This window comes from Candoia aspera, chromosome 2 (genome assembly GCF_035149785.1).
Source record: "Candoia aspera isolate rCanAsp1 chromosome 2, rCanAsp1.hap2, whole genome shotgun sequence".
NCBI classification, from domain to species: domain Eukaryota; kingdom Metazoa; phylum Chordata; class Lepidosauria; order Squamata; family Boidae; genus Candoia; species Candoia aspera.
Genome location: NC_086154.1, coordinates 112,725,770 through 113,014,127, shown reverse-complemented (window position 1 = coordinate 113,014,127; position 288,358 = coordinate 112,725,770). Strand labels below are relative to the sequence as shown.

At 41.1% G+C, this 288,358-nt stretch overlaps 6 protein-coding genes across 10 annotated transcripts in view; 2 read left to right on the top strand and 4 right to left on the bottom strand.

Annotated features, from left to right (window-relative positions):
* The window catches only part of CCDC57 (coiled-coil domain containing 57), a 93,308-nt gene extending 17,321 nt beyond the window's left edge, over positions 1 to 75,987 (bottom strand). The window contains exons 1-10 of the mRNA XM_063293262.1: positions 75,857 to 75,987; positions 47,921 to 48,329; positions 41,453 to 41,561; positions 40,240 to 40,341; positions 37,652 to 37,809; positions 36,207 to 36,281; positions 33,324 to 33,524; positions 15,354 to 15,512; positions 11,216 to 11,378; positions 8,078 to 8,197 (exon numbers count right to left, since the gene is read on the bottom strand). Coding sequence (XP_063149332.1) covers positions 8,078 to 8,197; positions 11,216 to 11,378; positions 15,354 to 15,512; positions 33,324 to 33,524; positions 36,207 to 36,281; positions 37,652 to 37,809; positions 40,240 to 40,341; positions 41,453 to 41,561; positions 47,921 to 48,329; positions 75,857 to 75,971 — 1,611 coding nt within the window. The 5' untranslated portion in view covers positions 75,972 to 75,987. The remainder of the gene's footprint in view (positions 1 to 8,077; positions 8,198 to 11,215; positions 11,379 to 15,353; positions 15,513 to 33,323; positions 33,525 to 36,206; positions 36,282 to 37,651; positions 37,810 to 40,239; positions 40,342 to 41,452; positions 41,562 to 47,920; positions 48,330 to 75,856) is intronic.
* A 55,312-nt stretch (positions 75,988 to 131,299) lies between these two features.
* On the top strand, positions 131,300 to 137,009 carry SLC16A3 (solute carrier family 16 member 3). Its single transcript, XM_063293261.1, has 4 exons — positions 131,300 to 131,913; positions 132,985 to 133,128; positions 134,098 to 134,862; positions 136,182 to 137,009. Exons 1-4 carry the CDS (start codon positions 131,691 to 131,693, stop codon positions 136,442 to 136,444), a joined length of 1,395 nt encoding a protein of 464 aa, XP_063149331.1. The 5' UTR covers positions 131,300 to 131,690; the 3' UTR covers positions 136,445 to 137,009.
* Positions 137,010 to 148,268: 11,259 nt separating this feature from the next.
* CSNK1D (casein kinase 1 delta) lies at positions 148,269 to 183,222 on the bottom strand. Of its 4 annotated transcripts, none has more exons than XR_010067201.1 (10): positions 182,938 to 183,222; positions 174,211 to 174,321; positions 173,194 to 173,342; positions 172,499 to 172,727; positions 171,479 to 171,649; positions 170,288 to 170,436; positions 167,051 to 167,222; positions 161,083 to 161,222; positions 153,233 to 155,674; positions 148,269 to 150,391 (listed from the first exon to the last, which is right to left on the bottom strand). XR_010067201.1 is itself a non-coding variant. In XM_063293260.1 (10 exons), the coding sequence occupies exons 1-9, from the start codon at positions 183,011 to 183,013 to the stop codon at positions 153,265 to 153,267; spliced, it is 1,230 nt and encodes a 409-aa protein (XP_063149330.1). In that variant the 5' UTR covers positions 183,014 to 183,140; the 3' UTR covers positions 148,269 to 150,391; positions 153,233 to 153,264. The 4 variants fall into 4 exon arrangements, 3 of the variants coding, with proteins under 3 accessions (XP_063149330.1, XP_063149329.1, XP_063149327.1); XM_063293260.1 differs by having other exon boundaries at positions 153,233 to 153,297; positions 182,938 to 183,140; XM_063293259.1 differs by lacking the exon at positions 153,233 to 155,674 and having other exon boundaries at positions 182,938 to 183,140.
* Positions 183,223 to 187,723: 4,501 nt separating this feature from the next.
* UTP18 (UTP18 small subunit processome component) lies at positions 187,724 to 200,045 on the bottom strand. The gene is made up of 13 exons (XM_063293256.1): positions 199,708 to 200,045; positions 197,042 to 197,175; positions 195,976 to 196,071; positions 195,231 to 195,310; positions 195,032 to 195,123; positions 194,342 to 194,467; positions 193,752 to 193,926; positions 193,345 to 193,445; positions 192,935 to 193,025; positions 192,415 to 192,538; positions 190,901 to 191,075; positions 190,001 to 190,143; positions 187,724 to 189,584 (listed from the first exon to the last, which is right to left on the bottom strand). The coding sequence occupies exons 1-13, from the start codon at positions 199,903 to 199,905 to the stop codon at positions 189,560 to 189,562; spliced, it is 1,560 nt and encodes a 519-aa protein (XP_063149326.1). The 5' UTR covers positions 199,906 to 200,045; the 3' UTR covers positions 187,724 to 189,559.
* A 637-nt stretch (positions 200,046 to 200,682) lies between these two features.
* MBTD1 (mbt domain containing 1) lies at positions 200,683 to 260,541 on the top strand. Of its 2 annotated transcripts, none has more exons than XM_063293255.1 (16): positions 200,683 to 200,872; positions 207,108 to 207,309; positions 208,626 to 208,759; positions 212,325 to 212,439; positions 213,101 to 213,186; positions 219,951 to 220,068; positions 222,611 to 222,745; positions 223,038 to 223,126; positions 226,245 to 226,479; positions 226,621 to 226,676; positions 227,961 to 228,065; positions 228,923 to 229,070; positions 230,692 to 230,774; positions 235,309 to 235,543; positions 239,046 to 239,123; positions 256,404 to 260,541. In XM_063293255.1, the coding sequence occupies exons 1-16, from the start codon at positions 200,852 to 200,854 to the stop codon at positions 256,520 to 256,522; spliced, it is 1,959 nt and encodes a 652-aa protein (XP_063149325.1). In that variant the 5' UTR covers positions 200,683 to 200,851; the 3' UTR covers positions 256,523 to 260,541. The 2 variants fall into 2 exon arrangements, with proteins under 2 accessions (XP_063149325.1, XP_063149324.1); XM_063293254.1 differs by having other exon boundaries at positions 208,626 to 208,765.
* Positions 260,542 to 269,072: 8,531 nt separating this feature from the next.
* On the bottom strand, positions 269,073 to 276,928 carry NME1 (NME/NM23 nucleoside diphosphate kinase 1). The gene is made up of 5 exons (XM_063293253.1): positions 276,831 to 276,928; positions 274,589 to 274,721; positions 272,748 to 272,849; positions 271,025 to 271,137; positions 269,073 to 269,368 (listed from the first exon to the last, which is right to left on the bottom strand). The coding sequence occupies exons 2-5, from the start codon at positions 274,715 to 274,717 to the stop codon at positions 269,251 to 269,253; spliced, it is 462 nt and encodes a 153-aa protein (XP_063149323.1). The 5' UTR covers positions 274,718 to 274,721; positions 276,831 to 276,928; the 3' UTR covers positions 269,073 to 269,250.
* Between the last annotated feature and the right edge of the window lie 11,430 nt (positions 276,929 to 288,358).

Sequence of the window (288,358 nt, the reverse complement as noted above, 5' to 3'; positions counted from 1 at the left end):
TTATGCAAGATATACAGGACATTGTGGAAAATATGAGATCTAAAATGTGCCATCAGGTTGGAGATGTGGTGGATGAAATTGAGGAATTTAAGAGTGATAGAAAAGTCTTTTTTAAGAGTGATTTTTATTGAGATGCTGGATGAAGATTGGATAGTGTAGAAATCTAAGGGAAAGAGTGATCTGCAAGCCATAAGTAAAATTGATTTTCTGGTGGAATACCACGAAAAGAACCTGGAATCTTTGAGGGGGGCAGTTGGGCTGTTTGATTCTTTCAAGAGGAAAGCTCTGTACACATTGTGGGGATATGTAACTGCTCTGGTTTATTCTGAAGTGGGATAAGGGTTGAAGAATGTTTATCTGGTTTGCTTTAAGGATTTGATTGATGCTATTTGGTTTTAAAGATTTAGATTTACTGTTTTGAACTGTCTTTTGCGGGGCGGTTATTAAGATTAAAATTATTAAAACTTGTATTAAGGTTGAAGAATGTTTATCTGGTTTGCTTTAAGGATTTGATTGATGTTATTTGCTTTTATAGATATGGAATTACTGTTTTGAATTGTCTTTGTTTTTTGAGTTTATTAAGATTGGGATTCTTCAGCGAAGGATCGTTACCTTGTCGTGGTGCTGGAGCTTGAGCACCTCAATGATGCCATGAGCTAAACCCTGAAGGGCCACCCAAGACGGGAAGGTCATGACAGAGAGGTCAGGCTAAATGCGATCCCTGGGGAAGGTAATGGCAACCCACCCCAGTATTCTTGCCGTGAAAACTAAATGGATCAGTACAACCAGAGATATGTTGGTATACCATCAGAAGATGAGACCACCAGGTCGGAAGATGGTCAAAATGCTACTGGGGAGGAACAGAGGATGAGTTCAACTAGCCCCGGACGTGATGACGCAGCTAGCTCAAAGCCGAAAGGACGGCTAGCGGCCGACGGTGCTGGAGGTGAACAGCGAATCCGATGTTCTAAGGATGAACATGCCATTGGAACCTGGAATGTAAGATCTATGAGCCAGGGCAAATTGGATGTGGTTATTGGTGAGATGTCAAGATTAAAGATAGACATTTTGGGCGTCAGTGAACTGAAATGGACTGGAATGGGCCACTTCACATCAAATGACCACCAGATCTACTACTGTGGACAAGAGGACCACAGAAGAAATGGAGTAGCCTCCATAACTAATAGTAAAGTGGCTAAAGCAGTGCTTGGATACAATCCAAAAAATGATAGAACGATCTCAATTCGAATTCAGGGCAAGCCATCTAACATCACAGTGATCCAAATATACGCCCCAACCACAGATGCTGAAGAAGCTGAAGTAGAGCAGTTCTATGAGGATCTGCAGCACCTACTGGACAACACGCCTAAAAGAGATGTTATTTTCATCACAGGAGACTGGAATGCTAGATTTAAGGGACTGGACTTAGTAGATAGGGTCCCGGAAGAACTATGGACAAAAGTTCGCAACATTGTTCAGGAGGCGGCAACAAAATACATCCCAAAGAAAGAGAAAACCAAGAAGGCAAAATGGCTGTCTGCTGAGACACTAGAAGTAGCCCAAGAAAAGAAGGAAAGCAAAAGGCAACAGTGATAGGGGGAGATATGCCCAATTAAATGCAAAATTCCAGAGGTTAGCCAGAAGAGATAAGGAATTATTTTTAAACAAGCAATGCGTGGAAGTGGAAGAAGACAATAGAATAGGAAGGACAAGAGACCTCTTCCAGAAAATTAGAAACATCGGAGGTAAATTCCAGGCCAAAATGGGTATGATCAAAAACAAAGATAGCAAGGACCTAACAGAAGAAGAGATCAAGAAAAGGTGGCAAGAATATACAGAAGACCTGTATAGGAAGGATAACAATATCGGGGATAGCTTTGACGGTGTGGTCAGTGAGCTAGAGCCAGACATCCTGAAGAGTGAGGCTGAATGGGCCTTAAGAAGCATTGCTAATAACAAGGCAGCAGGAGACAACGGCATCCCAGCTGAACTGTTCAAAATCTTGTAAAACTGAAATACTTTGGCCACAAAATGAGAAGACAGGACACCCTGGAGAAGATGCTGATGCTAGGGAGAGTGGAGGGCAAAAGGAAGAGGGGCCGACCAAGGGCAAGGTGGATGGATGATATTCTAGAGGTGACGGACTCATCCCTGGGGGAGCTGGGGGTGTTGACGACCGACAGGAAGCTCTGGCGTGGGCTGGTCCATGAAGTCACAAAGAGTCGGAAGCGACTAAACAACAAGATTGGGATTATTAAAATTGTTGTACTATTAAGTATAATAGCAAACAATTTATGTGCTTTTTAATTTGATTCTTATTAGACAGAAATGCATAGAATAGTGGTAGGAAGGGAATAATTAAATAGGTGTTATCTTTTGGAGGGGAGAAAGAGGTTTAGGTTTATATGAACTTTTTTTTCTTTATTTTAATATAAGGGGGAGGAGTAACTGTACTTAGTGATTTTTATTATGTGTTCAAGTGGAATGACTCATAGAAATAATGTGAAGTTTTGGTTTTATATAGAGTAAGAGATTGATTATGGAAATGTTTGTATATCCTTGCTGTTAAAAGTCGGAAGCAACATCTTTTTGTAAATTTGGAAAAATTTTCTCTTGTGTTTCTGCACCTTTTTTAGTTTTTTTTCTTTCTTTGTAGTTTTTTGTTTTTCTGTAGTTTTTATTCTTCTCTTGAAACTTACTAAAATTTACTATAAAAAAATAGTACATGAAATGATATTTGGGATTTGAAACTGCTACCTACTCTCTTCCTCTAAAAAGTAGGGACCACTGATTTTAGTTCTCTCTATTAACAGGAAGAGCCCTTCTGTTTGCAGAGTTGACTTCAGATCCAGTTCTACATTTTGCTAGTTTTGACTTGCCATTCAAAAAACCTAATAAATATCAAATGGAAACAGTAAAAACAAGGAACAGCTAAAGAAATACTAAAACTTTCTTTGCTTGGCAGTAATAATTCCCAGTTTCATATAAAAGGTTTCTTGCTGCCTCCAAACATTACAAAAATGGGTTTTGCCTAACTGCAGAAATCTCAAAAAGAGGCATAGATCAACTACATATTTTTTTTTCCTGGTATATAAACAAAGTTCTACACATAAAATAGACATAAAAACACAATACAAAAACATATACAAAAACATAAACCTGCAATACAAAACTAAACATCTACCTTATACACACACACACACAGGAGAGAGAGAGAATCAGTCCACTTCTATCCTTCATTTTCATCACGGATCCATTAATCATTCCTTATTCTATTATACTTTTGTAATCGCTATTTAGATTTTCCATTATTTCTCCTTGTTTAATCTATACAACCCTTTATCATCAAGCTGTTTTTCTCTATTTTTGTAATATAATCCACAAACAGAATCCAATCTTTAATAAAAGCCTCTGTAGATTTCTCTCTCATTAGATGTCGGTTTTGCCATCTCCAACTACATATATTTCTTAAACTCTGTAGGAATAGCTCACCTTTAAAAAGTTACATGCTGTAAATATTCTTATTTCTTCACCCTTTCTTTATGAGAGAATAAAGGGTGTCTACCTGTGATACTCAGAGTTTTCAAATGCTTGAAAATGTCAGATAGCACTTTGACATGCGGGAAATAACGAATACAGAGGCAAAAATACACAAGAAGGAAATGAAGTTTAAGTTGGTCTGAAATCTAAACAAAGGTCCATATGCTTAAAGCTTAGCCTATCTTTCCAAATGTAAGTCAGCAGAATATTTTCAATCCTGATATATCATATATCATTTTCTTAGCTGATATTTTCTGTTTAAAAATTCTGTAACTAAACATTTTTTAGTCTCCATTTCTGAACTCTTTTCAGAGAGGGTATACTTTTTAGAACAATGAATAGTGGGCAACCACTAGAGTGCAGCATAAGTTTTTTCTAAGGTTCAAAATAGTCTCACTCCACATTTTTGACAGTATATATGAAATGGCTGTTACCAGTCAAAAAATTAGACTGTCTAAAAGACAAAAGCAAGTATCAGAAATGTTGTCAAGGCTCAGAAACAGAGTGATATTTTTCAATGATTCATGTACTGTGAAGGGCTTAAATATGATTTAAAGGCTGGAATTGCAGATGTGATGGTAATAGTATTTTGACCACACAGAGCAGTGTTGAATATTTACATAACACTTGAGTTACTCTTTCCTGCTCAAGAATTGGGAAATTTACAAACCTTCAAGATTTACATCAAAACTTAATGCATCTTGGAGCCAAATGGTATCTGAAATAAATAAGTTCTTGCTGCCTACTGGAAGACAAGTATATAAGAACCAAGCAGGGCTTCTTAGAAAGGAGTGTCATAGTTTCAATGCCATCTGAAAAGGCCCTGCTTAATACTGGGTCCAAAAGCATTTTCCTAGCCATGAACCTGATTTTTCATAAGCCTATTTCTGAAATAGACTGTATATTGGAACAAGAAAACCTCCAATCCATAGCACCACCATTTTTTTCTGGACTAAGCTTCAGTTGCTTCATCCATACCCACAATCCATCATTATTTCAGACATTTATCCAGAACTTCCACACTCATCTCCTTTGGGACCATTTTGGTAATTAAAAAGACACGTCTTATCCAACATGGTAAAAGACAGTGAATCATGTCTGTAATCATGTCTGTGTGTTAGATTAGATGTTTTATCTTACATGTGAAACCTTTCACACACTTGTATTACATTGGATGGTTCTGAAGGATTCACCCAAATTCAGATTTTGGATTTTCCCCCCATGACAATCATAGTATGATGGTTTTGAAAGATGATTAAAGAAATTTGATATTTAATCTTAAAAAGCTTGAGGGAGTATATCACAGCATTCCTCAAGCATTGAAGAGCTGATACAAAGAATACCACAGTCTATTCTTTAGATCTTAGAACGCAGGGTACAAAATAATAAGCTTCAGTCACATTTCAGTTGAACATTAGAAAAAAAAATCCTAACTGTAACCATGCTTCAATAGTAGAATTAATTGCATAGAGAGATTGAGTTCTTCATTACTAGATTACAGTACATTTGATCTTAACCAAAAAGGCCGAGAAGCAATTTATTATGTTCAAGCAAAAGCAAATGTTACAGATGCTTTAAACTGGATTCCTGCATTGAGAAGGGGTTTAAACGTGATGCCCTAAATAGCCCCTTTCAACTTTATAATTCTGCCTTTTAAATTCTAATAAAAAAATTCTTCACTGTATAATATTTACTGGCCTTTTTTGTATCTGATTTTTATAGCATATTACAGTCATCCTACCTACACTATAAAACAATTCAGTTACTCTTTGCACTGATCTTCCTTTTGATGCATTGTCAGACATATCCACAGAACAATCTCCCTGAAAAGAAAGGTTGCCAACATCACTTAAAAATAGTGTTTTTATTCAGAAGAAATGACTCAGCAATTCCTCAAAAAGTAGCTTATAAATATTCTTGTGCAGTAAAATGTTTTCTTTATACCATTCTTAGGAGAAAAGTGTCACCTCATAACTAACTAGCTTTATCCTTTAAATGATTTAAAAGGAAAACTTTGCAAAGAATTCTTGGGCTACTTTCTATTTCTGGTTCTAAACTATGTTAAGAGCCAGTTACTCATGCACTATAATCTTCAAGGGCAGAGAGCAGTGAAAATGACTCTGCAAATAATAAAAAGCTATTTTCCTCCAGCCTTTGTCAGGAAATATAAAACCTTTCAAAGTTAACCATAATGCCATATTGATGTAAGCCTAAAAATAGCTGAGGCTAGCAATCATTCAGCCTAGGGATGGGCAACCCACAGTCATCAATCAAACCCCAATGTTATTGTGCCTTCCCCAGAGCTCCCTCCTCGGTTGCTATCAAAATTCAGCAGCACAATTTGCCACTCCCCTTTGCCAGCACTATTTGCTATTAAAATTAGACACTAAAGAATCTTTAAAACGTTTTTGGAAAACATTGGAAAAGTTTTATTTCAGTTATGGGCTCCTTTCACCTTGTGTTACCTATCATCCAGGGCCCGGCTAGGAATAGTGGTCACACACCTGATATGGTATTCTTGTTGGAGCGGTGCCTTTGTGATCTGGAATTGGTGGACCTATCTTTGGTCCCCTTGTCACGGTCAGATCACAACCTGGTGCCTGTGAGCTTCTCTAGGGTCACCCCTTCGTAGGGAGGCAGGACCTATTAGATTGGTCCACCCTTGGTGACTGAGGGACCCTGATGGGTTTCATACGGAGCTGGGGGTTATAACTGAGGGTCAGCTGTGTGTCCTGCTGAGACCCTTGTCGCCACCTGGAATAGGAGGGCAACTGAGGCTTTAGATAGGATTGTACCCAAGCAATCTCTCCCAACCCATGGACCTCATCATGCTCCATGGTATATGGAAGAACTGAGAGGGATGAATCTGATCAAGAGACATCTAGAGCATCACTGGCAGAAAACAAAAAATGAACCCGGCCGAACACAGGTAAGAGCTGCTATTAAAGCCTATCTCCTGGCGATTTGTGTGGCGAAGCAGAAATACTTCTCTGCACAAAGTGCATCTGCAGAAAATCACCTGGTGGCCCTCTTTAAGGTGGCCTGATTCTTTCTGGGCAAGGAGGACTTGGAGGTCTACCTGCAGGGGCGCGCTGAGGAATTTGCTGATTTTCTGGCAGATAAAGTCAGTCGGATTCATTCCCAGTTGCATGTTGGTGTGGATATTGGTCCAGTGGAGATTCCTGGGGTAGGTTCTTGCCCAGTTATCTGGGAATGGTTTGACTCTGTTGCTTCTGAGGAAGTAGGACCCTAGGGAATGTGAGCTCGGCCACCTGTGTTTTAGATCCGTGTCCCTCCTGGCTAGTAAAAGCTTCCTGGGAGGTGACGTGCGGGTGGGTACTAGTGGTGGTTAATGCATCTCTGGATGAGGGGGTGGTACCCCAGCTCTTTAAGGAGGTTGTGGTTCAACCCCTCTTAAGAAGCTATCACTAGATCCCACCCTGATGGACAATTTTCATCCTCTCTCCAACTCTTCCCTTTTTGGGGAAGGTTGATGAGAAGGTAGTCACACTGCAGCTCCAGGGGGTCCTGGATGAAACAGATTAGCTGGACCCCTTTCAGTTGGGATTCAGGCCTGGATATGGGATGGAAACAGCATCGGTCATGCTTTTTGATGAACTTTGGCAGGAGTGGGATGGGGAGAGTGCGACCATCCTTGCTCTGCTTGACCTCTCGGTGGCTTTCAATATCATCAACCATGGTATCCTTCTGGAATAGCTCTGGGGGTTTGGAGTGGGGGCACTGAGTTGTCCTGGTTCACTTCCTTTCTCCGAGGCCATTTTCAATTGGTGTGGATTGGGAGTGAGAGGTCCAACCTGTGGACCCTGCTTTGCAGGGTTCCACAGGGGTGGGTACTTTCTCCGCTCTTATTTAACATCTACATGAAGACACTGGGTGAGATCATCTGTCACCATGGGGTGAGATATCATCAGTATGCTGATGATACTCAGTTGTACATCTCTGCCATCTCTGCAGAAGCATAAGGTCCTCACCTAACAACAACACAGTCCTTGCCTAATGATCACATCCGGAACTACCGGAACTGTTGTCGCTAAGTGGTGAAGTCACGTGTTTTGCCTAATGACCACTTTGCTTAGTGATGGAAATTCCAGTTCAGATTAGGATCGTTAAGTGAGGATTATCTGTAGATTTGAATTTTCCTAACCAGATGCATATCTTTATTCTTATCACAATTGAATATTCTGTTGGATTTAGTCCAGTTCATTTTGAATTTTGATTTTCTCTTCTAAACAATAGTATTAGCCAATCTAACTTGGCATCATCTGTATGTCTGAATATTCAGCAAAACCCTTGTATGTGCATATATAAAAGTAAAAGATAACCTCTTTTATGTAGAAATTATTTCATGCAAGCATTTCATCACATTTAGTGAAATTTTAATGCAAAAATATCCAATGAATTTGTGCATTATCCAAATATTTTGATTAAATATTTCTGTTCTTCTCTCACAGAAAAGCACTGACTATAACTTTCTAAGATTACCTCAATTCAATAAATAGCATTAAGTAATTCCAACCTGTTTCTCTTTTAGCAAGTGAAGTTGCTGAACAGCTTGGTCTCTCTCAAGGGTTACACCAGACAAAAGTACCTCTAATCCATGTAATTTCTCTTCCTTTTCTTTTAGTGCAGCAGTAGCCTATAAAACCATTAAAGGAACTTGAGAAGAGTTTCAGAAAAAAAAATCACTCTTGTCCTCTTGTACATTTAATATCCCATTACATACACAATATTTAATGTTTGGAATACAATTAAATTCAGTGCAGAATATTACGGAAAGGCATATACAGGGAAAAAAAAGAACACATAAATGAATCCGAAGGAGTCTTTTAAAAGGCATAAAACTTTCGTGAGCTGCAGCTCATTCCATCAGATGCATAGAGTGGCTAGACTCCTGATTTTTTGCCACCACAGACTAACAAGGCTGTCCTGTTATAATATTAATGAATACAGCAGTGTACTGCTTTGGATTTGATTTTGAAAAGCTGCTTCAGAGCATGTGGGAGCAAAATCATAGCACCTTTCTGCTACTTTAATCAGTTGCTGTTCTCCTTCAGCAGCAAGTCAAGGTACAGTATTTGTCTCACACTGCGAAGTCCATAGCACCTGGGAAAGAGTCTTAACTCGGACTAGAAGGCCAATTCTGTACAACACTTTAGGAAGTGTGTGTATGACAGGTTCGATCCAGGAGGCAGTTAGCTTCTCTTTACAACAGGGGGTTATACCCTCCACTTTGAATACCCCCTCCTGAAGAGTCTCTCTCATTCCCTGGCCAATTTCTATAGATATTGCCCAGTATCCAACATTTCCTTTTTAAGAAAAGTTGTGGAGAGAATAATGGAACTTCAGCTCTAAACCATCTGAGAGAAAGTAAATTATATGGATCCTTTTCAGTCAGGATTCAGGCCTCAACATGGGACAGAACCGCACTGATTGGCCTAGATAACCTTTGTCAAGACTTGGATAGGGGAGCATACTCCTCTTGCTCTTTCACAACGCTTGATGGCGTTCGCTATCACTGACCACGGTGTCCCCCTGGACAGCCTGTGGAAGCTGGGAGTCAGGAGCACTGTTTTTGCAGCAGTCCCATTCCTTTCTAAGTGGGTGGTCCCAATCTGTGGTGTTGTGGGAATAAAAGATGTCTACTGTACATACTTGCTCCCTTGTGGAGTGTTGCAAGGTTCATAACTTTCTCCCCTGCTATATAGCATCTACATAAAGCCACTGGGTCATCCACGGGGTGCAGTAAAATCCATATTGGTGATATGGCAATTACACATCTCCAGCCTGAGCTGAGCTAGAGATATAGCAGAAGTCTTGACCTGGCATCTGAATGCTGTCAGGTTCTGGATAGGATAGGAAAAAATAAGCTGAAAATGGAATCCCTGAAAGACAGAAGTGCTGTTTGTCCAGAAAGCATCTGATACTTTGCTTGCTCCAGTGAAAATTTTGGATAGAGACGCAAACATTCTTTCTCCTACACTCACCTGACCTTCTAGATTCACAGTTACTTCTAAGTAGGAAGGTAGAGATACCTGTACTGCAAGACCACCACTTCAGCTCTTGCAATGTTATCTGGGTTTCATTTAGGCTTGTTAATGCTGAGGGAATGGATAAAGTGATCTAGATCTAGGGGGCTTTGCCCAGCTTAGGCTAGTAGACCAATTCCAGCCCTTTCTAGAGCATGATACCCTGGTAACAGTTACCCATGGCCTTATCATCCTTCAGTTTGACTACTGCAATGAATTCTATATGGGCTGCCTTGGCAGACTACATGGAAGCTGCAGTTGGTGCAGAATATAGTGGCCAACTACTGTAAATGAGAGCTGCCCATGCCATATAACATCAGTTTTGCAGGTGCTACATTGCCTCACAGTAGGCTTCTAAGTACTTTTTGAAAAAAATTATTTTATTTAGACACCACCCGACTACAAACTGATTCTGGGTAGCTCACAATATAATAGAAACTGTTAAGAACACATTAAAAATAGGTAAGATGGGATCTGGCCATGTAACATTAAAAACATACACAAAACACATCCAGCTACTATTCGAGCTACTATTTTTAACTTATAAAATCTTTATGGCTTGGGGCCTATGTACTGCAAGACCACCACTTCAGCTCTTGCAATGTTATCTGGGTTTCATTTAGGCTTGTTAATGCTGAGGGAATGGATAAAGTGATCTAGATCCATACCCTACCTGGCTCCCTTGGGAAATGTATAAATAAAAGGTTGGATCCAGGGGGTAGTCAACCAAATGGGCATGCTGAGAATGCCCCCCAAGTGAGATCAGTGGAGGGAAAGCTAGGGCATGATGTCTTCGTGTATGCCTCATTAATACGGAAATGTTAACCTTTGGAGGACCAGATAGTGCCCCCACTAACAGTATTCCAGAGCAAAGTCAAAACAGCTTCTCCACAGTTTAATTTATGATGAATAATGGGGGTGCTGCTTATTCTGATGCTGGATTATGTGGTCAGTTTTTATGGATTTTATGTTTCATTCTTTTATAAACTACTGGGAGTTTTAAAAAGTTAATAATTTTTCTTAATTAAAATAAATTTATTCAGTTTAGACACCACCTGGCTACAGACGACATTGGGCAGCTCACAATGTAAAAATAAACTAATAAAAAATAAACCCAGAATCTGACATCAGCACTACACTTTCAGATGCTCAGCATCCAACCATGGAAATGGCTCACTGTTAGCAGCTATTGCTTTTCAAGTTCCAACATCTATCTGAGTTTGGACCCTATTTTTGACAGAATGTAGGTGGAGAGAAAAAGAATTGATCCTGGCATGCCCCATCTTGCTACTCAAAACTGTAACCAACTAAGCTGCGATTTTCTCTAACTGGTATCTTAATGATGCTCTACTCTCATCTGTAGACAATCTTCCTAGGAAGAGCTTTAATCTTAAACTGAAATCTATCTGTGCTGCTTATATAACTGTACAGAAATTATTAAAAATAAATCACCGGCTATGGATCAGGGAAGACTGAACAAATTACAGGAAGAGAGCACTGATCCTGTCAATAAGATGGAACATCTTGTGTATTTGTTAGAAGCATAGAAGCATTAAACCAAAAGTATCAAATACTCCATCATAAAAGTCTCTGCTAACACCATCTGCTGAACTGCTAGAAATGCTGACCTGGTCCCTGGCTGTTGACAGGCTCTGTATCAGAGCCTCTGATTTGTGATATTGATTCCTTTCAGCATTCTCGCAACGCCGCTGCCATTCCAGCTCTCCTTGCACTTTAGCTCTTTCCAAACTCTCTTCTTTCTCTACTGCTAGTGAAAGCTGTTGCTTATATCTGATACAGGGGAAAGAAAGGAAATTACTTAAATGTTAATTTAGGAGAGAAGAGAGTCAATGTTTACAATGCTATAAAAATGATGTATTTTTTTAACCCTTTACCACCGAGGTGCACTAACACGTATTATTCCAGCCTAGTAGCAACTGGAGTTGCAAAGTGAAAGATAATGACTTAAAAATCTTTTTGCAAACTGACAAAAATTCTTGCATCACTCTTTAAGTTTATTTTGAAAAAGAACATTCTGTTATTAATAGTGAGAAACCATGTAGTATACCAAATAAGCTAAACTTTCAAAACAGAAATGAAATGACAAGACATAATATAAAACTTTCACACAGAGAGAATATGGAAGACCATGAAAAGCTTTCTTCAGCAAAGATACAGTACTGCAGTGAAACAAAAGAAAAAAAATCTAATCTGAGAAAAGAAGCATTCATGCAGAGTTAAAAGACAGTATATAAAAATGTGGAAGTTCAATAAGAGGCTTAAAGTTTGTCTTCTGCCTGAGCAAAATAGCAATTTATTTGCATGTTTCACTCTCTCTCCTCCATGCAGACTCAAGGTGGTTTACATGGTTTCTTCCACCCATCCATCATTATATCATCACAGCAGTTCTGTGATACCAGTTAGGCTGAAGCGCAGGGAGTCACCCAGTTATCCTGCATACTTCATGGCTCAGTATTATTAAGAACCTGGATTCACTCAGACTGATTCCCTATACCATATGCCACAGCTACTCACATTGGTCTTCTGGATGCATTATCATCCAAGTGATTCCCCATTTTAATATCACAGCACTTAGCTAGCCAACTTTTGATTAATTGTGTTCATGGCATATCTGAAGTTTTCTAAGGCTTATTAGGATATGGCAACCAGCATGCTCAGAATAATTTTCTTTGACCTTAAAACTTTCTGTTCTTTTAAGAGAGAAAAATATCAGAATGCTGAAGCAGAGCATGACATAAAGGAAGCAATCAATCCTAGCATTCTCACTGTATCTCTTGAGTTCTCTGGCTGTAGAGCATAAATTGCCAAAGTGGTCAGATTGTGTGTCTGGCTCTCTTCCTTCCTTCTACTTTAACAGATCAGTAGCCTTTTAGATGGAAGATCAGAACCACCCGTATAGCCTGACATGAGTATAACTGGGTGAAAATTGTTGGTATTTGTTTCTGCTTGGATTAAGCTGCAGAGAAGGTATCCATGATAACAAATTGTTTTCTTAAGTGTTTGGCAGAGTCAAAAGGTCAGGCCTCATTTGGTTAACAAGGTTTAAGTGTTCAATGACCTTATATGGGAAACTGAAACCATCCTCCACTTCCTTGCCTGATTTGCATTTAAATAATCCAGCTCTGCCAGTTACCTGCTCCTTTGCTTGCTTCTCCTGTTTTTGCAGCCTCTTTTTCTGCTCAGCACACTTGTGTGTGTCTGTACTTGTATATGTTTTTTTGTATTTAAGGATTTTGCCCATCCAGGGCTCTGGATAAGGAAACTTTATATTCTATGTTTTTCTTTCAATACAATTATTTTTGTTGAAATGCCTGATGTCTTCTTTCTGATCTCTCAGGCCAAACACTTTCCAGCACTCTGCACAAACTCCAACAGGTTATGGGTGCAGGCAACCCAGAGAGAGCAGAGAGATCAGCTAGGCACCTCATTTGCATTTTAAAGGCAAGCCACAAGGACTGGTGAAGATTTTTCCTTGGAGCCACCCGGAGGCTTTCCAGTTGCTGCTGGTCTTCAGGACAAAGAAGCTGAGCTGAGGTGACTTGCAAAAGAAGAAAGAAGCCATGGCTGCCTCCCAGCGCTCAGCAATGCCACTCAAGCATCTATAAGAGACCAACTACTTAAACTGGAGCCTCAAAATGGAAATGTTCCTGAGCACCCAAAATCTTTGGAACCCAATCGGTGAGCAAATCCCCTAAAATCCCAGTGCTGAATGGCTTAGATAGGATGAGTGGGCCAGAGTCACCATTATTTTGGGAGTTGAGGACAATCAGCCAGTGAATGTGTGTGGCATGCAGTCTGCAAAGCAACTTTGGGATGCTTTGAGAGACTTGTATGTAAAGGCAACAGCAGGGAGTAAAGTTACCCTGACAAAAACGCTGTACAAAGCCTACCTTGCAGAAGGAGATAGCCTTCCTGAGCACCTGCATTATATTCAGCAGCTGTTTGTTGAGTTGCAGGAGAGAGGAATGGAATTTACACCTCTCACAAAATCCTATAACTTCCTGTCCTCACTGAATGAAATGTGGGACACGCTGATTTGTACCCTGGAGGCTATGCCTGAAGCAGACCTCACCCCATCGTATGTTACACAGCGCTTACTCGCTGAATGGGAGAAGAGAGAGGAAAGATACCCCCCCATCTCTTCTGGAAAGCTGCAGTACCAGAAAACAAGGGAAAAGAAGGGAAAGGAAGCTGAGGCCACAGCGCTAGCCAGCCAGCGATGCTTCACTTGTGGTTCAGCTGGACATTTGCAGAAAGACTGTGCCTTGAGACCCAAGAGTAGAAAGACAGAGAAGAAGAACACAAGGGCAACACAGAAGAAGGCTCTTCAGACAAGCCAAATTGCACAGGTTGCTAAGAAGGGTGATCTGATGTATGGGTGTTAAATTCTGGGGCCAATTGTCATTTATGTAATTGTAAAAGCTCTTTTGTGTCACTGTCTAAAACTGAAAGACAAAGTGTATCTTTGGCTGATGGGTCTGTGACTAAAATTATGGGTAAAGGTGATACGTATTTATCCTGCCTGGGAGAAACTGTGAAAGGTGTGCTTTAGGTGCCAAATTTACAGTCAAACCTTTTATCTGTAGCACAATTAGTAGCATCTGGATATGTCATAATATTTAAGAAAAATGGTTGTGAGATACGTAAAAATGGTAAATTGCGTGCTACTTGTATTTTAAAAGACTTCTTCTACATTGTGCAAAATGCAAGGAAGCCAAGCTGCAAAACTGCAGTTGACAACATTCCAAGTCATGACCAGTGTGTACATTTGATGCACAGGAGATTTGGTCATGCTAATTTCAGGTATATAGTACAAATGCCACAGCTGTGTGCTGACCTGAAGCTGAAACCCTGTGACAAATACTTAGACTGTGGGGTTTGCAAAGAGTGCAAAACACAAAAAGCTCCTGTGAGTAAGCACAGTGATAAGAGTCACAACTAGACCTCTAGAAATTGTACACTCTGACATTATTGGTCCTTTTGCTCCAAGTTTTGGACAAGCAAGGTTTGCAATGACCATAATTGATGACTTTTCCAAATATACATTTATCTATCTGCTAAAGCATAAAGATGAGGCATTTGAGAAGTTTAAATTTCCAAAGCCTGTATCCGCACTGCAATGTGACAGAGGAGGAGAGTTCCTTTCTAACAAATTTAAAAGGTTCCTGGCAGAAAAGGGGATAGAACAAATTTACAAGAGACAATGATGTGCTTGCTTAAAGATTCAAAATTATCTTTTAAATTTTGGGCTGAGGCAATGTCCACTGCCTGTCATGTTCAAAACAGACTATATAACTGTGATTCAGGACACTCCATTCCACTTGTTTTATGGTGTGAAACCAAAGTTAAACCATCTCAGGGTATTTGGTAGTACTGCATGGGTTCATATTCCAAAACAGCAGAGAAGGAAAGAAAGCCATCTTTGTTGGATACGAACAAAGCCAAAGAAGCTACAGGTTCATAATAGGTGATAAATTAATAATTAGCAAAAGCTTTTGCAGAACAAAACTGGGGGAGATTAAATTCTAACTCTCCAGTTGATTTAACAACAAGAGAACGGCAAGGCTTTGCTGATAGTGAGCCACAAGAAGATTTTTTGCCTAGTGAGGACATTAAACCAGAAAACTAATAAGCCCGCACCCCTCCTGGGAGCACATGCAGGTCAAAGGCTGCCCACTAGTGGTGTAATCAAAGATTAATTATGAATAAAAACTGAAAAATTAAGGGTTTAATAAAATAATTCACCTTTCAATATCTTGATTTAAGGCAACCACTTCTGCTCTCAGCTTTACTACTACTTCTTGCTGTGCTTGAATCTGCAGATTCTTTGAAACTGTCTCCTTGGATATCTGGGCTACTTGAGAATCCCAGTTTGTTTTCAGTTCTTCTAGTTCATGTTCAAGTCTTCAAAAATAAACAGCTCAAATTTAATGTCTTTGTTTTATTTTAAAGAAAACAAGCAATTGTCTCATTTATCTAAGTGATCTGAAGGTCAGTCAAAGCATCATGAAAATTGGCAATCTTAAAGTGAAATATTTATATAACATTAAAATTATATGATGCAACATTAAAATTATAAGATGCAATATCATGCATATACAATAGATTTGAATTCACTTAAATTTCAGATATATGTAATAAACCCTTAAGGTAAAGGTAAAGGTTTCCCTTGACATTAAGTCCAGTCGTGTCCGACTCTAGGGGGCAGTGCTCATCTCCGTTTCAAAGCCGAAGAGCCGGCGTTTGTCCGTAGACACTTCCGTGGTCACGTGGCCGGCATGACTAAATGGAACGCTGTTACCTGCCTGCCGAAGCGGTACCTATTAATCTACTCACATTGGCATGTTTTCAAACTGCTAGGTTGGTAGGAGCTGGGACTAGCAACGGGAGCTCACCCCGTCACGCAGATTCAAACCGCCGACCTTCCGATCGGCAAGCTCAGCAGCTCAGCGGTTTAACCCGCAGCACCACCGCATACAATACAAATAGGAGGAAACAGTTACCATTTAGGTATGTTCTCTATACAAAGATTGTAATATCTTCTGTTACTGACATAAATTGGTTCCTAAATCCAAAATACATTCTATGAAGAGATGATTCTGATTTCATCTAAGTGAATCTACAGTTTTAGATAACTTTCATTAAGTTAGTTGTCTTTTACCAAGACTCACAGTAAGTTAAACAGAGAATAATAAAAGATCAAATATCTTGTACAAACCCAGTCAATACCCAATTTAGATTCCAAATAAAGAATCTATGAACCACAGAAGGATTAATTAGGTCAAAATATTTTAAAATGGGGATGCATTCAAGAAATCTCCTGGCCTACAATGCCTTCTCATATTCCTGAACTGAGTTTTCTCCACTGTTAATTGGGCTATGGGAACATAATTATTATTCAACCTTGTCTTTATCAGGTAGTTTTCTGGTTTGCTCCTTTGGAGGAGATAATTCTTGGTCCACCATGATGCTATCTACCTCTGTTGTGGCTTGGGATACAATTTGTTCTCTATCTCCCTGGCATGGGAAAGGAGGGAATAAACCTGAAGCATGGCCTTTCATTCTATTCCTAGACTGAAGGAGGCTTTCCACAAAGCACCAAGTGCTCAGCAAATATATATCAACATTACAAAGCATTCCAGGTGGTATTAGGGCCACTAACCAACTGTATCATGCCACAGAGCAAGGCAGGAAAGCTGAGCAAAATTTGTTTTAGTCTGTGGCTTGGGTTGATGCATCACTCAAGCAGTGTGGGAATCCCAGGCTGGGGGCGGAACTCTGTACATGCTCATCCTATGCAGCGGAGGATTAAGAGGGGGCAAGAAAGAAAAGAGATTTTTTCCCCCAGTCTAAATTATGGCCAGGCTCAAGAACTCCTGCCTGTCCCAAATATTCTTCTCACTAAGTTGGGCTGATATGGGAAGCAGGATGGCTCTATCCCTGGAAAGGACATTAAAGATGAACCCTGTCTATTCAGTTAAAAGAGGATGTACCATCCTGAAGTGGAGGGTACCCTCTGGAGCCTTCATGTCATGACCTCGTTGCAAGGCACAAAGAGCCTCACAACGTGGATCATGATCATTAAGGAAAAGGGGAAGAAGATAATCAAACCAGGGATTAACACAAGCACCCAAAGACACCCACACCCATGAACCCATAAACAACTGAAAGGAGAGACGTCAGAGGAGTGAAGATAAGGAGCACATGGTGCCCCGGAGGACACAACCGTTGCAGGGAGACAAAGAGGACACCGGGGAAAACGCCCAAGCAGCCATCAAGGGTCCCATCAAGAGGGATCGGGGCATTGAGGGGTGGGGAAGCCCGGGGCAATACAGGAGGGTATAAAAGGGGCACCCCCACACTACCTACCCCGTTCCCGTTTTTCGTTCTGTCAGCTATCATTCCAATAAACCAGAAATCCTTAATACCCATTAAGTGAGTCTGTGCTTATTGCGAAGCGAGGCTGGCCCTGACATAAAAACGGGAACCCCCCAAATTTTTTTTTCCACCTGGTACCTATCCAACAAGTTTGTGAGGGACCCAGCCAGGCATGGAGAACCAGGAACCGAGGAGGCGCAACCCTTCGGTGCCCGGCGACGAAGCCCCACTCTCGCAGGGCGGGATGCAGCTGAGGTCCGGGCGATGCAACGCCCCGGTAAGTATGGGACCCAGCTGGGGGGAAGCAGCTGGGGAGGGACCCACCCCGGCGCCCCGGAGCCCGCGAGGCACCGGGGGCGAGACGAGGGGACCCTCTCCAAGCCCGCAGGCAACCCCGGAGGAAGCGCGAGACGAACCGCCACCTTGGGCGCTCGAAGGCGAGGGTGCGCCTGGCACCGCGGCAGGAACGAGGGACGATCCGTCCTCTACCACGGCCAACGGCGAGGGCGAGCGGAGCGGTGAACACCTCGGCGGGAAGCCGGGGACGGCGGAGAGGCTCGACGCGTTGGAGGAAGGGATGCAGGCGGTGCGGCAGATGCTCCAACAGCTGACGGCGGCGCAGGGACCCTGCGACGGAGGCGGCGCAGAGGCACCCCCGGACGAAAGGCGGCAGGGCGAGCGGGGCGGCGGTGACGGCGGAACCCGACCCAAGGAGCCCAACCGACGACCGGAGGCGCACCGGGAGGCGAGACGGGGTGGAGACCCAGCGGACGGCGGCGACCACGGCGGGACCCGACCCCAGGAGGCCACCCAACGAGCGGAGGCGCACCTGGACGTGAGACGGCGGGACAACCTCGGCGGCGGCGGCGTCCGGCCCCAGGAGCCCACCCCACAACGGGAGATGCGCCAGGCTGAGAGGCGGAGGGACGACCCGGCGGGCGGCGACGGCGACGGCGGAGCCTGGATCCAGGAGCCCGACCGAGGGAGAACACCCCGCCCTCCCCCCCGAGCGACGGGACGACGACCTTGCGAGGAGACCCAGAGAGAGGCACCAATGCCGCAAGAGAACCGGAGACACCCCGACCCGCAGCAGCTCCCGCAGAGCCCGAGGCACGACGCAGAGGGGGCCAGGAGCCTGACCAGGACACCCGCCAAAGACTTTGGCATAAAGTTCGATGGGGACCCCTCGAAACTCTCCTTTTTTTTGACTAACGCGAGGTACTACCTCGAAGAATGGGGTCCCTGCTTCAGAACTGAGCGGGGCAAAATCAATGCCCTGGCCATAAAATTAAAAGGGCGGGCCGCCGATTGGTACGTCCAATTGTGCCAATCAGGCGCCCGGGCGCTGCAGGACAGCACTGAATTCCTGCAGGCACTAGAAAGGCACTTCAGGGACCCCCTGGAGCAAGAAAAGGCAAAAAGGGCGCTAGAGACACTCAGACAAAGCCCGCGCTCCGTGGCAGAGTATGCCATGGAGTTCCAAGCCCTAGCCGGAAAAGTGGACACTTGGTCTCAATCGACACTGATTGAGAAGTTCAAACACGGACTCAACTTAAACGTCCTCCGGTGGGCACTCGGCCGCGACAACCCCAGCTCCCTCACGGGTTGGATCCAGCTGGCAGCGGAAGCGGAGAACGCTCACGACACATTCCTCCACGCAAGGAGGGAAACGCAACAGATGGAGACAGCGAGACCCCCACGCACCAGCGCAAGGCAGGTGAGGGCGAGACCCCAACCCTGGAAGGAGGAACGGGACAGACGCTTCGCTAAAGGGCAATGTTTCACGTGCGGCAGGGAAGATCACAAAGCAGCCGCATGCCCCAAAACGACGCCCAGAGAGAGCCCAAGGAGGGCACAAACAGCACCAACCCCAGCGCCAAGAAAGCGACCAGCAGCAAAGGGGGAGTACCGACGCAGACACGCCCCCTACAGTTCAGAGGAGGAGGAAAGCAACACCGATGAGGCGGCGGGAAACGACAACCACCTGGCCTAAGGGGCGCCGAAGGACAGGTGGAGGACACTGACAGGCGCTTCGACAAAGGGGTGAGTGAGGAATGCCCCACCCTCTACGTCCGTGTCACCCTCACCCATCGAAATAAAACCGAAAAGGTCTGGGCACTCATTGATTCGGGTTGCTCCAAAAGCCTCATGCACCCTGACCTGGCAGCCGCACTCGACCTCCGCTGCTATCCACTTCAGCACCACCTGGTGTTCTCGCAGCTCGATGGATCTGCAGCGGGAGGGGGCCCGGTCACCCAATACACCGGAGAAACCGCGCTACGGCTCGGCAGCCACGAGGAAAAATTGGCTTTCATCGTGGCACCGGTGGGGCAACCCCGACTCATACTGGGGATCCCATGGCTCGTGCAGCAAAACCCAGTCATCAACTGGAGAACCAGAGAGATTAAGTTTGCTGACAGGCGTTACCAAGCACCTTCAGGGAACAGGGTTCCCCGAGCAGCCATGGGGGGGGGCGACGACGACTGCGGAACACAGAGAGACAGCACTGCCAGAGGGACTGCCAACCGAATACGGGGATTTCGCCGACGTTTTCGGTGAGAAAGAGGCGGACAAACTCCCCCCCCACAGAAAGACGGACTGCACCATTGAACTGGTCCCGGGGGTACCCCTACCCAAACCAAAAATATATGCTATGACCCAGCGAGAGCTAGCTGCATTAAGGGACTTCATAGACAAAAATCTGGCGAGAGGTTTTATCGAGCCAGCAAACTCTCCAGTGGGAGCGCCAGTCCTCTTTCGCGAGAAAAAGGACGGGTCATTGCGGCTCTGTACAGACTACCGCAGATTAAACGCAGCAAGCATTTCAAATAAATACTCCTTACCCTTAATAAAGGACATTTTGTCCCACCTGGTAAAGGGTAAGGTATTCTCCAAACTGGACATAAGGGAAGCCTACTACCGCATACGGATACGGGAGGGGGATGAGTGGAAGACTGCTTTCAATTGCCCATTGGGGGCGTTTCAATATAAAGTACTCCCATTCGGATTGGCAGGAGCACCGGGGGTATTCATGCAGTTAATTAATGAGGTCCTGCGTGACCACCTTTTTAAGGGGGTTTTGGTTTACCTGGATGATGTATTGATCTACACAGAAACAACGTGAGCACGAACGCTTGGTAAAGGACGTGCTCAAGAAACTTCGCAAGGCAGAGCTGTTTGTTAAGCTCTCCAAGTGCGAGTTTCACAAAAAACAAATTGACTACCTAGGGTATAGGATTTCTGCTAAAGGGATAGAAATGGACCCCAGCAAGGTCCAAGCCATCCTGGCGTGGGAACGCCCACGCACGAGGAGACAGCTGCAAAGCCTCCTGGGATTCACTAATTTCTACAGGGGGTTCACGCCCAGGCTGGCAGAGACTATTTTGCCCCTAACTAACCTGCTAAAGACTAAGGGCTTGGGGGACACGCGCAAATCGAGGAACCCGGGGGGGCTACTGAATTGGACAGCTGACTGTCAAACGGCTTTCGAGAGACTGAAAACCCTCTTCACAGCTGAGCCAGTGTTACAACACCCCGACCCCACCAAGCCTTTTGTGGTGCAGGCAGATGCCTCCGACTTTTCCATCGGAGCCATCCTGCTCCAAAAGGACTCCGACAACCACCTAAAGCCCTGCGCCTACCTTTCCCGCAAATTCTCCGAAACGGAGCGGAGATGGCACGTATGGGAAAAGGAGGCGTTTGCAGTGAAGACAGCCTTGGAAACGTGGCGACACCTGCTGGAGGGGGCCTCCTGCCCCTTCGAGGTCTGGACGGACCACAAGAACCTGGAGGCACTCAGCACACCAAAACGGCTCAGCCCGAAGCAGGTGCGATGGGCTCAGTTTTTCAGCCGGTTCAATTTCACGCTGAAATTCATACCGGGCAAGAAAAACTTCTTGGCAGACGCCCTTTCCCGACGGCCACAGGACGACACGCAAGCCTCCGACATCATAGGAACAGTATGGACCGAGAAACAGCTCGGCTGCCCAGCTGTCACGCGGAGCCAGACAAGGAATCAGCGCACACCAGCACGAACGGCGGGGAGCGATCGGAGCCGACGCTCAATTTCACCGAACTGGCAACAAAGACTCACACAAGCACTACAGCAAGATACATGGTTGCAGAATAACCAACAACATGTATCTTTCAAAGACAACATCGCCTGGAAAGAGAAAGCCTTGTACGTGCCCGAATCACTGCGGGGGGAAATCTTACACAGAGCGCACGATGACAAATCTGCAGGGCATTTTGGGTTTGTAAAAACCCTCCACCTAACGAGGAGGCAATTTTGGTGGCCAAACCTCAGAAAGGACGTAAAAGACTACGTAGCCAACTGCCCCATATGTGCCACCACCAAACGGAAAGGAGGGAAACCCCACGGGCTGCTACAGGCGGTAGCCAGCCCCTCCCAGCCATGGGAAGAAATTTCCATGGATTTCATTGTGGACCTCCCACCCAGCCAAAGAAAAACTGTGATATGGGTGGTAAAAGACTATTTCTCGAAACAAGCACACTTCATCCCGTGCGCGACTATCCCCTCCGCACAACAGCTGGCACGTTTATTCCTAACACACATATACAGGATCCACGGCGCCCCCTACAGGTTGGTGACCGACAGAGGCACACAATTCACGTCAAAGTTTTGGCGGGAATTTTTAAAACTAATCGGAACCAAGCAAGCACTGTCCACTGCGTGGCATCCACACACGGACGGATCCACAGAGATCCTAAACTCAACACTTGAACAGTTCCTGAGGGCATTCATAAATTATCAACAGGACAACTGGGTAGACCTACTACCTTTTGCAGAGGTGGCCTATAATAACGCGGTACACCAGAGTACTGGCCACACCCCTTTTAAGGTGGTCTACGGAAGGGACTTTGTACCGATACCAGAATTGCCGCAACCTGAAACCCTGCCCTGCTCACCAGACGATTGGGCGGCACAGCTGGCAACAACCTGGCCAATCATCCAAATGGCCCTAGCAGACGCACAAACAACGTACAAAAAATATGCGGACAACCACAGGGCGGAGGCACCGAACTACAAAGTGGGAGATAGGGTCTACCTCTCCACTAAGTTCATAAAGACCTCGCAACCCTCGAAGAAATTGGCACCGAAATTCATTGGACCTTTTAAAATCATACAGGTAATCAACCCAGTTACTTTCAAACTGGAACTGCCTTACAATTTGAGACGGGTCCACCCAGTGTTTCATTGTGCACTACTGAAGCCAACGAGCACATCCAAATGGCATACAGAAGAACCTCCACCCCCACCCATAATGATAGACAACCAACAACATTTTGAAGTAAAAGAAATACTGGACTCAAGAAAGCAAAGAGGAACACTACAATACCTCGTGAGATGGAAACATTTCTCACACCCAGAGTGGGTCCAGGCACGACACGTCATGGCTAGACAACTAACAAGACAGTTCCATGAGGCATACCCGGAGAAACCAGCACCATAGAACATCTTTGGGGGGGCAGCATGTCATGACCTCGTTGCAAGGCACAAAGAGCCTCACAACGTGGATCATGATCATTAAGGAAAAGGGGAAGAAGATAATCAAACCAGGGATTAACACAAGCACCCAAAGACACCCACACCCATGAACCCATAAACAACTGAAAGGAGAGACGTCAGAGGAGTGAAGATAAGGAGCACATGGTGCCCCGGAGGACACAACCGTTGCAGGGAGACAAAGAGGACACCGGGGAAAACGCCCAAGCAGCCATCAAGGGTCCCATCAAGAGGGATCGGGGCATTGAGGGGTGGGGAAGCCCGGGGCAATACAGGAGGGTATAAAAGGGGCACCCCCACACTACCTACCCCGTTCCCATTTTTCGTTCTGTCAGCTATCATTCCAATAAACCAGAAATCCTTAATACCCATTAAGTGAGTCTGTGCTTATTGCGAAGCGAGGCTGGCCCTGACACTTCAGGAGAACTGATAATATTACTGTTGAATACAAAATGTAAAAAAATAACCTGATGGTAAGATGGCATCAAAATATTGATTCTCCAGTGCTTGTTACAATGGATTCTAATAATCAAAACAATAGATCACATATATTCCATACTAACATTTTAAAGAGTTCAGTATTTTAAATGAGATCTTTTTAGCAATGATTTCAACTAAATACTTGACACATTATTAAGAGAAGAAAGTAAACAGTTTCATGGATATTCCCAATTCACTCCAGAAGGGGAGAAAAATGTTGTAATAGCTTGGTAATAGAAGAAATGGTAATAGGTGAAATTCAGTAATTAAAAAGTGCCAACTAATGCATATTGGGGCAAAACATTTAAAGGGTTTTGAATTCATGAATTAATAAATAAACAAATACATCATGTATTCTGAATTAGGTGTAGTTATTTGAAAAAATGTTGGAAAGATTTAAAAATATTCATTATGTCAGGGAAATTAAAATGAAATTACAAGTGGTAGAAGGATTTCTCAAGAAAGGGAAAGAAATGAAAACAGCAAGAAATAATTATATACAATTACATCCAGATACTTGCATGAGCATCCTCTTTGTCCACTCCAACACAGATATATAATATCTGGAGAAGATATATGAACAGCCAATTAAATCATTTGGAATAGGAGTGGCACATAAGGCTCTGCAGTGCTTTGGATTTGACACCAAAAAGATGCACTGGAGTGCATAAGAGCATGAATGCAACCCCTTATAGTCACTCATTAAAGCAGCTGCATCTGTTTCCAGGGTTGTATGGCTGCTGTGGAAGCAGATCCTGAAAAAAGACTTGCTTTAATGAGTCACCAATGAGTGCTGCTCCCAAGTCTCATTTCAGAATAAAATCCAAAGCGCTGCAGACCCGTAGTAGCTCATAATCTTGAAAAGGTAAACCTTTAGAATCTTAAAGCTAAATATTATAGCCACTTCAAAAAAAGGTTAGATAAACTTATGTAGTACTAGACAACCCATGACCCGTTGGGTCAATGTTTCAGTTGGGTCATTGTCTCAGAGATATTTACTTACCTAAACAGATCAACAGAATGACCACAGGAGGGCAAAAAATCAGTGGGAGCGGGAGCGATTTCTGACTTTTTGCTGGCTTCCCAACTGACTTCGCTTGTGAGAAGCTTGCAGGGAGAAAGTCAGTGGGGAAGCTGGCAGGGAAAGTTGCAGGTTTTCCTGGGTAAATCTCTCCCACCCACACACCCTCCCCCAGTCCCTCTGCGCTCACGCCGGTCACTCACACTTCCCCACATACCATCCCTGGCCCACGCCACACCCTTACACACCCTCCCCAACCCATGCCACATCCCCGCGCTCCCTCCTGGACCTGCACTGCACCCTTGCACATCCCTGTGCACTCTCCCTGAGCCTTGCCGCACTTCTCGCACAACCCTTCGCTCCTTCCCCCACTTGGAAGCAGCCACTTACCTGCCTGCTGGCCTTGGACTTGCAACTTCCTGTCAGCTTCCCCACTGACTTTGCTTGTGGGAAGCTGGCAGGGAGTGTCAACAATCATGATTGAGTTTAGACTTCCTGCCGGCTTCCCTATTGACTTGTGGGAAGCTGGCAGGGAGCTTTGGAAATGACAGTCACATGACTGCAGCTGACCATGGCAGCACTGAAGTGGCCACAACTTTGCCAAATTTCAATCCCATGGAGTAATTGGATTTTGGACGCATTCTGTAAGTCAGCCCATTTGAGGTACCTTGGTTCAAAAATGTTGCCCTGTGATGCACCGTTTCACCCAATTGAAGGTTACAGACAGACAAATATACATGAGAGTTTTAGTAGTATATAGATATAGGTTAAGGTTATCAATGGCTATATACTACATGCATCTGATTACCAGTTCCTAGGGAAGGAAAAACAGGAGAGGGCTATTACTCTCATGTTCTGCTTGTGGGCTTTCCAATAGATATCCTCTAATGGCCACCGTGAGAGAAACAACAACAAGAATAGGGCCGCAGCCAGGACCTTGGACAGGATCGCGCCTGTGCATCCTCTCTTGCCTCGCTCGACCCGTCACTCCCCGTGGTTTACGGAGGAGTTGAGGGTTTTGAAGAGGGTTAAGAGACATCTGGAGCATCGCTGGAGGAAGACGAAGACTGAATCTGACCGAACGCAAGCTAGAGCCACTATTAAGGCCTACCTTGTGGCGGTAAGAGCGGTGAAACATGAATATTTCTCCGCTCTTATTGCATCCGCAGAATGCCATCCGATGGCCTTGTTTAAGATCACTCAATCTCTTCTGGGTCAGGTAGATCCACCTACAAGGCCATTCGGAAGAGTTTTCACAGCATCTGCAGGATAAAATCACTCAGATTCATTCTAAGTTGCACTCTAAGTGTGAAGCGGAGTCTGGGGAGATGCCAGGGGAATGTACTTACCCTGTCATCTGGGAACGGTTTGATCCTGTTGGGCCTGAGGAAGTGGACAGGATTCTCCGGACTGTGAATGCAACCACGTCAGCTTGACCCATGCCCTTCCTGGCTGATAAAATCAGCCTGGGAAGTGACTTGTGGTTGGGTCCAGGTGATGGTTAATGCATCCTTGAGGGAGGGGGTGTTTCCGGCTGCCTTTAAGGAGGCACTGATATACCCCCTCCTCAAGAAGCCATCCTTGGACCCTACTATACCAGGCAATTTTCACCCTGTCTCCCACCTCCCTTTTTGGGAAAGGTGGTTGAGAAAGTGGTTGTGTTGCAGCTCCAGAGAATTTTGGAGGAAACGGATTATCTGGACCCCTTTCAGTCAGGTTTCAGGCCAGGATATGGGATGGAGACTGCATTGGTCGCACTTATGGATGATCTCTGGAGGGAGCAGGATGGAGGGAGTGCATCCATCCTGGCTCTCTTGGACCTCTCAGGGGCTTTTGATACCGTCGGCCATGGTATCCTTCTGGGGTGGCTCAGGGGGTTGGGGGTGGGTGGGGTAGTTTTGAACTGGTTCACCTCCTTCCTCCAGGGCCATTCCCAATCAGTGGTGATAGGAGAGGAGAGATCCGGCCCTCGACCCCTCCTTTGTGGGGTGCCAGAGTTTGGTACTCTCTCCTCTCCTATTTAACATCTACATGAAACCGCTGGGTGAGATCATCCATCACCATGGGATGAGGTATCATCAATATGCTGATGATACCAGTTATATATCTCCATCCTGGGTGAAGTAAGTGATGCGGTCTCCACCCTTTCCAGGTGCCTGGGGGCTGTGGGGGCCTGGATGGGGAACAACAGGCTTCAACTGAACCCTGGTAAGACAGAGTGGCTGTGTATTGATGGCTCCTCGGGTTCCAGGAAGTTGTCATCGTTGGTTCTGGATGGGGTGGCACTGCCCCATTCGGAACCAGTGTGGAACCTGGGGGTCCTCCTGGACTCGCAACTCCTGCTCAAAGAGCAGGTGGCAGTCATGGCCAGGAGGGCCTTTGCACATCTTTGGGTGGTGCGCCAGCTACGCCCATTCCTGGACCGAGATGCCCTCTGAACAGTCACTCATGCCCTTGTCATCTCCCATATAGACTACTGCAATGCACTCTACATGGGGCTACCCTTGAAAACTATTCGGAAGCTTCAGCTGGTCCAGAACGCGGCTGCGCGGACAGTTATTGGGGCTGTAAAATCAGCCCATGTGACACCACTGTTACGCGAGCTGCATTGGGTACCAGTTTGCTTCTGGGCCCAACTCAAGGTGTTGGTTATCACCTTTAAAGCCCTACATGGCATGGGACCAGGGTACCTGAGAGACCATCTTGTCCCCATAACATCAACCTGTCCCACCCGGTCAGGCAGGGAGGGCATGCTACGGACCCCATCAGCAAAGGAATTTCATCTAGCGGGGTCCAGGAGGCGAGCCTTCTCTGCAGTGGCGCCCGCCCTTTGGAACATCTTGCCCCCGGAGTTGAGACAGATTTCCTCACTCTTGGACTTCTGGAAGAAACTTAAGACCTGGTTCTGCCGCCTTGCTTGGGAGGGGGAGAGTGATAGCTCCACCTGGGGATGGCTGGCGCCATAGCACCCCTTAGTGATCCATCTCCACTTGGATTTCATGTTTGCTTTTATGTATAGTTTAATGTAATTTTTATCTGGCTATGTTTTAATGCTATTTATTGTAAACCGCCCAGAGTCCCCCATTGGGGGAGATGGGCGGTGATATAAATTTAATAAATTTAATAAATAAATAAATAAAGAAGACACTAAATAAACATTAGTATGATCCAGATTCTTATGTTGTTTTTGTATTACGTTATATAACAGGATCATAAGAGGCTTTAAAATTGCCAGTAGTGGCGAGACAGTGAATATAAATCAATTATTCCAGTTCACATGAGGTGAACCTCTTGATTTTATTGCCACAAAAATCTGCTACATCAGGATGAAAGCATATTTTAGATGAATAAATGTGTTGATCAGACTACAACTATTTTTGGGTTGAGTTCTGGGCACTACATTTTAGGCAGGACACTGACAAACTGCACCATGTCCACAGGAGAGCAATCAGAATTACAAGGGGCTTGGATGGAAAAGCATATGAGTAATTATTGGAGGTGCTTGGTATGTTTCAGTTAGAGAAGAGAAGGCTGCAGGGACAGACAATAGCTGTCTTCAAGTACCTGAAGGAGTATCATACAGAAGATAATTGCAGAATTGTTCAGAGTAGTTCTAGAAGACAGGACAAGAAACAATGGCTTCATATTACAAGGAAACAGATTAATGTATGACATCAGGAAACATATCCAAATGGTAGGAGATGTTCAACCAAGTGGTGGATGCTCCTTCATTGGAGGCATTTGTTTAGGCTGAATGGCCACCTATCAGGGATGTTATAATAGTGAATTCCTGCACAGGGCAGGGGATTGGGCAAGATGATGTCCAAGGTCCCTTCCAACTTTTATGTCAATTATTGTGTACTAAATTATCAGTGTACCTATCAAAAGCTAGTGGTTGAATGAAAAACTACTGGATGTCTTGACATCAAGATTTAACAATCACCTTTGTACCAGAATGCTTTTGTGTTCCAGGATATGCTTTCTTCACATAGAAAGCTGAATCTAAAACTTTAGGATGTCTTATTAGTTAATAGTTTTAGAGTAACCATTATGCAAAACATTTTTCTTACAGACAGCTGATGCTTTCTATCTGACCAGTGAACTAATGCTGTCTCTCCAGGACATTCAGCATGTCCTGTTTTAGGAAACAGGATTTGGTTTCCCTCTGAACTATAATTAGTAAAACTATACAGACACTGGGCTTTCAAAACAGTACAGCCTACAGCAGACCTACATTCTACTGCCCTTCTTGTATCTTATTTAATGGATGATCTCGGAGAAATCCCTTCACTTCTGGTATTTTTAAAAAAATACTAATAAAAAAGGAAATAACAATATACTTCAAATTTGTAAGAACGTTTGATTTGGCAGACTTGATCTTCTAGAACACAGTTTTGCCTTGGACAGTGATCAGGAAAAACAGCTCCTGATGGAGTATACAATTAAAAAATGGTCAGCAATTTATTTTATTTAGAACTTATTGAAACACTTGTAATTTGCTAAGCAATTTGCATTCTTATGTTTATACTGTGATATTATAACCAAGAAACTCTAGTGAAATAGGGTGTACCTAAATCTAAATGAAACAAGACAACTCCATCTTACTTATATTAGCACTGACAGAAGCATCTTCTACTGATGGGGTTGCCAAAGCAGGGTCTGCAGACATCACTGTGCCTGGGCCCCTGAGCCACCTGTAAAGTTATATCCCCCAATACAATTGAGCAAAGCAGGATCTTTATTGACTTGATTTGGGATAAAACCTTTCTCCTGCCAAAAATCAGTTGCAGGATATGAAAGTCCATGCCTTACCAGAGTCTCTGTTACTGAGGGATCCTTACAGAGGGAAATAAATAGCAGGCAAGGATTTTTCTTCAATGGAAGTCAGTCTCTCTCTTCCTCCCTCCCTCCCTCCCTCCTTAGTAGATAGGCAGTTTCCTACACTCTCCAGCTGGTTTTTGGTAAATGATTTTTCCTCTTTGATATAAATCTATGGAGTAAATCACTCTACATTGTATGGGGGTGGGGGGTGGGGTGGGGAGAAACGCTTCAGTGATAAAGCTTAGGAAGGAAGTACTTGCCCACTCCCCACTGGGAACCTCTACAATAACAGAGTCTTTGGTGGGCATGATCTTCCATTTCCCAGTTTTTATCAGAAAAGAATTTGCTTAAAATTAGCTAAGCTATTTTTGAATCAATTAAGCAGGAGATGTGAAGCCTGTCTTCTTCCTCACTTCTATATGCTTATCTGTGGCTACTTCCCTTTCTACTTTCTGCAACTTCCCCCACTTTTGTCCATTCTGCTCTGTGGTGTTTCTATCATCTCTTTCAGGATATCTGTCCCACCAATGCTTATATCTTCAACTACAGTCTGTCCTCTGTATGTGGCCCTACTATTTGTTTCTCATGGAGTTGATGTCTCTGTCCCTCTCTTACATGTTTGAGAAAGAAAAACATACAGAGTAAGAAAATACCCAATTAAATGAGGTACTCCTCATTTAACAACAGTAATTGGGCCCAGAATTTCCATTGCTAAGCAATGAAGTTGTAAAGCGAGATGGCATTGCTTAGCGATGGCAATCCTGGCAATTCCCCTTGCCGTCGTTAAGTGAATTTTACTGGTAGTTGGCCAGAGCACCCACCCCAACCCAAGCCATTCTGGGCTTGGTCCCTCCCAGCCCCGAACACTGCCTTCAACTCCCCCCACCTATCTCCCTATCTCTGCCCTTTTGGCCCCCTGCACTCCATGGCCCCTACTGCCCTAGGTGACCTTTGCTGTCTTCTTGCTCCTGATGCTGACCAAGCATGCCCAGCCTGGCCCTTTGCGAGGCAGCTGCTGGCTGCACAAGTCTTTCTTCCCAAGGTTGCTCACGGCAGTTTCCTTGCAAGATCTGGGGAAGATGGCCTCATGTGGCCAGCAGCTGCCTTGCGAAGGGCCAGAGTGGGCACTCCTCATCAGCAGTGGAGGCAAGAAGACGGTGAAGGTCAGCTGGGGTGGCAGAGCGCAGGGAGGCAGGGGCCTTGGAGTGCAGGGTGGCAAAGGCGACTGTGGCTGGGACCGGGCTGGGGTGGCTGCAGCTTCCCAGGATGGTTGCAGCTTTGCACCACGCTGTTGGGTGGCAGGGTGCAGGGCAGGCAAAGGGCAGAGATGTGGGGAGATAGGCAGGTGGGGAAGGTGAAGAAGAAGCCGTCCCTTACCTTACCAAGGCTTGGGGCTGGGAGGGACCAAACCTGGAATGGCTTGGATTGGGCGGGTCCTTGGCTAATGGCCGGTGGAATTTGGTTAATGACAGCAATGGGGAATGCTGGGATTGCCATTGCTAAGTGATGCGGTCACGTGACGTCACACTTTACGACCATATCACTTAGCAATGGAAATTCTGGTCCCAGTTACCAGCGTAACTTGAGGACTATCCGTAAATTCAGGCTTGGCAAAAAATAAATGTATGTATACTTTCCCCACATTTTCTTTTTTTCTTGAAAATATCCCCCATGGCTTAACCATTCTGAATGTTTTCCATTCAGGAAAGCTCAGACAAAATTTCTGTTCATATAGAGTTGCAATAATATCAGTCTCTGTATAAATATTGCAGCATATCAGAAATACACACAAATAGAGTCCTGGAGGGTCAAACTGGGCATGACAGATTAGACTAGTTTTGTAGTTTCTCTCTAAATCACACTGAAAATGTAATGAAATGTTATTGATAGTAAACTACTCCGAATCTATATGTATAATCCTATATATCATGCAAAAATGTATTCCTAATTCAACATAATACCCATGCAGGCCATATTGGGGCACCAGCCAATTTAATTTTTCTCTACATAACTGAATCAAACATAATCTCCATTTAGTTGTATTGGAAAGGAAAAAATCCCTTCCTTGCAAAAAAAAAAAAAAGTAGTTGAAGGAAGTTGGAATTCCATCACAGCAAAAATCAGTGGGGCAAATTTTTATGAAGGTGGTATCATACCTGATACAATAACTGTACAATTCCAATCCATTAATGAGATCTGAAAACTACCAAATTTTCTCTTATAACACAGTATCAAAATATATTCCCAGTAAATGGCAAAAATGTACTTACATAATACATCTAAATTTACATTTGACCTTGGTTTAAACTGCGTATTAGAGAGATACTTCCCTGAAGAGAAAATATTACCAAGATTTGAGTTATAGTTCTGACTGGAAAACTATGGTGCACAGCCAAGAAGAAATATATAGCACGTTGTTTTCATAAATGGTATTCTTAATCAAGAAATCTGCATCCTGACACAACTTGACCTGCCACTGAGTATGTGAATTATGAGCAAGTACTTTCAGTTGATCTCTCTTCATTAAAGGCCACATTCTCAGGCTATTCTAAGGACTTTTAAAAGAGCTGCTGAGTGCCTTTAAGTTGAAACTCAAAGACATATCAAAGACACTTGTACCCTGCATATATTATGCTCCATTACTGGTGTGTGAAACTTCGGCATGGTCCTTAATGAAGTCTGTATTTCTATTATAACATATTTAGTATTAATATGAAAATATAATATGAAAATATTTAGTATTAATACTATACAGAAAAGTCCCAAGAATCCTTTCTTGATATTTTTGTCTTTTGTATATATTCTTTAAAACTGTATATATACAAATTTACACATTAGAAATCAGCGAACAACAACAAACCAAAGCCCTCCAGAGCACTTTTGTTACATATTATGGTTACATGTTATTAAGACATAATTCCTTGGCCCCTGAGAACCTAGAGCAGAACTATAGGATTGATCCTATTTATCCCACTGAGTATGGAGACAGAAACTATATCCTGTTTCCCTCTCTGCTTTTTTATTAGCTTTTTTCTAAGGACCCCAAGAAGGTATACTATGGTTGGGTAGGAAGTAGCTTCAAAGGAATTTAGGATCCAAGGAATTCAAATCCTTCCACCCCTCCCAAAGGAGAGTCTCTCAATCTGTTTCAGAGTGCCAGGCAGAGTGTTCTGAGCTACAGAATATCGATTTTGACCCAGGTTTTTAGGTAAATCACATTAATAATCTCATGCACTGAACCACCTCTGAGGAGTCTTCACAGCTGAGACCATGAAGATAATCTAATAAAGGATGGAGAAATACAGTAACTTTCCACCTTAATTTTCACCCTGCTCGTTTGGAAATGTTGGAGCATCACTCGGACTGGATTTGTTCATTGATTTGTTTAGGAAAAACATATTTATCCCATTGTTCACACAGAAATGCTCTCACAATGATTTATTCATCAATAAATAGACTTTGCCCTCAAACTCCAATCTAAAAAGACATAACACAAAAGGAAAAAATATATACATACTGAAAAAGAAAAGATTGCTGTTATTAAAAATAAAAGCTTAGGTATCAGCTCTTAATGTGACACAAAACTTGTAATAATCAGCTCTAATGCAGGTATAATGCTGTAAAGGCCCTTAGGAAGTTAGTCTTATCATGATAGACTGAATGGAAATAGTACAAATAGAGGAAAGGTTCAAAACTGCTGTTCTCAGCTGAATTGTGGAATGGTCTGATGAAAGTAATTTCTCAACAAAGCAGGTTCTCAAACTGATCTTTCTCTCAGGCAAATTTTATTTTTATATGTATTTACTTAACAAAGTAAAATGCTATTCCTATACATAGCCCACATTAACTGTTGGTAATGTAGTAGAAGAATTGAAAACAAATATGGCACAAGAGCCTAATATTTCAACATATAAAATGGATTATATCATCAGATAATAGTAAACCACATTAGATTGAATCAGACCAAGACAAATCAAGCCACACTTACTTTTCAGTGATAGTCTCTTTCTCTCTCAAGTGGTCTATAAATCTACATTCAGCCTGATATAGTTTCATTTCCAAAGTTTCCTTATTTGTCTGAAGTTTTTGGATTTGATTTTTCCATTTGTGGGTTTGTTCAACATGGGTTTGTTTCATTGAAATAATCACTGCATCTTTTTCTCTGGCAAAGTGATCTATTGCAGCATGCCTTTAAAGGAAGACAAAAAGACCGTTTCTACTCTGGGTGCTACAATCCTTCTTACAAGGATAAAAAACATAAAACAAAAACATACTTAAATGTACATACAGCAAAACCTTTCAAGTTTGCAAGTGGGAGCCAGTTTTGATCACCTTGCCTTCCAAAGAGCTCTGAGAGAGTCACACTTGGGCACTGGGGCTTTATTACGAAGATGATTAATTAACCACATAAAAACATAATAATCAGGGATACATTTTTTGATGGCATGTTTTAGTCACAGCAACACTGAACTTAGCCACAGTATGGTAATGCTAGCATTGGGATTGGAAACTGGAGCTTAATGTAATAGTGATCTGTTTATCCTGGATCCTGTCACAGAAAAGGCAAAGTTCCATATGTCCCTCTAGAAATTGCAATACAGTAGTACATGAACAATTGTTTCAACCTCTTCTGAACCACAAGGGCAAACTTCATCAGATAAGGAGGCTTTAGAATATCTGCCCATTAACAGCACTGATGGTAACACAAAACGTTTTGCCCCAAAGAAGTCTTTCTTCAGTCTGGGGAAGGTTAGAGATGCTAAATATTTGGCTGGCACCCAAAACCCTCCTAAAATTCAGGTTCTGCTTTCTGGGGCACCCTACTGATCTCCAGATGGTACTCCATGTCATCTGTCCTTAGAGAGAGTACAAGTCTGGTCTTTTCATAACCCGGTGTAAGAAAGAACCCAGCTGAAAGTCTGTAAGTCTATAGCATTCTTTCAGATTGGAGAACAGTTCTCTCCCAATATAAGGATTAATTGGCCAGTGGGAAAAACTGAATCTTTAGCCAATGATTAATTGGCCAAATGCAAGAGGCCTTTATCTGTATTCTGGGCTTTCCTACTTCATGGCTAACAGTAGATTGGCTACACATCTTAGGCTGCAAGAATGGGTCTCAGAAATTTAGTTTTACCACCTCTGTGATATCCTTTGTAGCATAGACTCTTACCAGTGCTCTGAATAAAATCTGAGCTTGGATTTTGACTTTAAGATATGTAAGGGTAGCAGGAACTAACTCTCCACCCTTACATAAAAAGAAACAAGAATAATTGTGGCAGAATACAGTAATGCCACCTGAGATACATAATCAAAATGTGCTTTCCATGATCCATTAGCCCCCAAAACCACACCAAGATACATCCAAGAGATGCATTCCACTCTATAATCCAATTTTTTTGTTTGGCTCTTTCCTCAAAGGCCATGAGTTTATATTTTTAATAATTGATTGATAGCCTATTTGGTCACTATAAAGGATGACAGATTTCACTGTTCTTCTTCTGAGCCCAATGGAGTTTGGGATATAATGACAGCATCATCTGTATAGCTGCCAATTTGGGAGCATGGAAATTAGGGTTGCTGAGAGTTGATGTAATTGAATTAACATGTAAGTTCTACTTTCTATTTTATTTTTCTATTTCCTTTTCTGTAGCTGCCCCTATCTTGTGGAACATCCTCCCATGTTCCACAAGGCAGGCCCCCACCCTTTTAGCCTTCTGGAAGGCCATCAAGATATGGCTCTTCACCCAGGCACCCAGAGTTGTATGTATGTATGTATGTATGTATGTATGTAAATAAATAAATAAATAAATAAATGTAAGTTGAACACAGAGGCCTGAATTTGTGATTAGGATGGCCAAATGCAAGAGGCCAATGCTCCTGCACTTTGATTAGTTGCGTAGAAGAGGGAGATTGAACAGGTGTAGATTGAACAGGTGTCATCCCTTTTACATAAGCTTATCCAATATACAACCCTATGAATGAAAGCCAAGATATTGTCTTTTCTTTGGGTTTTTAATGCTTAATTGGATCCCCAATTAAGTCTTTTTAAATTAGCTAAATAGGATTGCAAAAACTGTGCTATGCACACTCTCCAGAATAGGTTATTTGATACTGTAAAGCTACCAGAGTTAATGCTTGAGAAACTAAATGTTGTATAAGCCAAGCTTACATAAACTAAATGTTTTTAAAATGTGCATTTCTGGAAGCTTTTCATGCAATCTGATTTACTTAGTAAAGTCTATTTTGTTTAGTTACTTTTTTTCTTTTGTGTGCTTATTTTGATTTTCAGAAAATAGAACTTTAAATAGAGCTGATGCTAGGGAGTGATAACCTAATCCAGAAAAGTTTACTAAGCAGGTAAACTTTCCCAACTGTAAGGCAGATACCCTCTCAATCTCCCCACAAACATTTCAACTCTTTCCTGGCTGGAAGATTAGAGGATGAAGATTTTCCTTGCCTAAACAATGTTTTGACACCCTAAAACATTTATAGTCTTTAAGATCCTAGTGGATTCATTATTATTTTTACTGCAAAGGCCTAATAAAGCTTACTACTGTTTGTCCAGCAATGAGTAGATAAAGGGGCCTGGCTAGTACAGGAATCCAGAGATATCAAACACTCAATCCATAGTAAACTTAAGGGCCAATTTGTCCTTTTTTTTTTTTTTGCTGATGTGGAAAAAATCACTCTGATGCAAATTTGTTTTCCAAATACTAAGGTGAAATAGTGAGCCCAGCAAGAAAAGCCTGAAGACAAACCAATATACTAATAGTTTGTTTTTAAAAAAGGAATCCTCTACTTTTAATGAAATTAATGCACTCAATGGACATAGTGTATTTATAAAGCAAGGGCATCTGTTGGAAAAACTTACTTTCTCTCAAATGTTTCTTTTTCTTTTTCCCAGCCGAGCTGCACTGAAGCAAATTTATTTTCTAAATCCTCTATCCTATATTGTCAAACATTGGAGAAAAGTAAAATGATATTCCTTATACAAAGAGGCAATGCGTAAAATAATCAAACCCATTCATATTTATGAAAAAGTCTAAAGATAAATAATTGCCAAAGAACATTTTAAGAAAATTGGGATGAAATCAGCACTTCTGATGGAGAATAAATCACCTTCAAGGAGATTAAAAGGTGAACTTGCAGAATTCAAATATACAGTATATTATAACACTGGGCTAGACCTATCTAAAGTTTTCAGAAGTAAAGACATCAATTTAAAAACAAAGGTGCATCTGACTCACGCCATGGTCTTCTCAATTGCCACATATGCCTGTGAAAGTTGGACATTAAAAAAGGAAGATAGAAGAAGAATTGATGCATCCAAATTGTGTTGGCAAAGATTACTGATAATACCATGGACTGCCAGAAGAACAAACCAATCAGTTTTAGAAGAAATACAACCAGAATGTTCCCTAGAGGCGAAGATAACTAGGCTTAGACTCTCATACTTTGGGCACATCGTCAGGAAAGACCAATCGCTTGAAAAGGACATCATGTTTGGTAAAGTCGAGGGCCAGTGGAAAAGAGGAAGACCTTCCCTGCGATGGATCGATACAGTTACAGCAACGATGGATGCAAACATTGGAACAGTCAGGCATGTGGCGCAAGACCGAACAGCATTTCATTCTCTTATACGTAGGGTCGCCATGAGCCGTAAATGACTCGATGGCAACTAACAACAACAAACCCTTTTTAGCCATATGGTTCCCCTATGAAGATGAAATCATTCTTGTGTCTTTGTATCTTACTTTCTCATCTTATCCCACTTAATCAAAAACAAAAAGTGACTGTGTCATACATGCAGGTGAGAATATATTCTGCCTAGTCTAGAAATAATGTTTTCAATTTTATATGGGGACAATTATTTCATACACAACTCTGTAAATAGGAAAACATGTGTGACTGTTCTTTGCTGTAGTGGAAACGTCCCATATAACCCTAATGAAAAAAACTGCAATTCTATACATACCTACTTGAATTAAGTACTATACAACTCAGTCTGAAATTGTCTGAGTTTATAAGCATAGAATCTACAATGTAGGGGCAATGTGTTGACGTGGGATTAAGGTGAACCTTGCTTAGCTAACTGGAAGAATTTAAAGAAACAGACATGTATGGATTCTGGAAACAGGCACTACCTCTGAGACACCTTTAAGTAACTGGCATGCAATATATTTAAAAAGACCATATTTTCTTCTTCCAGGTATAGGAAAAGGAGGAGGAGGAGGAGAAAACAACTGAAACTGGAAGAAAAGAGGGAAAGTTAATGGAAATATTTTTTCCTTATTTATGAGTAGAATGATACAGTACTGAGTATCTTTTACAGCTATAAGATCTTTTATTTCCCAATCTTTGCATCTGACTTGTTTTTCAAGCTCCAAATTAGCTGCTTCTGCCACTTTCAATGAGTCTGCTGCTTTCATTCCAGCTTCTTTCAAAGCCTCCAATTCTTTAGTCAACAACTTCACCTTTCAAAATGAAAGAACAAAACATACTATTAATTATTTTCCCCATAACATCTGAAATTATAGAAAGTACCATCTCTGTTACATAACACATTTATGAACACAAACACACTTCTATTTGAAAGGGATTTGAAAGACAGCTATTTTCAATTTAAGAATGTAAAAAAATTGAATATTAACATTATTGAGCACTGAATTCAATTGAAAAAAATGTAAGTAATTTTAAATAAACATTTGATTTTTCTGTAAAATGTAGACAAAATTTGGTAAGATTACTTCTTACAAAGGCTTGAATACAAAGGCAGGAAATGTTACTAGTTTTTAAAACAAATTTAAACACTTTGTTGCATAGATAGATAGATAATCAGTAGTGATACAATAAAGTAGAATTTACCTGGCAAATGCATGTATGTATGTTATTTAACTGAACTGTTTTATTTTTCCAATTACTATTTACCCATATTTATGCTAGATTAATGTCCAAATGTAAAGAGGAACAGAAAAAGTGCAAAAAACATCCACTGATGTTTAAAACAAACTTCTGAAAAATTTAGACCTGGTGCTATGAAAAAGTCCAGCATAATAATAATTGGGCTGAAGTATATCTGTGTTCAACAAACTCTACAGTATTCAAATAAAAGACCAGTTCTATAGTTTATAATATCTTAATTGATTAAGTTGGTATGCCATAATCAACAGTTAAGATCTGAAGTGAGGTTACAAATTACAGTTTCCGCTATTTCTTGGTATAGTGCCTGAACTATTTTGTCTCTGGAGGCCAGTACACCCAGAGAACCAGGACACTCATGGAAACTTAAAAGCAAATAAATGGCTCTGAATGAGGATTTTTATTTTATATGCAAATAACATGAGCATGGTATCTGACCTGATCACCCTTTTCTAAATAGTAAGAGCTCTTTGACTGGGGATACAATTATCCAAATAAGTAGCTGGTTTTTCTTTATTGGATGTATTTAAGCAGAAGCTAAACATTCATTTGTCAGAGATGCTTTAATATGGATTCTGTCATGAGTAAGGATGGCGAGCAGGGGGCTCCCATCCAGACTGTCAAGCGCATGCGTAGCACTGAGGAATTGGTCAGCCATTCAAAGAGACACAGATCGGGACCGCCTTAACCTTTGGGGTTTCTATGTCTGGGTTTTCCCACGCTTCTTCAGTTTGTTAGGATTCCTGTTATGTACTAGCAATAAACATTAGAGACCAGTTCCTTGTCTCAGCGTGTTTCCTGGCTGTTAGGGCAGATTCCTATAATAGCAGTAGGTTAGACTAGATGGCTAAAGTTACCTATATACTACACTAAATACTATACTAATTCTGTGATACTTTCTAGCTGCCCTAAAGGCGAACCGCTAACAAAATATATGTCCATGTTTTCACTTCTTCCCTCCAAATAATTTATTTGGAGATCTATGAAGATATTGCTCAAGTTAAGTCATTTTAAATGTCTAAAACTTGCCTTTCAACATCTCCTTAGTACTCATTAGCCACCTCATCTGATTTTGAAAAAGATTCTTTGATTTTAAAATATTATACAGGAACCTGGCACGTTTGATTAAAAAGCATCAGCTCTCAGCATCATCTTTATTTACAGGAAAGCCTTTCATCTTCACAAGATCCTCCTTGAGAAGCTAATTCATCTTCTGGTAAATGGATGTTATGTGATTGGGCATGCCGAACATGGTAGCCATTTTGTGAATAGGCAAACCTTCTGTAGCAGGCATTTTGTGAGATGCCCATCATATACTTTTAAAACTCTGTATTTTGTGCCTCCAGCCCAAAAATGTTGCTCCCCACCCCCCAGCATAGCACAGTTCCCTTATATTTCTCTACAGCACATCTTTATGAACTTCCTTTCCCCACCAGTTTCTATTTCTCAACAGTTTTCCTCTGCTTTATTGAGTTAGGCTACAATCCAAAACCTAATTCAAGACCAATTAAAGTTATGGGACTTACTTTTGAATAAACACCTTAAATTTGCACTGTTAGTTACTGTTGCCATTAGAGAATAATGTCTGAGTTGTAATCTGCCTGCATATAAAAGAGGGTGGACAAACTGGGTGTTCTGTATGTTTTCAATAACTGTTCATTAACACATCTTCCTTAATTCAGAAACAACATTAATTCCAACTGAGCCAATGTTAGACATAGTTACATCAGAATTAAGGAATAAAAATAATTACTCCTCTCCTCTGTCACCCATCTGAAATGGTGGGCCAATAGATAAAACCAGTATCATTTCAGGGAACTGCTCCCTAAAATAGTTCTCCTTGTATTACTCCTTATAATAGCTGGAACAAGTTTGCCTGGTCATGAAAACAGGGCATGATCTCAGGGTATCAGAATAAAAAAGTGAGAGTAATACCACAGCATATCTGCTATGCAGGTATAGTTTACCCTTGAGGGCACAGGTACCTTAATCTCATGAGATAGAACTAAATTGCTCATTTCATCTGCTTTCTGTCGAAACTCATGCTCTCTTTTTTTAATTTCTGTATCGATTTCTACAAGAAGTTCCTGAAATGAAGCACATGTAATTATAACAATATTGTAATCTCATAAAATACTATAGCATAAATAAACCTTCAAGGGCTCACAAATCCATTTAAAAAATAGTGCTACAATGTACAATATATTAGATACATGGGAGAGAAGAGATTTTTGTAAATTAAGACTACGGGTGACCACTAAGTCTTCTCAGTTTCAGTAGGTTTCTTTGGGGGGGGTGCTATTTTGATTCCAGAGTACTGTAGTAGAACATGAACAAAAAACCCCTGAAGGCCATGTTTGTTAAACAACATAGGGTTTTTACAGGTATTTTATTCATGCCCCAATCCTAACAATTATTTCTATATTTCAGAAACATCACTATTTCTATTAATGTGGCTATGCCCCTGTTCTTTTGGATATATTATTCATCCATATGTTTGCCAGGTTTTTAATTTTTTATGTTTTTCTTCTTGTTATTATTTGGAAAACCTATAAAAAATCCTTTGAGATGTATTTTTTTTCTTTTCAAAGTATTTATACATCTTTACATATTGTAACGAGGTTCCTACCCTCAAATCAACTGACAGAAAGTACTATACAGTAAAGAAACATATCAATAAATCCTTAAAATGTCTTAAGTTACCCAACAGGTCTTTTTAATGTTACAAAGCTGAAATCCTGAAATCGGAGAAGCACTGAGTGCTGGCACAGGCCAGAGTGTTTATTTAGCCATTGCAAATGCCTAAAGCTGCTTCTGATTTATAGTAATGACCTTCCTGAAATTCAAGGTTGGCAAATTTAGCACAGCATTTTGGCTGTACCCTTGTGTAAACTCTTTTACACCATCTCATTTTACTAGAAACAATCCTACCAATTTTTCTCAAGAGGAAGATGCCATGTTGGGAAGTAAAGCACGTATTACCTAATACGTAGAATGATCAAGTAACTTCAGTTCTTCCCACAGCTATGCATATCTTTATTTAATGTCAGATGTTTAATAAAATCACCTTACGTTGAACTGGATAGGGGTGAGGGCAGGGAAATACTTCAGAACATTGAATACAATGCACTCTTTTTATTTACTGAAAGGAAAGTACAAATGTTTCCCTATTCAAATAGTTTGTTATGCCTTCTGTACCTGTCTTTGCAAAGCAAGTTCACCTCCAACTTCCTGGAGCTTTCTCTCCAATTGTTGTCTCATATTTTCATATTCTTCACGATAATGGCTGATATCGGCATCTTTAGAACTATGAAATGATGGAATCAGTAATAAAAAGAACAATACTGATCTGACAAAAATGCATTTCTCTCTCCATTCCAATTTAATGCCAACATGAAGCGACTGGTTGAGGCCATCTGTCGGCACAGTGTTAAGCATCATCAGTATCCTGATGATACTCAATTATATATTTGTGCCCTAGGCCACCCAGTTGGTGCTGTCAAGGTTTTTCCCAACGCCTGAAGGCTGTGAGGGTCTCAATGGGGAGGAACAGGCTTTGGCTCATCCCTAACAAGACCAAGTGGCTGTGACTCTTAGGAGCCCTGGTACTGGAGAACTTCTATCCTTGGATGGAATACTACTTCCTAAAAACAAGTGGGTGTGCAATCTGTGAGTCCTCCTGGTCTCACAGCACCTATTTGCAGCTGGCAGCTGTGGCCAAGAGGTCCTTTGCAAATGCATCTTGTATGCCAGTTTGTCTGTTTCTGGATCAGGAGGTATGTTCATAGTCACTTATCCTTCACTCCCTTCCCAGTTGGACTACAGCAGTGTTTTATATAGGGCTCCCCTTGAAGAGCATTTGGAAGCTGAAGCTGGTCCAGAATGCAGTGTTGTGGGCAGTTTTGGGTGCACCACAACACATCCATGTAACACCACTGCTACATGACTGCACTGGTTTCCAGTAGTTTTCCAGATACAATTCATGGTGCTGGTTATCACCTATATACAGTAGCTCTATATAGCATGGGTTGGGATTCTTGAGCAACCACCTGTCTCTAGTGGTTTCTGCCTATCCCACCAAATCTCGCGGGGTGAACATTCTCCAGATCCCTTTTGTGAAACAATGTCATCTTATAACACATAGGAAGCATGCCTTTTCTGTCATGGCACCTGCTCTATGGAACAGCCTCACCCTTGAGTTTAGATGGCCCTGACCTTGTTGTTCTGTCAAAAGGCCTTAAAAAACTGTATTTTCCTTCAAGTTTTACAACAAGAATGTTAGTAGAGCCTGGTTTGTATTTTTGCCCTGTGCTCTTTGATAAGTTGATTATTTATTTAATTTATTTTCTATCCCGCCTTTATTATTTTTACAAATAACTCAAGACAGCGAACACACCTAATACTCCTCCCTCCTTCTATTTTACCCACAACAACAACAACAACCCTGTGAGGTGAGCTGGGCTGAGAGAGAGTGACCGGCCCAAGGTCACACAGCCAATTTTCATGCCTAAGGTGGGACTAGAACTCACAGTCTCCTGGTTTCTAGCCCATTGCCTTAACCACTAGACCAAACTGGCTCACCTGGATTATTTTACTGTGTTTTCCTGTGTGTGTGTTTGCTTGCTTGCTTGCTTGCTTCTGTTGTATTAGGCACACAGAGTTATTTGATTAAGATAGGTAGCCTGGCCATATAAATTCACATGATAGAATCACAGTGGCCGACAGGTACAGTAAGCACACCCACACTGGATTCGAAGTACTTTTTTACACTTTGGCTCTGAATACTGCCTACCTCTAATGGTCTCTTAATTCTGAGCAATAAATATACTTATCAAACCTTGTGTCTGCTTGGGAATGAGGAGCTGAGCTGCCATACCTGGTATGAAGCTTTGACAATATATGTGGTAGGAAAAATCCATTCATTTCATCTACCAAAGGACCATAAATTATGGTTGTTTTCACGTAAGTTTAACTGAATTATGACAGGGGTATGTCATGTGATCTTCTAAAGCCAGTCAGCTGTGAGGTTAAGTAAGAGCAGCTTTAATCCCAACTGCCATGTTTTGCTCTGAGTTAAGGTGCTCTCCAGTGTCAGCCACATTACACATGCATGGCAGTTGCCTTGCCCTCCCTATTCAGTTCTCCAAGAAAAAGAATTGGGGCTACAGATTGGCTGGGAAAAGCAGGTCCTCTGTTATAGAACTCACTGCTAGATTCCTAAGAGCAAATGACCATGCTGGCTTTTCAGTGCTCCATCTGGCATCTTATCTTCTGTATTACGCTGCCAGGTTACAGGAAGATATGAAATGGTGGAAACTGCTAGAAAACAGAGCAACAGGCAGCCAGCAAGAATGTGATGTTTAAGTTCTTATGTGAATTAAAGCATGGAGGAAAGTCAGTTTTGTTACCTTTTTTGTCACTGCTCTGGGTGGTGGTGGCTAAAGTTATGAAACCTCCCTAGTATTTCTATGGTGGCACTTCCTGTACAAAGTGGGTGTGTACTTTAGAGCCAGTTTGGTCTAGTGGTTAAGGCAACGCGCTAGAAACCAGGAGCCTGAGAGAGCTAGTCCCGCCTTAGGCAGGGAAGCCAGCTGGGTGACCTTGGGCCAGTCACACTCTCTCAGCCGCACTCACCTCACAGGGTTACTGTTGTGGGGAAAATAGGAGGAAGAAGGAGTATTAGGGATGTTCGCTGCCTTGAGTGATTTATGAAAATAATGAAGGCGGGGCAAAAATCAATTAATTAATTAAATAAATATTCCTAAAGTGGTTGGACAAGCTATAATGGCTTGGTTTGCTAATTTTATTTTATTTATACTTTGTGTTTCTGCCCAGAGGGCAGAAATGTAGCTAACAATAAAACTAATCTCAATATTAGTGTGGGGGAGATGGGCAGTGATAAAGTTTGATAAAATAAATCAAATAAAATTAATTAATTCAAACTGGCTAAAAAGAAAGGTTTTGACTCCTTTTGTAAGTATAGAGAAAGGGGAGGCTGAAGGAAGGCATTTCATAGCTTATGAGCCACACAGACATATGCTACGTTGTTTATTCGTTTAGTCGCTTCTGACTCTTCGTGACTTCATGGACCAGCCCATGCCAGAGCTTCCTGTCGGTCGTCAACACCCCCAGCTCCCCCAGGGACGAGTCCGTCACCTCTAGAATATCATCCATCCACCTTGCCCTTGGTCGGCCCCTCTTCCTTTTGCCCTCCACTCTCCCTAGCATCAGCATCTTCTCCAGGGTGTCCTGTCTTCTCATTATGTGGCCAAAGTATTTCAGTTTTGCCTTTAATATCATTCCCTCAAGTGAGCAGTCTGGCTTTATTTCCTGGAGGATGGACTGGTTTGATCTTCATGCAGTCCAAGGCACTCTCAGAATTTTCCTCCAACAATATGCTAAGTATAATACATGAATTATATGCTAAGTATCTTCAGCAAAGGATCATTACCTTGTCATGGTGCTGGAGCTTGAGCACCTCAATGATGCCATGAGCTAAACCATGAAGGGCCACCCAAGACAGGAAGGTCATGACAGAGAGGTCAGACTAAATGCGATCCCTGGGGAAGGTAACGGCAACCCACCCCAGTATTCTTGCCATGAAAACTGAATGGATCAGTACAACCAGAGATATGTCGGTATACCATCAGAAGATGAGACCCCCAGGTTGGAAGATGGTCAAAATGCTACTGGGGAGGAACAGAGGATGAGTTCAACTAGCCCCAGATGTGATGACGCAGCTAGCTCAAAGCCAAAAGGACGGCTAGCGGCCGACGGTGCTGGCGGTGAAAGGCGAATCCGATGTTCTAAGGATCAACACGCCATTGGAACCTGGAATGTAAGATCTATGAGCCAGGGCAAATTGGATGTGGTTATTGGTGAGATGTCAAGATTAAAGATAGACATTTTGGGTGTCAGTGAATTCAAATGGACTGGAATGGGCCACTTCACATCAAATGACCACCAGATCTACTACTGTGGACAAGAGGACCACAGAAGAAATGGAGTAGCCTCCATAACTAATAGTAAAGGGGCTAAAGCAGTGCTTGGATGCAATCCAAAAAACAATAGAATGATCTCAATTCGAATTCAGGGCGAGCCATCTAACATCACAGTGATCCAAATATACGCCCCAACCACAGATGCTGAAGAAGCTGAAGTAGAGCAGTTCTATGAGGATCTGCAGCACCTACTGGACAACACGCCTAAAAGAGATGTTATTTTCATCACGGGAGACTGGAATGCTAAGGTGGGCAGTCAAATGACTCCTGGAATTACAGGTAAGCATGGCCTGGGAGAACAAAACGAAGCAGGACATAGGCTGATAGAATTTTGCCAAGACAACTCACTCTGCATAACAAACACTCTCTTCCAACAGCCTAAGAGACGGCTTTATACATGGACTTCACCAGATGGACAACACCGAAATCAGATTGACTACATCCTTTGCAGCCAAAGGTGGCGGACATCTATACAGTCGGTAAAAACAAGACCCGGAGCTGACTGTAGTTCAGATCACGGACTTCTTATTGCACAATTTAGGATCAGACTAAAGAGATTAGGGAAGACCCACAGATCAGCTAGATATGAGCTCACTAATATTCCTAAGGAATATGCAGTGGAGGTGAAGAATCGATTTAAGGGACTGGACTTAGTAGATAAGGTACCGGAAGAACTATGGACAGAAGTTCGCAACATTGTTCAGGAGGCGGCAACAAAATACATCCCAAAGAAAGAGAAAACCAAGAAGGCAAAATGGCTGTCTGCTGAGACACTAGATGTAGCCCAAGAAAGAAGGAAAGCAAAAGGCAACAGTGATAGGGGGAGATATGCCCAATTAAATGCAAAATTCCAGATAACTGGTAAATAGAGGGAGGAAACATATAGGCAGTGAAAGACTTTGTATTTCTCGGTGCGAAGATTACTGCAGATGCTGACTGCAGTCAGGAAATCAGAAGACGCTTAATCCTTGGGAGAAGAGCAATGACAAATCTCGATAAAATAGTTAAGAGCAGAGACATCACACTGACAACAAAAGTCCGCATAGTTAAAGCAATGGTGTTCCCCGTAGTAACATATGGCTGCGAGAGCTGGACCATGAGGAAGGCTGAGAGAAGGAAGATAAATGCTTTTGAACTGTGGTGTTGGAGGAAAATTCTGAGAGTGCCTTGGACTGCAAGAAGATCAAACCAGTCCATCCTCCAGGAAATAAAGCCAGACTGCTCACTTGAGGGAATGATATTAAAGGCAAAACTGAAATACTTTGGCCACCTAATGAGAAGACAGGACACCCTGGAGAAGATGCTGATGCTAGGGAGAGTGGAGGGCAAAAGGAAGAGGGGCCGACCAAGGGCAAGGTGGATGGATGATATTCTAGAGGTGACGGACTCATCCCTGGGGGAGCTGGGGGTGTTGACGACCGACAGGAAGCTCTGGCGTGGGCTGGTCCATGAAGTCACGAAGAGTCAGAAGCGACTAAACGAATAAACAACAACTTGCTAAGTATAATACATGAATTCACAGTCCATACTAAATCAAACACAAACAACCCGTACTATGACTTAATTTAAGATTTAAATCCAGCCAATGTTGTATATTTGCAATCAGATATAAGTGGTGTTTGGGGACCAGCACAATTGCGTGCTACTTCCTTACTCTGCCGATAACCATTTCACTGGAAAATAAGGGATTACCCTTGAAGTCTCTTAAACATACTGAGATTTCTGGGGCAACAATTTTTAAAATAAAAAGGATATTACCACGTACAACTCCTTTAAATACTATTTTCAGTCAAATTCCAACCAGTCTATTTGGAGAAAGGCTTTCAGTGGTTAACTATGATTGTTTCTTTCTATCTCTGTTGCTGCATTGTGGCATTAATTAATTAAATGTGTATTCTATTTTATCATGGACATTTTACTTGATGTATTCAGTAATTGTTATAAACCACTGGGAGTTGCTGAGATGCAGTGGCTTTTACATTTAATGAATAAATAAATCCATTCTTACTTAGAAACTATTAAATGTGGTAGGGAAGGATTCAGAGCAAAGCTTTTGGAATTCTTTCCAATCCTTCTACCAACACTGACCATACTTTTGAGTATATGTGTGCACTGGAAGCCCAGGCAGACTGCATTTGCTCCAGTCTGAGCCATGTGACCTGGAAGAAGAGGGGAGGATGGCTTAGAATGAAAAAGCCAGCAACATTCCAAACCACTACCCAATTTTCTCTTCCACAGGGATGCAGTGGGGGAATTTTTCAGGAATTCTCCACAGCTCTACACATAATCCAACCCATGTCAGAGTTGGATATTTCTTTTGCTGGCTCATCTCTGTGTGCCAAATTTCATCCCATTCTATTCAGTTTTCCAAGAGCGATCATGAGACCCAACTCTGTTTACATAATTTCTTTCCAAGATTCCACTGGGTTGGAAAGAACATAAAAGGTCTGCATTTAAATAATACTTTTTAAAAATGTCATAAGAATAGCAATTTTAGCAACATTCTTTTTTTCCCAGGAGTAAGTATCTTTGTACCTTTGGCATCTAGTACCTATAATTTCTCTATCATACAATAATTACCATTGAGCAGGTCAAAAGGAAGAAGGCTACAGACATTGCTAGACCCTAAAGCCCATACTTGGCAGGCAGAATTGAACTGTCTTACCTATGAAGCTGTTCCAATGCCAACTGGTGTTCTCTCAGTTTCTGCTGATATTGACCTTTGAGTGCCTCTTGGTTTTTTGTTTCCCGAGCAAGTGCCTGCTGCAGCTTATCCACCTGTATTCTAAGGTCACTAACCTCTGCCTGGTTAGCATTTTCTACCATTTTCAACTGGATGAACAAGGTATCATAGTGTTCCAACTCTCTATCTCTCTCCTCTAGGACTTTAAGGTTATAAGTGAAATCTTCCTTTAAACTGTTAAATTTCCTGTGCATTTCTTGAAGTTGCTTTCGGGTTTCTTGCAGTGTAGTTTCCTGAAAATGGATCTGCCGAGCTTGTAGTTCTTTCAGTTCTTGTTCTTTACAGATAAGAAGTTCATTTAAATCTTTCTCTGCATATAACATTGTTGCTCCTGAGAAAGATGATACATTAATTAAAGCAGAAAAAGGCACTTTATCTTCAATCATAACTCCACCCATCCTTTTAGGCTGTACATGATGTCTGGCATACGGTAATCATATTTAGCTTATACAGATATGGGCCAAAGAAAAAGGATAATGGGTAGTAAAACTGATAACTAACATCAGAGTTTACAAAGAGGTTGATTCCAGCATGGCCAATAATAATGTCTAGGTCTAATTACTGCAATGTGCAGTAAGGCAACTTTGGATTTTTGGTAATTTCAGTTGGTCAGAAGATCTGCTGCTGTTATTGATTAGGATCAGCCATGTTTTTAAATAGCTTCACTAGCTTCTGTCTTGTTCCTTAGTGCAATTTAAAGCAATCCTGAAGTCATATATAGTTTGGAATCTGATTTCCTGAGTAACATCCACTCCCTTATATGAAGCTGTTTGCACACATGGGTCTTTACTCATCTTCAGAGGTTAGACATCTGAGGGGGGGGTGAAGAGCATCCCCTGAAGGTGCCTCAAACTCATGAGAGAAGAAAAAGGGAGTTAGCTACAGGTGGGTGACCGGACCCTGAACCCGTGGGGCTGAGGATATGCGTGTTAGATAGAGCCGTTTAGGTTAGGAATTTATAGCTGATTGTGTAGAGTAGCTGGCGTCTACAAAGAGGTGTTTGAGTGGGATTAGCCTTTGAAAGGAGAAAGAGATAAGGATGGCAGAATCATCCCGGACACATAAACACATAAACCTAGTAACTAACTCAAGAATGCTTGGGAAACAGGAAGATTGTGAGCTGAGCCCTCGAAGGAGGGGGAGGATAGTTAGGGTATAAAGGTTTTGAGCTAGCTTTGTTCTTGGTTCTTTCCTGCACCTGCATGGAGGGAACCCGCCTTTGCAAACGCATAAATAAAGCCTTTTCTCTGAATCATCGAACCTTGTGGATTGGAATTCTTTTGGGAGGTTTTCCCGCTGACAATTTGGCGAGCCAGCCAGGAGCCTGAGGTTCAGGACCGATCCAGAGGGGTTGCTATGAGAGGGTAAGTGGCCACCGCTTCCTGTTGTTGAAGTGTCCCTGTTCGAGACCCCTCGGGACCGCCTGCCCAGGTTCCTATACAGAGCGACGATCCAGAGAAAAGAAGTGAAGCCCGACTGTTGGAGCAGCGGGTGGAGAAGGCCAACTGGTTGGTGGGTGAAGTCCAGCTGATTTGGAGATCGGTTGGTGGGACCAGTCGTGGACCCTGACGAGGGTCGGAATAGGTGAGTTGTAAGGCTCGGGGAGTCGTGACTGACTGTGGGGCCCATGTGTGGGTGGTTAAACAGTCGCAGTTCCTGCAGGTAGCCGTGAGAGTCCGGTGCCTCAGGTCGGCTGTAGTGTTCCCTTGGGGACGGGTTTAGAAGAAGTCAGACTTTAAAAATAGCCAGCGTCTGCTGGGAGTCTGATAGGATCTCGCTGCGAAAGAGAGGGCTTAAAATTCGTATCCAGCGTGGGCTGGAGTCCTCCTATTTGGGGCGAGATCAGGAAGAGACCGGTCAGTCATGGGGAAGGAACAGAGCAAACCACCTAGGAGACTGGAGGCCGGGGTTGGAGCCCCGAGCAGAGGGCCAGATCCGGATGTGCCCTTAGGACAGGTTATAAACCAGTGGAGCATGCCATGGCTAAAGAGGTATACAAAAGCCTTAGAGAAGGTGAGGATGATTAGGTTGTGCACAAAACAGTGGCCAAAATACCCCTTGGTCGATCCTGAACGTCCCTACTTTTGGGATCCGAATGGGATGTCCGATGGGTATTGGATCACTCAGTTAAAGAATTATGTGGAAGGAAATGGTCTCACGGACCAGGTCCCTTATGTAGAAGTCTGGTAACATGTGTCTTGGGAAGGGCCAGACCCGCCCACAGGCATTTTTGTAAGTAAAGAGGACAGCAGCGATGAGGAATGCCTTTTTAAACTCGTCTCGATGCCATAGGTTGAGGTCGGCCTTTAAAACTAGCCAGCGTTTGCTGGGAGGTCGGCCCGGTTTTGCCCCCAACAGTCAGAGGCTTAAAATTGCTGGAAAGCAAATCCAGCGTGGGCTGGAGTACTCTACCTTGGGTGTAAAACAATCAGAAGGTCGAGAGGGGGCTAGTGCTGATCAAGGATCAGGGTGAGAGAAGGCAGTAACCAAGATGGACTGAGGAGAGTATAGAGGATTTCTTAAAGGAAACGCAGAAAATCTATGTACAAAAAGAAACAGAGAAAAACGTAAGCAGAAGGGCAGGATCAGGGTAGCAACAGTAAGGGGGGTTATGGAACAAAGGGAACACAGCAGGACGCCGCCACTCAGAGATGAGGAAAGTATAGGTGTGGAAATGGCGGGGAAGAAGAGAACTGGTAGAAATCAATCCTGGGAGTCCTTCAGGACTGTCAGAATTTGTATGAGTATGTGAAAATGTTTTCCGTTTGTAGGTAGTTGCCTGTGTATTGGTATGTATATTTGTTGAGGGAAATGGTGCAGAGTGTGTGTGTGCTCATGTGTGTGTGGCATGGGCATCTGTCCTGAGCTGAGGAGAGAAAGAGGGAAGGAAGGGAGAGAAAAGCTATGTGAGCTTGTCCCTTAAGGAGTTAAACGTGAGTCTGTCCCTTTAGGGGAACTGAACTCCTCCACAGTAAAAGGGGGAATGCTTCAGGTTTTTGGAAATCCATAGCCCTGGCCAGGCTGCGGGTCTTCCAAATTTTTGGCTTTGCTGTGAATGGAGGGACATGGGATTTGATTGTGCCATGTGTTCAGTGCTGTGCGTAGGTGACCAATTTAATTTGTGTGGAAGAGAATTGGGTAAAAGTGAATTAAATAAAGTGAAGGAGAAATAAGAATGAACTTGTGATGTTGAGATGACTTGAGAGAAAGAATGCCTATGGGGTGGCACACAATTTTGGAAAAATATGGTTAGAGAGGGGACTAAAGGGAAAGAAGTTTTTCCCTGTAATAAGACCACAATTAAGCACCGGAGAAAGATGGTTTGTGGATGGGTCAAGCAAAGTAGAAGAGGGAAAGAGGAAGTTGGGTTTTGCAAATGGAAGAAGGGCATTGGGGAACCGATGCTTTGGTAGATGCAGTGAAAGGAAAGTTTTGGTGCTTAACTATATGGACCATAGCCCATAGTGTGTGTTGGAAATGCTTAATTTGCTTAAAAGTCAACAAAAAGGCAGCTAGAAAGAAAGAGGCGGGGGGGACGATGGTTAGCCTCCTGGCCGTTTCAAAGGGCACAGGTAGACTATACTGAGCTGCCAGAAAAAGGGGGGTGCTGGTGGAGCCCATAAATGAACAGGGTGTTTACAGGGCAACCCCAGGAAGAAAGGAAAAAAGAAAGAAAGAAAGAAAAAGAAAGATGACATGCCTTGTTTTTAGCTCAAGGTTTGCGGCCCCAAAGAGGGGGAGGCAGGGGGAGTTCTCGGAAGATTGGGTCGAGGAGGTATTCCATAGAATAGAGGGCTCGGGAAACAGACAGGCGTGAAAAGGACCTGGAGAGACGCAGGCTCTCTGGGAAGGGGAGTTAAATCACAATAGGGCAGTTGAGTGTGGATTGTCTCCAATAGGCCTGGGAACGGCTAGATTCATCTTGATGGGAGCTATCGCCCTTTTAATAAAGCATTCCTTTCTCCTGGCTGAGAGGCAGGGAGGAAGAGCTTCTGCGTTCCTGCAGGGCTGTGATGGATTGCATGTGGCAACAGCCTGTTGAGGCATTGGTGTGCGGTTTTCTTTTAGAGAGCATTTGTTTGTCTGAATGTGTGCGTATATGTAAGGTTGAGAAACTGTTTTGAGTTGTGAAAAGAGAGTTGAGAGATTGTGTGAGTCTATTCCTTAGGGTTTGTGTGTGTGTGTGTTGTGATTTATGTAATTTGAATGCATATGATGGGAAAGTTGAAAGGTTTTTGTCAATCCTTTCCCATTTGTTTTGTTTGTTCTTTAATTGTTTGAGGGGTATGTGTGTTTCATTATTTGCCCAGTCTCACCCAAACTCCCCCCTTCAGTCTGCCTCTTGCCTGCTTGTTACAGGCTTGAGGATCCAGATGAGGAGACAGAAGGGTGACAGAGGGGAGGGGCAATGCTTTTACAGAAGATCCTTTACTCCCCCATCTTTTTAGGATTCTTCCTTTTATAATACCTTTACACACATCAGGGGAAAGCTTTTAAGTTTCTCTTTCTGCAGCTGCTGCTGTAGGGGGGGGATGTGGGCAGGTTCAGAGAAGCAATGACTCAGAGGGGGGGGGCACCCCTTTGCTCTCACAGTTCCACTCTGCTCTGCCCCTGGCATTCCAGTTTTAGAAAAGTGTGTGTGTTTTTATAAATTTTATATGGATTAAATTGTAATCCCTCCTCAACATAGCACATGATGATAAAAACAGGTGTGTGTGAGAGATGTGTGGTATGCCAAAAGGACAACCCAAAGACCAACCAAGTTCAACTCCAGGGGAACCTCCAAAAGGGGGGTTTGGGGTGAACTGTTTCTTAAAATGGGTGAAAGGCTTTCTTTATAGGCTGAAAAGACACTTGGAGAGACTAGGACCAAAGGCAGGATTAACATGGACACAAGCCTTTTTAGTAACAATACTAAGTCTCTGGATTGCTCCTAAGAAAAGACTAGGAGTCAGTCCATTTGAGATGGGTGACTCTATCTTGGAATTCTTAGTGGAGAAGTAGGAGACATGCATGCCATGGGGAGGAAATTTGTCTGCAAGTATTTGAAACAGTTATCTGCGCAAGTCTTGTCCTTGTCTCCCTATCTACAGGAACACAGAGCCCTCCTGTTGGAATAGCAGACGCATCCTTTTAAGTCTGGAAATCGAGTTAAACCAGACGGAGGGGAGTCGGCAACTGAGTTGGGAAAAACCCTAAAGAAGACACTGGTGTTGCCAAATACTGCTGGACACTGGACTGTGCAGAAAAAGAAAAATGCGCCTGAACTTTTGTCTAATACCTTGTAGTTTTGATGACCATACGAGTCCGTGAACCTGGAAAAGAGAGTCACAGGGTTCAAGGGAAGCTTTGAAAACTCAATTTAGCACAATAGGGAATTTCTATTTCCATATGAAAAGGGATTAGGATACAGTTCTGAAATCCAGCCTACCTGTAGTATGGAACTGCGGTTAACCCACTGGTATGGATTTGTTAGCCTTATGGGCTGGTGCCTATAACTCACACCATCCAAGAGATGGAAGCTTCAGTTAAACGGCATTATCAACAATGGGGAAATGAGAACCTGGGAGAAGATGATGATTGGAGCTGGCTATGGGACTGGTTACCAGGGTTTGGGTGGATAAAACAGCTTTGCTTTGTGATTATAGCTGTAGTTTGTTTATGCAGATTAATATGCTGTTGTATTCAATGTGCCCCTGCATGTATACAGATGGGGAAAGGATTGTGTGACAGCTTGAAGTGGAGGACGGAGCGTCAGATGTTGCTTGAGTTTGAGGCAGTAAGGAAGTAAGAGAAAAAGGGGGGAGTTGTGAGGGGGGGTGAAGAGCATCCCCTGAAGGTGCCTCAAACTCATGAGAGAAGAAAAAGGGAGTTAGCTACAGGTGGGTGACCGGACCCTGAACCCGTGGGGCTGAGGATATGCGTGTTAGATAGAGCCGTTTAGGTTAGGAATTTATAGCTGATTGTGTAGAGTAGCTGGCGTCTACAAAGAGGTGTTTGAGTGGGATTAGCCTTTGAAAGGAGGAAGAGATAAGGATGGCAGAATCATCCCGGACACATAAACACATAAACCTAGTAACTAACTCAAGAATGCTTGGGAAACAGGAAGATTGTGAGCTGAGCCCTCGAAGGAGGGGGAGGATAGTTAGGGTATAAAGGTTTTGAGCTAGCTTTGTTCTTGGTTCTTTCCTGCACCTGCATGGAGGGAACCCGCCTTTGCAAACGCATAAATAAAGCCTTTTCTCTGAATCATTGAACCTTGTGGATTGGAATTCTTTTGGGAGGTTTTCCCGCTGACAGACAGATGTTTACTGCTATATTGTTTTTATTCATTTACACTTTAAATATTTTAAAGCACTTTATAATCTACACAGATTATTGCGCAGATTAAAGCACAGCAACAGAACAAAAACAGCAGGCAAGTGGTAACTTTTGACTTTGACACCAAACTTAAGAAACACTTTTTAGGCATTTTGTCAATGTTTTTCTGACATCTGAATATCTTCCCAATAAGTGATTCTTCTTCTGTAGAATACATCAAGAAGGGAATTTGTTTGTTTGTCTGTCTGAAGCAAGCAGAAGTTCTACTAATAAGTTAATCTTCTGGGACATATCTACAGCATTTATTAATGTTGTGCTTCAGCAAAAAAGAGATTTAGCCATTTCAATCTTGTACAACTGGAAAGAAAGTTAAAAACTCACTTGCCCTAGAAACCCCACAGATGAATTGTACAAAGTATTTTTAGCAGCTAAAGTTAAATTAAGGCAAAACAACATTCAGAACAATCTCATTATTTGAAATGTATTAATTAGAATTATTTGGAATCATAAAGCCAACAAATTATTGGCTCACTGGCTGAAACAACAAAAACAATGGAAGTTTGTATCAGCAATTCAGGCTAACTGGCCCATATTACTCTATTAATTAGAAGTTTTTTAATTTTCATATTCATCTATTTAAACTGGAATCATCTATACCTGCATAGCAAATTATTAATTTTGGACAAAATACTGAAATGGAAGAGATCTCCTAAGAATATAAAAAGAAATTGGCACAGCCACTGTAATTAACAAGAAATTATAAACAGAATCCAATCTATGAAGTTGGGAAAGGCCTCCTTCATTTTATGAGGCCTATATCATAGTAATATTAAAGTTTTGAGAAAGACCCTATGTCATGAGTGCCGTTGAGCTAAAGTCATCAGCGCAATGGCACTCATGACAATGACAAGGAAATAAGTGAAGGGGCACAAGTTAAGTAGCCATCAACCCACAACGACTAACGGCTAACAAACAATAGCTAAACGAATCACGGAGCCACCCAAGCCATCAGCGACAATACAACGGGGATCGCCCAGCTGAAAGCAATCAGCAGAAGAATGGAAACCTGAGGATGGGCGATCCTGGAAACCCTCAACCAATGGCAGGGCAACGCATGGGACAAAGGGGGGTGACGTGACCGTGAGCGAGGGGGCGCTGACCGGCGCGGGGTATTTAAACCCCGCACCGGCGCGCTCCTGTCACTCTCAGCTTTTTTCTACCAACGTTGTACCTAACCTGAAATAAACCAGAACCTGCTTTGCAAACCAGCGTCTGAATGTTATTCAGAGGTAGGCAGCGCATGACATAAAGCTGAGAGTCATAAACTCAGCCTCGCCGAGCCCCACCGGACGACAACGAGCCGAGGGAGGAGTAGACGGCGAGAAGACCAGCAAGATGAGGCCGGAACGGCGCGGGCAAGGAGGGCGAGCCGCGCGGCAAGAGACAGAGGAGGACCGACCGAGGCCAGAGGCACCGCGGACTCCCGGAGCCATGGACGCCCACCCCACCCGACCCGAGCCTCAGCTCCAACCCCAAGGGGAGATGGCGACGGAGGCAACCCGACCGCGGGAGGGAGCAGCACGACTTCCGAAACCAGCGGAGGACCCCGCGCCCCACATCGCACCCCAGCAACGGGCGTGGAGCGACAGCCCCACGGTGCTCAACACGGAGGAGGACGACGGAGACACCCATCAGACGGAGGAGGAAGCGGACCCGCGGCGGAGGGACGATGAACCCCACCGGCAACCCACCCCCGAGGACGCGCCAACGGAACCGGCCCCAGCGGCGGCGCGGGCTGTGGACGAGGAGGCACGAGCTGAACTCGCGGCCATGCGGGCTCAGCTGACGGAACTCCGGACCATGCTCCAGGCGCTTATGCCCCCCACGCCACCCAACGACGTCCCCGCACAAGCCCACACCCCGAGCGAAGCACCGAACCCACACGGGCCAGCGGAGAGCCAGCAGACGGCACAGGCGGCCGACACCACACCCCAGGAAGCGAGAGGCGGGGCCGCACAAAACGCCCGGGCCCCAAAGGACTTCCCCATCTTCTTCGATGGGACCCCCTCAAAACTCTCGTTTTTCATCACCAACGCTAGGGAGTTCATGGGGAGGCACGGACACTCCTATGACTCCGAGGCCGACAAGATCGCCGCCGTGGCGATCAAACTCCAAGACAGGGCGGCGGACTGGTACGTCCAACTGTACGAGTCCAGCTCCCCCGCCCTCGCCACCTTCCCTGCTTTCATCAAAGAGATGAAAAACTACTTCGAAGACCCCCTAGCTAAAGTACGGGCGAAAAGCGCACTCCAGAGACTTAAACAGGGCACACGCACGGTCCCTGACTACGCCCTGGAGTTCAAAGCCCTCGCGGGAAAGGTCTGCGACTGGTCTGAGACCACCCTGCTGGAAATCTTCAAAAGGGGGCTCAACCGCGACGTTCTCCAATGGGCCCTCTACCGCGACGACCCAGAAACGTTACACGGGTGGATCCACCTCGCGGGGAGAGCCGAACACGCGCACCGCACCTTCCTTATGACAACCACGGAAGACACAAACTATGTCGGGAAAAAGGTACCCGCACCACACGGGGGGATGGCCGGCCCCATATACCCAAAAAAGAGGTTCAACCGGGAGCCCTGCGGGAGGTGTGGCAAATTAGGGCACAAGACGGCGGATTGCTTCGCCAACCGACCGCCGACCAGCGCGCCCAAGCCCGCCCCGAAAATTAGCCCCAAACCACCCAACCCGGGGCCGCCCCCTCACCGCCGAATGACCGTGGCCACAGCGACACCGGAAGAGGGCTGGGACGCGTACTGGGGGGAAGAGGACAATACCGACCCCGACCAGCCGGCGGGAAATGCTCCCCGCCTGCTCTGAGACGCGTGGCAAGGCAGGCGGTGGGACAGCAACGCGGACCACCTCAACGAAACGACGAAAGCTCCGTAATATTGGCAGCAATCCAACTCTCTGCCGGCAACGGAGCCACCACGGCCGCGGCACTAGTGGACTCGGGGTGCTCAAAAAACCTCATCCACCCCGACCTAGTTGCCAAACTCGACCTCCGCTGCTTCCCCCTCCCCACGCCGCTGGCATTCCACCAGCTGGACGGCTCTACAGCGGGAGGGAAACCAGCCACGCTACAAACCGAGCCGGTCACCCTGCAAATGGGCACTCACACCGAGCGCACATCGTTCGTAGTCACGCCCATCGGACGGCCCATTGCAGTCCTGGGGATGCCATGGCTCGCGAAAAACAACCCGCGGATCAACTGGGCGACCCGCACCTTCACATTCGGCGACGGCGAGTATCGAGCACCAGCACCAGCTGGCAAAAGCAACCCCACGGTAGGACGAGCGGAGGCGACCACACAAGACAACGCCGCTACCACAGCAGACCTACCAGAACAATACGCCGACTTCTCCGAGGTCTTCGGAGAGGCAGAGGCAGACCAACTACCCCCCCACCGCAAGACGGATTGCCGGATCGACCTACTGCCCGACGTCCCCCTACCTAGACCAAAGATCTATTCGATGACCCCGAAGGAGATGGCAACCCTCCGGGAGTTCATCGATAAAAACCTAGACAGGGGATTCATAGAGCCAGCATGCTCACCGGTCGGAGCCCCCGTCTTATTCCGGGAGAAGAAAGACGGGACCCTACGGCTCTGCACCGACTACCGGGGCCTAAACGCGGCTTCCCTGTCCAACAAATACCCCTTACCCCTGGTAAAGGACATGCTCGCCCACCTCTCCACGGGCAAAGTCTTTTCCAAATTGGACCTTCGCGAAGCGTACTATCGCATCCGAATCAGGGAGGGGGACGAATGGAAGACGGCGTTTAACTGCCCCCTAGGCGCCTTCCAGTACAAGGTACTGCCCTTCGGACTCGCGGGGGCCCCTGGGGTGTTCATGCAGCTCATCAATGAGGTACTGCATGAACATCTGTTTAAAGGGGTCCTGGTCTACATCGACGACGTCCTCATTTACACAAAAACACACGAGGAACACGTAACCTTAGTCAGGCAAGTCCTCGACAAGCTCAGAAGGGCGCAGCTCTACGCAAAGCCTACAAAGTGCGAGTTTCACAAAGAGCGCCTAGACTATTTGGGGTATCGAATCTCCGGGGACGGCATCGAAATGGACCCCGCAAAAGTCGAAGCGGTGCTAAACTGGGAGCGGCCCCGCAACAGACGGCAACTACAGAGCTTCCTGGGATTCGCGAATTTCTACAGGTCCTTCGCCCGGGGGTTCGCTGAGATAGCCCTCCCCTTAACGGACCTCCTCAAAACCAAAGGGGTGGGGGACACCCGACGCGCCAAGAACCCAGGCACAGTGCTGAATTGGACTCCCGCGTGCCAGACCGCATTCGACAAGCTGAAAGCGCTGTTCACGACGGAGCCAATCCTCGCACACCCGGACCCAGAATGGCCGTTCGTGGTCCAAGCCGACGCCTCAGACTTCTCCCTGGGAGCCATCCTGCTACAAAAAGACTCCACGGGGCTCCTGAAACCATGCGCCTACCTGTCAAGGAAGTTCTCCGAGACAGAGAGGCGATGGCACGTCTGGGAGAAAGAAGCCTTCGCGGTGAAATCGGCACTAGAGACATGGCGTCACCTACTCGAGGGAGCCACCCAACCATTCGAGGTCTGGACGGACCACCGGAACCTCGAGGCCCTACGAACGCCTAGACGCCTTAGCCCAAAACAGGTCCGATGGGCCCAATTCTTCAGCCGCTTTGATTTCCAGCTGAAGTTCATGCCGGGCAAGAAGAACTTCCTGGCCGACGCCCTCTCCCGGCTGCCCCAAGACGAAGAGCCCGCCCCAGACACCATTGGGACGGTCCTATCCGCCTCGCAACTGGGAATGGCCGTGACCACCCGAAGCGGCGCACGGAGGCAGCTCGACGCTACGGCGCAGCCGACGGCGGGACAACCGGCGACGGAAAGAAGCCAACCGCAACTACCAGGGGGAATGCGCACGGACCTCGCCGCCGCCCTCAAAACCGACCCCTGGTTCCTGGCAAACCCCGACAAGGTAACGATGGCGCAAGACCTGGCATGGGGGGAAGGCAGAATCTACGTCCCGGACTCGCAACGCCAGGCGATCTTGCATAGGTCACACGACGCCAAGCAAGCGGGACACTTTGGGTTCCTCAAGACCCTACACCTAACACGGCGCCAATTCTGGTGGCCCGCGCTTAGGCGAGACGTAAAAACCTACGTGGCGTCCTGCCCAACGTGCGCTAGGGCCAAACGGGCACCAGGCAAACCCGCGGGGCTATTGCAACGAGTGGCAGAACCCTCCCGCCCATGGGAGGAAATCTCTATGGATTTTATAGTGGACCTCCCACCCAGCCAGAAGAAAACGGCCATTTGGGTGGTGAAGGACTACTTCTCAAAGCAGGCCCACTTCATCCCCTGCACGTCGGTCCCATCCTCACAACAACTAGCCAAACTCTTCCTCATCCACGTGTACAGGCTACACGGATGTCCCGCACGTGTGGTGACCGACAGGGGCACACAGTTCACCTCCAAATTCTGGCGGGCCTTCCTGAAGCTGACGGGGACCCAACAGGCCCTATCTACGGCTTGGCATCCGCAGACGGACGGAGCCACTGAGGTTCTTAATGCCACCTTAGAGCAATTTATACGATCATATACGAACTACCACCAAGACGACTGGGCTGAACTGCTCCCGTTCGCCGAAGTCGCATACAACAACGCCGTCCACACGAGCACGGGGAAAACCCCGTTCGAAGTAGTCTCGGGGCGCGACTTCGTCCCCATACCGGAGCTACCTCAACCCCCGGAACCCCAGGTGGACGCCAGCGACTGGGGACGGAAGATCGCGGAAGCATGGCCAGTAATCACGGCGGCGCTAAAGGAGGCACAGGCTGCTTACAAAGAGCAGGCCGACAAGCACCGGCGCCAACAACCGCCGTTCCAGGCGGGAGATATGGCCTATCTCTCCACCAAGTTCCTAAAGTCAACCCAACCCTCGAAAAAACTGGGGCCTAAGTACATCGGGCCGTTCCGAGTCACGCAAATAGTGAACCCGGTAGCAATACGCCTGGACCTGCCACACAACCTCCGGAGACTCCACCCGGTGTTCCATACCAGCCTCCTAAAACCGGCAACCACCTCCCGATGGCACCCAAGCACGCCACAGCCCGCACCGCTAATGATCGACGGGCAACACCACTTCGAGATCAGGGACATCCTCGACTCCCGCAAGCAACGAGGAACTCTACACTATCTGGTCAGGTGGAAACACTTCCCCCACCCGGAATGGGTGGCGGCGCACAACGTTAACGCGCCTGACCTGACCAGAGCATTTCACCGGGCATACCCCGACAAACCGCAACCAAGGTCAGCAAATCCAACCCCCCCCCGCAGGCCCCCCCCCCCGCCTCCCGTGCCCCAAGGGAAAGGGCCCCCCCCAAGCCCGCGACTTGGGTGGACCTTCCCCCCCCCCGGGACTCACTCCCCCCGCCCCGGGCCCACGGGGTGGTGACAAACGATCGCCAGCACCCTCCCCCCGCCCCCCGGCCGCGGGGGAGTGGCAAGCAAGTCAACAGGGCAACCTGGGGGCAACGCCCAGGAGACACAACAAAGGCGACGCACTCTAAATAAGAAAAGAAGGGCCCTACCTGGAGCTGAGCAGCACCCGACCAGCCACGCCTCTCGCCTCGCCGAACTGAGCCAAACAAACAGGGTGTGGTTGGAGCATGCGCACGCCAGGTCAGAACCCGAGCATGCGCACCATGGACACACCCTGGGAAGGCACGTGGTAGAGGGAGGAGCAAAGGGAGGGGCGACAACTACTCCGGCGGGAACTTTGAAAAAAAAAAAAAAAAAAAAAATGTGGCGTTTTGACAGCTCCACGGGGAAAACCAAGAAAACCGGGGGAGAACACTATTCGAAAAGGGGGCAGTATGTCATGAGTGCCGTTGAGCTAAAGTCATCAGCGCAATGGCACTCATGACAATGACAAGGAAATAAGTGAAGGGGCACAAGTTAAGTAGCCATCAACCCACAACGACTAACGGCTAACAAACAATAGCTAAACGAATCACGGAGCCACCCAAGCCATCAGCGACAATACAACGGGGATCGCCCAGCTGAAAGCAATCAGCAGAAGAATGGAAACCTGAGGATGGGCGATCCTGGAAACCCTCAACCAATGGCAGGGCAACGCATGGGACAAAGGGGGGTGACGTGACCGTGAGCGAGGGGGCGCTGACCGGCGCGGGGTATTTAAACCCCGCACCGGCGCGCTCCTGTCACTCTCAGCTTTTTTCTACCAACGTTGTACCTAACCTGAAATAAACCAGAACCTGCTTTGCAAACCAGCGTCTGAATGTTATTCAGAGGTAGGCAGCGCATGACACCCTAGCAGATGTACCAGATATAGACCAATATCATCACTTAATGTAGACCCCAAAATACTAACATTAGCCAGGAGATTACATTCATCTCAGTCAGATTTATAAACAACAGATAAATATCTGATAATATTCAGTTGGGGATCAACATCTTGGACACATAAGTTAGAATTAGGTGTACTAATTTTGTTAGATGATGGAAAGGCCTTTGATGTGGTCCATGTAGAATTTATGAAGTGTTTTCTAAAAAGATACTGGTCTCCATCATCTTTTGTCCATTGGATTACAATTTCACTTTTTTATCCTATGGCCAGGATCCACAAAAAATGGATTTGTTCCTCAACCTATTAAGCTATGTTGAGGTACCCATCAAGGATGCCCCCAATCTCCTCTAATCTAGTTCTTGAACCTTTAGTTTCTTTCATTAGACAATCTCAATATATTAAGGATATGATGGCACTTGATACTGAATACAAACTTTTCTTATGCGCTGATATCATTCTTATTTTGGATAATTATTCAAGGTCACTATCACAATTTATTGAAGCTGTATAGCAAAATGATTTATATTCTGGTTATAACTTTAACTGGAAAAAAATCAAGCTGCTTCCTTTAGAAATTAAAATATCTATAGACTATTGTAAGAAATTGGGCTTTACTGTTTGTACAGACACTATAAACTATTTCAAATCTTTATTATGGTCATAGACCAGCATAAGGAGGGTGAGGTACAGTCAATTTAAAAGCATAGAAGATACATTAGATCATATCCCATACTGAGTAGAAGACCTGGAGAGAAGCCCAAAGATGAGATTTTTGTTGCGACTGCCTGTTTCCATGTGGATTGAAAATCATCACTCATAGTTAATGGGAGAAGGCCAAGGGGAAAAAAGAATAGTCTGAGACAATAGTTGAGTATAGTCATCCACACTCTAGCCTCCAGCTTCATGAGGGCTGTCTCTAGTCACAGCGTGGCATTACAGGTAGTCCTCACTTGACAACTGGTCACTTAATGACTGTTCAAAGTTACAACAGCCTTGGAAAGGGTGCTTTATGGGCCCATACTATGAAAGCTCTTTCAGCATTCATGAAATGTTGCACCACCCCGCTGCGGTCACGTGACTACATTTTGGGTGCTTGGCAACTGGCTCGCATTTATGACCGGTTGCTAAGTGCCCCGCAATCATGTGATCACCATTTGCAATCTTCTCTGCTGGCTTCCCCAGAAAGTCAGTGGGGAAGCCAGCAGGGAAGGCTGCAAGTGGAGGGGACGGAACTCTCTGGAGTTCCTAGGAGGGGACGGGGCTGGCTTCATGCTGCAAAGAAGGGGAAAAAGGGCTTTCATAGTATGTTGAACTACGTATGTTCAGATATATAGATAAAATAAACAGATAGTTAAGTCTGTGGATAAGATCTATGTAAACAAAATGATTATTACACTGAGACTAATATATATTTTAAGAAGGATTCCAATGTTAATTCCTAATAGATATTTTATATAGATAAATTGAGAAAGTTTTTATGGCTGGCCAAAATTCTTCAAGTATCTTTGGCCAAACTGAGGATGCCTTATGATGATAGAGGTTTGAATTAATCTGATATTGATACCAAATTCTTACTAGATGGTTCTCTCTTTTTCTATATTAGTTTTTTATGTTTAGTTTATTTTAGTCATTATAGTCTATGTAGGGTTTTTATACTGTATAATCACTAGTATTTTTTGCTATTCTTGTATTGTTTATTATATTATAAAAATAATTTCAAATACTTTTAAATTAAAATGTCTGACACCCCATGGTATTAATTTCAGGACTGTTTCTCAATCTGTCCAGCTACCATTTTGACCTGTAAAACAAAATTGCACTGCAAGACAGAAACACAAAAACAGCCAATGGAATGAATTACAAATTTTTCCAAACCACATATGAACCACATAACAACATGTTAAACTATTGTGGCTCATGTCCATGGTGAATTGAAACAACATCTTGCCTATAAAAGTCTCACAAGAAGCCAGGAAACTTTTCCACGACTGTGTGTCATGCTTCCAGATAAAGGTTCCTAGTGCTATCAATCAATATATTGTACAACTATTCCATTTTTAACTCCTTAATTGATTATTTTGTGGGAATACAAAATGAGTGCTTTTAGATGACCCCTTTATTTTGCAATCACGTTGCTTCATTCCACTGGTATCCACAAATTACATCATAATCACACCAAACGCTATGGCTTACAAAGTTGTGTCAGATGTCCTGATGTAATATGTAATAGAATTTGTGTGATTATGTTACTGTGCATCTTGTTATTTTCTCAAGAAGAAGACGAAAGTATACTTTCCCACCACTTCATCATTTTTATTTTAAAAAAATCTGTTCAGTGGGAAAGGATCAACAACTACACACATATTTTTCTAGGTGGCACTAGGATACATGTATCAGGAAGTATCTTTGATAGGAAAATATAGGAGGGTTACACCTGGGCAGCATCTGATTAGAAGCTGGAAGCTCAGAGAGACTGCTCTGGCCTTCAGTCACCACAGGGAAAGCATACTGAGCAGAAAGGAGATGAACTAGATACTTGTTAGGCCTTGCACTCTATTTTGGGGGCCAAGCTTGAGCACCTCAATGATGCCATGAGCTAAACCGTGAAGGGCCACCCAAGACGGGAAGGTCATAACAGAGAGGTCAGACTAAATGCGATCCCTGGGGAAGGTAATGGCAACCCACCCCAGTATTCTTGCCGTGAAAACTAAATGGATCAGTACAACCAGAGATATGTCGGTATACCATCGGAAGATGAGACTCCCAGGTCGGAAGATGGTCAAAATGCTACTGGGGAGGAACAGAGGATGAGTTCAACTAGCCCCAGACGTGATGACGCAGCTAGCTCAAAGCCGAAAGAACGGCTAGCGGCCGACAGTGCTGGTGGTGAACGGCAAATCCGATGTTCTAAGGATCAACACGCCATTGGAACCTGGAATGTAAGATCTATGAGCCAGGGCAAATTGGATGTGGTTATTGGTGAGATGTCAAGATTAAAGCTAGACATTTTGGGCGTCAGTGAACTGAAATGGACTGGAATGGGCCGCTTCACATCAAATGACCACCAGATCTACTACTGTCATGAGTAAGGATGGCAAGCAGGGAACTCCCATCCAGACTGTTAAGCGCATGCGTAGCACTGAGGAATTAGGTAGCCATTCAAAGAGATACAGATCGGGACCGCCTTAACCTTTGGGGTTTATATGGCTGGGTTTTTCCCATGCTTCTTCAGTTTGTTAGGATTCCTGTTATGTACAAGCAATAAAACATTAGAGACCAGTTTCTTGTCTCAGCGTGTTTCCTGGCAGTTAGGACAACTACTGTGGACAAGAGGACCACAGAAGAAATGGAGTAGCCTTCATAATTAATAGTACAGGGGCTAAAGCAGTGCTTGGATACAATCCAAAAAATGATAGAACAATCTCAATTCAAATTCAGGGCAAGCCATCTAACATCACAATGATCCAAATATACGCCCCAACCACAGATGCTGAAGAAGCTGAAGTAGAGCAGTTCTATGAGGATCTGCAGCACCTACTGGACAACATGCCTAAAAGAGACGTTATTTTCATCACAGGAGACTGGAATGCTAAGGTGGGCAGTCAAATGACACCTGGAATTACAGGTAAGCATGGCCTGGGAGAACAAAATGAAGCAGGACATAGGCTGATAGAATTTTGCCAAGACAACTCACTCTGCATAACAAACACTCTCTTCCAACAACCTAAGAGATGGCTTTATACATGGACTTCACCAGATGGACAACACCGAAATCAGATTGACTACATCCTTTGCAGCCAAAGGTGGCGGACATCTGTACAGTCAGTAAAAACAAGACCTGGAGCTGACTGTAGTTCAGATCATGAACTTCTTCTTGCACAATTTAGGATCAGACTAAAGAGATTAGGGAAGACCCACAGATCAGCTAGATATGAGCTCACCAATATTTGTAAGGAATATGCAGTGGAGGTGAAGAATAGATTTAAGGGACTGGACTTAGTAGATAAGGTACTGGAAGAACTATGGACAGAAGTTTGCAACATTGTTCAGGAGGCGGCAACAAAATACATCCCAAAGAAAGAGAAAACCAAGAAGGCAAAATGGCTGTCTGCTGAGACACTAGAAGTAGCCCAAGAAAGAAGGAAAGCAAAAGGCAACAGTGATAGGGGGAGATATGCCCAATTAAATGCAAAATTCCAGAGGTTAGCCAGAAAAGATAAGGAATTATTTTTAAACAAGCAATGCGCGGAAGTGGAAGAAGACAATAGAATAGGAAGGACAAGAGACCTCTTCCAGAAAATTAGAAACATTGGAGGTAAATTCCAGGCAAAAATGGGTATGATCAAAAACAAAGATGGCAAGGACCTAACAGAAGAAGAAGAGATCAAGAAAAGGTGGCAAGAATATACAGAAGACCTGTATAGGAAGGATAACAATATCGGGGATAGCTTTGACGGTGTGGTCAGTGAGCTAGAGCCAGACATCCTGAAGAGTGAGGTTGAACGGGCCTTAAGAAGCATTGCTAATAACAAGGCAGCAGGAGACGACGGCATCCCAGCTGAACTGTTCAAAATCTTGCAAGATGATGCTGTCAAGATAATGCATGCTATATGCCAGCAAACTTGGAAAACACAAGAATGGCCATCAGACTGGAAAAAATCAACTTATATCCCCATACCAAAAAAGGGAAACACTAAAGAATGTTCAAACTATCGAACAGTGGCACTCATTTCACATGCCAGTAAGGTAATGCTCAAGATCCTGCAAGGTAGACTTCAGCAATTCATGGAGCGAGAATTGCCAGATGTACAAGCTGGGTTTAGAAAAGGCAGAGGAACTAGGGACCAAATTGCCAATATCCGCTGGATAATGGAAAAAGCCAGGGAGTTTCAGAAAAACATCCATTTCTGTTTTATTGACTATTCTAAAGCCTTTGACTGTGTGGACCATAACAAATTGTGGCAAGTTCTTAGCGGTATGGGGATACCAAGTCATCTTGTATGCCTCCTGAAGAATCTGTATAACGACCAAGTAGCAACAGTAAGAACAGACCACGGAACAACGGACTGGTTTAAGATTGGGAAAGGAGTACGGCAGGGCTGTATACTCTCACCCTACCTATTCAACTTGTACGCAGAACACATCATGTGACATGCTGGGCTTGAGGAATCCAAGGCTGGAGTTAAAATCGCTGGAAGAAACATTAACAATCTCAGATATGCAGATGATACCACTTTGATGGCTGAAAGTGAAGAGGAACTGAGAAGCCTCATGATGAAGGTGAAAGAAGAAAGTGCAAAAGCCGGCTTGCAGCTAAACCTCAGAAAAAACCAAGATTATGGCAACCAGCTTGATTGATAACTGGCAAATAGAGGGAGAAAATGTAGAAGCAGTGAAAGACTTTGTATTTCTAGGTGCAAAGATTACTGCAGATGCTGACTGCAGTCAGGAAATCAGAAGATGCTTAATCCTTGGGAGAAGAGCAATGACAAATCTCGATAAAATAGTTAAGAGCAGAGACATCACACTGACAACAAAGGCCCGCATAGTTAAAGCAATGGTGTTCCCTGTAGTAACATATGGCTATGAGAGCTGGACCATAAGGAAGGCTGAGAGAAGGAAGATCGATGCTTTTGAACTGTGGTGTTGGAGGAAAATTCTGAGAGTGCCTTGGACTGCAAGAAGATCAAACCGGTCCATCCTCCAGGAAATAAAGCCAGACTGTTCACTTTAGGGAATGATATTAAAGGCAAAACTGAAATACTTTGGCCACATAATGAGAAGACAGGACACCCTGGAGAAGATGATGATGCTAGGGAGAGTGGAAGGCAAAAGGAAGAGGGGCCAACCAAGCGCAAGATGGATAGATGATATTCTTGAGGTGATGGATTCGTCCCTGGGGGAGCTGGGGTGGTTGACGACGTGGGCTGGTCCATGAAGTCATGAAGAGTCGGAAGCGACTAAACAAATAAACAACAACATAGCCAGGACAAAATTCTTAGTTAAAGCTTTCCACCAGGCTGGAAAAATTTTAGAGCACTATAATGTTATTATATTATTACTGTTTTTAAGGTTATTATGTTGTTGTTTATTCGTTTAGTCGCTTCCGACTCTTCGTGACTTCATGGACCAGCCCACGCCAGAGCTTCCTGTCGGTCGTCAACACCCCCAGCTCCCCCAGGGACGGGTCCGTCACCTCTAGAATATCATCCATCCATCTTGCCCTTGGTCGGCCCCTCTTCCTTTTGCCTTCCACTCTCCCTAGCATCAGCATCTTCTCCAGGCTGTCCTGTCTTCTCATTATGTGGCCAAAGTATTTCAGTTTTGCCTTTAATATCATTCCCTCAAGTGAGCAGTCTGGCTTTATTTCCTGGAGGATGGACTGGTTGGATCTTCTTGCAGTCCAAGGCACTCTCAGAATTTTCCTCCAACACCACAGTTCAAAAGCATCTATCTTCCTTCTCTCAGCCTTCCTTATGGTCCAGCTCTCGCAGCCATATGTTACTACAGGGAACACCATTGCTTTAACTATGCGGGCCTTTGTTGTCAGTGTGATGTCTCTGCTCTTAACTATTTTATCGAGATTTGTCATTGCTCTTCTCCCAAGGATTAAGCGTCTTCTGATTCCTGACTGCAGTCAGCATCTGCAATAATCTTTGCACCTAGGAATACAAAGTCTTTCACTGCTTCTACATTTTCTCCCTCTATTTGCCAGTTATCAATCAAGCTGGTTGCCATAATCTTGGTTTTTTTGAGGTTTAGCTGCAAACCAGCTTTTGCACTTTCTTCTTTCACCTTCATCATAAGGCTCCTCAGTTCCTCTTCACTTTCAGCCATCAAAGTGGTATCATCTGCATATCTGAGATTGTTAATGTTTCTTCCAGAGATTTTAACTCCAGCCTTGGATTCCTCAAGCCCAGCTTGTCGCATGATGTGTTCTGCATACAAGTTGAATAGGTAGGGTGAGAGTATACAGCCCTGCCGTACTCCTTTCCCAATCTTAAACCAGTCCGTTGTTCCGTGGTCTGTTCTTACTGTTGCTACTTGGTCGTTATACAGATTCTTCAGGAGGCATACAAGATGACTTGGTATCCCCATACCACTAAGAACTTGCCACAATTTGTTATGGTCCACACAGTCAAAGGCTTTAGAATAGTCAATAAAACAGAAATAGATGTTTTTCTGAAACTCCCTGGCTTTTTCCATTATCCAGCGGATATTGGCAATTTGGTCTCTAGTTCCTCTGCCTTTCCTAAACCCAGCTTGTACGTCTGGCAATTCTCGCTCCATGAACTGCTGAAGTCTACCTTGCAGGATCTTGAGCATTACCTTACTGGCATGTGAAATGAGTGCCACTGTTCGATAGTTTGAACATTCTTTAGTGTTCCCCTTTTTTGGTATGGGGATATAAGTTGATTTTTTCCAATCTGATGGCCATTCTTGTGTTTTCCAAATTTGCTGGCATATAGCATGCATTACCTTGACAGCATCGTCTTGCAAGATTTTGAACAGTTCAGCTGGGATGCCGTCATCTCCTGCTGCCTTGTTATTAGCAATGCTTCTTAAGGCCCACTCAACCTCACTCTTCAGGATGTCTGGCTCTAGCTCACTGACCACACCGTCAAAGCTATCCCCGATATTGTTATCCTTCCTATACAGGTCTTCTGTATATTCTTGCCACCTTTTCTTGATCTCTTCTGCTTCTGTTAGGTCCTTGCCATCTTTGTTTTTGATCATACCCATTTTGGCCTGGAATTTACCTCCGATGTTCCTAATTTTCTGGAAGAGGTCTCTTGTCCTTCCTATTCTATTGTCTTCTTCCACTTCCGCGCATTGCTTGTTTAAAAATAATTCCTTATCTCTTCTGGCTAACCTCTGGAATTTTGCATTTAATTGGGCATATCTCCCCCTATCACTGTTGCCTTTTGCTTTCCTTCTTTCTTGGGCTACTTCTAGTGTCTCAGCAGACAGCCATTTTGCCTTCTTGGTTTTCTCTTTCTTTGGGATGTATTTTGTTGCCGCCTCCTGAACAATGCTGCCAACTTCTGTCCAGAGTTCTTCCGGGACCCTATCTACTAAGTCCAGTCCCTTAAATCGATTCTTCACCTCCACTGCATATTCCTTAGGAATATTAGTGAGCTCATATCTAGCTGATCTGTGGGTCTTCCCTAATCTCTTTAGTCTGATCCTAAATTGTGCAAGAAGAAGTTCGTGATCGGAACTACAGTCAGCTCCAGGCCTTGTTTTTACCAACTGTACAGATGTCCGCCACCTTTGGCTGCAAAGGATGTAATCAATCTGATTTCGGTGTTGTCCATCTGGTGAAGTCCATGTATAAAGCCGTCTCTTAGGTTGTTGGAAGAGAGTGTTTGTTATGCAGAGTGAATTGTCTTGGCAAAATTCTATCAGCCTATGTCCTGCTTCATTTTGTTCTCCCAGGCCATACTTACCTGTAATTCCAGGTGTCATTTGACTGCCCACCTTAGCATTCCAGTCTCCTGTGATGAAAATAACATCTCTTTTAGGCGTGTTGTCCAGTAGGTGCTGCAGATCCTCATAGAACTGCTCTACTTCAGCTTCTTCAGCATCTGTGGTTGGGGCGTATATTTGGATCACTGTGATGTTAGATGGCTTGCCCTGAATTCGAATTGAGATCATTCTGTCGTTTTTTGGGTTGTATCCAAGCACTGCTTTAGCCACTTTACTATTAATTATGAAGGCTACTCCATTTCTTCTGTGGTCCTCTTGTCCACAGTAGTAGATCTGGTGGTCATTTGATGTGAAGTGGCCCATTCCAGTCCATTTCAGTTCACTGACGCCCAGAATGTCTATCTTTAATCTTGACATCTCACCAATAACCACATCCAATTTGCCCTGGCTCATAGATCTTACATTCCAGGTTCCAATGGTGTGTTGATCCTTAGAACATCGGATTCGCCGTTCACCACCAGCACCGTCGGCCGCTAGCCGTCCTTTCGGCTTTGAGCTAGCTGCGTCATCACGTCTGGGGCTAGTTGAGCTCATCCTCTGTTCCTCCCCAGTAGCATTTTGACCATCTTCCGACCTGGGGGTCTCATCTTCCGATGGTATACCGACATATCTCTGGTTGTACTGATCCATTTAGTTTTCACGGCAAGAATACTGGGGTGGGTTGCCATTACCTTCCCCAGGGATCGCATTTAGTCTGACCTCTCTGTCATGACCTTCCCGTCTTGGGTGGCCCTTCACGGTTTAGCTCATGGCATCATTGAGGTGCTCAAGCTCCAGCACCACGACAAGGTAACGATCCTTTGCTGAAGTAAGGTTATTATAGCTAGGCTTTATTATAATTAAGTTATATTATAGCTGGGCTTGGAAAGACATACATGAAAGGTTAAGATATCTGGTTTTTTTTCAATGATAAATACTTTTTGCTGCTCTACTGAACAAACAGAACACAGGATCAGGTCTTCCAACACCTCTGTTATAATATAGTAGGCAGATCTGTGCCAGAACTACTGTCACTTCAGTAACATGGAGGAAGGGATTAAATAGAGAAGAGATAATGCTCATAGAAGCAGTAGAAGAACAAGGAGGTTTTTCCAGTTTTAACACTGGCACAATCTTGTACAGGTAGTCCTTGCTTAAGGATCATTCATTCAGCGACCATTTGAAGTTATGGCAGCACTGAACAAAAGGATATACAACTGGTCCCTGAAGTTACAGCCATTGCAGTACCCCCCCAGTCACATGATCAAATTTTGGGTGCTTGGCAGCCTGCCTGCACTTACAACTGCAGGGGCACTTCAACTCCCCCTGCCTCCCTCCCCCCCCCATCTATTCCCTTTTGGCCTCCTGCACTCTGCGGCCCCTGCTCCTACTGCTGACCAAGCATGCCTGGCCTGACCCTTCATGAGGCAGCTGCCAGCTGCACAAGGCTTTCTTCCCAAGGTCATGCATGGTGGCTTCCTTGTGAGATCTGGGGAAGATGGCCTCACATGGCTAGCAGCTGCCTCACAAATGGCCAGGGCGGACACACTCATCAGTAGCAACAGCAAGAAGACAGTGAAGGTCAGCTGGGGAGGTGGAGTGCAGGGAGGCAGGGACCTCAAAGTGCAAGGTAGTGAGGGTGACTGCGACTGGGCCTGGGCTGGGGTGGCTGCGGCTTCGTGCCGCACTGCTGGAGCAGCTGGGGCTTCCTGGGCACTGTGCCTTCGTGCTGTGGCTCAGGGGCTTCTTGCAGCCCCTGAGTCATGGTGCATCAAGAAGCCCCTGAATCGCAGCATGGCAAGCAACCCCAGAGCTGCGCAGTTCTGGGGCTGCTTGCCATCCTGCAAGGAAGGGTGCAGGGCGGCCAAAAGGGCAGAGATGGTGGGGAGATAGGCAGGTAGGGGAAGGTGAAAAGGAGGCAGTCCCTTACCTTACCGAGGCTCGGTGCTGGGAGGGACCAAGCCTGGAGTGGCTTGGATTGGAGTGGGTCCTTGGCTAATGAACGGTGGAATTTGGTTAACAACACAATGGGGAGTGCCAGGATTGCCACTGCTAAGTGATGCGGGCATGTGACATTGCATTTTATGACCGCATTGCTTAGCGATGGAAATTCTGGTCCATCATAACTTGAGGACTACTTATACAGCTTTGCCCAGTATTTCATATTATTTCTTATTTATCATTTGTACGGCCACCCATCTTGCAAATGCAACTCTGGGTGGCTAACAAAATTTAAAAATCATACCATAAGTAAATAAGAAAAAGAAATCCTAAAAACAAGGGCAATAACATACTATGGTAACCGAGAAAAACAGCAACAACACACTGGACTCAACTAACTTCCTTGCCCCCGTGCCTGGGAATGGAATGGAATGGAATGGAATGGGATGGGATGGGATGCAATGCAATGCGATGCAATGCAATGCGATGCGATGCGATGCGATGCGATGCGATGCGATGCAATGCAATGCAATGCAATGCAATGCGATGCAATGTCTTATCTGAGATACTACTTTTGTCATCTCAAAAACACTAAGCTTGCAGACATCAGTGATGATGTTACCTAGCTGGGTAATGAAACATCTGCAAGCAAACAACCAAGCTCAGACAGCGCCATGGACTCCACAACTAAGGAAGTCTGAGCAATTGAAATGACACAAGGAAACGAGACAATGAACACAATTAACAGTGTATCAACTTTTTGCAAGGGTGAAATCCCTAAAGGGCAACTTCATTCTTAGTAAAATACTTCAGAATGTGATACCGTTTTCAGGAAATCTAATAACACTGAATAAGATCTCACATTTGCATTGCATGTCCTAATCATACCTATTAGGGAAGGATTCATCAATGGCAATGGAACTTGTTTTTGAAAAAAAATTGCAGCTGTAGAAACTCTTGTAACTAGCTTTTTAAATGGGTGTTATGCTGTGTTCTCCATTCAGGATATTATAACAGTTCTGCTGTGCTGTTTTAAGAGAATGGAGAACAATCTGACCTGTGGCTCAGATGTACCCCCCTCAGCCATTTTTTTTACAAGCACTCCACAGAACTTCAACACTATAAATCGTTAATGACTGGTACTAATTTCCATTAGGAGAAAAACAGGCAAATGTTTTCAGACTAAAAAATATAGTTGGAGGAAAAGATTCAGCTCCCCTTTCTTATTTCTCCATATTGTAGTACTGTATCCATATTTCAACCATTCCACTCACTTTTCCAGTTTTATGTAGACTGCTGCCATTGTAGCTCGTATGTTTATAATTCTTTAAAATCAGCAGAACTTCCCTTAGAGTGTGGCATTTTTCTGAGTCACTTATTATGGACACATAAAGCCAGGGGGAGCAGCAATAAATGCATCTGACCAGTGCCTCTTTCCAGTCCAATAATAGCTTTTTAATCTTTGCAAATGCAAGAAAGGGTTTTCAGATAGAACAACATGATGAAATATGATACAGCACTTTAATGCTTTCTTTTAATACAGATCTAACTATTCCCAACTCATTAATAGAAACTAAAAGCAAATACTTTCTTTACCACTTAATTCTATGATTTCAGCAATATGGGCCTTAGTTCTCCACTAGTGGAAAATAGAATAAACTTTTTGCAAAGAAAAATGTCATTTTTAATCATTTATGATGGGTTGAACATCATGAATATGTTAGGCAAGAGAAATATGCTTCTATGTGCTTGAGAGAATCAGTAAGCTTCAAAGAATAAACGAACAACAATCAACCCAAGCAAAAGGTTTAAAAAGACCAGGGCATAACTATGAATGGAAAAATAATCCTGTATGTTTCTCACATTTTTTTTAAAAGTATACCTATTGTAGCTTTTAAATGTAATGTTTTTCAGTTATATGAAGAGCTCCAGATATTCCTAAAATCAAACAGCTTAAAAAGGGCAGAACCTCTATGTCTTTCTACATTTTGTATATCCCATAAGTCTACAATAAATGTTAGCAACTTTTTCTTGTTGAGAGATGGACAACAGGTAAAAATGTAGTTCTGACTACCATGTAAAGAGGTGAGGAAAAAAACCCACCTTCTACATGTCTTATTCCAACTAGATTAGTCTCGATCCAACACTCATGTGGAGTTTATTCTTAAAATTTGTTTTTTAAAATGCAAAAGTAGGATATTATACACACATGCACACACATATACATACACACTGTGTGTGTGTATGTATGCACTGTATGTGTGTGTGTGTGTGTGTGTATAAAAGTTCTTAATTTTCTCTGCTAAATAGTACAAAATTTGATGCTAGCCACTTGCAAAGTGATATCAAGGCTTTTAAAAGCCCCTGACATATGCCTAACCGCTAGTTAAATTTAGTGATTCAATCTTTAGACAAGACCTTTCTAACAGTCTCAAGAGACGATACTAAAGCAACATTATCACCACCTTTTGCCTCCCTTTTTGAAATAGGAATGGTATATGTTCATTAGGGACATGCTTTTCTTTTCTTTCAAAGCTTTTGGACCAGAGTAAATCTACTCTTGTAGCTTTAATATCCTAATGATTCACATGTTAATATATTTTTAAAAAGCAGAGCTAATAATAAGAATTTAAGAAATCAGAAATGGGATCCTGCTGTAGTAAGAACTTATTAAACTTATAACAGTTATATCAGTGATCTACTTAGCACTGCTAAGTGAGTGAGATGGGCAGTGACTAAATTTGAAATATATATATAAAATTTGTTAAGATTATCATATTCCAAACATCACAATAGGCACAATCATCCAACATTGTGTATGTTTTTGCCAGAAGGTCACTGTCACATCTGATGTTTTAGAAACGTATTTTTTGTTGTAGTAGTATCTCTACATTTATTACCAAGATGACAGATATTCTGCAACTTCAGAAGATTATTGCTTAAATTCCAAAACTCAATTGTACATTGGTGGCCAATTTAACTGAATTGTTATGTCTGGTTTTTTTCTTGATTTCTTGGTTGGATCACAATGGACAGGATCTAAATATTTAATTGTAAGGCAAGGTGGGCAGCCATTTCATAGCTGATGGACACAGTTCATATTTTGTGGGGAAGTGAGGGCTAAAGGAGATGGGATAATAACGCAAAGTGAAAGGGACATGCTATGTAAGTGAAATGGGCTGATATTTTTTCCCCTGATTTGTGGGTTGAGTTTGGGAAATATTCTTTGTAAAATTACCTAAAGTCTATTTTAGGTTTATACTACAATAGATCCTGGGCCTTTCCTCCCTCAAAACGTTGAAACAATGGGCTACCAGTTGTCAGAAATTGTGGTCAAAGTGACTCTGTGCATACATAAAAGAGGGGTGGGGAACAATATATGAAACAATAAGGGAAAATATACTACATACTTATGTATACAGTTGCAGTAAAACTTTCCCCTAACTATTAATAACAAAAACCAGACACTATTAAGCAGCAATGCTGAAAGTGGCTCCACATATATAAATAACAAATGAGGAATTACACATTTATCACAGGGTATGGGGCAGTCTGATATGACATACAAGTTCCTAGGATCCAGAGAGTTTTCTCCATCCACGAGGCTGTGGTTTTATTATACAGTTGACATTAATGCCAGACGCAACTATAAAAGAACACAGTGAAAGATACTGCAAATTAAACGCAAAACACCAACCTTTGCTTAAAGGGAGGCCAGTGAGTGGAGCAAATGCCTCCAGCTGAAGAGTTATCAGATCTGAGTGGGGACGGACCCCATTAAACACCTCTTTCCGTATCACTGCCCTTCCCATTCAACCAACCCGACAGATTATTTAAAGTGCAACAGGCTATCGCGAAGGCTGTGGCCTCGTTTCCATGGAAACCGTAGCGGTTGGTGCGTCCCGAAAGTCCTTCCGGCAGAGAACAGGTGCTACTGACTCTTGTGACCGCTAGTAGCTGCTCCCCAGCGACGAAGTGCCGTCTTTTCGCGAGCTGCCGCTGCATTTCATCTATCTCAGATATATCACAGACTCCCACGGAGATAATTGTTACATCCACCGAGCGAAGACTATATTTTCGCAATTAGCCGGACAGTACAGGAACTACTGTATATTTATCCTCCTTTTTGCATTGGAAGAAAAGTGCAAGTCGCCGACTCCCTTGTTTCTTCGCTAGGTCTGTTCCAGAGTAGATATCTTTCCCCTCTGACTTCCAAGGTCTTCTTTGTCATCTCTTGGTATCCTCCACTAACTCCCAGTACAAAATTTGGAGGAGGGCAGCTCAGGGCCTTTCCCCAATTAGTCAATTAGTGTTATCCACCCATCCTAGAGTTAGACCAAAATAATGCAGACCTAAAATTTGTGCCCCCATTGCCAATCCGCAAATAAAAAAGAAAATAAAATCCCTATTGCTAATCCATATCCCTCAAATAAAAACGAAAAATAGGCGGGGCGGGGGGTTTAATAGATTCCAAGTGTCATTGAGAACAACGATTAAATCCACAAGCGCGCTGTGAAAAGTAGAGAGACATAAAAACATACCCTGAACATTTACTAATAGATCAAAATGCACTTGCTTTTTAATTACAGTAACTTTAAAACACTCCCTTATTGTATAACAATTAGGAAATGCATTATAAAAGTATTAACATGCATTATTTGTTTGATCTCCGTAACTAAAAATGATTTCTTAAAAAACGTTCTAATGTATATTCATACTGTCAATAATGAAACAAAACCACTCACATATTGATCAAATGACTCTCACTCACTTTTTAATCAAGTTTTTAATCAAGTATCAACAATTAAAAACAGGATTTTGTATTGTTTGTTATACAGTGGATAGCTAAAGCAGTACAGCAGAGGCAAAATAGAAATCAGCAATGGGGAACAGTGGATGTGAAAGCAGTATAACTTTCAGTGAAGGATCGGTGGATAGCACTTTGATTCAGTTGGGAAACAGCAATATTTTGCACTCAGATTTGAAGTACTTGGATTTTTTAAAAAATCACTATCCCGATTTTCTTCATAAAGAAAGACAGGAGATAAATCTTAAAATAAATAAAACACATTGTTAAAATGTCCTAATTTTTAAGATAGTGTCAAACATTTTTACTAGAAATTTGTTGTTATACTCCATGATATATCTATATGAGGCTTGATGCAAGACATACTTAATTGTTTCTATACAGCACTGGCCTCGCTAGTGGCTTTCTTCCCAGGAAGAATGCCGCAACAATGGGATGTTCTTTGTTTACTGCCCAGATAGATCTCTGAAACTCTTCTATCGAGCAATGCCCAAGAGATTCCCAGTGCTATCCAAGGAAGAGTAACAGCTCTGCCTGAACTGAACTGGATATTTATGTACATAAATAAATAATAAAAATAATAGGGTACGGACAGTAAATATGAACATCCTTCAGTGCAGGGGTCTATGACCAGATAATGTTCAGATTCATCTAAATGCCAGTACATCAGTGATGCTCTATATTTGACAATTCACATTTTAAATCTTCCGAATAATGATTAAATAATATTAGATAGGAATATTATTCATTTCTGATTATCTGATTATCTCCTAAGGTTCTCAATTTTCCTCTTTCTTTCCCTGCACCAATAATAGTGGTCTTCCCACTGACTGGATGTGACGTATCTGACTCCATTACTGCACAGCTAGATTGCATGTCTCTCACGTAGCCTCAGGGCATGACTTGTATTTCCCTATTCTCTTTGTACTCACTCCCCCGCCCTGATAGAACTGCTGAATAAAAGGAGGTGGGGGCGTGGCCCAGGAGGCAGTACCAGCAACCTCCTGAGATGTAGCGTCAACCACCACAAAAGAATCCTGTGCCTACCGTTGTTTTTTCGACCTCACCCTTGCGAGGGAATCGTTGGCTCATTCCCCCCCAGGGAATCCCATAGACCGAAGGGCGAAGGACTGGTCGCGTGACGCGACAACTGGGGGCTCGTCCGGGATCCCTTCGGTCTCACGGTGTGATCTCTGTCTAGAGGTGCACTGCCTTCACTCTCGTTACTACGCACCTGGAAAAGGCTCTGCAATCGTAAGTAATGGGCTCCCCACTCTCCAAAGTTTCGTCAGTTCATAGGGACGAACTTTATGATTTAGTGAAGAAGGCTAACTCTTGTCAAAAGGCTAACGGTACGACCATCTTTCCCATTTCAAAAAAATCGGTGACTCAACTCCTACTGTACATGGACAGACACTGCCCTGTCTATCCTTCAGAGGGGTCGCTCAAAGCATCCACTTGGGAAAGGATAGGAAAATATTTTCATGATACCCCACGAGCACCCGTGCCTATTCTGACTGCCTGGAAGGCTGTTATGGCGGCCATCAACACTCTTTACCCTCCCCCGTCTTCCCCGGAAACTTGCCCTTCTCCTCCCGGCCCAAAAACCCCACCCCCTCTTGCCGCCCATCTCGATGCTGCCTCACCACCACCCCCTCCATACCCAGCCGTTCCTCCTCCCCCTTCAGCTCCAACCCCCGGATCCCCTCAACACCACCCCCTAGGAGGCGCCATCACTGAACTCCTCTCCTCCCCCCTCTCATTGGAAATGGAGAGTCCCTCTGCCTTTCCCATGACCATCGGCCTAGGGGCGGCGGGAGGAAATTTGTATAACAATATTGAACTTAAGGTTTTGAAACAAATCAAAGATGCTGTAACCACCTACGGCTTGCACTCTCCTTTTACTAGGGGAGTTTTAGACTCTTTAGTTACTGCTAACACTGTTATGTTATTGTATGATTGGAAAATGCTTTTTTCTATGCTTATGACCCCGGCGCAATACGTTGTGTGGCAATCTGAATACGACAAAGGGGTGGAAGTAGAAATTAGAAGAGGTCTTCCCGCAGGGGTGACCGCAAATCAATTATTAGGAAAGGGACAATTCGCAACCTTAGTCCAGCAACAGAACTCCCCCCGTCGTTGTTTTGCTATTATTCACATGTGCGCCATGAATGCTCTCAAAAGAGTGGATGATTCCGACTCTCAATCCACCCAAACGTTTTTGAAAATAATGCAAGAACCAAATGAACCATATGCTTCCTTCATAAGTCGCCTTCAGATTGCTTTAGACCGACAAATTGATAATGCCACGGCTAAACATGAGCTGCTAATGAAACTTGCTTTCTCTAACGCTAATCATGACTGCCAGACCATTCTGCAACCCGCAGTCAATCAACCGGGTGTAAAGCTTGCAGACTTCCTGCAACTCTGCAGAATCGTTGGTACCACCTCTCACAAAGTGAGCGCTCTCGCTGCCGCCATTACCACCTCGCTGCCTTCTACTAACCCCTCCCCTCAGCTCCATTCCCCGGAAGCCCTCGCAATCACTCGTCATGGAAATTGCTTCAATTGTGGGAAGCCGGGCCACTTTAAGAATCAATGCCGTGCACCCGGGGGAGGTGGGGCGCCCCCTTCCACTCAAAGGGGGCCGCCCCCCCCCTCCAAACCTAAAACTCCTTGTCCCAAGTGCCGCAAAGGCTATCATTGGGCCTCGCAATGTCGCAATAACTCCTCCCCTCACCAGCCTTCGGAAAACTAGATCGGGGGTTGTCAGCTAACCCCGCCCCAAAGGCTGAATTACCCATCACCAGCTTCCCTGTGGAGTTGGCAGAGGATCTTTTGTATGACGATCCGGGGGCTGTCCTTTCCCTTCCTCTTGTTGTCACGCTGCATAAACCCCTCCCTCCTCTTACCCCTGCTTTGCTTATTCCCAACTCCTCGCTTACGCTTGAGGGAATGGTTGCTGCTCCCTATTTGTATGATTCATCAGATTTGACACAAATTGCTCTGGCAGGAGTGGGAGATAGGTGCTTTTCCTTAAATAAAGGAACAATTGTCGCCACGCTCATACTTCTCCCTTCTCCTGATATGCCATCATTGTTTGCCTTGCAGCAACCAGTCCAAACCTCTAAACCCACCCTCCTTGTCACACTAAATGGTCGCTCTTTCGAAGGCTTGATTGACACCGGCGCCGACGTCTCTGTCATTCGTTCCGCTGAATGGCCCTCCTCCTGGCCTATCGCTGAAGCCTCCTCGGTGCAAGGAGTAGGCGGAGCACAGGCCGCTAAGGTCAGCTCTCATTGGCTTTCTGCTGTGACTGCTCATTCTCATATTACAGCTTATCTAAAGCCTTATATCTTGCCTTTGCACTGTAACCTATGGGGCCGTGACTTGCTTTCACAGTTCCACGCTTTTATTCAACTTCCCTAATGGCTTTACAGGACCCTTCAGGGTCTCTCTCTCTCTCTCTCAAAACCTCTGTGCCGGTATGGGTTGATCAATGGCCACTCACCAAAGAGAAACTGGACGCCTTACATATCTTGGTCCAACAGCAGTTAATTGAAGGCCATATCGAAACCTCCACCAGCCCATACAATACTCCGGTATTTGTCATCAAAAAGAAGTCTGGCAAATGGCGCCTCCTACAGGATCTTAGGGCTATCAACACCATCCTTCAGCCCATGGGACCTTTGCAGTGTGGACTTCCCAACCCCAACTTGATTCCGGAAGGACACGACCTTATTGTAATAGACCTCAAGGATTGTTTTTTTTCCATACCTTTGGCACAAAAGGACAGAATTATTTTCGCATTTACGGTACCGGAACTTAACAATTCAAAGCCTACTGCTCGGTACCAGTGGAAGGTCCTCCCACAAGGCATGTTGAACTCACCCACAATGTGCCAATTTTTTGTCGATAAAGCATTGCAACCCTATAGATCCCAATTTCCGCATTTTCTTGTGTATCATTATATGGATGACATTTTAGTCGCTGCTGAGGGCCCGAAAGGGACAGTTCAAAAAACTTTTCCTATTCTTTTAGCCACCCTAGCAACGGCAGGGTTGCACGTTGCACCAGAAAAGGTCCAGTCTCGTTATCCAATGCAATATCTAGGCCACAAAGTTTTAGCCTCCACAGCTGCCCCACTTCTACCTATGCTCACGCTTCCCCAGCCGACCACCTTGGTCCAATTACAACAATGTCTGGGGGTCATTAACTGGGCCCGCGCATACCTTGCTTTAACTACACCCATGTTATCACCTTTATTCCAAGCGCTAGTGGGTTTGACAAACCCAGCTGACAAGGTATACCTTACAGAACAACAATTGCACGCCCTACAACAGGTCAATGCCGTCCTTACGACCCAATGGGTGGACCGTGCGCTCACTGACAAACCACCCTCTCTTGCCATTCTTTCAACACATCAATTATTAACTGCCATCATTGTCCAAACGTCTGATAACAAACATCTACATATTTTAGAATGGCTACACTTGCCGCACACACCTAAGACATCCATCATCACCAGAGCAGCACAAATGGCCTCTCTTGTTGAGAAAGGCCGGAAGAGGATTAGAGCCCTAATGGGACTGGATGTTTCCACCCTGTACATTCCCCTTAAGGTTACTCAATGGGAACCCCTCCTACAAAACTCCACTGCACTGCAGGATGCCTTGGAGGACTGGTGTGGCCAGGTGTCATGCCATCTTCCCCCTGATCCTCGATTGCAACTGTTGCGAACAGTACCCTTCACACTAACCTCGCCGTTCGTTCAGCAGCCACTCAAGGAAGCCCTCACTGTTTTTACAGACGGCTCCAAAACCATAGGGGCTTGTACATGGCAAAATAATTGCAAATGGCATAAACGCCTAACAGGCCCACAAGCATCTGCCCAACAGGCTGAGTTAGCCGCCTTTTTGCTAGCCTTGTCTCTTTTCCCTGAACAGCCTTTGAATGTTATATTAGATAGTATGTATGTCACTCAAATGGCTGTGGCCATGTTTGATGCATATATTTCCCCTGTTACCCCCCCCTCTCTCATGACGCTTTTTTTGCAGCTTCAAACTCTCCTGAAGGACAGAACATCCCCTTTGTTTGTAGCGCATATTAGAAGCCACCAACAGCTACCCGGTTTCCTGTCCGAAGGCAACCACATGGCAGATGAGGCTTGCAAAATTATGGCCTCTTCCCCTCTTCCTCCGCCGCTTTCAGCAGGGGACAGCCATGCTTATTTCCATCAAAATAAAAAAGCCTTGGTGCGCCAATTTGGCATTACATATCAAGAAGCTACCGCCATTCTTCAACAATGTCCAACCTGCAGTTTGCAGGCAAAGTGCATCCCTGAGGGAGTTAATCCCAGGGGTGTCCATGCTTGTGACACATGGCAGATGGATGTCACTCATTATCCCTCTTTTGCACCTTGGAAGTATATCCATGTATCTGTGGATACTTATTCGGGATTCATCCTGGCAACTTTGCAAAGAGGAGAAGCCACGAAAAACGTAATCAATCATTGTATTCGCACTTTCGTCACATCGGGATGTCCCAAAACTTTGAAAACTGACAATGGCCCCGCTTACGTCAGCACTCCCTTTGCTGAGTTTTGCCGTAAGTGGTCCATTACTCACAGATTCGGTATACCATTCAACAGCCAAGGTCAGGCTATTGTGGAAAGGGCTAACCAGACCCTAAAGAATGCCCTTGATCGGCAAACGGGGAAAAAGGCCTTAGGCCCCCCAAGCCTCCCGATGTTACAAAATATCCTTAATCTCACCTTGTTTACCTTGAATTTCCTTAATCTTACCGGTACCCCCCCTGCTACGGCTGCATCTCGACACTTTTCCAAGCCAGTAGTTCCCTCTTCCCGTCCCCTTGTTTATTTTAGGCAACTGCCCAGCCCTGAGTGGAAAGGCCCTGCGCAACTCGTCACCTGGGGAAAAGGCTACGCTGCTGTGCAACTTCCTGATCGAGTGCTCTGGGTTCCTGCTCGCTGCATCCGGCCATATCATGGGCAGCCTCCTGACAAGCACCTTCTTGACCCTCCTTCTCTGTCATCTCTCTTCCATCTCTGCTCCCCTCACAACGAACCCTAAAACAACCTCTCTCATTCGAACCCATCGTTTACGCTACCCTGCCACCATTGGCCGCAGCTCAGCATCCAACGCCATGGAATGTCTTCAACGCTCTCCCATCAAAAGAAAAGGCACCTTCTGGCGCTGGTTTCGCAACAACACCCTTCTCCAAGATGGCGATTCCTACTCCATCACTTATCACTTTCGCCAAACTACCCTTGCTATCACCAACGTACAGTTGACCGATCTAGGACAATATCACTGTGAAATAACAAAATTAATTAAGGGGTTCGCCACCTCATCTCGCCTTACGCTCACCTTATTTTTACTCTCCCTTCCTGAGCCCGCCCGTTGGCAGGGACGACGCCTACTGGCATTTGACGCCCAGGGATCGCATCGCCCTTACAATATCACCTGGACAATCCGCGATGCCTTGGGACAGATCCTGAATACCTCCTTTTGTTATAGCCCAATTATATCTTGTTTCCCTAACCTGTATTTTGACTTTTCAGAAATGCTTTTAGGAGTGACAGCCTACAGGAGGCTGGACGGCTTCCCAGAGCCCAGCCACTCCACCGTTAAAAGGTATCCCCTGTATGTGTGCCCAGGACATGACACCAGCCCTGATCACGTGCACGACTGCGGAGGCATAGCAGATTACTTTTGCAAATCTTGGTCCTGCGTTTCCACTGGCTACATCTACTGGACCCCTCCATATAAGACTGATTACATCACCCTCACTCGGTTGAGAAAGGACATTAGATGCACCGCAACCAAAAAGAATGCGGCAGGACAGGGGGGTTGGAATAGATGTAATCCGGTTATTGTACAATTCACTGCTGCAGGAAAAGCTCAGGGGAATGCCTGGGACTCAGGTGTAAAATGGGGAGGTCGTATATATGCCGGATGGCCCGGGTATCATTACGGCAACATATTCTACATTCAACGACAGGTCACTCTCCCTCAGTCCCCACCTGTTGGGCCCAATGCCGACGACATTCACTCCACCTTTCTTAAACCCCTCACCAAACAAAAAAACCCCCTTGTCTCTCTTCTTAACTCCTCCTTTTCCCTTGTTCACACCGCTTCTAACACATCTCGATGTTGGCTTTGCTTGTCTTCCTCCCCACCATTCTATGAAGCAGTCGGTTCTCCTGACCCTATCCGAAACTCTACCTCAGCCGCCTCCTGCCGCTGGCAAAACACCACGTTGACTATCACCTCTATAATAGGGCAGGGCTGCTGCCTTGGCCGTGTTCCTGCTAACTATATTCAATATTGCCTTAATTCTTCTCATGATCACTGTGCCCTCTATCTTCCAAAAAATCGCTTGAACATCAACGGTCACACCGGCCATGGTGGCTACGGTGTACTCTACACTACCTCTGGTAATATCTCTGCCCGCTTGACAGGGCAATACTTTATCCCTGGGAACAACTCTGTTTGGGCATGTTCTTCTGGCCTCACCGCATGTGTATATGGTGATACCTTGTTACAAACTAACGCCTTTTGTATTCAGGTGCTCCTACTCCCCAAGATTTCTATCTATTCCCCTGACGAACTTCTCTCCATTTTAGAGCCCCCTCATTATCCCCTCAAGGCTAAGCGCGAAGTAGTGACTGCTGTAACTTTATCAGTCCTACTGGGCTTAGGTGCGGCTGGAGCCGCCACTGGTGTGTCAGCCCTTGTTGTCAATGATCAGAACCTGCGTCACCTTAGCGTTATCATTGACACTGACCTTCGCGCCATCGAACAATCTATTGTGGCGCTACAAGATTCCCTTACCTCTCTATCCGAAGTGGTTTTGCAAAATCGTAGGGGTCTCGACCTTCTGTTCCTCAAACAAGGGGGTCTGTGTGTTGCTCTAAAGGAAGACTGCTGTTTTTATGCCGACAACTCAGGAGTAGTATTGGACTCTATGAAAGAGCTCAATTCCCGTTTAAAAACAAGGGAATTGGAGCGCCAACAATCCATGTCATGGTATCAAAATATGTTTAGCATTTCTCCATGGCTAACCACACTGTTGTCCGCTCTGTTGGGGCCCCTCCTGTTATTGATTCTCGTATGCACCATAGGCCCCTGTGTGCTGGGTCGCGTTCTCCGCTTCTTAAAGCAGAGACTTCATACATTGGACTCAGAGGTATCCGAGACAAAGCTTGCTGTTCAACACCTGGTCACTGCTGTAGGTATGGAGAAAACACCACTCTTGGAATGGTCCTCCGATAGTGAATCGGAAGTGGAAAAGGACCCCCGGTCACACTACCCCCCGAGAGAGGACGCTGGGATGGGTCTCCTTGGACTGAAGAGTCCCTGGCTCCCCGACTCAGACCCTCTGGGGGAGGAACAAAATTAAATAAAAAAGGTGGAATTGTGACGTATCTGACTCCATTACTGCACAGCTAGATTGCATGTCTCTCACGTAGCCTCAGGGCATGACTTGTATTTCCCTATTCTCTTTGTACTCACTCCCCCGCCCTGATAGAACTGCTGAATAAAAGGAGGTGGGGGCGTGGCCCAGGAGGCAGTACCAGCAACCTCCTGAGATGTAGCGTCAACCACCACAAAAGAATCCTGTGCCTACCGTTGTTTTTTCGACCTCACCCTTGCGAGGGAATCGTTGGCTCATTCCCCCCCAGGGAATCCCATAGACCGAAGGGCGAAGGACTGGTCGCGTGACGCGACAACTGGATTCACACATGATGCTGTTAAGTCATAATACAGTTATCTGTGTGAACCCAGACAATGTAGTTTGTAAAATAGTTTGTGGTTTTCTATGATGGACAAACCCAATCAACTAGGCTTTTATTTCCATAAACCATTGTTCAAGAAACAGCTTAGCACAATGTTGAACCAGTTGTGTTCTATGGGGCTTACTCATAAGTACATGTGCATAAAATTGTGGTATTAATGAGTAGTTAAGTACCACTGAGTTGGATTCAGCTCCTGGTGACTGTGTGGACAAATGCTTGCCATCTTGATCTTTTTCTAATAAAAACATTTCAGTAATTTCTTTGATCCTTCCCTGTAGTTTTACCCTTCTACTTCTCTCAGTCTTTTGAAGGTGAACACTGACAAAAAGAGAAAGGAGAATTACAACTTTCACGGCTGTACATCATATTGGAAAGATCATTGCCTTAGTATTCTGATCTTTGGTATCATTGAAATGTTCTTATTCTTCATGATCTTATCTAAGTCTTGTTTTGCCTTCTTTCTTAGGATTAAAGTTTTTACAACTCCAGGATACTGCCCATTTTACCTATTCTTTAGTCCAAGAAAACAAAACTATCTTCACTTCTTTGTCAATCAAATCAAAAATTTATTTATGGTCTAAGACCAAACACAATAAAAAAGTATACAGTACAATAGCTATATTGGAAATAGGAAAATTTTAAAAATTGCAAGAATTTAGCAGCTAACAGTTAATAACATCGAGGCGGAACCAAATGATTTTTAACAGCTATAGCTATTGATAAGAATTCTGCAACCTTCTTAGAGGTTTCTGAAGAGTGGTCACCCAGGAGAGGGGTAGCAGCCTCCTGGTCACAATAGCAATTAGAATTATTAATTGCTTTGGGACTTGCTACAGCTCTGGCTGAACACTTCTTTGTCATCAAATGTTAACATTACCTTTAATATTCATCATTAATCCACTTTCAATTTTTGCTCAATCTTTATTTTCAGCTAACAAAGTGGCATTCTTTGTATATATCAAATTATTAGTTTCTTGGATTTCAGTTTTGATTTCAGTTGTCATATCTTATAATGTGTTCAGTGTAGCAGTTAAACAGATATGGGAACAACATGCATTATTCTTTTACTTCCTTTCCTTAGAAGGAATAATTCCTCAGAAGAACAATTATGTGTCCTTAATGTATTCCCATTGTAGTGTGAGCTACACAAAGGCTTTGCTGTAGTCAGTGAAACAAAAGTAAACCTTCTAGTATGGGCAACTTAAATGTACTACTGTATCTGATCTCCTCATCTGCTGGCTGTTCATTTAGGGTTTCTCTTTCCTTATTTATTTATTCATTCATTCATTCATTCATTCTCATATCCTGCCTTTTGTACAACAGCTCAAGGAGATATACATCAAGCTCCCTCCCCACAACAACCTTTTTTCCCACAACAACCACCCTATGAGGTAGTTTGAGCTGAGAGAAAGTGATTGGCCCAAAGTCATCCAGTGAGTTTCTGTAAGTTCTTAAGCAAACTTTTCTTGCATAAGGAGTTACTGCAGTTCACTAATTTGCATGTTCTTTTATACCTCCATTCTTCTTAAAGGGCAACCATTTCCAATCTCTAATCTAGACCATACAATTGTCTTCCATATTTGTTGATTTAATACTATACCTGCCTCCTCTCCTGCAGATTTAAACACGCCAGTGAATATTTCACCTGATTCTCATTTTCCCTTTTCTTGTGATATTCCTCCATCTGTTTACATTCTGGACTAATGTTGAAAGTCTGTATTCAGTTATCAGACTTAATAGGGTTGCCCAAGGCTTTCATCTTCCATCTTTTCCCTAGCTACCAGGATAGCTTTTCTGAAAGCCACTTGGATCTTTTCCTCTTTGAAATTGTGCAAATTTTTTTCTGCTTCTCTTAACAAAATGTTGTTGGCATATCTCCTGCATTATTGCATTTACCTAATCTTCCTTAGATTCCAGGTTTCTCCATAGCTTCCATTTTTGCATTCTAGTACCCATTATAATACTAATTCTTGCCACTGCTTTTAGCAATGTCAGGTCCATACAGTTTGGTGCACAATTTCTCAAAATCTTTCTCTCTGGCATTTGTAGTAAGTGCAAACACCTGTATAGCATTAATCTTGACATCCCCTAATTTATTAGATATGATGCTGCTGATGGATTCATAATTGAGCATATACTTCGTTATGTCCTTTCTGAGAATTGCCATTTTACTCCTTTATAGAGATTCATGCCTTGAAAGTATATCACATGAACGTCTATAAGAAGCTCATTCTGGTATATATAAACTCATTCCTAAAATGTCCAATTAGATAACTTCATTTCTGTCCTGACAATTTCAAATTTTCCTTGGTTCATGCTTCTTGCATTTCAACTGCACATGTCCTTGTAAGAAAAGATTTTTTTTTTCAATATTAGTATCATCAATGACCAGACTTCCTTTGGTTTGGCCACATCATCATCTCTAGACCTACTTTTAGACGTGCTGTACTGTAATTTCATTTTTTAGTTCTGTTCCTCAGCAACTAGAGGAGTGCTTTCCAACCTGCGAATCTCATCATCTGGCATCTAAACTCATTAAATGTCACAGCCATGGTCCTGGAGTTTTCTTGTCAACAATACAGAAGTGGCTTGTCATTGCAATGGGTTTGATTTTGGACTTCCCTTCCTAAATGGCTTGGCTATCCTTATGCCAACCAGAGCCCCATCTGTCCTCTCCCCTGCTGTGGATTGCTCTTAGCTTTCCCCTTCCTGTTTTGACTTTATCTGCAGGATAATTCGCTCCCATCAGAATCACTCTCAGGCCACTGGAGCTACTGAGTCCTCCCACAAGATTGTAATCCCTCAGACAGGACCATGTTAATTACAAGATTAAAGCCTCGTTGTCCCTTTTTATTATCCTTCGCTTTTAAATAATTGTCTTTTTTCTGATGTAGTAATTACCTCTTCAGAAACATTTATTCAGAAACTCTCCTTTGAGAGCTACAAATTAGTAGTGCTTTTAAAATAATCACATACCAATTTGTAAATTACTTCTGTAATTCAGAAAATGGAAGAAGGAAAACTCATTCTAACTGCAAACCCATTGCTCAGTAGTAGGCTATTTTTAGTAGTATTTGCCCAGCTATCTCTTACAGTTAAGAGACAAGAAACTCTTGGAACTTTACTTGGAAATGTTGGTAAACTGCATGGTTGATTTAATGTCTCCCATGTATCCACATGCTTTCAAATATTTTGTTTCTGTTCGCCTAAGTGCCTGCGAGTATGTTTAGGACACTTTAGGTAATTCTTGGTTATCAAATTCTGGAAGAACTAAGAAAAAAATTGCTAGTGAACATGGTATGAGAAAAAGCTATTAAGGAAATACATTTATGATTTAAAATGCCACTGTCTGGCAGCAGTGTTCCAGGAGGTGAATTTAGGATTGGGGGTTGAAAGGTTATAAACTGATATGATCTGGGGATGAGATTTCAGCTGCAGTGATGTGTGCTTTGGCAGGCATGCCAACCTTGGAGAGGGTCAGCCTAGGCACAATTATCCATCCATAGTGATATCCAAGTTACATTATGAGCTCTGCTACCTGAGAACCATAAAGGGTGCAAGCCATCCCCAGTGGAGGTTGAGCCCGGTCTACCAACCATACATGCCACTGTCACATGTAGTAGGTCACCATCTGTGGGTTGGGAAGCCCTGGGCATAGTGGGGACTCAGCCTCCTAAACCAAAAAGCAAAGGTTGGAAGAGAAGTGAGGGAGTGTGTGCTCCTCCCAAGCAACAGTACTGCAAGGGGGGGACAACTCTACCCTCTCCTTCCTGATGTTTTCTAAGCAGCTGGATTATTTGGCTGTTTGTGTCAAGCTGTGTCAGGTTGCAGCTGGTGTTGGGTGTACCTCCAAATGTATTCTGAACAGAGGTGAGTTTTTTCCCGTGTGTGTAATACATTGTATGTGTGGCTGCCTCTGGAAAGCATGTGGAAACTACAAGCAAACCAAAATATTCTCCATCCTGAAATTCATAAGGCATCTAGAATTATATCTTTTAAAAGTAAAGTATTTGTAGTCAAGCTTGACTGCAGCGACATATCCATATTGTTTCCTTGGCAACAATACAGAAGAGATTTGCCATTGCATTCTTCTAGGATGTTTTTTCAACTTCCCATCATAGTCTACAGTGCTGATATTTACAAAAGAATCCTATCTACAGTAATACCAAACAGATCCAACCCTTCTTAGCTTCCAGCCTGGGCAAGGTCAGAGAAGTGCAGCCATAAGCTGTGACTACATCTCTTAAGCATGTAGTTAATTATCTGCCTCTTGAGTAAGCATTCCCTATATTAATGCTGCACTTGCCTTTAATTTCATTTTTTATCTTCCTCACTTTTAAGCCATGAGCTATTTTACTCTGTAGTATATTTTTATTCTGTGGGAACCAATTTGAGATAATTGTGGGACTGACATATAAGTACAATGCACAATAAATGGTGGTTTTTTTGTGCTGGGGTCCAAATGATGGGCCATCTCCCACCAGGGTGATATTAAGCACTTCCACCACCAACCCCTTGTACTTTTTTTTTTTTGGCTATCATTTAGGGAACCCAGTAAAGTACTTTCATCATATTTAACATATTTAAAAGCCAGGGAGTTTCAGAAAAACATCTATTTCTGTTTTATTGACTATTGACCACAGCCTTTGACTGTGTGGACCATGACAAATTGTGGCAAGTTCTTAGTGGTATGGGGATACCAAGTCATCTTGTCTGCCTCCTGAAGAATCTGTATAATGTCCAAGTAGCAACAGTAAGAACAGACCACTGAACAACAGACTGGTTTAAGATTGGGAAAGGAGTACAGCAGGGTTGTATACTCTCACCCTTCCTATTCAACTTGTATGCGACATGCTAGGCTTGAGGAATCCAAGGCTGGAGTTAAAATCACTGGAAGAAACATTGTTAATATGTTTTTCTACTACAGATTCAGGTTACTATGGTAACTAACCATTTTGGCTGGGTGAAGAGGTTGAATTTAATTGTCCCCTTTTCACGTGTTAATGGTTGCATTGCCTAAGGGAGGAACTTGCCTGAACTTGTTTTAGTTTCAGTTTCCCTTCTGTGTAGGCTTGCAGAGAATATGCAGCTGAGAGAAATCTCTCCTCTCAGCAAACAGCCTTTAAATATGTTTGTTTTCTGTAAATAAAATTATTTTTATACAAATGCCTGGTGTGTGACTTTTCTGATATCTCCTGGGCCAAATGCTTTCTAGCACTCTGCCAACAGGTTATGGGCCCAGTAAGCAGCCCAGTAAACCCAGTAAGCCCAGTAAAACCCAGAGAGAATAGAGAGATCAGCTCTACACCTCATGCACAATTTAAAGGCAGGTAGCAAAGACTGGTGAAGATTTTCTTTGGAGCTGCCTGGAGATTTTCCAGCAACTGCCGGTCTACAGGACAAAGAAGCCAGCTGAGGTGACTTGCAAAAGAAGGAAGAAGCCATGGCTACCTCCCAGCCCTCAGCGATGCCTCTGGATCACCTATCAGAGACCAACTATTTGAATTGGGCCCTGAAGATGGAGATGTATCTTTGCAGAGAGAATCTTTGGCTGCCAATTGGTGAGCAAACCCCCCAAAATCCCAGTGCTGAATGGGAGCACCATTATCCTGGGAGTTGAGGACAATCAACTAGTCCACGTGTGAGGTATGCAATCTGCAAAGCAATTTTGGGATGCTTTGAGAGACTTGTATGTAAAGGCAACAGCAGGGAGTAAAGTTACCCTGACAAAAAAGCTGTACAAAGCCTACCTTGCAGAAGGAGATAGCCTTCCTGAGCACCTGCATCATATTCAGCAGCTGTTTGTTGAGTTGCAGGAGAGAGGAATGGAATTTACACCTCTCACAAAATCCTGTATCCTCCTGTCCTCACTGAATGAAACGTGGGACATGCTGATTTGTACCCTGGAGGCTATGCCTGAAGCAGACCTCACCCCATCGTATGTTACACAGCGCTTACTCGCTGAATGGGAGAAGAGAGAGGAAAGATACCCCCCCCATCTCTTCTGGAAAGCTGCAGTACCAGAAAACAAGGGAAAAGAAGGGAAAGGAAGCTGAGGCCACAGCGCTAGCCAGCCAGCGATGCTTCACCTGTGGTTCAGCTGGACATTTGCAGAACGACTGTGCCTTGAGACCCAAGAGTAGAAAGACAGAGAAGAAGAACACAAGGGCAACACAGAAGAAGGCTCTTCAGACAAGCCAAATTGCACAGGTTGCTGAGAAGGGTAATTCTGATGTATGGGTGTTAGATTCTGGGGCCAATTGTCATTTATGTAATTGTAAAAGCTCTTTTGTGTCACTGTCTAAAACTGAAAGACAAAGTGTATCTTTGGCTGATGGGTCTGTGACCAAATTATGGGACAAGGTGACTTGTATTTATCCTGCTTGGGAGAAACTGTAAAAGGTGTGTTGTATGTGCCAAATTTACAATCAAACCTTTTATCTGTGGCACAATTGGCTGCAACAGGGTATGTCATAACATTTAAGAAAAATCGTTGTGAGATACGTAAACATGGAAAATTGTGTGCAGACTCAGACTCATCCCTGGGGGAGCTGGGGGTGTTGATGACCGAGAGGAAGCTCTGGTGTGGGCTGGTCCATGAAGTCACAAAGAGTAGGAAGCGACTGAACGAATAAACAACAATACTGCTGCTTGTTATGTTAATGTTTCGTTATTTTTATGTTCTTTGTTTCAAGCTGCCATGAGGCTATTTTGTGAAAGAGTTTAATGCAATGAAAGTTCGGAGAATAAAAGTAAAGTGTCAATTGGAGGTACTGTGGGCAGAAAAGGAAATTTGGAGGGTGAGTGAGTAAGGGAGGAAAGAAGCAGTTGACAGTTGTAAAAAGCGTGAAAGGAATGGACTGGGAAAGAAAATAGCCAGTATTCATAAAAGAAACCCTAGAAGTTGGTGACAACTTTCTATAGTTAAGGACTTAGAGTTTTGTTGAGGGACCTGCATGGAAGGAACTTATATTCTATACTATTTCTTCATACAGTCTTAATATTTGTGTAACTGCTGTTTTTCTTTAAATATCTTTTTCTTTTTTATTTTCTGCACGTTCTATCTTTCCTTTTTTTCTTAATTTCATTTTCTCTATTTTCTTATGTTTATCTCTTACTCATTTAAAAATCTTTAATAAAAATTATAAAGTGGGAAGAAGCAGCACCCTTTTATACACAGCCATGTTTGTTGCTTTCACCAACATTATGTGCAATCCACTACATGCTCTGACACTACAGAGTCACTTGCTGAGATGAGTGGCTATAGAAATCAATCAATCAATTAATTAATTAAATACTATCCACAATCTTTCTGGCAACATTTGCATAACATTTCCCATCTACTTGCTCATTTTTTCCCTTAATTTATCTATAACGTATACTCCTTAATTCCATTTTCCCTGTCAGACACAACTGTCTTGAACTTTGATAAATTACGTTTTAGATCCACACTCACTGTCTCATATAATCTATCTCAGATTCACTGTAAATCAGTCAAGGTCTTAGCCAACAACACTGCATTGTCCGCATACAAAAGTACACATCTCAACCAACATCTCTTTCACATCATCACAAGCGTTCCTTATACATTTATCCATAAATACATTAAACATTCAAAAGGACATCATACATCCTCATGCTCAGCAACGAATCAACATTCAGTTTAACTAAACTAAATATTTCCTACCTACCCAGGTGTAAGGTTCTGGGCCCCAGGACAAGTACAAAGTTTGTTACAGCAAGGATAGCTTCAGAGAGGTTGTCTGGACCTCCTGCTTGGTTATTGTTGGGAAGGCCCTCCTCTTCTTGTTTGTTCCTCCTTTTGGACACTGATGTCATAATTATTCAATATGCAGAAGTATGCAAAAACCAGCCTCTCAGGAAACAAACAATAAATAACCCTCTGGAGCAAAGCATTTCATCCTAGTATTGCAGACCTTACCAACAAATTAAAAAGAAAAATTAGTGCCTGAATCCACCATACACTCTGTGGGATACTGTTGTGTCACACCAATCTATAAGGGTTTCTCACAGCTGTATAAAAGGGGCACGTAACATTTTCCAAGCCACTGGCTTCCGCTGATCTCTGAGTGGGGCCCTCCATGAAGTAGATGGGCTTGAGAGAAGAAAGTGGTTAGGGTTAATTTTAAATGAATCAAAATTCAATTTTAATTATATATTTCTATTTAATTAATTAAATATAGTTAATATGGTTATTGTTCCTGTGTTTTATAATTTCTTCCTTTGTTCTATAAAAACTTACAATTTGGAAATTCTGAGGCTGCACACAAAACCTTTGAGGGCTACATTCAACCTAAAATTCTATAATCATCAAAAGTATTTTATCTACTAAAGCTGCTGTATGTTCATAGATAGTCAGCTAGACAGATAGACAGACTTGTCTGATTATAGGATAAAAGATAGGATATATATTACTTCCACCCATCTCCTGGGCTCTAATTATCTAAGAATAATAATAAAAATGTTAAAGTTCATAATGATATACACAATCTACACTGTCTTTTATATAAATATGATTTAAATTTTATCACTAGACATATGTGTGCCTTATCCTACCAACTAATAAACATTTTCCATTTTAATAAGTTTTTTTTAATATCTCTTCTTTCATTTCTTTAAAGTATAGGTAAGCTTAGACATAGTATCATAATTATATATTGCATTTTCCCCTATCATTTTAAATTTATATCAGACTAGACAATCCATGACCCGTTGGGTCATAGTTTCAGAGGTATTTCCTTACCAGATTCCTCAATGCCTTCAAACAATGGCAGAGCTTCTAATGTACTGCCTTTACTGGAAAAACTCTTAAAAATTCAGGGAGACATTCAGAGATGTATCTGCCTTGAAAGTAGCCAATGTTGAACTGTATAGCACAGTCAAACATCAGGAGTTGACCATAGGGAATGTTTTATAGATTTTGAATTATACCATAAAATGTTTTATGATAATTTCTATGTCATAAAATGTTTTATAAAATTTGCCAAATTTCTATTCTACAGGAGTCATGGGTCCCAGATTTTGGACGCATTCTGTAAGTTAGCCCATTTGAGGTACCCTGGTTCAAATTGTTGCCCTATGATGTACCGTTTCACTCAGTTAAAGGTTACAAAGTATCAAACAGACACGAGAGTTTTAGTAGTATATAGATTATGCCATATTGTTGTATAATGTGTTTTGGTTTCAGCAAGCATACAATTATTTCACAATTCAAGTAACTTTTATTTACGGTAAATTGCCTGAATCATTTGTTTCTCATAGAAAGGGTTTGAAGGGAATGCAGAGCCATGTTTCTGGTCTTATCTCTGATGTCACATGCTAGCCTTGACTCCAGGGCTGACCATTGATCTTTCTGGTGGGACTCTTAGGTCTTTATGCATGTTGGCTGCCTTCTACACAGTCTGCACAGTCTGGAGGGCTTCATAACAGGAGCAACAGACATTTGGAAGCTTATATGCAGAGAGGTCTGTCTGTCTGTCTGTCTTTCTCTCTCTCTCTCAAGGATCCGCCGGTGCAAATGGATAATGCAGATGTCCATAGAAAACATATGGATATTAAATTAAGGGACAGTGGCATATATCACACTTTTGTAGTCAATGGCTCTCTTTTTGCACAATATGTGAAAGGGTGACTAATGGGACCATTTCTACTTCATCAGTCCTATTTTTAACCAATATATACTTCCATTAAATCAATGCAAATTGAAGCTGGGGAGACAAAGTAGAGGAAAAGCAAACTGGGAATTGGTGCGAATGAGGAATGGATTGCAAAGCAAATGAACTGTAGTGCAGCAGGGTTCATGATATTGTTTCCTGCCTCACCTTGTTAGACTTATCAGCTATTTGAAAAGCAAACGGGTTCTCTGGATTGCCAGTCCACCAGCTATAACAGAATTCTCAGAGTTGATTTCAACAAAGCAACCAATGCCTTGACTACACACTTCCAGTACAAGCAAGCAAACAGAACACCCCTTGAAAAATAGCTACACTCCCTCCGCACCTGCCCTGTTAACCAAAACAACATAAGCTGCTTAGATAACATAGCAGCACTATCCCTCCTAATATAATCAGAAGAAATTGCAATTTCAGAAAGCATAGGAAGATTCATATGGTTCCCACATCCTTACAAAAATATGTTCTGCTTGATCATCTCAAAAATCCATCTTGTCCAGCTTCCTCTTTCCCACAGTGATGAAAAGCTGATGTGTGAACCAAAGTTCCATGTTTCTAGTCTCAGTAGTAATCTCCGATAGGCATTTAGTATGACTTGTAATAGTCAGAATATTGGATCTGAACCTGGATACCCTTGAGGTCAACCTCTGGTCACTCACAAACTTGGCAAAGAGGCTTTGGGCAAAGCACTGTCTCTAGTGTAACTTTTCTCAGCGGTTGTTGTGAGGGTGCATTTGAACAGGAATGAGTAAACTGTGTCACAATTGCCTTTGGCCTAATCTGAACCTCCCGCAAGAGTAGTTCGAACTACTGATAATTGCTATACTTTTCCTCCTCACAGCTTACATCTTGAGAAGAAGAGGAAGTGAAAAGTGAAAAGAGATAATCAGAAAGAGAAAGGAGGTCCAAAATACTAATTTTTAGCTCTGCCCCCCCCCCAATCCTGCCTAATATCATGAGATCTTCCACAGATTAGGCATATTTTGAGGTGAAAATTCTCTTGACAGGAGAAAATGTTCAAATATGTTTCAGCTTCTTGGAGCAGATGTGAAATGCACATACGCGTCTGCGTGTCTGTGTTTAAGAGAGAGGATGAAGATAGAAGGGAGGAAGTGAGCGAGAAAAACTCCTTGAATAATTACCTCAAAGAACCATATGCAGGCTGAGTTACTCCACTGTGTGAAAAACGTTACTCCACTCTTGACTAATAACTGCATTGTCCCCAGGTGGCTGAAAAGAAGCTTTTGGTATGCCCCCACTTATACTTGCAAATTGTCCCTTGGTCCACAGAACAATCACAGTGAGGCAAATTGTTTGTTCCACCACAGTTTTGGTTTAAAAAGTCTAGTTACGCATACATAGGAAAACATTTGGAATATAGCACACACGTAATGAACCTCCGGCTTGACTACTGATCAGTCAAAGCCATTACCCTCCTCCTTTTAAAAAACAACAACATGGCGGTTAAACTGTTTTCTTCTGAACAAGGAATTTACAAAACAATGATTTGCTATGAAAGTGGGGAGAAAACCCTGAACCATTGTTGGTGTATACATGAGCTGTTTTGAAGTCACTTCTCTTTGGACGCATTCTGTAAGTTAGCCCATTTGAGGTACCCTGGTTCAAATTGTTGCCCTATGATGTACCGTTTCACTCAGTTAAAGGTTCGGCATTTGCAGTGCTGATCTGGATTACTATGGTTGCTTAAGGTACTGTGAAATATCCAATGTATATTTTCTGGCTTCTAAGAGAACACTTACTAATGTATTCTCTTCCTGTGTACTTGTATCCTGCTTTGTTCCTTTCAAGTGAGACCCTTCAATAAAGACAATCAGGGTGATCACCACATGTGAAAAATAAGAGCTTTTGTTGATCAGGTTTTCCCACAGGATCCCAGCTTTAGTTCCCACTTTTGTCACTGTGTTTAAGACGGGAGAAATTGGTCTTTTGTGCTAATCTGAAGCTTGATTTGCATTAGAATGTTGGCTTGCTGTTTATATCCTTAAGACTTTACTTCATTACCACCTAATGAAGAGCTTCTGAAATTCAGAAGCTGAACCAATAGCTGAGTAAAATCAAAAGATTTTGAACAGTTCAGCTGGGATGCCGTCGTCTCCTGCTGCCTTGTTATTAGCAATGCTTCTTAAGGCCCATTCAACCTCACTCTTCAGGATGTCTGGCTCTAGCTCACTGACCACACCGTCAAAGCTATCCCCGATATTGTTATCCTTCCTATACAGGTCTTCTGTATATTCTTGCCACCTTTTCTTGATCTCTTCTTCTTCTGTTAGGTCCTTGCCATCTTTGTTTTTGATCATACCCATTTTGGCCTGGAATTTACCTCCGATGGTTCTAATTTTCTGGAAGAGGTCTCTTGTCTTTCCTATTCTATTGTCTTCTTCCACTTCCACACATTGCTTGTTTAAAAATAATTCCTTATCTCTTCTGGCTAACCTCTGGAATTTTGCATTTAATTGGGCATATCTCTCCGTATCGCTGTTGCCTTTTGCCTTCCTTCTTTCTTGGGCTACTTCTAGTGTCTCAGACAGCCATTTTGCCTTCTTGGTTTTCTCTTTCTTTGGGATGTATTTTGTTGCCGCCTCCTGAACAATGTTGCGAACTTCTGTCCAGAGTTCTTCCGGGACCCTATCTACTAAGTCCAGTCCCTTAAATCTATTCTTCACCTCCACTGCATATTCCTTAGGAATATTGGTGAGCTCATATCTAGCTGATCTGTGGGTCTTCCCTAATCTCTTTAGTCTGATCCTAAATTGTGCAAGAAGAAGTTCGTGATCTGAACTACAGTCAGCTCTAGGTCTTGTTTTTACCGACTGTATAGATGTCCGCCACCTTTGGCTGCAAAGGATGTAGTCAATCTGATTTCAGTGTTGTCCATCTGGTGAAGTCCACGTATAAAGCCATCTCTTAGGTTGTTGGAAGAGAGTGTTTGTTATGCAGAGTGAGTTGTCTTGGCAAAATTCTATCAGCCTATGTCCTGCTTTGTTTTGTTCTCCCAGGCCATGCTTACCTGTAATTCCAGGTGTCATTTGACTGTCTACCTTAGCATTCCAGTCTCCCGTGATGAAAATAACATCTCTTTTAGGTGTGTTGTCCAGTAGGTGCTGCAGATCCTCATAGAACTGCTCTACTTCAGCTTCTTCAGCATCTGTGGTTGGGGCGTATATTTGGATCACTGTGATGTTAGATGGCTTGCCCTGAATTCGAATTGAGATTGTTCTATCATTTTTTGGATTGTATCCAAGCACTGCTTTAGCCACTTGACTATTAATTACGAAGGCTACTCCATTTCTTCTGTGGTCCTCTTGTCCACAGTAGTAGATCTGGTGGTCATTTGATGTGAAGTGGCCCATTCCAGTCCATTTCAGTTCACTGACGCCCAAAATGTCTATCTTTAATCTTGACATCTCACCAATAACCACATCCAATTTTCCCTGGCTCATAGATCTTACATTCCAGGTTCCAATGGCGTGTTGATCCTTAGAACATCGGATTCGCCGTTCACCACCAGCACCGTCGGCCGCTAGCCGTCCTTTCGGCTTTGAGCTAGCTGCGTCATCACGTCTGGGGCTAGTTTAACTCATCCTCTGTTCCTCCCCAGTAGCATTTTGACCATCTTCCGACCTGGGGGTCTCATCTTCCGATGGTATACCGACATATCTCTGGTTGTACTGATCCATTTAGTTTTCACGGCAAGAATACTGGGGTGGATTGCCATTACCTTCCCCAGGGATCGCATTTAGTCTGACCTCTCTGTCATGACCTTTCCATCTTGGGTGGCCCTTCATGGTTTAGCTCATGGCATCATTGAGGTGCTCAAGCTCCAGCACCATGGCAAGGTAACGATCCTTTGCTGAAGAGATTTAATATACCCAAGCAAAAGTAGTATCAACAATAACCAAATCCTTCAAAAGCAAGCAAAACTTACTTAAGGGAAATTCTGGCCCTGCTCATGTAGTTCATGCCACCAAATAATTGTTCTGCCTATTGTAGCTGTCCAGTATCCATAAAATAAGATAAAATAAAATAAAATAAAATAATAAAATAAATAAAATAAAATAAAATAAAATAAAATAAAATAAAATAAAATAAAATAATTTTAAGTGTGGCTTCTAATTGCCAGAAGATTGCCTTCTGTACTTCCCAGTGCACCCCCATGCTTTCTGAGAAACTTGGCAGTTATAATTCCAACACACCTGGTTTAGGATGGTCTAAATAATTACAGGTAGTCCTTGTCTGATGACCACAATTGGAACCCAAATCTAGGTTGCTAAGCGATGCGGCTGCTAAGTGAATCACCATGGTCATTAAGTGAACCATGTGGTTGTTAAGTGAATCACATGGTTTCCTATTGGTTTCTGCTTATCGGAAGCTGTCTGGGAAGGTTGGAAATGGCGATCACATGACCGTGGGATGCTGCAACTGTTGTAAATGTGCAATAGTTGGCAGCACCCGAATTGTGATCACTTGAGCACGGGGATTCTGTGACAGTCGTAAGTGCAAGGAACAATTGTAAGTTGGGTTTTAGCACCATCGTAACTCCGGATGGTCATTAAACAAAAAGTCATTAAGTGGGGACTACTTGTACTTGACACTGAGTTGGGTTCATAGAGGATTTGCATCCTTATAGCCCCTGATGTCTTCGGGGTATGAAATCTGACCACCCAATGTGATGCTTTAAAGTTAGGTGCAGGATCAATTTGTTAGATGTTTAATTCAGTTCTAAAAGTAGAGCTGTTCCGAGGGCTCAGAAGCAGCAGCACAAGGACACGGCTATATTGGCTGAGAAAAGGGTAAGTGAAAGCAAAGGGGGGTGGGAGGGGGGATGGGAGAGGCGTCCAGGACTGCTGTGTAGAAAGACGCTATAAACAGATGGACAGCAACAAGAGATGAAAGGGCAACTGTTGCCATCCAAAATGCCATGGTTATCTTGAGCTCCTGCATGAACAATCCAAGCAAGCAGGCCTTCAGTGGCACAAGAGGCCAAAGGAACAAGGTATTATGATCTAGTAGAAGAAGAATCCATAACATTAGGACTCTGAAAGGAAGGTCAGAGCCCTGACCTGGAGTATATTTCAAGGGAGGAGGAGGATCCTAGGCCTTGATAAACAGTATTCTTATGCTATGTGTTAAAAATATACGGACAGTGTATGTGCCTAGTTGTTAAATGTGGCTGCTCACCTGGATTTTGCTCGTATTTTCTAATCAATGGCTGCTAATCACAACTGAAAAACTCAATATGATGTTTTCTGTAGGGCTGCCACATGTTTCAAAGCACTTTAATTAATTACATGAATTTGAGTTGATTAATCCCAAATTGATAGAACAATTGCAAAGGTATATCTGTTTTGACCTAAAGTGCATGCGCTGCAGAAAGTATCTCTTCTTAGAAGAGAAATTCCACTGTGTATATAACAGAGAAGGGGCAACTCTCTTTTAAGATGGTATTTGTACATCCATATAGTTTTAAAAGGGTTTGCATATTAAAAACAAACCTGCAGCCTGATTCATTAGGACTTACTTCATTTCTTCGAAATTTTTAAAAAGTTCCTTTAACTAATCAATTGATTAACCATTGTAGCCCTAAACTTCAGAAATGTCAGACTATTACACTGTAGAATGAAAGTGTATGATTTGAAAGAAATGCATGAAATAGCATTAAGACTGATATGTAGCTAGATTTATCAATATTTCTATGTATTTCTGATGGCTCTTAATCAAAACATTCCTGTTTCATGGAAAGGAATGGAAATGCAATTATACTTGTTTTGGATTTTGCAACCGTTCACTAAGTTTGGTCCAGTGGTTAAGGCATCAGGCTGGAATCCAGGAGACCGTGAGTTCTAGTCCTGCCTTAGGCATGAGAGCCGGCTGGGTGACTTTGGGCCAGCCACTCTCTCTCAGCCCAACTCACCTCACAGGGTTGCTGCTGTGGGGAAAATAGGAGGAGGAAGGAGTCTTAGGTATGTTTGCCGCCTGACTTATTTGTAAAAATAATAGAGGCAGGATAGAAAATAAATGGATAAATGAATAAACATGCACGTTAATCATTATAGCATTGTGAACATTGTTTCCAGTTACTGAATAGCACTCACATCTTAGATAAGATCCTGGGGATTGTTTAGGATTAAGTTCTCCTCCAGTTAAATTTGTGGCTAATCAGGGAATAGTCATTTAGGATAATTACAAATTTTGTCTCTTTCTCACAAGCAGAACAATTCAATTCAATTTTATTTTATTACAGGCGTTATCCAGCAAATGAAACAAAGTAAAAGAAAAAGAAACCAAGTAACTTTTTACAGCAATCTGGCTTATTTACCACTATGGATCCCTTGCTGGAATCTTGATGCTAAATAACTCCACTTTGCATTATATGTTATATGAAAAAACTTATCAGCAAGCAGGAAATCAATATAGAAGATATCTGATTAACTGGGGATTGCTGCTACAAGGGGAGAAATAAAGTTTTGGTGCAATATTGTATAAATTCTACAGTGTGAAACAACATGTGTAATCAATTCTATCTCTTGTACACCACAGGGGCAGAGATGATGAACCATAGAAATATTGTGATATTTGTCCTTATAACAACCCGAAAGGGAGGGTGTCACAGCAAGCCCTAGTAAAAGCCCACTGGTACTTTGGGTAAATCAGCGAGTAAAGTTAGAGAGTCATGCCTGTCCAATTCTTTTTGGTATTATGCAAAAGCTGGGCAGTTGGTTCAATTATACTGCAACTCAATTTCAAATAATTGTTGAGCAATCACGTTTTTTGACTGAGACTGGCCAAGATTACATAAAATGGTCTGAGAAAGATCACGTGAAAGTAGTTCTGCCCCCTCCCCTCCCCCTCCCCTCCCTCCATCCCTCTTTTGTCCTTTCTTTCTTTCTCTTTTCTTTTCTTTTCTTTCAACTCTTCCAAACAGATTGAAAGGAATCACTTAAAGCAGAAGAAAGGAGCCCAGTATGTTGATAAATGGATTTAAGCCAATAATTAAATATGACTAGCCAGGCCCTTGTTTCTACTCTAATCAGCCCTACTTCTAGCCTAAGAGCTAGAACTATATCAAATACAGAACGGAGGAATCTAGACTGAACAGATTCCAGTGGACTAAAGAGTATGGAGCAATTATTGCCCCAAATAGTAGGTGTACTAAAGCCTTTGCCTAGAAAAGTTTAATTGGTAGAGGTTGACACCTATTTCCTTGTGCATAAGGATACCGTGAAACTGCTTGGTAGTTCTTTGGGCCAAATGGGCAACATAATCAGCATGAGCACCATTCTAGCAATTGGCTTTGCACAAACAGAACATGTACTTTTTCAGTAACAATAGATACTGAATGTCTGGTGTTTCGGGGTTGTTTGTTAGCTTTGAAGATCTTGGGATGGGGCATGACTGTATGTCCCAACTGCTAACAATTTTGGGGGCTTCAGAATTGATACCCGTAGAGATCATTGGGGAAGTCTCTAACATTTTTTTAAAATTACAAATTCAGCAGGACAGTAGGTATGTTGTTTTCTGTAATCCTCCTTAAAACTCCTTAAAACTAAATGTAACTTTTAAAGGGCTGAAAGTGTGAGTCCTGTATGCTCTAGTGTCACTGTGTTTCCCTCTTGCTCCCCTTATTGAAAATAATATGAAAAAGTGGCCCTTGGCCAAAAGATTGCCCGCCATTGCTGTGAATTAGGGTGTGTGAATGTGGAGATGACATACAGTGTCTCACTGGATTGGCGTAGGTTCAGAATGCCAAGCTTTATGCAGCACAGACTTAATTTTGCAAAAGAAATTGCTGGAGAACAGCCACTGAAAACTCTTTTAGTCATCCTTCTAAGGTTGTCTGTCATGGGAGGGATCAGCAGGTGTCCACTCAACCGGGCTCTACCACACAGGCAAGTTAACATGCTATCCACCAGTCCCTGAACCAGCAGAAAGCCATACCAGTGTAACATTTGCAGTGCCCATCTACAATCCCTAACCTGCCATAGCACAATGCCAGCATACAGTGCTCTCCTTATTGTGTGCAAGGAAGGCATGCTGGTAACTTTTCATCAGACTGTGTCCAAAAGAAGCCCAATAATCAGCTAATATCAACTGATAAACAGGCTCCCTTTGAATGCATCCACCTAAAATATTGTGCCAAGTTACAAGTTAATTGTCATATGCCTCTGAGCATGGGTTTAATGCTACTTCAGAATATTGATAAGCTTGTATCGGGGAGAGTTGTGCCACAAGGCAGCGGAAAGATATCTCTCCCTCTCCCAATGCACCCCCCCACCCCTGTCCCATCCACCACCACCACCCTCTCCTGATGAGCTGCTGTTCCAGGTCTCCTTGGTTTGAAGGAATTGGTCTCTCCTACTTCCCCAAGCAGAATGCCCCTGGAAGACACTGCCCAGGGACTAGAGGGGAGGGGGCATGCTCATACCAGCCTGAAGTACCCTATAGGTACCAGACTGATCCCATCCTCTAGAGGTTATCTGACTGGGACACTAGCTGCAGCCATGGCATGGCTGCTGCAGCTTGTTGCTTGCTTAAAGGGGGAAACTGTACAGTACTATACATCAGAGCAGTCAAGGAGAATTTTAAGGTGCTTTAAGTTTCAGTTGGTGGTGAGATGATATCATAAGAACAAGGCAGGAAAAAAATGTTGCCAGAGTATGTTTCCACAGTTGCATGAAGTAGGAAAAGGACCCCCAATAATTCAAAACCTTGAGCTGATACAACAGAAACAAGGACAGGTTTGGGATACAATCTCAGAGATGACTGTGTGAGGGTGTAAGAGTCACTACTGAGGAAATGGCCCTAGATTAGCTCTTTCCAAGCTAGTTACCTCCAGGGGTACTGGGATTGCAATTCTCAGAATTCCCAGAACTCCCAGCTGGAGGGTCCAAGTCTTGGGTGCTCTGACGGGGAGGGGGGGCACTCCGCCGCTGAAAGACCCTTTGGGAGGCGCTAGGACCCAACCTTCCGGCGGCCCCGCTTGACTCGGGCGTGCAGTCTGTGACGTTTACAGACCGGCTAGCAGCGTTGCTCTGGAGCTACAGGCGCTAAATCGCCCCAGAACAGGAGCCGCCACAGCCCGCGGCGTGCACCGGGACCGACCGATTGTCTGAGCCGGACTGGGCCTGCAGCTGGAACCGGGCTCGAGCGTCGTCACCACAGGTTAGGCCAAGGGTGCGGTCCGATTCCCAGGTAGCTACAGCGGCGAGGAGATGCTCGGTCTGGTGGCCCGGGGCTTGGTCGGGTCGGGATCTCGCCAACTCGGTCGCGCAGGTGGTACCAGTGCGCGAAATCCCCCCCTCCCCGTGCGCCTCAGGCAGTCGTGGGCGGCTTGTCGGCACCTGCAGGTGGGGAGCAGCCCGGCGTACGTACGTGATGTGTGTGTGTGTGTGCGCGCGCGCGCGTGCCTAGTGCCGTGTGGGCGCGCGTGATTATTAGGCTGGGTAGAAAACAAGGAGAGCGGTTGGACCCCGCGCCCAACTCGCTGCTTCCCTCAAAGAGTTGGTTAAATCCAGCAGTCAGCAGCGGCGAGGGATGCTGAGCAGAGAAAGGAGGGAGGAGGCGGCGGCCTCTAGAACAAAAGAAGAGTCGGGAGGGCGATTCGGGGAAGAGCTTCTCGGACATCCTGTGCGCCCAGAATGCACAATAGCGCCGGGTCCTCTCCAGGATCTCGTTTTCCGCCCCGCGGCCCCTCGCCCTGATTCCCTAAGCCGTGTCATCTTCGTGACCGCGGACGCGCTAAGCGGCTGCTCCTGCTGACCCCGAGGGAGCCGCCGCGTCTCCTGCTAGTGAGGAGCGTCGTAGCCACGCCAAGCTGATTCACCCCGCCGGGTCAGTCCATTCTTTCTCCTGAGAGCATCTTGGCCCAGGAAACGTGCTCGGGAGCTCGCAGCTCTTCCCTTGTTCTTTCTGCTTCCCTTTCTTTCCATCTGCTTCTCTCCCTTCCTGCGGGCTAGACCGGCTCGCGTAAGATCCAGGAATTGCTCTCCTCGTGCCGAGACAGGCGTCTGAGGGAGCCCACCTGTGGCCCCGGGATCACTGAAAACAGACGGAGGAAGGGGGGAAGTTGGGTACGAGGTCAGGGCCACGACTGAGCTCTTTCTGCACTTTAGCAAACGGGGTGATGTCTCAGAAAGATCAAAGGATTACCCGCCCCAGGCACCACCTGCTTAGATTTTGCTGGGATTTAAATTCTGCAAAAGGCTCTAAGTAAGGCTGTTGGAGATCAAGGAAACACTTCCATAAATATTCTGTAGAAGAGACTGTCAGAAGGAAAATGGAAATAATGGCTAATGCTTGGTATCTCGGGTCCAAACTGTTTACTCTGTGTGACCCCCCTGTAGGAAATTCATTTGTCTCAGAAGCCATTTCACTGTGCTGTGCCTTCCAGTTTAAAAGGTGGCACTGAAAAAGGTACCTTGCTTTATTGGTTTATGATTCATTCCTGACCTTGCATCTTGGCTCTTTGTGCTAGGATCTATTCCTGCCTTTGGAATGGATCCTACCACAATAATAAAAGGTTAAGAATATCTCTCCCCCATCCTGATCATGATGTTTGAACTGTTTTATTTTTTATCTATGTCCTTTCAGCTGTGGTAAAACACTGTTTTCAAATGTCAATTATTTCTAGGAACCTGATTTTTCTGTCTAAATCTCATGTATTCAGCTTAGTGCTGATTGCCCCTTGCATCCAGTGATCAAGTCACACTTACTGGCTTCTTGTAATCCATTGTTTTTTCACATAACTAGGACATATGCACGATTCTGAAATACCGTGAAGGAAAACTGTGTAAGCAGATCTCATGGACAAAATTAATACATTTACATGTTTCCTATGTTTCTAGGCTAGATTAATTTATTTATCAAGTGACTTATGTTATTCAGATATTTATCATACCTTGTGTGGAATTGATGTTTATTTATTAACGCATTTAAAATCTAACAATGGTTGTTAGTATTTCTTATTAAGTATCTGTGACATTAGATTGATTTTTAGCTTTACACTACCTCTAATTAGTTGGTCTGCAGCCAAATCCTCTGACATACAGTATGTTCAATTAAAAATCCAAATAGTTTGATGAACATTTCCAAATAATTATTTGAAGGTTGCAGAAGAACTATTTGAAATGCAGATCTGAACAGAATTTTGAGAATATGGATTAACATATTTCTGGAGCTTTTGGAATGCTTAATTTTTTTTTTCGTTGTGAGTAGCAGATCATGTCTGCTAGTCCTATAACAATAGAAATGGAGAAGAACGATGACCATATATTACGAGGATTGGTGCTGTTGTTTCTTTCAATGGCATGATGCTCAGTACACACAGGTTTGAGTCTTTTCAGCTTCTATGTCCCTTGACACCGTTTGCTCTTTCTGAAGGGTAAATTCTCAAGATGTACAGTTGTATAACTTATGACTCTGTCCAAAGTGCTGTTCTACTCTGAGGGCTGCCAGTAAAGTGACACCCTCAACAGCACTCTGGTGGTATTCAGTTCTCCCCATGAGTTTCTTTTGGGTCAGGCAAACATTTCTGCACGTGAGTAAGTGTAGCATCTATGCAATATGATCCAGTAAGTCTAGGGCAATCACTGACCTGCAGGCCTTAATTTATATTTGCACCAGAGCAGTTAATGGTGTGTAATTAGCCTGTTACTATCAGATTGTGGCCTCCAGGATTTAATTTTTAATCTGCAGAACTGATAGCATTTTTAAAAATAGTAAGATATATACAGCCATGTTTCTGGTGTACAATTGTTTTACTTCATTTTATGCTTTAAATATAATATTGCAAAGCTGGCAAAATAAGGAACTATCTTCTAGCTAATCTAGTGCACCTGATAGCAACCACTGGAACCTTTTAAAACCTGCTACAGACTTTCACTCTCCCTGGGTCTATGAGAGTAGTAAAACCTGCAGGAATTATTCAGAAAGGCTAAGCTTACAAATTCCAGGATAGCATGATGATCTGGCAGCTTGGCATGTCTTAGAACTTTTGGTATAACATGTACATGCATAGAGTGAGTGCTCAGAAATGATACTGCTTTTTGGGGGGAGGGTAACCTTTGTAGATACCTATTATTAGTTTTCAGCCACTAGTTCTAGAAGAAGGGACAGAAATGGCAATTGGAGTAGGGCAACTGGATGAAATGCCAACATGCTAAGAAAACTCTTGCAGTGGGCTAGACTCTGCTTTTCATACTCAAGCTCTTTAGTAAGGTCTGAAAATCATAGTAGTAGTAGTGTAGTGAAGGATCTGGTTCCACTTCCAGCCAGATTCTACATGGCTTAATCGTTCTGGAAAACATAGGTAACACACTTCATTTTGAGTTACCTCCCAATTTTAATTAGGCTGCCCTCCCATTCCATTGATTAGAACCCATCAGAAGTAAATTAGAATAAAAAGATTTTAGACCTCAGCTTACTGATTGCAAGTTTACTATAGACTACAGAGCTGGGGAGAGTTTATGTATGCCAAAATATTACACTGATCTACAGATTATTAACATTCCATGGTAATTCCAGAGTTTGGTAAGATAATATCTGTTTATACCCTCATCTCTTTCTCCCTACCCTCCATCTGTTATTTCTGATAGGCATGACAAGACACAGGGGATTTGGTTCAGCTTCACCCTTGCTTCACACCAATCTTTAACACATCCTCTAGTCTTCTCTGCTTCCTGCCTGTCATATGCATTATAAGTATTTAGGTGATCAAAAGATATTTTTTGATCAGTCTAGATCACAGCTTAGCTGGAAACCTATTAGGTCATCTTAGATGAGTCATTGTCTCTCTGCAATATATTATCATAGTACTTTTGTCTAGTGCCAGTAAAATGTTGATAGGGATGCCTATCACTGGGGAGAACATTTGAAAACATGGGCACTGTCACTGAGAAACCTCTTTTCAGAACGGGAAATTTTTATTACAGTATATGTATTTTTAAATGCTTTTTGCAAATTTAGAATGACAGTATTATCCATTTGTCTGTCCATCCATTTCACCCCTCCATCCTTTGGATGCAATTTGCCTTTTAAAGTATTGTCCTTGCTATTTGTGTTAAAATTACTACATTTCCTGCAACTCCCTGAATAGAGGGAAGTTGTTACAGAGCAGGACCACTGAAAGCAGAGATCAGAGAAGAGGAGATAACAGGGGAACCATTGGCTTGCTTCCAGAGGAGAAGTGGGATACTGAAAAACACCAACATTGATCCAAATTATGCAGTGTCAGAAAGGAATTAACTTCTGCTAAATTGTTGGCAGATGCTGGGAAAGCCTTTAGCCCAGGAGAGGTCAAAAAAGTCACACACCAAGCATTTCTATAAAAATAATTTATTTACAGAAAGCAAAAACAAAAGCAAAAACATATTTAAAGGACTTAGCTCTCATTGAGAGCTACCTGGCTTGCTACATGCCGGCAGAGAGGAAAAAAAGGAAGTGAGAAGACAAGTCCGGGCAGCTCCTCCCCTCCCCCAGGCTATTTGCATGAAGCACGTGAGAGGAGACAATCTAATACAACCCCTTCACCTGGCCAAATGATTAGGTATAATAGTAGCTTAATCTGTTAGTAGGAAAACCTCAACACTCCCCTTTTTACACTACAGATTAAGATGCATAACCAATCTTCTCTGACACCTTTATATGTCTTTCCATTCACATTACTTTACCATTATCTCCCCTTTGGTTCAACAGAAAGCTACCATTCTTCTTCCTGTGTTTTTCCAAACCTAGGTTATTATAATTCCAAGGCTTCTTAATGTGAAATGGCTTTTCATGCAGGCTTCAAAATCAAGCCTTTGTTTTTCTGTTGATGTGAACAGCAGCAAATCATCAACATAAATGCACAGATACATACAGCCTTGTTTGTCCTTCATATATACACAGGGATCTGCTTTTCCTTTTTCAAAACCAAAATTCTGCAGTTTTTCATCTACTTTTTGGTTCCAGGATCTAGCAGCTTGTTTTAACCCATATATTGACTTCTGCAGTTCACAGACTAGATTCTCCCCTTTTTCATAGCCAGGGGGTTGCTGCATGTATAATCTGTGGTCTAAATCACCATAGAGAAATGCAGTTTGAATGTCATAGTGGTTAACTGACATTCCCTTGAGTGCAGCAACTTTTAACAGTAATCTAATTGATTCACCTTTAGTAACTGGTGCAAAAGTCTTGTCAAAGTCTAAATCTTTCCTTTGAGTGAACCCTTTTGCAACCAACCTTGCTTTATATTTTTGGATTTTGCCATCAGCATCCCTTTTCAGTTTGAAAACCCACCTACAACCCAGACAGCGTTCATTGGGAGGTAGATTTACCAGTTTCCATGTTTTATTTTCTTTCAAGGATGCTAATTCCTGTTGCATGGCAGAATGCCAATTTTGTGCAATCTCAGGTGGTAAAGCATTCACTTGTTCTAAAGACTCAGGTTCTGTAAATATGTGAAAAGCCTTTACTGTTTCAGCGTGAAAACGTGATGGAGGAACGCCTTTATTACTCCTCTGAGATCTGCAAGGTAATACAGGGCTTAAATTTTGACTCCTATCATTTTCCTGAGAAGCATCTATCTCATCAGACAGATCTTCAGTTTGCTTTTCTGGTTTAATGTCCTCATCAGGCAAAAGATCACCATCAGCAAGTCCTTGCTGTTCTCTTGTGGTGGTCAGTTCAACTGGAGAGCTAGAATTTAATCTCCCCCAGTTTTGTTCAGCAAAAGAAGCGCTTTTGCTAATTATTAATTTCTCTCCCATTATGAACCTGTAGCTCCTCTGGCTTTGTTCATAGCCAACAAAGATGGCTTTCTTTGTTGTGGGGCCTCCTTTCCTTCTCTGCTGTTTTGGAATGTGAACCCATGCAGTGCTACCAAACACTCTAAGATGGCTTACCTTTGGTTTCACACCATAAAACAAATGGAATGGAGTGTCCTGAATCATAGAGTTATACAACCTGTTCTGAACATAAGTGGCAGTCGATATTGCCTCTCCCCAGAACTTAAAACATAACCGTGAATCTTTTAACATGCATTCCATCGCATTTTGCAAGGTTCTGCCCTTTCTTTCAGCAACACCATTTTGCTGAGGGGTGTACGGGTTAAAAAGAATTTGTTCTATCCCTTTTTCCACTAGGAACCTTCTGAATTTGTGAGAAAGGTATTCTCCTCCTCTATCACATTGGAGTGCAGATACAGGCCTAGGGAATTTTCCATTTGCCCATGTCACAAAACCTTTAAATTTCTCAAATGCCTCATCTTTATGTTTTAAGATGTAGATAAATGTGTATCTTGAGAAATCATCAATGATGGTCATTGCATACCTTGCTTGTCCAAGACTTGGAGCAAAAGGACCAATAATATCAGAGTGTACAATTTCCAAAGGTCTAGTTGTAACTCTGTCACTGTGCTTACTCACAGGAGCTTTTAGTGTTTTGCATTCTTTGCAAACTACACAGTCTAAGTATTTATCACAGGGTTTTATCTTTAGGTCAGCACACAGCTGTGGCATTTGTGCTATATACTTGAAATTAGCATGACCAAATCTCCTGTGCATCAGGTGTACACATTGGTCATGATATGGAGTGTTGCCAACTGCAGCCTTGCAGCTTGGCTTCCTTGCATTTTGCACAATGTACAAGGAGTCTTTTAACATACCAGTAGCACACAATTTCCCATTTTTACGTATCTCACAACCATTTTTCTTAAATGTTATGATATACCCTGTTGCAGCCAATTGTGCCACAGATAAAAGGTTTGATTGTAAATTTGGCACATACAACACACCTTTTACAGTTTCTCCTAAGCAGGATAAATACAAGTCCCCTTGTCCCATAATTTTGGTGACAGACCCATCAGCCAAAGATACACTTTGTCTTTCAGTTTTAGACAGTGACACAAAAGAGCTTTTACAATTACATAAATGACAACTGGCCCCAGAATCTAACACCCATACATCAGAATTACCCTTCTCAGCAACCTGTGCAATTTGGGTTGTCTGAAGAGCCTTCTTCTGTGTTGCCCTTGTGTTCTTCTGCTCTGTCTTTCTACCCTTGGGTCTCATGGCACAGTCTCTTTGCAAATGTCCAGCTGAACCACAAGTGAAGCATCTCTGGCTTGCTAGCGCTGTGCCCTCAGGTTCCTTTCCCTTCTTTTCCCTCATTTTCTGGTCTTGCAGCTTTCCAGAAGAGATGGGGGGGGATCTTTCCTCTCTCTTCTCCCATTCAGCGAGTAAGCGCTGTGTAACATACGATGGGGTGAGGTCTGCTTCAGGCATAGCCTCCAGGGTACAGATCAGCGTGTCCCATGTTGCATTTAGTGAGGACAGGAGGATATAGGATTTTGTGAGGTGTAAATTCCATTCCTCTCTCCTGCAACGCAACAAACAGCTGCTGAATATAATGCAGGTGCTCAGGAAGGCTATCTCCTTCTGCAAGGTAGGCTCTGTACAGCTTTTTCATCAGAGTAACTTTACTCCCTGCTGTTGCCTTTACATATAAGTCTCTCAAAGCGTCCCAAAGTTGCTTTGCAGACTGCATGCCTCGCACGTGGACTAGCTGATTGTCCTCAACTCCCAAGATAATGGTGGCTCTAGCCCGCTCATCCTGTCTCAGCCATTCAGCACTGGGATTTTGGGGGGTTTGCTCACCAACTGGCAGCCAAATATTCTCTCTGCGAAGATACATTTCCATCTTCAGGGCCCAATTCAAATAGTTGGTCTCTGATAGGCGCTCCAGAGGCATCGCTGAGGGCTGGGAGGCAGCCATGGCTTCTTCCTTCTTTTGCAAGTCACCTCAGCTAGCTTCTAAGTCCTGCAGACCGGTAATTGCTGGAAAATCTCCAGGTGGCTCCAAAGAAAATCTTCACAGGTCTTTGCTACCTGCCTTTAAATTGTGCATGAGGTGTGGAGCTGATCTCTCTTTTCTCTCTGGGTTTTACTGCGTTGTTTACTGGGCACATAACCTGTTGGCAGATGCTGGGAAAGCCTTTAGCCCAGGAGAGGTCAAAAAAGTCACACACCAAGCATTTCTATAAAAATAATTTATTTACAGAAAGCAAAAACAAAAGCAAAAACATATTTAAAGGACTTAGCTCTCATTGAGAGCTACCTGGCTTGCTACATGCCGGCAGAGAGAAAAAAAAGGAAGTGAGAAGACAAGTCCGGGCAGCTCCTCCCCTCCCCCAGGCTATTTGCATGAAGCACATGAGAGGAGACAATCTAATACAACCCCTTCACCTGGCCAAATGATTAGGTATAATAGTAGCTTAATCTGTTAGTAGGAAAACCTCAACATAAATGAAGCGGCAGAGTTGAATGTTTTGGTGAGCTGAGGTGAGGATTGTCTAGGTGTGTCCTAAAGAATCAAATGTCTTTCTTCTCAAAAGACTTCAGTTTGAATTCTGTTACTGGAATGGAAGCTGGCTTTGTTAGTCAGCAAATTAAATATGTGAACTAACAATAAGGTTGTCAAGAGAATGTCAGACAAAACAGCACTTAATGTCAAGCTAAGGAGGAAAGGCCAGTGTGATACACTAGGCTGTGACTCCGGACACCCCAAACAAATGTATGCATGAATCATAGTCACAACCTTCCCTCCCAGTTTCCTAATTCTCATTCTAAACCAGCCTTTCTCCTGGAGGAACCCTTGAAATATTTTCCAGGCTCAGGGAACCCTTGCACGCTCAGGCTCAAATATAGGCCAAAAGTTACAAAATTGTTATATTTGCTTTATGTGTAGGCCTGTCTATATGCATTAACAGTGTTCTTAAACTAAAAATAAAGAATGAAACTTACCTCTTTAATGTGAAGTTGCCCAAATTTGAAATAATTTTTAAATAAATTGTGATCTCCCAGGGAACCTCTAGTGACCTCTCGCGGAACCCTAGGGTTCTACTGAACCCTGGTTGAGAAACCCTGTTCTATGGAAACCAGAACTCAAGGTCAAGGGTGGGGTTGGCCCACTTGGTCCATAAATTTGCATATCATCATAGCATCCTTGCCATACTCCCTGTATCTCCCAGGCATGTGTGCACACAGAAAGTGTGGCTCCCAGCCACCAATAGATGGTTGCTCATTCCTGAACAAAGCAAAGCCATTTTCAGCCCTGGGAGATCTCTTTGCTTGGAGAATTTGGGGAATGCAGTCACAGCAATATTATATATGTATTGCAAGAGATTTTGTATCCTGAAGGGTGAGATCTAGCTCCCTATCCCTGTATACACCTACTTTGGAATACTTGGATGGTCAAAATAGAGATTGGGGTTGTACCCAAATTCCCTGCATAAGTCTGTCCATTTCAGAATTTGCTGCTATCTGTATATAGTAGCATTACAGAGGGTGAGTGCTTATGTCTTTAACAAGCTGCTTGGAGTTTAATTTTTGCAGTTAAAGTAATCACGGTCATCCTAACAAAATATAACATCTATATCTCATACACTGAACATTTCAGCAATAAAAAATTCTTGCTCAAAAAGGCTTTCATTTTCTTTGCTATGCCTATCTTACTAAACATTTTATACAGGAAGATGTTCTTTCCTTTTGCATCTTCTCCTAAAAGGTTATTGATTGTACACAGCAGCTTAGAAGGATGAGGAAATCCACCCTTCTTCCCTGCCCATGGAAAACTTAATGAAAGAGCCGGAATTTCGAAGGGCACCTTAGAACTTAATCTATTTTGGAAGACAATTCTAGAGGCATGAGGAAATAACAGGCAGAAGTGTTTTAAGCAAGAGGAAATCTAGGGACATGCAAGAAGACAAATTCAGTTGATGGGTTTAGATCTTCTTTGAAAGCATTTATTCTCAGTTGAACAAGTAGGGACTTACAACAATATGTTGCAATGTTCCTGTATCTCCTAGCAGGGTCAGAAGCATAAGCTTGTCGGTGTTATTGTGCAATTTGTAACAGGAAACTTTTTAAAAAAACTGAAAATTTTTCCTGTACTATATAGCTCTAAAGAGCTCAGATTTTAGGACTGCCTTGCATCTTATCCAGCGGGAGGTGGCAACCTCAAGCCACTGATTTGGAATGCCATTAAAGTGCATGTAATTTTTATTGTTATATTCCTTCTGTAAGCATAGGATGAATCACTTGGTGGTAGTGTTCTGCCTCAGGTGCCAAAGTGGGTACCAGATTTGTGGCAGTGTATTTCTTTGATGTGTGCATTTTTATGTGTTTGACTTGGGAAAAAGGAAGTGATTTGAAGCTCGGCTTCAGGCAGCAGAATGGATTGAGAGATTTCCAATCCATTTGTGTGCAAATCGTGTTCTTTGCTGTATGTCGGAGAAACGGGGTTCTGATAAATAAGCATAATGGGGGAAAAGTCCTCTTTTTTGAAATGTCTCTTAAGTGGTACAAGGAGGGTTGCAAACAAGTTGTACTCCTTCTTAACCCTAACCTGCTTCAGCTTCAGCTTCCAAGGAACCACAGATGGTGCTCAGGTAGCCCTTTCCAACCTTTCTCTCACTATTCTTTTCAAAAACATGGGCCAATGTTTGAATATTTCATGATTCCAGGTTGCTACAAATCCTCATCCTTATTTGGCCACTTTACCCGTTTTATTTTAAACTACTGAGCTCAGGTAGGAAGCAACACCTAGAGAACATGAGCTCATCTTGAAATTGCTAAGCAGGGTTGAGCCTGATTAGTACTTGGATGGGAGAAATTCAGGAAATCCCAGAGCTGCAGAATAGTCTAGAAAGTTGAAAAAGCATTCTAGAAAATGGCATTGGCAAATGACTTAATGTTATTGCCAAAGAAACTACTTGGAGGCTCCCATTTAGTGACCACAAATTGTGTTTGGCTTGAGGGAGTCTTCACTTTTTAATATATTTCTGATGAATATATTGAAAGCACTTCCTTGTCCAGAGGTGATCAGTCAAACTGATCATCATGGGACCTCCAAAGTTTGATATTAAAAAGGATGTGTGGAGACTCACAGTTATGTTACTATACATAATATAGTTCTATTTGCAAAGGATGAGTTTCAGAGGGAATGTAAGAATGTTATTTCTTCTATTTTTATTTTATTCTACCAATTAATTTAAGAATGTTGTTTCTTCTATTTTTATATTATTCTACAAAATAACAGAACAGTATTACATTTTATATTTATAAATTTAATTAAGATGAGAAAGATCACCTTAGTTGGTGAAATGATAAAACAAAACCCCCAGTCTTTGTGCAGAGTGCTAGGATAAGCTAAATATATTCTTAACATTTCTTAGAACTTATCTGTTCAGTGAAATATGGAAATATTTTGAATAAGAGCATTTCCTTTCTTGCATTCTTGATTTATACTATGTAAAGGAGTAATAATTATAACCTGTGAATCCTGTGTAATATTCAGTAGAATTATACATGAATGTTATAATTTCTAGTATTACAGTATTTTTTTTAAACACAAAAAATAAAAGAAGTTAGTCCAAGAGTACTTATAAGCAGAAAGAGGAAGGTAAATTGTTTTTGTTGATGAACATCTTTGCATACTGCAGTTACTATACAGAAGGACAAGGCAAAAAAGTATTTCTGTTATTGGAATGTCTATGCCTGAGGCAGTTCTTGTGATTTATGGATGCAGTACACAGGTGACAGGATGTCAAGCACACCCCTGAAACACCCACAACTGAGTCAACATTGACTGAATGCCTTATCCATCCCTGTTGTTCCTTTCTTGGTTTCTAAGGCAACAGTTGGGAGCAGAAACACACTTTTGGAGCCTGCTCTCTTATTTGAGGAGAAAGGTAACTTTAAATAACCATATGATGGTCTGTATGTGCTTTGTAGGTGCATATAAAGTAGGACAAAGTTGAATGAACTTCTTGGAGTAATCTGGTGACTGTTCTGATTCGTGCAACAATTTCTGGTCTCTGATTGTGGTCAAATGCACAGAAAGGGGTCAAAGAGTAGAGGACCTTTTTAAAATTTATATATTATATATATTCAATTCTTTTGCCTACAAAGCAGTGTGTGTATGTGAAGAAAGGATGCCAATAATGTTTTTAAGATTGTAGGGTTTTTTATAATTGTGGTTAAAGAGTGATAAGGAAGGAAAATATTAAAACTAAATATTAAATATTAAAACAGTGTTGTTTCAAGCACAGGTAGATTTTATATGCAAATTACAGGCAAAGAAAACACAAACATTTGTAATGTCACTTTAGATGGTTGGGCAAATTTTAGGCTAACTGGGTCTATTTTGTTTTTATCACTAGGATCTAAATTCAAGCCTAGTGCAAAAAAAATATTTACAATGAAAGAATTCTGAGCTCAGAAGTTTCTTTTCCAGCCCTTCTACTAAAACTTGTGTCCTTTTTTCCTAAATTTTCTTAATTTTAGCAATATCATTTAAATTGCTTCAGCAAAGGATGGTTACCTTGTCGTGGTGCTGGAGCTTGAGCACCTCAATGATGCCATGAGCTAAACCGTGAAGGGCCACCCAAGACGGGAAGGTCATGACAGAGAGGTCAGACTAAATGCGATCCCTGGGGAAGGTAATGGCAACCCACCCCAGTATTCTTGCCGTGAAAACTAAATGGATCAGTACAACCAGAGATATGTCGGTATACCATCGGAAGATGAGACCCCCAGGTTGGAAGATGGTCAAAATGCTACTGGGGAGGAACAGAGGATGAGTTCAACTAGCCCCGGACGTGATGACGCAGCTAGCTCAAAGCCGAACCCCGACGGAAGACGAAGTCGGGGACCAGCAACTCCTCGCTTGGGCCGACGGAGCAGGATCCCAGACGAGAACACCCTACTCCACCTGGAGGCTCCGCTACCTCCAAACGCCCGAACAGGAAGGCGCAAGACTACGTACTGGACAGCATCTGGCAGCACCGACATCGGACGACCAGGGCACGCCAGACAGGGTCATGGCCCTGGAAGCCAGGGTACGATACCTTGAGCACCTGCTCCTGTCCCCGCCATCGGCAGATGAGGACATGACCCTGAAAGCCAAGGTACGAGACCTGGAACATATGCTCCAGTCCCTAGCAACAATTGTCAGCAAGCGCTCCAAGACTGAGGCGGCACAGGGGGTAAAAGGGGATCGGGGCAACATACCCACCCCGCCAACAACCCCGAGCGGAAGGGGGCAAGCACGAGACTCTGTCGCAGGAATTCGCAGCCCCAGGCCAGTGGGAGCCATCCCTCAACACTCACAGGTAGGGGACCTGCAAATTGGGAGGTTCACCAAAGACTTCCCCGTACAATTTGACGGGAACCCCACGAAACTGTCCTTCTTCCTAACTAATGCGAGGGACTACATGGCCCAATACGGCCATTGCTTCAACACAGAAGCCACCAAAATCTCGGCGGTGGCCACCAAGCTCCAAGACAGGGCTGCGGACTGGTACGTACAGATGTCTGAGTCCAGAGCCCCAGCCTTGGCCGATTTCCATGACTTCCTCGCCGAGTTGAAGCATTACTTTGAGGACCCCCTGGCGAAGGAAAGGGCAAAGTGCACACTCCAAGTGCTGCGGCAGGGAAGAAGAATGGTGGCCGACTATGCCCTCAAATTCAAGGTCCTCGTGGGCAAAATCACAGAATGGTCGGAGGCCACCCTGATCGACATGTTCAAGCGTGGCCTCAACCGGGAGGTGCTTCAATGGTGCAATCTACAGGGACGACCCAGCCTCCCTTCACGGGTGGATTTGCCTAGCCGGTAAAGCAGAGCACGCTCAGTGCACGTTCCTGCTCACAACCGCAGATGACAAAATCCTGCCCAGCACAAGAGGACCAGTCCCACAGCCGGGCCCAACCTGGCACGCAGACCAACAAGCTGGACCATAAGGAAGGCTGAGAGAAGGAAGATCGATGCTTTGGAACTGTGGTGTTGGAGGAAAATTCTGAGAGTGCCTTTGACTGCAAGAAGATCAAACCAGTCCATACTCCAGGAAATAAAGCCAGACTGCTCACTTGAGGGAATGATATTCAAGGCAAAACTGAAATACTTTGGCCACATCATGAGAAGACAGGACACCCTGGAGAAGATGCTGATGCTAGGGAGAGTGGAGGGCAAAAGGAAGAGGGGCCGACCAAGGGCAAGATGGATGGATGATATTCTAGAGGTGACGGACTCGTCCCTGGGGGAGCTGGGGGTGTTGACGACCGACAGGAAGCTCTGGCGTGGGCTGGTCCATGAAGTCACGAAGAGTCGGAAGCAACTAAACGAATAAAGAACAACAACAACATTTAAATTGGGGAAGCTATTTTGTTACTGCCACTGTAAAGCAGGGAAGTCAGAAATCTTGGCCATTTAAGAGTAATTACAAACGAGATCTTCCAAAACAGCTTTCTCCAACCAGTGGTCTTTCTGATACACTGGACTGTGATTCCCACTATTTATTTATTTATTCCGTTTCCAAGACCACGAAATCCTGAAACAACCAGATCACAGCAGTGATGGCTGGGGATAATGGAAACCTCGCGGCTCCACAGGGCACCAGTAGATCGACATTTACCGTCAGCCCACCCTTGTCTTCCTAAGGCAACGACCCACTTCTTTCCACATGGTGCCTGTTCTTCCTCTCCCGATCTTCCAACTGGGCGGGTGCGGTTGACACTTTTAGTGTTAAGACAGTCATTGGTCACTGAGCGAGTGCAGGTGCGAGAGAAGGGGCTGGGTAGGTGCAGAGGCTGCCGTGGGTGCCAGGCGGATGTTTGAAAGAAAAGACGCCCGGTAACAGTTTGGGGGCAGTTGTGCAGCGGATTCTGTAGAAGGCGAAGTGAAATTATGGGATGGCTGCCGAGTGTACAAAGCGGGCATGTTTCCAGGTAGAAGGATTCTGAACATCCGATTTAGATGGATTTGGGAGAATCCTAAACTGCGTCCTTCTACCTTCTAGAGGCCTTCTACCCCGGGAGAACTGGCCATCTCCTCCTCGCCACGGGTGAGGTTGGCTGAGATAGGGGTAGGTGCGGTAAGTGTCGTTAAGATGGGGCGGTTTCCCCTCTCGCTACAACTGGAGCAATTGCTAAATACAAAAGGGATAATAACGCCGCTGAGGCAGTGGCTGAACCAGCAGTTGGATAAGATCAAAGGCGCGAGTCTGCCTATTGGCGTAGAGTGTCTGCAGGAGACGCCCGCTTCTTTCATTCATCGACAGCCAGTCGGGGTTCTGTGAGGAGTTCCCTTAATTCCGATGGGGCTTAACTGCTCTCCAGAGGTACTTGAAGGAGAGCGAGGGAGTGGGACAGGAATCGGCAGGCAGCCTTTTCTTGTGAACCTCGGAGTGCAGGGCTGGACACGGTGTCAGGGCCAGCCTCGCTTCGCAATAAGACACAGACTCACTTAATGGGTATTAAGGATTTCTGGTTTATTGGAATGATAGCTGACAGAACGAAAAACGGGAACGGGGTAGGTAGTGTGGGGGTGCCCCTTTTATACCCTCCTGTATTGCCCCGGGCTTCCCCACCCCTCAATGCCCCGATCCCTCTTGATGGGACCCTTGATGGCTGCTTGGGCGTTTTCCCCGGTGTCCTCTTTGTCTCCCTGCAACGGTTGTGTCCTCCGGGGCACCATGTGCTTCTTATCTTCACTCCTCTGACGTCTCTCCTTTCAGTTGTTTATGGGTCCATGGGTGTGGGTGCCTTTGGGTGCTTGTGTTAATCCCTGGTTTGATTATCTTCTTCCCCTTTTCCTTAATGATCATGATCCACGTTGTGAGGCTCTTTGTGCCTTGCAACGAGGTCATGACATGCTGCCCCCCAAAGATGTTCTATGGTGCTGGTTTCTCCGGGTATGCCTCATGGAACTGTCTTGTTAGTTGTCTAGCCATGACGTGTCGTGCCTGGACCCACTCTGGGTGTGAGAAATGTTTCCATCTCACGAGGTATTGTAGTGTTCCTCTTTGCTTTCTTGAGTCCAGTATTTCTTTTACTTCAAAATGTTGTTGGTTGTCTATCATTATGGGTGGGGGTGGAGGTTCTTCCGTATGCCATTTGGATGTGCTCGTTGGCTTCAGTAGTGCACAGTGAAACACTGGGTGGACCCGTCTCAAATTGTAAGGCAGTTCCAGTTTGAAAGTAACTGGGTTGATTACCTGTATGATTTTAAAAGGTCCAATGAATTTCGGTGCCAATTTCTTCGAGGGTTGCGAGGTTTTTATGAACTTAGTGGAGAGGTAGACCCTATCTCCCACTTTGTAGTTCGGTGCCTCCGCCCTGTGGTTGTCCGCATATTTTTTGTACATTGTTTGTGCGTCTGCTAGGGCCGTTTGGATGATTGGCCAGGTTGTTGCCAGCTGTGCCGCCCAATCATCTGGTGAGCAGGGCAGGGTTTCAGGTTGCGGCAGTTCTGGTATTGGTACAAAGTCCCTTCCATAGACCACCTTAAATGGGGTGTGGCCAGTGCTCTGGTGTACCGCGTTATTATAGGCCACTTCTGCAAAAGGTAGTAGGTCTACCCAGTTGTCCTGTTGATAATTTATGAATGCCCTCAGGAACTGTTCAAGTGTTGAGTTTAGGATCTCTGTAGATCCGTCCGTGTCTGGATGCCACGCAGTGGACAGTGCTTGCTTGGTTCCGATTAGTTTTAAAAATTCCCGCCAAAACTTTGACATGAATTGTGTTCCTCTGTCGGTCACCAACCTGTAGGGGGCGCCGTGGATCCTGTATATGTGTGTTAGGAATAAACGTGCCAGCTGTTGTGCGGAGGGGATAGTTGCGCACGGGATGAAGTGTGCTTGTTTCGAGAAATAGTCTTTTACCACCCATATCACAGTTTTTCTTTGGCTGGGTGGGAGGTCCACAATGAAATCCATGGAAATTTCTTCCCATGGCCGGGAGGGGCTGGCTACCCCCTGTAGCAGCCCGTGGGGTTTCCCTCCTTTCCGTTTGGTGGTGGCACATATGGGGCAGTTGGCTACATAGTCTTTTACGTCCTTTCTGAGGTTTGGCCACCAAAATTGCCTCCTCGTTAGGTGGAGGGTTTTTACAAACCCAAAATGCCCTGCAGATTTGTCATCGTGCGCTCTGTGTAAGATTTCCCCCCGCAGTGATTCGGGCACGTACAAGGCTTTCTCTTTCCAGGCGATGTTGTCTTTGAAAGATACATGTTGTTGGTTATTCTGCAACCATGTATCTTGCTGTAGTGCTTGTGTGAGTCTTTGTTGCCAGTTCGGTGAAATTGAGCGTCGGCTCCGATCGCTCCCCCCCGTTCGTGCTGGCGTGCGCTGATTCCTTGTCTGGCTCCGCGTGACAGCTGGGCAGCCGAGCTGTTTCTCGGTCCATACTGTTCCCACGATGTCGGAGGCTTGCGTGTCGTCCTGTGGCCGTCGGGAAAGGGCGTCTGCCAAGAAGTTTTTCTTGCCCGGTATGAATTTCAGCGTGAAATTGAACCGGCTGAAAAACTGAGCCCATCGCACCTGCTTCAGGCTGAGCCGTTTTGGCGTGCTGAGTGCCTCCAGGTTCTTGTGGTCCGTCCAGACCTCGAAGGGGCAGGAGGCCCCCTCCAGCAGGTGCCGCCACGTTTCCAAGGCTGTCTTTACTGCAAACGCCTCCTTTTCCCATATGTGCCATCTCCGCTCCGTTTCGGAGAATTTGCGGGAAAGGTAGGCGCAGGGCTTTAGGTGGTTGTTGGAGCCCTTTTGGAGCAGGATGGCTCCGATGGAAAAGTCGGAGGCATCTGCCTGCACCACAAAAGGCTTGGTGGGGTCGGGGTGTTGTAACACTGGCTCAGCTGTGAAGAGGGTTTTCAGTCTCTCGAATGCCGTTTGACAGTCAGCTGTCCAATTCAGTAGCGCCCCCGGGTTCCTCGATTTGCGCGTGTCCCCCAAGCCCTTAGTCTTTAGCAGGTTAGTTAGGGGCAAAATAGTCTCTGCCAGCCTGGGCGTGAACCCCCTGTAGAAATTAGTGAATCCCAGGAGGCTTTGCAGCTGTCTCCTCGTGCGTGGGCGTTCCCACGCCAGGATGGCTTGGACCTTGCTGGGGTCCATTTCTATCCCTTTAGCAGAAATCCTATACCCTAGGTAGTCAATTTTTTTGTGAAACTCGCACTTGGAGAGCTTAACAAACAGCTCTGCCTTGCGAAGTTTCTTGAACACGTCCTTTACCAAGCGTTCGTGCTCACGTTGTTTCTGTGTAGATCAATACATCATCCAGGTAAACCAAAACCCCCTTAAAAAGGTGGTCACGCAGGACCTCATTAATTAACTGCATGAATACCCCCGGTGCTCCTGCCAGTCCGAATGGGAGTACTTTATATTGAAACGCCCCCAATGGGCAATTGAAAGCAGTCTTCCACTCGTCCCCCTCCCGTATCCGTATGCGGTAGTAGGCTTCCCTTATGTCCAGTTTGGAGAATACCTTACCCTTTACCAGGTGGGACAAAATGTCCTTTATTAAGGGTAAGGGGTATTTATTTGAAATGCTTGCTGCGTTTAATCCGCGGTAGTCTGTACAGAGCCGCAATGACCCGTCCTTTTTCTCGCGAAAGAGGACTGGCGCTCCCACTGGAGAGTTTGCTGGCTCGATAAAACCTCTCGCCAGGTTTTTGTCTATGAAGTCCCTTAATGCCGCTAGCTCTCGCTGGGTCATAGCATATATTTTTGGTTTGGGTAGGGGTACCCCCGGGACCAGTTCAATGGTGCAGTCCGTCTTTCTGTGGGGGGGGAGTTTGTCCGCCTCTTTCTCGCCGAAAACGTCGGCGAAATCCCTGTATTTGGTTGGCAGTCCCTCTGGCAGTGCTGTCTCTCTGTGTTCCGCAGTCGTCGTCGCCCCCCCCATGGCTGCTCGGGGAACCCTGTTCCCTGAAGGTGCTTGGTAACGCCCGTCAGCAAACTTAATCTCTCTGGTTCTCCAGTTGATGACTGGGTTTTGCTGCACGAGCCATGGGATCCCCAGTATGAGTCGGGGTTGCCCCACCGGTGCCACGATGAAAGCCAATTTTTCCTCGTGGCTGCTGAGCCGTAGCACGGTTTCTCTGGTGTATTGGGTGACCGGGCCCCCTCCCGCTGCAGATCCATCGAGCTGCGAGAACACCAGGTGGTGCTGAAGTGGATAGCAGCGGAGGTCGAGTGCGGCTGCCAGGTCAGGGTGCATGAGGCTTTTGGAGCAACCCGAATCAATGAGTGCCCAGACCTTTTCGGTTTTATTTCGATGGGTGAGGGTGACACGGACGTAGAGGGTGGGGCATTCCTCACTCACCCCTTTGTCGAAGCGCCTGTCAGTGTCCTCCACCTGTCCTTTGGCGCCCCTTAGGCCAGGTGGTTGTCGTTTCCCGCCGCCTCATCGGGGTTGCTTTCCTCCTCCTCTGAACTGTAGGGGACGTGTCTGCGTCGGTACTCCCCCTTTGCTGCTGGTCGCTTTCTTGGCGCTGGGGTTGGTGCTGTTTGTGCCCTCCTTGGGCTCTCTCTGGGCGTCGTTTTGGGGCATGCGGCTGCTTTGTGATCTTCCCTGCCGCACGTGAAACATTGCCCTTTAGCGAAGCGTCTGTCCCGTTCCTCCTTCCAGGGTTGGGGTCTCGCCCTCACCTGCCTTGCGCTGGTGCGTGGGGGTCTCGCTGTCTCCATCTGCTGCGTTTCCCTCCTTGCATGGAGGAACGTGTCGTGAGCGTTCTCCGCTTCTGCTGCCAGCTGGATCCAACCCGTGAGGGAGCTGGGGTTGTCGCGGCCGAGTGCCCACCGGAGGACGTTTAAGTTGAGTCCGTGTTTGAACTTCTCAATCAGTGTCGATTGAGACCAAGTGTCCACTTTTCCGGCTAGGGCTTGGAACTCCATGGCATACTCTGCCACGGAGCGCGGGCTTTGTCTGAGTGTCTCTAGCGCCCTTTTCGCCTTTTCTTGCTCCAGGGGGTCCCTGAAGTGCCGTTCCAGTGCCTGCAGGAATTCAGTGCTGTCCTGCAGCGCCCGGGCGCCTGATTGGCACAATTGGACGTACCAATCGGCGGCCCGCCCTTTTAATTTTATGGCCAGGGCATTGATTTTGCCCCGCTCAGTTCTGAAGCAGGGACCCCATTCTTCGAGGTAGTACCTCGCGTTAGTCAAAAAAAAGGAGAGTTTCGAGGGGTCCCCATCGAACTTTATGCCAAAGTCCTTGGCGGGTGTCCTGGTCTGGCTCCTGGCCCCCTCTACGTCGTGCCTCGGGCTCTGCGGGAGCTGCTGCGGGTCGGGGTGTCTCCGGTTCTCTTGCGGCATTGGTGCCTCTCTCTGGGTCTCCTCGCAAGGTCGTCGTCCCGTCGCTCGGGGGGGAGGGCGGGGTGTTCTCCCTTGGTCGGGCTCCTGGATCCAGGCTCCGCCGTCGCCGCCCGCCGGGTCGTCCCTCCGCCTCTCAGCCTGGCGTGTCTCCCGTCGTGGGGTGGGCTCCTGGGGCCGGGCGCCGCCGCCGCCGAGGTTGTCCCGCCGTCTCACGTCCGGGCGCGCCTCCGATCGTTGGGTGGCCTCCTGGGGTCGGGTCCCGCCGTGGTCGCCGCCGTCCGCTGGGTCTCCACCCCGTCTCGCATCCCGGTGCGCCTCCGGTCGTCGGTTGGGCTCCTTGGGTCGGGTTCCGCTGTCACCGCCGCCCCGCCGCCTTTCGTCCGGGGGTGCCTCTGCGCCGCCTCCGCCGCAGAGTCCCTGCGCCGCCGTCAGCTGTTGGAGCATCTGCCGCACCGCCTGCATCCCTTCCTCCAACGCTTCGAGCCTCTCCGCCGTCCCCGGCTTCCCGCCGAGGTGTTCGCCGCTCCGCTCGCCCTCGCCATTGGCCGTGGTAGAGGACGGATCGTCCCTCGTTCCCGCTGCGGTGCCAGGCGCGCCCTCGCCTTCGAGCGCCCACGGTGGTGGTTCGTCTCGCGCTTCCTCCGGGGTTGCCTGCGGGCTTGGAGAGGGTCCCCTCGTCTCGCCCCCGGTGCCTCGCGGGCTCTGGGGCGGGTCCCTCCCCCGCTGCTTCCCCCCAGCTGGGTCCCATACTTACCGGGGCGTTGCATCGCCTGGACCTCAGCTGCATCCCGCCCTGCGAGAGCGGGGCTTCGTCGCCGGGCGCCGAAGGGTTGCGCCTCCTCGGTTCCTGGTTCTCCATGCCTGGCTGGGTCCCTCACAAGCTTGTTGGATAGGTACCAGGTGGAAAAAAAATTTTTTGGGGTTCCCGTTTTTATGTCAGGGCCAGCCTCGCTTCGCAATAAGACACAGACTCACTTAATGGGTATTAAGGATTTCTGGTTTATTGGAATGATAGCTGACAGAACGAAAAACGGGAACGGGGTAGGTAGTGTGGGGGTGCCCCTTTTATACCCTCCTGTATTGCCCCGGGCTTCCCCACCCCTCAATGCCCCGATCCCTCTTGATGGGACCCTTGATGGCTGCTTGGGCGTTTTCCCCGGTGTCCTCTTTGTCTCCCTGCGACGGTTGTGTCCTCCGGGGCACCATGTGCTTCTTATCTTCACTCCTCTGACGTCTCTCCTTTCAGTTGTTTATGGGTCCATGGGTGTGGGTGCCTTTGGGTGCTTGTGTTAATCCCTGGTTTGATTATCTTCTTCCCCTTTTCCTTAATGATCATGATCCACGTTGTGAGGCTCTTTGTGCCTTGCAACGAGGTCATGACACACGGTGTCCCTGAAGATTGGACTCTAAAATACCCCCACAAACGATAGTTGCGGTCAGTGGTTTTTATTCGTTCGCTTTCTTGTTTCTTGAAACGTAACTTCTCCAGTCTAGCTCAAATATTGCTCCTCCCGGGGGCCGGCTCTTTTCCAGCTAGATCCCGCGCTCCGTGGGCAAGCGCGTGTGCCAGGGTTTTCTTTTTCATTTTGCCAACAGTACAGAGCTAAGTCTGCGCTTGCTTGTCCTGCAGGCGGAGCTTGACCAGGAGAGGGCGGGCTCCAGTTCGCCGTTCTTTTTCCTCCCTCTCCGCTCTAAGGTATTCCCTGGCTCAAGCACGAGGCGAGTGCGTGTATTTTCCCGGGAATTAGGGCAGCGGCGGCCCTGCTCCTCTGGCACGTCCTTCTTCGCGTCAGCCAAGGGACAGCCATCCCTCCCTTTTGATTCCGCCCGCGCGCTTGGCGGGGCTCTGGGCTTAGGAGGGGTGGCGCTGCAACTGGCCTGACCCGCCCTTAAACCCGAAAGTAAGTGAGCCACCCAGTCACTGAACGGGGCGGCACACAAAATCATGGAAATAAATAAGGCGGCCCGAGTTTTGCTTCAGAAGCAGAGACAATTCGGGAGCAGTTCTCTGCAGCCGTTTCCTGTCTTGGAGATGTCGCGGCAGCAACGGTATAGCGCTCTCCATCCATCTTTCAGGAAGCAGGAAACTCTTGGCATGACATTTTTGTCCCCATTGCCAATGCCTGCCTTGTCTCTGTTTCCGTTCCTCACTAGATTTGTAAGTGTTATCCAATCACCAAGGGAGAAGGTCCTTGCCTACCATTTAAAAATACAGCTAACAGTAGAATTAACAAGATCAAGCAGTCGGTACAATCATCCATCCAGCTCTATGACATTAAAAGACATGAATATTTTTCAGCAAAATGTGACAATGAATTTAATCTGTCTGAGAAAACTGATGAGAGAAAAGTCTATGAAGTATTGAAAAGGCCCTCTTGCTTCTGGCAGTTGCAGCCTCACCTCTCAAAGTCAGGGTTCTTACAGCTGGGCTTCCCCCAATGATCCAAGGGCGTTTTAGGTGTGTGCATATGTGTGTGTGCATGCATACAGGAGACAGGCGGACTTAGAACCTGATTAGAGAATTCCAGAGTTAAAACTGGCATTTTCCACAGAGCTCTACAAGAAGCTGGAAACCAGTGGAACTTGTCCAAAAGTGATGCAATATGCTTTTTGCAGTTAACACCTGTTAAGCAATCAGCTGCACTGTCACCACCTTCAATTTCAAGCACTCATCGAAGGTAGCCTTATATAAACTGTGGGTCTCTCCCTCCCTCCCCCATCCATCAATTTACGTTAAACAGACTGAAATGCGTACGGCAAGGAGTGGAAACATTTTTTGCTAGAATCTCACTTCTGTAGCACCAAGATCGTGCCTGAGAGATGCCTCCTATTGTGAATCTGTGTACTTATCCCCAGTGGTCAGCTGTTAACTGGTAGCCCAACAGAAGCATTGCATTGCGTTGCATAGTAATTTTGGAATATGAATCAGCAGAGTAATGTAGCTGTAAAAAAAGTGCAATTTTAGGCTGTATGAACAGAAATATAACTTCCAAATCATGGAAAATAAAAATTCCACTTCACTTTGCATAGGTCGGATCCCACCTCAAGTATTTATAGTCCAGTTCATGGGTATGACACTTAAGAAAAATGTGGGCAAATTAGAACAGGTTTTGTGGAGAAGAGCAACAAGGATCAGACCAATGTCTAAACCCCATGAACAGAGGTGGAAATGGTCCCTTTCCACTTAACTGTTACGATTTTAAAGATTGACTTGTAGCTGCCTTTCTTTGCTGATCATCTTATAACAGCAGAAATCTAAGCTGGATCTCATGGGATTCCCAAAGTGCTGGCATGGGGATTCTTAGAGACAGAGAAATAGAAGATAAGATGACAGAATGTCTGGATGAAGGAACTGCCTTAAATCATTTCATCTGGTACAATGTTTCAGATTCATGGTGGTTTCAAAGTCATGACAGTGGCTTTTAGAAGGGAATTTTATGTATGTGACTGTTAGAGGGAGCTTATCACCAGTAGATAATTAATTTGATCATGGATGCCAAATGTTCTGTGGACAATCTACTAACGGCATTTCTGCTGGAGTTACCGTGAAGTAGAATGGCTGTAGGTTAGGAATGAACAGCTGGCTGACAGCAGCTTTCTGCCCAGATGGATATGTTTCCATGGGAAGAGAAACAGCTGAGGTTCTCCAATGCTATGCTTGCTTTTATTGGAAGGGGGAGAGCATTTTCATAAAGTTCACCATGACTTATAGATACTGAGTGCTTTCATTTGTCCCCAGTAGAACTGTCCAGAAATATTAGGTAGACAGATGAAGGAACAAGTCTGCTGTCCTTAGGGACCCTATCAATGTCAGATAGCACGCTTTCACTTTTGCTGTAAATATTAAACCCTATTGGACTACTGCATAGAACAGATCTTGAAGCTAGAACCATTGGAAATACTATTTTATTTATTTATTTATTTATTTATCTATTTATGAAATTTATCCCTGACTCAATCCAGAGGGATTGTAGGCAATTTACAGATATTTAAAAATGAAGCAATACAACAAAAAACAGTAATAAGTAAGAGAAAATTTCTGTTATGCATAGATGTCAGTAGATCCACAACTAATTGATCATTGGTTACCAACAACTTAATTAGGCATAGGGTACATGTGAAAAAGCCAGTTTCTTTTCCCTGGGGAACCTGCATGTTCTCTTGGCTGAAAGAGCAACTCATAATAAAGCCAAGAGCAAAAGCATGGCATTAAATGCTTGTTTACTTATTAGGAATTGTGTTGTTCGGCTTGCAACAGTGAAAAAGGACTCAAAACAAACCTTACTCTTATTAGCATTTAACTACATTAGCTTTAATTGTCCTACTTGGGGCAACTTGTGGATAGATGCTAGGCAGACCAGAGCAGTAAATTCTGTTGGGTTGTAAAGAGATGAACTTGAGATTACCTTTAATGGAAAAAAACACCAAAAGGAATTCAGAGGCTAGAAATGCATGCAGGAAATGACAGCCTTATGCAGGAAAGAGTGATTTCTTTGTCTACGGTATTGTTTACAGCCTGTAGAATGCAAGGAAGGATATGTTGTACAATATTCTTGTTGCAGTCATCAGCCTGTTGATGCAATATTATTACTCCCGGCACTTAACAGAAACGTGAGCATCTTTTATAGGAAAAGGTGACTATGGCTAGAAGGTGACTATTTATGTATTATTTATTTATTTAATTAATCAACCAGTGCCTCAGATTGCTGAAGCAACTCTCACTGGCAAATACAAAGCAAGTTAGGATTAAAAACAGAAATACAGTAGTATAAGAAGCAGATACATTAGACTGGGTTACCTATCAACCTGCCCAAATGCCTGGGGGAAAAACTAGGTTCTTGTGTTTTTTCTGAAGGCCAGAAGGAATGGGACTATGTGGACTTCCAGGGGGATGCTATTCCACAGGGCAGGGGCAGCCTCCTCCTGCTCTTCTTATCGTTACTGTTTTCCCTCTGAGTAGCAGATATTTCTGCCACTTTAAATCACTGTGAAAAGGAAGGAAGATCGATGCTTTTGAACTGTGGTGTTGGAGGAAAATTCTGAGAGTGCCTTGGACTGCAAGAAGATCCAACCAGTCCATACTCCAGGAAATAAAGCCAGACTGCTCACTTGAGGGAATGATATTAAAGGCAAAACTGAAATACTTTGGCCACATAATGAGAAGACAGGACAGCCTGGAGAAGATGCTGATGCTAGGGAGAGTGGAAGGCAAAAGGAAGAGGGGCCGACCAAGGGCAAGATGGATAGATGATATTCTAGAGGTGACGGACTCGTCCCTGGGGGAGCTGGGGGTGTTGACGACCGACAGGAGGCTCTGGCGTGGGCTGGTCCATGAAGTCACAAAGAGTCGGAAGCGACTGAACGAATAAACAACAACAGCAGATATTTCTGCCACTTTAAATCACTGTGAAAAAGCCACAGTAATACAGTGATTTGAATGGGAGATAGGAACCTGGGAATCCCGGTGCAAATTCCCATGCAGAGGTAAGGCTTTTACTGGGAAGAGTAATGGCAGCCACAGGATCTCACTGCTTTTATCAGACTGACAACAGCAGCATTGCACCATGAGCTCCACCCCTTTGGGGAATGTTCCACTGAATGTAGAAAAGGGGTATGGCTTGCAGCATGATGCTGTGATGCTGCTTTTGTCAAGTCTGCTCCTTGTAACTCCACTGGAAAAGAGTACAATACCTTGAGCTTCCTGGGGAAAAAGATGAGATAAAAACATACTAAATAAAGCAGAATCTCTGCTTTTGAGTATTTTCAGGGTGTCAAAAGTGGTTTGCTGTTTTGTATTTTGCAAGAGATGTAAGCTCAAAGCCTCTTGACCATGTTGGATCAATTGTCATGTTCTTTAATTAGGTCCTTTATATGCCAATGGATGCTTGAATGTTTGCTTCATGTCCCATTTCCTATGTGATTTAGGCAGTCTGTACATTACATTTGTCACTGAATCTGTAACGGCGTTTCAGAGATGATGAAGGAAAAGCATGTCAGTGTTTTCCTTCTGAAAGGGCAGCGTACTGCAATAGATTTGCTTTGGTAGGTTTTGCCAAATTTATTTCTGGAGCCTGAATGTGAAATTGTTCTAAGTGGTACAGTGTGAAGCCTAAATGTCACAGGGCAGGCTCTGAATAACAACATATTCAGCCATCCAGACAGCAAGTTGGCTCCACCTCTGACTTAGTTCCTAGCTTGGATAAAATACTGATTGCCAAAATCAAGCAACAAGAAAAATATATGTTGTGGTAATCAGAATACTTGTGAGAAGCTGCTTGCATCCTTTCTTGCAGCTTCTATGTAATAGATGAACCTGCTTTCTACCAGATCATACTCTTTGGCCATGTCGTCCATGATTTTTTTGAATTGAGAATGTCTATTCTGTGTCCCAGAAAAGAAAGAAAATGGCCCAGGAAACAAAGCTGCTCTCCAGGGTCCCTTCTGCTCATCTGGTGCTTTAAACTCAAGATGCCAGGAACTGATGCTTGGACCTGTGATCACTAAGCCAGTGGCTCTTTTCAGGCTGTGGATTTCCAGTAATTTGACATTAATCAAACTAAAATTGAAGGCTTCTGATCATCCTCTCTCTCCTCTCTCTTTCTCTCTCACACATATACACATTTGTTAAATACAGTATATGTACTGTACATGCACACATAATATATTTAAAACTAATAAAATGCCAAACATGAATTAGATGCAGTCCGTATCGGTCTCTAATTTATAAAAAAGTTATTGCAACGCTGTTTTATCTCATCTAAATTTCCTGGTTTTGAGACGTAAATCCTGCTCAGAGAGTATCTCCCTGTTTCTGCACTATGATTCATGTATTACAGCTATACAAATGTATGTGATTTAAAAAGTCCTGTCTGATGACTGGACAAATCTACTGCAATTAATGAGCACCCTGGCTAAGAAAAAGTTAGCTGGCTTTCTATGATAAATCCCTTTTATGTAGTCTCCTGTACAAAGTAGAGTTTTAACTGCATAATAAATACTGACTTTCTTTTTCCTGCTGGACCATATAATTTTAATTTCTACAAATTACCTCTTAGGAAACACATAAATCTCATCATGGGAGCTGTGGCGATCGATGATAGTCCACCTGGAGTTAAAGCCCCAGATGGCGGCTGGGGCTGGGCTGTGCTCTTCGGGTGCTTTATCATCACTGGATTCTCCTACGCCTTTCCAAAGGCCATGAGTGTCTTCTTCAAGGAACTTATCCGGGAGTTTCATGTTGGATATAGTGACACAGCATGGATCTCCTCTATTTTGTTGGCAATGCTTTACGGAACAGGTAAGCAGCTAGGAAATGAAAGACACACCTCATTTTTCGATGGAAGTATTCTCCCTTAAATCATTATGATTGTAATAAAAATTGCTCAACATTGGAAAACCTTAGAAAATTTAGCATTTGAGATGTGAATTAACAAGGCCTCTTTAACTGCCATGTTAGAAAAGATTACAGATAAATTTAAACTAATGAAACATCAGAAGCAGAAACCACAATTCAAAGTTTGGCAGAAGTTATATTTATATTTAATTGCAACAGAACTGTTATCAGCAACACCGTTAATATATGGCAAGTATGAATGTATATATTATCTGTCTATTTACTATTTATTGGATTTTTAAGAAACTTGCAAGGTGTACGTTTGCTGGTCCTATATACTATATTTTCTTGGAAAAAATAAAGGACAAACCTGAAAAAGGGGCAAATCTGAAAGAGGCTCATAAGGATAAAAAAAATGTAAGTTTATGTTTATAATTTTGCTTTACAAAGGAAAATTCAAGAGCAAAACCAAGAAAATAAATAATTGAAGTAAATCTAAAGGGCAGCTTTCTGAAATAAAGGACTGTCCTTTATAATAAAGGATGTATGGTCACTGTATGTATACTAGAATGGAGTATGGTATAGGCTTTTCCCAGGACTGAATCGGTGGGGCAAAATAATACCCCTGTGCCAAGTGAATCCTCCAGCTTCAGCCGCAGACCTAGAGCTATTCTTAGGTTGCCAAGCCTGAGAAAGGAAAAGCTGAAAACCATTCCTCATGGATGTCTGTCTCTCTATCCAAATCACAAGACTCACCAAACATTTTTGTCCCATACTTCATTACGGTCACCTGAGTTGCAACACACTCCATATTGCAGTCAGACACCATCTTACAAGAGTCGTTTTGGGAGATGGGCAGCCAAATAATTCATATAAGTAAATGAATATAAATAAGTATCGGCACCAATTATTAGAATGTTGAAAACTTTACATTCAAAATGTTTGAGGGTGCTGTGTGAGAAGAAATACAAAATGCCACCATTACTCTGGGCCAAGTACAGCAGAAGCACCTGAACTGCTGCTTATTTCCTTCAGGTCCCCTGTGCAGCATGTGTGTCAATCGGTTTGGCTGCCGTCCTGTAATGCTGGCCGGAGGCCTCTTTGCATCCGTGGGGATGGTCATTGCTTCCTTCTCCACGAGTATAATTCAGATCTATCTCACTGCTGGTGTCCTTACTGGTAAGTAATAGCAAATGTCTTCAAATGTATCAGCAAGCGAAGTGTGAATTGAGCAAGGCTACGTATAGTGATGGCACATAAGAGGGAAAGAGAGGCAGTCCTTGATGTTCTCCTTTTGAATGTGCAGGGAAGCTTATTTGCAGGGAGCTCCTAAATGCATGCCGTGGTGATTGTAACACGTTTTTGTATAAAGCAGTTTCTCCCCACAATGCAATCTCCCCCTTTTCCCCATCTTCCAAAGCAGTCCTTTGTGACCTCCATTCTTCAGGCCTCACTCTTCTTCCTTCAAGCAAGCAGTAGGGCCAGATGCACGCTGCGAGAGCTTTGTTCTGCCTGCACAGCGTTTCTCTTTCTTTCTTCAAATACATATATGAGGGTTGGGTTTTTTTGTTTTCTACATTAAAATGTTTCTTTTATTTAAGACAGGCACAGAATGAACTTACGTTACTACCATTCATTCATTCATTCATTTTCTATGCTGCCTTTATTATTTTTATAAAGGTGGGATAGAAAATAAATGAGTTAAAGGTGGGGAACATACCTAACACTCCTTCCTCCTCCTATTTTCCCCACAACAACAGCAACCCTGTGAGGTGAGTTGGGCTGAGAGAGAGTGGCTGGCCCAAGGTCACCCAGCTGGCTTTCATGCCTGAGGTGGGACTAGAACTCTCAGGCTCCTGGTTTCTAGCCTGGTGCCTTAACCACTATACCATATGATCATTTATCCTTAGATACAAATGTCAGAAATCTTACTTGATACTGGCTGCTTTGTATCTCCTTCTGCCTAAATTTCAACAATGAGATACAGCCCATAATGACACGAGTGTAATATTTCTGGCCTTTTTTATATCCTAGGGAGGATATAAAACTGATTGCCTGCAGCTCCTGTGGAGCTAAACCTATGTCTACTCCTATTTTACACACTGAACCTGGTTAGTATTTTAAATTGTGACCTTTGCTCTTTTTCAGGATTGGGACTGGCCCTTAACTTCCAGCCATCCCTTGTCATGCTAAATCGCTACTTTAGCAAAAAGCGGCCTTTGGCCAATGGGTTGGCTGCAGCTGGAAGCCCTGTGTTTCTCTGTGCTCTTTCCCCCCTGGGGCAGGTACTGCAGCATGAATACGGATGGCGAGGGGGATTTCTCATCTTGGGAGGATTGCTTTTGAACTGCTGTGTTTGTGGAGCTCTGATGAGACCTTTGGAAAGTCCCCCAAAAATGGAAGCTTCCAAAACAACTGAGACACAACGCAAGAAAAAGCTATTGGATTTCACTGTCTTCAAAGATTCTGGCTTTGTAATCTATACAGTGGCCGCATCCATCATGGTGCTAGGCTTATTTGTGCCTCCAGTTTTTGTAGTGAGCTATGCGAAAGATATGAAGTACGAGGACACCAAATCAGCTTTTCTTCTGTCAATTCTTGGCTTTGTGGATATTTTTTCTCGGCCTCTTTGCGGAATACTGGCTGGCCTGAAGTGGGTTAGGCCCCGCTGCGTCTACTTCTTTAGTTTTGCTATGTTTTTTAATGGTTTCACTGATCTCATGGGCTCCTTGTCCTATAATTATGGTGGTCTGGTGGTCTTCTGCATTTTCTTTGGCATGTCCTATGGAATGGTTGGTGCTCTTCAGTTTGAAGTTCTCATGGCGATTGTTGGTACCCAGAGGTTTTCAAGTGCCATTGGCTTAGTTCTTTTGGCTGAGGCAGTGGCTGTTCTAATTGGCCCACCTTCAGCAGGTAAGTACTCCGTTTAGTTAATTAACAGGGTTAATCGTTCCATTTTATGGAAAGAGAAAAAAAGATGAACCCTTACCAAGGGGAAGAGTAAGAGCTGTGAAACCCACACCCCATGTGTTTGTTTATATTGCTACATTACCCACTTTTCTATTTTTCCTGGTGTTGTCTGGGAATTAGAGGTCAATTTGCCATTCTGTCCTTCTGGATGCAGATTAACCTAACTGAAGGCCAAAAGCAGTAACATTTACCTTAAGGTTGGAATATCAAGACTCGCAGAGAACTGCTTCACTCTCAGCCTCAAAGAAAAGAGCAAAGAATGGCAAGATGTGGATACAGTGGCTCCATCTCCTAATTAGAACTAGATATCAGGCAATTTAGATGGCTCAAATGAGGTAGCTCTTTACAGCTTTTGTTTCTATTCTAAATTGTGTGACTGAAACCCAAGGAAAATACCATCTTCAAACCAGTAGAGCAGAAGCAGATACAAAAGCAGAGGGAGGAGCAGGGGCCCGAGTGTGTCGACAAAGTGTGATTGTGTGCAACCTATTCAAATAAGGCCTTTACACAATGTACTGAAAATGAAGAATAGAGAGAAATCTAAACCACAGAATTTAAAGAAAGACTTCTCCTTTCCCAAATAGAACACAAATTTTGGTTTCTTTCTGAGATGTTTTGTTTTATATTACAATATATTCTAAATATATATGCGCATATATATATAGCATATAAATATATATGCGCCTCGTGTGGCGCAGAGTGGTAGGCGGCAGTATTGCAACTGAAACTCTTCCCATGACCGGAGTTTGATCCCAGCGGAAGCTGGATTCTCTCTCGGGTAGCCGGCTCAGGTCGACTCAGCCTTCCATCCTTCCGAGGTTGGTAAAATGAGCACCCGGCTTGCTGGGGAAGGTGACGACTGGGGAAGGCAATGGCAAACCACCGCGTTCTATATTCTGCCAAGAAAATGTCGCGAAAGCGGCATCACCCCAAAGGGTCAGACATGACTTGGTGCTTGCACAGGGGACCTTTCACCTTTCACTATATTCTAAAGGGAATAATTTCAAGTTGAGATATTTCAGTTCGCAAGTCAATGATTTGCATGTATATTACACATATACACATACAAGCTAGGTTCACACTATCATCGTTGCTGCTTTATTCCTCCCCCTCTCATTAACCATTTCACTAAAGTTGTATAATGAAAGTATGTGACAGGTGTTTTTCCCCAAACATAATCACTTCAGCTTTCTAAAACTGTTAAAAATACAACTCTGGATTTGACTAAATATGCAATTAAAGATATGAATTTTCTATTTCAGGCAAACTCCTGGATGCAACTCACAAGTATATGTATGTTTTTCTTTTGGCTGGTACTGAAGTCGTTACCTCCTCTGTGGTGCTGACTTTAGGAAATGTCTTCTGTATCAAAAGACCTGTGCAAACACACACAAAAGATCATGCTGAAAGAGAAGGGTTAAATCAACTACCTGGAGAATCCAAGGTAGACTCTATTGAAGTGGAACGCTTTCTGAAAGATGAAAAAAATGGGGAAGTTGTAACCAACCCAGAGACATGTGTGTGAATGTGACAGAGATGAATGCCAAATATTTAGGGAGAGATTCAAACACTTGTATTTATTTTAGTAATAGGCTTTGGTTAGGATTGAGCCATTTTGTTTGGGAATTAGAGGTCAACCAGCTCATGGAATCACTTCTTGGAAGCTTTCAAGAAAGACTTGGTTAGAAAGTTTTTCTCCCTCTTTTAAAAGAGGGACTGATCTTCAAGTTAATTTGCTTGGGTATAACTACTGCTGTAAACTAACAAATGGCCTTCTAAACACACATAGGGATCCTGCTTTGCACTGCCAGAAAACATTATCTTGGATGAAAGTATTTTATCTTGAAAAAAAAAAATGTATAAATATTCCTGTAATACAGATGACATACTTCTTTTTTTATCTATAGAACCTCAAAATATCTTCCATAACTTTATCTGATTCAAAGGGAATATCTTACCAAGAGATCAGTTGGCTCAGCCCTAATCTAATCTTGTATGATTCTGAATTTTCAAAAACTTTGGTTTTGCCAATGTATTTTTATATCGTTTTCATCATCCTTTTACTTTAAAGATTATACATACAGAAGAAAGTGAAAGTCATTGTGATGCTTTCTGGGAAAAATCTTAACAGCTATTTCCAAATGGGGTCAAAACAGAATGAATCATGATTAGTTCTCATGGGACAATAGACTGTAGAGCTACCCCAGTCTCTCTGTTGCCTGTCAATCTTCAGCTTTAACTGCAGGCTCTTATGAACATGCCTTACATTAATGATTTGCAAAACTCTCTGTGATGCAGGAAGCAGGCCCAGAAACAGCAGATGGTCATGGACTGCTTACACTAGTCTCCAACATTTGTCTCAAGCAGTGTTTCTCGATCTTGGCAACTTTAAGATATGTGGACTTCAACTCCCAGAACTCCCTAGCCAGCTTGCCAAGGTTGAGAAACACTGGTCTAGAGGCAAGGGAGTATATATCCTTTTGTCTAGCCAAGGTTTTTACAAAACAGAAAAACCTTTTCTAAACATTGTATCAGGCCCATTATATAAATCACAAGGGATTAATGAAGTGGGCAGCTTTGATGGCTCAAGGAAATAATGTAGGAGAAAGGAGACGGGGGTTCACCCAAAGTCTTTGAAGAAACACCCACACTATAACTTCTGCCTTCTGTTTGTATGACTCATAGCAGCTGGTGATATGACTTGAGGCAATCAGATGGCAGAAATTATTGCTTGGGAGGAGTAGTGGAAGCTGGCCCCACAGTGTTGCATTTGGGGGCAGGAGTGGCTGAGGTTTCTCCACAAGCAGAGAAAGTAAGTTTGACTCATGATGTCCCCCTACTCTGAAGGGCATTGGTGGAAGCAAAGCTGGTATTCACAGTTCATGTTAATTAAATGTGCTGATTATCCATTTCTCACAATGAAGATGGACTTTTCCTGCTCTTCTGAACAGTTCTTTATAGTTGTCTGGTGACTCTGAAGGCTACTTGAGGTACAGTATTCCATAGCTAAGCTGCAAAATTCCATATGCCCCCTAGTGGGCTGTTGGGGCTCTGTATCTCTTTGCTACCATCCAGTGGATATTTGAGAGTCTTTCAAAAGAACTTCCAGAGTACAGTAGGTTCTTAGTCCTAAATGAATAACTTTCTCTAGATAAAGTAGTTTAATGAGTTTGTGTGTTTCTTGATGAGACTATTGTTACTTGAGCCATGTACTGGAACCCATTTATTGTCAGATACCAATGTAAGATCCCTGCCACGGCTTAGATAAGGGTTAGGGGTGCTCCAGGCATGTATGTTGAACCACTTGGCCAACCCAGCATTATACTCATGCTAAATAGGCAGGGATAGCAACTAGGCAAAAGTATTCTTGCCTTATCTCCAGCAATATAATTGGGTATTTCCAGCCCTACAGCAGTTTTTGATTCCAACTTCTTTCAACCCCAATCAATATGGCCACAAAATAGCCGGTCCCATTATCTGGAGAACAGCATATTGCCCACCATTTCTGCCTGTCATACACATGTGTGAGAATCCATGCTCTGAGGGGAAATTTGTTTGCAACAGTCCAGCCAACAGTGTGACCTTCAAAAGTACTGTGATTATAACTCCCAGAATTCTGAGTCAACACAGCCAGTTCTGGAAACTGTAAAGTCAATACAACCGGAGGGAACCAAATTGGGAAAGCCTGGTTTACAAGCTCACTAATATCAGAAGAAAAATGTTTACCTGGGAGCACCAGAAATCCTTAACGGTCAAATTTTGTCAGTTTATGTACTTGCAGGCAATTTGTGTACAATAGTTCCTCTTGCTATATTTCTTTCTAACTTGGATCACAAATCCAAATTCTTACTCCCTGTGTGGTTGTCAAAGATAAATTATTTTTCTGAAAGGTATTTAAATAATGCTAAGATACAAAGCAGAAAATACTGACAGTTCTAACCAATTTCTGTCATAATATTTAACCCAAAGATGAAATCTGCTTACTATCTCATACTATTAATTTTGATAGAAACTTCAGTTGTTTTGTATTTCATAGCAGGGGCATATGGTCAAAGCCTGGCAGAATTACAATATTGAAGTTGGATCAAATTTGCAGAGTACACAGATTGGGAATATAAATTAACCTACTTTATGAAATAGAGATTATTGTTCAGTGTCAGCAGCAAACACAGTAGAGCAACTCTGACAATGCTAAAATGATGCAATGATGTCATCAGGCCAATGCCATTATAATATACTTGTGTCTTGACAACCTAAGGCTGTAAGTTATGACATTTGCATGGTAACATCAGCATGCGCCATCACTCCCCCCACTCCCGACCATGGACAACTAAGTTCAAAGTAGCAAAATTTTATTTCAGTTTGAGGACTTGTTGCAGTGTTTTCAAAGGGTAATTCAAAACTCAACCTGACCTCAGAAAGGAGGATTCCAACAAATGGGTCAAGATGTAGGTCAACCACCTCATTCAACAAAAAATATTATTACTCTGCCCTTTCAAAAAGTGTTCATAAACATGGATCTAGTGAGAAATGAATGTTTGGTGTCTATATCCAAGTTAATTGAATTAAACCCAATTTAAAAGGTGTGAGTCTCAGGTCCTTCAATTTATTTTTCTGTTTTCTTGGAAATGTGTTCATTATTAGAAAGCCCAATGCATTGGTAGCATAGGGCAACTACATCCTCTTTAAGAGCTCAACAATCTTGCCTCTTCCTGTTACCTATATAGGATTTATGATTGTTGGACATGATGAACTTCATGACACTGATTCCTGTGAATGACTATAGAAGCTATCGGTGCCATACACGTACTGCACTTTCTGATAGGGGGTAGTGCAGGGAGATGATACAGTACCTGCCAGTGATATATTCTGTATTATTAGTTATGTGAAATTAACTGCTGATCCTATAGACAGATTAACTGATTAATGTATAGGAGGCAACAAAGTTCTAAACATCAGCTGCTTTCCCATTTGACATGTTTCAAATTCTCACTGTCAAGAAGTGAGAAGAATTCTGGCCAAACAGAATTCAGGAATTCTCGGAATTCAAATCTCCACATCTGGAGAACACTCAGGAAGGCTAGTTGGTGTGTAGAAAATGAGACAAGGGGACAGAAAGAGCAAGATGGATGGCAAGAATATTTAAAGTTGCATCAAAGATGAAGCCTATACTTTGATGTTTTTACCAAACTTAACATTTTGAACAGTTAGAATTGCTAAAGAAATATTTCATTTGTTTGTCAAATTATATGGCAAAATTCTATCTCCTGTTCAAAGTGTCTATCAATTGCAATTTCTTAGGGACACAAAGATATTTTGTTTGGAGATCTCAGTGTTTTAGAACTCATAGGCATGAAGGAAGGAAGATACAGTCAGGGCCAGAAATATTGGAACAAGAATAACTGTTTTGGCATTTGGCCTCTGTACACCACCTGGCTGTACTTCCTGAATGGTTACTGCCCCACTTTTGTCAAAGCCCTTGAATTACAGCTAAAAGTCCTGACTTTGCTCCCATCTGGGTGTGTTTCCTTTCAACTTCAGTGTGGTGGTATTCAGAGGCCGAATGCCAAAACAGTTACCCTTGTTCCAATATTTCCAGTCCTGACTGTATATATTTTACAAGATTCTTTGCAAACTCTGAGGAATAAAAGAATTGTACATCTTATAATGGTTAAGTGTAGCAAATTTCAGCATTTGTTTTTACTATATACCTGCTATAATTTACAAACTGCCAAATTATAGTTTATAGGAATCAATATGGGCTCTGTGTTAAATAAAGGATTTTTAAAAAATATTTTAAAATACATTACTGTATATTTAAATATGGGTTTTTATCCATTTGGAGCATGAACAGTAATAGTTAAACCAAATACACTGGAACAATGAAACAGAACTTTATTAGCAACAAACTGCCCTTGTTTCTTTCAACACACACATGCTTCTGAAAATTTTAACTCATTGTCTAGGACAGGGCTCCCCAAAGTGGTATCGACCCCAAAGGGTCAATGGAACTATCCATTGTTGTTGTTGTTGTTATAGTTAAAGTAGCATTTATTAATTATTTTCATACAATAAATATTTGGAGGTTGATGAACAATCTGAAACTTCATGAACAGGTCAATGAGCTGAAGAGTTGGGGGACCCCTGGTCCAGGACAAGGGTGGGGAACTTGTCCTCCTCGCTGTCCCAAACAACATCGCCAATAATGAAAAAGGCTGGGAACTGCAGCTCTTCTCTTGTGGGGGCACAAATTCTCCATCCCTGCTTGAAAGGGAGGGAGGGCAACATAGGATTGGTACACTAAGGTGATTATTACCAAGATTTCTACACATCAGTTCTGTTCTCTGCTTTTCTATTGAAAGTTTGAACAATACTTTTTGCTGTTAGTCCCTTGAACCACGTGACAGCCATACCTCTACATTCTTCATTCTCAAAGCTGATGCTGCCACACAGTGGCTGTGGGGGAGAGGTGAAGCCTCAGAACAAAGTTCTTACATGCTACGGGCATGGCTGTGCACAGAATTTGTCAGTTGCAAGTGTTATTAAGTCTTGTCAATGTATTGCTTTGTATGAGTAGGGTACCTGTGATAATTTTGAGGCAAATGAAGTTACTTTTTGCCTCTGCTTTCACGTAAATGCACTTTAATGTGATAATATGTGGATATTAATGTAATTTCTAGTGAAATGTTGCAAATATAATGAATAAATTTTATTTTATTGTTAATATCATAGCTCCAGGAATTATGGAACACCATTTGTTCTACTCTTTCTATATCCTAGAGATTAATCAGAATTTAATTGGTATGAGGCCTCAGTTCTGATGCATTTTTGTCATGTTAAGCTTTGCTAAATCTGATGCATAGGAATAGTCTCTCTAAACAGGTGCAGACAGCATTTCCTACACTACTAATACTCATGGATCTTGGATTAGGGAGCAAAAAATCTTAAAAGGATTATGAATCAAGGAAAGTTGAACTGTAGGATCATTTTTTTAAGAAACAAAATTACAGGTAGTCCTCGCTTAACCACCACAATTGGAACTGGCAACTCCATTGCTAAGTGACATGGTTGTTAAGTGAAACATCAAATGACTGTGCTGGATTTATGACATCACTCCCATTGTGGTCATTAAATGAATCAGCTGTGGTTGTTAAGTGAGACATGTGACTGTGACTTGTGATTTTACTGCCAGCTTCTCCATTGACTTTGCTTGTCAGGAGCTGGCTATGAAGTGCACAAATGGCAATCGTGTGACCGTGGGATCCTGTGATGGTTGTAAATGCCCGCCAGTTGCAAAGTGCCTGAATTTTGATCATGTGACTGTGGGGTCACTGCAACAGTTGTGCTTTTTCAATGCCATTATAAATTTAAACAGTCAATAAACAGGGCAGTCGTTAAGCAAGGACTATCTGTACAGGCTTGGAGCTTTCAAATCTCTACATCAGTTTACCATCTTTTGCTTCTGATTCTCTAGGCAAGATGGTAGCCTCCAGCTGTATTATTTTATTTATTTATTTTTATACCACCACATTTCTCAAGGACTCATGGTAGTGTTAGGACTGCAACTTCCAGAATTCTCAGTGGGCTTGGTGCCAGGTTAGAGAAGACTGATCTAGGTGATATTCACCTGTAATTCCAAGCTTTCCTCTACAACTATGGAATCCGAGACATTGCAGAAAATGTTAATCCTTGTTTATGTAATTCAAATTCTGATTGTGTAGTACAGCCATCCATATAAATATCCATATTGCCTAAATCTAAGACTTCACAGTTTTCAATTCAAAAGTGAAAAATGAGTTATATGTCAGTAATGCTAACAATTCACTAAACCTGCAATCTTAAACTCTTCAGAGTAAGATCAAGTGAACAGTATGGGACTTACTCTGAATAAACATAACTGGTATTATTCTGAAACTTACTTCAGAGTGTTTAGTTTTACATTTATTTCCCTGGTAAAATTTAAGAAACTGGCAAAGACACAGAAATCAAAGTAGTCAATAGACTTCTGTCTTCTTCTGACACAGATTGAACCACTCAGTTCAAAACTAAGTAGCATAGGGGTCACTTAGCTAAAAAATAATTAAACTTTGAGCCATCAGTCATTAAAACTTTGATTTTCCAGCTCTAGGCATACTACTCTACTGGAGTTGTTATCGCAGGAAGGACAAATCTAAATAGAAGTAAAAATCAAAAGTTTTCCTTTGGGTTGAGTTTGACTTCATGGACAAGTCTTGGACATATCCAGGTAGTTTTCATGGCAAAAATACAGAAGTGGTTTGCAATTGTCTTTGGGATTAATTTCCAGTCTTGCTTACAGCCCTGGAGTTTTCCATCCATGTATTAACCAGGTAATCAGCTGTGATAGTTTTAAAATGGTAATATATAGCTATAAAAGCTACCGTTTTAGATCATAATACTATCCAGATCCTAAAGGTTCTAAATGTTTAGCAACTTTGACTTAAATTATCCTGACTTCAACTGGTGCCTTTACTTCCCACATACTGAAGTAATTTTGTGAAATCCTGGCAACATCTCTATAATTCATAGAGTAAAGAATATGTTTTTGTGGGCCAACGTTTCTGGCACTGGGAATAAGACATACCAGCCTTTAAACAACTTATGCATACATCTGGAGCCCCTATTGTTTAAAGATGGAAATATATGTAATTCTATAATCTACATTGACTGCATATGCACTTCATGCTAATTGATGCTTAACTGAACCATAGTTTACAGCATGAACTCAATTCTGAGCCACAGAGTAACCACATTTTATGCTAGAATATAGTGTGTACGTATGTGCTGGTATACCATATAATGTACACAAACATACTTTCCATATGAAGGACAGAACATACTACAAATCCCACATAAGAATGCAGCTAGGCCAGAGGCAGAGATTCAGACCAGGCTCTTACAGAATTTTTTGTTTTAAGCAGATGTGGGCAGAGGATGAGGAGGGTAAAGGGGAGAAGTGTTCAAAGCAAGGCTGAAGTACTGAGGAACATTAATCTTCTTCCACCAATCTAAATCCTTCCCTTCTCTGTCTGGTACCTATATGATTCCTTGTGGTGGTTACAGAATTTAGTTATCAGGGGAAGGCATAGAATCTAACTCCTTCACCTACAATGACAATCCTCACTAGAGGCTAATTATTTTTAAAATTGCAAAAGCTTAATTGTAGATACCTTGTGGCACATCTACATTATACATCTACACTTTCGTTACAGTAAAAGAAAAAGATAGCGAAGTCCAATTTTGGCCAATCATTTTTAATTGATTTATAATTCTATTTTAGTGGAAAATTGTTTCAATTATCATAGAAAATTCCACCATGCTGTAAAATCTACTTGTTTCAGATCAAAAACCTAAATATGAATTAAAATGGTTCCAGTCTCCAACAAAAGACTCCAATTGTTTTAATAAAGACTTTATACATTCATGTATGTAACAGAAGAAAATAATTTAAAATGGTGTTGCTTTATTTCCAAGTATAGTCAATATGGCACAAGCAACACAGCAGAAGCTCAAATATGCTATTATCAATTAGGACATGGAAAGCCCTTTGTTTTAACAAATCTTGTATTAACCACAGTCATTGATAGATTATTAGACTCCTAGGCATTTTAAGTAAGACTGCAATGTGTTTTTTCCTACAAGAACATAGGAAGGGATCCCAAATTCAAATCACCTAATAGACAAGTAAATAATTATTGGTGAAAAAAGTAAATAATAAATTTTTGCTTGTAAGACATTTAAGAAAAAATGGGTTTTACTTCAGTGGCAAATTATTCCCAAAGGTGTGTATTGTATGCAAAGTCTAGGAACTAATTTTTGTTCCACAATTGAAATCTTTAGGACTGTACCCAGAACTAGGTTAAATTTAGATGTTTAGTGTTATTGTGAGTGGATGATCAAATGGTAACATAATATTATGGTAAAATAACAAGCGGACTTTTCCATACAATTGCTGAATATTGAATGAGAGGGGTTTAAGTGTAGGATGGCAAGTGGAAATGGCTTCTTTACAACACAAATTAAGAAAAGGACAGATCAAACTTAAAAGAACCTGGAATTCTATTTTTGTTAAAGTTCATTGAGGGTTTTCAAGAAAAGTTTCTGCTAATAAACAAGACAACTGGAATTGCAGTTTACAGCAGCTAGGACATTCAGAGAATGGGGTTTGCACCAGGCAGGGTTTTTCAACCTTGGCAACTTTAAGAAGTGTGGACTTCAACTCCCAGAATTCCCCAGCCAGCCTTGCCAAGGTTGAGAAACGCTGCACTAGACCACCAGATGGCTGCTTTTGGTTTGTGTATTTTAGGACTTCAGCCACAGTGGATTATCAGGCTTATGACTTGGCATATTATGTGAACACAGCTACTGGGGGCTTATTCCACAAGTAATTGTAAAGTTAGCCATAGTACAATGCTATGCATAAACCCAGCCTTAGAACAGTACCTCACAGGATAGTGCTCAGGAAAAGCCACTCTGGTAACTGCCCTGAGAGATAGCTTGGATTCACATAGCATGCTAAACATAGGGAGATTTCCTTGGCTTTGGTGGTATGAATCTAGTCATTGTGGTTTGTGAGCCATGCCTTAGCATCACAAATGAACTCAATCTATTTGTGGGTTAGTGCAATGCATAAACCAATTCAGAATCAATTTAAAAATAATTCTACCTACAGCGGAAAAATGATGTCCCGCATTTGAAAACTGTATGATAAATCATTTACAGTAGTTTGTAACTCATGAAGCCAGGACCTTATTTTCAGGAACTTTTAACTACAGTGACCAAGTTCACATTATGTTAAATCGTAATACAGTTTACTTGGTTTTAGTTTACCATATAGCTTGAAATCTATTTTGTGATTTAGAGCTTAACCTGTTGTGCAAATCCAGTCAATTGGAGTTTATTCAACAAACCAAGGATGAATGCACTTGCTGAAATTATAGAACACCTCCAATATCAGAAATACCAGAAGTATTCATTTATACTTCTCACTCTCAATAAGGGTAGAATTATTTTCTCCCATGCACCAGAATAAACTATCCCAGAAAGAAAGCATGCCTAGAACAATGACACGTCAGCTGAATTTACACGTTTTCTAAATCAGTGGCAAGATTTATAACAAAGCTACAGCATGGTTTGGTTTTTGCTTAACATGTGAACACAGACATTGTGGTCAGGAAGACACTGTCCTTAGGTCATCATCTTGTATAAATTTAGCCAATTTTGGTTTATTCATTAACCAGTTATAGAAACCAGGGCACAAATAGTACGCAATCTCAGTCAAAAAAACACAAGATGCAAAAATGTCATACCTCTAATATTGAGAAAACAGCTGGAGTTCTGGAAAATATTGGCGGAAGGCCTCCTTGTATGTTTCTACCAGGCATTTATCAGTCATCACACTCATGGGTAAAGTACATGTTCTTCCTCTTCTGACATTGGGAAAGACTACAAGAATGGTGAAGAAGGGGCTGGACCTTGGAATTAAAATCTCCAGTTCCACAACCTAAAGTATATCCAGATGGTCACTTCACAAAGAATGGAAGGTATAAGGGTAGAGTGGGCCTATTTTTCACTGCTCAACACACCATGCTTGCTTGCTTGCTTGCTCTCACATATCATAATAATCAGTGGTGACCAGCCAGATACATACACAGTTGCAGAGAGTCTTTTTATTTTCATTTGCAAGCTGGATTTTTTAAAAAAATAAATCAAGTTGGCAAATAGATTTTGTTTCTTTTGCTCTAAGTGAACTGTAGAAAGCACGGGATAACATGGAGAGGGTAGGAGAGAAACGATGTAACAGCTGACTGAAGGAATAACGATAATGGTAAATAATGACTGAAGTATTAAACATGACAGTCTAAAAGAGTGCTTTGCAAATCCATAGCATAAAATAACCTAAGGAGATGGGCGGTGATAAATTTGATTAATAAATAAATAAAAACAAATGAGACAGTACAGTGTGCAGCAGCATCTGTATATAAACCATGGAGATATGAAAGTTTCAAACATCTGTCCATTTTGCTTAGCCATCCCAGGAAATAGCATTCTAGCTGTCTACCTTAAAGAACAGATCTATGCTTTTTGGAATAAACCCACTAGAGACAAAAAGAGCTGTATGTTTTTATTACAATAATGTGCATTTCATGCATGTTACCTTAACCCTCTTTAGCATCTAGTTACATGTTGGGTTTCTATGCTTCCATGTTACAATACAGAGTGAAGTCTACTAATGGTAGAAATTTCTCCATTTTCCATTTGTCTGGTGACTGACCACCTACAATTATTTTACTAAGCACTAAGAAACATTTTCACTACTGTTTCAACATCGGCTACTTTAATAAGTGACTGGCCCAGATACAAAATGAAAGGTATCCCTGTGTACTGCAAGACACTGTTCCTCTATCTATCTATCTATCAATCAATCAATCAAATTTTTATCACCGCCCATCTCCCCCCGGAGGAAGGACTCTGGGAGGTTTACAATAAAAATAAAATTTAAAATTCAATCCAACCTATAAATAATAAATTACATATAGATATAAATAGGAGATAAAAATACAAAATGCAATAAAATCCAGATGGCAGTAAGGTTCTACTTCAGTCCGTGAATATATAAGGGACCATTCAAGGATACCAGCCATTCCCAAGAATGACTATTCTCCTCCCTGCCCCAGGCGCAATGGCAAAACCAGGTCTTCAGTTTTTTATGGAAAAAAAACCCTGTTCCTTTCACTTTCTCCTACATTTTTTTTAAATTTCAATTTTTCCATCCCAATCCCAGAAATTATTTTGAGGATTCTTTCCTTTTGTTCCAGAGTCAACACCATATAACACAATCACCCCACTCCCTATATTTTCAGGGCTGTCACCCATCTAGAAATACTCTCAGCTGCTGAGACCAGAAAAAAAAAGGCTTATTACAAGCTTAACAAGAAAAGCTAAAAAGTTCGTATTAATTCTCCATCAGGATTTTCAGAGACAAAAGAAATTGCCTTCGTTATTTAGTACCAACTACTATAGAAAAAGAGAGCCAGTTTGGTGTGGTGGCTAAGGCATCAGGCTAGAAACCAGGAGACTGAGTTCTACTCCTGCCTTGGGCACAAAGCCAGCTGGGTGACCTTGGGCCAGTCCTCCTCTCTCAGCCTTAGGAAGGAGGCAATGGCGAATCACTTCTGAAACCTTGCCAAGAAAACTCAGGGACTAGTCCAGGCAGTCTCTGAGAATCAAACTGACTGAGGGTCAAAAAATATATATACAGTATATAAACAATGTTCGTTTTAATATGCAGAGCACCGATGAGATATGCAAGCAAACGGCCACACATTAAAAAAATTAGAAGTCCTTATGAATTTATTTACACAATTATTAAAGTACACAAATACAGTGGTAATACAAATGAGGTGTTCTGAGATATTGTTACCAATACACAGGTTTATAGAGACATTCTAACTATATTTTCAGCAGGTGATGGTGAGATTTAACTATAATGGAAGGGCAAAGAGTGCCCACAACCAAGAATTTGAGAAGTTTGCAGTCAACTTTTTAAGTATAGTACAGCAATTGAATGTTCCAGATATATAGAAAGAAGAGGCTGCCTTTTAAAGTCTCTAACATTACATCATTGACAACAAGTATTTACAAAAAGCACACTGAAGTGTAGAACTGTACAAATGGAAGTGCACATGCCCAAAAAACCAACATCTACAGCAACCAGTGATACAATTATTCAAAATTTTCCATGGACCAACATTAAAACAGATTCCCATTGCACTCCCCCAATCATAGGTTGCATCAAATCAGACCTTGAACATACAAATAAGCAATAGATTAATGTACTAAGGTAGCTAAAGAAAAGTAACAAGATTGTTCATAGTTCAAAATCCACAGAACTTAATGGGGGGGGGGGGAGAGAGAGAGACCTGACAAAGCTTTGAGACAAGATGCTTCCAAATTAACAGGAAAAAAGTCTTACGGAGTTGTACTAGCCACCAAGTTTCCAAGGAGGCAAGAATCTCACATTTATTAAAAAGTAGTAACAACACACCTACATATTGCATTTTCATCCCCAAAGTGGGACTGATGGTGCTTTGAGTGGTATTTGGTATGACTCACATGCCTTCTACTTTCCCAGATTACTAAGGGATAAATATATTGCTCATGAAAACGAAGATTCTTCATGTATATTAGCTGGCACACTAAGTGTTTTGGCCACTATATAAATATATCTTCAGCTGAAAGCCAGCTGTTCCAGGCTTGCACATTTTAATAAAGAATTAAAGAATTCAACAAGCTTGAATGTTCTCTTGATGTCTTGCAGAAGGAACAGATTGCTTCTAACTCCAAGCCTTAGCGGAACGCAGCAGGCTGGCGGCACTTGCTGCCTCTGTGCAATCAAGAAGCACCCCTACGACCACCCGGCTCCCACTGCAGTGGCAGTGCCTTATTGGCATCTGTATGAACAACCCAGCAGAAACAGGTATCCTGCCTCGCTCCAAATCCTCCTCTATGAATAAAAGTAATACATTCTACATTCAATATTAAAAACTTCCTGAAAGATTATTTTCGCACTTTGCCTTTTGTTCTTCAAAAGCATTATTTTCACCTCTACTTGGTACAGCTTTTTCTTCCAAAATATCTCCCACTCTTTCTTGGACAGCACTCGACACAACTCAACATTAAAAGAAAAGTGTTGGTGGTATATGGAGATTTAAAGTCTTAAAAAAAGAACCCCAACAACCCTGGAAGAACAAGACAGCCAAAAGTAAAACTAAAAATTAAAAACCCTCGAGAATCCCCCTTCTCCTGTTGAATGGGACCATACAAAAGTAAATAGTGTAAAATAAAAGGAAACACTTCTAATTCAGTTAGACATTCCCTTCTCACTTAAGCTTACAAGAAGTTTCAAGTCTTGAGTTTGTTTTAAACTAAGCTTCAGAATTTTCACATTTCCACACAGGGTTTGAATGAGACAAAAGACTGATTTTTTTAAATAGAGAAGTTAAGCCAATAATCTTAGCAAAATGAATACAAAACTTTCTTAAACCAAGTAAAAGTTTTATAATTACAGTAGAACAATAAAAAGGGGGTGAAGACTGCCGCCTGCTGAGGGACAACTAAAATGGCTATTAAATAGCAGGCGGCCAGTGCTGATACCATCTCTTTCTTTTCTAGCCCTGTTGCTAGAGTTCACATAAGGTTATTAGGTTTCGGGCTAAAGCCTCTTGTAGTGCAGCAGCTGCTGGATTCTGTCCATGTTCCTGTGAGTATCTTTAGACAGTGGCAAGGAGAGTTCCAGCTGGAATATTTCTTCTGCTCTAGTTTGGGATAGTTTGCTAGTAAAAGCCATTGATAACATAGGAGATCAGCCATGCATTATCTGCCCCTCAATGGCAACATTATTTCATCGATGCACAGCAGATTGGAGTACGCTGGTCGTCGCCAGAGCAGGAATCTATTGAAGCCAATGAACAGGGTATCAATATCAGCCCACACCTACTGAAACTGCATAAAACCTGGACCCATGCACCACTTTCCATAAATGCAATTGAACAGACACATCTACTTCAGAAGGGTGAAAAGCCAGTATAGAGATCTATGTGCCAACTGAATCAATGATACACCCACCTGTAATGCCCATGAAGGGAATGACAAAATGACATGTTCCTTCTGTATTAAAGGTACGGTAAAAAGGCTTCTTGTGAGCAGGGAGAAATAGTATGAAGGATGATGAAAAAAAGCACATGCTAGTTAAAAGAGAACAGATTAGATGACTCAGGTGAGCAGTAATGAAACCTAAAGCAAGAAGCAAGGTGACAAATGCGTTGTAAATCTGTCTGCATGTGTGTGTGTGTATACACACACACACACAAATATGCATTATTTACAATAATGTTCCCATCACAAATGCAGTGTCAACTGTGAACTCTGCAATCAGAAATTTGTGCCAAATTTGATAGTTTTCCAGTTCCAACTGTGATGCTGAAAGTGATACAAATTAGGAAGACCCTAGATCTAGATCCTTTGACAACCTGAACTTCTGAAGGATTAAAATATTCCTAGTTGAAAACAGGAACAATGTCAGCAGTGCCTTCTTTTCAAGGTCACATTTAATTCCAAATGTATCCAACATATAGGCAATCTGCTACCAAGTCATCTACAAAATTACTGAAAATCCTCCAATTTTTCAGATCAGGATGAAAACCATGTGTTTGCTTTGTATACACTAAATCAAATTTTGCTCCCCTTAAGATGTGCAAGAAGAAACACTTTTTTTAAAAAAAGTATCAGCTATGAATGCAAAGGGAATCCTATTTAGAATTATACAATAAAACTTTAGTACTTAGATTACCAAAACACTGCCAATCTCTAGAGAGCATCTTGCACATGATTGAGAATAGGAGGAAAAGCGTTTCAAAGTGCCCATCCTTACCTAGCCCAAATCCTTGCTGATGCAAGTCCCAACTCTGTAGTGTACCAGTATTCCAGCAGCCAGTTATGCTAGTTTGCATTTGTGCATATTTTAAGTGACAAGTCACCTCTTTATGTTGTTTCAATTTTAGGACCATTCCTTGAATGCACAGTTCGTAGGAACACTAAGTCAAATTGCCACAGCATTAATGTTTTGACATGTAACAAGAGGTTATTTTTTACAGATAAGGACCTCGATAGTAGACTGGATCCTTCAGTTTTTTTCTCTAAATACCCAGTTTTCAAACAGGAATTGTACATAAAAACAGGCAACTCAAAACTTAGCTGTAATCTTTAAAGAGTTTTGGCTATTACCAACCCCAGTTATTCAGCTGCTGATCTTTACATCTTCCCTATCCTCATTTCAACTTTCTTCCTGCCAAACTGGAGAGGAGGAAGAAACATGACATGTCTTCTTCACAGGGAAATGCAAGCAAACATTTATTTAGTATAATGTATCTTACAATCAAGGTAATTGGGAAGAGAATCCTTTCCCACAGCTAAAATTCTCAAGGCCGAATTATCCAGTTGATCTGATCCATGTGGATAATAAGTTGCAAATATAATAAATAAAGGAAAGGGCTCTGGGAGTCAACTATACAAAAGCAGTAGTGAGAAGAGAAATAAGAGTGAATCAACATCAAGAGGAGAAATTAGCATATTATGAAGCTTTATCAATGTCCTTTGGGCAGAAAAGCAGAACGTAACTCAAACAAACAAAAGGAATGGCAGGGAAAGAGAGCACAGCTGTTAGCAACATCTAAACATCTCAGGCTGGATAAAAAAGAGCATAAGAAACAGTTCTGGAAATATTTAAAGATGGCAGCACGCTACATATTGCCCATACAGACTTCGTTTTGCTCTGGGGAAGACCTACCTACTATCAAGACAAAAGGACAGATCAGCGGATAAGCTTCAGCTATCACAGATTCATTCATTTACTACCAACACAAGCATTTAAGTGTCTGCGGTAACAATTCCAGAGGCACAGTTTCCAGCTTCAATATCAGTTCTGAAAATGTTTTTTTAATCTTGGCTGCTTGTGGGAAAGGGAGAAAAATAAAGAGGCCACATTAATCTTTTGTTTTATTGATGCTACAAGGTAATTCTGCTTAAATTAGGCAGTGAAGATGTTCCCAGTTTTAGTTTTCACTGCAACTGAAGTCCTGTCCCCTTTTATGGGCATGTGATGCATATTAAAAAGGGGACAGGGCTTCAACTGCATGGTAACATCCACCATTTTGACTTTTTTGACTCCCCCGATATTCCTGTACATTGGAATAATTTTAATTAAATGAATATAGTTTCTAATCATTATCAGCAGTCACGATCTGTAAGTTGGGCAGCCACGTGAACTGACTAAATATTAAAAAATGTGCGCAGCAGGTATGTAGTAATATTTTGATGCGATTAATAAAACTTTCAGGCTTTCTTCAAGGTGTCTTGTTTTTCCAAATGGGCTACTCAATTTGCGTACTTGCTAAAGAGCAGATTCACTGCTAAGCAATGTAGAAACTGGAGTGATCCGTATGGAGTTATTCCAAATTTTAGGTTATCCTACCCTTTAGTAGTAGTATAAATCCTTTGGTTTCACTTACACATATTTTAATCAAACCATTCTTGTGAAGTACTAAAGCTTTTGGGAAAACGTGAACTAGTGAAACACTAAAAGCTTTTGGGAAAAAGCACATCTAATGTTATGTTATCTGCAAGGCAGAGGGAAATAAAGTGCAGAATTAACACGAAAAGCCACTCCGTTTGAATGCCCCAAAGGAGTTCATCCAAACCCACCCACCAAGCTGGAGTCTAGCGAGAAGGGACTCACCCAGTGCTGCTTTCCAACGAGGAGACGAGCAGCTACTTGCCATGGTGTTCGAAGGGAATGCTATTCTGAGGTGGGGGGGAAAAGACAGCCGTTTGAAACAATTCCACTGCCCAAAAGTTAATTGCAAGCTAAGATTCTAGGTGGAGCTGCTCTTTATCTGGAACGGAGCTCCTTTCAGAAGCCTCAGAGACATTGGCCTTCACAGGTTAGAAGCACTGCCCAAACTGGTCACAGTAGAGGCTGGCTTTATAGAACGTGTTTGGAGAACTGATGTATGAAGAAAGACTGCTCTGAGCAGCAGGAACACTCAACAGGATTTTGGAAGTGTTTTGTGTTCCAATGACTCCTAGCTCAAAAGGATCATTAGATTAATGGTTTATTGCCTGTGCTGGCCACTGATTCAAAAAAACATTTTCCTTTATCACAGTGAGAAATTTAACCCCTGGGTAATTCAAGAAAACCTGCATCTCTCATTAGCACTCAATTAAGTACAAGCTCATTCTAGAGCCTTCAGACTAGGATCCACCGATACAAACACAGGCTTTCAGATCAATGTGTTCACTAGAACAGAAGTCCATTTATTGCTCTCAACTGGCCAAGACAGCACAAAAGACAAAACCTAATCTTGTAAACTTACTACAAAAGATTAATTACACTTCTGTGTAGAGGATAGTTACATTTTTTTCTCAGTGCTTCTTTTCCTTTGCGTACATTTCAGCAAGCAATGCAAGTGCCCACACAAACCAACATTTCTTCCTAGCAGCAGGTGAAACGTAGTTAGACAAAACCATCCTCTTCTCATAAAAATGCCCAACTTTTCTACCGCTACACCTGAATGAAATGTTTAAGAACGTAAAATCTCACCTATAGAGCAGGAAACTCTAAGATCAAATTATAAAAAAGATACCTGTATGGAGTTCAATCCATCAAGAAACAAAAAGACAAGCTTAAGTGTTTTTTGTAAGGAAAAAATATTGATTACCATATCCCCACCGTGCAGATGATGACTAAACTGAAAAACTAATTATTTCTACCAGCTAGAAGTCACTGTACTATTCAAAAACAGTAAGAATACTCATTCACCAGCAATCACATTTTCCCAATTGTTTTGTGAACACTGTCCCTCCATTTTTGCCATGCTAACAAAAACATTTCTGACAGAACCAATGTTTGAAGCATGTCACTGAGAAAAAGTTATTAGGTCTGAAATTATCATGAAAAAGGATCATAATAACATAGGACGTCAAACACACATCAGCTAAATATAGGCCAACTTTTACAGAAAAAAAGATAAAGTGAACGGCTTGTTGTAGACTTTCAAATAAGTAATACTGTAAATACTGAACTCAATAAATGCTGGAAATATTTTTAAAAAAAACAATGCTGAGCCTAGGGGATCAGGTCATCTCTGTAGGTTGGCATGTGATTCTTCCATCCTCGAAGGGGAGATCAGAATAAAGCTGCTCACACAGATGAGCCTCATGTCATGACAATGCTCGGTACCTGTGGTTCCTGCACAATCTTTCTTGCCAGTAATTATCAGTATTTTCCAACCCTGGATATTTTAAGACTGAAACTTCAATTACCCAGGCAACTGACCCATTTATCAGTGAGGTAATAAATGTGTGTTCAGGCTTCTTCAGGCTCACATGATTAGTATCTCTTCCCCTCGCAAAAACCTACTCAAACCCACAACCCAAGTCCTCCAGATAGAGAAGCCCTGCTCATGCTGTCTCTGTACATTACTAGAGAAGTTGTGCAAGGTTGTATGAGTCCTGACAGCTGTCTCCCCATGAAGACCAAACAGGTGTGTATTCTCAAGGCTTTGTGTAAAAATATCTCAAAGCATTCCACTTATCTCCTGCAAAACTCTGCTCTTTTAGAAATGGCTCCTTCACCTGTCCCTGCCTCTGATCCAATTGACTACCATCCATCAGTATGATTTCAACATGAGTAAGACTCTTTAATGCAGTTTATCTCCACCCTGACTGATTCTGTCCACCACTATGGAACAAGCTAATCTATGCTGCTGCAAACAGGGAACTATTAAGTAAACTCTGGCTGGACTACAATACTCATAAAATCTTTGTTTATCTCTTACATGCCACCATGTATGGGGAGAAGAACTTTCATCTGGCTCACAATCAACTGCTATTTATACTGCATGCATGTTTCAGCAGAGGCCAAAATAAAAATCTGGCCAAAGTGCAGAACCTAGAAATTTTCGCAGTTTTATTTCATACTTCACAATAAAATTCAAACATTTAAGAAGGAAAATGTCCCTTTTAAATCCATGTCTCTGCTCTCTGTTAACTCTTCTTTCTTCATCATCTTCTGCTTTTTGCCTCATTTGTTCTTCTTCCTGCACTTCTTTCTTTGCAGCAACTTCAAATTCTCAGCTCCCCGCAGGCTCCACTCACACCCCATCCCCTGGTGTACCTGCTAGAGTGGTCACCAAGGAAATAGTTAATGTTGACTGTAAGGAGTCATAACTGGGATTTAATGCTGACAGAATTATTAACCAGGGTGCTAACGTAAGAATTCACACAATTTAATAAGGCTGAATCCTTAAAACTCAGAAGAGGCTAAGATTTCCATGCAGAGGTCTGGGCAATATGACCATAAGCACTACAAATACAGCAAGCAGGCTGTATTTTATCTTCAGCAAGGACCGTGATCTCTGAAAGCACGCTCTAAGAATGAAATCTCAGAATGATTTAAAAAAATGTGTGCTTTGGAATTATTTGGCCAAATCTTTAAAGTATTTGAATGAGAACTTTAATTTTGCTATTACAATGGAGAAAGAGAATCCATATTTTTGAAGCATTCAGTTCTACCCTGGTCCCAGCTGTTTGGTCCCTGGTCTTTGGCCTCTTATTGGCCTTAATACTGATCTTCCTCCCTTGCTGACAATTATGACACAGCTCTGTGCTACAGGTATCCTATCAGGAACGACAGCACTGAAACACGGTGAGTACTATTTGTGGCAACCTTAGACTACTGCCTCCATCTAGTATCCTAGGTGAACAATGAAACTGGTGCCCCCACCCACAAAAAGATTTCCGTTTTTAAAATTTGACTTTTCCCCCCTCAAAATTTGGAGCCATACTTAACTTGATATCCTAAGTGACTGTCTAGTTCACCTGCTTGGAGGAGTCAACCCTGATAGTAACTTTTCCTTCTCCATAGCAAAACCAGGCAAAAGGAATGGTGGGCTGGCAGAATTTGGAAGATTACATGGCAAATTACAAGAGCTTAGTTAGTTAGCTTACAGATAAGGCAAATATTCCCCTGAATTCTGAAAGGCCAGATGGAAGACTATTTTACTCCAGGCCTTACTACTATGACACAATATGTTAAAGTTATAAAACAGTATTTAAAAATCATGTCACTACAATGTACAGTTGGCTTGTTTGAAATAGACTATACATATCAAGAATCAAATTGCGCCAGATGTCAAACTGCAGTTAGTTAATTCTTAAAGGAAATACTTCCAAAGTCTATATTCAAGCCATTCAGAAATACATGGGCTGGTTAACATGAAAGCTCATGCACATCTTGCTAAATCACAGTTTAGCACTAGAAAGGGAAAATCTCTCTATCCAGTCAAAAGTCCTCTTCTTCCTTGTTGTCTCTGTTCTGTGCAACTTAGTGCACAAAGAAACAGGAAGGGGCCTTCAGCCAATGATATTGTGCAGCCCTTGGGAAGCAACCACAGGACTCTCTGCCCCTCCACCAGATAAAAATGGCAGATTCTAGTTTTGCAAGAATGCTAAACCCTTTTTCAAAAAGAAACCTTTCAGATCATTTATTATAAAACCTACTCTAGTTGCTTTTCACTAGGGAAAAAAAGAACACTGTACTTTTCACAGTCAGCTAAGAAAAGAAGTTCGATTGCATTGAGAATTCAAACTGCATTACACTATGAAATTTAGAGAAATTAATGTCACCTAATACGTATAAATCAAGAGAGAGAGTTATTTTTAATTGATTTTAGCACCTGTAAGGTTATTGGATGTGGGCTGCAAAAACCCAGTAGACTATTAGAGATCTATTTCTGCTGCCAACTAGTGGTTGTCTGGATTTTTGCAGCCCAGATCTATGTAACTAGATCCTAACCTACTTTTGAAATACAGTGGATTTTGGTATTCTTTGGGACCTGTAAAACAAGGAGAGGCAAGACCAGCCATGGAGTTACAGAAGGTTTGACCTCTTAGAAATTCTAAGCTCCTAACACTTCTAATATAATGTTTAGCTACTTAGCATTGTCAAGCTTTAAGATTAGCCAGATTTTCAAGTGATAGTTTGTCTTTTACAAAAATATTCTAATTTGGCTCCCTAAAAGTTTTTTGAAAGAGACATTCTCTCGAAATTCCAAACACAGTTGGATGAAAATAAAAGACACAATATTCTCAACCTAAAGCAATTTAAAATGATTTAAATTATCATGCCCATCAACCAATTTACTTCAAACTAATTATCCTTCTTTTAATCAGTTAAGCCACCGTTTTAAAAAGTAGTCTAATTTGTACTACATTTGTGTGCTAGTTGCACTATTATATATGATACTGAAGGGGCAGCGTTTTTAATTAGAAAAATAACACACAAAACTGTGTGGAGATGGAGAATTCAGTCTTCATGCATATGAAGAATACTGTTCTTTGGAATTCAGTTATTACCATCTGGGGGTTCAGGCTGATAATTATCTGTTCATCTGCATAAACTCATGTCAAATTCCAAAACCTTCGTCAATCTGTACCTAATCATTCACAACACTTTTTAACCATTAATGATATGTAGTCACTGGCAGCTTTTCTGTTCCATATCAGATTTTAGTTAGTCATTAACAAAATGAACAATAATTTTAAAATAATTTTAAAATAATTTGCTGCTGATTCCTCCCAAGTGTGCAAGACAAACATTAACCATATACCAAGAGAATGAGATACGGGGGTAAGGCAAGATGGGCTTGAAATTTAATGCCTTCTAAACTCAGTATCAAAACCAAAGAAACATTTACACATATTGTACATAATACAGCTTGCTGGCCTTCAGTGAGTCTGATGTAAAGGAAAGCAAATAATTACATCTTAAGAGTCCAAAAGTGCTTTATTTCAGGTAACTTAAGAGGTTAAAATGCGCACTTTCTTCCTCTTCCTTCGAGGTCTGCAGGAGCTTGGCTTTACAGATGGAAGGATAAAAGAAAGAGTCTCAAAACCTCACAAGGTTTCATTTCTTCAAAATTAGCAAGTCTCCCACAGGATATACTTACTCAAGCCCTAAAGAGAAATATCTTTCTCAGCATGTAAGGGAATGCCCTTGTATTAAGAGCCAAGGAGATCACCATTTTATTTATTGCAACTTTGGGTAGTGCATAATGAAGTATTTTCTGAAATATTTGCTCACCAAAAACAATGGAAACAAATAATCCAGAAATTTATTCAGCAGACCATCATCTGCTCCAATGTAACGAAGCAGGGTTTTCAAGAAAAATAATAATAATATAGTGTAATAAAATAGTTATAATTACTATTATAAATAATTTCTTTATTAATATGTTAAAGATTTTGGACCTGCAGAATGTAGTCAGGTTATTTAAGTACTTGATTGCAAAAGCTTGTATTAGGTAACAAAAGCTATATTCCCATGGAGCTTAAACTTTTAAATTATATATTCCTTTAAACATTATTCTCTGATCAGAGGTCATTTAGTATTGCTTTAAAAGACTGCTGTTTCAAATATCCTTTTGTCATAAATTCAGATTACATATCTTTCATCTATAAAAGTGTACTATCAACAATCAGGGTTTATTAAACTGGGACTAAAATAAGCAATGCTATGAACATTTACTAAATGCAATTCTGTCCATATTCCTATAAGCACTTCCTTTTTTCCTTTCTAATGGCAACTAATACATTGTAACTAGAGCTACCCATACCTAAGATGAAAAATGCAAATGATTACTAGAGGGCAGAAAGTAAATTCTAATTTTTTGCTGCTAATGGTCTTCTGAATTTTTGCAGCCCAGGTGTGGCAGTTTAACTGTACAGTTTAACTGTAATCACTTATGCTTTTACAGACTACATTTATATTCACCCATAATTACTTCTTTGGGTGAGTTTTCCACTTCTTAATTACAAATCTTTGAGCCTCTCATTTGACCACTGGTGCTAAAATCATTTTTTATAATTAAAACATCTATATCGCCATCCTAGTCACCTGTAGAAACTTTTGCTACTTTACTACTTCCTCATGTAACATGGGATCACAGCCTAATTTACCAAGGCTTGGAATCTACACTTCTTTCTTGATTAACTTCCCCAATTTTTATAATGTGCTCTCTGTCTTTGATTATAATCCCCCATCAGCATCTAACTCAAACTTATTGTTTCTAAATTCCCAGCTTTTTAAAAAGATATTTGAATACAGATACAGAATCCTGAGACCCATACTTCATTGCTGAACACTTTACAAGTCAAAATCCAATTTTTAACACATTATATATGAACTCCCAAACTGACGTGATTGCATGCCACACATACATTATGAAATGAAACAAAAACTTACAGCTAATATTATTTAACAGCGTGGTAAGAAGTTGTCTTTTGTTTAGAAATACATAAAAACAAGGTAAATGGCATTAACATTATCCTATTTCATAAGATGCAAAAAATGCATTTTTCTTCTAGCATATGCTGGCCTTTATACATTGGAAATCTTTATTTATAGCCAATTATACAATGTGTTGAAACTTGACACAGATGTATTTTGAGTATTTGACATACATTTCAAAAAATGATGTATGCTTTATGGGAAAAATTGCAAGCCATGACTAATGGTCCCAAAGTCAAGGTGCTTGATTACTGCAGACATATTCAGATTTTACTACTACTCTAATTTAGCTGTGTATTTCCTACAAGAATGCATGCCCAAAGCTAATCTGAAAAAGCATTTCTGCTTCTCAAATCAAATAGGATTCTTAAAAGTGCTAAGAAAAAAAATCAAAGATGCATGAACAGCACCTACTGAATTACTATAAAAGTATACAAAGGAAGCACAAGAGACTCTTTCCTATTTTCATCTCTTATTACTCACAATCCTTTCAGATGTTTAGTATTCCTAAGTAAATTCCTCCTACAACCGATACTATTAAATACAATTGATTATACCAGACAGGAGCTGGTAACTGTAACTATTTCTCATTAAGTGATAATTTATTTGGAAATACAACCACAAATTATGTCAAGATCTCAGAGTTGTTGGCTGCTAGGTTTGGCTTTTTTGGGGGGGTCACTAAGCACTACTAAACATAATGCTAAGTGACCAGCTATAATTGATGTTATCCATCTCTAATACTGGACAAATTGTATTTGTCCAAGGTTAAAGGAAGAGTGCTTATTGATCCTTCTTCATCAAACATATCCAATACTAATATTCATTCATTTGCACAAGGCTTCCGAGATCTGCAGTGGTTAAGAAAAAACATGACCTTTAAGTCAGTTGACGATTCACAGAGTATAGCAAAAGTCACTGAAATTTCCATGGCTGTTAAAAGTCTGTACCCTGTGAATACACAAAGATCCAAAAAGGTGTTAAGCAAGGGAGGTATCCAGCTATAAATTTCCATAGCCTATTAGTCCCTCTCCTTCACATTAAAGCCTCAAGATCAGAGGCCTTCACAAATAGCTATTCTTCAGCTGATTCCGTAAGAGATCAGCATGTTTAAAACATAACAACAGTGAGGTAAGCCATTCAATTCAGAGCCCAGGGCATTTCCAAACTGAAAACGAATGCCAAAGAAAACTATATACACTTCTATTTCTTTCCCCATAAAATGAATAGTTTTGTACCTGTGAGGTTGACATGCGTGAGGTATCTTGTCGACCTGTTAAATCAGACGAGGAGATATTCACAGGGGCCCCACGATGCAATCGCATACTCACTTTCCGTTCTCGCTCCATTCCAGAAACTGGCCGAGGAGATGTATTTGCTGACACCCCCCACAAAAAAAGGAATTATCATTATCAGGTTTTGTACATACAGTATAATTATTGGCTATGAGTTATTCCTGGATTCTGTAGACTTTCTTGATGTAGTCAGTATATAAGCCAGTGTGGTTAAATGTTGGACAGGCACCAGGGAGACCCTGGATCTAATCAACCCACAGCCATGAAACCTCACTGGGTAACTTTGGCCACTCGCTCACTGTAACCCTGTCAGCCTTCCCAGTAGACCAGACAGGAAATAGGACCAGGTAAGCTAATTCTACTTTATTGTAAAAGCTACATTAACAGAATCTTGGAAGTCTGAAAGTACAATTCTCCCACCATCTACCGCCCAAGAAACTAGGGAGGGTCTCTTCTGAGCCTCTTGCCCTGCCCACTATCCAGCTGCAGGCTATGCTGTTATCTGACCATTCCCTAGGCAGCATCTCTTCGCCTCATCTCCCAAGGCCTTTCCCACATACCATTACATCACCCAATCTACCTTACAGGATTGTTGGAAAAATCGGGAGGAGCGAGTGTCACATATTCCAACAGAAAAGTATATATGTAGCACAGGATGGAACTGTGGAGTCCTTGGTGCTCTCTGAGCTTGGCTGTTTGCTTGCAAATGTTTCATTACGCAATTAGGTAACATCAGCAGTGCAAGGTCACCTAGTTGGGTAATGAAACATCTGCAAGCAAACAGCCAAGCTGAGAGAGCACCAAGGATTCTACAGTATTATATATGTCGCCTTGAACTCCTGAAGGAAAGGTGGGATGAAAATCTGATAAATAGAAAAATAGTTGGTGTCAAACCATGAACCCTAATTCAACCTAGGAAGTTTAGTTCAATAATTTTTATTGCTCTTAAATGTACACCCACTCCTTGTTAAGCGACTTCCTCAGTTACCAACCATTCGCAAATACAATGGTAATAAAATACTCATTTTCCAACCAATGCACGCACTTACGACCGAATTTCATGATGTCTGACAACAACGCATGCCAAAGAATGAGTAATGTTGACATAGCTGTACAAGAGAACTTTATCTGAATGAGACTGCAGCAACCAGTGATCTTCACAGTGTCTCATGTTCACTTAGTATCCATTTCGCTTAATGGCCTGGTTGTTGGAATAGAACTCTGTCACTAAATGAGGAGTGGGTGTAAAATGTTAAGGAGGATCCAGAATAGCTTAAATTCTTTTAAAAGCTAGGTAACTTTCCTGTTGAATTACGATAATTTAATGTTAGGGTAGCTTAAGTTTGGTAACTTCCTTAAAAAGTTGCAAGATGTTCACTATTGCCATTTGACAAGAAGAAGTTACATAGATTATGTTCATGTATTGACAAAAGCTGGTTTAGACTGCAATTCTTACATGCAGGCCAGTGTATCTCAAAGGCATTAGGACTTGAAGCCAGATTAGCTGAAGGGCTGCTGCGTAAGCTTGAGAACAAAAATCTGAGATCCTGTTCTCTGAGTGTTCTAAGTTCTAGTCACAACCTTAGAATTACTTTCTCTGTCAAGTCCATGTTTCCTTATTCGCTTGTCATTAGAAGAATGTTAAAAATTTATTGGGTACTATGAATGTGTTTAATTATGGGGTTATCTATTGCTTAGCTTGTATAATCCATAATCCATTGAATACAGCTCTATGATTTGAGTACTTACTGTTTTTTTGTATTTTAAAATGTGATGTAATTCCCTCTGAAATCAAATACCAGACTACAGCAAGAGCGTGCAAAGTATTACAGGCTCAAAATAGCCATTTTGAGTGTAAAAGCTTGGAACAAAATGTTTTATGTTCAATCATCTATCCCAAGTCCACTGAAAAATGGGCATTTTGTGCCAAGTTCTTTCAAGTATTGGGATGTCAAGAGATTCACTTTTTTTTTTAATTGCCAAGTCACAGAGACTTACAGAATCCATTAGTTAATAAAAGGGAAAACATGGGGAGGGGACATATTAGTCAAGTTCAGTCATGTTCAGAAATTTACCTAGCAAGTAAACTGCTGTTTTTAAATTTGCTGCTATCAGGAAATTAGTTCATGAGTTATAATGACATTGCTTGTGGGCTTCACTTGTGTCTGTGTGTGTGTTTTCCAGATACTTGTCTCGTTTCATGTCAGAAGTGCAGGAAATAGAAAGGGGGAAGGTATTAATTAAAAGTTAAAAAGTTAAAAAACATTTAATAAAAATATAAAATTTATATAACTCTAGTCCAATGTTGGGCCACATTGATGGCAGTGTTTCCGATCAATAAGTCATTCTGTGTGCATGTCGGTCCCAAAGGGCTCTGTAAAAGATGGGTAGTTGTTTGAATATTGCCGCATTCGCAGCAAATATCTTTGCCCTCAGGGAGAAACCCCCATTTTTCCATATAATCTTTAGTTCTGGCCAAACCAGTGGGCAATCTGTTTAAATATCTCCAAACTGTCCACTCCTCCTCCGAACCTCCAGGCAACTCCTCAAGAGGTTCTATTCAATTATGAAGATGTTTTACTTGAGATTTCCATCTTTTTAATCGTTCTGTTTGAGGTGTAGTAGCAATCTCCTCAGCACAGTCTAAGAAGCTCCTTCTTGACTTCAATCTTTTTTAGGAGGTACTTGGCCAAATAATGGGTGTGCTGGATCGTGTAACACCTTTCCATATTCCACGCCTTGTGCTACACTCCTTCTAATGCCTGGCGTGGTTATTCCCACCAAGATATATAATTTATCAAGTGGAGTGGGGCGTAAGCATCCAGTAACAATGCGGCATGTGTCACTAAGCACCCTATCCACCTGGGTAGAGTGCGCAGAGCAGGCATACTCTCCCGCCGAGTAGCACAATGCAAGGGCAGCCGTGCATAGAGTAGTAGGGTGAGCACCCCAAGTAGTACCAGCCAACTTCCTGAGAAGATTATTATGGGTGGAAATCTTTTGCTTTAAGTTGCAACAATGACTTTTAAAGGTTAATGTTCAGTTCGGTGTTACACCAAGGTAACATGGTGCCTCACAATGTGCCAGACTCACTCCATCCCAGATAATAGCAAGCCTACGTCTGGCCTGCCTATTTTTGAGATGGAAAGCACAGACATTAGTTTTTGACAGGATAGGTTTTAGGCCATTCTCATTATAATATTCAGACATACTCTTAAGAGCCAGGGGGGTGAGGAAGGAACCTCCATGTGGTGCCCTCTGGTAACAGCAAATTATCTTTTCGCTGGCTAATCCTTCCAACCCAGAATGCAGGAAATGTCTTCCAGATACAAGAATATGCACTGTACCTATGCATTACACAGTGTTGTTCTGTTGCTGAGCTTTCAAGACTGCCACACACCATACTGCTTGGTTGCCTGATCTAGTGGGCAAGGACAAATACAAATACAAAAAGTGTGCACTGCACATGCAGCTTTAAGTCAATAGTCAGAAATGTGTATTTCCGCTGATGCGGTGCTGTTCTTAGGCCGTGTGAGGGAGCATCCTCCAGATATATAGACCTTAACTCTCACAATTCTCAGCAAGGGCCATGATGCTTAGGGTATTCAGGTACTTTGAGCCAAACATATGCAGGGCTCCCAGCCTGGGAAAGGCTTTATAGTGGAACACCTTGTATTTTGCATTTTATTTGGTTGAAGTACACTCAACATGGAACATCCCAATAGAACATTCTGAACTTTTTTGCATAGACTTTTTGCTATAGATCCATTACATAAAATAAAAAGGAGATGATGTTAACATTACTACAGCTGCTACTGGTTCCACAACTCCAGGATATGAGGAGAACCAAGGCTAGGCAATGCTGCTTTTCTACAATGGAGCCACAGGTGGTCCTCAAGTTACATCTATTTGTTCAGTGACTGTTCAAAGTTACGACGGTGCTGAAAAAATGGACTTTCGACTGGTCCTCAAAGTTCCTGCTGTCACAGTGCCCCCTCAGTGATGTGATAAAAATTTGAGCCTGCCCACATTTATGACCATCTCCCTACTGCCGCCCCCAGCTGACCTTTGTCATCTTTGCCTGGGAAGAGGTGGAAGTCCAAGGCAATCAGGTTGAAAGGTGAGAGCTGGGGGCAGGTGCCGCAGGCAGGTGCTAGGGAGTGGGGGGCTTGCTGCAGCCTGGTGTGCTGGGGCTTGTTGCTGGCCGATGCTGCAGGGGCATGGGGCTGGTGCTTGAGGCAGGTCACTGCTGCAGGGGCCTGCCACGGCATGGTGCTTGAGGTGGCACTCTGGCCGGTGCTAGGCCCAGGGGCAGTGGTGGTGGGCTAAGACTGCTGAAAGCTGCCACCGCCGAGTGCCACCTCAAGCCCTGTGCTCCCTAGCGCCAACCCACAGCACCACCCCTGGCCCATAGGTCTGACCCGCCGGCCTGCTTGCCTGGGACTCCTGCCTCTTCCCACGCTGCAGTCATGCAAGGTCCTCACTTAATGCCCTGCGTGGTCCTGGGGTTACAAAGGCAACTGGGACTACTGGGATTTCTGTTGTTAAGCATTGTGGTCACGTGACATCACACTTTATGACCATACCACTTAGTGATGAAAATCCCGGTCCCAATTGCCATCATAACCCGAGGACTACCTGTACTGCTTTGGAATGGCCTCCTACTGGAGAGGAGCCTTGCCACTCTCCTGCAACCCCTTGGCCTTTAGGAAGCTATTAAAAACTGAAATTATTCTGGGAGAGCATTGTCATGGTTTTGATGACTTAATTTACTGCACCATTTTTATTATTTAATTCCCTTGTATTTATGGTCATTTATATTGGTATTCTATGTAGATGTTTAAATTGTCATTTCACTGTATTCACTGAAAAATGGCAAGAGTGGATTGATTATGGTGGGGTGTTAATCCAATAATCAATCAATCATACTTAATATCGTGCAGTTGCTTCAATGAGATGTATTGCTTGCAGGAAGCAGCCTCCTGAAAGCTTGGAACGGCAGCTTTGCAGCCCTACCTAGAACTTCTGGGAGCATGCATGCTCAGAATAGCTCAGGTTTGCCATCAAGCAGTCCCCTCAAGCCTTTCATCTTCAGTTGCTGTTCAGTCCCATGAACCCTCATGGGGTACTGCTCGTAAGTGAAGTACCTTGAAGAACGTGCAATCTTCTTAACACTAAGACTTTCTTACTGCAAATATTCATCACAGGGACAAAGGTTACACGACTCAGCTGCCTCCTTCCCAAACACAAGCACACAACTTCCCCTCAAGGAACATTAGAATGTGGGAAGTCTTCCTGATAGCAGTATTTATTGGTAATATAAGGCTGGCAACAATAGCATTAGGTAATGAACAGCATTTCATTTAGATGGTGGGAGACCCAGATTTAAAATCCCACCAAAATGTGTGTCTTGAACGTTGGCTGAGGACATCAGTCAACCTAATCTTATCACAACCAGTTGTTCTGGAAAGAGGAGGAGGAAAAGAGGTTTGTACGGTGAAAATAGTAGAAGTTTGCTTCGTGAGTGCCTTATAATTTTGCTATTACACATGGAAATGCAGTGTTGTGATATAGTTAGGCTAGAGCTGGGGAGACCTTGCTGCAAATGCCTGATCAGTTAGAAAGTTCACTGGGTCAGCTTGCAACAATTCAATGCCTCTCAGCCTAATCTATCTCACATGACTGTGAAGAAAAATATGGAGAGAGAAAGAGAGACCCCTTTCTTGGAAGAAGTAATAGGAAACGGATTTAGACATTGTTTTTTTCTTATTAATAGCACCGTTCCCATCTCTTTTCTTCAAAACAGTTACTGAAAACTCAATTTTTATTTTTTAACAAAGAATTGGTACAAAGCAGTAAGAGCAACTGGTCTGCCATTCAAAGGAGTAAAGAAAAAGATTCTTCCGCTTACCGGTATGTGAAGTTGGAGTAAGAGGAGTTGGTGGAGCTACATCTTGTGTCCCCCTTAGCCTCCCTGAGGCAGTAGAAGGTAATCCACGAACCGCTGGATTGCGTGTGTGTCTCATTCTTTCTTCTCTCTCTCTTCTTTCACGCTCAGCATCTTCTACTGCTCGGCTTGCACCCTTCAAGAAAAAACAATAACCATGGCTAGAAGTTGGAAATAATGCAGGGCAGCCATAGCAGAATCTATAAATGAGTACTTTATATGTTAGAATAAATCATTTATATCAGAGCAAATGTCTTACCCCAAGTTTCTGATTATGCTGTTAAAAACAGCATGCATTGTCATAAGCACATTTGGCTGTGCTTATTCACACCACTCAGCAAGTCACAGATGATATTTTTGCCAGAACTGGACCAAATCAGATGCTGATCTAATAGGTGGCCTTGAGCAAGCTATTTTATCAGCCTTGTTTCTTTACTTCTGCAACAAAGCAGGAACTAATTGGGATGACAACCTACAATGATTAGTAAATAAAAGAAGTATCAGCCATTCCAAAACTTAGGAAGACTGCAGGGAACTGGCTGGACTGGCACTTTCAATTTCTCCTTGGCTGAGTTCCTCAATGATACCTCCAAGAAACTCCCCAGAGCTAAGGGCACTTCAGACAGAGAGGCACAGAACTCTGATCTTACGATCCTGCATTATGGGTAAATATTCTGGAGACACCCTGAATTGATCTGATACAGGCTATCATTCTACTGATGGGACTTGTGATCAATGAGAGAAAGTCAACAGGTTTCAAACAAATATTCATCAGGTAAGCAAAACATCTGACTTTCAGGGTAAAAAGAGTTAGAAAATACATTTCAAATGAAGGAATCATAATGGCTAATAGAGAATATAGCAGCAACCATTTTACTTCTTAATACTGTTTTTTAAAAAAGCAAACCATCACAGAAAGATATGTCTGTTAACTTGTTTCACGGTACATTAAACTGGCAGCAGTTGATGACATTACAAAAGATTGCTCAAAAAAGGCAAAAAATGGAGCATGAAAATGCTGAATATTACAGAAACGAAAAGAGAATAGTACAGGTTAAAGTTGCTTCTTTCACTAAACTTAACAATCTCTGTTCCATCAACATTACCAAATATTAATGCACATAAATCTGACTTTATACAGTGTATAGTGGATTGGTGACTGCTGTCTCTCTCTAGACCAGCAGTGGGTGGCAGGGGAAGAGTGAAAGTGAAAGTTTTGTACATTAAAATCTATTCAGGCAGCATGGGATGGACCCCACCAGTGGGAGGAAAGCAGGAAAGTAACTTTGTTCAGAGTCCTTGAAACAATTTTTCATTCCACAGATTAACAAATAACACTACGAATATGGGGGGAAAGCACACACTATTTGCAAATATTGAGATGCCCGATCTGGCACTTTTTTGAAAACAATAATTAAAAAAAAAACCACAGATATTGTTTGCTTTGGCATTTTTTTTAAGTCAAGGACATTTCTGGCTCCTTGTTTTATGTGTACTGAATGACATACTGACCTGACGTATAACAAATTTCCTAACAAATGCACTGTACAACAGTGATCATGTGTTTTGGTAGATCTGTGAGATCCACTATCTGTGGCCAAGTGCAAATTGGTGAAATAGCCCAATGTATACTGTAAGTTAAAGAATGTTAGAGTTTTGCCCAGAACATTGTGATCAGGAACAGAACTAAGTTCTATTGATTAGTTCAACTAATCAATTTGTTGATTGCAGTGATTTCTGAACAAGTAGACATTCAGGGCTGGAACTTGTATTCGAAGGCTGCACTGAATGAGTGTTCTGATTTTCCAGAGGGTGGCAAATAGAAGAAACCACCTGGGCACAGAAGTGACAACAGTGTACTTTCCAGTTATTCAACTGCTCTTGGGATTAAAGGCCAAAATTAGGTGGACAGTCATTGTATTTAAGCAAGGGGAGAAGCAAGTATGAGGCAATCAACATGGGTGACTGGCATCATGGTATCCCAGCAGTCATATATAACTTGAATGGGAGTATAAGATGCTTGAAGACTCAAGGCCCAATGGACAGTCTGTGGAAATACCAAAAGTGAATGTGAAGATGCAGAACTGAAAGAAACTGGGATAAATGCATTAATGGTCATGAGATGACCAGCTTCAATCATGACTTTCTCCAGATGAATGAGGAAGGCCCTGGCTTGGTTATCTTGGAGCAAGGAAAGATGGTGGAAAGGGGCATCTTGATTAAGATCTACTGCAAATTTCCCCTTTGAATCAAGCTTTAATCTTGAGGAGAGGACCTAAAAGTAAGTGATGGTCCATACTGATGTATCTAAGGGAATGTGTGTCATAGCTGGACCTATACCACTTTCCTTTTTTTTTCTTTTTGTCTTGATTGTTATCAAGTGCAGAAGACTTGGCCATTTGTCATTTCCTAACAGGACAGTTCTAGCAGCAGGAGCTGGGGAACTCAGATGGATGCAAAAGGAGGCAAGAGGAGTCCCAGACAACTTCTGAAACATTGTACAAACTCTGCAGAAAGATGGAGATGAAGAAACTATGGTAGCCTCAAAGTCTGCTGCTCTACGAGCTTGTTCCCAACGTATGGCTCACAAGTGGGACAAACGATTCAGAGTCTTCATATTTATGAACAACAGTATTTAAAAGAATCTATTGCATCATCTTTCCTGAAGTACAAAAGGTAAAGGCTCTGTCCATCTGAAAAAAGAAGTTCACTACTGTAACTTTGGTATTTGTGGAATGGGGCCTTCAAGGTCTAAAGTGGGGGGGAAGGAGAGGGACTGTAAACACCATACCGAGCTTTCATGCACTAAAACCGCAAAAGTTATGAAACTGGAAGATTTCCAGAAGAATTTAACATGATGCTCAGGAGAATGAGCCTTCTGTTTTTGAGGTAATTGAAAACAAACTTAGTGGAATAAGCAGTAGCTATGCCTACTCATAAAAGATGACGCACATAGCACATGGTTCCTGCAAAGTCATCTGTACGGTCTAGAAGATTCTGAACAGGTTCTGTGCAGGCCCAAAAGCTGTATGTGCAACAAAGAGACCACAATGCTGCTTTAGATTTCATTAAATTCACCATCAAGTGAACATAAGAATTCAGTTAGGCTTTGGAATAACAGCCATGTTATACATTACATTTAAACAAAAATAGTCCAACTCTTTTTTAAGTATTCCCAATCTTCGACACTTAAATACTTACAAATTTGAGCATGTTCCAATCAAATACATAGTCATAGGAGAAGCCTTGTCTATGGAAGAGATTTCTGAATAATTGTCTTAGATATGAATAATCCGGTTTGTCATCAAAACGCAGTGAGCGGCAGAAATTCAGATAGGTAGCAAACTCGGCTGAAATGAGAAATCCCAATTTTATATTAGCAGAATATCAATGCAAACAAAAAGATCCACTGTAAATGCACCAATTCACTGTCCTTCCACATTTGCCTCAGGATTTTATATAATGATTGGGGTGGCTGTTCCCTTGAAATAAGTGAAGGTTCTGCTCACCCTGTAACTGAGTGAAGCAGTATTATTTTTTTCCTTTACAAAATGTACAGAAGAGGAAGCTGTTCTATACAGCTTCAAGTGCTAACATTATAAGGATACATATTCTTAAAAGAAGAAAGCTCTTTTTTCCAGTTAGAACAGGAACAGGCCATTTACAAAATGAACGGTACAGGTAGTCCTTGCTTAACAACCATTCGCTTAGCAACTATTTGAAGTTACAATGGCACTGAAAAAAGTGGTTTACAACCAGTCCTCGCACTTACGACAGCTGCAGCATGCTGCAGTCACATGATTGCCCTTTGCAACCTTCCCAGCCAACTTCCGACAAGCAAAGTCAATGGGGAAGCCAGCAGGAGGTCACAAGTTGTGGTCACATGATGTCTTCCTTAACGGCCATGGCAAAAAAGGTCATACAACCAGGTGCAGTTATGTGGTGCCTCACTTAATGCACTACTTAATGATGAATTTTCTGGTCCCTATTGTGATTGTAAGTCCAGGACTACCTGTACAAGTGAATTAAGTGCTACTAATCTTCAAATTTAGAAATAAAAAACTTGCAACCAATAAGGAAAGTACTTGTTAATGGAGGGCTAGCTATACAATGAGCAGTTTGTCATAAGGAATGAATATTTTATGCAACAGAAAATCTATAAACAGATATAATTCTCTGAAAGGACAGGCAAAGGGAATGAGGGGAGTAAATTATCTACTGGCCACTTTAAACATATTCACTAAACTCAAAGCTAATTTATGCCAATGCGTGCCAGAATTATTCCTAAAACAGAGATACAGCAAAATATGTGACATTATATTAAAGGAAGAATTATTGTAAACTTAGCTTTAAACACAATCCGAATAAATTTATTCCAGAGAGGGAACTTACAAGGGTATCCTTTACACAAAACCTCAATGGGAGTAGACATTTTCTTTTCGCTGATGCGTTCATATTTCTGTCTCTTTGTAGCTGCCTTCAGTCCCTGCCAGGGGAGGGAGCCCAGGTTAAAATACATGAGTACATAGCCCAAGGACTCCAAGTCATCTCTGCGAGATTGTTCTACAAGGAGTATAAGAGTGGAGCCATTAGGTTCTATCATTTGGAGAAACAGTGCAAAGACGTTTAAAGCAACAAGTTACGTAGGCAAGATGTTGATCGTAACAACTTACATAACTGCACGAAAAACACAACTAAACAGTTATTTTAAGCATGCCAGAAAATAATGGTGCCAAGACCAGAGAACTGGCACAGGCAGAAATATAGTTATAAGGCAAAAAGCTAAAGATGACTCAGACAACTGAACCAAACCACACACTGCAAAGTTAATCATCACTCTTTTCAGCCCAGAATAAAATACCAATGTGTTCTATAACTCGTCCAGGAATCAACAACTTCTGTGAGCTTCATCTGCAAAGAAATGCCTTTCCTACCCCGTGTTCCCATTCTCTATGGGAACTTCCCTTCTTTAGACTATTGCCCCCCGAAATGAAGATGGCCCCAACTCTCATGGCTTTCGGGAAGCTGGTAAAAACTTGGCTATTCTGGAAGGCCTTTCATAACTGATGAACATGGAGCCACCAGTGCTAATCTTAAATTTGCATTTTGTATTACTGTTGTTGTTACTCTTTTAAATTTTAATACTGCTTAGAATCCACTTGGACTGAGGACCAGATAAATCCCATACAAACAAACAATGCAAGAACACATCTATCAACCCATCCCAGTAGAAAAACACCATGTTGTTTGCAATGCTTTGTGTGCAAATACTAAATGTGTGCTCATAATACACAACGCTTCCTGTGATATATCAGAGAAGTTATATATTTAGTGGTAGCTAGAACACTTTGATTTTTTCTGGGTCTCTTACTCTATGAAGTTAACAGTTACAAAAATCTACTGCCAGCTCACCAATTCCAAGATGGGTATTAATGGAGGCATAGCGGGCAGTTCCTGTTAAGTTTTTATTTTCACGATAAGGAATATGCTGGTGAGTACGAGCGTCCCGGTATTTCTTGGCCAGCCCAAAATCTATGATGTAGACAAGGTTGCCCTTCTTGCCTAATCCCATCAGGAAATTATCCGGCTTTACATCTCGGTGGATGAAGTTCTTTGAATGAATATATTCTATTCGGCTTATCTAATTGCAGAAAAACATAATTCCAGAATTAGTAAACATATAACTCTATACATTTAGCTGTTCTTTTGTTCTGAATAACACTAAAATCCTATTTTGCTAACATTCAAGTTTAAACCTTAAGTGAATTACATTATTTTATTTATTTATTTGATCTTCAGATCCTAAGAACCACGTTTTGGAAAAGGGATGTTTTCTAAAAGGGTAGTCATGGTCTCACTGGATAAGACTTGTGTTTGAAAATATAAACAGTAGAACATAATTTATAAATCACAAATCTAAAGGAGCCCAATGACATGTTTGATCACTGTTATACAAAAAGATGCTAGCTTTTGTGATGACATTCATAGAAAGGAAACCCAGCTTGTATTATTTACAATACTTATTCAGAGAAAGTGCACATAACATAAGCAGAGCATTTTTAGGAAACTCTCATTTCCAATAACCAAAAATGCAATGATTTTAATACCATTTGGTCAGCAAGTAGAAGAACGGTCTTGAGGCTGAATTTCCTTGAGCAGAAGTTAAAGAGATCTTCAAGACTTGGTCCTAGCAATTCCATCACCATTACATTGTAGTCACCTTCAGCACCACACCATTTGATTGTGGGAATGCCCACTAGAATGTGGAAAAACAGATTATTCATAGCATGTTATGAAAATTACAACATACATACATACATATGAATGATATTTACTGAAAATGTATGCGATGCCTTCACATATACCTTATCTAATTTACAACATATTTTTCTTTTCAGGAAAAAACTGAAATACCCTACATTCATAATGTATGATCCTTCCCTCAACGCACGTCCACATAGGAAGTCAAAAATGAGAAGAAGGCAAAAGCTTTATCATAGTTCTTTGCTGGCCAAAATCATATAAAACTATAATCTGTCAAACTTGAACACAAGAAAAAGAGTGGAGGCTATCATTTGTATATAAATAGTTAAGAATTCAAAGGTCTGTTTATGGCAGCTTTTTATATATTCTTTTTGTATAGTAATCTTCAAGATAATATTTATTTGAATACAGAATATGCAACAAACTTGTAGCAACAAAGAGAACATACAGCCTCAAGGATGCTTAGTTTAACTGAATATTTAAAAGTAATGGAAAGAAACACGTTCAGTCTCTCTACTTCCCCCACCTTCATAGTGTTATGAAGATTTCTGTTTCTTTCCCTTCTAGCTTTAAAGAACTTTTAAAAATAACTCAGTCACTACTAGCACAAAGCAAAGCAAGCCAGATTCACCCATGACTTGGGTTTTTCTCTGACTTTAAATAAGTTTGGACAATATTATTAATAACAATTTATGAAATGTGGGAAAAATGCACATGTAGAAAATGCTCAGGTGGTACTATTAATGAAGACATTCACAGTATAGTACTGCTCATGTAAGCACCATGCTTTAACAAACTGAAAGATGTGCAGAGATGAAATATTTGTGCCTGCATGATTTGGGAGGAAAGATAATGCTTACCTCCGCCTTGCATCATTTTGTAAATTTTGCTCTCTATGTGGAGCTGAGGATGTTTGGTTTTGACACATTCCAATTTGATGGCAACCTCTTCTCCAGCAGCTATGTCAGTACCTTAAAGAAAAGAACTCAAAGTCATAATGCAATTCAATCTCTGACTGTAATGATCAGAAAAATTGCTATCAGGGACCTGACCCATAATTTTTTTAGCCTAGAATCTAGCATCAGGCCATTGCCAGTGCCATATCCCCTCCAGGACCTGCAGAACTTTTTGTTTTTTTAAATTATTGTATGGCATAGCAGTTCAGTGTTCATGCTGCTTTTCTTGCTGGGAAATCCTTGTGAGGTCCAGCAGCCAGATGTGTAGACTATTTAGCCGTGACAAGTCATGTTGCCCGGGGTGCACCACAAGGAGGCTAGTCTACATTGCACCGAGTTGGGCTGAGAGAGCGGGACTGGCCCAAGGTCATCCAGCCGGTTTTCATGCCTAAGGTGGGACTAGAACTCAGAGACTCCAGGTTGCTAGCCCAACACCTTAACCACTAGACCAAACTGGCTCTCACACCTGCAGAACTGATACTATATGAATCTATGTAGTATAAAGGCAAAAAACGAATAAATCTACAATGGTATTGAATGCACCATATGTACAGATAGATTCAATTGTTGCAGTATTTACAATTATAAAAAAAAAGTCCCACCCAGTCCGGCAGGAAGGGCATGTTACGGAACCTGTCCGCTAAAGAATTCCGACTGGCAGGGTCAAGGAGGAGAGCCTTTTCTGCCATTGCCCCCGACCTGTGGAACATCTTGCCCCCTGCGGTGAGGTTGGCCCCCACTCTTCTGGACTCCAGGAAGAGTGTCAAGACCTGGATCTGCCAACTAGCTTAGGGATCCAATAGTGATAAGCAGCTCTGGGGGTGGTTGGTGGCTTAAAGATGCTCTGTCCATCTGTTAGTTTCCCTCTCCTATCTTCTTCTATTTTTTTGTATTTTTTCTATTTTTATAATGGTTTTATAACTTTTATTTGTAAGCTGCCCAGAGTCACTTTTGTAGTGAGATGGGCAGTGTATAAATTTAATAATAAATAAAAAATAAAATACTTCCTAGAGTGAATCAAAATTAAAATGAAATTGAACCCAAGTTGTTGTTATGGCTTGTACAACCTTTGTTACACAATTCCATAGACATTTCCCATGAAACTCCTTTTCAGTTAGCTACTTATTTTGAGAATGTCAATCTAGCTAAATATCAATTAGCTTTCTCTCTGGCCTGATTCAATGTATAACTTTCAGAGATGCTTTGTGGAAGATACGGAGGGCTTCCTTTAGCTTTACAAGTTTGTTCCTATAACAACCAATAGATAAACCGAGCAGAACTTATTTCTTGTTTTGCAGGTTCCATGCTGAACAGCCAGGAAATGATTGCCCCATTACTAGCTGTTACTGTCCTGACAAGTAGGAACCACGCTGAGACGAGGAATAAGTCTCTAGTGCTTTATTACTGCTACAGTAGACAGAAAATCCTACCAAACTGAAGAAGCATGAGAAAACCCATACAGATAAACCCCAAAAGTCAAGGCGGGTCTGTTCTGTGACTCTTTGAATGACAGCTGAAATTCTCTCTGCTACGCATGCGTTTTCCCCCCTGGATAGGGGCCCCCTCCTGCTCACCATCAGTGCTCATGACAATTACCATGTTCTGCCAAATTTCTGTTGATCAGTAATATTCCAGGGTGTCATAAAAGTGGTTAAACTTCTGTCAAGGGCAATAAAAACAAGCAAGTATTTTTGCAGTGTATTAACTATCTCAATTTCATTCTGTCTGTATTGTGTAATATTATCCATATTTGCAGTAATATTATCCATGTTTACACATTTGTTTTGTTTTTATTTTTGATCTATTGCCTAAAATAAATGAAATATGGACATATACATGGTCTTACTTTCTGTTGTACTGTAGGTAATGAGTGGATTTACATATCATGCTAACCCATGGTAACAACTGGGTAGATTCATATAGCACATTAAGTCACAAATGTTATTGTAACTGTAACAGTAGTTTTATTTTTTAAAACTAACTGCAGTTGAAATAGTAAAGAGGTTACCTACTGCCACTAAAAGAAATATAGGTAATAAAAATTAATGTGACATCTAGAATAGATGAAAACTGTACATTAAAATCCTATTACATAACAGCTCGAAGTGTGTGAGGAATAAGCTTTTAAAATGCATTACAAAATACTGCACTGGACAAAGTCACTTAAAATCCCACTGATTTCATTAGGAGCTAAGTAACCAAGCCATCATGACCTTTTCTCACTGAAATCAGTGGGCCCCAAGTTTAACTAAACTTTGTATGGATCCAACACATTTTGTGAATTCGTACTAGCCAAATAAAATAATTGTGATTTTTTTATGATTTCCATGTGATCTCAACAAACTACAGTACAGGTAGTCCTTGGGTTATGACTATTCGTTCAGCGACCATTCAAAGTTACCACGGCACTCAACAAGGGGCTTATGACCAGTTTGTGGAGTTGCACCCATTGCAGTGTCCCCGCAAACGTGATTCGGGCACTTGGCAACTGGCTCACAATTATGATGGCTGCAGGGTCACGCAGTCACGGAATTGCCATTTGCGACCTTCCCTCAAGGCTTCCCATAAGCAAAATCAATGGGGAAGCCAGCAGGAGGTTGCAAGTTGTTCCTGACACTTTTTTGCCCACCCGCGCTCTGTAGCATCCCCCCCACTGTAGCCACCTGCCTGCACTCCACAGAAACCCTGCAGCACTCCCCCGCTCGCAGTCTGTAGTTCCCCGTCGCCTGTAGCTCTTGCCCGCCAGCCTGCTTGCCTGGGACTCCTGCCTCTTCCCACGTCATGGTCAAGTGAGGTCCTTGCGTAATGATCTGCATGGTCCTGGGGTTATGACAGCAAGCTAGACTGCTGTCACTAAGTGATGCAGTCACATGACATTGTGCTTTATAACTGCATCACTTACCAACAGAAATTCCAGTCCCAATTGCCAGATGACTCCTGGCAACCGCCTGTATGAATCCCTGCAGTTTTCTTCGCAGGGTTTTTCAGAAGTGGTTTGCCACTGCCTCCTTCCTAGGGCTGAGAGAGAATGACTGGCCCAAGGTCACCCCGCTGGCTTTGTGTCTCAGGCAGGACTAGCACTCACAGTTTCCCAGTTTCTAGCCTGATGCCTTAACCACTACACTAAACTGGCTCCCTGGTATATCCCTACTCTGCAAATTATCTGATTAACAAAATGAAGTCAAATGAAAATCATTCCAGATAATACTTAAGAAAAAGATACCGTGTGGTGCAGTAGTTAAAGTATTGAACTAAGACTGGGAAGACCCAGGTTCAAGTTTACTTCAGCCATGGAAACTTACTGAGTAGCTTTAGGCCACTCTTTCTGAGCCCAATCATTGCCAAGAGTGGTAGTGGATGGCAAAAATTCCTAGAGGAAAGGCAGTATATAAATCTAAGAAATAAATAAAAGCAAAAAGAAGTCTACTTTCAAGCTCTACAAAGGTATTCAAGAAACCTGCATATATGTACAAATTTGCACTCTCTGTACTCTCCTAAAACTATGTGTATGGCTAACAGAGTTCTAATTATTTGTGTTCGCTCAGCTGGTCAAAGGCAAATCTCTGTAAACATGTTCAGCTCAACACAATTACAATTTGCCTGCAAACCTTCTCAACATAATGAAGTCACAAGTGGAGAAGATTGGAATATGTGTATCCTGCAACCTTCTGCATGTTTTTGTGCATGTGTGTGTGCATGTTTCATATGGCACAAGTCTCATCCAAGTCTGGGAACACAGAAAATAAGAGCAAAACACACACCAAGGCATATAAACTTGCAATTTCTTATATCTATATCATAAGTAAACACAAGAAATGAAGATGAAAATGGACTGGAATACTAAACTCAGTTCTCTGTGTTAAGCCATAGCTTGAGTAGATTCTTTCAATATAAGGCTCAATCCTTATAATTCTTTGAGAATCTGAATGTTCAATATATAGAGACGACTTTTTAAAATAATGAGGGGTAACTAAATGAGCTTAAATTTTCAAAAAATGGATGCAATAACAACATATTACAATATTGGTCCCAGATCTCTAAATATATGAAGATTGGCTTGGGATATATATTTGTATGTGCACAGATGCATGTCAGTATTTGTTAACATCACCATATTAAACGTTCTAGCTGAACAGGGCTATCCAAAACAACAAGCCATTAAAAGCTCAGTTGTTTTGCAAGGTATTCGCTATACAATGGCAGATAAAATATTAAGTCCGCCAAATAAAACTGCACTACATAAATATCCAAATAATAACAGTTCAGCTGCAAAGAAAGTACATTTCTGTTAGATTTGATGATTGAAGCCTTTCCTAGGTAAGCACATTTCCTGTCAAAAAGTTTTTAGTGAGTGGGCAGTATTCCACAATTTCAAGAAGACAGAAGCAAGCTAAAGATCAGGTTCTGGGAAACACTAAAGCAAAACATACATACTTGAGAACCAGAGGTAGTCCTCGGGTTACGACGGCAATTGGGACCAGAATTTCTGTTACTAAGCAATGCAGTTGTAAAATGTGATGTTGCATGATTGCATTGCTTCGCGATGGCAATCCTGCTTGCCATCGTAACCCCAGGACTGCACGGATTATTAAGCAAGGACCTCACATGACCGTGACATGGGAAGAGGCGGGAGTCCCAGGCAAACAGGCGAGAACTACGGGCATGGGGGCAGGTGCATGGGTGGGCGCTATGGAGTATGGGGGGTGGGCAGGTGCTGCAGGTAGGTGCTACAGACGAAAAAGCAGCAGGAGCAGGAGCGACTTGTGACCTCCTGCCAGATTCCCCACTGATTGTGGGAAGCCAGCAGGGACAGGTTGCAAATGGCGATCACATGACCACAGGATGCTGCAACCATTGTAATTGCAAACTGGTTGCTAAGTGCCCGAATCATGATCAAGTAACCAGAGGGATGCTGCAATGGCTGCAAGTTTGCAGACCGGTTCTAAGTCCCCCTCATTCAGCACCATTGTAATTTTGAACAGTCACTGGATGAGTGATTGTAACCCAACGACTACCTGTATATTAAGGTTAATAAATGCATTAGGAAAATGCAATTTTTGTGTCTATGAATACAAGAAAGAGAAATTAATCTGAACTTCTACTCTCATAACAAGAACCAAGGCCAGTTGATCTCTAGAATAGGTCGACATTTTTGATGTAGAAGAGCACTGTTTGTTGAATTATAGCCCATCCTTTAGGGAATCTGTTCTAGAGCATCTATTTTTTATGTAGTTTATACATCTTAACAGATCGTTTTGATAATTCACTACAACTCTTGATATTTTTGACTACATAAAGCAATAGGTTGTGACACCACAAATTAATAGTTTTATTGTATATATAATTTCTGCCTAAAAGATCATATATAAATATTCCCATTCCTCTCCTTCCTTATTAGCAATTGTTCTATAAGAAGAATGTATTTATTTATTTTATTTATTTATCAAATTTTTATCACCGCCCAAGAAGAATACTAAAAGTTTGTTTTTCAATCATTTTTATTGTACTTCTATGTACCCTTGTTTGTACTGAAAGCAAGCTGTTTAGGGAGGCTTGCTACCCTTAAAGGTGGGATACATATAACTGTAATAAAGTAATACACACACACACAAGTCATGGTTCCCAAATGGGATGCTACAGTGAACTCACAGGGGCACCATGGGGTATTTTACTACTTAATAAGCAGAACTGTCCTAACTGTCCTCAGGGTGCCACAGCGCGGAGTGTGGGAACCAGTAAGGGCACTGGGGAAAAAAAGGTACTGAGATGCTTAGGGTGCAGTGAACAGAGAAAGTTTGGGAACCTCTGCGTAAAGGAACTCATGGTATTATGTATACTTGATAAAGATACCGCTGCAGTGTTCATTATATGAACCTAATAAATGATAGATGGGAATATTAAAAGAAGGTTCAAAAGCTTCCTAAAACTGAACTGGAAATCTTACATTGATGGAATAACTATTTACTTCAAACTCTCAAGTCATATAAGAGAATTTTATTTATATAGAATGTACTTTTTTTTTTCCCGCATGTGCACCTTCAAGTCAGGTTTTTGACTCCTGGCAACTGCCTGAACAAGTCCCTGCAGTTTTCTTGGCAAGGTTTTTCGGGAAGTGATTTGCCATTGCCTCTTTTTTAGGGTTGAAAGAGAGTGGCTGGCCCAAGGTCACCCAGCTGGCTTTGTGCCTAAGGCAGGACTAGAACTCACAGTCTCCCGGTTTCTAGCCTGGTGCCTTGACCAAACTGGCCCTCGGAATATACTAACTGTTGGCAAACCACATAAAGTGACACCCAAAGGATGAAGATCAGGAAATTAACTTTACAAAAAGGCTAGTTCTCCTAATTTCACTGAAGTGACATATTTCCTAGCTCTAAAGTTTTGAAGTGGGGAAGGTAACAGTTCAATAGTACATTGAAACTGAAGTAAAACAAGTGCATAGTTATATGAAAGCTCTGGCTGCAAGTACTTTAGTATGTAAACTATTCCTGTATTGACAGTTACCAAAACACGCCAATGTGCATTGATACCAAATACTTCACCATTAAGAGAATGAGTCTTCAAATAATAAGATGGAGTGACAATCCCCCCTTTCTAATTTCAACTAGTTGAATATTTAAATCTTTTAAAAACATTTAAAATACTGTATTTTACACTACTCTGTAGCTTCACAAATGTCAAACATCAAAATTCAAAAAGATCCTGATCATATGCATAGCTGAAGTACAAACATATAAATGGAACACCAACAGCTATTTTACTTTTGCTACACCTATTTCATAGATAAGCTAAAAACATGTGTACTTTTCTTATATAGCATTCTCAAAATGAAAATATGTAGCTGTCCTTCATATAAGGTAATAGTAAACATCTGCTTGATGTCTGATAGTTTAATGGGCTAGAGTATTAGAAACAAGATTCATATATGGAGTTTTTCAACTTGTACAACAACTTTAATTATAGGTGAGCTGCAAGAGAATTACAGTTCTTCCTTGTGTTAGGAGCAGAGCTTTCTAAATAGCTTCAGAAGTACTACCTTATAACACTCAAATAAATAACAATTCTATACGTCATGAAGGGAAATAACTTTAACTTTTCTCATGTAGATTATAATTTCGAAGTTTAAAAAAACCTGGAAAGATCTCAGAATGCTGCATTTGCACAGTATTCACCATTAATCTTCAGTACATAATTATACAATATATTGTATATGCCAATTATTCAAATTGGCATTGATTTTCATGTTGTCCTCCACCTCGAACAGCTAAAAAAAAGAAAGCTGAGCATAAATTATTTAATGCTATTTGTTCATTCTAATACGAAGCATGGGTATCCATCCACAGGGAGAGAAAACAAGTGTATGACGACATAATTATGCAAATACTATGACTTACATACTTGTGTCAGACATCCAGACACAAATACATAATCAAAGCATTCATGTGATTATGTCATTGTGTGTGTCATCATTTCGCTGTGGATGTCGCTGATATAAAGCACTGGGCTGTGGTATATTACAATGGGGTATGTTGTCACCTAAAACATTAGAACTTTAAAGATGGATTCGTTTCTCTCACATCCGTAAAGTAAGGTACTTTAAATGCAGTAGCTCAGATTTTGACACTTCTGTACAGCAGCTATATGTTTAGCAATCTCATTATATCAATTAAAAAGCATATTGCAATGTACAGTCGTAAACCTTGGTATGACTGAATTCTGAGCTGTTTGCCAGTATCACTCATCAGACGTAATTCTGGCTTACCTGTGCATAAAGCATATCAATTTGAAAGGAGGCACCCAGAAGAGCTTATAACATATAAAATGCAACAAAAAAATCCACATCATCCCTCTGGGTCTATTAAAAATTCATTACCCAAGATGTAAGGTAAAAGGCCGCAGGTTCACGATTAAGCTATTATTAAAACTAAGGGACTAAAGCTGACAATAACCAGCTAAATTTCTTCCAGTGTTTATTTTCACTCTAATCCTCCACCCCAAAAGGAGCTAGTTTGCAAAATAACCAAAACTTTCTGGAATATTGAAGGCCTCACAGCTAACAGAACCAGCCAAGGTTTTGTCTACCCATGGACAGCTGGCATTCTCCCAATTCTCACACTGTGGCTGTCAGAAGCCAGTAGTCTTCAACCCAAGTACTGTAACGTTTTGTTTCCATATTTTTCGTCGATCGCAACCAGGAAGAGGGAAATGGGGGAGAAGCAGGGCAGAGTGCCACTTGCCCAAGGTTATAAAGGAAGTTACCGGACACGACTTCAACTTTGTTGTCGTTTATCCTAGTACGAATTAGAGGAAGAATCATATTCACGTTTGCTTCGAGTAAAGAGCCACTGAAATCAGTGATTCTTACTTTCGAGTAAATATGGTTCTACCGCCGCTGGGGACGCAGTTACGGGATCCGACGCTTTCTTCTCGCTTTCATACTGGATGCGGCTCTTGGGCGTTCCTCTGTCACCTCGCCGGGCAGAGTCGATCCAGTAGGACAGCCCGGACGAAAGGCCCCAGCAAAACACCACTCTCCCCCTACCGGAGCCGCTTCCCGACGCAGCCCTTCCCCGAGCCTCCGACACCCCGAGCCCCCGAAGCCGCTCGGGGCTTGACAGAGCAGCGCCTCCTCACCGAGGTAAATGTCCCCGAAGGAGCCGCTCCCGATCTTTCGGCCAAGCCGGTACCGGTTCCCGACTCTCAACTCCATCGAGGAGGCTCGATTGGACCCAACCCAGTTGTGAGGACCTTGACTCAGAGCAGGGGAACACCAGCGACCATCGCGGCCCTTAGTCCTGTCTCTGGACGCCCGAGGTGTTCGGGGGCGGCAGCACACCCCGGGTGGGAAGGATGGACGCCGATTCCCCCTAACCCCGGATCCCCCCTCAGACCAGGTAGGACCGAGCCGCCATATTATGTGACCTCACTTCCTTGGCAACAATGGGTGGAGCTTAAGACGGCGGAGCATCCTCTGATTGAAAGCCGGTTGAGAACAGGAACAGGGCGGGATTGTAAGATTGTGAGGCTTAGAGACGCCGCGTCTCCATGACAACCGCAGCGGCTGGAACATCCGGGCCCACCTTTCGCTCATTAATTCCGTCCGTCTTCGCGGGGGACGGGCATCTTGCAGACGACTGCTTCGAGTGAGCCCCGCCCGAAAGAGCCAAGGCAGCCACCAAGCCTGCTGTTTCTTTCAAAGGTGCCCATGCCCAAGCTACATGATGGCGCAGAATTGGACTTACACTTGACTCTTGAGCAGTCTTCCCAACCTGTTGCCGTCCGATGTGTTGGACTTCAGCTCCCACGATTTCGAGCCTGAAAATAATGGGAATCGAAGTCCTGGATATCCGGATCGCATCAAGTTGAGAAACACTGCTTTGCGGAGAATGTATATATAATCACCCATACAAGTATTCTTCCGTAAAATCCTAAGTAATAGCGGTGCAGTGGATTTATCAACAGCTTCAAACTCAAAAACATGTGCAATGTAGAGCCCAGGCTTTAGATGCCAATTATTTTACTATTATATAGATTAGTGTGTTATCTTACAGTTTTACATTATTTTATGCTGGTCAAAGACTATAATAAAGGTTTTGATTTATTATTTGGGTTTTAATTTATGTATCTTTATATTTTGGGAAATTTTAATTTAGAGTTCTAAATATCAGTAGGTCAGTTGATTTTTAAAAAAATTAGCTACTAAAATATTACTGTAAACTTTCAGAAATATTTCCTGCCAAAAGTTTACTGAGGAGGAGGAAAAAGAAGCAGTAAGAATTATTCAGATCATGATAGGGTTTAAGGTAATTGTATGTATGTATGTATGTATGTATAAATAAGATAGAGGCCAATAATTAGTTGCGCACTAATGAATACTTAGCCTATGGATATTTCTGTGTAGGAACTACACTCAACATCATGGAACTAGAAATCAGCTCTGGTAATGACAGTCCCCACTGTTCTCTTTCCATTCTATGCAGATTATAGAAAGCACATGAAAGGGGGGAAATTAAGTCACCCAATGAGATACAAGCCTGAAAACAAGACCTATATGCATGAACATCAGCAGATGGAGTACATAGAAATCAAATTGACTATATTATTGTTACAAAGAAGTGGAAGAGCTCAGTTATAATAGCAAAGATGTGGCAAGGAACTGACTATGGAACAGATCACAAACTACTCATGTGCAAACTCCAAGTCAAGCTAAAGCAGAAGAACAAAGCCAACTAGTTCCACAATATGATCTTGAGCATTTGCCCACCACTTTCAAGGAGAACATCAGAAATCATTTTGAACTGGTGTCAGAATAGATGATGGAAATTGCAAAGAGTAGAGAAAGCCAAAACCAACAAAGACAAATATCTCAGGAAGGAACTCAAAGCGTTTCAAAGTGCAGTTAGAAGAAACAAGAAGCAGTATTATGATGACATCTGTAAAGACACTGAAGATGGAAACAGACATAGAAAAACATGAAAAGTTTTCCAATAGATTTCTGAATTCAGAACTAAGTTGCAGTTCAAATTGCTATGCTAAAGGATTTCACTGGACAAAATCAGGAGTTTTGTAGCACTTTTTCCAACTAACAAATTTTATTAAAAGGCATAAGAATTTGTGAACTGCAGCTTACTTCATCAGATGCATACAGTGGCTTGATACAGGATTTAAATTGGTATGAGATGGAGGGGAAGAGAAGACAGTTTTGTTATGCAGATGCAGATTACATGTGAGACAGATTACAAGCTCCTTATCAATAACTGCAATGTACTAAAACCCACTGTGTTTACTGAAGCCTTTTGAGATAGTCTGAAGTCTTTAGGTATATGTGTGTTCAGCAATCTCTCATTCAATTGTGCCGTTAATTCCCACCCTGTCAAAATTCACTTTCCTTATTTATTCAATCTATGTGCTTGTCATGCTCCCTGATCAAATGTTCCTAGAACATCTGACTGGACTTGCATGCATGAATGAAGTCAACACGTGTCAGACCTTGTGAGTCAGTAGAGGGGAGGGGGAACAGTCAGGAGTGAGAAGACATCATGTCTGGACTATCTCTAGTGTCCAAGGTCATCTGGCTGAGCCGTTGCAGACACCTGCAAGAGACTGGCATGAACTGAGGGAAAGGGGGGCTGCATACCAGAGCAAGATCTTATATTCATTGGGCTGTTTAAGTTAGACCAAGTGCAGGAATATTCATTCGCAACTTTTTTCACCATTCTGTACAGTTCTTCCATTAAAAGATTTCTACTGTATTGATGTATGAATTGGATTTAATGGTAATAGAGTGTTGCAGTCATCACACTCAATTTATATTGGTGGATGCTCCATATTGAGGGAGAAAGAAGACGCTTGTGGTTGTAAAATTGGAGGAAAAAACAGCAGTAACTAGTGCTACACTTGTGACATGATTGCTGAAAGCCCACTCTAGTAATGAAAGCCAAGGAGCATAGTGAGAAAAATGGGACTAAGATTAAATATAAAAGACCAAACTCTTGACAGCAGATACAACAACCAGCCTTAGGATTGACAATGAAAACACTGAGTGGTGGATAGCTTCTACCTTTTAGGATCAATTATCAACAGTAAAGAACCAGCAGTCAAGAAATATACCACAGACTAGCAGTTGGTAGGGTAGCAATGAAGGCCTTGGAGATGATGCTCAAATGCAGTGATGGGTCTGTACCTACAAAGATCAGAATGGTGCCAGTAATGGTTTTCCCATATTAGAGAAGACTCCTGAGAATACCAGATATCCAATAAAACAAATAAAATGGATCCTGACAAATCAATTTAGAGTTCCTCACTCGAGGAACAGATCATCAGACTCAAATGATCCTATATTGGACACATTATTCAAAGACCAGCTCTCTTGTGAAGTTCATAATGCTGGAAAAGATGGGAGAAAAGAGAAGAGGATGACCAGCAGCAAAATAGATGGACTGCACTCTTCAGAGACCAGAAGGGCCAGACTGGGACCATATTATCCTGGAGAAGGTCCATCTACATGGTCACTAAGAGTTGACACTGACTTGATAAATCAAATGTATGCTATTGTTTCTTGTTAATTATAGTAGTTAAAATACTGGAGTTGTAAGCTGAAGAGGTCAATGGGTGACTTTAAACTAGCTACAGTACAGTATTATCTTTTAGCCCAATTGTATAGAACCACAGAGATGACCTTGGAGAAGGAATGTGGTAGTTACCAAAATGTGGATTATGCCCAGGAAAGAAAGAAGGGGTTAGAGAGAAATTAACTCTGCCTTGATTCTGCTTTTCATATGATGGAGGGAAGGGAAAACGCCAATAAAATAGAGTTCCAGTATTTATTGTGAAGCACATTTCCTGATCTTGCTACCTTGAAAGGTTGACAACAATAAGGCTATTTCAGTAGGAAGTAAAATTGGGGGAAATACCCATGTAGACCACCTTTAGCTCTCAGAGAAAAGAGAGGATGTAAATGCAACAAATAAAATATTCAATTTTTTATTTTTATTGCTTACCCTCCCACCTATAGCTATTAATGGAAGCTATAGTAAATTGTCTCCAAACCAGTGCAAATAATTATGTGAAGCTAGAACATTGCTTGGCCTTTTTCAATATATAAAGTGCTTCTTTTACCTAAACTATTAGCTTATAGCTAAAATGTCCAATATTGTCCTGGCATTATGCCAATGTTGCCCAAAACTATGTATAGGAGGGATGCACAATACCTATGTTCCTTGAATGTGCTGCTGTTTTAGTGGCAATCAGTAGCTCTATAAATATATATTCTGAAATTCTTCTTTGCTACTTATTCTAAATTTGTATCAGCTTATTTTTAGTAAGACTGGTAAGCTCCAGCATTTTTTAATTGCTCTCTATTATTTAAATACATTTAAACATGTTCACCTGAAAATCCAGCAAGTATGCCCACTTATATGCTGAATATTTTATGTGCCAAAAACAGGACTGAATCTGTTCTTTTTCTTTAATTCATTTCTACCATGCTCACCCATGTGATTGCTCAGCAAGGGTATAACTTATTTTCATCTGATATTTTCTTTTAAACATACTGATTATACAATGGGGAAAAAAGGAAGCTGGTTTGCAAATTATCAAAAACAATTATTTATTGGTGATGAAATACTTATTTTTAAAACATTAAAAATCTATTTTCTTAGAGCCACAGGTTGCACAATCTGTAGGAAAAAAATGAAGTCAATCAACATTTCATTAGATTGTATTCTACAAAAATCCTTTTGTTGTCTATGTTTATTGAATCAGCAAGACATTTAAATAATTAACCATGTTAATACCATGTTTACTGAACATGTATATATTTTATACATCTACAAAAGACATATGAAATCAAAATTCTAAAATTAGGAAAATTAACACATTGAAGCTTGTCTGTGCAATGAAATTCTATACTTCCTTAGTCAGAAGAGAAATTCTCACAAGCTAATGTACACAAATACTTAACAACTGTCTTTTTTTGCTATTTAAACTTACGTAAATTCTTGACAGAGCCACACCAATTTGCACATCCTCACAATATTTTAGTTTATTAGAAGAAGCTTACTGATAACATTTGCAATTAAAGATTTTGATCCTATTCTCACAAATGTTATGAAAGTGAGGATAGACTGATACTTGATGGTTGCTAATCATTGTCCTGCTGATTAGTAGACTGATTGTTTCAGCAGAACCTTCTGCCAGTCATACATGCACACTGCATATTAGAGTTCTATTTCACCTTGCAGAGAGGAGCAGTTGATGACCACTCCAACTATTCTTACACTGATTAAATACCCTGTGGGGTCAAAGAGCTTTTAATCTACGGTGGCATTTGTCTTGATAACATTCACTGATAAGTAAGGAAGTATAATATTTTAAATTTAATTTAATTAATGTGTTTAATTAAAAATAAAAACAAACCAGTAAGAAAAACAAACACAATTAGAGAAAAAAAAATAGGAAACACACTCATGCAAACACAGATGTGATTTTAAGGATAAATAACATTTAAAAATCCATATTCAACATTTCTACCCAAAATAAGATTTGTATATCTGAAGGTAATTCATTAGGAAAAGTACTGTTAATGTAACTGGTGATCAGATTTGAGTAATTTCATCCTTTATTGTTTCACCTTTCAAAGCTCTGAGGTTTTGTACAATTTTTCAGCCAGAACTATTTTCCATAGTATTAAATTCCATTGAGCCAATGAAAGTTGCCCTTTAATTCTCCAATGTTTTGAGATAATAATGCTGAATCAATTTCTTATGTTGCATTTATATGTGTTAGGAAACATGGACAATAAACCAACAGCAGGGTTCACTGTAAGACATTGTTGGGTGTTATTCCCAATTTCCTCAAAGTTTCAACCAAAAGGACAGAGTAATTGTGATTAGATTTAAAAGAAATTCTAGGCCACAAAATGGTAGGATTCAGCAACTTCCATCCGAAATTATCCTCCCAGAATTTCAAGAGAATGTCATACTCAATATAAGAATCATAAATAACAATGGTAAAATCCCTTTGCTCTTAAATTGATATACCTAATTTTTCAGATGTTATATTGGTTTTAAGACCAATACATTTTATGATGCAGTGATTGAGGCTGATTCTTTTCAAACCATAGTTAAAGGTGTGGTAATTCCTTTTGCAAAACATATTCAGTACCAATGGCATCTCTATTAATCATTTAATTGTATAAAATCCCAGCTATGTGGCAACATTTAATTGTCCTTGGCTAATACTGAAAAGCTAAGCATGGTCAGACTTGGTTAATACGTGGATGGGAAACCAACAGGAATCCCAGGACTGTGAGCTATACTGGGAAATCCCCCCTGCCCCCAAATGCCATTAGAAGGTAATAGCAAGCCACTTCCATGTTATTTTCAAGAAAACTACAAGTCCATGAAGGAATCAAGTTCAACTTGAAGGATACTTCTTGTATTACAGAATTGTTTATTTTCTATTTCCTTGAATGTATTTATCCTCATTACCAAAACCAAAAAAGAATAGAATAAAAAGGAATGGTAACTCACGTTGTTATTATTTCATTATTTCAATTCTTAATTATATAAACTGTCTCAAATTCGATATCCCTAAACTTCCATCATGCTTTTGTACAATTTCTTGAATCCTACATTTTGTTATGTATAAATGAAGAAACCATTTTTTGCAAGAGATGAAATAAATCCTTCCAATCTTTGCAACAATTTAAGCCTTCGACTTAATTTAATAATTACCCGATTCTAAGGTAGTCGTTTTAGAAATCAGAGTAGTGTTTCAACCTGCAAAAGTTAAAAGAGAATATCAGAGAGCTTAGGAACTATTACCACATATCCATGCCACAAATGATCTGATTTAGCTTTTTCAGGGGTGACTTCTAATAAGAACTCTGTTATTTTATTATTATGATCTTATTTAAGAGTTAGGGTATGCTGATTTTATTAGGCTTATGATCCACCTGGAAATACTATCCATTAACTCGATTCTTTCCATTGTAATTTATTTGATTTTAATACTTGATTTAAAATTTAGTACTTAAAAGTACCCAACATTGGCTGAAGCATGCTCAGAGTTCATTTTTGTTCCTTACACCTCCATCCTATAGTAAAATCTTCTTTTATTATGATTAGTATGAAGAGCAATATCAAAAGTATGCCAGAAGTTTAGTCAGTAATTAATCAGATTATTTACTACATACCTATACAATAAAGCTTTGCCTTTGTTGTTTGCTATGGAAAAATATCCACTTCTTGGTGAGAAATCCATACAGTATGCTAAATATAATAACTTTCTCCTGAACACAGGAAAATTTGAGAATACTGTAAATGAAGGAACATGGACCTGTTAAGAAAGAATAAAACTGTCAAATATAATATACAGGAGTGAAGGCATATTATTGTGTTTTATGTTTTAAAATTCTCCGCATTTATCATTACTAGACTTCTTCATTTATCAAAAAGTATTTAACTTTGATACAGCAAGGTTAGCTAATATTTTATTCAGGAAGAGGCAGTGAAGGCTTGAGATTTTAGACTATGATATAAAATTTCAGCCACACTTTTTTCTCAAGTAACAATTGCAAGCACTAATACTGCCTACCTTAAAAAAACAAAACCCAGATGATTGGTTTTTAGTATTATTTTATTATGAATGAATCAGTGAATTAAACTTTTTCTGAATAGGTGCTTTACACTAATACTTGCAACTGTTATAAAAGAAATATTGTTTATTTCTTCTGCAAAGGGTGGAACAATTCTGAAAGACGTTTTCCTGCAGGAGGCAAGGGAGGTGTTGACTGTACATGATCTTTGATTTCTCTTTTTGACATTTAAAATACCCTGTGTAGTCACAACATGTTTGCAGGGTTACATAAGCATTTCCTGGACTGGAAGCATGTAAATAAAGAATTCTGCATTGTTTTAAAACTTTTTAAGTTTGGTAAAATGCAGTCTCTGTGCCCTCCCTGAACATTTCCATCAAAATTCTGTTCCCTGTCATTCCCTTTCACTTCTTGTTTTGGTTTGCTCTCTTTCATGCAAATAAGTGCAAAAAAGGGGAAATGAAAGTTCCAGCAGAGCACTAATGAAAACTTTCTTACCAGTTTCAGTGCATTGTCGACTCTATTAGAAGCCATTGCTAGTATTTCAGTGGTTGGATTGAATGCTAATGATGTAGCAGGCGTGACTAAGTTCATTATAGCTTTAAGAGGCTTAGGACTTGTTTCTCTGACACAATCGTCATGGGCATACACATTCACAACTCCAGAACTAGAACTAGAAAGGAGTATTAGTGACTTTGAAACAAGTGAGCTATTTACATTACAGTACATAGTCAAATGTTGAACAAAAACAAAACCCCAAAGGTTATTTCCAAATATGCTCCCTATAAGTAAGGGGACAATTATATTACACACTAACAAAGAGATGAACTTCACATCTTTACATTCTGAACAAATTGCTTCAAACTGATGTTAACTCCAAAGGCTTCTACACATATTTTTTAGGAAACAATTTCACAAAACTGACAAATAAGATTATTGCAAAGCAAAAGCTATGCCTAATAATCCATCCATTTTGAATTTGCATCTGGAAAGAAAATGGGACCCTTGAAAACATTCAGATTTGACACAAAGGATATCAGAATTATTACAAGCATTCTTAAATTATGAGATATGTAATCTATTCAGAAACCCCACAGATTTCAACTGGTCTGACTCTCAAACTGAGGGTAAGATGTGCTGGCTGGCTACCTCCATGATTATATTAGACCAGAATTGTAGCTTCATGTTTGGTGATCCTTAATTTCTAAAGGGAAAAGTTACATGGTTCATGATGGCCTATGCTTCTTTGCCTGATGACTGCAACTCTTCTGTCCTGAGAAGTCACACTTTGTCAGTTCAGCATTAAATGCAATCATTTCTCTGAAGACAAGTTGTGGGGGATTAGTCAATGGTTCAAGTTTAGCCTTTAGGACAGAAATTACGATAGACAGAAGGAGAGAGGGTTTTTTTTAAAAATTGCTTTCTGACCACTGGTATGCAGGTAAGAAAAATTGTAAGAGTAGCTGCCGTCAGGATTGTGCCAAAGTATCTGGAGAGTGCTTTCGGACTTGAAGCATCGAATGCCACACTCTTCCAAGCTTTGGCCACTCTGAACGTATGTGCGAATGAACAGACAAGGCTGACTCTGAGCTGACCTCTGTGGGGAGATCCTTGAAGCAGTCTTAGTGATTCTTTGAGATGACATATTGCTTTTGATCAGCAGGTTTGGAGGGCACTTTGGAATAATTCTCTCTCTTTCTCTCACATTTACTGTATATGGCTGCCCATGTCACACAAGGCGACTCTGGGCAGCGTACAAGCAATTACCTCCAATTAAAGATTTCTTTATATGGAGTGGACTAATTCAGAGCTGGCAATGAAATACATCTACAAATTAACTTGGATCATTCTCTGCAAAGATAATGCCTTGTGTACATGCAGGCATTTTGGCTTGTAAAACATGGTTTAGCAAGCTATGGCTTAATGTACAGTATATGTAATTCAGTCTCCCTCCTTGTGCACATGGATGCTCAATATTTAAATATAGAGTATTTGGCTTTCCTTTCACTTACCCACATGCAATATATTGGCTGTTTTTAGAGACTGCAATAGAAGTACCATGCAGACAACCTTCATCAGTAAACCTGTTCAGACACCGCCTGCTTTTCACATCCCATATGAAGACTTCCCCCATATCTGATAGACAAGTACATGTTATTGAAAAAAATGCTTATAAGAATTTAAAGATCAAATGCTAGATTTAGAAAACAAGGATGTGATTAGACTATTAATCATCTGACAATTATTCAAATTGTTCCCTCGTTATTTTAATAAAAAGGTAGTAAATGTAAACTACATAGAGCAAACAAAAGATCTATGAAGTTTTTTTGCTATTGGGGAGGCTGTATTGAGTTACAAATATTACTGTACTATTTCATATTTTAAGGATCATGGTTATGGGTGCTTTTGAAATGAGGGGCTATTAATACAACAGCAATAACAACAGAAGTTAAACAAAGAAGTATTTCTTTCACTGAATGACAAATATATGCACTCAGCAATTCTGTGTGTCATCAAGTCTGAAAACATTACCAGAATGTGTGTAGATTCTGCTGCCATCTGGAGAGAATGATGATGCAACAGCCCTTCCATTTATTTTCATGCTTCCAACAAATTCTTTTGTCTAAGATGGACACATAATGCCTATCACCACCAATATTTATAAGACTATTAAGCAAAACAGCCTAAATCTTACTAAATGATTCTATTCCATTACACTAAATTATTCTATTGTAATTTATTTAATGGAACTTCTTACAACACAAGTTAAAAAGATAAAATTAAAGAGCTACCAACAATCACTGATTGGATTCAACCAACAATAAAATATTCTATGGATTATCAAGTGTATGAATTGTTAATTATCTTAATATTAATTAAATGACAGCATATTGCTATCTGAACTATGCTACCCCAATCAAACATTTAAGGAGAAACTTTACCTTCATTGTAATCAAATGAAGATAACCTGATGTCCCACTAAGCAGGAGGAACTTTCCATCTGGAGACACTTCAAATTTTTTGATAATCTTCTCCTCTAAACCTTTAATTCAAAGCAAAAATGTGAAGTGTAGTTCTTCCATATACAGAATTTATTTTCAAAACCTATATTCAATTTAGCAATACAATCCCCGTTGAGTTCAGTGAGACTTACTCCTAGGTAAATGCGAACAGCGTTTTATTTGTTGTACATGTCCAAAAAATTATGTTTGATTCCTTATCATAAATATAGCCTGACAGTCTGGCTGAGGTTATAAAAGCAGATATGTAGGGACAAAGGTAACAAGTGATATTTGCCTAGTACAGAAAAATAAGATTACACTCGGGAACCTTAATGAAAAACAATTACCTCTGATATGATTTATGGGAATAATTTTTCCTTCCATCATGTCATATATATAAAATAGCTTGTTACGTATGCTAGTAGCTATAACCTGTTCTCCTTCTGCACTGAAACGTGCCTTGTAAATTGGAAAGTCTTCCAAGTGAATGCTCTGTATCTCTGGATTTGTGATACCATCCACCTTAAAGAAAAAAAAACCATTGTTCTCTCAGTACCTACATGTACTAAGGATGTATAAATGCAAAATATAATACATAGCACTTATGAACCAAGTTTTTATCTCCAATTAAGAAACCCACCAAGCTCTGCGAAATTCATGCATTCAATCCTCCCCAAATAAATGACTGTAATTCAAAGACTTCCACAAGTATGGAACTATTATTTACTATGGCAGAGGAAGCTTCAAAATCACTTCTTTTGCTTCTGAGCAAATACTGAGGAAGCCCTACTTATCTACAAATGCTTTGGACTTAATTTTCTATCTTACATCCTGCTTTCATCCCAGACCTGTCGATGTCATAGCAAAGAATATCTCAGTTTAACAGCAGCAGCAATACTGTGTGGACAAAAAAAAGTAAAATCTTTTTCATTCTTACCTGGAATAGTGATATAGATCGATCATGCCCAGCTGTCATAACAACTTGAGCAGTAGGATGGAATTGCACAGTTGTCAGTTTGGCATCTGATATACGTTCATTATTGGCATGCAAGCAATTTTTCATCTAAAAGACAGAATATGAATATACGGTGATTTCAGAGCTCAGCAAACTTAAGTAGAACAAAGAAACAGAAAAGCTAAATAGAAAATTTCTATCAGGGGACTAGAATATATTTCAGTGAATTTGCTATTAGGTCAGTTAAAGGTGCAGGTGACATATAAAATATACAAGTGTTCAATACCAGAAATACAAAAACTACAGAACATTTGGAAGGATGAAATGTTCTCACTAAATAACATCACTGTAATTCTCACACTGAATAATGGAGCAAGAACAACATTCTGAGCTTGAAAAGTTCTGAATGTAGAACAACCATTATGTATTATTTGGGTTTGGGTTTGCGTTTCCTTGAGCTGATAAACCTGACACAGAAGGAAAAAGTTTTCCTTCAATGCTGAAGTTTCACATAACTATATTATACTCAGACCTAACAACATATTCAAGATATAATGATGGTATCAGCAGCATTGGGGCAGCATTGACAAATCTTTGACTGCCCCCAGATTTCCCATTTATAAGCATGCCAGAAACAGTAATAAGAAAGTGAAAATGTAGAATTTTGTTTACCTGTAAAATGCCTCTTGGTAAAGAGTCTGACATGACCACAAAATTGCCCGTCTTGCGTAACAGATCACCATCCTCTTCATCCCCACTGTCATCTTAGGCAGAGGAAATTCTTGTGAACAATTGTTAATCTGTGCACAATAAGTGTGCACAAGACTGCATCTTCTATTTACACAGGCTATCAAAGATGAGCCTCTATTACCTTCATGTCTGGTTTTCCTTGTTTTGTTCTTCACACCTCTCAGTGCCCAAGAAGGCGTTGTTCCCATAGCACCTTGAAACCTATAAAGAAGTATTATTACTAAAGACAAAGCAGTCTTATTTTACGCAGATAAATCAAAAGATCATATTTAATGTTACAGACAGCCAAACGTGAGGGAAGAGAACATGAGCGCTAAAAGCAGAAAATGAAGTGAGGGATAAAAGGCAAGAAATGGGGGGGCGGGGGGAGCCAACATCACCCAGCAGTGCACGATCTTTCTTTCCTTTGCCTCCTGGTCATACACTGTGGTGGAAGAATTATTTAAAAGAATGAGAGCACACTCTGAAAGCATAAGCACAGTTATCGCTTTAGCGCATGCTCTCCTTCCTTTTTTTATCTGCATTCAGGCTTGGCAACAAAACCATTTTTCTGTTACTTTTTGAAATTAACTTTCTGTATATCATGTTCTATATATATTCTGAATTCCACAAATATGACTCTGTGCCACTGAATCTTTCATTAGGAATGCAAGTATATGTAGAGGAAAATGCAAACTGATTTTCATGTTGCAGATTGTAAGAGAATACGTAGGAAGATCATGTGTAGTAGGCAAAAAAAAAGTGAAAAAATATGTTGCTACTTCTTGCATTTAACCAAACATTTCAGACTGTAACTGAAATAATCTTTTCAAAAATCCCCGAAGATGGCATTATATAACATAACTTATGTTACCAATAAAACATACTGTTCTTGAAATCTTCTTTGAAGTTTTCGTTTTGAAAGCTTCTTTTCTGCATCACTTTTCATCAGGTTTTTCCGATACCGATGTGTCATGTCAATTCTGGGAAAACAAAGCCATATACTAAATTCATACAATTCTCTACTCATTCATATAATCAATTATTTAAAAGGTAAAGATTCCAAGCTTGATTCCTGGTAACTACTTGGACACATCCAGGTAACATTATGGAAATAATTTGCTGTACCTTCTTCCAGGATTCCCCCCACCCCCGTCCCAGTTTTAGATGGTTTAATGAAGCAGGATATGACAATCACATTACCATTACTGCTGCGCCATTTATTAACAATATGCTGCTGTTATTATTATTCTATATATCTTTGTGGTAAATTATATTTTTTAATGGATTTGAACATATCCAGGGTAGTATTGTTGTTGAGCTATATAGAAATGTGACAAATTAAAACACTGTATCATATACTAGATCAGATTTCTTTAACCCAGGCATCCTCCAGACGCTAGGATTTCAACTCCCAGAATTCTCAGCATGGACATTTCAAGAGTGATCAAGTTGGGAAAAGCTGTAGTACTATAGATCCTATATTAATGTCTCATTATGGCTGAAGTACCAGACAAAGACTAGGAAGGTAAAGGTTCAGATCTTAATATGCAAATTCACTGAACAGCTTTCCCATTTGGTTTAGCTGGTTTCATCTGGCTATTGTTAGAATAAGAGGGATGGTGAGGTGACTATTAGACATGTTGTGCTCACTGGAGGAAAGGCAAGATAGAAATGCAAAAGGTAAGTGTGTGTATTCCAAAGATCAGCCTGCCTTCACATTTAACTTTATTTGATCAGCAACAAGAATACCAAAGTAAAACAGAGTAGTCAGGCAATATTTTTAACAATGTGAAGAAAGCATTCAAGTTAATTCTTAAATTAAAAAGCTGGACAAGATAGTTAAAATGTTTACACCTAAATTCTAAATATATCAGAGAAAAGTCAGAACAATTCAGTACAACTTGTTTATTACAACATTTGACTGAAAACGATTTACTGAGTACTGCATACATTTCTTCAGTTTCATCATCCTCATCTTCCCATGCTGGCTTTTTCAGTGGAAGGAAGTTGTCTTCTGTATCGTTCTCCGTTTCAGAATCACCAGATTCTTCTTCAAGAAGGTTACCACTAACCATATCACCAGCCTTAAATTAAAAAAAAAAAAAGATTTAAGAAGAGAATTTGAAAGCAGAAGGTTTAAATGTTTTCTAATCTGTTCAGAGAACCATTGTTACAGGGTGACACTGCTATTTCTTTCCACATTATTTATCTTAAAAGGGCACTTGAAACTACTTACAGGCTCAAACTCAGCTTTAAATTCTCATAAAGTCAGTTATTTCTGTCTTACTTACAAGGGGCCCAAATTGTTCCTCTTATATGCACAGTCCTTTTTACCAAAACCAAGCAAGAAAATGATACCTGGCCTATCACTGCAGATAATATGCACCACAACAAGTAAGTGGAGACTTCTATTGTGATACATTTTTTAACTCTAATAACCAAGAAGGAACAGGGAAATAAAAGTAAGAGGCAATATATTTGCAGTAAGTATAGAAATCCTTATTACTAAATAAAATACATTTTTATGATCCCCCAAAGCATCACTTGATAATAGCTTAAAATGAAGGCAAATGCTGTTCCTTTTTGCATATTACTGAACAGTTTTCCTTACTCTCCTAAAACAGATTTGTAACATACAGTGATTTGCAGATACTTAGATTAGTGATCTTACTACTTTGATGAAAAATATAAGAATTGTTTTCTTTCTTGCCATTAAGCCTACTGATGTAAATGTTTATTACCTTCTATCACCCTTTTTATTCTTTTTAGTGAAAGGGAATGTTAGAAATAAAGTAGTAAGGGGGTTGTAGGCAGGATAAACCCTCTGGAAACAGTACAGGACAAAATTTGGTGTGGGGGAAAAGGCAGGAAAAGAAAGACTGAGTTTGAAATCAGGCAGCTCCAGTTGGGGTTTGCAAGGAAAAAAAAATCCAGAAATACATCAGAATGCTGCTGACTCCTCCATTCTTAAGCACTCCCCTCCCTCCTAGTCATGAACTTTTATTAAGGGGTTGAAAGAAATTCCAGGAACTTTCCCTACCTTAAGATATGAGCTTGTCACTTAGCTGTGCCATCAGAACATTCATTTTGACACTTTGCTCCCACCTAAAGTATTAACCTGGCACAGAGCCTGGCTGCTTGAGGGACCACCTGTCTCCAATAGCATCTGCCATCTGATCCAGTCTGGCAGGGTTGGTGTGTTCCAGGTTCCTTCAATTAATTAATGCCATCTATTGGGACCCTGGAAGCCCACCTTCTGCATAGCAGCACTTGCCCTCTGGAATGAGATCCCCCCGATATTTGAGTGGCCCCCCAACTACTAATGTTTTGAAGGGCCCTCAAGACCTGGCTCTTTGCCCAGGCTTTTGGTGAGTGTGAATGAAGTCTCCTTTTCTTTTCTTTTTCTTTGTTGCCAGCTAGATTGTTATCTTTGCCCTCTTTGCTTTTTTTGTTGTTGTTTTCTTGTTTTGTTTTAACAATTTGTAAACCGCCCAGAGTCACTGGGACCTGGGTGGCATGTTACATTTAATAAATAAAAACCTCATCTGAATGTTTCTGTACTTACAGGTAGTCCTCGTTTAGCAACCACTCATTCAGTGACTGTTTGAAGTTACGATGGTGCTGAATGAGTGGTACTTACGACCAGTCCTTGAAGTTCTGGCTGTCCCAGCACCCCTGCGGTCGTGTGATCATGATCCAGGCACTTGGCAACCGGGTTGCAGCGTCCCATGGTCATGCAATCATCATTTGCCACCTTCCCACAAGCAAAGTCAATGCGGAAGTAGGCAGGGAAAGTCACAAGTTGCTTGGGTAAATTGCTCACACCCACACCCACCTGGCAGCAGCCACCCCCAGCCCTGCCATGCTGTGTGCCTCACCTGCCTGCCTGCAAGCCATCTTGGACTTGCTTAATGACCCACAATCCTCACTTAACAATGGCAATGGGAAGTGCTGGGATTGGAGTCACTAAGCAATTTACAACCACATCGCTTAGTGACAGCAATCCCAGCACTCCCCATTGCCATCATTAAGCAAGGACTACCTGTATATTCTGTATCCCTAAATGAAACAAGACATGAGAATCAAGTTTATCTGTTCACCAATTAATAACTTCATTTTTTCTGAAGATTTACTACTAAATCAGTAAATTTAAAAAAAATCAACATTTCCACACACCCCTGCAGGACAGGTAGAATATTCCATTAACACTTTTACTTTTTCTGCATCTTCACCTATAACACAACTCAAGTGTAGAAGATTAGGAACTAACAGTCAGAACAAATGGAGATATAATCTTCAGAGCACAACAGCAACTTTTAATATAATGTTGCTTTGATACTCATGCTCCATCTCATGCAAAGAAAGAATTACCTGTTGAATCCCTGCTTGCCATACAGCTTTTAGATCAGTGTTTTTCAAACTTGGAAGCTTTAAGGTGTGTGGACCTGCCAGCATACTGGGGAATTCTGGGAATTGAGGTCCACACATCCTAAAGTTGCCAAGTTTAAAAACCACTGTTTTAGGGGAACAGAGAGATCGAAAAAGGGGGGAAGGAACAGAGAACTCCAGTTTTGAGCCCACTCCGATGTGAGAAAAGCAAGGCTCCTCTTCGTCACCTGGGCGCACGAGCCTTGAAAACGCCGCAGCAAACCTTCGCCTTCCTCCACATCTCCGAAGACCAGCTCCTCCAGGCCACGCTCCGAGGCAGGCTTTTCCGCTAGAAGAGCCAAGTGCTGAGCTCGGTGGACGTCCTCTTCGGAAACGGTTACTTCACGCGGATGCTCTCCCGTCCGATGTCTTTTTCGAGTCGACATCTTACCGGGATGAGCCCCAACTTTCGCCTCCACGCTTTCTCCCCTTCGGGAAACGCGAACCGGATATGAAAGGGCAACTTCCTTTGCAGGAACCGGAAGCCTTGTTCGGATGGGTTGCCCTAGCAAAGTTCAGATGTACTTATGCAAATAACGCCTGCTGACTTAGGAGAACCAGTGATGTCGCTCAGTTTTGTTGGAGAACTTGAACTGAGGAGTTGGTCAACTCTTCCACATTCCGCTTCTTCCTTCCCGTGCGTGGTAACGTTCAAATTAGTCTTGGAAGTATATGATTTGCGCAACTCTCTACACTTCCGATGAATTTCTCGAGACGTAGTCTCACGTGACTGCCCAAGCTCCGCCCTCTTGTCACGTGACACCCATTTTTCAATTTAGACTCCCCCCTTTTTTTCCTCAAAGGACTCAAAGGGCTGTGCCATTGCTTCCGAGGTCATGGGGGGGGAAACAACTCGTTTTATTTAAAAGCATATAACCAACACCTCTTTCGCCTGAGGTTGTTAAAGCCTCTCTGCACCTCCGACACGCAGTTCGAGCCAGCCGCCACGGTTCCTTAGCCCTGCGGTTTAACCGCCTCCGAACTCCCCCGCCTCCTTCCCTACTCACTTCCGCATCATAGATGCAGCCGCCAGCGCCGTCCTGCGAGGGAGGACGATCCAAACAGCGGGGCAGCCAATGAGGGTGCGCCGTGGGTGGGGGCCGTTCTGCGCACGCGCAGTCCGGTTATGCTAATGTTGTTGATATTCTGGGGCTTGGAGTGGACTGTCTTTTCTCTCGCTCCCCGGGTTCCCTCGTTGAAGTGGGAGGCTGAACTGTCTCCTTTCTCCACCCTGGCCCTGCCCCTCGGAAAGGGGAGGGGGCTGAGCCGAGGGGGCGGGCGGGGGGTGGAGAGCGGGGACGGTCGGAGGCATCCCCTGCCCATGAGGGCCTGATGGAAAACACAAAGGATCTGGTAAGTGGGCTCCGCAAGCCACAGCGATGGGGCAGCGCGGCGTGGGGAGGACCTGCGGCAGAGGTCCGGCCGTTGGGAGGAGAGGGCGAGCTGCCGGGCGCCTCGGCACCTACCCAGTCCTGGGGCGAGAGTGACAGGGCAGCGGCTCTCCACCTGAACTGCCCTGGGGACCCAAGAGCGGGGAGTTGGAGAGGAACTCGGTCACCCTCCCCAGGCTGGGTGGCCTCCCCGCTCCCACGGCGGGTGGAAAGCGGCTGGTGCTTGGGAAAAGTGTTTCGCCCTGTGTAGGGTGCTTCCAGGTCTCCTTCTGGCTTAACTTGCCTGCCTTTCACGAGCGGTTCGCTTCACACAGTGCTCGTAGCCTGGTTGCAGCATTAACCCATTTTCCGGGTTTACACAACGTCGAACTGTTAACTACCCGAACGACCTGGGTGCATACAACATACTGTACTACTGTAAACGCAAAAAACTCAAAAACCCTCATCAAGTATATGCCGTCAGAAGGTGTATAACTTAGAGGGTTTCTCTCGTTGTACAGAGCCCTTGCGTACTGAATAGAGCAGTCCTTTCTTTTGTGATAGCTGCATGAGCAGTAGTTTATGATCAGAAAGTGGTATGAGAGGAGGAAGTGGTGGAGGTCCTAAGGAAGTATCTGCTGTTTGGCCATTTGTAATATTTGCAGCAAACATGCTTTGGAGGGACATGTACACAGTGCTAAACAAATAAGAGCCATTTAAATTTTTCCTGAGCTGTATTTTGTTTATCTGTTTTATTTGGAAAGGCAGAAAGTGGTACCCACAGAATGCATAGAAAAAAGTTGGGTTTGTAAAACAATTCGAATGACACAATTGGGTGGATAGTAGTGCCCTCCATAATATGGCTATTAGGGAAAAGAGAAACCTAATAATTTTGGATTTTTTAAAACTTTTCTGTGATTTTAGATAGTTCTGTGATTCAACTTCAGATGCCCCAAACTACAATGTATTGCTTTCTTAATATGAATATCAGACATTAGAAGAAATGGTCAAATAGACGTACATTGTATGTTGGCCACATGCCAGTTTCATTATGTGTTAAATATAGAGCTTTTTAAGAGCAAATTTGGTTTTCCCACATTTTATTTGATGGTTCAGTGTATGGTTGCATATACTTTGACATACTCATTAGGCAAGATACAATATGTCAAAACAGATTTCTCTCTGACATTTGTAGAAAAGGGCAGCTATATAAAAGTGTAAGTTTAATTTCTTTTAAATGGGTCAATGTAGCCTTGGTTTTGTTGACATTGAACTACATTTGTTTCTCACTTTCAACTAGTTTGAATGCTCTAACTGTTCAGTTATGCCTTTTATTATTCAGAATGACCTGAGAGATTTTATAAGCACATCCATTCTCAGTTTCTTTCACAGACTCCAGACTGATTAGTTTGCATTTTCCCATTCTGTCTGTTGTCATTGTATCTCAAGATATTTAACATGGTGGAATTTTATCTTGTAAAGTGTCTTCCTCAGTAAGAAACGAATGGGAAATTAACTTTTCTGACACACAATTTACCAACATTCTCCCATTATAAATATCCTGAAGATACTTGATCAATAGACTAATATAAATTGTGTGTGAACTAAATATACATTTCCAGTTAACTCCGTAAATGTTTGTAATCCATTTAGATTTTTCAGAAGATGGGTTGTAAAAAAGTTTCACTGATTATAAACATTGTAAAATGTTTGATAGTGGTTGCCTAAACACAATGCTAAGCCAAGGTCTTTTAGCCATAGTTCGTTTATCAAATGATAATGCTCATGTTCAGACAAAAACAAACGATGTCGCTTATTTTATTTATTTATTTAATTTTTATCCCGTCTTTATTATTTTAATAAATAACTCAAGGTGGCGAACATACCAAATACTCCTTCCTCCTATTTTCCCCACAAGAGCAACCCTGTGAGGTGAGTTGGGCTGAGAGAGAGGGACTGGCCCAAGGTCACCCAGCCAGCTTTCATGCCTAAGGCGGGACTGGAACTCATACCAACTGGGATGTGTATTCTGATCTAAAGCATAGTTTATATTTGATGATAAATAATAAAATTATACGGTTATAGAAGGGCATAGTTCAAACAATCTGTTGTACTAATAAATAAGCATGCAAATGAGGACCAGTGAGAACTGAACTACTGCATTTTTATAATATAGATTAGTTATGGTAAAGGAACAAATTCATGAGTAGTTTTCTGTTTAAGAAATAGGCATTATGTGGTAAGTGAAATATTTCAGGATGGTAGTTGCACCATGTTTTTGTAGAGACAGATCTTTCTTGCATCTGTAGGATGGAAGTTCCTGCTAGCTGCTCTGTTCTACTAAAAACAGCCCACTTCTACACCATCAGCCTAGGGTTGGCTAGGGAAAATTTCTATATAACCACCCAAAGGGAAATTAAAAAGCAAAAAAGCAAATGACCAAAACCAGTCTGGCAATGTAAAATAAATTCTGTGCCCCATCTTTTCATAGCTGATAAAGCTGTGGATGAAGCAGCAAATCTGTTATTTCCTCTCCTACCCTACAACCCAGTTTATAACTCAGTTTAAGATTTTTCTGCCTTACTACTATGGAGAAAAGAGAATAATATGCAACTGATATGTGTGTGTTCCGCCAAGAAAATGTAGCGAAAATGGCATCCCTCCAAAGTGTCAGACACGACACGGTGCTTCCACAGGGGACCTTTCACCATTTTTTGTCTGTGTGTTTATTAAAATTAGGATGTTATTCTCTGTAAAGCTGATTTTTATGTTTTATTCAGAAGATTTGTAAGATATTACTCTGCAAATATGTGTCATAAAGATTCAGTAATTCCAGGATTAGATCTTTAAAATAAAAATCAGTACTAAATATATAATAGCTTTGGGTGATTCTCTTCATGGTAGCAGATTATTTTATCAGTGTCCAAATAATGCCTTTTTGATGTTGCCGGTCATGTCAAATGATCAATTATTTAATTCAAGACAATTGAACAGTGTTAGGAATTACTTTCTTGTTTTAGGCATTTAGGTGATAAAGAAAGTAAAATGCTGTTTCCCCCCCCCCCCGTGCATTCTTTTTACAAGTATTTAAAAATACTGTAGAACAGTCTATCTCAGTTTTTCCTATTTATAAATTTTCGAGTGATCTGAAAGAATCTATTCAAGATAAGGCAAGAGGGAGTATGGAATTGTACTCTGCCTCCCATAAGCAATAATTTTTCCTATGTTATGCTGTAGAGGGTCTCTTATCGAATGATCAGTTTCAAAAGATACCACTGAATGACTGCAGGGGGAGCAGATGTATGGAATATCGCAAGAATCCAGTATGTCCCGATGCTTTTCAGTATTTACATGTGACAATTGGAGTGATTATGTAGAAAGCATTTTATAGTGTAATCAATATTTGGATGAAGGAAACTGTTTTTCTGTTGCAGCCATTTCAGGAGCAAAATGTAACTTGTAAATGGTTATATAATTCTGGGCTCCAAAAGTATTAGTATATTAAATTGAATTTAGACAGAGGTGTGGAAAAGAAGGTTTCTTAGTTTTCTGAAAATTTTAAGTTATGCTGTATTCTTCCTGGTCCAATTTTCTTATCTGTAAAACAATTTCGTTCAGTGCTTCACTAATGGAATTTGCTTGCTCTTATTTTCTCTATACCTCTGTTAATCTTTCAAAGTCCCCATCCAATCAGAACAAATGTGATGTTAGTATGGAGAAGTACAAGAGGAGAGGAATTTAATTTTATGCGTGGATACCATTCCTTCGAATGGTTCGAATCTGTGTGACGGGGTGAGCTCCCGTTGCTAGTCCCAGCTCCTGCCAACCTAGCAGTTCGAAAACATGCAAATGTGAGTAGATTAATAGGTACCGCTTCGGCGGGCAGGTAACGGCGTTCCGTGTAGTCATGCTGGCCACATGACCATGGAAGTGTCTACGGACAAATGCCGGCTCTTCAGCTTTGAAACGGAGATGAGCACCGCCCCCTAGAGTCGGACACGACTGGACTTAATGTCAAGGGAAACCTTTACCTTTACCTACCATTCCTTCAGTGGTGGCTACAACTGGATGCAACTCTAAATATCCCTTTATTACTATATTTAGTTATCATTTTTGTGCTGTTTTTGATATTTTAAGTATGTGGAATGAGTTTTCCTAGAAAAGGCTTTCTGAATTTGCATATAGTAGGAATAATTGTAGTAATGCATAACACAGACATTCACACCGTTTTTTAAGTTTTGTGATGCTTGCATGTTTCATTCTCTGCCGGTTGCCATGGAGATGTTTCTATGGCAAATTGTTAACTTTATGAAAGTAGTTTAAACTATGTGAAAGAGAAACATATGAAAAGCTGACAGTATTTAGTGGTTGACAGAATCAGAACCCTAGAGGTTGTGAAGAATAGAAGTGATACTTTTCTGAAGTTAGTTTTTCTCTATTTCTACTGTGAATAGAGAGCACTGTTTTCAAAAATCATCTGGAAAATGGCAGAAAATAAGGTTTTAGGCACCATTTTAGTATGGTTGTAGCCATACATATGGAATTTTGTCATATGGCTTCAAATGTGACTAGTATTCTGTCCTGGAGGGAGGGAATTCATTGAAATCTTTTAAGGTGAGGGGCAGAATGATTAGTGCAAGCAGGCCTTTTCCCTCAAGGAGCCTTTCCAGCCTCCTAAAAATGTAACACAGAGGATCAGAAACTGTTGAATCACATAGATTTTGTATTGAGAGTTAATGAAAAGAGGAATCCATGAATATCAGGAAGAGGAACGTTTGTTCATTGTTCTGCCAATTTTCAGGAAGTTCTTTTCTCCCACAGACACATTATAGAGTCTACCCTATTTGATTCATGACCCACTCTATGATATTTTGGAGAAGAGATGACTGAAGGGTCTATAAAATGGGGTTGGGGTCAGGGGAGTTGGCTTTCCATCATCCTATAGTATATTAAACTGATGCTATATTCCATATACATTCCCGTATTTGTAACAAAGCCCTTTGTCTTTTTTCTTGAGATTCACAGTAGAAGAAAGGTAGGATATAAATAATAAAATAGTAAATTTTTTTGAAGTTCAGAATACTTTCCTTATGTTAAAGCCCATAAACAAAATTTACTTTAGTCACATTATATTAATTAATTAATCAATCAATCAATCAATCAAATTTTATCACTGCCCATCTCCCCCCAAGGAGGGACTCTGGGCAGTTTACAAAAAGACAAAATTTAAAAATTCAATACAATTATAAAATAATACATATAAATATAAATAAACAATAAATATATAAAATGTGATAAAATCCAGATGGCTGAAGGTTCTGTATCAGTCCGTGAGTATAAGGGCCATTCTAAGGTACTAGCCATCCCCGGGAATGACTATTCCCCTTCCCACTCCAGGCAAGCTGGCAAAAGCAGGTTTTTAGTTTTTTAACGGAAGTCCAGGAGTGAGGGGTCCTGTCTCACCTCCAGTGGGAGGATGTTCCAAAGGGCGGGAGCTACTGCAGAGAAGGCTCGTTTCCTGGACCCCGCCAGATGGAATTCTTTTACACATGGGGTCTGTAACTTGCCCCCTCTGCATGACTGGGTGGGACGGGTCAATGTGATAGGGATGAGACGGTCCCTCAGGTAGCCTGGCCCCATGCCATGTAGGGCTTTAAAGGTGATAACCAACACCTTGAATTGGACCTGGAAGCAAACTGGGACCCAGTGGAGCTCACGTAGCAAAGGTGTTACATGTGCCGACCTTGGGGCACCTAAAATTGTCCTTTCAGCTGCATTCTGGACCAGTTGTAGCTTCCAGATATTCTTCAAGGGAAGCCCCATGTAGAGCACATTACAGTAGTCTATATGGTTTATAATCTATTGTGGTTTCTTTTTCTCAGTATAACTTTTGCAAAGTTTTATTTGTTCTTTTAACTAGGAGAGGAGAATATGTGGCTTTCTAGCTATTGCTGAGCTGTAATTCCTAACTGTCTCAGCTAATATGCCCAATGATGAAAGATGCTGGAAACTATAGCCGGACAACATCTGGAGTGTCACAAGCTTCCCCAGTCTACATGATGAGTTAGAGTTGCTTCAACAATTGAGATTGTGCAATACAGTATCATTTTATAAGAGCAAAGTGCATGCATGTTTAATATACTGTAAGTTTGTTAAATTGCTGCAGTATTTCACATCTTTTTATTCAGATATTTCAGTTGTTTCTTTTTTCATTTTAGACTGAACATCCTTCACGGTCAGAAAGGAAGAGACGTGATTCATTCGGGATGTTCGATGGCTATGATAGCTGCAGTGAGGATACAAGTAGTAGTTCCAGTTCTGATGAAAGTGAAGAGGAGGTTGCTCCCTTACCTTCCAGTCTCCCAATAATCAAGAACAATGGGCAGGTCTACACCTATCCAGATGGCAAATCTGGCATGGGTGAGTACAAATACCATAGATTTTTCAATGGAATGTTCAGACAAATGGACTATTAATAGCACTGCCTTTAGGTTCCTTCTTCTTATTTGGTTCTTGAAACCAAAGATTGTTGCTCTTGTGTATGTCTTACAAAAAAAAAGATAAATTTATCTTGTTAGCATTAAATTACCATTGAAATGTTTGTAATAGTATATACACATCCTATTAAATGTCTATTTGTGCATTTATTTTTATATAACAAAGATTTAGCTTTGCCTGATATTAGGATAATTCTGATATATCATTGTTTTATTCTGGACATGGGAAGATGGGATCAAGTTGCATACACTGAAAACATTGACAGAAATCATAGTAGCCTTTATGAAGGACCATCAATATGTTTTTTTCTTTTGATTTTCTCAAGCCACAGCTCAGATTTTATTTTTCCTTGTGAATGAATACACCCAAAATATACTAAGCCCAATAGGAAGATTGGTTGGCTCTGATCCAAATTTGGAGAAAACTGGAAAGACAGATTATTAAAACATGATCTGGGATGAGGTAGCCAACCTTTTATAGAACAGGGCATAGTTTCATGGCAGGGTAAACTGTTTAATTATTTTACATTTAAGTGTTCTAACTAAATATCACTTCTTGCTTTGTGGGATAATAGGGCTATAATGTCTAACAAGCTTCATTTTTTGACATTATAGTTTACTTCCCATAGAAGGGCTGTTTAAAAAAAAGGTGTGTTTTGCTGTTTGAATAAGCAGGACATGGGTGCTATAAATGAGATACAGTGATTGATACATGTTCACCAAGTACACAAAGTACAATATACATTTAAATGTAAAATGTATATTGTTACTTAGTTGAGATGGGCAGCCATACCAATCAAATAAATAGTATAGTAATTATGTATTATTATGCGGTAACACATTCATTTTGTTTCCGTGCTTAAACTAGCTTTTGCCATACATTCAGGAAAATGCTATAACAATACCATAAGCATGATAGGCAAATTACAAAACTGAATGCTTACGCTGCAAGAAATAACATTTGAAAAAAATAAAAAAAGTCCGGACATTTGAAAATACAGGTCTGCAAATAATTGTCTAGTCTCTCTAGCAGAAATGAACTATCTGAGTCTATAGTCTAAAAGGAATACAGTAAAATCAAGAAAGAAAGTAATCTGGAATCTGCCAAGATATAATATACATATGCTTAATATGATTCCTAACGGAAAGGGTTTGTGTATGCGCATGATATAGCGCTTGCTTCTATGTGAACGGCGGAGTAAACCTACAGTTAACATACTGTGTCTTTCCTCTCATTAGCTACCTGTGAAATGTGTGGGATGGTTGGTGTCAGAGATGCCTTTTACTCTAAGACCAAGCGTTTCTGCAGTGTTTCCTGCTCAAGAAGCTACTCATCGAACTCTAAGAAGGCCAGCATTCTGGCCAGACTTCAGGTAACGGTACAGTCACACATTTTATTATCTTTACTATATAAAGTCTTATAAGATATGCTATAGTTCAGATTAATACATAATGGCAATGGCTTTTCATTATAACAAAAATACAAGATGAGTTCAAAGGTCTGAGTCAAGGATTTGGTTTCCAGCTACAGCCATCAAAAGACCTCCTGTAAAATCATACGGAGGGTACGAAGGCATGAACTTCCTTACTTTATCCCTAAGAACTGAATTCAGTGGTACAGTGTTTCTGAGCATTTTAAGATAGCTGCAGAGAGACAGATTCATGGAGGTGTTGCTGAATCCTGCTTTATAACTCACAGTCCTGTGGCTATCACTATATCCTGTCAAAAACTCACCGTAAGATTTAGTTGTTTGTTTATTTATATAAGGGTTTACTTAACTCCTCAGTACAGTTTATAATAGAGATCTGTAGAAAAATAATCATTAACCCAGAATTTTTTTTTGAAAAGTATAATAGCAACCCAGATCCATCATCCATAGAGAAAGCTCGATGGAACAGGTTGGTTTTAATTGCCTTTTGAAAGGCGAATAAAGTGGAACTCCTTGTACTTAATGAGACAAGTTGTTTCATAGCAGGAGGGCTGATAATTTTGTATCAACATTTTGCTTTTTGACAATTTTGATTATTTATTAAATTTATATACCTCCCAATGACTCTGGGCAATTCACAAGTAAAAAAAAAAAAAAAACCAAGAATAAAGGCAAAGGTAACAAAAACCCCACAGGAATGAAAAAGAAACAGACCCACGCAACCCAGAAGGGGCTTCAATCACTCTTGCTAAAGACCTGAATGTAGAGCCAGATTTTCAAGGCCCTTCAAAACAACAGCAGGACGGGGGCCATTCAGATCTCTTGGGGAGCCTCATTCTAGAGGGCAGGCGCTGCTACAGAGAAGGCACACTTCTGGGGTCCCAATAGATGGCATTGCCTAATTGAAGGAACCTGGAGTGCGCCAACCCTGCCAGATTAAGTTGGCTGGGCAGATACTATGGGAGACAGGCAGTCTCTCAAGTAACCAGGCCCTGTCCTAAGGCTTTATAGGTAATGACCAGCACCTTGAACTGCACCTGGAAGCAAACTGGCAACCAGTGTAACTTGCAAAGCAGAGGTGTTACATGAGCTTACAGAGGCATGCCCATCACTGCCCAGGCCACTGCATTCTAGACCAGTTGAAACTTCCAGGTGGTCTTCAAGAGGAGCCTCACGTAAAGCACACTGCAGTAGTCAAGCTGTGAGGTGATCAGGGCATAAGTGACATCTGAAGGGCTTCCCTATCTAGGAATCTTTTATCTTTTATACAATATTTCTAGCTCTGTAGGCGATGGTATGCTGCATATATATTCAGGCACTGTGTATATATGCAAGGATAACTATGCTATTGATTTTTTAAAAATACTTCATGTTTTCAATCATTTTCCTAAAAATTCCATCAGTGGAATTATTAATTTTTCAGTATTGATGTATTCAAAAGTTATTTTCTCTAAGCCTCCAAACTATGGTTTAGATTAAAGAATGCCTGTGCATTTCCTAGCCTCTTTGCATGTAATACTTAATAGAATACTTCCTGAATTCCAAAGTCAACATTTGCCATGACAAGACTTGGATTTATGTAACCTTGCTAAACTAGAATAAGGGTATGCACATAGAGCTTATTTCTGATCCTCCAAACCATTGTGTTAGAATAAAACTATTGTATTAATATTTTAATTTAGTTACCTGTCTTCAAAATATGTTTCCTGAATAAATGTAGCTAGTTTGGATATCACTTCCTCATTTATCGCATGCTATACCAGATTTTTTACCATGATTTATTGAATAACCCATCCAATGTTACATCAAAATAAATGTCATGGTCTTGCATAAACTCTGAATCTAGCCATAGAGAACATATAAATTTAGTTATAGCAAAGAGAACAAATATGCATAGAATTGAAATTTAATCATTTTGTTTTGCTAAGGACGTACAGTAAAATTAATTTAACAACAAACTAGTGTGGTTAATTTCTGCAAGTTTTCTTATATATCCCTTCTTACAAGTACTTCATTAGTATTACAATGATTGCAATAAATGTGATATATGTATACGTATCAAAGAATAAGTATATCCTGACGATGTTGCATCGTCTGGCAATGAAACGTCTGCAAGAAAACAACAAGGCTCAGAGAACACCAAGGACTCCACAAATATTCGCTTTGATTAATAAGTATATTCATTAAATATATGGGTGATTCAGCTTGGAGGAGTCTAATTGCTAGTTCAACTTCTGCTCCTTGGCAGAATGAATCTAAAAGTTGCTTTACTGTTCAGTTATCCAAATATCTTTTATGGCTTTCAGTAAAAGCTAGTGAGAATGTCTGTGCTGAAATTAGCTCTAATAAGTACAACTAATTTCACAGCATGTGTAGTATAAAACTTTAGGAAGAAGAATGTAAAATGATTTTGACTGCCATTTTGCACTTGCTCCATTAAATATTCTAGTAGCAGAGATTACCAGTGTATTTCCAACTATAATTGTTAGGTTTAAAGATCAGGAAGGCTCATTCTTGCTCTCATTTGAATCTTTATTCTGGATTGAACTGGTATTAATTAGCCATGCAACTAGATGAGAAGGGAAGTCAGCATGACAGCTGAAGACTTTTTAATGTGGGAACCAGACAACAGTGAGAACATCAGTCAATCATCTCACAGTTCTACTCTTCTAATGGCCTGATCTCTACTCCATCCCATAACTCTGATGATAGCATCTCTTGATTCTCCCTCTTCCCTCCAGGCTTGTTGCATCCAGGACTAGACAACTGGTACAGGAGAATAGCACCATTGACTGAAATTGCAGGAATAACTAGTACATTATCCTCAGGAAGCAAAGTGGCGTTTATTTGTCCAATTCTTAAATGATATATTTAGAGAGCCAGTTTGGTCTAGTGGTTAAGGTGCTGGCCTAGAAACCAAGACTCTGTGAGTTCTAGTCCCACTTTAGGCATGAAAGCTGGCCAGTCACTCTCTCTCAGCCCAATTCATCTCACAGGGTGGTTGTTATGGGGAAAGTAGGAGGAGGAAGGAGTATTAGGTATGTTCGCCACCTTGAGTTATGTATAAAATTAATAAAGGCAGGATAAAAATTAAATAAATAAATATATATTTCTAATATATGTAGTACTAAAATTGCATTGATCAGTCTTGTAGCATGTGGGAAATATCTTACATTTTCTCCAGATGATGTTCCCATTTATGGCATGGCAGAACTGCCACCTATTACATTTTTAAAAAATCTAAATTAATATCAGAATAGCAGTTGCTAGAATCTTTTGCAGATAGTTTGATAAAGGCAAATTGAGTCAACCTGAAAATATTGGACACTGTTTAAGTAATCTCTCTCTAAATGTAAATGTTTTTCTCTTTTGTAATTTTTACCATTGCTATCAATTGGTATGAAATAAATTTGGAAAATGATAGTGTTGCTTTATGCAGTGGAGTCACTGCTTCAAAAGTCTGTGTTGTGTATTTGAAAAGAACCTTATTTAGCCCTTGTTGTTTTAGGGAAAACCTCCGACTAAGAAGGCTAAAGTGTTACAAAAACAACCTTTAGTTGCTAAATTAGCTGCATATGCTCAATACCAAGCAACGGTACAGAACCAGTCAAAGACTAAAACAGGTAACATGGTTATTAACCATCACCAAGTAACAATTATGGGGAACATTTTCCAACTTTGTAATGGTGGGTATAACCTTCTAAAGAATGGTCAGATTAAAAATATGTATTTCAGGAAATTGAAGGAATTATACGGAAATTCCTTATCTGATCCTTTGCTAAAATACCAAGCAGAAAATATCCTTGGTAGTTGAGTTCTGGGGCTTTATCATTGGCCTTTTAGCTTTGTCGGGGGTTGGAAAAGCATTTTTCACCAAATAGGTTGGGAGAAGAGACAGTCTTCCTCATAGAGGTGCATCTGCCCTGATCTAATACCTATCCTTTATACCCTGGTAGTATGCCTGCACTCATGTCAGTCCCTATCATGGATCTGGCCTATATCAGAAACTATATTTCTTTGATTAGATGGGTTACTTCGATGGAGAATCTCTTACGTAATTCACCATATTCTTCAGGGCACACAATGACCTTCTAGACCTTTTGAAGAATTTCTCCCTGGGCTGCCCTTCTGTGATTTTTCTGACCGATTGGAAATATTGTTTAAATATATGTGTATGCTTATATATAGGAAAAAAGTAAAGACCAATACATCTATGTTCATTTTATATAGTAAGTTTTGCACCTTGCTTATTATTGTTGCTAAATACAGTAACTCTTGTTCTAGCATCTGTTCCAGTGGAAGGTTTCAATTGGGGCAACTATATCAATAGCAATAGTTTCACAGCAGCTCCTGTGAATTGTTTTAAGCATGTAAGTATGTTGTTTTATTTTACCATGATTTTAATTAAAGAATAATGAAATAGAGAATGTGTTGGCAAACTGTTCAAATGCTCCTTTTAACCTATGTCTTAGATATGCAGAGAATTAAAGCTCACAATATTAACAATACAGAAAATGTGGCCTTTCCCTTAATTGAAATTGATACTGTAAATTTAGTTGGAATCCAAACATCCTTAATTATCTAAATTGCAGTCTTCAAATCAAAAGAGGCACCCTGCTGTTCAGCTTATGTAGTGGCTATCATAGTTTCAGTGACAAATTTCTGAGGAAGTTTTAGAGATGGTGCTTAAAATCCTGTGGACTTGATTCTAGGTACATATCAAGCTTTGGTGCTGAGTTTTCTTCAGTGCAATCTGGTATAGTAGATTAAACTTCCTGTAGTTCCCTTACATACAAAACAGAGTTTTGTATTTTTCCTCAGAAGCAGGTGGAGTTCAGAACAATTATGTTTTTCAGGTTGATTTTGCAAGAAGGAACATGTTACAGTAAGTTACTCTGTCATTAATAAGGTGTGTTTCTATAATGGACTGTATAATCTTAAAGTAGGTATTTTCCAGTAACAGGGATTAAGAATAAACTTGCTTTAGTAGAAACCTGGCTGATCCTGCCAGTAAAGTTGCTTTTGGAGTTAAACTAATAGCGCCTTTTAAAACGTGGTGGTTGGATTCAGAGTTCTCCTGTCAGCAGAAGAGAAGTTAATGGCTTTTGTAGATATCCTATGCAGTGCCTTTTCCTCTAGAATTGTCTTTGGAGGACTGGACATCTGTCTAGAACAGTAGAGAAGGAGGGAATTAAAGACAATTGCCTCTGCTGGATCAAAACCAGTTTTCAATTAATGGAAGGCACACCCAGCACTGACGTTCCTATTTGTGCTTTCAGCTCACAGCTGTAAGAATTCAGTGTTTCCTTTGCACAGCATACAGGGCCGGTTTGACCAGAAACATAACAAACCATGCAGGCAGTTTTAAGGTATGGAATGGCACCTAAAAAAAATGCACACACACACACGCCTGTGTGTGTGATATACTTTTATCTCTAGCAGCTCATGGCCTCATTCTTGTAGTACATTGTGGCTGCTAGATGAGAAGTTGTTATAACATGTAACAGTGAAAAGTAGGTAGAATAACAATAGCTGTGATTTAAAGCATTCTATCCCTTTATTAAGGAAGCATGATCAAAACATGGCAATTAAGACCATTTTGCCTTGTAATAGTCTGTTGTTGTTGCCTGTTTCCTTACTCTGTCTCCTTGTATTGCTTGCTGTGTCACGCATGTGTCAAGGAATTGTCATACAACCAAAGGAACCAGCGCAGCCTGTGAGAAAGGCAGGATGACTGTCTTTCTGACTGGTTAGCTTTGACTTTCAACTATAATTTCAACCTTTAAAAATTGAAATGGAATTATCCTACGTATGTTTGTTAGGAATAATGTCCATTAAAGATAGTGGGAAATAGAGTAAATACTTATAGAGTCTGATTATAGCCCTACTATCAGTTTTATTTTTCCATAATTTCTTCTGTAACAGACCATATGGAGGGATCTTGAAATAGAGGTTTCAGAAAGAAGAAAAGTGCAACAGATATTTATATTGGATCCATTTTCTCCTATATTTGCATTTGCATGTTAGTAATGTTCTTACCATAATTTTGAATATCGTTTCTGTATTCTTTTTTTTTTTTAGTAAGGTTTATTTATGTTTGTTTCACTGCTGTTTGGGGCAAGTAGTGTCTACATAACATTCTGTGGAGATGAGAGTAGATGTCAAAATAATTGCCTGTGTTTTTAGAATAAAAATAATACAAATTGATGCAAAGCTCAGAGAAGTTTATGCACTATAAAGGAGTGATCTTTTTGTATTGGATAATATTTCTTTGTTAAATATTTATTCCTTCCACCCTTGTTTGGAGAAGCAAGCTGCCATTAAGGGATGTTACTTCAAGAATCAAATATCTCAAGGAATCAGTGCTAACCCATACACTTTTTAGTCTTTTTTTCTGATGTTAAAAAGTAAATTCCAGAGCAAATAACACTAAACTGGACAGGAAAACTTCAAAATAGCAATAAACAGTTGGCGGCTAAAATTAACAGCAAGAGTAACTTCAGACTAATATCCACATAAAAGTCAGGAGAATATTATTTCTACTTGGTGTACTTACCATATGTGTGTCCCTTTACTGGATGTTCTGCAGTTGTCACCACCATGTTCACGCCAACATCAATCACCATCAAGCAGATAATAGTGTTAAGCATTCCAATTTTCGACTGAAAATACTTTCAAATTGCTTGAAATAGCTGTTTCACATTTGAAGCATGGCGTTTTGTACTAAAAAAATGGCATGTTTTAAATTTGAAATAGTTCGGTTCAAAATATTTTCTGTAGAAAAGGAGAGGCATAAATGTATATTATCAGAGTGTGAATAAATATTTAACTAGTAAAACTAATGACACATAAGTAATGGAGACAAACTTTATTTGGTAACTAATTTGAAGTATTCCTCAGATACAATATAACTATGCACACAGAACTGAGCATTTGTAAGAGTATTTTGAGATTATGTGGTTGCCTAGAGTCGAGAACAACGATGACACATAATCAATTTTAAGACAATTTCATTTTCTGTATACTAATTATTCAGATACTTTTACCATCAGCCTAATGGTGCTTTAACCATAGTTTATGGGACCATCTGTGCATGAATTATGTTGAAGAAGCCACTTTCAGAGCATATTCTCTTAGCATGCCAGGCTATTTCTGGCTGTTGAGCACTGATGTGGTATTAAATATGCTGCTTCAAACATTCCACAAAGGATTGCAAGTTTTTCTTTTTATTGCTGCTTTAACACTGTAGTTTGAAAGAAGTGGATCAGGTTGTTCTAAGAACATATCAAGACTCTCATATCTGGTGCTTTCACCAGGCTTAACTTCATTGCATAATACTAAATACAGATTTCATCACTAACCTTAGTAGGACCATCCATCTTAAATATCTGACACGCTGTCCCTTTTTGCAGAATAGTGCAATAAGCCTTCAATTTAACAGATCTTAGTTTAGTGGACTTCTGATACAATGGACAATTTTTTTTGTCTGGCCTTCACCCCATGCCTGTTAAATAATGGAGTGTTTATTAAATTGCTTAAATGATATAACTTGATGCAGATTATGTATGTTTAGATTTAAGGGACACTAAAATTTAATTTCTCCTTCCAAATGATCCATTAAATGGAGTATTTATTGTAATTTGAAGAAAGACTATTTTTTGTTTCAGGTTTTCAAATGAAGAAGACCCTATAGATACCAAATTGTCTTAGGACTATCATATCTGGGTTGCAAAATGTCTAGAGACCATCACTAGATGGCAGCAGTGTAGTGGTTGTCCAGATTTTTGCAGTGCAGTTATGGTAGCCCTAAACGGTCTATGTCTCTTTTCAGTACAGTACTAGAAAGACTTTGCCAATTTTTACTTAATATTTTGGCCTGACTGTATGTGTTAGAACATCTACTCAGTAAGGGTATAACAAGCAAACACAAGAGCTGCTGGCATTATTATTTGAACTACATTTTTAGTTAAATAGTTGATTATTAATTAGGAGTTACTCATAAAACTTGTTTCTGAATATATGTGCCTTGGAAAACATTATAAATTTCTTTCAGATTCAACTTATTAATAAAAGTATAATGTTAAAGGAAATAAACTCTTCTCTCTTCACTAGCTAACTATTGATGGCATTGGTTTGCTGGCACCTTTCCCCTTTTTAAATTCAGAGTTTTTTAGTTCAAAGAAATATATGCTTTTTTCCACTTGATTCCAAGTAACAGCTTTCACTTGTTCACTTACTAGGGGAGGAAGGAGAGACTGCTATTTCAAAAGGAAAACCAAAAGCCATGTTGTACATATGCCTCTGATTTTATTTATGTATTAGATCTGTATTCTGTCCTTCCTCCAAAAGTTCAGGGTAGCGTATAAAACCTTTCTTCAGTTGTTACCCATGACAGCACTCTGTTGAGATGTAAGGACTGGCCTCAAATCACCCTGTCCGTGTCCAGCAGCATTGATGACACTTGTGGGTACTGCATTTGCAAAAGACGACCAGATATCATTTGTTTCTTATTTGGTCCTCTGAGTCAAAATTTTACTCCAAAGATTGGTTAGTTCCTGAGATTCCAGAGCCCACCAGGTATTTTTACCAAGCTGAGCAGTTAGTAGGAATACTTGGCAGTCCAAGCAGATAACTATGTGGTCAGCCTTTTTTGGAAAGGGAAGCCATGACATGAATCTGGACCTCACCCATCAAGACCTTCCTGATTGCAACTTACCTTGCAGGGAAGGCGGCTGTCCCTCCCAGATAATTCCTCTCTCCAGAGTGTGCGCTGGATCAAAGTGGTGGCCAGGCAGCCCTTCCTTTTATTGGGAAGTAGCCCGAGGTGGATGTCTTCATCATGAGTCTGGAAGGTAAACTTGTTCTTATCTGTACACTTATGGTTCTGCTAGTAAACGTCGTGTTCAGGAGAAGACAGTATACTGAATATACTGTATACCATCATTTCAAGGCCACGAGATCCATACCCATTATGGCTTTCTTCTTCAGAACCGAGAGCCATATGGATTGGTGTAGGAGGAACTAGCTGAACCACTACCTTTACACAGACAAGGACAAGTTTAACTTTCTGCTGTTACCCCTATACCAATCCACATCTTTGAAATCTGGTGCCTCAAACTTTGGCCATGAATTGAACAGAGTGAAAATGACTGTAGGGCCTATAGGTAACTGGTGCCTATTGGACTCTTTGACCCAGTTGGGTGAGAAACCACGGCCAATTGGATAGCTACTTGTACTGGTTTACTACACACATGCACCTATGAATTCAGTTTTACACCACTTTTGAACTGAAATAAACTATAGAGTGAGTCTGGTTTGCTTCATATGTTTAAGGAAGAGCAGCATTTAATTAAGCTAGTTTTTCCTTGTCTGGAATGTCTTCACTGAAACAGACCTAGTGAAAACACTCAGAATAAGATTGACATGGAAACCAAAGTTATTAAAATTTGGGAATTTTAACTACGTATGTAGCATGTTAGTAATATATCTCAAGTTTCAGATTACGTTAGTGAAGCAAGATATCAAGTTATTTTTTCTGTATTAAGACTGTCTATGTTGAGCTTTACCTAAAGCAGATAGACTACTAGATGAGATCTAGTGCTAGAAATTATGTTGGGTGGATATTTGCATAATAGTTTTCTTCTCACTCAATTTGGTACCACTGCAATGAACCAGGAGTGTGAGAAGCACATTTGTAAAAGAACAAGTGCTTCCATGCGCTTCTTAGAGGCTGAGATTTAGTATAGGATTTCTTAAGAAATATGTACAGTATGATTATGAGGGCATTATTTTGTAGTATTCAGCCAGCCTGTATCTGTTGTCTTGAAACTTACTGAAACACTTCTTTTATTGTCACTATCAGGAACATTAGTAGTACCTTGTATGGCAGTCTTATACACATTTAGTAACATTTCACAAAACGGTTCCTACTTTCAGCTTCTATATTTTACTCTTTTTTGTTGCCTTTTCTAAAATTGTGACATCTAAAATTGAACACAGCATTCCATTTTTAAGCAGTCGGGACAGATCCTTCAGAAACCATCAAGTAATATTCAGGACTGACTTTATACAATACCTCTCATATATTCTCCCATTAAGAATTCATGGAATTTGATTTTTTCCCCTGAGGATTCATGATCCATTGTTAGATGTCAAAGGAATACAAGATTTTGAAACAAGTATAGCTATTTTTACAATCAGATTAATTCTGGAAATAATTCATTGTGTAGACATTATGTCTTTATCCGCATTTTACTTGATCTGCATCTTACAGCACAACTCTGTAGTTCTGACTTAGAAGTAAATCCCACTGAGTTCAGTGGCCATTGTAGCTTCAGATTATTGTTTTGGTTCTCCAATCAATGCCAAGTTTCCAGTTAAGAAAGTATACCACACCAGCAAAAAAATAGGCCAAACAAAATAATCTTGTAAACTGAAATCCTAAGAAATTATTAGGTGTTAAGTATTGAAATAATTAAGAATAATTCCTGAATAAACACACTTCCTCTGTTATTTTCAGAATTTAGGTATACTCGTTTAATTACTCTCATATAAACTGCTTATCTTGCTGTAAAAGTAAACCAAGTTACTCTGCAATCATTTGCAGTGGGGAATCTCAGCTACAATTAACTGTTGTAGTTCTTGTAGCTTTTTCAGTGTATTAATTAAAACAATTAGAAAAGATTTTAGTTTTGCTGACACACACACACACACACACACACACACAATATGTATGCTTTATAACGGTATTGGGGTAGTGCTAGAAAAATCAAAAATTGTGCATCCAAAAATACACATTTTTAAAGTTGGTCGTTTGAATTTATCCATAAAGAATGCTGATTTCCTGTTTGGTCTTGTGTATCTAGGTTGCATTTGACGCTGAACATATTTTTTTATTTCTGTAATAATCATTATGATTTTCCTTCATGCTTGAAGTCTCTATGTAAATATGAGGCTTATTGAAAAATAAAATAAATTTCTTTTGTCATGAGGAATGGGGGGAGGGAGGAAAGAATCACTATCTTAAAAAAAAAGGTAAGCCTTAAGGTATTGCTGCTAGTACATTTTCAAAATGGTGTCTATTTTCACATTTTTATCTGTATTGTGACTTTTATTTTTCCAACTTACATTGCAGGCACCTATGGGGACATGCTGGGGTGATATCTCAGAAGGTGTACGTGTAGAAGTCCCTAACACAGATTGCAGCCTACCTACCAAAGTCTTCTGGATTGCTGGGATTTTGAAATTAGCAGGTTATTAATTTTTATAATAATGTATTTTAAAGTATAATTGCTTAGACAGAATTGAAGAATTATTTCTTTGAAAAGTTTCTCAGAAATAGGGATCCTCTGTGTTAAATAGTTCAATTGTTAGATTGTTTAGTGAGGCATATCCCTTAGGAATAGCCAGTTGGCTTTGGTTGTAGAAACTGTAAAAAATAGCTTGTGGGATATTGAATAGTACATAGTACATTAATTATAATCTGTAGCATTCTTCAGAGACCGATGGCCCATAATTGCAACTGTTGAACTTATCAGAACGTGTGATTAGCTTAAAATTCTTACTGGAATATGTGTGCATACATTTATATTTAGGTTTTTTAGTACTGATCCTCAAGACTGGTTTAAAGAATTGGGAGCCTAATGCAGTTTCAGGATTGGAAGCCCCCACCTCCCAACAGCCCTTGGTTAATATTCCTCCAAAATGAGCTGTTAAAACAATGCATTCAGAATGGAATACCCCAGAAACTGAACTAAAAACTAAAGCTATATTTTCATTTTGGAGGAATCCCTCTGCAAGAAACATAATGGATAGAAAAGTCATCATAGTAAAATCCTCCTTAGGAATGGCCTGGTTGGCTAACATGGAACTGTATTCGCCTGTGGATGGAACTAGATCTCTGAAAATTCCATCGGCCTGACCTACTTACTGGCTAACATTAAGTTATGCATTAACTTGCCCACCTGAAGACCCATCAGCCCAAGGTGAAAGTGAGGCACTTTCTTGGAGTTAGAGCAATGGAGGCAGGCAGCCATAGACTCTTTGGTTCATGCCCTTGCTCACCCAGAGTTCTTCAGACTGCTCCTTATCTTACAGGATTTCCCCTTTCTGGGGCCTAATGCAGCTGCTGTGATCTCTCAGACTGTCCCTGAGTGGTTCTTTCCACATTCATAAGAGGTTTATGAGTGTAGTTGTTGTTGCTGTTGTTGTTGTTATTATTTAAAATCATCTTGTTAGGTTATGTCGTTCCTTTCTTCTAGGAGGTATAACCCAGGATTTTATGACAGGCTTCCATATGCAGTAGTCAGTATATAATAGTAGATTAACACATCTTCTATGTTGGTAGCAATAGTTCATCATTTTTACTTCAGGAATGCAAATAAGGTACTGGAATAAGTTTAGCTCACGAACCAAGTTTCACTTGGGAACATGTAACTGCCCAGAGTCCCTCCTTTGGGGGCGGAGATGGGCAGTAATAAAATCTGATAAATAAATAAACAAACATAATTCCCTCAAAATATACACAGTGTGTGTGTGTGTGTGTGTAGGATAGAGGCATTGTAAGGGCTGGAACTGGAGAGGCAGAAACCATTGGTTCCCAGGTTAAAGAGGCCTGTCAGTTACCTTTCAAGGCCACCAAGAAATTGGCCAAGTAACTATTAACTCAGAAAAGTGGGAGGAAAAAGCCTAGAGTTTAAGCTCTGTAGGTTCTAATGCCTTTGCACTATGGTATGCAATTATCTGTTGTGCAGCAGGAATTCTTGTCTTCAATAAAGGCTCCAGTTTAGCTGAGTCATATCAGAGAGTCTTCTGCCATGTCAGGCTAAATGCTGAATCAGGGCTTAGGTATCTAGAGAATTATGCTAAGCCCTGGTATAAAGCCTGATGATTTGATTGCCCATTATGGAAGAAGAACCTTTGCATAGAAATCAAGGATTAAATTATAACTTCATGCCCTTTGGGATTAATTAATTATTAATCAAGTTGCCAGTGCCTTTTTAACTGTGAGAACAAAATGATGACCCAGATGGACCACTAGTTAGCCCAGATGATAAATCAAGTAGACAAGCAGAATTACTGTAACTGATGGTCTTTGCACCTGTGATGGCCTATGACCCTGCAGCAATCACAGCCTTCCGGTGCTGATGAGAATTGCTTCCTTGCCTGACAGTTGGGATGGGAATTCAATATGTATTTGCTTTCCTCACTCAGTGTACATCTGAGACCATATGACTTCCTCACATTTTGGATTTAAAACACTACCTGTCCTCTGTCAATCATTCATAGTCATATGGAGAAGACAGATGAAGCCTTAGAGCTGTATCTTAAGTGCTGTGTAAACTACCAGCAAGATAATTGGCATCTTTTATTTGTACTGAGTTTTCTTATAATTGCTCATGCCTCTGCTCAGATGCCACCATTTTTGGCTTCATATGGCTACCACCTGCCTCTGTTGCTAAAAGTTCCAAAAAAGCATTAACATCTTTAAACTGTATTGATCTTTGTAATATCATAATGGCAAGAAAAATGGGGCAATAGTGGGACAAGCCCATATCATGTAAGTAACTGTCCCCTCACCCATTTTATACTTTCAGCATAATGTAGTTCACCAGTTCTTCCTTTATTGGTACCTCAAAAGAAGGTGCAGCTTCTCTTCTTTCCACAACCTATAAAGGAAGTAACATTTCAACAATATTGGCTCTTCCCCCACATTTTCTAGAAACCATTACAGATTGTTGGAGATCCATTTCTATACATTCTTGATGTGAATTAGCATGCATTGCTCTGTTTCAGGTTACAATGCTTTATTAAGATACGAAGGCTTTGAAGGTGATTCAAGTCTTGACTTCTGGTGTAACATCTGTGGTCCTGATGTCCATCCAGTTGGTTGGTGTGCAACCAGTGGGAAACCTCTAGTTCCACCGCGATGTATGTAAATCTAGCAGTAATCGTTTTAATTATACATCTCATTCTCTCTGTGTGTTGATTGTGATTATGTTAAACACTATCTTTTAATTCTAATTTGGGAGTGCCTATCCTTTGTTAAAATTGTGAGCACTATACATTGTGCGTCGAGGTTTGAGTTTCTTGTGATTATCAAAACCTTTTGTGCGTTTGCCCAATAAATAATACATTTGGATTACCACTAAACTTGTTGATGCTTATTCAGGATCTCTTAATGCAAAGTTTAAAAAGCTAATGCTTGCTTTTTTCTTGACAGCCATTCAACACAAATATACAAATTGGAAAGCTTTTCTGGTGAAAAGACTCACTGGTGCCAAAACTCTTCCTCCTGACTTCTCTCAGAAGGTGAGAGTGACTATGAGAAGTGTGGGAGTTTTGCTAATGCATAAGGTGTTAAATCAGTTTGGGGAATCTCAGTTGGTCCCTTGCGAGGGATTTTTGCAAGCTTGAAAAACAGACCTGGGGATAAGCCAAGGTTTATCTGTCCCACATGCACCTAAATCTGAATCCAATGTTTTAATTAAGAACTAACATCTTAAAAACTGGCACAACATGCAAATCAAAATTAAAAACTTCTATAGCTTGACAGATTAATCATGTTTCATGTGTTTGAAAATAGGCAAGAAGAATTTATTCTGATTCTAGTTGACTGTATAATATTGGAAAAAGATAGTTTCTCATTTGATAAATTGATTGAGAACCTGAGAGGTGAGTCATAAAAGAGACAGTAATTAGAGTTTCCTAGGCCAGTGATGGCAAACCTATGACACGTGTGTCAAAGGTGACATGCCACAATGTTTTGGGTGACATGCCAGCGTTCACCAAGACCCGACAACAACTATTCTCCCTGTTTGAGTTACCAAAGAAACTGAACGAACAAAAGGCACCGGAACTCCCCCCACCCACCTCTCTCTCCCCCCACCTCTGCCCTTTGGGCCGCCCTGCACCCTGCCTTGTGGGGCGGCAAGCAGCCCCAGAACCGTGCAGCTCTGGGCTGCTTGTCACACCCCAGGAAACTGCAGCTGCCCCAGCCCAGTCCCAGCCACAGTCCCCCGCACTACCTCTGAGCCCCCTGCTGTCTTCTGGCTCTCTCTTGCGCGAAGCTGGCTCCTGCAGAAGCCGCTTGCAATTTGCAAGCGGCTTCTCCAGGAACCAGTTTTGTGTGACAAAGCAATAATAATAATAATAATAATTGTTGTTGCGCCTTCATGCAAAGCTGGTTCCTGGAGAAGCCACTTGCAATTTGCGCGAAGGGGCATGCTTTTGCTGGCTTTGCGCAAAGCCAGTTCCTGGAGAAGCTGCTTGCAAATTGCAAATTCTTTTACTTTTTCTCACTTTATACTTTTGCGTAATTATGGTTTTCCTCTTGTTTGATTAATATGCTATATGAAACAGTTTTTAGTTATGAAACTGGTTTAATAATGAATGTTTTTTTCATTATTATTATTTTACATGTTTCTTAATTTGTTTTACTCGTATTTCATTTTTGTAATTATTTGACATTTCTTTACATAATAGCAGCACACATGATTGTATTGTATTTTTTTAAAATAAATGAATATGTAAAGAATTGTTTCTCTTTTGTTGCTGTGGGGGTGGGGAACACGCCAGCAGAGCCATTAGGCATTTTCTTAATTTTTGACATGCTGAGCCCAAAATTCTCCATCACTGGCCTAGGCTGATAATTTAGACCAGTGTTTCTTAAAGTATGGTCTGAGGACCCCTGTGGGTCCCTCAAGACTCTCACAAGGGTCTGCAAAATCAGAATTATTTGCTAGATATTGAAGATACTTGCAAAAATTAAAACAGTCACTCTTCTCATTATTCTTTTTTATTTGTTAAAAAATATAGAGTTTTTTCATGAAAAATATTTTATTTATGTTAATATCTAACAGATTTAATATTGTTATTTTTACATTATTCAGTAAATACATATTCTATGGATTCTTCCATTTTAATTTTTAATATGGTAAATATTGATAAATATAACCCATACAAACAAAAGCTCTTTTCAGGTCCTCCATAATTTTTAAAAGTGAGAAGGGGTCCTGAGAGCAAAAAGTTTAAGAAACACTGCTCTAAGCTGTCTGAATAAAAGGTTGTAACTGAACTCTGACAGCTCATTGTCAGTACCTTCTTCTAAACATTCTGATCAAGTTTTTTCCCCCCAGAATTCTGGCACTGTTTGGGGTCCTCATATTTAATACCTTTGCCTAAGGTAAAGGTAAAGGTTTCCCTTGACGTAAAGTCCAGTCGTGTCCGACTCTAGGGGGCGGTGCTCATCTCCGTTTCTAAGCCTTAGAGCCGGCGTTGTCCATAGACATTTCCGGGTCATGTGGCCAGCATGACGACACGGAACGCCGTCACCTTCCCGCCGAAGCGGTACCTATTGATCTACTCACATTTGCATGTTTTCGAACTGCTAGGTGAGCAGGAGCTGGGACGAGCAACGGGAGCTCACCCCGCCACGCGGTTTCGAACCGCCGACCTTCCGATCGGCAGCTCAGCGGTTTAACCCGCAGCGCCACCGCGTCCCTGAGATGCCTAAGAGATGGGCTAAATATCTGAACTGTATGTCAATATGAAGTCAGGGTAAACTATTAACTTCTGATTAACATAGGTATACAGATGAAAGTAAAGCCCTGTGACTGAGGCCACATGAAACAGTCATCTGTGTAGATTGACAATTTCACCATAAATTTTGAGAGAATACACATTGTATGTGTACGTTTGGCTTATACCGAACTGATCATAGATTAGTATCCAGATTTATTGTAGGAATTTATATTTTGACAGAAATACAAATTTCTATTGACAGTGCAACAGGACCTGCCAATATAATGTAAACATAATAAAAGCACATTTTATAATTCATTAATAAATTAGTGAATAAAGTCCACTGACATACAGAAGTTTTTTATCAAGCTCTCATTACAACATGGTCACCTGCTGAAATACAGATTTATATTATTTTTTAATAGCACAAGTAGGGCTGGCTTATCAAGCTCAGAAAAATCTCCACTTTTTAAACCCATTAGTTTAATTACAATAGGGGCCCTACTCTAAGACCCTCTTACAGATCTCTGCATGTAGGGTGGGCAAGGGAGTGCACTAAGGAGAGCACACTGGCCTACAGCAGAATAAATCAAAATAATAAGACTCAGAGAGCACCAAGGACTCCACAGTTCAGCCCTGAATTACAAATATTGTCTTTGATTGAAATCAAAATGATTTTAGGACTCTGAGCCATGTTTGAAGTTAATTGGGAGGCAGTACAGTTCTTGCAGCAACCATATACAGAAAAGTTGTAAGATGCTATTGACATTTGGAATTCTGCTCCTTGTATTCTCTGAAAACTAGTTAAATATATACAGACCTTTGTGGCTAATATTGTGTGGAAATATGTTGAATAATCTATTTATAGTTATACATACATTAATCCTGCACAATTACTTGTTTTCAGGTGTCTGAAAGCATGCAGTATCCTTTCAAGCCTTCTATGAGAGTAGAAGTTGTTGATAAAACACACCTCTGCCGAACACGGGTAGCAATTGTTGACAGTGTAATTGGAGGCAGGTTAAGATTAGTATATGAAGAAAGTGAAGACAAAACAGATGACTTCTGGTGCCATATGTATAGCCCGCTCATTCATCCCATTGGTTGGTCTCGGAGTATAGGACATCGATTCAAAAGATCTGGTAAGTTAGGATGTTAATATTTACGTCAACTTTCAAAACATCTTGCTTTGTTTTTACCAGTTATATTTTTGATCAATAATACTTTTAAGAGATCATGTATTTCAAGTAGTAGAGGCCTTAATTTTTCTCTTCTCTTCATAGATATTGCCAAGAAGCAAGATGGTCACTTTGAGGCACCCTCACATTTATTTGCAAAGGTATGATATTTTAGAAATAGCTTTATTTATAGTGAAGAAATTATTTATTAGTTTTAGAGAATGTAAGTATTTAATAGATGACGTTTACCAAGGCTTAACATTTCAAATGACTCCAATAAGATTTGAAGACAAGGTATTAAACAAGTGGTGGAGGCAAATAGCTAACTTTATGTGGTCCAGTAAAAGGTTGAAGATTAAACTTCAGATTTTACAAAACTTTAAAGAACAAGGCAGATTGGCAGTTCCAGATTTCAAACTGCATTATCAAGCTAGCTGTCTAACTTGGATTACAGATTGGATTATATCCCTTTATGGCTGGACTGACTCTCTTGGGCCAATGGGACCCCGAGATGGTTTGCATACATATCTTTGATTCAATAAAACCAGACATTTACAACATAACCAGTTAATTATGAGCAGCATATTAAAAATATGGGATAAATATAGAAAAAGAATTAGCCCAGACTTATCACCCCTTGCTTCAATATTAAAGATTTATTTTCATGAAGATGCATATACAACAGTGGAGGGATAGTAATTCATATAGACTGGAAGATTTAACCATTAACAAAACAAAGATGAAGTCTTCCGAGATGGTCAGAATTACCATATTGGTTTCAATATCTTCAAGTAAGCAGCTTGGTTCTAAAGCAATTACAAAAAACAAAGTGGAAGCTTTAGAACATTGACCAAATTTGAAAAACTTATATACAGAACCGAGAACATTTGTTGGGGCTTATTTACAAACTGTTAGTGAAATGTGATCCAAAAATTGATCAATTTAAAGACGATATGGTTAAACAGATGTAGAATTTAAACAGGGCAATTGATACACAACCATGGGAATGTCAATGGAGACAATTTACTGTGAATGTTACACGTAGAGAAAACAGGAACAAGATATTTTACCATTGGTATATTACTCCAGTAAATAGAACACAAGTTTTCTAAAAATTGTCGGAAATGCAAAAATCGGGTCAGATTTTTTTTTTATACTGCTTGTAATTTTTTTATTTTTGTGTTTCCTAATTCTCTCTTTTTTCTTGATTGTGTTTTTAAATATCTACTACTATAAAATAAAAGAAAGGAAAAAGGAAAATGAATTTGCATCTGAATGAAAATGATGAATCTGAAATACATACAGAAAGGCTGAATACTGTGCATAGAAAATAATGCCTTAAGAGCTGTTTTGATCTCTGTTTTTTGCCACATATCATACTTTTATGGCTTTCTGTTGCTGTTGTTGGTTACCTTAGAAGAACATATGCTGTGGGTATTTTTTAGGTGAAAGAAGCTGAGTCCAGTGGAGAATGGTTCCAAGAGGGGATGAAGCTGGAAGCCATAGACCCCTTAAACCTCTCTGCTATATGTGTGGCAACAATTAGAAAGGTAAAGATAATTAACTTACATAGTGGGGAATGAGAGCTGGAGGCAGCCAACAGGGCCATTCTCCCCTCTATGTTTACAGAGAAACAAAGTATTCAAATAATTATTTATTTAATATTCTGAATTCTATCTAATAGCAGATTAATTTCCATGTTTGTGTTAAAAGGAGCCTCTAGTTTGACAACACTGTAGAACTTATGGACCAATTGCATAACATATGGACTATTTATATAAAAGAGCTGAACTAGGAACTAGCTGGTGGATTATTCATACCCCATACCAAAGTCAGAGTCGTTTTAAAAGTACCAGTATATTATATGCTAGCTGACCTTGTTGATCTTGAAAAAGCTAGCAGAGTTGTATGTGTAAGATGGATGGCCACTAAGAAGTAAGTCCTGGGGCAGTAGATTAGATTGGGAAGTCAAAACAGCATTCTGGAAGAAGGCAGTGGCATATGATTTTTGTATTGCGGCTAAGAAAACAACATGGATGTGTCCATGTTGTCACTGGAAGTTAAGCTTGGCTCAAGGGAGACTTTATGGTTAATGTAAGCAGGATGCTCTGCAAAATCTGATGTTAAATTCTCTTTAGGTTTAGAATCCTTGGCGATGGTTAAGAGGGTATGGGGTGCTCCCATCATGTAAGGGTAGGCAGTGCATAATCGCCATGACCAGCTTAGCTCTTTTAATTACGTTTTAAGGAATAGCAGCAAGACACACACACACAAATGTTAATTGGAGTAGTGTTATATAATAATACTGTGCTTTAGTTTATATTGCCTGTTTCAGCTGAGTTACTTGTCACTTCATGTTTTTCCCCTCTTGCACTGTTTTGTATTCATTTTCTTAATTTAACTCTAGGTATTAGCAGATGGATATCTTATGATTGGAATTGATGGATCTGAGGCAGCTGATGGGTCTGACTGGTTTTGTTACCATGCAACCTCCCCTTCTATATTCCCTGTTGGTTTCTGTGAAATTAACATGATAGAACTAACTCCACCCCGAGGTATTCATATTTTCTTGTCTTGTATATTTTGAAAATTTTGTGTGGAATAATCTTCCTAAATTGGCTTGTAAAACATCTGTCCTTTCCTCTAGATTTTTGTTAAGTTGCTTAGCCAACAATTGAGCAGAAAATGATATTTCACTATTTCTTACTGACTATGGCCTTTGGAGGGCTTGGTTTGGATGTAGCATTTTCTTTCTTTGTCTTGCTTCCTCCAAAGACCTTACACTTGATACAGAGCAAAGGAATTGCTCTGCTGCTGTTGTGTATGATTTCAGAATAAATGCCGGACTAGTAGTAGCATAGTTTCTTCCTAATTATTTTATGTGTGTTGGATTGTCTCACCATTAATGAATGCTTCAAGCAATTTATAACTAAAAATAAATAAAAAACTAAAATACAACATTTAAAAAAGCCTAAAACAAAACTGATAAAATAAATATGTAATAAACGAGCAGCACAAGACAGCTGATAAAAATGATATCTATCCTTGATGGGATGCCATTGTTTGATTAAAGAATGGCATCCCATCAAGGATGGATATCATTTTTATCAGCTGTCTAAAATCAAATAAGGAAGGCAGTGTAACCTCCCTATAAAACCAGATCACCAATTAAAGAACTACTCCACTGAAAGGCCCAGCAGATTTTCCTCTCTGTATCACATCATCCTATTCATAGTAAAGCATAATTTCTTCAGTAAACAGTCAATTTCTGTCAACTTTTGAGAAGATTGACTAATTGATGGACTGTTTAGAAATAACACCATCACTCCTTTCCACATACCAGTATTTAATTCTCATGATTTGTGTACAGGGTAGGATTCATTGAGGAGCAGACATATACTGTTTCACCACAGGGAGCTGCATAGTTGGAGAACTTTTCAGTCTAGAAATGAAAAGGTGAAGTCTTCTTTGAGAGAGCTTGATTACCCAACCGCCCAGAAAAAGAACAGTAGTTCCTGTTCTTTAGCAATCCTGTAACAGAGTTTGTTAGACTTCAGAACAGAAAGTATTCACAACTGCAGGGATCCTGCAAGTTCCCACTGAGCTTGGTTGGCAGAAGTACCTGGAGTCTGAGAGAGGCATGCAGTTTTCTGATATTAGAATCAGTGAGCTGCCTTCTGTTCAAGAGTGATTTGTATGTGTTTGAGGTCCCTTTCTTTCACTGATGTTCCTACAGCAAAAAGCGCCATGACTCAGAAATAAGGCAGAAGTATTATATGCACATATATGTCCTAAGTTTCATCCCCAGCTTCGTCTATGAATACTGTAGGGCTTTTCATGAGTTAAGAAGTTTTCTTCCTGAGATCTGCTTGACAGTCAGAGGAGTCAATACTGAAATAAATAGACTACTCTCACTTGGGAACTTTTAGGGTCTTTTTGGCACTAGAGTTCTTTGAAATAATTTATCTGGTATCTCAGTGTGAAAATACATTTCAATGGTGCCTTTATTTTTAACAGTCCTTATTTTTATAGTATTTTAATGTTTTGGTTTTATGAATCTCATAAAATTGTATTATAGGACAGCAATAAAAATACAGTAGTAAACACATATTTTTACTTAAGGATCAGAACAATGTTTCTTTATGATGTCACTATATAATAACTATTAACTTGTAGGTTATGCAAAACTACCTTTCAAATGGTTTGACTACCTCAGGGAAACAGGTTCAGTAGCAGCCCCTGTCAAATTCTTTAACAAGGTAAGCTGGCATACAGACCAGAACATTTCATCATTGCAACATACCTATACTTTCTTTAATTTGTTTTCTGCCTCCCCTCCCTGGGCCAGAAATTGTCTATGTCTAGCTATTATAGAAAATGTTTTAAAAATAAAAAAGAGAATCTATGTGAGGTATAATTCTTTCCTGTTGATTCAGTGTATATATTTTAAACCATAAAACATTATGGTTATTGAATGGAAAGATAATATCGTAGCATGGCACTCTGAAACTCAGAATCAGAAAGTTGGAATTATTTCATGGAATATGAATACCTTTTATCTGAACAGGAATTATGAATTAAATATAGTGATTCTTGGTACATTTGCATCTCTCCTTTTCTCTAAAAGTTCACAGTGTATTACCTAAGCCCCCCAATCCGCATAACAGTTATTAGCTGAGAGATAGTCATTAGCCTAAGTCATTTAGGAGTTTCCAGATTAAATGGGGATTAGAATGTGGGTTCATCTAGCCAACCTTGGCTGATCTTGAAAAAGTTAAGCAGGGTCAGATCTAGTTAGGATTTGGCTGGAGGATTATGAGGAATGCTGGGCTATAAACTGGATTGGGAAGTAAATACATAAAATTATTCAAATAAACAAATAAAATTATTCTGGAAGACAGTAGTGGCAAACTCATGAATGTGTCCACAGAGTCACTAGGTAGGGCTGTGCTAAGCATAGTATTTTTGCATGGAGAAAGCGTTCCACCTTGAGACTCTGGACATCTGGCTGCTCTAAAGTATGGAAATCTGCTATGCCTGAAAATGCAGGCAATCAGCAACTAATTTGAAGAACCATTCTATCTCAGCCCAACCTCCTCCTCCAAGCTGTTGTGAGGAAAAATAGGAGGGAGTGCTATTATACTACCTTGAGCATGAAAGGCAGCCAATAAAGTTAATAATACATCAGTAAATAGCCACTTGAGTCTTCTAGAGGATGTAGGCGAGTTATTTCTTTCTGTGTCTCTTTGATCTGTGTATCAATGAATAATTGTATTGATTTAGTATATAGAAAGAAAGGAAAAAGAAAAAGAAAAAAACAAGGGAAAAGGAAAACTACACAAAAATATACATATTAAAAGTAGCTTGGTTTTTAAAAGCAGCATTAAACCTTGACTGATTTATTATATCAAGAAAGAACTGGTTCATAAGCAAGCATATATAATCAATCCAAGATTGTAAACCTGGTGTGATACTTTCATCATAAAACTGTAACCTTTTTTATTGTGCCCCAATCCATAGTTATGTATGCAATGAGAAATTCCAAATTATAATTTGATTTATAATTCAAAATCACATTCACATATTTAAACCAAATTACTCTTCCTATAGCCATATTAACAGGTTTATGGATTTTAAACCAAAATGGGACAATAGTAGGGCAAGCCCTTACCATATGTATAGGTATTCACTCCATCATTGCCATTTTGCTTTATATGATTCCAGAACAATAAACCTATTTATTGCCTATGATTCAAAGAAACATCTTCACCAGATATAAAGAAAAAAATTGCTGGAAAATGTGTAATCTGTTTTTGTTTTGCTGCCAAACAGGCTTTACCTCTGAACCATCTGTGGAAGCAGATCTAGAAGTCGCGTTATCATATTTGCATTCTATTCCAAGGATCCCACTTGCTGAGTTAAATATGACATATGATCTCCTACTCTAGATCTTTAACAGTTCTTACAGCAGTTTGAACTGGGTTTTTGAATTGAATGAAACCAGAGACCCACATAATAAGCAGTTTCAATCTCAAGCTTGTATTTTGGCTGTGCTAAAAAACAATCTTATGTATAAATTTCTCCATAAAGATTGATCTTGGCATTGTAAGATACATTTAAAAATCATAAAGTATTTCTACAAAATAGGCCTGTAAATGGGTGAATTCATGTTGAATATCTTTAATTGCTTTCAACACTATTTCAACATCTGTAGCACACTGTTTATTGGAATTTTCAAGCTAATTCTTATTTTATGTGAATCAGTCACTAAAGTTTTAAATTGCCATTTTTTTATGTAAAGCATCAGATTTCTGCTTCATCTTTTAAAGGAGCTTTTAAAAGGATAAGCAACTCACTGTATTTTTTCTTGTGGGTCAGGAATAAATTCAATTGAATCTAAACCTTTCGGCTGTTCTTCTTCAGCTACAGTAAGCTTTCTGAAGGATTCTTGTTTTCTTTGTCTTCTCAGTTTTAGGCCTGTAATTTGTCATCACAGAACAGAACCAAAACTAGTTCCCTCTTACCAATTAAGCAGTCAAAAGATTAGGAGAAATCCCCCTAACTTGGAGTGAACCAAATTTGTACATTCAGTTTGTTGCTAAACCAACCAGAAGTCCCCATTCCTTCAAGAAGGGGAGATTTGCTTACGCTAACATGCTTTGCAAAGCACTCTTTTCAAAACCCTTGTAAAGCCGAAGTCAACAGAAATCAAGCTTGATGAACAAGTCTTTACCTTCTCAGTTCTAGTCCAGTCATCTGACTGTTACACAATAATAATTATACCATTTTTGTTTTTTGTTTCAGCTGGAAGGTATTCTTAGAGCCTAAGGTGGTTAGTTTCAAGTCTTTTTCGGTTGAGTCTGAGCCATGGCTCATCCTTGGATGGGGGTGGAGAAGTTTTTGAACCAGAACTCCTATATGGTCAAATGTGAAGGAAGCTGGAACTCAGCAGTATGTGGAGGGTTACAGAGTCTCCATCTCTGACTTGGGATCTAGGTGTGCTCTGCCACCAAAGCATTTGTCCATGAAGACCTAAATGGAAGGGAGGGAAAAGACTGTTCACATCTTCTACTTAGTTCTCTGTAATTTTGGTGAAACAGCTACGGAATGGGGTAAAGGAAGGAAGTACAAGGTCTAAAGCTGCCACTCAACTGATCTGTGCAGCAGCCAGCTCCTTTTGTTATCTTCTCACAGGAAGTGAACTGAGCTGGAGCCAGGCGTATCAAAGTGGGTGGGGCAGGGGGAGGACAGAGTTCCCTTATAGGTAGCTGCAGCAGCATTTTGGAATACTCACATATGATCCATTCGGCTTCATTCTATGTCCTTCTTTCCTGCTTCTTACCAGCTTGGTTGCTGACAAGGAAGTTGAAGGAAAGATAGGTAAAGCTTGCCTCTTTCCTGCTGTCCTCTGTCTCCTCCCTTTCAAGGTTCTGTCCTGTGCCTGTAGAAATCAGAAGGTCAGGCTTCCCTGTTTACTTCATGATCTGCTTATAACGTTCTTTAAAGGACCACAATAGGCCAGCAACAAAACAGAAGCTCTGAATAGGGATAAACAAACAGGCAGTGTATTCCAGAAGTTAGCCCTGTTCTGTTAAATGTGAATTATTCCCAGGTAAGGCAGCATTTGTAGGCACTTTTACCAGGATACAAGCTCATTAAATTCAGTTTAATTGGGAATCAGCCTCAGATGAAGACAATAAGACTTAATTCTAAGTAAACATAGAAAATGGCTTTGGTAGGTGTTTAAGAAATACCATTGCTTTGGGTTACATTAAACATATTATATGGCAGTATATGAGCTCTTGGTGTTCTAGAAAGTGGACACTATAAATTTTGTTTTTATATTGGCATACTTAAGAATACTGACTCATGTCTCATATATTGTTTGGATTCCATTCATTTTCTAAGCCCATTTGCCTGTTAAATGCATGTATAATTCTGCCCCACACAAGAACTGTAACTATGTTATTCAAGCTTTCCATAGCAATGCCCATGTTACATTTTAAAAGTATTACCACATTTACCATACTTTTTTGTTGTGTGCTTGTACTTCCAAAAATATTGCAATTTAAGGGCAAATATGAAGGGACATAATTGGTCTAGTCATAAATAGACAGTGAGAAGTAATGACTGAATATATTGGAAATACTTAAGGTCTGATTGTTATAAACTGAGGACAGGGTTATGCCATTGTCCCTGAAATCTTTTGGAGAAAGTTTTTTCCCCCTTTGATATCTTTTTCAGAACTTATTTCTTCTAAATGTGCATGTGCATACTTTTGTCCCATTCGTCTTATCCTGCCTCTACCACATAAAAAAGTAAATTAAATTTAAATCAGTACCAAGTAATTTCAGTCTGTGATCTCCAAAACATGGGATTTGTACCCAGACTACAATAAGTATAGGTGGTGGTTCTGGGATGCTTATTCTGTTCTTGTCATTGCTTGTGTAGTACCAGCAGAGCAGTAATGTCCAGAGGCTAAGAACAGAATGTTCTGTGCTGTGATGAGAAGGCAGAATTTTTGTGAATATTTTTATAGTAAAGCTTTGATTTTCACTCATAATGACTGGGTCCTCACATCATGCTAAGCCATAATGTGATTTGTTTGGTGGTGATCCAGCACATTATATGAACTCAGTCATGATGGATTATAAATTGTATTTTAAGGCTTACTATGATATGGGAACCCATCCATTGTTTGTTTATTCAACAAATCTTAGTTAACAAAATAATGGTTTGGGGTGATGTACAAATCCACCTAGTGTAATAAGTTTGATTATTTCCCTGTTCCAGGAAGTTCCAAACCATGGGTTTCACGTTGCGATGAAACTGGAAGCCGTGGATCTCATGGAACCTCGTTTAGTATGTGTGGCCACAGTAACTCGCATAATCCATCGTCTGCTGAGGATACATTTTGATGGCTGGGAGGATGAATATGATCAGTGGGTAGACTGTGAATCTCCTGACCTCTATCCTGTAGGGTGGTGTCAGCTAACAGGTTACCAGCTACAGCCTCCTGCATCACAATGTAAGTAATTGGTGATCCTTTTTAGAATCTTCCATTTTTGATATTTAACAGATTCCTATGTCTTCACTTTTGAAATTCTGCCAAGTTTCAATGTACATTTCAGACCTTTGCTTAATAACTCAGAATTGCCAGATCTAATTTGATCTCCCTTCAAAATGTTCTTATAGCTTCAGATTTATTTTTTTACAGATATTTAGAAGATAAGGAGTTGTTTTACTAAAATGTATTACAAATTATCTGTCTTTATAATAAAGGTGAACTCAAAAGTTTGCAAAGATGCATAAGCTTAGTTGGAAGATCTTTGTTCTATTGCATGGTTCCAAGATTGCTCTTCCTGCCATCAATTCAGATTTTTTTAATGTATTATATAGCAGGATAGGCGCCACCCTCCTATAAATATTAGTTTCCTGGATTATGATAATTTTGGTTTTCTAAATAAAATACCTGTTCCATAAATATAGTTTCCTATTAAAAGCCTTACACACTGGAAGTGGGCAAACTCCAAGTTTACACAATGTATTGTGCTTTCTCTACAGCCACAAGGCCAAACAGCTAGAACCAATTGCATCTCCTTGGTGTACAGCCTCCCAGTTCTCAATACTTTTGGCTACTTAATTCTTAATAACATGCAATATCTTAAGTTGCAAGGCCTCATGTTAACCTTTGCCTATATTCTTTCTAGGTCTTTATATTACCCTGCCTTTTACCTCTGCTATTTCCTTAAGTTCTTTTCTTTTTAATCTCACTGCATGCTTTCTCTGTATTCTTTATCCATTAATCTTCCTCTCTTCCCAACAAGCACAGAACTTCAGCTGACCTTAAGAAGGATTTTTGTTCCGAAGCCTCCTTTCCTATTAGCCTAATTTTGTATGTACTAGAATGTTAGGGGGAACTGCCCTGGGAAAACCTGGCTTTGAAGGGCAGCGTGCAATTTGAAAATCTAAAAAATCAGTAAGTAGTGTATCAGTATGTAAGTGAGTCCTAGGATAATAATTGGAAACACCAGCACTGGCATTCAGGATTGACACTGTCTCTAGGAGAAAATTCCTGACAGGTGGGATCTACAGAATACAATGATGGCAGAAATAAGGTAGGAAATTGCAAGATAATCCCTATCAATAATGATGGGAAGAAGCATTTCGCAGGAAAGTTCTCTTTTCCGTAAGAAGCTGAATGTAGGAGTTTCCCTTCAGGATGTGCTGCGCCACCTCTCACCGACAACCCTGAAACGTATAGAAAAATGTGGGTTCAGTAATGGCGGCAGCATCTGAACAATGCTCTAACAGTGTTAGAGTAGAGAGCAGATGGGTTACTGTTCCCTCAGCTGTTTTCTAAATGTGTCTTCCTCCTATTCTGATCAGGTTGAGGAAGGGAATGTTTAGAAGGACTCTAGTTTAATTTCTCCATAGAAGTTACAGTCAGAGAGTGGTCCAGTGTAAGTAGATGCATTGAAGAGCAGATGCTGTTGCAAAGTAATTCAGCATAGGGACAGATCTCAGCCAGACTGAAATGATGCCACGTGGACCTATCCCTTTGAGAAGTGGGTTCTGTGGACAGGCTTGAATCTGTACTTTTTCCAAAGGGGACCCTAAAGGCAGGCAGGTTTTTTTCCTCCTAGCCTGTTTTATATCATTTTAGCAGGGTAAGGAGGGTGAGGAAAAAAATGGGAGGAGCCCTAGAATTTTTTATAGAACTATATAAATGTTTTAAATAAATAAATAAATAAAATGTATGTTTATTTGATTATACTATAGATGTTTTATTACAGATTACTGATTGTAACCCACAGATAGTCAACTGATTAAGAATGAATTATTTATTAAGAAAGCGATAGGTAGCAGAACTTGTTAGTGGCTTAGGTAATAAATGGAACTCAGTCCCAGCTGCAGAAAGGCCAGGAAGAAATGATTCAGAACATTCAAAGAAACTCCACCTTAATGAACTGGGGGTTCCTGTCATAATTTCCAAGATTCTGAACCATAACCCTAATTCTTTTATCAAAACTCCTTATTGAAGCCTGTGTGATTCTTACTTCCTTGAATGAGCCTTACTGTACAAGTCTTGACAGTCAGAAAGAATCAACAAAGTATTGTTCACCAAGGCCAAAGCAGATACTCGGTGATAATTTACTGTGAATGCTCCTGGAAAGGGGGCTTATGATACAGCAAACATAGAAGCCTTACTGAGAAGCTGCTGCGTGTCTATTATTGAAAATCTATAATGAGATGAGGAAGGAATAAAATGTTGTTAATGGTAAACCTAAAAAGATGAAGAGAAGAAAGTTGACAAAGAAATGATCAAAAGAGAAATTATGTCTTTTTTTTCTCAGCTGTGTTGAAGTAATAGGAAGAACACAATTACTGTTGTGACAATTGAAAATTAACTGAAGGGAGAGTAGGAACTATGCCCAGGGACATGTGTAGTACAAGGTATAGCTTCCTACAAAAGTTCTCCTTAGGTATATAAAGTTCTCCACCTACTGTGGAGATGCTCCACCCCTATGGCTGTTGCAAACAGACCATGATGAAGAACTGGAATGCTGTTATCTTTACTATTTCCAAAATGAGTGGCATCCCCCCTGGCCATCCTTGTATTCTTACTCTTTCTACTTACAGCTTTGTTCTGTACTAGTTGTGTGCAACAAAACTCCAGTGTTTCTCTATGAATATTCTGGTGTTCTACAAAATACGTTGATACGGTCATTCCAGGAATGGTTTCATCTTTCTTGCTAAGGATTCTTCTGGAACAGGCTGTGGTGATGTCTGTATCTGGAACACAGCAAACCATGCCCTGTCCTGAAAAAAATACTTTCAGAGAACAATGAACTGCACCCAGAATGGCCAGAACTGGAAGAAAAATGGAATGTTCTAGGGGATGTAGAATATAATCTATGACCAGACTACACAATTTTGTAGTTCCCTGTGGTGTAGTATTTCTTCTTGAATGCTTTTCTTTCAAAGTTTATTATCTTCTGATTGATATTTGCTTTTTCTTCCTGCTCTGCAGTCGTGTCATAGTACCAGTGTGATCTAATCATAACTGTTCTATACTATAGCCTAAGTAGAATGGCTCATTTAGATATATGTTGTACTGATTGCATAAAAATACACAATTTAAAAGCTTGCCTAAATTAGCATAATTATGCCTAAAATAAAATAATTATTCCCCAATAAGCTTTAATTTTTGCTTGATTAGAAAAGTAAATAGAGTTTTCTGTCCAGCCCAGCCACCTTCTTAATTTTCAGCTGAACCATTCTGGTTAACTAGTCAGAATATTAATGTGGATCTTTAAAAGCATTAAAAGAGGCTGTGCACACTTTGAGTAGGTATTGGTCTAAAACTACATTGCTTCCGATAGTATCTTTATTGCTAGGGCATTTTATCTGTAATTATTTTTTATAAATGTGCTCTTGGGTTCATGGAAAACTGTGTTTTCTAACTATTTTGAAAAATGCTATGAAGTTGTGTTAAAGCAGTATCTTCTTTTTTAAAAAAATTTCAGCTTCAAGAGATAGCCAGTCAAGTTCATCAAAGCAGAAGAAAAAGTCTAAATCACAGCAGTACAAAGGACACAAGAAAAGTGGGTAACAGAACTGATTTTTTTTTTTACTCTACATTAAAAATCTGTCATTTTCTCTCAGGACGTTTGTGTGTGTAAATGCTATTTTGGGGGAAATACCTTTCAAACGCAGATACCTACTATGGCATAAAGGAAACTACAATAAGATATACTATTTTTATAGTGTGACAGTTTCTTTTTTCCCTTCTGATCAGATTTGAAATAAAAGTTAGATGGATGAAATATGTCATTGAGCAGGCTTTTTCGTAAAAGTACAAAATTACTGTAGTCTCTTCAGCTTCACACGAAGCCTGCTTAAGGCCAAAGAAAGAGCATTTTTAAATAAAAAGATGGGCAAGTTGTGTGGAGTGAAAGTTGAGCATATATACTTTTTCTTGAAGAAAAGTTTCTATTGAAGAGGAAATTTATCTCAACATTTCCTTGCCTGCACTGACATTAACTTTGATATTTTTTCTGTATTGTTCCATTTAGTCTTCATACTGGTATCTCATCTTAAAGATGAGCATTTTTGGTGGCATTTAAAAAGGCTGGCAAGATTAATATATGAAGTTAAATCTGTGACTCTGATAAACTTTGGAAAGACCCTTTCTTCTCATAGGAAACTGCTATGGAGTTATACCGGTCAGGTTAAGTTTTAATTTAAAACTACATTTTGAATAGAAACACACTGAGGTAAAGTTTAATTTTTCTGAATGGCTCAGTCCTCATGATATTTTACAGTTTAATTTCAACCCGCGGAGACTTCACTGAATTGAACTGATATTCTTGTGGTGGCAGCCTCGTGCTTGTTTACTTCTGAAAATAAATCCACCTTAATTCCAGACTGAAAAATCATAGTTTAGCAGCCAGGAATAAACAGGTTTACTGATCATGTTTGTAAAATACTTCAACAGTTTGATGCTGCTTTAAGCTCCTAGTTCATAAATAATATGAAACTACATGTTCTGTTTTAAAGATCTTGATTATCTTTCCATTAAACCAAGAGGAAAGAGGGAAGAAGTGAGTGGTGCCGTTTCTCTTTTCTAGGTTCTAAACTACAGTTTGGCAAACTGAGTGCTGAGTGTGCAAACTAGGCTGGGGAATTTAATTTTGGAATAAATGTGCATGAGATTGCACTACACAAAAATCTCAGTATAATGCAGAATAATTTTTACTCATTTATTAGCATTTACTAAGAAGCCTAATTCAAATTGGCATTTTTTAGAAAGCTGTTTGAATGATTTTGTAATAAATTTAATTTTGTGTACATGTAAGCATTAAAGATGCCATGACTTAAACTGAAGACTTTTGTGAAGGTACTATCAACTGAAATAGTTATAAAAATATATCAGATTTCAAGAGCATGTTGAAAACTACCTTGATCATACTTTCCCAATCTGATGTTCTCCAGCTGTGTTAGGAGTGCAACTCCCATAATTTCTACCCAGTATTAGAATTTTGAAAATTGTAGTGCTATCACATTTAGAAAGCATCAAATGGGGGACAGATATTTGGGTTCATAAGAGGAAAATATGTGATCCATTTATATTAAAACCAGAGAGAAATTATGCCCTCTTACTAACTAGCAGATTTATTTTCTGTCATTGAAGAAGGAAGGTTATAGTCCTAACTGCTTCATCAGTGTTTTCTAACTTGATGATCATTACAATATTTAAGTCTGATATATAGGACTAAGGTTAAAGGCCACTTGTTCACTACAGTTGTTAGTAAATATTTGCAAAGTGTGAACTTTATTTCAAAGAGCCACAACAATAAAACCGTATTATGACCCAGATTTATAAGTGTGAAAGCCATCTTCCAGTACTTTTTCCCATGGAAATTTAATAGCAAAGGCTGGGATACAAATGCATCCTCTCTCAGTACTGAAGGTGAGATGCTGTTTAGCTGGGATACCAGTGGTGTGACATGTAATGTTGGGGGGGGAGGGGAACAGTCTTTCAAAATTCTACTGTCATATAGGCAGGGCCAAACCTTTGGATAATTATTACCATATTGTCATGAACTTTGATCCAAATTGGACAACAATTTTGTATGGTATAGATCTATATGATTGGCTCCACCCATATGATAGCAAGATTTTAGATATTACCAATTGTACTTTGGTAAGAATTGGTCCAAAAAATAGATCCCTTGTCACTGGTACAGCCTCTAAAAAGCATCCAGAGTAACAGATGAAACTGTCTGAAAGATAGGTGGGCTATTAAGATTTCTTTTGAAACTTAGAAGTCTGTTACTGGAACATGTTCATCCCCAAAGGAACCAAATCATTTTTCCTTTGGAGTTGTTAAGGATGAATAATAGTTATCCATAAATGCATTTGAAGAATAAGTCTTAAAAACTTACAGTAATTACATTCTGGGTTTAGCATCGAAAGGTTTTAAGCTGGAATGTACAACTGTGGTAATCTTTTTATACCAGAAAGTGTAAGAAGGAATGGTAACCCCTCAGGCATGCTAGCCATGCCTTTTCCTTCATGCTAAGGATAATGAAAGGGATAATGAATCCTTGAAATCAAAGGTTAAGAGCTCTGCAATCAGAATGTTATTCCCAGACAGCCTAATCGCCTTTGAGTTTAGAAATTAAAAGCTAGTTGAGTCCAAGGGAATAAGTGAGCAAGTAATTTCTGTAATGCTGTGACTTCGGCAAAAATACTGGGAAATGGTTGGTGCCTGACTATTGTCATGCAGCACTACCGCACTTGCCAGCCTGAAAAGTGCTGGCAATCCCATTGCAGCTCAACAGAGAATGCTCTTTCCCTCAAGAGAAAGATTGTTCATCACTTTTGTTGAAATCTTGCATATCTGGACTTTGGAGTCTAAACACTAAAATTCAAGATTTGTTTGGAGTCTGAATGTTTCATCTTTTCATGGCATGAAGCCAGTTTGAATTAAAGACTCAAAGACCAAATGAGTAAGAGTGACATTCTCAATTTTAATCTTGCCACCAAATACATATCTTAATACTCTGCCTTGCCCTTCTATCACCCCAGTTACTTAGACAATTGATTATTCCTTGTAGTAATGAATTTCTCTAATTTGCCTCAAAACAGAATATGAACACAGCTACAGTTATAAAGTTGTATGTGGAACTTAAGGCTATAATTATTGCTCCTTATATCGCAGATCACTTAATTGATATTGACAGTAACCTTTGTTACTATACTAGCTCCTTGTTTATCCCATTCTGACAACCCCTTGCATATATTTTCAAAGCTACAAGATAAGAAAAAAAACTGGTAAAAATCATGTTCTAAAAGAAAGTTGGTACTTTCTGCTACTTCTCCTTATCTTAATTGCCTGACTCTTTATATTAAAAAAAAGAAAGAAAAACCTTGCTTTGTCCCTGTATCATTGTGAAGCAGACAGAGATGATTGATTTAGAACTTTAGAGATTCTTGTGCAGCAGTATGTTTTCAGCCTTTCTGTAGCTGGCTTTACTTTTAACTCATTTACTATTATGTCCTTTGAACTGACTTAAACTTGCAAATGGAAAAATCTGACTGGACTGTGTGGAAAAGTCTAACTGGACTGTGAACTAGAAGAAAGTTTTTTTTATGTATATTCAGCCTACCTCTGAATGCAAGAAGAGAGCAATTGAATGGGCAAATTGTCTTCTACAATGTATCGTTGCTCTCATCCAAATAGTAGCTGGAGTTGCCAAAATAATTTATTGTTTAATAAACAGAATTTTGCTTGTTGTTCTAAGATATCAATTGTAAAATTGTAAGAAATTTCTTAATGACATTTCTAACTTCATATGAAGTTATCAATTTGAAGTATAAAACATTTAAAGAGTTTATAAACCAGAAAACAAAACAGGCTTTAAGTATTTCTGAATCTTTATATTGTATGACACAGTACGTATTTTTAGTTAGAGTCTCACATCCTCAGTGGTTTAAAACAACTAAATTACAAAAACCAGGCCATTCTTTATTACCCTTTCCAGGGGAGATCAAATAGTATGTTCTCACACCCAAGTTATGTGGTAAATGCAACTGGCCTGGCTTAACTTTTTTAATTCTTTGAAGCATTTTTCCCATGATCCTTGGATGGTGGTCCCACATATATTTTTAACAGAATAACTGCTCGGGGCTAGTCTTAATTTCTCAAAGGACAAGTGTTTACAGATATCATATAGGGAATCTCTGCTTATCAAAAGGTTAGCCTACATGGGATGTCTTTATATCTAGAATTATATTTGGTTTGCATGTTTTAACACGTCAGTGTTAAATCAGAGGTATAGGTGATTAAGAGAAATACATAATCAGCAGCATCCATAGAGGTGGGGATCAAAAGAAGCAAGACTGCGGACATGGTGGACACCATCTTGCCTGTTTTGATCCCCCACCATGACACCATTGTATATAAGATCACTTTTCTGAGATGTCTGTACTTAGTAATTTCTTAAAATGAATTAACTCTTCAACATTTTGTTAGAGGTGTAAATTAAGGTGACAGCACAATACACTGCAATAGAAGGATCTCAGAGTCCTCTGATTATGCCACCAATCCCCAGAGTTAACTTCTAAGAGAATCCCCTTGGCTTTATTTGATGGAGATTAGGACATACACAGTCAGATAAGCACCAAGTGGAGGCCATTCTCAGTGAGTGCTTAGTCTTGAGTTACCTTAATGCACTGATATAAGTGTTTTACTTTAGTTTGACTTGATGTTTAGAGAGGAAGATACCAGTTGGGAAGAAGCCTGTCAGTTTGTCGAGCGGCCTCATGACAGGTGGGGTACGGAGGAGCTTCTCTGGGGATGAAGAGTTGACTCCTCAGTATCGAACCCTTCCAGCACAGACATCCCTGGGGGCCTGCCAGCCTCCCCGGACTAGCAGAGAGTTCAGTCCCTGCCTCAAAACAGGTAATTGGTCATGTGAAAAAATAAAACCTCATGATATGAGAGGAAAGTTGACTGAGGACCAAGCATGTCAGGCATGTAACATGCTGGCTCACTGCCACCTCACTTTTCATTTAAAAATGGCAAGAACATCCATATCAGCCCATGAGCCCATCTCATTAAGTTACTCATAAGTGTTAAGTCCCTGATTTCTATGTAGCCAAAGAATTCACCAAGTTCCTTCCCAAAGAAAAAGAAGGTAGAAATAGAGTGAATGTATTGAGGCAAGAGGGTTAAATGCTAAGGCTGTTAGTATTGGCCTTTTACAGTCTGGGCATTGTATCTGAATAGCACAGTAAACTTTTGTGGGGAAGAAGAAACTGTTTTTGTTTTGTTGGAGGGTTTTTTGAAATGTTAAAGCTTAATGTGTTTCACTTTTTAAAAAACTCTAGCCATATTTTTTAGATCTGAAAAATTCATTGGAAAATGAGAAACACTTGTTTCTGTATAAATATTTGACCATTTAGACAAACTAAGTAAGAGAAAAATAGCATGACTTGAGGCTAATTTAAGGTTCATGCCAGGTGTGTTAGGCTGACACAAATGTCAGTCTGTGTTGAAAATGCTTAGCTAATAAAAATGAATTTGGGAGGCTGTGTTGCTTCCATTTCTGTCAGTGGAGAACTCCACTCATAAGTTTTTTCTCACTTTAGTGGAATGGGTACCACTGTATGAGAAAGGATAGGCTTGAATTTTTAAACAAACTGACTTGTACTTTAGCCTAATAAAGGTGCATAGTAGTTGAAAAGGTTACTTTGCTTGAGCATCCACATAATGCAGAGTCTTGGCTAGATCGTCGATTTCATCTTACATATAACCTGATTCAGATTTGAAGTGAAACATGCTAGATTCCATGGTATGTTCTGTTCCATTCTAAGAAATCCTTCTATCTTCTACCCACTTGGCTGGACCTGGACACTGAATAGATGGGTACATGTCCCAGTTCATAAAGATCTCTGCACAGCCTATGGTCTGCATGACATGAATCAAGCTTTGTCTGCCATCTGCAAATAGCTATCTTGATATGCAGTAGGGAAGGCCTATTTTGTACCATGCAACAAATTGCATGTGCCTAATAGTCTCTAGTCAATGAAGAACTCTGACTTCTGATAAGGTACTCAGTTGTATTCATTTCTGCTGGGACGAAACAGAAGAACTTAGGTGTGTTTTGTTTGGGATGTATTTGATTTATCCACATGATTTCTCACTACATCCCTACATATAATTATTTTCTCCTACTTGGGTAATGCTAGCTATTGGAGCATGTTATAATTACTAATGAAAGGAAATGTTTCAATTCTGGCCAAGAGCTTTATTTTCATCAATGCTACACTTCATGTTTTCTTCAAACCAATCAAGAAACTAAATCCTGTACATTATACATCCCCATCTCCTTCCCATTACATTTCTGTAGTGCATTGTACCAAGATTCCACACTTTGCTACTTCAAAAGATTATCTTGTTTCCTGGAATAATTATGCTTCTAAGTATGATTATGTTTGAAATGTTAATGTTAAACTTGTTGTATTTCAGCACTGCAAACATAGTCTTCAGGCAATTCTTTTCATGGGAGAGTGGTGTTTTGGAGGTGTCATCAAGCTAATTTTTTAATATATTACTGTCTTAATATTGTTTATCTTGGACATTTAGTAGCAGTGCCTTACACTGCATTTCCAAGATAGCAAGGTTTAGAGATAAGAGACTACTGCAGGAACTCACTGAGTGTATAAGCACCAGGAAGAAATATATTGCCTTGGAGAAGGAGGAAGGTACCTTATAATACCTTCAGCCAAGGTCACATACAGAGTTCCTCATGCATGTAAGAGTCCTGCCTTGGCGTTTGATTTTTCAATACGTTCTTCCATTTTGGAGTAAACCTTTCATTAATCATTCTAAAGAGTCTTAATGCTATGAATTGACCATGCTGATGTACCAGAAACAGCTGTTTGGTAGGATGAAATCCACAGCACCTGACAACAATTATTTAGTGCAGGGTTGTCACAATGTGTGGTCTTTCAGACTGCAGTTCTCATTAACCCTCATCAATCATCATATGGGCTAGACCTAGACTTGTTAATCAGTCTCACCTGGTGAGCCACACTCTGGCCATGCTCGTCTTAAGGTAATTCTTTGAACTACTTCTAAAAATATTACTTGTCTGGATCTATATCTGAGGTACAGTTTCAGTGGGTACTTTTTAAACATCTCTACTGTATCACTTTGAAAGAAATTAAAGTTGCATATGTCTTGTTTTATTTTAACCATTTTCATTTTAAAATGTAATATTTGTCTATATTTTAGAAACAAAAAATGTAAGACCAACTGAATCCTTAAAAGAGTTTGTATATGAAATTCCTAGAACTATAGAGCATGGATCAGGCTTTAATCAGGTGCAATGCTGCATTGGATAAAAATCCCAAGTAAGGAATTCTGGAATATGGGCAACAGTAGTCTTTTACAGAAAACAGAAAAATAGTATTAGTGGTTGATCCCAAGGAGGAAAGCACCTTGATATCTATCGGGTAGGCTTGTTTCTTTCATCTGTGCCTGCTAGATTGATCAATTAAGTTCATTATTTTCCATATCTTTCAGAGAACTTCAGGTGGCATTTGTAGGCTTCCCAGCTGGTCTCCCATCCAAGCACTATTCCAACTCAGATTGTTCAAACAAAAACAAAAATGATCTATTATATATCTTCAGATCATGCCATAAAAGTGCATGGTGATAGATCTTAAATATGCAGGGCTAATATTGGGTGACAGGATTTGATTGGCACTATGAACTATACAAATTTCCTTGGTACATGTAACCTCTCTTGGAATAATGAAAAAGAACCAGAACTTCTCCTTCCTCCCAGTCTTTAGTTCTGGAACAATTTTCCACAGTGAATTTAATAACCCTGAGTAAAGTTTCCCTAGAATAAGCATAAATAAAATGAATTAAGTACTTAATCTGAATAGGATTCAAATGGGAATAAGAACATTATAATGAGCCACAGATTTCATTATTGTGAATAATATTGAGGTAATTAATTTCCATAATGGTCTCTAAACTATTTTTTTTATCCCCTTGGGGAAATTGCTTATTGTTGCATACTTTTAATTTCATGGTAACATTTCAGGTTAACAATCATTATTTTCATAAGTGAAAAAAGGTAGAGACCATTAATTTTGCTAAGTGAATATTTGTAAAAGAACGGGGTTCATGCAAACTTCATCATCCTTACTTCCTTTGCTAGAATAAACAGTGGCATAGAATTAGTACAGTTTTTATAGTTAGGGTAATGGCCTAAATATATTTCTTTGTCCTTAAAATACTGAGCAAAAGTGTGATTTCACAAGGGCCTTTTTAAAATATCAAACCAGTATTACATTTTGATTGTTTCTAATTGTATATTTATAAATGGGAACAACTGTATATGTTCTCACAGAAGCCACATCCTTGAGGATTCTATACTACTTTAATAAAAGATGTAAAGTGGGGGAGAGGGAGCTAGAGAATTCTAAACATTTTTTAAAAATTGCTCTGGGCCACATCAAGTGTTTTCATTGATGTTCAGAAGTAAATTGCAACTGACAAAAGAAATGGCTGGTTTTGGAAATAAAGATCACAATGCCAAGACCATTGCTAGTTTCTCAGGATCACTGAATGCATAAAGTCAAGCTGCTCCTTGTCTCAAATTCTGATGAAGCACTATATTAAACAATTATAAGACACTTTCCTGCTTAATCCCATTTGTGAAGATCAATATCAGCAGTTCCTACTTATAACTTCACGATTCCATTTTCTATAAAGATCTTCTCTATCTCTGTATATGACTGGTAACCAATTGTAGGATTGGTAGGGTGTTTTTTTTTTTAAACAATTAACTTTGTTTGTTTGCTTGTTGCCTTTGAGTCAGTCTTGACTCCTGGCAATTGCCTGGACAAATCCCTGCAGTTTTCTTGACAAGATTTCAGAAGTGGCTTGCCATTGCCTGCTTCCTAGGACTGAGAGAGTGACTGGCCCAAGGTCACTCAGCTGGCTTTGTGCCTAAGGTGGAACTAGAACTCACGATCTCCCAATTTCTAGCCTGATGCCTTAACCACTACACCAAAGTGGCACTCTAACTTTAGTAGGGAAACAAAATAATTACATCTGGATCAGTATATAATGGCTAATACATACAGGTGAATTAGGGAAGCATGTACTGAGTCAGTGTCAAATTTACATATTTTAGAGTATGTATAATATTTTAATATTAAAAATGCCACTTTAATATTTAATATTTTTTAAAATGTTATTTAGCAGAGCAACATGTGTCAGCAAAGAGGATCTATAAAATCATACTAAGAATGAAATCAAATGACCTCTGTTTTAGTAAGGTTCCATGTAACAACAGGTTATGCTTTGAGACTACAGTACATTACAACAGAGTTGTTTATACTTTTAAAAGACATTTTAGCCAGTGTTTATAATGTGAGCTGCAAAGCAAACATCAACAGAACTTGCCACCCGATCATCAGAAGTAGCTACTAATGGATGCTTCAGGAGAAGCATGCAAGGAAAAACAGTTCCAGTATACTACTCACATTTTTTCCTACAGCTGAACTATGTAATATTTTATGAACCTTTTAGCTATTTGAGACTATATTAAACAATCAGCTTATGCCTTCTATGTTTATTAAAATTTGTCTATCTTCTTTGCTACTCTGGTCAGTTAACATCTGTTTGTTTTTCATGTAGCAATTAAAATAACCAAATGTCATTTTACATTTTAACAGAAAGCTTGAAAAAAGCTGACTGAACTGTATTTTCTTTGCATCAGTATAACATGTTCTGAAATTTTTCATGTATTGATGATAGGAACCACTATACAAACACACAATATATTAAGCAGCAATTTTCACTTTAGGTGCATAAAACAAATTAGTGCCAAATACCATAAATGTTTACAGCAAATTCTAAACAGATTATAAATGTTTGGAAATAATTGGAAATGCCATTTCATTTACTTAGATATATTTCTACTTTTGATTGCCTGGGACCTACTATTCACATGAAAATCAAGATTACAAATAACATTAAACAATCATCAGTACACTACATATACTTCTAATTGGTGGGATGCATGCATGCAAGGAAATGTCTAGAGATTGTACCTTGCCTACAGTAGAATAGTGTGAGTACGCTTAGGATAAAACTAGGCTTTGATTGTGCTTGTGACATAAAGACCCAAATGTGTCAAAACTGACTGGTACTGCCCTTACCATCAACAGGGCATTCTACATGTGCCATGGATACAACTAAGACTGGTAACCTAGTGTATATCTTCTCTATCTTACTAAAATGTTTTATGTGAAACCCTCAATTTACCAAAGCTATGACAGGCAACAGAGGTTAATAACGGTTGGCCCGTTTGGTGGCAACTGTTACATGTGGAAATTTGCAACTTGGAATGCAAGAAGAGCAAATGGTAAAGGATGTGGATTAATGAATGAAATTAAAGAAAATTAGTTACATTGTCTTTCTGTGAAAGGAAGAGGAAGGGAAGGATGTAATGGTTGTGAAAGAAGGTGGTCTAATCTTGTGCAGAATTGATCAGTTTGGACAGGGAAGTGAAGATCAGTGTTTAATTATGGGTAAAAGATCTATAATAAGTCAGAAAGGGTGATGTGATGTTATCTAGGATGTTGTGAAGGCATACAAAAGTAGGATTTTATAGGTTCGTGATAGTTGAATGCTATTTCCCAGTGAAAGGTGACAATGGAAGAACCAGGGATTAGTTTGTACTAGGAGGAAAAAAAATACTCTGTTAGGTGACGTAAATGGATGGGTGGGAATGTGTACAAAAGAAAATGAAAAACATAGAAGCTTCTCACAGGACCTGGTTAACATAACCAGTGCTTCACTGAGAAGGGCTTTAACGTTCCTTCACCTGCAGAACATGCCCTCCACATATCTCGGAGGGAGATTTTTCAAGTATCCTGTCAGACAGCATCTGTGTCCTTGTGGTGTTGGTCAAGTGGAGGTCATTATCCATTATGTCCTCCACTGCCCCATTTACAACGAGATCAGGGCCAAATGATTAATGGCAGATGAACATCAGGGCTCAGACCTCAAAATATTGAACTGTCTTCTTGCAGATGCAGATGCAAAAACCAGGTTGCTACTTTTTCTCTGCTGTCATTTAAACTTAGAAAGAAATATTCTTATTTGTAGCACTGGCTTTATCTTGTTTTAACCTTCTTACATCTAATACTCTTTTTATCACTTCATTTTACAATTTACAATTTACTATTTTATTGTTATTTTATTGTGTTTTATGGTATGTTACAGTAGATGTTATAACCTGTGGTTACAACAAAAAATTAACTTCCTAACACATGGCAAAGGAGTGAATATAAATGATAGATGTGATTGTTTACAATGAAAGATTGAGAAAATCAGTGAAGAAAACAAGGGTAATTAGATGCAGGTATGCTGTTTGGTTGTTTAGGATCCCAGTTTTGTGCAAATACAGAGCTGAAGGTTGGCTGTTCAATGTGTTAAGAGCATTGTATTATAGAAGTAATGAATGAATGAGAATAAACAGCATGCTTAGTGAACGGTTGAGCATAGCAGGGAATAAGGCAATGACATGTGATGTCCTCTAGGTTGTTTAATGTATTTGTGTACAAATGTATAAGGAATCTTGGAAATATCAGAGAGGTGTTGGTTGGGGATGTGAAAGTACATATACACAGACAATGTATTCACTAAGAACCGAAATGATTGGTAACAAATGTTATATTGTATGATGCACTGGGGAGTATAAATCTGAAAATTAATGTATCAAAGCCTAATATTGATTGTACGTTATTCCACAATGGGAAAAAACTAGAGCAGGTAAATTAATTAATTTATCTTGTAGAATGTAATAAAGATGGAAAATGAATGGAGAAATCTTAAGATGTACAAATATAGGTAGAAAGATAGTAGGTAGTACAGTATGTGGTCTGTTGTGATGAATGGTTATTGAAAGAAGTGAAAATGGCTGTGGTTCTACCCTTGTTAGATGGAAGTAAGAGGTCTGTCAGAAATAATATAAAAGTAAGCTGAATGCAGAAGATGGGGATATATAAGGTGTGTATGTTAAAACAGGAAGAGATAGGAATAAGAATGAATGAGTGTTAATGAGTGTGGATTGAATACAAAAGTGAGTGACCAGTATGAAAGAGGATTAAATTATAAAAATATTAAGGAAAAGAGAATGGGTCAAGAGCAAGGAACAAACAAGTCCTGGTTGGTTGGGGTTTGTGAGATCCTCAAAAAGAGGTGAAGGAGCAAAGGGCAATATGTGAAATGGTAGGTAGATGTCATAGAAACGAAGATCATTTTCAGTGATATGATAGAAGGTTTTCCTAGTAATAGTGAATCATGTTGGTGTAAGCTAGTTTTAGCTTTTTTCCTTTACCTTTTATCTCGTGCTTTTAATTTTTTTTGGCTTTTTATTTTTACTTCTTCACTCTGCATAATATTGCTTACCTCAAAAAGCAATTGTGTGATGGATATGAATGCATGCATTAAAAAGTTATGAAAAACTTTGAATACAGATTTTGTTGTTTATTCGTTTAGTCGCTTCCGACTCTTCGTGACTTCATGGACCAGCCCACGCCAGAGCTTCCTGTCGGTCGTCAACACCCCCAGCTCCCCCAGGGACGAGTCCGTCACCTCTAGAATATCATCCATCCACCTTGCCCTTGGTCGGCCCCTCTTCCTTTTGCCTTCCACTCTCCCTAGCATCAGCATCTTCTCCAGGGTGTCCTGTCTTCTCATTATGTGGCCAAAGTATTTCAGTTTTGCCTTTAATACCATTCCCTCAAGTGAGCAGTCTGGCTTTATTTCCTGGAGTATGGACTGGTTTGATCTTCTGGCAGTCCAAGGCACTCTCAGAATTTTCCTCCCAACACCACAGTTCCAAAGCATCCATCTTCCTTCTCTCAGCCTTCCTTATGGTCCAGCTCTCGCAACCATATGATACTACGGGGAACACCATTGCTTTAACTATGCGGACCTTTGTTGTCAGTGTGATGTCTCTGCTCTTAGCTATTTTATTGAGATTGGTCATTGCTCTTCTCCCAAGGATTAAGTGTCTTCTGATTTCCTGACTGCGGTCAGCATCTGCAGTAATCTTCGCACCTAGAAATACAAAGTCTTTCACTGCTTCTACATTTTCTCCCTCTATTTGCCAGTTATGAATCAAGCTGGTTGCCATAACCTTGGTTCTTTTGAGGTTTAGCTGCAAGCCAGCTTTTGCACTTTCTTCTTTCACCTTCATCATAAGTCTCCTCAGTTCCTCTTCACTTTCAGCCATCAAAGTGGTATCATCTGCATATCTGAGATCGTTAATGTTTCCTCCAGCGATTTTAACTCCAGCCTTGGATTCCTCAAGCCCAGCATGTCGCATGATGTGTTCTGTGTACAAGTTGAATAGGTAGGGTGAGAGTATACAGCCCTGCCGTACTCCTTTCCCAATCTTAAACCAGTCCGTTGTTCCGTGGTCTGTTCTTACTGTTGCTACTTGGTCGTTATACAGATTCTTCAGGAGGCAGACAAGAGCACTTGGTATCCCCATACTGCTAAGAACTTGCCACAATTTGTTATGGTCCACATAGTCAAAGGCTTTAGAATAGTCGATAAAACAGAAATAGATGTTTTTCTGAAACACCCTGGCTTTTTCCATTATCCATCAGATATTGGCAATTTGGTCCCTAGTTCCTCTGCCTTTTCTAAACCCAGCTTGTACATCTGGCAATTCTCGCTCCATGAATTGCTGAAGTCTACCTTGCAGGATCTTGAGCATTACCTTACTGGCATGTGAAATGAGTGCCACTGTTCGATAGTTTGAACATTCTTTAGTGTTTCCCTTTTTTGGTATGGGGATATAAGTTGATTTTTTCCAATCTGATGGCCATTCTTGTGTTTTCCAAATTTGCTGGCATATAGCATGCATTACCTTGACAGCATCATCTTGCAAGATTTTGAACAGTTCAGCTGGGATGCCGTGGTCTCCTGCTGCCTTGTTATTAGCAATGCTTCTTAAGGCCCATTCAACCTCACTCTTCAGGATGTCTGGCTCTAGCTCACTGACCACACCGTCAAAGCTATCCCCGATATTGTTATCCTTCCTATACAGGTCTTCCGTATATTCTTGCCACCTTTTCTTGATCTCTTCTTCTTCTGTTAGGTCCTTGCCATCTTTGTTTTTGATCATACCCATTTTTGCCTGGAATTTACCTCCGATGTTTCTAATTTTCTGGAAGAGGTCTCTTGTCCTTCCTATTCTATTGTCTTCTTCCACTTCCGTGCATTGCTTGTTTAAAAATAATCCCTTATCTCTTCCGGCTAACCTGTGGAATTTTGCATTTAATTGGGCATATCTCCCCCTATCACTGTTGCCTTTTGCTTTCCTTCTTTCTTGGGCTACTTCTAGTGTCTCAGCAGACAGCCATTTTGCCTTCTTGGTTTTCTCTTTCTTTGGGATGTCTTTTGTTGCCGCCTCCTGAACAATGTTGCGAACTTCTGTCCATAGTTCTTCTGGGACCCTATCTACTAAGTCCAGTCCCTTAAATCTATTCTTCACCTCCACTGCATATTCCTTAGGAATATTAGTGAGTTCATATCTAGCTGATCTGTGGGTCTTCCCTAATCTCTTTAGTCTGATCCTAAATTGTGCAAGAAGAAGTTCGTGATCTGAACTACAGTCAGCTCCAGGTCTTGTTTTTACCGACTGTACAGATGTCCGCCACCTTTGGCTGCAAAGGATGTAGTCAATCTGATTTCGGTGTTGTCCATCTGGTGAAGTCCATGTATAAAGCCGTCTCTTAGGTTGCTGGAAGAGAGTGTTTGTTATGCACATTGAGTTGTCTTGGCAAAATTCTATCAGCCTATGTCCTGCTTCATTTTGTTCACCCAGGCCATGCTTACCTGTAATTCCAGGTGTCATTTGACTGCCCACCTTAGCATTCCAGTCTCCCGTGATGAAAATAACATCTCTTTTAGGCGTGTTGTCCAGTAGGTGCTGCAGATCCTTATAGAACTGCTCTACTTCAGCTTCTTCAGCATCTGTGGTTGGGGCGTATATTTGGATCACTGTGATGTTAGATGGCTTGCCCTGAATTCGAATTGAGATCATTCTATCGTTTTTTGGATTGTATCCGAGCACTGCTTTAGCCACTTGACTATTAATTATGAAGGCTACTCCATTTCTTCTGTGGTCCTCTTGTCCACAGTAGTAGATTTGGTGGTCATTTGATGTGAAGTGGCCCATTCCAGTCCATTTCAGTTCACTGACACCCAGAATGTCTATCTTTAATCTTGACATCTCACCAATAACCACATCCAATTTGCCCTGGCTCATAGATCTTACATTCCAGGTTCCAATGGTGTGTTGATCCTTAGAACATTGTGGTTTAAAAACTTAAATATTTAAGGTAAATGGTTTCATCCAGATAGGGTAGTCATTTAATACCATTTGCCTTAGTTCACTGAATGTTCATAAGTGAATGGCCATAGTTTGACTGTAGTAGAGTCAAGAAGTTGCTGACTTAATTCAGTCTATAATTCAAACAAATGTAATAATGCTTTCTTGAAATATGCCATACAGATACACAATACTGAAGGCTTCTTTAAATATTTGTAGGTGTTTCTTTTAAATCCTGCACTTAGATCATGTTATGAAGAGGCAGCCAGTCTATTGATCTAGATTTGGATTTAGCAAAGTTCTTCTGGCTGTGGGGGAAGAGGATGAAATGTTATTGTCCTCCAATCCACCAGTCTCTGGCAACCCCTAGTGTCATCTCCCTTGCTGCTCTGGAGTTGCTCCTCCAAAACTAGAATAAATATGGTTTTGGAAGTAAAAGTAAATGGCTGGAAAGAAGAACTTTAAGCTTTTTTAAATGATTAACTTGCCTTAATTTTCAAAGGCTAATCCTGGAAACAAAGCACTTGGTATTGAAATGCATTAGCTTCCTGCATCAAGTGCTTTAGAAAGAAAGATGAATAAAAATGGAAGATTCTCTTGAATCACCTAGGATGTGGTTATTCCTGTGGTGGTTTTTCCTTATCCGTCTCTGTGTTCCTGCCAGACCAGGGATGGCAGCTATTCAAACTAGTTAAGGCCCCTGTGTTTGATGAGAAACAATTCTATGTCCAGTTTTGTGGCTTATGTTTTTATATGTAAGGAAGAAGAACCAATGCTGACATTCTACTTTGTATGAATGAAAACTCTGACTTGAAAATTATAATCCAGTTTTAGTCATTCCATTTTAAGGCAGAAAGTAATGTTAAAAAGGTATTGAAAGCAAAGTAAGAGGAAAATTAAAGAAAGTGGGATTGTTTTGCCAAAAATAAATAATGTATGAGAAGTATAATGGTAATTTTCAAATCTGTAAAAAATTGTGATACAGTGATAAGGAAACTCAAGTAGTTGGTTCTAATGAAAACATTCTACTTATTCAGTTGAAGTCATGGAAGTAGTCACTATGAGAATAAGCATTTTGGCCCATTTAGTTAAATTTTGCTTAGTTCTAACTATGGCAGTAAACCTTTACCTGGACTGGTAAACTTCAGATTGCAGACAAGGCTTTCATCCTCAGTCATAGTTCATACTAAACCTCATGCACATAAAAAACAAAAAACTTTGGAGAAAAGGTCCTAGACTGGCATTTCCATATTACGCTAATATATACTCAGACCTTTGTTTCTTAAAACTAGGGAGGCTTCTGTCAGTAATCAGAAATGATTCAAATCTTATTTGGGAATGCATATAGCTACGACCAATTGATTTACAATATTCAGATATTGGGATGAAAACACAGGATTTGTGTGTGTGTGTGTGTGTGTGTGTTGTGTATATTTTACTCCATTCAAGCACAGCCTTCATCAAGCAGTCTTAACCTTCCAGGATTTCTTTAAAATTCTGATCCCTGAAGGAAATGTTTTTCCTTGTTAAGTTATACGTATTGTGGTTTCATGTTACATGGAAGATGTTTTGTGAATAATACCTGGGAGTAAGTTCCATTTCAATCTATGGACTGACTTTTTAACAGATGTCAATATGGTTGTAGTGTAAGATACACAGTCAACTAAGTTTCTTTTTAATTATGGCAAGTACTATGTCTTTATACATATCTATGTTTAACCTTTTCTTTTATTTCCTTCTTTTAATTCCCCTATTTCCAATTTCAGCCCATGACTTTCTTTACTGTATTCTCAGTTTCTAAAATTTTGCTTTGCAGCATTGTATTTTCCTGTGCAGAAATAAGAAAAGTTGGGATATTGCCAAATTTTCATTTCTGAAATGAAAAGAACAATATCACTACGTATTTTCATTTTTAACATCCTCTTTCATATTTAGTATCTTCACTGCAGCTGAAGGAGGAATTGCTAGATGGAGAGGAATACAGCTTTCTTCAAGGAGCATCTGATCAGGAAAGCAATGGGTCAGCCAGCCAGTACATCAAGCAAGAACCCTAAGGACAAATCTGAGCAGGATGGTACAAAACAAACTTTTCCTTAAGACTGATGTTCCCATTCTGATGTTACCGTTTGATGGCTTCTACTAAGGGCACTTTGCTAACTGCGGTTAAGATTTCAATTCAGAATTTTTGGAGGACAAGGAAACTATTTTAGTGGGGGGGAAAAGAATTTTCAATTTATTAAAAATTGACATGTTTGTGTTGTATTTGAAGCTTTTGAAAGAATTTTTGTAATATTTTCAAGTTCAGATTGTTAAAAAAAGATACTCTAATTTTTTGGTAAGAATTAAAAGCTTAATTATAGCAGGATTGCAGGAAACCCTTTGAGGAAGATGAGATGGTAAAATAGTTGAAAACACAAATGAACTGTTTGTGATGAGTGAACCTTCTGGTACAAGCTGGGAGCTTCTGAACTATAAAGCTACACTAGTCATGTCCTGTCTTTTCCTCAGTGACATCGTGAGACATGGTGATGAAACATAAGAAAATAAGTTGAAAGGATGGAGTATTAAAATGATTTCTCCTGGTGCAGTGACATACTGACAAATCGGCCTAAGATTCTGGAGAACTAAGCCTTGGTCCTTTCTTCATTGAGGTTATTGGGGCTGTTACTTGTTCGTCTTCTGAAGTACTGAGATATTCACACAGACGATCGGCAAAGCTTCCATATGTGTCAACTGGGAGTTTATGGGAAATTTTGTTTTTTCTTGGGCAAGGAACTGCAAGGTCTTTCTCTAGCGAAACAGCAACAGATTCGATTTCCATCCTGGTGGAAGACAAGCCCCTGAAAAGATGCAGCGGTCTGCTCCTGTGCACAGCGTTATTCTTCCCTGCACATTTGGAAGAACTTCTTGATAGTTACAAATGGAGCTGGTTTGCCCGAAGATGCTTTGGAGCCTGCTTTGAACATAGTATTTTCTTGGCTGCTGATACCTTTCTCGAGAATTTGTTGTGACTAGTGTGGCATGAATACTGAGTTTCTTGGAAACTTTTCCTGGATAGTTAAATCTGTATGGAAGTTAACAGATGGCATCATTCACGGAACTTAAAATGTTGACATTTCCATTCTGGTGTCATGACGGGATGATATATGTCAAAGCGTTTTGCTTTTACCAGTAAGGTTCATTTACTAAACTCTCAGGAATTAACTGCTTATATTCTGTAATTGCTTCTGGGTCATAGCAAGTTGACTTTAGTCTGTCTGATTCTTGTTTCAAGGGTAGGGTTTAGAAAAAATTAATTCTATAGATTAACCTCTACACCCTTTACATCTAATGCTTTATGACTAGCAACTCTCCAAGCCCCAGAGACAATTTTTGGCATATAAATGTTTTAAATTTTTAAACGCATAGAAAGTTGAAAACCAGCAATTTTGATTATTTTCTTATCTTTGTTATTGGGTACATACCATTTGTGATATGCAAAGGTTTACCACATTCTATGCAAGAGGGGATAATGGTGTAAAATTTTGTAGTAACTTCTGGAAGTACATTTTTTTCCTGTATAGTATAGGACTGTATGAGAACAATTCCTAGTCTTTTTTTTTTTCTTTTTTCACATAGCTGGGCCATTGTTGAAAACTGCTTCATGTATACGTTTAAAAAACTGAGTATCGGGTGTCAAATATTGTGAATATAGGTGGAAACTGCATATTGTTACGTCTCTAAAAAGATAATGTCCATAATCCTTAGAAGTACAAGGGGAGACCTGGGCTTAGCTGATTGGCCTCCTTTCATTTTTTTTCCCCTCTAGGAGTATAATGCCCTCCCTCTTTCACAAGTGCTCCATTACAGCTGTTTTTGAAACTTCCCTGGTTTACAAAGCAGTTCATGATGCTACAAAAAAGAGCTGCTCTTGGGGGAGGGGAGCAAAAAGCTGTATCATGTTTGTGTGTATCCAGGTGTGTGCACACATACACGCAGATGCATGCATACACAAGGATTCCCTGAATCACAGTAATTTTGAAATCATAATTCAGGCATCAATTCCTTCTTTTCAAAGATTTATTTCAGTACAGTATTTCTTAGGCCAGTGCCTCGCAAACCGTAAATGATCCGTGGCATCAGACCATTTACCTTTAGGATAGAAACCCTAAAAGGCAAAATGAGATTCCAGAAGGAATTGTAACCAAAACCTGAGTGATCCATAATTTTTTCCATCTCAAATCATTATTCTGTCAGCCATGCCCACCTATAATAATGCAGAACTGGCAGGATGAATGCTGTGGATTGTAAAGGCCACCATGTGATATCCCTGTTGTCAGAGACTCTGAGGACTTGCAGAATAGGATTTATACATAACGTTCTTCTGATTTTGATCAGAAAGATAATTTTACTCAATGTGAAAAAGGAATCCTGAATAAGGTCCATATTAGTGGCCTTTGCCTTGAGGCCAGCATAAAAGCTTGGATTTGTGTAGAGATTGATTCCTGTTTAGTCATACAATCCAGACAAGCTTGAACCAAAAGAACACACTTTTAGGCACAGTTACTCCTAATTCCTAATGGACACATTGTGTATGTTTTACATCTGTAGGATTGGCAGAAAATCAGGAGGTGCAGCGTTGTTCCCCATCACTGCATGTTATGATTGGAGAACTTTCCTTATTTCTGTCAGTCTTACATTGGAAAGGCCTTTGTCCAGATGAACAGTGATGCCCTCTTCTACCTCTGAATATGGCAGCTCCTGGAAAAATTCATAGCCGCATTTAATCCCTACCGCATTGGCTGAGACCCTGAACTTGAACCAGCAATTCTGCTAGATCTTAAAAGACCTATAATTATGTTTGGAGGGAATGGTCTTGATTACTGCTGTAGTGCAGATCCTCTGATTTTTGGAGATAATTTACATATTTATGTCAAGTAGGTACTGTTGTTCTTTCAGGATTTTAATGCTCCCTTTGAGTTAGATTCTACATCCTGGTACATGTACCTGATTAAACGAAAAATATGAAATATGAAAACTTTTTTTCTAATCTTGAAATTGATTCTACTTTTGCCATGAAATTCTTGAGTGAGAGTCTTTTCCAGATTAGTTGCTCATTCATCTCTTTTTTCTTCAGTGTTCATTCTGAGTAACCCTTATTTATGGTCTCTTAATACAGCAGACAACCAGATGACCATAAGCTTTTAGTACCGCTGGGTGTGCATGCATGTTTTTTATGATTTAGTTCTAAGAATACTCTCTATTTTACTGTGAACTAATTAACACCAACAAATTGGGATGGAATCAGGTTGGAGAGGGTGAATGGATAGGGGTTTGAGACTTGTACTTCTGCTGTGGGTCAGCTAATATTACAGTATTTGGCACAAGGCAGGGTCTTTTTAAATAAGGCACCACAGGCAAGGTAAATTACATTGCAAGGGCTCCTTTGTACAGCTCAGAATTTTACATCTTTTTCATGTTTTAAAATTCCTTGCTGAATCAGAGGAAAACAAAAGCAGTTATCGACTTCTTGTTCTATTGATACTAACACGGGTTTCAGTGTTTGTTTGTTTTTACTGTTGTCATTTTTATGTGATGTGAACACCTACTCCCATCAATATTTGTATTATGGTGCTAATATATTGGTAACAGTCCTTTATTGGAAAGGGATTAAAACTGTGATTAAATTGATTTTTTTCTTTTTAATTTTCATATTTAAGTGAAATCTCAGCCATTTATATAAAAAAGGAAAAAAAGCATGAGCTTCTGCCTCTGGAAAAAGATCAGGGCAGAGGTTAAAAAAAAGGTTTTTACATCATTTCTGTATGTATTTGATATATAGATCACTATCTGTATAAATTTAATCTTTTATTTTCTTGGTTACTTGTGTGGTCAAATGGGAACATTTAAAACCTCTAATGTACATAACTCAGTGAAAATTGCTTTTGAAGAAATTAATGTTACTTTCATTTTTAACAGACTGCAGATTTTCAAGCATGGATGTCAAAAAGCATTAAGAATATAACTTTGTGTACAAGATGAAAATAATTCACTAAATTTGCCTTTTTTACACAAAATAAAAATGTTAAAAGAAGACCAGGTGGTGAATTTTGTCCCAACAGTTCAAGAATATTTTTAAAAATATTATTGATATAAAGTATCTCCATTTCAAGCTAAGGGATAGTCCTGCATTAATAATTCAAGCTCTTTGATCATTGGAAAGAAGTGTCTAATTAACAGAATTCAAATGATACTATTTCTGCTTCAAGGAGTAAAGTATAATTTTATCAGTGACAGGCCCAATACTGTTCCTCTCATCCTGTACCTAAATGTATCTTTAGTTACCCTAATCTGCCTGACCAGGGTTTCAACCATAAATTTCTAATTTGATCGTTTTCCCTAACACATATAGCCACTAGGTGTAATTTTGCATCAATTTTTCTGTTAGTCAAAAGATTCATGGAAGGACACTGAGGTTTTTCAACTACTGTATTGTCTCCTTTAATGGAGGTCCTGGGCTAGGACAGCAAATATCTTAGTGCAGAAAGGCTGTTCTTATTGCAAGTAACAGTAAAACAGCCTGATTAAAGGATACACAATCCCTAAATAAAAGTGTTGGAAAGCGTGTCTCAAATAAGATCTGCCAAATAGTTTATGGGACATAATTTAGGAATTCATTACTGATGAATTTTTCATAAAACATCCACAAATCAAGTAGTCTCCTTGTCCACTTAGTTACTGGGATTACATAATCTTTATTCTCCTCCAGTCCTGGATATGATTTGGATTTAAAAAAAAAATCTTCAGAACAGGCTTTTTGTTAAATTTATTCCATCTGGATCAATGCAGTCGAAATCTGTAATACTTTAAAAGGTAACAGGCATCAAGTGGCACTGGGTCCTCTTGTTAAAAACTACATCAAGTTTAAAGGAGCAAAGCCAAGATCTAAAATGATACTGCATCACGTACAGCAGAATTACACAAAATGAACAAACCATTGTTTCCACTTTCCTGGATAGCCTGCAGCACAGGCCCATGCAATTTGTAGAGGGGAAAGGACCATGTTGACAAAAAATCATTGCAGGCCGCAAAGGAATACTGGTGTGCCAGTCAGCTGTTTGGCAGCTAGTGGAGCAGCAGTAGCACAGGAGGTGGCAGTGAGGCTTGGGATTTGGCAGCGTGTCTTTTGGGGTGGCAGTTAGTTTACTTTAAAATATGCCAGCAAGTGTAATGATTGCCTATTCTAAACACCATCAGACTCATAAGCAGGATCACAAAGATACCTGATTTATTAAAGAATAGTATACAAGTTCACAAAGAAAGCTGAGAATGGGAAAAGTGCGTCAAATGCAAACTAAAAAACCCTTGGTACAAATGAGATCCCTCCCCCCATAGAATCTTCCCAGGCTCGCAATCCCAGGTGCTCCTAACGGCTTCTGATGGTCCATGGGAAAAGTGCTTGAGCAGAGCACATAACCCAAACACATTCCACTGAAATGAACATAGATACAGAGCTTGGCACAAGGTTTCACAGCAGCTCCCTCCCAAATAGAAACGTGTGTCAGAGCCATGGCATGTGAAACGTTACGATGTACAGTGCACATTGAAACAGTGAACATGACATACTGCCCCCCAAAAGAAAGAAAGCATTAAGCGGAAGGTTTTAACGGGTAAGCCAAATGGAAATGTTTAAATCAGGAGCATTAACGTGGCGAGCAGGCACCCATTCAGGATGAGGAAAGTGTTTCCAGTGGATCAGGTACTGGAGGGTGCCCCGAAGCTTGCGAGAATCAACGACCTCCTTGACCTCAAAGTGCTGTTGGCCGTCAATCATGATTGGAGCAGGAGGAGGAGGTTGGGGATGCCAGTGGGAAGAGTGGTGGACAGGCTTGAGCAGGCTGCAATGGAAAACAGGGTGCAAGCGTTTCAAATTGTGAGGCAGGTCCAACTTAACAGTAACTGGATTGATAAGACCAACAATAAGGAAAGGACCAATGAACTTGGGAGCAAGCTTTTTCGAGGGCTGTGGGGACTTGATGAATTTGGTAGAAAGATAAACCTGATCCCCAATTTTGAAATCGTGTTGCAAAGAACGACGTTTATCGGCTTGAAACTTGTAAGCAGCCTGGGCATCAGCCATACCTGTTGAATCACCGGCCAGGAATCAGCCAGCTTAACAGCCCAGTCAGAGGCAGAACAGGACTGGGGAGGGGTTTGTGGCAGCTCAGGGATGGGAACAAAGTCATGACCAGAAACCACACGAAAAGGGGTTTGCCCGGTGCTCTGATGGACAGCATTGTTGTAAGCCACCTCAGCAAAGGGCAACAAGTCCACCCAATTGTCCTGATGGTAGTTAATGTATGCTCTAAGAAATTGTTCAAGGGCAGAGTTCAAAACCTCCGTAGATCTGTCAGTCTCAGGATGCGATGATGTGGACAACGCCTGTTTGGTGCCAATCAATTTTAAAAATGATTTCCAAAACTGGGAAGTGAACTGTGTCCTGCGGTTGCTGACCAAACAGGAGGGGCTACCGTGGAGATGGTAGATGTGGATGAGAAATAGGTGGGCCAATTGCGGGGCCGACAGGATGGACGCACATGGAATGAAATGGGCTCGTTTGGAGAAAAAATCTTTTACAACCCAAATGACAGTTTTCTTCTGACTGGGGGGTAAGTCCACAATAAAATCCATAGAAATCTCATCCCAGGGACGGGATGGGCTGGCCACTGGCTGCAGAAGCCCCTGTGGTTTGCTCCCTTTTCACTTTGACATGGCACAAACAGGTGTCAGGGTCAGCCTCGCTCCGAATAAGACACAGACTCACTCAATAGGGATTAAGGATTTCTGGTTTATTGGAACGGTGCTTGACAGAAAGAAAAACGGGAATGGAGGTGCGGTGGCATGGTGTCCTGTTTATACCCTCTTGCCGGACCCCATGCTCCTCCACCCTCCATTGTCCCCATTCCCCTGACCAGATGGGAGATTTAGATGTTGATGGGTGTTTGGGCGTTTTCCCGGCTGCCGTCTTTGTCCTGTGGGTGCAGATGCGTCCTCCAGGGCACAAGGCGTGAATCCTCCTGTGTCATCGATGCTTATCTGAATTACCTTGTGATGTCCTTCTATTAAGCTGTAGATCAGTTCATGGGTGTGGATGCTTGGGTGATTAGTTGAGCATTGATTTGATTATATCCTTCCTCTCTTTCCTGATGATCATGATCCACATTGTGAGGCTCTTTTGTGCCTTGCAACGGGGTCATGACACAGGACAGGAAGCAACATAGTCTTTTACATCACACCTTAAGGTTGGCCACCAAAATTGACGGTGAACCAAATGCAAGATTTTGACAAAACCAAAGTGTCCAGCAAGTTTGTCATCATGGGAACGCTGCAAAACATCAGCCCTCAAAGTTTCAGGCACATAAAGGCGATGTTCCACCCATGCTAGACCGTCTTCAAACGAAACATTGTCTCTATTAGCCAGCAACCAAGTGTCAGATTTCAGTGCCTGGAGAAAGTCCTTCTGTAACTGACAAGGAACTTGCATTTTCCGCTTCCCAGACAGGGCTGGGGGCGGGGTTGCCTGCGCACGGGTCTGGCTCCGGGTGACGGCAACCAAGCCCAGTTGTGGTTCAGTGAGAACAGTCCCAACTATATCTGCCACGTGGTCAGAGTCCTGAGGTAAACGTGACAAAGCATCGGCCAGAAAGTGTAATGAGTACTGATGGCGAGCTGGAAGGGGCCTCTATCCAGGGGGGAAAACGCATGCGTAGTACTGAGGAATTAAGCAGCCATTCAAAGAGACACAGATCAGACCCGCCTTAACTTTTGGAGTTTATCTGTCTGGGTTTTTCCCACGCTTCTTCAGTTTGTTAGGATTCTGTTTTATGTAGCAGTAATAAACACTAGAGACCTACTCCTCGTCTCAGCGTGATTTCTGACTGTTATGACAGAAAGTTTTTCTTTCCCGGAATAAATTTTAACTGGAAGTTAAAGCAACTGAAAAATTGAGCCCAGCAAATTTGTTTAGGACTGAGACGCTGGGGGGTGTGGAGGGCTTCCAAATTCCTGTGATCAGTCCAAACCTCGAAAGGGCATTTAGCGCCTTCCAGGAGGTGACACCAGGCTTCCAAAGCGGCTTTTACAGCAAAAGCCTCTTTTTCCCAAACATGCCACCGGTGTTCAGTTTCATAAAATTTTCTGAAGAGATAAGCGCAGGGTTTTAAGTGATTTTCAGAATCTCTCTGTAACAATATAGCCCCAGTTGAGGAGTCAGAAGCATCAACTTGGACCACAAAGTTCAGGATCGGGGTGCTGTAAAATAGGCTCAGCAGTGAAGAGGGTTTTTAACTTCTCAAATGCTGCCTGGCATTCAAGTGTCCAATTCAGCACTGCCCCAGGGTTCTTCACCTTGTGTGTCTCTCCCAAACCCTTGGTATGTAGCAAGTCAGTAAGGGGCAAAGCAATCTCAGCAAATCCCTGGATAAACTGCCGATAATAATTACTGAACCCTAGGAAACTTTGTAATTGCCTCCGGGTGCAGGAACGTTCCCAACTTAAAATCACCTGAATTTTTTCAGGGTCCATCTCAATGCCCTTGTCAGATACCCTATAGCCTAGATAGTCAAGTTGGGTTTTGTGAAATTCACATTTGGAAAGCTTGGCATAAAGCTTGGCATCTCTAAGCTTACTTAACACCTGTTTGAGAAGGTGTTCGTGTTCCTCCTCGGATTCAGTGTAAATGAGCACATTGTCCAAATAAACCAGGACCCCTTTAAACAAATGATCATGTAATACTTCATTAATCAATTGCATGAAGACTCCGGGCGCCCCTGCTAACCCAAAAGGGAGGACTTTGTACTGAAATGAACCCACTTAAAAGCAGTTTTCCACTTGTCTCCAGCTCGTATGCGGATGTGAAAATAGGCTTCACGAAGGTTGAGCTTGGAGAAAATCTTGCCCTTTGACAAATGGGCTAACATGTCTTTCATTAGCAGTAGAGGGTATCTGTTGCAGATTGAGATGGAATTTAACCCCCGATAGTCCGTACAGAGTCTAAGCATGCCATCTTTCTTTTGCCAGAATAGCACAGGGGCCCCAACTGGGGAATTTGCAGGTTCAATAAACCCCCTTGACAGATTTTTGTCGATAAAGTCCCGTAATGCCCCAAGCTCCTTCTGAGTCATTGGGTAAATTTTTGGCTTGGGCAATTGAGCGTTAGGAACCAACTCTATGGCACAATCGGTTTTCCGATGGGGGGGTAGCTGATCTGCTCCATTTCTCCAAAAACATCTGCAAAGTCTTGGTATCGATCGGGCAAGCCTTCTAAACGTGCCAAACTAGGGCACGGCGTGGCAATTGCAGCCCTTCCAACCCCTGCTCTTGAAGCCCTCTCCACGGTAGGGGCTTGGTAAAACCCATCCTTAAAAGCCAGAGTTCTGTGTTCCCAATTTATATGGGGGCTTCGATAGGTCAACCAGGGAATTCCCAGAATTACCAAAGGTGCTACTATAAATTTCCCAGAATTGCCAACAGGTGCTACTATAAATTTTAAAGTCTCACGGTGGCTGCCCATTTGCATTGCAACAGTTCCAGTGAAATGGGTCGCCGCCCCCCCCCCCTGCTGTTGAACCATCCAACTGTGTGAAGATCAAAGGCTGCTGGAGGGGAAAGCTAGGAAACCAGAGCAGGGTGAATCAGACACCTGGAACACCCAGAGTCAACTAAAGCCCAGACTCTGTAGTCTTTGTGTGGGAGCCCAATTTCACTTTCACTGCTAGAGTGGGACAGTCAGCACTCACCATAGCATCCTCGCGTTCACAGGTGCTTTTCAGGGCAGATGGCTGGCGTTTCCCGCCGGCTCCTTAGAGTCGTCTTCAGCCTCTCCTGAGAAGTAGGGTACTTCGTCAGCATCAGCCGCCCCCTTGGGTGCCCTCATCCGCCACGATGAGGGTGGCGGTTTGGCCGGCAGTTTGCCCACTCGGTCTCCAGCCTTGGCTTTTGGGCAATCAACTGCTCGGTGCCCTTCCTTTCCGCATCGGAGACACTGACCCTTCGCATAGCGCCAATCTCTCTCCTCTTCCCAGGCTCTATAGCCTGGCCGGGTAGCAGTTGCAGCACTTTGGTGTCCCCTCATGGTGGCTGGTTGTTTTTCAGGTCGTTTGGTTTGCATGTAGGTATGTTGGGTGTGCTCAGCCTTGCCATCCAGACAGATCCATTTGTACAATGTCTCTGGGTCGTCTCTACACAGCGCCCACTGCAGGACGTCCCTGTTGAGTCCCTCTTTAGATCGTTCTATTAAGGTTGACTGAGACCAGTCGGGGATTTTCCCAGTTAAAGCCTTAAACTCCAGGGCATAATCAGCTACAGACAGTTGGCCCTGGGTAAGATCCTTCAGTGCCTTTTTAGCCCTTGTCTTGGCTAGAGGATCCTCAAAATGCAGCTTTAACGCCCACATGAATTCCTCAAAATCCTCAAGCTCAGGGGAGTTAGCCTCACTTAATTGAACATACCAGTCAGCCACTTGTCCCTTCAGCTTGGTGGCAATGGCAGTTATTTTAGCCTCTTCGGAAGGGAAGTATGATCCAAACTGCTTCATATAACTTTTAGCATTAGTGAGAAAGAAAGACAACTTAGTTGGATCCCCGTCAAACTTGATAGAAAAGTCTTTCACCCCCGCTCCTGTTGGAGCTGAATTAGCGGCTGCTTGAGTGGTTGGGCCCCAGGTTACAGTAGTTCTTCTGTCTCAGGGTGGGGACACTGATGGACGAACTCTGCGGGGTGGAGATTCATCCTGGCGCTATCTCCGGCCCCGCTCTGCCGGTGGTCCGGGTGAGGGGATGGAGGATGATTGCATGGAGCTGGAATCTCCTTCGCACCTCAGCTGCCCCCCCCATGACAGACACAGGGCTTTTAGCATGTACTCCATCGATTCTAATTTGGCCTCCATCACTCTTAGCCTTTCAGGGTTTGAGATTCCTCCCTCCCTCTCGTGTTGGGCTGTCTCCCTTCTGATACCGTGGTAGATTCTACGTTTGGAGTTAGCGGGAACCGATACTTCCAGGACACCTGGGACGTCCCTGGCTGGGGTTCTCCCATTTCATCCCAGGTGATCAACTCTGCGGGCGATTCGCTGGGTGCCGGTTGCTCTGGTGCTCTCCCATCTTCAAATTCCTCTCCCTCAGGGCTGGAACTCAAATCCTGCCGTGAACCTGAAGGTTCTGGGGTGAGGCTCAGTTCTCCGCTCCTGACTGTTGACTCGGGCATCAAGCCAGCTGGCTCCTCGAGTCTCCCAGTTGTGGGTTTGGATTTGGCCATCGTTAACTGTTTTCCCTCACAAGAAACTAATCTTGGTAGGAGCTAACGGTACAACTTTGGTGATTCTCAGCTTTATGTAATGATTGCCTATTCTAAACACCATCAGGATCACAAAGATATCTGATTTATTAAAGAATAGTATACAAGTTCACAAAGAAAGCTGAGAATGGGAAAAGTGCGTCAAATGCAAACTAAAAAACCCTCGGTACAAACGAGATCCCTCCCCCCGTAGAATCTTCCCAGGCTCACAATCCCAGGTGCTCCTAATGGCTTCTGATGGTCCACGGGAAAAGTCCTTGAGCAGAGCACATAACCCAAACACATTCCACTGAAATGAACATAGATACAGAGCTTGGCACAAGGTTTCACAGCAGCTCCCTCCCAAACAGAAACGCGTGTCAGCACCATGGCATGTGAAACAGTACGATGTACAGTGCACATTGAAACAGTGAACATGACAGCAGGCCACACAATGCTGCTTGGTGGGCCATGCCGTGCAGCCCTGCTGTGAAGAACAGGAATCCGTCCTATGTGGGACTAAGCTGTCTGATAATCCAAGTTTTCTAAAACAAAATTCTCATATACCGAAAATTACTGGGCATCAGAATCAGTTCTGTGGTAGTGAATTCTGCTCTTTATATTTAAGATTGGAGATATGTAACTATTTAAAAAGACATTTTTATTGATAATTGGTACTTTTTTTATCATGCGCTTTCACTCTACAAAAAGCCTTCAAAACAGCAGCTTTAGGATGACCACTGTTAGCTGTGGACAATCTTCTAGAAATGAGTTTTGACGATGCGGTTGATGTAGTATGTTCTGTAGGAGCTCCGTGTAGATTAATTATGTTACAAAATAACATTGGGGAATTATAGAACCTGGAGATTTTGCAAAAGGTAAGACTCCCTTGAGTGGAGCTGGACTGTCTTTGTGTACTCTTCTCAGGAACAATATGGAATTGGTTTGCCACTGCCTTCTTCCAGGATCAATTTTTCCATTTCTCAATCCACTATACAGTCCTGGGATTCACTGGTGGTCTCCCATCCAAGTACTAACCAGGAATTAGCCTATTTAGTTAGGTGCAGTTGCAAGATCCTTGCTCATAAAATACAACACAATTTGATTTCAAAATGTTCTGAATTTGAGATGAAATGTTCTGACCTCACTGAAAGTACTTCAAATACTTTCAAGTATGCTTCTGTTATAGCCAAAACAGTTAGTCTTTAATTCAATTTGAAATTTTCAGCACAAGTCTAACATCTGTATTTACTGAAGATCTTTTTTTAAATGACAACCCCATGACTAATACACTTCAAACAATTCACACACATGTTTTTATTTCTTTAAAGACAAGAACACTTATTTCTTTATGATGCCTTTATTTGATAGCGCTAGTCAGAGAAGTAACTATGCTAACTGCTCCCATGTAATGCAGGGATGGAATGAAATGACTTGTTGAAAGAAGGCACAACTCCTCTTAAGGACTACGTTACTCATAAATCCAGTCATGAGCACAAGATTTGTAGTCCACAAGTTCAGCAGGCTTGAACCACAGACTGATTTCTTTTCCCGCACTCTCCACAGAGTCACTGCCATGAATGATGTTCCTTTAGAGAAGATAAAGATGTTAATGAGAGTTGGATAAAAAGTTACTTTTTAAAAGATTTTAAAAAAAACCCACTGGTAGCTAAAACTTTTCTATTTATAAGCCTATTTCTAAATTCCATCACAAACTTGTAAGATCAATGTACCACCCGTAATCAAATATAACTGGCCTCTCAAGTTTGATGGTTGTGTAAGCTGTTTATATTGTTACACCTATAAGCAACTATCATGCAGGCTTCACAAAGTAGTTTGAACAAGGTAGCCATTTCTGAACTAGTAATTCAGACCATATTAGAACTCAAAAGTAGAGTACTCTAGCTGCAGTAGGTTTATAGTCATGAATGCTTTTGCCAAACATTAGCTTGGGGATCAATTATATCTACGCTTGACAAAGATTAAATTGACACTCCTGACAAAATGCTAATTTCTAGCCTGCTTTCCTTTAAAAATATTCCCAGTCAACTTAGTTACCAAGTTGTTTGGGGGCACAATTCAAAGTGTTGGCAATCACTTTTAAATCAGCCAAGGGTTAGGTCAAATTCTTATCTCCTCTCAAAGTAGCTTGCTTATATTCTAAGACAGTGTTTCTTAAACTTTTGCAGAGATCAGTAATTAAAAATCTGGAAAATGTAGGGATCATGCAGTGAAACAAATACTTCCCTTCCCTACATACTGCTTTTAAGAGGATGGGAGATCCCATTTTGGTGAATAAGATAATGATTATACAGTAGTTGCATTTGTGTATTCCTTCCCATTCCCTCTGTTTTGAGGACCTTTTGAAACTAAATTTTATATCCAAAGTTTAATCTAAAATTAAGTATCTATATATCACTTCAATTACCTTATAAGCTGCCTACAACAACAACTTTTAACACCAACTTGCTCATCAAAAGGGCTTTTCAATAGAAATCACTTAGGACTAAAGGGCTGAGGGTGAGTGGATCTCCAGCAAAATGTAGACCCATCTTTAGATTTCTTCATCATATTTTCTACCTGGGCTTTTCTTTTTGGAGTGTGTGTGTAAGATCACAGTTCCACTTAGCACAGAACAATTTGCATTTGAGATCTATTCACTATTGTCAGGTTTCTGAATATTTGGACTTAACACTGATCTGCACTACCATCTCTAAGCTTCAGTGAACCATTGCTCCATTCTGAACGAGCCAACTGAGCCCATGTGGGGAGGTGATATGGAAGCCAGCAGGCTCTTCTCAGCTAGTGGTCAGTGGGCCAGGAAGCAGATCCCAGCAGGTGAGCAGGTTCTGGCCCGTGAATGTGGGGATGCTGTGGCAGATCACCCAATGGATCTCCCAAAGTAACACCTGGAGAATCACTGCTCTAAAATCTAAAAGAAATCCCCCCCACAGCCCACCGTACTCAGCTGGCTTGGAGAAAATCTAACATTATAAATTTAACTTAGCAGCACTGAGTGCTATATAAGCATTAGAAGAACAGGATCAATATTTTACATTTTTTACAAATTGTTACATTGTTTACAAATAAACATTGTACAAAATTTATCAATAAATTAACTGTATCTGACATTATTTCTGAAGCATCAAGTTTATATTCTTTACATTTGCTTTTAAAGGGCCTAAATAACAATATGATTTCTAGCAGGGCTTCAGATATCATACAAGGTAAATTGCAGCACCAACCTGCCCACTTGAATGCAGAAATCACCACGAATGGTGCCAGGCTTGGAATCTGCTGGATTGGTTTCTCCCAGCATTACCCTGCCTGTCTTCACAACATTAAGTCCTTCCCAAACCTATAAAAATAAACAGGTTTAACACATAGTCCCAAATATGTGTCAGAATAAACAGCTGTGGGCTTTATTGTATTATACATATTTTTTTAAAAAGTCATATGCTAATACATTTTTCTTTTAGCTGTATAGACATCAACTAGAATTACTAGATTTAAGCTAAGCTGAGCAAAGAAGGTTAGCATTTGGCTTCAGTGTAGGCCAGCAGGAATCAGGCAACAAGAATCAAGTGCAACAGCATCTTCTTGCTTACGTTTACCTATTCCAGAGTAGACCGACACTTATTCTGGAGCTTTATCCAGTATTAACAATGGATAACAATATCTACTGTTATTAATCACCATTAAAAATCCCATTCACCGGGATTTGGTTTTCCCTTTTGAATTGCAAGTGAATTTGCTATCTTACAGAATGCATTTCTGTACTTACACATTATTGTATAAGTTCTTGCTTTTGTCTGTTCCAAATCGATCATCATTCAGTTTCATGACATAACCCATAACTTTAATATGATGGAATAGGGACATTTAATCCACTCCATATATTATCCTGTAAATTGCTATCATGTCTCCGACACCGTGATTTCCTACTTGGGATATGCAACATCTACCAGGAATGAAACCAGCTTGTTTCATGTGGAACAAATCCAGTCAAAATTTTATTACAGTCACTGACCAGAAATCCAATATATTAAATAAAGCCTACTATATAATAAAACATTAAATACATTCTCATATGGAGCGCCATGAACCACTTCTTGTTCAGGGAATTAATTTTCCCCAAACCACCAGACCATCCCTGAAATGGGCAGAATGCTATTTTCTCCAAAGGAGAAAATTCCTAGAAAATTTCTAGGAAAACAATCTGTTCCTAGAACAGTTGTTGTTTATTCATTTAGTCGCTTCTGACTCTTCGTGACTTCATGGACCAGCCCACGCCAGAGCTTCCTGTCGGTCGTCAACACCCCCAGCTCCCCCAGGGACAAATCCATCACCTCTAGAATATCATCTATCCATCTTGCCCTTGGTCGGCCCCTTTTGCCCTCCACTCTCCCTAGCATCAGCATCTTCTCCAGGGTGTCCTGTCTTCTCATTATGTGGCCAAAGTATTTCAGTTTTGCCTTTAATATCATTCCCTCAAGTGAGCAGTCTGGCTTTATTTCCTGGAGGATGGACTGGTTTGATCTTCTTGCAGTCCAAGGCACTCTCAGAATTTTCCTCCAACACCACAGTTCAAAAGCATCCATCTTCCTTCTCTCAGCCTTCCTTATGGTCCAGCTCTCATAGCCATATGTTACTACGGGGAACACCATTGCTTTAACTATGCGGGCTTTTGTTGTCAGTGTGATGTCTCTGCTCTTAACTATTTTATCGAGATTTGTCATTGCTCTTCTCCCAAGGATTAAGCGTCTTCTGATTTCCTGACTACTTTTTAAAATATATGTAGTATTTATTATCATGCATTAAATTTGCCTTTTCCTACAGGGAAACATGTTCATGTTATATAAAAGAGCTGGTAAATTACCCAACTGCTAAATTATCCTTCTCAGGAAAATTGGCGGTGGGTGGGAGTTAAGTAAAATAATAATCCTAGGTTCATAAATAGATACTTACCATGGCTATTACAGGCCCAGAATTCATATATTTAACTAAACCTGAATAGAAAGGTCTATCTTTCAGGTCAATGTAATGTTGTTTAAGTAGTTCTTCAGATGCCTTTAAAGAAAAGAAATACAGCAATGGATTAATCCTCTTTTATCAGGGGAAATCTATTTTAAGTCTCTGAATGGCCCTGTTTGCACCAGCATCAATGGGAGGGTTTAGCAGATCATGAGGAAAGCATAACCTAATGCGGGGGGGAGGGGGGGAGCAGGAAACTAACTCCTCTCAATCAATCATGTTGTCTGATGAAAAGATTAACCCTCCTGGCCAGCTGACAGAACAAAGTTCTAAAACTGCCTATAAAAATGGGATCAATTTAGGCACTTCATCTCCTGTTATTTTGTACCCCTACTCAGCCAGGAAAGGATGGAAGATAGGCAGAAACACATATGACCCCTGACTCCACTCATTGTGGCACCAACCCTTTTTCTTTTTCTTTTTGTATCAACCTTAATCAGGGGGTGCAAGATTTTTAGTGGAAAAAAATCCAAAGGGGAAAGTATAGGAAATTGCTGCCTTAAAGCATTTTTTTTTGGTAGCCTGAAAGAGGTTGAAAATGTCCATTCCCACTTTTCACGGGGACATTTCCAATCATATGCTGCTGGTATATGGGGGCAAGTGACTAACTATGTTACCTGTGAATACAACTAAGAGTATCATGTCAAACACCAAATAGTAAAGTAGACACAGCTAAATCCCCTTAGTACTAGTTTACATTTGGATAACCAACCTTAACTGATCACCCAGTAGTGCTGTAACTGTAAAAGCTGCATATTATCTTACCAAGTAGTTTTCTAACCAAAGTCAAAAAAACTTATTTATATATAGCATTACAGTTTTAAGAGAACCTTCTACAACTCAGGAAATAGAAGACTGCCAGACAGATCAGTAAGAAGATAAACTTGTAAATGTGTAACTTAAAAGTCATTTTGTTTGATATCAGATTGAAAATAACCAAATGCACTGACTTACTTTCTAAAACAGTCATCACTCTGCCTTACATTTTGTACAAGTTGCTTGAAATGGTCATAGATATGAAGAGTGTCTTTAGCTTGACAATTGTTTTCTGAGCTGAATTGAAATGATGGTAATAACCATAATATATTCCTTTATGGAATCAGGGAAATAAGCTCCAAAAATATAAGAATCTGCAATATTATAATTACGTGAAGTTTTTGGATAAATTCTCTCTCTATACGTTGAAATATTTTGGTTGATGTCAGAAATAATTTAAACACCATCAGTCCATGGCTGGTTCTCTGGATCCATCTGACTTTGAACTCTCAAAATTCAAAACTCTCAAAAAGTGCTAGTTTTGTGTTTCTATATGTGGGTAAAAAGAGTACATGCCCAGGAGGTAAGGGGAAGAACTGTCCTAACAACCAGGAAACACACTGAGACAATGAACTGGTCTCTAATATTTATTGCTAGTACTTAACAGGAATCCTAACAAACTGAAGCAGCGTGGGAAAAACCCAGACATATAACCCCCAAGGGTTAAGGCGGTCCCGATCTGTGTCTCTTTGAATGGCTGAACAGTTCCTCAGTGCTACGCATGCGCTTGACAGTCTGGATGGGAGCCCCCTGCTCGCCATCCTTACTCATGACAAGAACTACCAGAATGCTTAGAATCATAGATGAATCTGAAGGACAATGAAATATGGACTAAAATAGCCCCAAATTGCTTATTCTGACTTAAACTGATGTAGCTGGACATATGGGGATATTTTATTTATTCAGAGAGTTTACATATCTATCAATTAACCACTAATTGGGCCAAATACGAAACTTACATGCAGCATTTTCATAGCTACTAGACGGAAACCCTTCTGTTCAAATCGTTTGATGATTTCACCTGCTAATCCCCGCTGGACCCCATCCGGCTTGATTGCAATGAATGTACGTTCTGTATTAGAAGCCATAATTCTGCAAGAGAAAAGCAGAAAGAAAGCAGTGGAAACCAACAGCCAAACAGATCAACGTTACCATTCTTCCAGGGTTAAATATACTGAGATAAATGGACTGGTGACCAGCAAGTGACAGAAACAAAAGTTTGAAAACACGCAAGAGCCTAAGCATGAAAAGTCCTGTGTATTAGGTTTGTTTGGCTGAAGAATGGATGGATGGATGAAAGAGGGGAAATTAGAGCCCTTTTGAAAAGCTTGGAGTCATCACAAGACTGCTGCAAATGAAAGGACTACCTCCAGCGTATAGAAAATGCAAGACCTAAATTTCAGTTAAATACTTTAGACCACTGTTTCTCAACCTCAGCAACTTTCAGATCTGTGGACTTCAACTCCCAGAGTTCCCCAGCCAGCTGGCTGGGGAATTCTGGGAGTTGAAGTCCACAGATCTGAAAGTTGCTGAGGTTGAGAAACACTGCTTTAGACAAAAGCATGTTGTTTAACATTGGCATCAATTCTAGAGGTGTTAGGTGTCTCTTGCTAAAGGGATACACTAGGTCTGTCGTTTCTGGCTGAGTAGCCAATTCAATAAGTAGCCCACTCCAATTCTGATGTCTCTAGAATATATCTTCCTGCTCATCAAGGGGGAGCTCTTAAAGTCTAAAAAAGTCAAGACCACCAGTTTTCCTCCTGTTTCAGAAAAAGATTTTTTAAAAAATTAAGAAAATCCAGTATTCTCCCCTAAAAATGCCACATTAGTATCCTTTTAAAAATGCTGTAGCCATCCTCTAATCCATTCCTCTGTCCTCTGAATAAGGACCTGGATTCCTTAAAAATACTTGAAACTATTCCACGGTCAGTGTGTAGACAGAAATGTTCATGCCTTCAAGGTATTAAACTACAATATCCAGAAGCCCTTGTAGAATGAGCAATATAAAGGCTGCTGGGAGTTGTAGTTTATCACCACCTAGAATGGTACAGAGAGCCAGTTTTGGTGTACTGTAGTGGTGAAGGCACCAGGCTAGAAACCGGGAGACTCTTGAGTTCTAGCCCTGCCTTAGGCACAAAGCCATCTAGGTGACCTTGGGCCAGTCACTCCCTCTCAGCCCTAGGAAGGAGGCCATGGCAAACCACTTCCAAAAATCCTTGCCAAGGAAGTCCAGGCAGTTACCAGGAGTCAAAAACTGACAGGAAGACAAAGAAAAAGAAAGCTATACGGTCCCTAACTTATGAACTAGAGAACTCAACGAAGACCCAAAGAAATCATAGCAGTCATTCATTGAAAAGTGGTTCTTATATCTGCATGGCCACCAGATGTGCACACAGCCAGTGAAGCTTCCCGGAACTGGATTCTTCTTCACCGCAATGTTGATTGTGCTTCTACTACAAAACGTTTCTATGTCGGGTCTGTGAAGACGCAACGAGGTCTACGAGGGGCACGCCAAGACTACATCTCGCAGAGTCGCGCTCGAGGGGCAGAGAGAGATGCCATCCTGCACCCTCCGGCGATTACTTCCCCAGCTGCCTTCTCCCGGTGCTCGGCGGCCCTTCCCTTTGGACACCCTAAAACGTATTGCGGAGGGGCTTCTCCCCCAACAGGCGGCCAAGGGCTAGCAGAGGCCGCCCATCCACGTGCCACCTTTTGTTCTCGCTTTCTCTGTCTCGCGGCGGCGGCACGCGTTTGAGGTTACACTGGCAACCCAGCAGCCGAGAAGGCCCTTGGGCTATTCTCCACTCTCGCCTCCACCAAACGGACGGGTAGCGTTAGCACCGTTTCTGCGAGAGCGAATTGCTGAGCCACCCTAGGTGGGCCACCGGAGAAGAGGGGCGCGCCTTAGATCACAGAGGCCGGAAAGGGTTGAGCGACAAGTTTCGCCGGCCCAGAGGCGTCCTTAGTTGGGACCTTGGGAACCTTGTGGTCTCAACGAGGAAGCGATCTGCCCAATTGCTCGCTCTGCTTTCATGACAGCTGCTAAGCGTTTTGATAAAGGCAACCCCCCGCCTCGCCTGGTTTGGCCAGTTCTAGTCCCCTTTCTCCTTCTTTACGAATCTCTTCTTCCTTCGCCCCAAGGCTTCGATTTTATTTCTTCTCCTCTCCGAAAAGCAGGAAAGAGAAACCCAAGCCACTTACCCCAATTACAGTAAATCTGATTCAGGCAGGCCGGCGTGGCTGCAGCTGCTGTCTCGTTGAAATCCTCCTGGGGAAGAGGAGGAGCGAGGCTGGGCCAAAGCCGGAATCTCATCGATCCACCCCCAGGCCGCACCAAAGAGGGCGGTCTTCGCTGTCGTCTCTCTCTTTCCCTTCGTAGGTTGCCTTTCGTGATTCGCAAGCGGGGTGGGTTTCCCCCTTGAGAAGGCTGGGTTTGGAAGTGGGAGGGAAGCAAGTTTTTTCACCAGGAGAGATCTTCCTGCCACCATGTTTTCTCGTCGACTGATAGGGACAGACTATGGCAGTTGTCTTTAACCTGGCTTCTTCCAGATGTGTTCTTCCAGAGGTCCGATCTTCCCGACCCAAATATGTCCAGTACCTGCTACTTTTCCTGCGAGTGGGTGCGGAGAAATAGATTCTGCCTGTTGTTTGTGCTTAAATATAATTTGTGGTGAGGAAGGAACCCTGGCAGAATCGGAGTAGATGGTTTGTGGGCAGAAGGCACTAAGTTCAGAGGAAGATCAGAGCAGCTTCCATACATGCTCTTTCTCTCACATGTTGCCACTTTTCCATTTTTGGTAGTGTGCAACACCAAACCCGTCTGCACTATTGGGCAGATACAGGATCTGCTTAAGACTAAGACTATTTGTCCTACTCACCTCACTCAGCCTTTTCAAAACCCTACGGCACATTAGCGGATAAAGAAATTGCTCTTAGAAATTAATGGTTCTAGCATCTGCTAGAGTGGACAATTGCTTCATATTTATGTTTGTACATTTTTTCAGGGTTTTCTGGCTTAATGGGCTAACCCATTAAAAGCAAAAAAATGAGTAAAGGATATACAACTGTCCACTAAAGAATGACGACATCTTGATGTCTTTGGAAACCACAACAAACCATTGTCAACACATATTAGGATTTATTTAGACAAAGCCCACATAGTAGGTAGCAAAAGTCTCAGCTAAACTTTAATCATAATAGACAGTGGCTATATTTGGATCACACATTCAGCCATGGATAATTTTACTATTGTTTATTGAATTAACCCAGTTATCTGGGTTCAATTAACCCAATGAATCATAAATCATACTGGCTGGGTTTATACAACCCATTGACCCACAACCTAGCCAATCACTATTTAGTGAGTGTGTTGTGCTAACTTAGCCCGTACAGGCCTAGCCAGGAATAAAATGCTTTCTTTTGTTCAAAGCCAAGAATAACCTGAGCTGATTTAGAGTGGCTGTCTACAGTCATTTTCTGTCTGGCATTTTAACTGCAATCACCTCTGATTCTGCAGGTCAAGACATTGTCTCTCAGGAAACCCTGAGAGTCTCCAGAAGCACTTTTCTAGACATGTGACCAGACCTGAGGTCTTTCATGTGTTCTTGGATCCCACAGACCACCTGGTGGTGCTACTGTTGTACCATCCTCCCAGCTGCACAGCAGCATCTTGCCTAAGCTGCTTGATCTCACCCTAGGGTTGGTGGTTGATATGCCCAAGGTCAATGTGCTGGGCAATTACAGTCTTCTTTTATGGAGGCTTGGGATTTCATGGACATCATGGCAATCATAGGCTTATCCCAGGTCATCCCAGGCCTAACACACAGGGGAGGCCACACATTCGAACTGGTATCTACTGTGGAGCAGCTGAGATGTGATCTGATAGTGGGGGCATATGAAGTAGTCCCTTGCATGGACACATCACTTTCTAGTGACATGGCATTAAGAGATACCACCAGCATCCTACAGAAGACAAATTATGTGAATGGTCAGTCCCAGGAATCTTACAGTTCTAATAGGATCCTGGAGAGAGCCTGGGGAGTATTGGGGGGCAACTCTGTTGGGGACCTAGCTGATGCTGGAATATGGAGGTGCCCCTAGTGGCTGCTGTGCACTGATTGGGAGTAGTGGTGGTCTTGGTTTACTAAGGAGCTCCAGGAGATAAAATGCCCGAAGAGAAGCCTGGAGAGAACTTTGGCAAAAGATAAGGAGTGAATCTGATGGGACGTGAGAACAAGCTTAGGACGAGCCTATTCTGTGGCAGTAAAAGTGGTGAAATGACATTACTTCTCTGCTGTTACTGCATTTGCAGAACACTGTCCAACAGCCCTTTTAAAAGTGAACTGGTTCCTATTGAGGAAGGATAGGCAGATAAGAACTGTTAGCTAGCTGCTGTAGCCAAATGCTGTATCTGGGCATTTGGCAGATATAATCACTTGTATTCATTTGGAGTTGGAAGCTAGCAGGAAAAAGTCTGAAAAGTTGAGAGGTATGACATTTCATGATGTTGGGGAGCCTGTTGTATCCCAAGGAAATGTATAGAGCTCTTTGTGAGATGAACTCTGCCACCTGGGTACTGGTCCCCTGTCCCATCTGGCTGGTACAAGAGGTCAGGGAAGGGTCAGGGCCTGTGCTGCAATGAACAGCTCTTTGTGGGAAGGGGAGATGTTGTAGTTCTTGAATATGGCCCTGGGCCTAGCCATATTAGAACATTATTGCCTGGTTTCCAGTTTCCCCTTTTTAGGGAAGGTTTTTGAGAAGGTCAGCTGCAAAAGGGTCTGGAAGAAACATTTGAAACCTTTTCAGTTATGGTTCAAGCCCAGACATGGGACAGAAATGCATTGGTCATGCTCATGGATAACCTTTACCAGGACATGAATAAAGGAAATGACCTTAACTTTTCTACTAGATTTCTTGGCAAGCCTTCAGTATCATGGCCTTGGTATCCTTCTGGGTTGCCTGTGAAGGATGGGAGTAGGGAGCATTGTTATTTGATGATACTATTCTTTTCTGAGTAGATGGTCCTAGTTGGTATGCATAGAGAGGACAGTTTGGGCCCTTGGGCAGCCCAGTATAGCACCAAGTCTTGACTCGCTCCTCTATTTTAATATACATCTACGTGAAGCTACTGGGGAAGGTCATCTGATAGAATGGTGTACAGTGTCATCAATATGTAGATAATTTCAATTGTCTCCACTTTGCCTAAAGGGGAGATGCAGTAGAAATCTTGAACCAGGATCTTCAACCTATGAAGGTCTGAATGGAAAGAGCTTGGTGCTCAACCCCAGTTGTTGATTTAGAAGGTGACTTATTCCAGGCTGATTCCAACTTTTGCTTTAGATTGAGTTATATTCTCTCCAAAAGACATGGGTTACAACACGGAGCTTGCAATTTGGTTTCACAGCTCCAGGTAGAAGAGGTAGAAACCATGACCAGAAGAAGTTGTGCCCAGCTTCACCTGGTGTACAAGTTATGGCCTTTCTTGGAATGGCCATTGACAACAGCCATTACTGTCCTTATTTTTTTCCAAGCATGCTCACATTATTTGATATAAGCTAGAATCTCTAATAGAAATAATTTCTTGCAAGTCAGCATACTATTGTCCATACCCCACAACTAGGAGATAAGTGTAGCACCATGACACACCCTTTGGAAGCATGCATCAAGGTATAATAGAGAAAATTAATGGGTCTACTTAATGAAACCCTCATTTTTAAAACCAAAGAGTATTACATAACAAAGTAACAGATGCAGAGCTTAATGGCTGTAATGTTAATCTTTTCCTGTAAAAGCACATTTCATAAGCAGCTATACTAAATTTGCCTTAAACTGGCTCAGGTGGCTAGCATTTACAGTGGATGTAAAAAGTCTACACACCCCTGTTAAAATGCCAGGTTTCTGAGATGTTAAAAAATCAGATCAAGATAAATTACTTCAGAATTTTTTCCACCTTTAATATAACATACAAGCTGTACAATTCAACTGAAAAACAAACTGAAATCTTTTAGAGGGAAAAAATAAAAATAAAAAACTAGAATAACATGGTTGCATAAGTGTGCACACCCTTAAACTAATACTTTGTTGAAGCACCTTCTGATTTTATGGCAGCATTCAGCCTTTTGGGGTAGGAGTCTATCCGCATGGCACATGGGAATCTTTGCCCACTCTTCCTTGCAGAAGCACTCCAAATCGGTCAGATTGCGAGGGCGTCTCTTGTGCACAGCCCTCTTCAGGTCACCCCACAGATTTTCCATTGGACTCAGGTCTGGGCTCTGGCTGGGTCATTCCAAAACTTTGATCTTCTTCTGGTGAAGCCATTCTTGTGTTGATTTGGAGGTATACTTTGGGTTGTTGTCCTGTTGACAGGTGAAATTCCTCTCCATCTTCAGCATTTTAGCAGAGGCCTGAAGGTTTTGTGCCAAAGTTGACTGATATTTGGAACTGTTCCTAATTCCCTCCACCTTGACTGAAGCCCCATTTCCAGCTGAAGAAAAGCAGCCCCAAAGCATAATGCTGCCCCCACCAGGCTTCACTGTGGGCATGGTGTACTTCTGGTGATGTGCAGTGTTGTTTTTGCGCCAGACATACTTTTGGAATGATGGCCAAAAAGTTCAAAGAAAAACATACAAGCCTGGCTACATTTTGCAAAAACCTATATCCCATCTGAAAAAAGCATGTGGGAAAATGTGTTATGGTCTGATGAGACCAAGGTTGAACTAATACTCATAGGATCATAAATGATCACAACTATTGTAGTTTATTTTTCAGTGAGCCATAGGTTGATTTCAGTTCTATGCACTTTCTTCAGAATCACTGCCATAAAATACATTTCTAAATAAAACAAAGAGTTAGGTTTCTGCTCAGTGTGATCTATGATGGTTATATATTGGCTAGAAAGTTCTACTGTCTGGACTATTCTTAGGCTAGAAGGTGTAGGCAGTGCAATTTTGGAGGTGTAGTGAAATCTGAAGCAAAGGTTTGCAAGTTAGTTTGGATGTACAAACTACCAAGCTTTGCTTACAGATTGCAGACAGCATATACATCTTTTTTCCTCCTCTAATCTAAAAGAATATGATAGTTCACGACACAACCATTCTGTAGTCAGGTTTATGTCTAATCAGTAACTGGATGGAAGACAAGTATATCCCACCCTGAGTCCTATGATGGAGCTGGTGCAACCTTTCCCTGCTTGAGAGCTTCGGCATCAGAACTTAGGAAATTAGAGAGAGAAAGCATACACACACACACACGCATACATACACACACACACATATATACACAGTGTGCGTGTGTGTACACACACAATTTTATTAAAAGTTTGACAAAGAACATAAAAACTAATACAAACCACTAAAGAGTAGAAGAAGCAGAGAGAGAAAGAAAAAAAAGTGCAGAAAGAAAAACTGAAAAGAAATAGCAGCTTCCAATTTCCTTTGCAGCAGATATAACAACAAAATTATCTCTTACTCTATGACTACAAAAAAAGGCTCACTTTTTTCTATTAGTTTTTCTCCAGTTTTTTTCTAATCAGCAAAATCACAAGTCATAAATGCATTTTTTTCTGTTTCATGCAGGAAGTCTATAAGGGGTTTCCAGTCAACCATAAATGTAGATATTGTTTCTTCTCTAATCAAAGAAGTTAATTTAGCCATCTCTGCAAGTTCCATCGTCTTCACCAGCCATTCCTCCCTTGTGGGTAGTGTTGAATCTTTCCACTTTTGAGCATATAATAGTCTCGCTGCAGTTGTTATATATAAAAACAAAATTCCCTCCACCATACCATGGTATTTTTGCACCATAATTTTAATTAGTAATTCCAATAGTAGAGTATTAGTAATTACTAAAGGACAATTTCTTCCAGCTTGGCAGCTTTCTAATGTGTTGAATTTCACATCCCATCTGTACAGTTAAAAGCCATGCTAGTTGGAGAATATCAAAGTTGACACCCATCTAGAAAATACAGAGGTGGGGAAGGTTGCTATGGCAGATATCCAAAGGTGAAAATTGAATCAAGGAGCTATCTAATTATTGTAGTAGCCATTTTTGTTTATGGAGGTGAAGAATAGATTTAAGACTTAGTAGATAGGGTCCTGGAAAAACTATGGACAGAAGTTCGCAACACTGTTCAGGAGGCGGCAACAAAATACATCCCAAAGAAAGAGAAAACCAAGAAGGCAAAATGGCTGTCTGCTGAGACACTAGAAGTAGCCCAAGAAAGAAGGAAAGCAAAAGGCAACAGTGATAGGGGGAGATATGCCCAATTAAATGCAAAATTCCACAGGTTAGCCAGAAGAGATAAGGAATTATTTTTAAACAAGCAATGCGTGGAAGTGGAAGAAGACAATAGAATAGGAAGGACAAGAGACCTCTTCCAGAAAATTAGAAACATCGGAGGTAAATTCCAGGCAAAAATGGGTATGATCAAAAACAAAGATGGCAAGGACCTAACAGAAGAAGAAGAGATCAAGAAAAGGTGGCGAGAATATACGGAAGACCTGTATAGGAAGGATAACAATATCGGGGATAGCTTTGACAGTGTGGTCAGCGAGCTAGAGCCAGACATCCTGAAGAGTGAGGTTGAATGGGCCTTAAGAAGCATCGCTAATAACAAGGCAGCAGGAGACAACAGCATCCCAGCTGAACTGTTCAAAATCTTGCAAGATGATGCTGTCAAGGTAATGCATGCTATATGCCAGCAAATTTGGAAAACACAGGAATGGCCATCAGATTGGAAAAAATCAACTTATATCTCCATACCAAAAAAGGGAAACACTAAAGAATGTTCAAACTATCAAACAGTGGCACTCATTTCACATGCCAGTAAGGTAATGCTCAAGATCCTGCAAGGTAGACTTCAGCAATTCATGGAGCGAGAATTGCCAGATGTACAAGCTGGGTTTAGAAAAGGCAGAGGAACTAGGGACCAAATTGCCAATATCTGATGGATAATGGAAAAAGCCAGGGTGTTTCAGAAAAACATCTATTTCTGTTTTATCGACTATTCTAAAGCCTTTGACTATGTGGACCATAACAAATTGTGGCAAGTTCTTAGCAGTATGGGGATACCAAGTCATCTTGTATGCCTCCTGAAGAATCTGTATAACGACCAAGTAGCAACAGTAAGAACAGACCACGGAACAACGGACTGGTTTAAGATTGGGAAAGGAGTACGGCAGGGCTGTATACTCTCACCCTACCTATTCAACTTGTATGCAGAACACATCATGCGACAAGCTGGGCTTGAGGAATCCAAGGCTGGAGTTAAAATCTCTGGAGGAAACATTAACAATCTCAGATATGCAGATGATACCACTTTGATGGCTGAAAGCGAAGAGGAACTGAGGAGCCTTATGATGAAGGTGAAAGAAGAAAGTGCAAAAGCTGGCTTGCAGCTAAACCTCAGAAAACCAAGATTAGCAACAGTATAACTTTCATCTCAGATAGATGCTTCCCTGATTCACTGGAGTATAAGAAAGAGGAGCAAGTACAGTACAGACTTGCAAGATTCTCTTATTATAGTCAATTTCAGGAACAGTAGTTTTAGCCTTCCTGTGAAGTTGATTTCCTGGTCTGCTCTACCTAGTGGGGTGATATCACCATTATGGAGTTGCAGCTCACCCTGAATAATTCAGTTCAGCTCTCAGAAACTAATGTTTGCTCAGGTATAGATTAAAGTCTCCAAGTCAAATTTGCCACCCTCCACATCCATGGAATTTCTGTGGCAACCATATTCTTTACCATTCCATTCTTCTAAGATACAGTAGAATCTCAGTTAACCGGCACCCATGGGGATTGGTAGATGCCGGATAAATGTAGTTTCCGGTTGCTTGAGGGTTACTATTAAAAATAGGTGCGCCAAGTTTGGACTTGCCTTTCTGCTAGAGAGGGATTGGCCAATCCCTTTCTGGCAGAGGGGTGGGTTTGGGCTTGGTGTGCTGCGCTGCGCTGGTCCGGTCCCCTTCTGCTGGGGGGGTTGGTGTGGTACAGTGTGGAGCACTGGGTTTGGACTTGCCTTTCTGCTGGGGGGGTTGGTGTGGTACAGTGTGGAGCACTGGGTTTGGACTTGCCTTTCTGCTGGGGGAGTTGGTGTGGTACAGTGTGGAGCACTGGGTTTGGACTTGCCTTTCTGCTGGGGGAGTTGGTGTGGTACAGTGTGGAGCACTGGGTTTGGACTTGCCTTTCTGCTGGGGGGGTTGGTGTGGTACAGTGTGGAGCACTGGGTTTGGACTTGCCTTTCTGCTGGGGGGGTTGGTGTGGTACAGTGTGGAGCACTGGGTTTGGACTTGCCTTTCTGCTGGGGGGGTTGGTGTGGTACAGTGTGGAGCACTGGGTTTGGACTTGCCTTTCTGCTGGGGGGGTTGGTGTGGTACAGTGTGGAGCACTGGGTTTGGACTTGCCTTTCTGCTGGGGGGGTTGGTGTGGTACAGTGTGGAGCACTGGGTTTGGACTTGCCTTTCTGCTGGGGGGGTTGGTGTGGTACAGTGTGGAGCACTGGGTTTGGACTTGCCTTTCTGCTGGGGGGGTTGGTGTGGTACAGTGTGGAGCACTGGGTTTGGACTTGCCTTTCTGCTGGGGGGGGGTTGGTGTGGTACAGTGTGGAGCACTGGGTTTGGACTTGCCTTTCTGCTGGGGGGGGGGTTGGTGTGGTACAGTGTGGAGCACTGGGTTTGGACTTGCCTTTCTGCTGGGGGGAGTTGGTGTGGTACAGTGTGGAGCACTGGGTTTGGACTTGCCTTTCTGCTGGGGGGGGGTTGGTGTGGTACAGTGTGGAGCACTGGGTTTGGACTTGCCTTTCTGCTGGGGGGGTTGGTGTGGTACAGTGTGGAGCACTGGGTTTGGACTTGCCTTTCTGCTGGGGGGGTTGGTGTGGTACAGTGTGGAGCACTGGGTTTGGACTTGCCTTTCTGCTGGGGGGGTTGGTGTGGTACAGTGTGGAGCACTGGGTTTGGACTTGCCTTTCTGCTGGGGGGGTTGGTGTGGTACAGTGTGGAGCACTGGGTTTGGACTTGCCTTTCTGCTGGGGGGGTTGGGTCAGGGCAGCATGTTGTGGCGGGTTTGGAGTTGCCTTTCTGCTGGAGGGGGATTGGGTCGGTGTGGTGCGCCAAGTTTAAACTTATCTTTCAGCTAAAAACTGATTTTATTTACATTTTTATTTAACATGTTCTTTCTTCATTTTTTGCCGGTTGCATGAGAGTGCCGGTTGCTTGATTCTGGTTAGCCAAGATTCTACTGTATGTTCAGGTTCAGCTCTGGGATGTCTGATTCCCTCTCTCTCCAGGTCCAACCTTGCTTAGCTTTTTGAGATCAACCAAGGTCAGCTTGAGGGTGAGAGACCAGAACTGGCTTTTAGATAGCATCCTCATGTGAAGATGCTTCTGGTTTCAGGGATATGGACCAGGTTCTATAGCACACAGCTCTGTCTTCCGAGAGAGGGGAGTAACAGTATTACCTAGGAATTTCTCCCCGCAAATACTTATTACAGCTGTTCAATGTAAATCATTGCAACTTGATTTCATTTCCCATATGCTACAAACATTATCATGTTTCATGCAAGATACAATGTGTGATCTCACTTTTTAAAAATCTACACTCCAATATATCAGATAAATGAAATGCACTTGAGAAGCATCTGTAGTCACATTCCATTTAGTTAAACATTTATATGTTGCCCATTTTATTTGAGATTGTAGATTGGTGGATGGCCAACTATTGTAACACAAACAAATTAATAAGGGTTACTCTAAGTAAATGACATGGAACACCAACCATCTGAAAATTATTGATCATACCTCAATAACTGTACCTCAAATATAAGGGTGTTTATGATGCCATCGTCAGAGCCATAGTATCATGGTAACAATGGTTGTTAAGGCACCAGGCTAGAAACCGGGAGATGGTAAGTTCTAGTCCTGCCTTAGGCACAAAAGCCAGCTGGGTGACTTTGAGCCAGTCACTCTCTCTCAGCCCCAGGAAGGAGGCAATGGCAAACCACTGCTGAAAAATCTTGCCAAGAAAACAGCAGGGACTGGTCCAGGCAGTCTTTGAGAATCAGACACCACTGAATAAATTAAAAAAAAAGATAGCATCTGGCTGGATTCCATTCCACTGTGCCACCTATTCCATCCATGTACTTTGGCCATATGGTAATCATTCAAGAAAACTAAATAGATACAGTTTCCTCTAAACTAGTAATCTCAATTTTTTTTAAGCTTCCTTGGGCTATAACTCTGCAGGGATGGAAAGATTTGATTCAAAGAAGAAACGCAATATATTTTGTGTTCTTGCAGGACCAGTAGAGGGAGCTCATTAAAAGGCATACAGTACTCTTGAACTTATTTTTGTCCTAAATGCCAATGTTGCTTATATGCAGGCAGCAGAGTTAATTCACACAACAGTCCTAGCTACTGGAATTTCTGTTGGACAGATTAAACAAATTAAGAATTAGAAAATGAAATCAATTAGAAAACTGATTTTAACAACTGCGTGAATTCTATGTACTAGCTTGAGTTTAGCAATATTAATTCATTACTTTTTCCCTTGGTAACCTCTATTTCAACAGGAAATTGCTGACTCAGATAGTTTGGAAGCAGAACTTGGCTTTAATGCCAAATTGCCATATTCATTACTGCTACTGTATGTCTGTGTGACATGGGACGCTAATAGCATTGGAAGTCATTCAGAATGTAAGACAAGTTTCAAGATGACCAGCCTTTCCTCTTCCTCTGTTATTGCTAATGTACTGTTCTGAATAAGAACATGATAGATTTTTAGTGCCTTTTCAACTGTGAGGATCTCTTCTCAGACTATCAGGACCTATCCTTTTCTTCAAAAATTACAATACAGCATTAAATGCTTTAAAAATACAGATTTACTCATTTTTCTAAATGAGTTTTACTGTAATCTTCTAGATACTATAATTTTAATAATTCATATTTTGGTTGTTTATCCTTTTGAGATTTTAGATATTCAAGTTTGTACAATTTTTTTTATTAACCACCTTTTCCATTATTTTTTAAAATTCTCTTAGCAGCAGATACCCTCCCCAAACAAAGTCCAAATAGACACAAAAATATTTTGCTCTCAACTACCTTAATCTCTCTTTAAACCTCTAGTTCTTCTTTACTATCTTTTCACAGTCCAAATGTAAACTGCGAATTCCTTAGAGGCAAAAACTTTTAACACGTACAACGTGCTCTGTAATATATCATGCACATTTAGTGACATGTAAGTAAAAATATGGGATAAACATATCATTTGGGGGAATATATTAATAAGGATATTAGTAAAGAATTAAAGGTTAATAATACTTTTTTCATTACCAATTTTAGCTCTATAGGCTTCCCCTTCCATTTTAAAATTAACAATGGAAGGTTAAAAAGGTTTTTGGTTCTTCACTCACACCCTAATAGGCTTCAACTTATTCAGCGTCCTATTAACTTTCATAGCACTCCTCATTCCTTCACTATCGTTTCTCTCTAACTGCCAATTTTTCTACAAATCAAATAATGATTTTTGCCAGCACTTATAATTAACTCTCCCAACCTCCCCACCCACATCCTCCTCCAACCAGATTTTATCCTCACATGACATACCGACAATAAGGACCCCACCCACGTTTTAACACGTGGTACAAATGCAGCCCATATATGGTTTTACGATTCACTGTGTCACGTGAACTCAGAAGATTCTGTTGAATAAGTGACATTTAAACGGTGGGGGAATACCCGATG

Excerpts from the sequence above, each read along its gene's own strand:
- SLC16A3 (XM_063293261.1), top strand. The coding sequence starts at position 131,691 with ATGGGAGCTGTGGCGATCGATGATAGTCCACCTGGAGTTAAAGCCCCA. Across the intron at positions 133,129-134,097 it reads CACTGCTGGTGTCCTTACTG|GATTGGGACTGGCCCTTAAC; the intron begins GTAAGTAATAGC and ends GCTCTTTTTCAG. Across the intron at positions 134,863-136,181 it reads AATTGGCCCACCTTCAGCAG|GCAAACTCCTGGATGCAACT; the intron begins GTAAGTACTCCG and ends TTTCTATTTCAG.
- CSNK1D (XM_063293257.1), bottom strand. The coding sequence starts at position 183,013 with ATGGAGTTGAGAGTCGGGAACCGGTACCGGCTTGGCCGAAAGATCGGG. Across the intron at positions 172,728-173,193 it reads TTCTACTTGCTGACCAAATG|ATAAGCCGAATAGAATATAT; the intron begins GTATTAAAATCA and ends TTCTGCAATTAG. Across the intron at positions 161,223-167,050 it reads TACTCCAACTTCACATACCG|CAAATACATCTCCTCGGCCA; the intron begins GTAAGCGGAAGA and ends GGGGGGTGTCAG.
- UTP18 (XM_063293256.1), bottom strand. The coding sequence starts at position 199,905 with ATGTCGACTCGAAAAAGACATCGGACGGGAGAGCATCCGCGTGAAGTA. Across the intron at positions 195,311-195,975 it reads CAAAGAAGATTTCAAGAACA|GTTTCAAGGTGCTATGGGAA; the intron begins GTATGTTTTATT and ends ACTTCTTTATAG. Across the intron at positions 190,144-190,900 it reads TCGACAATGCACTGAAACTG|GTCCATGTTCCTTCATTTAC; the intron begins GTAAGAAAGTTT and ends CTTTCTTAACAG.
- MBTD1 (XM_063293254.1), top strand. The coding sequence starts at position 200,852 with ATGGAAAACACAAAGGATCTG. Across the intron at positions 226,480-226,620 it reads ACATCGATTCAAAAGATCTG|ATATTGCCAAGAAGCAAGAT; the intron begins GTAAGTTAGGAT and ends TTCTCTTCATAG. Across the intron at positions 239,124-256,403 it reads GTACAAAGGACACAAGAAAA|TATCTTCACTGCAGCTGAAG; the intron begins GTGGGTAACAGA and ends TTTCATATTTAG.
- NME1 (XM_063293253.1), bottom strand. The coding sequence starts at position 274,717 with ATGGCTTCTAATACAGAACGTACATTCATTGCAATCAAGCCGGATGGG. Across the intron at positions 272,850-274,588 it reads TAGCTATGAAAATGCTGCAT|GCATCTGAAGAACTACTTAA; the intron begins GTAAGTTTCGTA and ends TTTTCTTTAAAG. Across the intron at positions 269,369-271,024 it reads TTCTGCATTCAAGTGGGCAG|GAACATCATTCATGGCAGTG; the intron begins GTTGGTGCTGCA and ends TCTTCTCTAAAG.